This window comes from Blennius ocellaris (genome assembly GCF_963422515.1).
Source record: "Blennius ocellaris genome assembly, chromosome: 4".
NCBI lineage: Eukaryota > Metazoa > Chordata > Actinopteri > Blenniiformes > Blenniidae > Blennius > Blennius ocellaris.
In genome coordinates, this window is record NC_137653.1 from 20,618,648 (window position 1) to 20,860,232 (window position 241,585).

The following is a 241,585-nucleotide window of genomic DNA, read 5'->3' on the forward strand; positions in this document are numbered from 1 at the left end:
TGATTATATTTTACATAGACATTATTATAAAATGTGAGGCATGATCATGGACATGCATCATTAAGACGATGCTTCTGATCTAAACAAAAAATGCATTTCAAACGTTTCAGTTTGTGGTGTCTATCAAATTCCATGTTCAATCACCATCACTTTTTTTGGCTGGTACCTGAATCCCATCCAGTCTTTCTTGAAAAATGGGTGTCCACTCTAATTTTCAGAATCTAACTGAATCCATAACATTTCCAAATTGTATTCTGATTGGTGTTTAGGGCTCTTCTTTGGATGTGCTGTTGCAGGGGGGGTGACGACGGCCAAACTTTGTTTTTCAACTTCAGTTCACTGTATTGAGACTTGCTGTGATAGGGAGATTTATTGTGAGGAAATATACAAAACCCAGCCAGAAGTTTAAATCAACAGACTGTTTGAGTCGACTCCTTCGCTCGAATCTGTAAACCCTCATTGTGGCAACGCAACACATGAGGCTCAGCTGAGCAGCAGCTCTTGCCTCACTGCCTCCCTGGCCAGAAGTGTTGCTGTCCTTTAGTGGTTGATATGAAGAGTTGAAGCCGTCGCTGCCGCCACGTGTCTCAGTACGTCACACGAGGGATTTATCTGAAACAGTGTCGTCACAACGTTCAAGGAACCATTGACAATCCTAAAATATTCAGAAATGCCTGGGCAGCAACCTGGTCTCTGTGACTCTGTTTATCACAGCACCAGTGACCAAAGACAGAAGAATTTCTTTCTCAATGTACATTAGCACGACTGCTTCAGGTCTCTTCTGGGCTGAATTGCTTCTGAATCTATTTTTGAAAAATGTCACTGTTGAGAAAATCCTCAGAGGCTATTTGTGTGATGGGCATTTTTATTAGCAGCTTGGAGGCCAATCCAATCACACGGGAGGCATCCGTTAGTCATTATATTAACTTAATGAAGATCAAGTATTTATTTATTTATTTTTTTAAATGCAAACAAACCCGGCTTATTTCCCATTACTTGCATGCTTTTCCGGTTTAGTTGTGGGCTGTCTTGTTGTAACGGCAAAAAGAATGATGGGCTGCTAACTACTGAACGTGGTTGATTTGGAAGTGAAGCTTGTTGGTTCACACTGTTAAAAAGATAATCATTCTCCACATAGATTTCCTCTTTTAGCAAAGATCTCCAATCAGTTAAATTCTGCTTCAAAGCACAATTTTTTTTTAGGGCCTTTTTTCCCTTAAAAGCGGGTTTATATTCTATATATTGTGCATTATATTCATTCTAATAATTAGCAATGCCACCTGCTCACTCAGTGTTCTGATATAGAGCCACTAACATGTGAGAATATTGCTAATATGATTTTTGACTGCACTTTTATGAGAAAATGATTGTCTGATTGCATGTTTTTTTAGTAATGGTCAAAAGTTAACATGTTGGTATAATCTATCTGATCGATGTATACTATAGAATGATTAAAGAGCTATGGTAACAACCATTTCCTCATTTATAATGGAAACAGTTTCAAAACTGTTTCCATTATAGAACAACTGTTTGGTACGTTTAATGAAGATGGCTGAACATGCTTCAGGTGAGCTGCCAATGCGAGAAGGAGAGCAGCATTAAATGATGGGTTATGACGGGACACCTGGTTGGCCCACTGGCACCAACCACCCCTCTGGAAAAGTCTCCTGGTTATTTGCTCAATCAGAGCATGTTAGGTCAGGTGAACACACACACGAAGGCCAAATCTGTAGAGGTTCAGACACTTGCAAATGGAAATAAATATCATGTGTACATAAACAAACTTCACAAAAAGATCAGAAAGACAAAATATAGAGGGAACACAGAATAAAACCTAGAAATGCAGGTCTATAAATAGACTTTGGTAAGAGTTAAAAATGAACATGACAAATACACACATGCGTGCGTGTCAACATTGCCCCGGTTGATCAGTCTTTCATACCGGGGTGGGACTGTGGGAACTGTGCTGTCACTTCCTGTGCCCGCAGGCCTCAGCCAATCGCCATCAGATAAGAGCCACAACTCTGCCAATCAGAGCCGATCCTCAGCTTCACATGATGGGGCAGTGGACGCGATAAGGAAATAACTTGCCAGGGAAAATGTCTTGATCTCAATTGTACCCCCCCCCCCCCCCCCCCCCAGTCCACCCGACCCTCTCCTCCCTTCCCACCAAAATAGTTGTTTGGAGACAAGGTTTCTTTTTGTCTTTCGCCCATAATTACGCACCCTTTCATCTGCCCCCCTGTTCCCCTTGACCCCTACTCTGGGGTCAGTGGCCAGGATATCCCACTCTCCTCAAGCCAATAATGTGCCTTTTAGGGTGGATGAAGAGGGGCATTCATGCCAGGGCAGACAGGAGAGCAGCAAGGAGAGTAATCACTCCATCACACTCTGCCCCCGTCTGTCTCAGCTCCTGCCCAAACACCCAAACAACTTGCCGGGCTCCTCACATCAAAGACCTGGACCCGGACTGCAGCCTCGGCTTCAGCCCCGCACAGCACAGAGGGTGACTGTGTCACCAGCCAGAGAAAAGCACAGCGGTTCACAGATGCTGTTGTAATCACCGTGGAAAACCCCAGAGAGCTTTCGCAATCGCATCCTAAGATACAGTGAAGACGATCGCCGAGGTTCAAAGAAATGAACTCACTTTCACCTAAGTGGAGGCACACACTCTGAATTACCGACCTATATGATCACAGCCTCATTAAACAGTCCTTTAATAAACAGCCCGGGACCTTGGGGGATTTTCCTCCCGTTATACCTCGGCCGGACACACATTTGCACTGTTCCTGAGCAGCTATCACAGGTGGTGGTCCGCCTTATGAGCCAGTTCCTAGATGCTGTCTGAGCTACACTAACTGTTGTCAGGTTAAGTCAACATTATGAATATATTTTAAGGCAGAGTACGCCAAGGGAGTGTCACAGCATCTGTCTGGTTTTACTTTACAGTAAATTGTTGGAGGGCCTTTCTTGACCTGGCATGCAAAGAACAATAAGCAAAGTGTGGGGCAGTTTCTTAAAACATTCCTCAAAAAGGGTCGAAGAATGACTGGAATCCTGCCAAAAACTCTTCCACTCTGTTGAAGTCCCTGCAGGCTTACCGAGACACAGAACAACTGGACAGCAATAACACCAGAGCCAACGTGTCTACTGCAAAGCGATCTTTCTTACAACATTCAAGGGTAGAAATCAAGATTTAGTCTCAGTTGAAGTGAAGAACATGACAGAGAACATGGTTTTATCCTCTAGTCCCTCCTGGTCCACTTACTTTTAATTACTGCTCAGTGTTTATTTTAGTTTGGGTGCACATCCTGTTACATGCGGTCACAAATGTGGGTATGTGGTTCCCAGTTTTGGCATAAATTGCAAGATTACCCATCGAAAGTTGTGTTTATTCCATAAATGGAGGATATCGTAGATAGGGCTGCAGCACTGACTACAATCTACGATATGGGTTTCATCTATTTTCACATATTTGCACGAAGAAATGTGTAGAAAACAGCATGAAAAAAGGGTGGAAAACTAGGAGAATGCAAGCTTGACCACAAACCAACAGTCAACACAGCCTGTAGCCTGTAGGATAGTGGTGGGAGCTTCTGGGAGAGTCTAATTTGGAGCGTTGTCTTGCAGAGTTCGCCTGTTCTTTTGTAACCATACATTGGTTGGTTTTTTTCCCCTATTTCCTCCCACAGCATAGGGTTGAGGTTAAGTGGTCACTGTAGGTGTGACTGCAGCAGTGTTTTACTGGCTGTCTCTCTGTGTTTGGCCTGTGGTAGACAGGGGGTTCCCTGCTTTCACCCACAGTCAGATGGGATTGGCTCCAGTGCCCCACTAACCTAAATTGGATAAATCAGTGTTGAAGATGAATGGATGGATGGATGGAAATACAAAGTGGATTATTAAGGACTATAAAGTACGCATCAGCTTGTCATGAGGGACTGATATGTTTGCAGCTTTCCGCGGAGGTTCGAGAGCGGTTTCTCTGCTCAAACTGTCAGGACTATAGCTAATGTGGGGCCTTCATCAATGACAACGACACTTGAAGTTTAATTTGCATTGTGGGGGTATCTGCTGGAGGGCTCGCTGCTCCAGATATTTTAGAAATGCCACAACTCTGTTGTGTTATTTGTAATGCGCTTGGAGTTGTTTTCCAGAGGACTAAGGAAGTGACAAATATTTAGGCTTCTGATTCTTCAAAAATCTTCTCAGGATCTGCTCCAGTTTATGATTTCCTAAGGATTATTACACTGAACAACAGGTAGGCCCTGATTGTCTGCCTCCATCAGCGGTGTGGCCTCTTGCAGCCTTGATCCTGAATAGACCTCAAGCAGCCTGCCTGCAGCATCCCAGCCTTTAGAGTTTCCCCTGTGATCAATAGCTGGATTAATTGCTGAAAGGCTGAGGGGAGGAGGAGGTGAGTAAAAAGGAGGAGGAGGAGGAGGAGGTCTCAAGAGCCCCAGGCAAGGGAGTGTTTCTGGGGTGGGGGGTTAAGATTGTGCTGACAGGCAGGGAAAGCTGAGGGGATTTAAAAGGCGAGCGGAGGGGAGCCTGAGTCGGAGCTGTACAAGCTGAAGAGGGAGCTTCTCCCTCCCCTGCCTTCCACCCCCACCTCACCCCACCCCAGGTCACCTGGCAGCATGCAGGGCGGCGGGCCGTCAGATTAGGATCTGAGAGGGGGAGATAACGGGTTTATTGCCCCCTGGACGGGGTTGTTGGAGCCAAGGAAGGAGGAGGGCAGGCCAGGCAGGCTCAGGCTCAGGCTGGGAGGCAGAGTGGTTGGTGGTGGGCGTTTGTGTTTGTTTTAACCTGGGGAGATAGATGCAGCCAAGCAGGGTCTTTATGAAAGTGCACCCTGGCAGGGCAGTAAAACACGCAGGCAGCATGGTTAGAATACCAGCAACACCACTCAACCAGCCGGCGGAGGAGCTCATCCATCACAGCCTCGACGCGCACATAGTTATACTCTGAATAACCTCTGTGTCGATGTGTGTCCTTTACTGTTTGTCAAAATAAAGCGTCTTAAACTGATTTTCAAGTGGTCAGTAAATAACAGATATTGAAAATAATTAAAAGATTTTGTCATTTTCATCGCCGTTCTAATTTGTGTGCACTGAGTAATGTGTGAGGCCCTGAGAAGAATTCTGGTTGCTCATTGATCAACAGTGTGTAGCTTCATGTTATCTCCCGAGTTATTGGAAATGGGATGAACCCGATCCTATTACAAGCAAACACAGAATAACATATGAAATCTATATGTATTTTCACACCGCTGTAATCTTTGGTCACTGAATTCTGCACACGTATTGGGGAGCCTGTATTAGCTTTGCGTGTCTGGCCCAGACGCTGAGAGAGAGATAAGGGGAGCGGATATGAGAAATATGAAAAATAGCACTGTGATAGGATGATCAGTGAGAATGAGCAATACGGGCTGTAGTGACAAATGGGACAGGGAGCCAAAGAGGAGAGCAATGCAAAGCAGCATGAGAGCCAAGGACAGACTGATTCTCCAAGGAGTGGAGACGAAACATACTTTCTTGGAGCAAACAGGTCAATAACAACCTCCTGATATCTGTCATTGAGCAATTTACTCCAGTTCACAATTTTTCAGTTTCGAATCACCCATGCAAGCCTTATTAACAGGAACATACACTGTTAAACCGGGTGCCACATCTCTTGTGATATTTCTTCAGATACCTAGAGCACAATTTTAAATACTTGCAGCACCAGAGTCGACACACTTTCATTATTGAACAATTTACATGCATATTCTATCTCTAAAAGATAACGTTTGATTACACAGCGTGTTTTAGTTGTTTCGGCAAACAATCCAGCCAGACAATAAAGAATATGTAGCATCAAGAGAAATCGAATGAATGGCACAGATTCCCCCCCCCCCCCCAATTTCTCTGCAACACTCGCACACTTGTACACACACTCAAAGGGATTTTGGGGCCCTGCAGAGCGGCACGTGAGCAGCCCTCTGTCAGCTGTGTTTGCAGTGAGGCAGGCGAGGGGCGCCCTGCACCTTCGAAAGAGAGTAGCGACCCAGGGAAATGGGAGAAAGGAGGGGTGCCCCGTGGAAAGGCCAAGGTCCAGAGAGGAGAGAAAAGAGCAGCCCACAAAACAGCTTTCCTCTGGAGGGAGAGAGATAGAGAGAGAGAGACAGAGACAGAGAGAGAGAAAGAGAGAGAGAGGAGGAGGGGGTTGTTGGAACAATGCCCCTTCAGCTGCAGGTGCAATGGCTGAGGCTGTGTGCATGGAGAGAGCACGACTTTCTTTTTTGTGTTAATTGAGCTGATCTGTTGTCTTTTCTCTCCTGCAAGTTTAACTCACAGCTGATTAACATGTGGCCTTTTGGCACCGCAGTGTGTGCACAGTGCGTGTGCAGAATTACAGACCGAGCTGCGTTGCCAGTAGGAACCGAGCAGTGACACCGGCGCAGGCGTGTGTAAACACGGCCAAACAGAGAGCGTTAACTCGATTTGCACTTGTATGGAGCGCGGCGCAATGGTTAACACATCTGAATAAAGGCTTTATATGCTACATGTCATACAATTGAAAGTGTATAGAGGCGTCGCCCAGCCACTAGATTAAATGGCATACTCACAGGATTAAAGGATTTACACCTAAGAATAGTAACTAAGTAAAACAAGCACGTTATTCAGCTCACCTACTGTAATTACTACCATTGTGCTGAAGTATTTTATCACTGTCACATTCGGTGAAATCATAGTTTAAAGAAGCAGACACTCGCCACCTTTGAGAGGATTGTGACAATGTCAGACATTCATATTGTGATAAAACACTGACGGATACTTAATAGATCCTTCAATACAATGGCGAAATGGGAATAAAATCTCGCATCTGTGTAATCGGATTCTTAAAAACAAGCCCCTCAAATACTTCCAAGTATCCCCCCCCCCCTCAAAAAAAGTCTCTTAATTTTGACACACAGCTGAGCAGCAGTGTTTGTTGCTTTGTCTTACTGCTCAATAAAACACTGCACAACTCCTGCATTGTCATTGGTCCAGTTCACTCCATATGGCCAAATTATTTTTCAGACTGCTAGATTCTCAGACCCGGTCCTCCCAATTGGCTCTCAGCAGTTGGTTTTATTCCACATTGTTGCATCTGCCCATCCTCAGTGTAAAAATATTTAGACTCAGCCTATTTAGCACTAATAAATATATAAATATCGTAAATTGGTTCAGTTTGCACACATGGCATAAAATAAATATCCATCCTTTTGACACTCTTTATTTTTCCTTATGCTGTTTAACACATCAAAAGCCACATTAGGTTGTATTTATTATGATCTGCACAGGTTAAACAAAGGACAGTTTAATATTATTCCGTTTAACATCAAAAAAGTTTGGCGACTAAACATAACGAAGGCTGGGGTCCTGACGCCAAGGGTCTGTCCTTATTAGCTGCCCCATGGTGAGAGTTGCTGATATTCAGACCCCACCGGACTGGATGACCCTGTTTAGACAACTGGTTCCTATCCGACACTCGCATGAAGTGCTGCAGCCCGAGGGCACGCCGCAGCCCGGCCTCGACTGCCGACACTCTGGTATATAGAGGTGCCCGTGTGCTACGACCACCCGCCAGCTTTAAAGATTCTCCAGCGCACGCGTACACGTCTGCTCGTGCACACAGGCATTTAGCACACCTCGGCGTTGTGAGCCCTCGGGCAATCAGCGGGGCACTCGGAGGGCCGGGATGTGGCGGGAACACAGAAACACGTGTTGGGGCATTACAGGAGACGCTCACTTCACAGAGGAGCGAGTCCCCCGTTCTTCCCCCGTCCCACACCTTGCCCCGTCCCTTTCATAGGAGATTACTGGAAAAGAGAGAGGAGCAGAGGGGAGAGATGGGGAGCCGTGATATGGAAGCGAGCGAGTGAGTATGTTGAAGACAGAAACGGGGAGAGATTTCGCTCTCCACCCCTCTCTGCAGATATTACTGCTTAATTAAAAGGGCAGCATGTGCTAAGTATTATTCCAGCTGAGATCGCTATCTCCAGCCTATGTAATAAGATCTTCAGCAGGCTTACAGCTAAATTTTCGAGCAAATTTCCTTCCTATTCTTTGCCCTTATTTCCTCTCGGCCTACGTCTGTTTTGTGCTGTCACTGCAATCTTTTTGCGTGCTTGCATGTGTGTGTATATGTGTGTATGTGTGTGTGTGTGTGTGCACCGAGCAGGACTGTTTTGCATGTTAATTAATGTAATATTTTGTACACCACTCGGGAGCATGTAAGTGTTCTCTTGAATGTGTTCCAATTAAGAAACATCCCTCAGGCACAAATTGGTTTGGACACACTGAAAATGTTCTCATATTTTTACATATTTGGGAGACCATGAAGAACGTGAACAAAATGCAGAGTTTACCCACTGTTCAAGTGTGGAAAAAGACGTTTGGTCTCTGCGGAGTCGCACGGAGAAGCCTCTTTTCTCGTGAACCGTCAGCCCCAAGAAGCGACGGCTGCCTGTCTCCATCTGCTCTCTATCCTGATGATGATTCATGTCTGCTGCTAATGCTGCAAATCCAGAGATGGTGGCTGGCTTGGGTGTCAGGCTGCCTGCCTTTAAATGAACATCTCCAAAACCTTTACGGCGGAACGGCATTTGGAAATACGATTTAAAAGCATGTACCTCACACTGCTGCGCGCTGGAATACACTGAGAATTTTTTTTTCTGCACAGAAACCATCCGAAAATCTTTCCATCTTGTGAAGGATGACATGTTACGGACTTATATATAACCCTCTCGCGCATGTACACACATAAGCACGATTGCCAAGTCATTCATGTATCATGGCTACTGGAGGGGTGGCTGTGAGCCCCTTTTGCATTTTTTTTCCAACAGAGTGGCTTTGGACTCACATTCAATCATCTGGTAAATTAGTTTAATCCTGCAGCAAATCTGTCCCTCTCCTGGGACATTTCCAGAGGTGTCAATCGGAGATAAGGCCTGTGTGACAATAAAGCCACTAAACCAAGCATTTTAAGTCGTCTATATGTTTGATGCTATTTGATTTATTGCAGCAAAAAGAAAGATGGCGTATTTTTCCTAAACCGATACTAAAAACTAAAGAAATGGTTTGGGGAGTCATTGTTTGAGACCTTTGACAGATTACAGTTGCAGCTCTACAGCTTTCGAATGCAATATGTCAGAGGAAAGAGAAAACATTTGTATTTGTCTTACACAAAAATGCTCAATCACTGCATTTGTTTCACTAAAACAAAAATTAGAATACATCTGTAAAATCATTAAAACACAACGTAATTAATTTATAGGGTAGTTGTGGTGCTTAGCAACGTTATTTATACAGTAACAAAAATAATTCCAATTTCAGTCTTAAAACTGCTGTTTCATTTGAATAGTACTCTCACACACTAACGCACGCACGCAGTTTAACAGTAGTGTCTGCAGATCACTTCTGCCCTCTATTGATTGATAACGGGACTGCAGCCACACAGATTTGGGTTTATAATGAAAAAAGATGTAAAGGTCAAGTTCCTGAGGCCACAGGACCAAACGTAAGTCAAGAGTGAAGCGAAAAGCTTCTAAGTGAGTCAAGGTTTTTGACTGAGTGCACAACTCATGGTTAGAAATGCATGTTCTTAAATTGTGGAACAAATCTAGAAGTATGGGAGTCGATAAATAGCAATTATAAATGATCATACAAGCAGTAATATCATACAAATGTTTCAGAGCATGATTACAATAAAATCTGATATTTTCTGTTACAATTCAAACCATGGCAGTTCAATTTGTGATCATTACAACAAATGCCAGAAATCAGTCACCAAACGTTTTTGAAACTTATCAGCAACTTTAATAACTAAATTGATTAGATCTTCAATTGTACAGTTTTCTGGACGCCACTTCTGCAGAGTAACTATAAGGTGGACAGTGTCAACTTAAGTTCTCTGCTTTACATGTTAAGATGTGAATTTAGTCTTCGAACCTACAATTGCTTCCACAAGCGGCGAGCAGGAGGTTGATGAGATGCAGGACGTCACGGCTGGAACGGTTGTGCAACTTAATGTGAGTAATTTTAACATAAAAAGTAGCGCGAGACAGAGGAAATAGAAAGAGCAAAAGAGGAAAGGAAACTTCAAAATGCTCTTTGAGGGAAATGAGATCACAGACTGCAATTATATAATTCTTGTCAAGTGATGGTAGCGATAGCCTAGGAGGAATGCACGTATGAGCACGCACACACACACACACACACACACACACACACCCATAGACAAACTCCAGTGGGAGGATTGCCTTCTTGACTGCTTTCTTAAATGTTGGAAAGTTATAGGGGTCACATGTGGGTCAGGTACAGGAAGACTTAGTGTGTGCGCGTCTGGTTGTGCATGTGCGTCAGGCCCTGAGCACTGGGCCCCCGATAAAAGCCCTTATTCTGATTTCCTCTTTGGTTTTTGCTTTGTCCATTTGGTCCTTCTCTTTCTAGTTTTGATGAAAGCCAAAAAAGCCAAGCGTTCCCAAGTTCGCTGATGCCAAGTCCAGATTTGAAGCGAGAGCACAACTCCTGAACTGTGTGTTATGTACTTTTTTGTTTTTTGCATGACTGTACAAGGGTGCTTCACTGTCTCGGGGCTTTAAGAAACAGTCAATCTTGATATGGCTCCTTCACATGGGCTACAACGCAAACCGCATGAATACAAACATATATAATGAATAGTCAGTAACATTATGGCGTGTGGCTTCCAGATGAACACTCAGAATAAACCAGGCATTCATGCTGTGGCCTACATATCGTGGATGCAAACACATCTCCACATCTCGCAGTTTGCAAAACCCATTTACAATACTGGGACTGGAACACAAAGGTTCCAGTCTGAGCCCTTGTTATCCACACACACACACACACACACACACACACACACACACACACACACACACACACACACACACACACACACACACACACACACACACACACACACACACACACACACACACACACACACACACACACACACACACACACACACACACACACTCTGGTAGTGGGGCCAGGGGGTCTGCTGCTGGGTTCCCAGGGAGCCTCACTGGTCTGATGGAGGCACTTTGTCTGAAGCCGGGGCAGACTACAGCAGACTCCAGAGGAGATGCCTATCAGCTACCAGCTATGCTACGGCCTGGAGGAAAGAGAGGGAGGGAGAGAACAAGGGAGGCAGAGAGAAAGAAAAAGGAGAGGGAAAGAGAGAGGCAAAAAGAGGACTGCAGCAGAAGGTGCTGCAATACAAAGACAGCGTCAACTTTGTAAATTAGGTTAACAAAAAGGCTCATTTAAAGGCAAAACCACTGACAGACAGAGATGCAAGTCTGAAATTGAGAAGGTTATCTGGGTAAATTGTATCATTTGGATACAGACAGTATTTTATTGCAACGTAAAAAACTTCAGAATAAATCCTTCAACGAGCAAATCAAACTCAACCACCCGACTGCTCTCTATCCACAAAACTATGTCTTCGGCATGTAAAATGCTGGCGATAACAGTGACAGGGGAGGTCACGGGCAAGTGTTGGCAGGTGGAGTGATGTATTGTCAAACTGCACGAGAGGCCCCCCCCCCAGTTTGTCACATTAAAGGTCAAGACCTCTCCAGGTGTGGCCTAATGTCTCAGCTGCAATACAACAGGCTCCTTCCCATATTTTCTATTATCTCTCTTTTTTTTGTTCTCCCAAAAAAAAAAAAAAAAAAAGATATCCGACAGGTTTAAAATTATGCACAATATACAGTTCATCGTTCACAATGACAGGTATTGTAAGGTGCTGGGCAATGATAGGAACAACAAAAAGCGGATACGAGGATAAATGTAATTCCGTTCTGACGTCTTTTTTTGCCCCTTCTAATCTCACTTTGATTACTGAGGCAGAGTGCGGTTGGGATGGGGCGAGTTAGTTGACGTAGCGCGAGACAGATCTAATGTGTGCTGTCTCCTGCATGGCGACTTCTTAGTTAGAGCGTGAGGACGCTGGGCAGGGCGAGGAGGGGTGGGCTGGAGGGAATCGCACCGTGACCCAAGGATCTCCACGGCCTCTGTCAGCGTAAAATTAGATTACAACAGTGGGACCAGAGGGTGACTGAGGTGGGGGCGTCAAGAAGTCTAAATATGGAGGGCTCAGTATGTCCATAATCACTTTATACAAGTTAGATGAACAAAAAGACTTATCTCCTCCTCGCTGTCCAGATTGCCTACACTGTGTGTGTGTGTGTGTGTGTGTGTGTGTGTGTGTGTGTGTGTGTGTGTGTGTGTGTGTGTGTGTGTGTGTGTGTGTGTGTGTGTGTGTGTGTCTTGTTGTCGTAAGCCAGATGAAAAAAATAAAAAACAAAAAAACAGTACAGTGGAGCATCAATGTTAGTGATATGTTTGAATGGATGGTTTCGACACAGTAGCAGCAGCCAAAACAGGCCAATTCAAATGGTGCCATTCAGAAAGTGGCCATTGTGAGAAACAGGCACAGACACGTGAAGCTGCACGTCTGTTTGAATTTTCATTCAGCATAATGAAATTATCAACCATAGGTGGAAAATTTATTTTAGGTGTACGCTGAGATTTTCAAAGCCTTTTCTCACCGCCTCTGTCAGAGCACACATGGAGCATGCAGTTCCGTGGCCGCTTACGTTATGAATGAATGACGCTCACGAGTACGGCGGGGAGTTGGTAAGAGAAAGAGGGATAGCGAAGACAAAAACAGGAAGAGGAGAAGCCTGGGTGAAGTGAGGGTAAACAGTGGCTGCAGATGATGGTGGTGACAAGAAAGAGAAAAAAAGAGAGAGAGCGAGAGAGAGAGAGGGGGGGGTGATGTACAGAGACAGAGCAGAAAATTGAAGTACATGTAACATGACACAAATGGACAAAAGTATTTAGCTAATGATTTATTATTAAACAGGGCAGGCAGCCTTCTCCAGCTCAATCCTCCAGCCTCGGCCAGGCCCTATTGTAGGGAGATGGAGAGACAGATAAGCGGGGCTGTAATGGTAGTCAGATGGCAGGTGGGCTGGCTGAATCCGGGGTTAATCACTGCTAAGTGCTGTGGAGAGGGGAGGACACAAGGCAGGCCTGGTTGAAACACTGTATCCTGGGGGGGCACTGCGAGGCCAGGTAAGTCAGCCCAGGTAACTCACCTCGACGGCTCCAGCGGCCAGCTGCACTCTCGTGCCTGAGCTCGTGGCGTCAACTCAGTTGACACGGTGACATGCAACGTTGACGCGCTCCCGTCGCCGCCTCGCTCTCTGTCCCGACTCCTTCAAACCACGTCAGGGCTCTTTTGAGCGCGCTCCATCCTGCCTTACTGCTTGGAGCATTTCCGAGTAACACAAGTGATTCAATCTGTGGGGGCGGAAGGGGAGAACGCCTCGTAACAAAGCAGCGACGCAAACAGGCAAGTGACAATTTAAATGGAACTCTTTGAGTAAAATCTGAAAAAAAACCATGAGGTTGTTTTTAATTCACAGATAAAATGACAATAAAAAGGATCAAGTAATGTAAATCTAACTTTGATTTAAAATATTATGCCTGGAAGGGCTGAAGTGAAATCAACATCTCTATCAAAACCATGTTACTTTTATTCATGTTTTCACTTAAAGTGCCCCCTGTTGGTCACTGCCTCCACACCGGGCCGCTCTGGCCTCAGGCACACATGAGGCTAAATGGAGAAAAACAACAAGCAGACTCTCCTGACACACCATGAAATGCGGCCCGCCGTGCTCCTAAACAGCAGATGACAAACTCATAACGAAGGCGGTAATTGGAACAACGTTTCAGATCCACCATGCACGTTTCATTCCGATATCCATGCCGCCATCGGGCCCCGTCTCCTAAATCATTCCCAAACGTCCAGTAAATCAAAACAAAACGCGGGGGAAAAGAAATACAACTTTACAGAGCAGTGACTTCTGATGGGCCATTTCTGCTGGAGACTTCAGTCTGATCAGAGGTGCGCCGTTCTGAGCACTTTAACGTGAAACAGGCTGCGACTCTGGGCGATACTGAGCTGGAACCATTGAAGGTATCAGTTACTCCAAAATGCTCGCTGTTGTGTTTGCAAATAAAACCTGCACAAAAGGCAAAAAGGAAGGCTTTCGTGCACGGAATCGTTCCATGCGACAACAGTGTGGGCAAAAAAAAAAGAAAAAAAAGGAAAAATGCACACATACAGTACATGTGTGCAGACAAACACACACACACCTCATCTTAAAACACAACTAGCAGCCTTATAGCTCATTCCTCCACCTCCTCCTATAAAATGGAGTCGTTGTAAACAACAGATGAAGTCATCTTGTTTTAGAAGAAGAGAAGAGGAGAGGTCAAGTTGAACGGGGAGCCTTAGTTAAATCATCTGCTTGTAGTAAACAGTTGAGAGGAACATCTATCAGCCGGGCACGTGCCGCTGACAGTATAATAATAAGGTAGCGAGAGCTGGAGCGTGCACTGAAAACAGATAAAGAGAGACACTTCCCTCCGGAGACGCAAGGAGAGGGGGAGAGAGTTAGAAGAAGAAGAAAAAAAAACGGGGGGGAAGTGGGGGGGGAAGAAACAGAGGACAAACAACAGAAAGGGAAAAGTAGCTCATCACCCTTTCCATCAGCGTGGCGGGTGGTGCTGGTGTGACAGTGCACAGTTTCACTGCACACTCTGTTCATAATCACAAGGTTACTGTTCATTGTTCAACACGACCCCGTGGACGTGAGTGACAAGGTGGGCAGCCGGGCCCTGTGCTGCTGCGCAGATAATTACCTCATGACGACAAAGTGAACTTTGATGTGCAATCCTCCGCTGTAATGCTTTAATGACCTTAGAGCCGGTATTTCTGCACGTCTCTGTGTACGTTTGTGCACAAAATGCCTGTACATGCTGGACATGTGCATCGATGCTAAGAACACACGGTAGTGTGCGCGCACACACACACACACACACACGCACACACACATACACACAGGACTTTAAGTCGCCGGTAGGCTTGATGTCAATCAAGTGGGTGTCTAATTAAAAGTAACAGAAGGAAGCTGCTGGGGACAGCAATCGCTATCGGACTCTCATTTTCATATGAATGGCCTTTTTTAATTAAACTCAACAGCTAATAAGCCTCAGTATCCAGACCATGTAGCAGTTTAACAGACAAAGAGTCACAAAGAAACACACACACACACACACACACACACACACACACACACACACACACACACACACACACACACACACACACACACACACACACACACACACACACACACACACACACACACACACACACACACACACACACACACACACACGGGAATGAAAGGTAAAGACAGTAGGATGAATAATGAAGAGTCAGAAACAGAGTGATGCATTGCCTTTGAACCTGTTGGCTCTGCTTTGTTTGTGAAGGCACGTTGCCAGCAGCTATTGTTGTCAACAAAGTTTATTTGGCGCCGATGGTATTAAAGAATACTGTCCAACAGAATTTGCCTTTGCTATTAGACGGGGAGAAATGAAAGAGGGGTAAAAAAAAGAAAAAAAGGAAGAAAAGGGAGAGCTATCTTCTCCTCAGATGAAAAGGACGGTCTACAAACAATTGGCCATGTGTGTGTTAGTTCTTCTGTCCCGAAGCTGAAGGCTAATTATGAACGTATTTGCGTTGCGACGACAGGATCAAACATAAAACAGCATTCAAGCTGAACCAGCTGTCTTAATTTAAGCCACGAAAGGCAAAACAATAAAGTGTTTTACCAAATGATTTGGGTTATCATGAAATGAAAGACGTGAATTGTCGCTGTAAAATCCAATCTTATTTCCATCAATGGATTTAGCAGTTATTGAAATCAAACGAGAAAAGCATGGCGGCATTATACAGCGACATGGATTTAATGCTTCGCAGCATGCTTATGTGATGCTCAGACTTGTTCTGCCAAGCTCTAACAATGACATTTACCAGCTCCAGCGTGTGCTTTGTTCATGGGCCAGAAGCAATTAATGTGCTGATCCTCTTCTAAATAAAATTAGTAAACCACTCAAATCTGTATTTCTGAAAAAAAAAAAAAAAAGGACCCATTTTTTTGTATCCCTCTACTCCTTCCTTTTTTTTCAATCAAGTGTGTGTCAACAAACATAAATAATCACGCCCGTGTGCCAACATGTGCGTGAAGAGAAGCAAGGGGACAAAAGGCAAAATAAACGGCACATATGATTCCCATACTGCTACGATTTCTTTGTGGGGGAGATTATGGTTTCGTTCTAACAAACACGGCAAATCTCCATTTTCCCAACCTTTTACAGCAGATAAAGGGCCTTGGATCCCTTTTCCACACTAAATCCCAGATCAACTTCTCCTCAGCTATTCAAACCACCCAGCAGGTTGTTTCTAAAAGGCTTGAAAGTGAGCGGAGAGATAGCCAGCGCCGGCATCTCAAATAAGCTCTCTCTGCTGCAGCCGCGTTAATTCTCCTCCCGCTCCTCACTTCTTCAGAAACTTTTAACATCATGACCCCGAGAAACATTTGCAAACTATAACAATAAAATTAACATGTAATGAGCAAAATAATTGCACATCAAACGCTGCTCGATGGAGGAGCGCAAGCTCGGAAGAAAGGGCCCAATTTGCAGATTACATGGCTCATGACTACCGAAGTTCAAAACACAGAGAAATTGGTTGTGAAGTGAGAAAAAAGGGTCCTTCCAAAACGACTCCGAAGCATTCTTTAAACTTGTGTAATGGATACGCTGCGGGCAACTGGGCGAATTTACCATGCAAAGAATCTCCATTCTGCACGCAGCACTTCAAAGGAGAAAGGAACTGAGTTTCAGGGAGCCAGTGGGCACAGGGAGAGGGGGGAATGAACTCGGCGATGCACATTTGTCTCCTGGAGTGACAGAAATTGGCGGGGGGGCGCGCAAAATGAGAGATTTAGCTGATCTGGGGCAGAGTGGTGGCTCAGTCAACACCACAGTGCTTCCGCAATCTTCAAAAACAGAGGAGAATCAGAACGCGTCGAGAAGAAACGCTGAGGAAGTTGAAATGGACGGAAAGACGCACATCAAAACTCAGAGGAGGACAGGAGGCATTATTTTGTCTGCTGCTAGTCAGTAAAAAAAAGAGAGCAGGAGAGAGAGAGAGAGAGAGAGAGAGAGAGAGAGAGAGAGAGAGAGAGAGAGAGAGCATATGAAAGATAGAGCGATAGAAGATAGGGAGAAAGATGGCTTGGGTGACCGGGCCAAGTTGTTGTGTTGTATTTTTCTCTATCAGGCAGCAGCTCTTTTATGTTGTGTTGGGAGAGGAAGTGGAGGGGAGCAGGAGATTACATTAGCAATGATAAAGGGACCTATGCCACGCCGTGTCTTACCATCAGATACACACAACACCACAGATTACAACGAAAAACAGCTAAAACCCAAGATACACTCTGGACTGCGGCGGACAGCCGATATCACCCCGACCAGGGCACATACAGGGAGAAATGTATGATTCCCCCAAAGTGAAAGCCTGGCGAGGAAAGGGGGCCGCAGTTTAATAGTGCTGGCATGACTTTATACAAGCTTCAATTTGGTCGTTAAGTTTTTATCAGCTGAAACGAGGCCACAGAAATGTATGCTGAAATGCTGATAGGTGAAATAAAAAGTTCCTCAATGTTTGATTGGAAGTCTCCAAACATTCAAAGGGAACTTTCTCGTCCGTCGTGTGTTTTTGTGCTCATTTTGCCTTCGCTTTCACCCCTCACCCCCCCCCCCCCCCCCCGCCTCACACTGAAGTCTCCCTCTCTTGTCCTGGACTCTTATCTGATGGGAGCGCCGCCACTGTTTGCATAAAACACTGTTTATAAGGGGTTGCATATGTTAAAAAAATTAAAACACACATCAGACTGCCCGCACGCGCACGCTAATGCCGCATGCGTGCATGCTGATGAGTCGAGCTGCTCCCAGCTTACTAAAAAGCCGAGCAACCAGCATGCAGCGGGAGCGCTTTTAATAAGGCTTGTGCTCAACACCAAAAACACAAGTAAACATCCACGACACACATTGTATTCTATATTAGTTAAAAGATGAGTTTTAACTCTAATTGAAATTCCCAAGTTATAAAACTCAAACAATGATGGCATCACAATGCCTTAATTTACAATAAACTGTAAACTCCTGGAATGCCACTTGAATACAACTTCTTCTATATATTGTTTTATCTATATCATACCAATTAGCGTTTATATACGTCAAACTAAACTGTAGTGCTTAAAAATAAAGACGAAAAAAATGTCACAAGAGCTAAAACATTTACTCTGCAGATTGAAAGAAATCGCATGAACAATTTATGATTTTTTTAACATGTATTTACATATTAGTTCTTTTAGTTTTTGTTTGTAAGTTTGACATATTTTATAGGTTGAAGATACGTGTATGTAAATAGATACAGGAAGAGCAGAGTCACAATCATAAGGTAGTCATAAATCAGCTGGATATTAAAATCATGACCCTTTTTTTTTTTCAATCAACCTGAATCTTAGGTGCTGAATAAAAAATTGTGATAACATATATTATGTAACTCACGAGGTTTCACATTGAACTTTAATACATGATCAAGAACAGAGACGCCCGCTATTCCCAATATCTCCCTTTGACTTAGTTTTCCTCATGATCCAGTTTCTTTTTCCACCCAAAGATGATCATAGCAACGTGTGCCACTAATCTATTGTATGCATAATATTTAGCATATTTAAATATACTATTCATGTAATCCTTTCGGTGAGCTTGCTCTGGCATCTGTAACAAAGTAAAGGCTGGCGATAATTACTGTGGAAGGAGCCTACACAAACCATTAGTCTTTCCATCAGTCTCGCTTCATTTTCCCCGTTCTGCCTGCCGACTTGACCACTATTGCGCTCAATTAAAATTCCCCCATTTGTTTTCTCTGAAAATTAGGTTACTTCTGCAAATTTACACTAATTTACTTAACTTGCGCGAACCTCTGGCTCGAGCCGTTCAAAAAGCCTCACTGTTTGTTTAACATGCAACTTGAACTCTGTGACTTATACGTCAGCCCCTTCCTCCACCCCCCCCCCCTGCTCTCTCCCAGACCCACAGACCTGGATCGCGGCTCTCCTCATTTGTTGCAAGGAACACCTTTTCTCCGTCTTGGGTTTAAACTTTAAATCGAAGTAAATCTGATTGGAGAGATACACCCTGATGTGGTTGAGATTGGTCCGCCACAGCGCTTCCTGGGGGAAGTTTTCCCCTCAGCTCGCACTCTTGGAGAGAGACTCCCTGATGTCCAACGCTGACAACAATGGCTCTCTATATTCGGTTCAGTTCCTGTGCAGACTGAGCTCTGTGCTGAGCTACCGGGGGGAGTGAGGTTCCCAGGAAGTGAAGGAGTGAGAGTTTGTATATAGATTGGTAAAGGGTGCTGTCAACAGAGTGGAGCCTTTTGGCCCCGACATATGACCCGACTACTTCCGGGTCGCGTCGTGACAGACCTTCCTGAAGGTTATTCGGCGTGTCAGTGGTGTTTCACATGACCTCAAACGCAGAGCATTCCTTTGCGCGAATATCATCAAAAGTTTCTCGTTTCACGCGAACACGGTTGTCCAATCCCACCGTGCTTGTGTCACACCCGATGGTGTCAGTGCAGCCACAGAGGCGGCGATGTCCCTCGCCGCTGTGTGAACGTTCAGCGAGAGAGTGGGATCAGTGTCGGCGGCTGAGTCACGGGGGTTAATGGAGACGACGGCCGGCGCGGGGGTCTTCGCTGCGGCGGGTTCTTTCTTCGGACACGCGTGACTGAGGATCATCATCATTAGAGCCGAGGGTATGTGGCTATGAGCTCATCATGAAGCGATGATGATGCTCATTTGTCATGTCTACGAGGGGGAATAACTCATTCCCCACAGAAAAGTGTCAGGTTGTGGAATTAAATTCTCACGTTGTTGTCTGTTTTCTGTGTTCATAGATTACAATGTATGCTTTGACAGATTAAAGTTGAGAACTCAAAAATGTAATAAATGCCAGTGTTTTGTTTGTACAGAAAGCAGGTCGTCAAACATCATGATGATCAAAGCGCGAGATTAAGGCCACATCCACATGACAAAACCAAAAAAAAAAAAATTTTTCTCCCCAGCCTTCTCCAAAACATATTCTGTCCACACTTCCCTAGAAGACAAAGCACATAGAACTTTAGTAGTTCATGTACATAAACATGTATATAACTTTAGTTCTATAGGTCAATTTTAGAATTTCCCCACTCGGGGACCCGTGTTAAAAAAAACCAACCTGTTTTCACGCTTCTAAAACACGCCTCATGTGGATGACAGGCCAAAAACAAGACGTTTAGGTTTCCTGGTGTGGACGGCCCCTCAATGTTAGATGGGACCTTATGCCCAGATATGCAAAACGCATATGATCCATCCCATTCATTTCACCTCCCAATCCCACAAACTATTATAAATAACTGCCAGGCAAGGTGCACACCATCAGCAGCAATTTGAAATTCAATGTATTGTCCAAGGACAAACAATAAATGAAGCCATGATCCTTAAAAGCAGGAGGCAACACATTCTACCATCTGAGCAGTAAACACTTTGCATACAGGTGATAAGGTTTTCTGCCTTTAGTTTATTACCTGCAAACCAAAATACTGTATTACACCAATGCAGATGTATTCACTAATTGTCAACATACATGGCTTATCTCAACAAACTATGCAAGAAACTAAAAATATTACAATTAGAAATTGTAATGTTGCTCAACTGAAGACTCAGAAAAAATAACCTCATGTTTAAATAGATTTTCCCAGATCCAACCAACTTCTGTTCAGTTTCTCAAACTGAGGGCATCTAATCTGATTTGAATGAAATCAAAGTCAATCTCAAATTTTGGACCCTTGTTAGACTTGCCACTTTGTGCTGTAGAAGATCTACAAATCATAATAAACAATTCTCAAACAGAGAAAATGTTTTAAATAAAGTCCAAACTGTATTTTTAAAGCATATCTCATACAGACAAAATGTGTTTACCGAGTCCTCTTAACACTATATGATGGTAACATCGTTTAAAATTTTTGCAAGTTACAAGGGTAAATGGTATATTCAAGTTAAACATCTTCAAACTGGAACCTTTTATTTGTTCTTATACTAAAAATACATTTTATCACAGTATATTTATATAAGATGGCACATTTCTTATATATTCACCGTATCATAAAGTCAAATCTAAAAGTTACAGCTTCAAGAAAACTTTTAATTACAAGCCATTTTTAAATGTTTTTAATCTTCATTTTTGTTTTTGTTTTTTTACTTTTGCAAGTCTGCAAACAATATACACAATCATATAAAATTCACTCAGAAAACAAGCATTTGAACAATCCAGAAATCCTTCATATTTCATGATTTTGACCAGAATGTGTTCTCTAAATTGAAACCATTAAATTATAGCCACTGCTTGTTTTGCCTGTACTATGAAAGTGATTGGTATTTTTTGCTTTTGGTTTCTATAGTTAAATGTATTACAAATCCTTACACAAGCAATAGACCTGTGTCAGCATTAAACACACACATGTTCAGTGGTACGTTTTATGCTTGCCAGTTGCTTTTCATTGTTATTTATGTGAACTAGTACAAAATGCTAAAGCTACCAAATGCCGTCAAGTGCTTGAAAGAATCTTAAGAATAAAACCACCTCGTGAACTCCAACTCTGCGTCCCAAATACGCGGGCAGCAGTCTGAGCCCTCGGGGCTCTCTGGGTGTATTCAAAGGGTGGACTGAGGTCACATGATGGGTTCCCACAGCTCAAAAACTCTGCTTCCTTAAAGCAACGGCAGGAAGTTGAGTTTAGGGACAAACTAATGGACAATCATTATGCTTTCTGCCTCTGATCACTCCCATTTATTCTTCCAGTGTGAGAACATGTAGCTTTGTCCCCCCTCGGCACATAGAGACAGTGATATCTGCTCTTAGTTCATTATGCTGCACAATTGATAGCCAGCTTTCCCATTTCTTGGCTTTTATTCATTTTAATACATCCACTGTTTGAGCCATTTCCGAGGCCTATAAGGCTCCGCTCGATCTCCAGGTCTCTACTCTATCTCCCAATTCCCCTCTGATGGGTGAAACGGAATGAAAGACCAAAGAAATGTTCAAAAAGCATCCAGAAACTTTTCCGCGCTCTCAACCGTCACTAAACTGCCCATGTCTCAAAAGCGAAGAAAAATGTCATTCATCACAAACTGCTGCCCTGTTTCGAATTTGAACACGAGGAGAGGTTGGCTTGATAAGGCTGCTCATCAAAGCGTGCCATTCTCCAAACACAAGACCACTTAAACTCATTCTCTTCTCTTTCTTCCAAAGTTAGATGACCCAGTATTGTTTGTTACAATTGCTGACAGCGTTCTGTCTTCATGTTGCACCACCTGTCCAGCCTGACTCAAAACCGCTATGGATGGATAGGAGAAAAGACGAGGCACCGGCAGTATGGCTGCAATTGTTAAAGTACGCTTGAGAGACAGCCAAAAGAGACAGACCCACCAAACTGGGCCAAGGGAACGCTCTCTGAATGGTGTGTGCAGGATGTGTGTGTATTTAGGGGGCAGCGTGGATGGGAGATGTCAACATTTTTCCTTCAGGGTGCCCATCGCCATTTGCATAATTTCCATTCCCCATGGGCAACAAAGAAAAGAAGGAGATGTTCATACAAAACCCAAATTGATGAGGGAACAATGGTGGTCCTGAAGGGTCATTTTGTGGGGGCTAAAATTTCCTAAATTGTGGTTTAATATTTTGTCAGGCCAGTTTGGGAAAACACCGGTTTTGCCAAAGCTCAGTCAACCCTCCGCTTTGTCTGATTTGACGGGGAAAATACATTAAGCGTTCGTCTTCAAATGTTCAATAAAGAAAACAATGCCCTTCATTCCACTTGTCAGTGTCCTCTGAATTTGCACGAAGACAAAAAATGAACAGCATAAGATAAAGGAGCGTAGGATGGTGGACATGTCAATGATTTATGCTCCTCCTTCCAATGCTGAGTTTGAAGATGCATAATTCACAAGAGGCCACTTCACCCCACCAATCCACCACCACCTCCCGAATGATGTCAGAAAAGTGGAGAAATGGCTCACCGTGCAACCGCTTGGACTGAAAGCTGCATTTAAACCACCAAATGTTCAGCAGAGTTTAAAAAATAACCGGAGAAGTTCAATAGAAAGCAACAAAAAGTTTCATTATAGTCCAGTGGGGTGAGTGGGTGGGTAGGGGGTGGTGTGGGGCTGGGGCGGTGTACAGCTGGCAGAGGGGCAGGTGTAGGGAGTGAAAGTGGTTGGTGCGAGGGCGAATGAGAGGGCGGGCGGGCGGGCAAAGATGGATGATGGATGATGTTGATACAGGAGGCAGCAGCCCTGCTTTATCTAGGCAGCACAAGCCAGACCTGCCGGGGTGATGGGTGGGCTGTCAGTCCTTTGTTTATGGACCACCACCCATCTCCCATTTCTTATGTGCCCCCAAAATCCAAAATCACTCAAAAATAGAAACTACCTTACTGCTTCTTGTCTCTCTATCGCTGACTTTCTTCCCTTTTCACTTCATTCTATAACAAATGACACCCTTTCCTTTGGTTCAGATGGACAGGAGCAGAAGGTGTACTCAGTTTATTTCATGATTTATCGTCGGTTCGCCAACGTGAATGTAAATCAATACCACATTTCATTTATTGTGATCATTTTAAATGCGGATAATGTAATGTGTCTCCCATATTTAACTCAACAGGGATGAGAACAGAAGAAAGAGAGCAGGCAAAAGTAAAACAGAGCAAAAGGAAGAAGTGAATCTAATCCAACCGTATCCCCATGAGTTGCACGCTTCCAATTAACGACTGGTTGGTTTATCAGTCTCCAACGGGTGATTGCTGTTTTTAATCATTTTCCTTCTCTACACATTTTTTTTTGCACTCTATCAGTTCTTCCCCCTCTTATCATCTAACCTCCTCCTTGCGCTGTCTCGCTTCCCACCCCATTTCTGTTCTGCGTTGCCTCTGTTTCATCGTGGTTCTCATGGAGCCGCTCTCTCATGCTGCGTTCGGCATTAAAGCCTGGCTGTCTATTGAATAAAAACTTTGATGTGGAGGTTTAAAATCTGCCCGTGGTTGTTCCTCGACCACTGATACTGCACCTTCCCATAGGGAATTATCGAGCTCGGCAAACGGATTGAACTTTAAAACAACTGTGCAGACAAAAAAAACAACACCTCAATAATGGCCTGAATAATTGACATGCTAATGATCTAACTTGCGAGAGAGGGAGCTTCATGGACTGAGCCCCATTACTGGAAGTTAGATAAAGTTTAATCGAGTCTTTGGTTCAGGACAGCGAAGGATTTGTTTGGACCTTTTCTCCTGACTCATCCAGAAACACAGCTGTGGTCCTCTGCGAACACCCCTTCTTTCACCTGCCTTTGTTAGCGTGATTGATTTGAGGACCTGAAATGTGCCTGTCACATTGATCGATCTGTCCTCCTGGTGGGGGAGGGGGTTTATCCCCTCGTCCTGCTGGCATGGTAATAAATGGAGGGTGACGAGCAGGTGACGGAGCAGCAGTTATGGCTTCTTTAATTTACCCGACGCCTCACACTGACAGAGACTCATAACAAGGTGACACAGCGCTGTAATGGTTACGCTCAGTCACCTCATGTTAGGCGGGGAGTGTGTGTGTGTGTGTGTGTGTGTGTGGGTGTGTGTGTGTGTGTGTGTGTGTGTGTGTATGTGTGTGTGTGTGTGTGCCTCCCCTCCCTCTGGTCAAGGTGTTATTGAGAGTGGGGCTGTTATCTCTGTCGATGAGGTCGCCCGCTGCCTCACTAACGGGGGAGTGCACCAGCCCCACCAATCCCAGCGAGCTGAGCAGCGTGTCCGGGTGGGTCGTTGTTAGCCACATCCTCCTGGGTGGGCTATAACTCATCCCCAGATGGGGATAGGGCCTTATCTCAGTCTTCCTCCTCAGGCCTTCCCCTCTCTTGCTCTGTCTTAGGAAAAAGATTTTCTGGTGCCCTGGTGTGTGAGTTATAGTTGGGGTTAGGGTGACTGAATGGGCCTGTCCGTTTGGGTTGTCTTAGTGAATTTATGTCTTTGTGGGCTGAGGAATGTGGCATTCGGTCGATGCATTCATATATATCTATATATATAGATATATATACTGTATATCCTGTGAAACTGAGATTTATTCATCATGTAAACATTCCTAAGTTGCATGTGCTCAGTTTAATGTACCCCATCGCATAGGTTAAAACATTATTGCCATGAGTTATTTAATCATGTGAAAGGCATCGTTACAGTTGCATCTCAGTTGCTCCTCCTCTTTCTGCATGCACATTCACACACTCCCCGAGACCCACCAACCCCTTCCATGCACACCGCCTCTCCCTGTCATCTTGGCCTATCAATCAAAAATGTATTAAGTCCGGAGTCGGGGCCGATCAAAGGCAGAATTCCTGGGAGGAGAGCAGATAAGGCCTATCTCATTAATAAGTGCTTTACCATCGTAGAGGCCCGCGCGCCTCGCCACACCCAGCCTGCCTTCCTTTGATATCTAATTATCCATCCGTTTCATTCTGTCAGAGAGGAGGGAGAGGGACGACTCACAGTGTCATCGCAACGAAATACTGTTGCATGCGTGCTTGTGTGTGTGCCTGTGTATATTAGGATATAGGCGAGGGGCTGCACCAAAACACAGTGACATGCCGCAAATCCAAATGTGCGAAGAGTGGCACGTGTAAACAAATGCTAATAGGATGCTCCAGCAAATGTAACTGGGCCTGTGTAAGTATGACACTCCTCACAAAAAGCTGCCGTGCGTGTAGTTCGAGCCAGAGATGGAGATGTGGTGTAATGTTAGCAGACAAATGCACAAGGGCTTAAGATGGTTTAAAGAAAGGATGTACCTTTTAACAATCAGCAGGAGCAATGAGCTCTAAGAGCACCCCAATGAGCCAAGGAGGGATAAGATAGTTGTGGATGAGGAGAGAAACAAGATATTAAAACATCAAGGTAAGATATGGAGGAGTCGGGACAATAGAAGGAGTTCAAGGGTTAAGAGGATTTTTAAGAAACGCCTGGAAAAGACTGATGGACAAAAGAGGAAGAAGAAATGAAGAAGGAAGGGAGAAGCAGACAGGAGAAATGAGAGAATGGGGATTGGGAGGGAGAGAAAGAGCAGGGCATTCTTTTCCCTTTTCTCCTTGGTTTTCTGTAAGAGTAGCTCAGGAAGATAAGGCTAAAAGGTCCGTCAGTCTGTTGCGGAACAATCCGTTCTGTGTCTCCCCGTTTTCTCTCTCTCTCTCTCTCAAGATACTGCCTTTCTCTCTGTCTAATGGCACAACTCAGATTTCGAGCGATGCCTCTTGTGATATGGCTCATCTCTGGTGGCATGGTGTACTGACATCACTTGTCCAATACAATATAGTGCCATGCCACGTCGAGCCAACCTGCCTCGCGTCCAATGTGACAGAAAAGCTCTGACAACACTCGGAGCTGTGATCTCTTTAAAGAACAAACCTTCAATGTGGCTAATATTCAAACCAGTGTCATTTATTGACATGAAGGAAGAATATTCAAAGGGGCAATAAAGGCCTGAAATTATGTCTTCATTTAACCAAGCTGTTTAAACCCTGGTCCCTAATCGCTTAAAGCAGAGCTTGCAGACAAACACAAACCAAGAAGGATTTAGAAGAACAAAACCAAAACAAAACACAGGCCCACATGCCTAACAAAGACCTCAAAGTCTGCCTCCCCATCCCCAAAAAAAAGGGCCTTCATCTCTTGGTGTTGGTGCTATGAAGAGACTTTCTTCAAGAGCGGAAAGGAGGCGTGTCAAAGACATGGGTCACAATGTTTACAAAGACGACTTTTAATCCAATCACAGCATCCCCACAAGCTTTTATTTCGCGTTTCATGGGATTAAATTAAATGAAATATATTAAAAACAAAAATTAATTTATGGCTGAAAAACATATTTTCTGTTTTAAAGGGATGGGTTTGAAGAATGGGAGCCAATCTACAAAGGTAATAATTAGTCAGAGAAGCAAATTAGTTTCTTAAGACTTTCATTTTCATTTGGTGTTTATATAATTCTAAAGACATTGGGCTGTCAAAGCCCCAAACAATTCGAATCATGGAATACTGTTCAAAATGACTTCACAACCGTGAAAAAAAGTCCTTTCTGTCCATCTGATTCTATAAGACATCGCTTAATCGGTAAGAAATCAGCTGCTTTCTCTGTCTGTTTCTGTCTCTGACCTGTAGTGAAGCAGCCTGGGGGCTTGAATAGCTGTCTGGTGCCAGGCTGCCGAACCCCAAGGCCTTGTGGGAGATGAAGAAGAGGTCAGTAGAGGTGTGCACTTGTATGTGTGTGTGTGTGTGTGTGTGTGTGTGTGTGTGCGGGGGGGGGGTTGTTCATGTGTGCGTTGGTGTGGTCACGGGAAGGTGTTTGCCCTTGGCTGTTGCTTATTATCGGGCTAGGACAGAGAGGCAGAAGGAAGGGAAAGTAGTTCAGTGGAGGGATGCGAGTGAAGGTGGATGAGAAAAGAGTCCAGACATCAGTCATGGGACCCAAACAGGGTAAAAAGAAATCATGTGGCAAACACACCAAATACTGAAGAAACTCTTTTCCAGCTAAGATAAAGAAAATCATACCGCAAAGTCAGATGCCATATTTTAACCTATAAAAAAGTCTGTGAATTGTGTTGGTTACAAAGCAGCATGATCAAGGATGGGGCTGCCATCTTGGTCTCCCCCAATCATTTTTCCACCGAACTGGAAGGTCCACCGAGTGTGAGCAAACACCTCAGATCCTGGAGCAGATGAAAGAGAGGTCATCTCGCTGGGATGAACCTCTTACTGGTCTGCTCATGGGCTAGAGGCTGTGCCTGCCTGGGTGGCAATATCTCCACCGTGAGATGAACAGGTCTGTTTGTGATTTGGTCCGTTAGAGGCTAAGACACAGCAGAGTCTTCCTTTGCTTTCCTTTTTGTTCCCAGGATGCCTTGGCTAATGTGGGTTAGGAAAGGGGTGACAGAGAGGGCATGGGGGCTCCGGATGACTGTGTCCTGAGGGGGAATCCTGGGGAAGCATAGCAGAGTGGTAGTTGAGGGAGGGGAGGGGAGGGAGGCATCCCTTAGGACCCTGACCCCTCCCAAATCAAAACAAACAAACAGAGTGGTCCTCTGATCTAATCTGGCCCTAAAACCCTCCAAACAGACCGCCTGGAGCAGCTACTGCCGGACAGCCGCTCTGCGTGTCTCCGACAGCAATGGCCACAACGGGCGTTTCATTTTACAGGATTTCTCCATTGTGAGATAACTTGAAAACAGAATGAAACTTTTTGACAGTTACAAGATGATACACTGGAAGAAAACAATTTTTTTCTTTCTTTCTAGTAAAAACACGTGATTAAAATGAATATGTTCACAGAACTGTATAGTAAATTAATTTACCATACAGAACTGTATAGTAAATTAATTTACCATGCAGTGAGGTTTGTGCACAAGGGGAACAAAAGCCTGCGTGGAGATTCTTGGACTATTGCCTGAGAAAGCCAACATGTGTGACTCTTGAATTCTCATCGTAAACATTCCTCCAGTTTCTCCGTTGTGAAGCTTTGCTATGCTTTAGACAGTAGACTAAACTTCTCACTGTCGAACGGTTGCCCCAACACAATGCTAAACAAATTCCACCTCCTCGACGGATCGTCCACCAGTCACACAACGGCGCCGGGTCAGCTGACCAGTGAGGACAGATAAGGGAGAGATTAGACCAATCAGGGGTCAGGCTGAGGTTATCACAACCACTTCAAAACTAAAACAGATGGAGAACGGAGTGCAGCACAACTCAACATCTACTGTCAGACTCCTATCTTTAGGCCATGTATTCTCCTGCTCCACTGGACTGGAAGAATGTCAGACTTAGTTTTGGTTTTGAATTCTGGGTCATGTTGCTTTAGCGAAATGAAGTGTGGATCAGCGGGTCCGGGGCATATGATATGATACGCGATAAGTTTTGTGGATCTCTCACTCAGGTTAAAACTTGCCCGCTGAGCGAATAAATGCAACGCAGAAAAAGGAAAACCGCTAAATAACCATCTCTCTACCCAGTGTGCCGCTTTAGTCCAGTCCGGTTCAGGATCACTCTAATCACAAGCAGACGAACTGTAAGATAAGTTTGAACCGATGTACGAGTGTTTGGTTGTGTTAACACACCTTTTCACAGTGAATCGAATGTTATTCATCGGAAGTTTTGGTTTATTTCAATTCTACAATAATAAATATTTTTAATTCACAAGTCCGATTTGTTCCCTCTTTGCATCAATGTCAACTTTTGATTGACTTCAACTAGTTTGCAATTTCAAAAGCTCCTAAGTGGAATCAAGAATGATAATAGGGATACGGGAGGGATTGAGATCGGGATTTCAGCATCAAAACTTGGAAATGGCATAACTGAGAATTTTCCCCAGGGATTAATAAATTATTTCCATTATATTCTATAAGAGATACCAACAGTGACTGACGAGGGAATAAATGTGAATCTTATTTTTTTTACAAACTTGAAAAGATTAGGTCTGTTTCCTTCCCGTTTTCTTTTTAATTCCCAGTCAATAATGTTAAAATATTACATCGCTCTTGGGTGACAGCGAGGCCCGTCTTATACCAGCCTCATGAGAGCACAGATCAAAACTTATCCTGTTTCAAACATCATTCCTGTCGTCTGTCGGTCTACTTGTGCTTTTTCTCCACTGACTTTGTCTATTTTTGTATAATTGTTTGCTTATTTTGTTCATTATCTCAACATCTGGAATTCAACTCCCTACAGTGATAAACATTAGGCCCCTCTCAGTCTCTCTCTCTCTCTCTCTCTCTCTCTCTCTCCCTCTCCCTTCTTGCCTCTCTAATTCTTTGCACCTCGATGAGATGAAATTGTGATTTACAACGCTGTGACAAGGGGACACAAGACTTTCGTCATGACGGAAAAACAAACAAACAAAACCGGGCAAGATAAAACGGTGGAAATATGCAGAGCATCTTATCAAAGATGCTAATTGTTTCCGTGTGCGAGGGGAGGGTGGCCGCGGAGAGGAGCACTTCAAGAGAGGGAGGGAAAGAGGAACTTGAGAATATCCTCCCTGTGCTTTTGGCCTGCGTCTGACTTCAGAGCTAAGCCCTCACTCAAGGGAAGGTCAACACCAGGTTCAACTTTTCACCTCGGCAGCCACAGAGAACATACTAAATACCGAGGATTACACCGAGGTGCTCTGCAATATCGCCTGGCCTACCTCTGCATTTCAGAGCAGACCCGCACAACACATTTTCAAACCACAAGCCTCCACAATGCACTCGCGGTGTAAAACAATGACCACAAATGCATATCTTAGACACACTTGATCCAATATTCAACAACTAGAACAACATAGCTATGAAAGTGTGTGGAATACCCATGAGCCATTTGTTTTTTGCATAGATTGAATTGCCACGCATTAACGTACAAATGCTAATAATCAAAACAAAAGGTTGCATCATGTGCACGATGAACGGACAAACAGTGAATCAATGAACCCGAATTCACCTTTTTCAAATTATAACTGCCTCTGCTTTATAGTTTAATGTCTTTGTTTGCGTGTGGGTACATGGATGTCATCGCTGGTCAGGTGTGACTGAACCGACAGACAGACAGGCGGCCGGCTGGCGTCAGCAGCCACACGCCCTGTCACGACACACCGCACGCCAAGAAGCAGCATACCACAGCACCCACACCGCATGCACACAATGAGCGCTTAGTCCCCCGCATCATGCACCAGCGGCAGCAGCAATGTGAAATATTCACCCAGGGACAAAAGGTAGAGAGAGAGAGAGAGAGAGAGAGAGAGAGAGGGAGAGGGAGAGAGAGAGAGAGATGGGTGGGCAACCGGGGGGCAAAGATCTAAGAAGGGAGAACTAGTTTTGAGACAAATAAAAAATTAAGCAAATGACATAGAATTATGAAGTGACAAACATTAAAAAATTAAAAAAATAAAACACTTATTCAGAACTTTTGTCAGGGAAAAAAAGTATCTTTGGATTTTTGTGGCCCTGATGCTAAGGTTATAAAAAAGTCTTAATCAAGAGAACGCATTTTGAAATCCTGCATCAACTTTAAAAGGGGATTTGAAAGAAATGCATAAATGTGCAATACAGGAGTCTGCAACCTTTACAGTCAAAATACAAATAGTTGGTCTGGTGTGGCATTTTTTAAAATTAAATAAATAGCAATTGTTCTCTTGTTTGTTTTTAAACTTTTTTTTAACTGAAATTGTTCAAGTAAAGCGTCATAATCAGCAGTGAAAACAAATAAGCCTGATCATATCAAACTCTCTGATAATGAGGCCTGAGGTCAGAAATCACATTAATGATGACTGGGGGGGGGGGGGGGGGGGGGGGGGGGGGGGGGCTACAGGACAAGTGAGGTGCAATGTATATGTTAGTTTTACAAAATATTAAACCATTTTTTAATTACATGTCACATCTGTCAAATAAACTGGGAGAGTCTAAACAGATGTCTGGCTTTGTAGGAAAATGTAATACAACTATTAAGATCTTTGTGTAATTCCGTGAAAGCACAGGGAGTCAAGATAGAGAGGCTGAGGTTAGTCATAGAAATAAACATTACAGCTTCTTGAATGGAAAGTTTTTCTACAATTTACTCTCATACATCGCTGGTCATTGAACATTTTCAGATGCTTTTACAAACAAACTGGACTTCTACTGCACACAGCAGTGAGCTGGGATCGGCTCCAGCATCTCAAACAGGCTGGATGGGTGGATGAGCTTTGATATTTCTATTCAGTTAAAGAATAGAGCAAAAATACTGTCAAACAATATTTATTTTAAATACTTGTTTTAATCCAAACTTGAATTGGCCTGTAAATATATCCAAATAAATATAAGGTGAATGGTTTCGTGAATGAGTAATATTTTCCCCAACACGTACAACTGTAAAACACAAACTTTGTGTGCATATTGCTTTTTTTTTAATCAACTGCTCTCAGCTCCTGGGATCTGTCCAGACCGCAGGGCGACAGTGCAGATGTTTTACAGCACTCTTTCGCCCTCTAGTGGAGTTGTAGAAAACTTACATCAACACGTTGCGCTGAGGCGCATGTCCTCCTCCGGTGCACACTGACCTGATGTTTCCAACCTCACACGGGTCTGGGGGATGAACAGCGAAGATATTAATATCAGCCATGTGTGAAGAAGTCGTCAAGCGTTTTTGTGCAACAAGGGGCCGAAGGGGAGCAAGAAGTGGGGCCCTCCGAAGCGGTCACCGACACCCTGAGCCGTGCACATCTGGTGCCAATCAGCAAAGCTTACACAAACGCACACATACAAAGAGAGTGAGACACACAGGCAAACACTTCGGCAAAGATCCCCTTCACAAAATCCCTCTCAACTTCTGAACTTCCGACATGACTGGGGTCAAACCCGCCTGCCCCGGTGCACACACCACGGCTGTGTAATAGGAGCCGGTGAGCTGTTACAGTGCAAGGAGTTCTCTCATTCACCTATGGCTACATGTACACACAATCAATTTTCAGCTGACTCTCAGAACCCAGTGAGCAGGGACAAGGGAAAGACATAAAAACAAACAAACAGGGGAGTACAAACAAAGATCACATCAATCACAGCTACTGTGTACAAGGAGCCAGTTATTCCGTTGAAATTAGTTTAAGGGCCCAATGAAAGGAACGCTCCATATAAATATCAAAATAAAATCTGACTTAAGAGGCGAGAAGTTAATATAATACACCAGTATTTCCTGGCTAAACTCCATTTGAACGAGGCCTCCACCCTGACGCAACAATAGATTAACATGGGGATCAGGGAGAAGATTATTTTTTTGTGAGCGTTCAAGGTCCTTAACAGTCAAAAGTACAACTCTGCTCTATTTCTGTGTGGAATATGCATTATTCTGTATGTGCAGGTTTTTTTCTTCTTGTACCGTGGTTTCCACCCACAGTCGATAAACGTGCCTGAGTTAACTATTCATTCCGAAGACCCATCGGTGTGAATGTGAGCGTCTCTCAAGCCTTTTCCCTTTGAGGGATTGCTGACCTGTCCAGGGCGTACGCTGCTGTCGTCCATGGTCAGCAGGGATCAGCTCCAGCCTCACGTGACCCTGAATTAGACAAAGTGGCATCATAAACAGGTGGATGAAACTGAGCTCCGCTTTTTCACTGTGGATCATCATCGACTGCTGTCTTAATAGGACTCAGAGTCAGTGAGGATCATCGTCATCAAAAATACACTATTCCACTTACATGCTTACCCAGTTGCAGTGGGCTACAAAACATGCATCGAAAGATTTGAGGAATCTGTAAAGACTATTGAATGAATGTCTTCATATTGCTTGCAAGGTTTCTCCCTTTGAGAGCTGACCTTCTCCGAGCTGTGTTTCTGCAAATCACTACACAGACAAAAGACACAGATCTTAAACAGATGAAGCACCCCCATCCAGATATGAATAGTAGCAGAATAATGTCAACAAGAGAGCTGAACATACAAGCAAAATCCTTCCTTCTGGAGATGATAATGTATTTCAAAGTCAACAAACTTAACGCTTTCCTAATGAAATATGTCAGAGCAAGTAAATTACACAACTGACACAAATCTTCAGTAGAGTACATGTGCATTTCAGACAGTTATCATCACTCTTACTTGTAATAGCATCCATCTCCTATACTGGTTATGCTCTGTTCAGGGCTGCAGGGTGCTGGAGCCAATAGCTGACTATGGGCCAGGTCAGGATACACCCTGGACAGGTCACCAGTCCATCACAGGGGAAACAGAGAGACAAGCAACCACACACACATACATTTACAATTTGGAGTAATTCAGGGTGTCAGATTAAACTCACGTGTAGGCTTTTGGACAGTGGGACTTCACATGGACATGGGAAACCAAAGAACACGTGAGAATGCAAACTCCACTTGACCCATTAACGTTTTCACTGTGAGGACAGAGTCCGTTTCACAACACTTACTTTAAAATATATGTTGTCCGGTCAAGAATTCAAGTGGAAAACATGTGTTACTACATAATTGCAGTCTGAAGTCAGGTTATCAGTTGCATCTCAAAGGTGAAAGTTAACCATGTGTGGCATTGTCAACCCTACAAGTGTGTGCATTACAGTAAAAGTTCAGTTGCTATGGAGTTAATTTCATTTCTACATCATGCTGTTGAATTTTCATAGCATAGAAACTGCCTGAACAAAATGGCTTTCATGGCAATATAGCCCGGTTAACATGGCATGTTTTCTCTTCTTGAATGAAGGTAAATTTACATAGTGTTTTTCCACTGATTTAACAGCAGCCAAAGCACATTACAATGTTAGTCACATTCACACACCAGTAGAGGTGGCTGCAATGCAAGATAACATTTTGGGGCTCAGTATCTTGCTCAAGGACACAGACAGATTGGGGATCAAACCTGCAACTTTATGACTGAGAGGCAACCCACTCTAATAACTGAGCAGTGTTGTACTTATAATCAATAAATAATAACAGTAAATACATGAAGAACCTACGTAGCCCCTCTGGTGACATTGGTGAAAAAAATATTATTGCTTAATAACGCGTGGGCTCCATAAGAACCTACTTTGTTAGCTAAAAAAAATCAACAAAAATAATATCTAAAATTTATATTATAGAAAATGTCCATTATTTCTCATATGAAAAAAATATTGATTGATTTATCTCTTTGTGAAAAGATATGCATTTGATTAGTTATTAATATAACAGTTTGTTTTATGTTTTGGGGAATTTATTATAGCATAACTTAATAATTAAGTAGAGGCTTATAAATTAGACATTTGCAATCTATGGGTTTAATAGGTTTTACTTCTTCACAGTTGTTTTTTGGGACATCCAATCTGTATACATTGCATTGTTTGGATTTGTTTGAAAATATCTCCTCTTTGATGACTAATGTAAAATCCTCTACTTGTCTTTTACATGCTTGAATTTCAATTAAAAAAAAAAAAGTTATTCCTGTATTGCTGCAGTTTTTGAAAACAGATGAAATAAGCTGAATATGTAGAAAGCAGAAAGCCTGTGGGTTTTATTCTGTGGACACATGGTAATGCAAACAGCATGCTAACCCTCAGTCATCCTGCACTTTCTCAAGCAATTAGCTCATAATTAATACAGTTATAGACGAGAAAAGACTCCACAAGATCATATTGGAAATCATGTGGCTCCACACGCAAGATTAACAAAGCATCTAAACAGGCTTTTACCTTTCAGATGGTTGTTGCCATAGACATACTGGTTGTTGCTAACTAGTACAAGTCACCCCCCCCCAAAAAAAATTTAAAAAAAAATCCAGCCAAACCACCAATCAAATTGTAAAACTTTCAAAGAAAACAGATAAAAAAACAAACAAACAAACAAACAAATGTCTTAAGAGGAGCAGAGCAACATAATACAACATAATATTGAGACCTGAGATGAGACATCAGCTATGATAAATTAAAAACTAACTACCTTGTTGCTATTAAACTCGCCTCAAAGCCATGCTGTCAGGGTGAGTTTGTAAAAAAAACAACAACATTTAGATTGCAACAGCTATAGGAGAAGATTTACTGCATTTTACACCAGAAGGATTCATAACATTGGATTTATGTTGAGATTGTAGTAATTTTTTTTGGACAATAATTGTTTGGTAAATATTTTCATCACATAGACTGCGCCCACAAAGGAAATCTTAAATATTGTTTCATTTTAAACTTAAAGGTACTTTACTGATCCGACCAATTCAAGATGAAGTTGTGATGTAGAATGTGACCCCTGAATTCAAATGTGTTTGTCTATAGCTTGGTGACAACAGCTGTGGATAACAACAACAACAACAACAACAATAATAATAAACACAGGTTTCAATAGGATCCTTCAACACCAGGGGTGTCCAACGTCTGTCCTGGAGGGCCGGTGTTCTGCAGGCTTTAGCTCTCTCCCAGTTGCAGCACACCTTATTGCAATGAATGGCTCATTATTGGGCTTTTTCACAACCATGGTCATTTCATTCAGGTACGCTGAAGCAGGGAAAGAACTAAAGCATGCAGGACCTCGGCCCTCCAGGACTGAGTTTGGACACCCCGGTTCAGCACTTTCAGGACCCCGACATAGCGAGGCAAATCTGGTTGGTATTTTTGCAGCTTTTAGTTGAGCCAATCCTGAGCTCTGCTATTGGGTATGCTGCTGCACTGACAAGACCTCAAAGACATACTTTATGCTTCAGAGCTGTAATTACTGTCACTGCTTACATCAGTGCTGTTGTGTGACAAGCTGAGGAAGGCACAGAAATCTCACCAACATCAAAGAGAGTCTCCATAAAGTTGCATTAGACTATGTTTTGACGAGGACGTGTTTGTTTAGAGCAGGGGTGTCCAACCTTGGTCCTCAAGAGCCCCTGTCCTGCATGTCTCAGTCTCTCCCTGCTTCACCACACCTGATCTAATGATGACATTAGATCATCAACCAAGGTTGTGAAAAAGCCCAGTAACGAGCCCCTCATTACAATCAGGTGTGTTGCAACTGGGAGGAGCTAAACCCTGCAGGACAGGAGCCGTCGAGGACCAGGGTTGGACACCCCGGGTTTATAGGAAGCCAATTGTACAAACTCGTGTGGTGTTGTTTTTAAAGCACATTAATAAAATCAGGAACAAGATACCAATATGTGAATAACTGTTTTATTGGATCTGACATTTATTGACAGTGACTGTAGCAAACGTATCTTCCAATCCAAAGGTCAGCTGTTCAATCCCCAACTCAACCTGGGAATGTAGGACATTGGATGGCCTGTTGTTATAATATAGAATTAGCCATGCAATTCAGAAGCGGAAAAAAATGAAGATGAATGGTTTCATCTTTACTGTGAGCAAAACCCCTAAATCCACTAATATATTGTCTCATTGTGGCCATTTACATGACATTAAAATATGCCACTGTGACGGATTCACCTCCAGTGTTATTCGTCCTTCAAAATGTTTCCTGTAACCAAAATAATTATTTGATTATGAAAAAAATGAATGTCAGTTAATATCGTGACATATTTAGAATTATATCACTCTGTGGCATTCACTCAGTGCGATACATTTCTCACCATATATTTCCTGTGATCATGTAATTACAAACAGCCCTTGCTTTCCCTCTGGGCCTCACATACACTGCGACCCACTCAATAGCACACGGCCACTGTTCCCTCTGTTAGAGCAACATCACTGACAGGTTGCTCTCTTGAGAGATTCATTCATCCTTTAAAAGGCCCAATACAATGTAGTCTGAGGCGGTTCCATCGATGAGGCCTGCGCCATCGTTGCTGATGAACCAGCAGGGGGTACTCTCTCCATTTTTCACATCTCTGCTGAAATCTTTCTGCCAGTGTCTGAAGAACATATTCAGACAAAAAAAAAGACATGTGTATAGGCAGAATAAATACACTCCTGCATTGAATTTGGTTGAAGAAGAAGAAGAAGAAGAAACACACCTGGTTACATTCAGTGTTTGTCCCTTCACATACATGACGGCATAGTTCTTCTGCACTTCCACTTCAAACTCAACCCCGTTGTAGAACTGACCTGAGGTTAATAGGATTCACACATGAGGAATCGTGGGTCGTAAAATAGTGACACGGTCGTATTATGCAGGGCTGTACTCAACCTAGCAGGCCGTGAACTGAAGCAGACAGGTGGTGGCTGTCCAGGGTGTAGAAACCCAGGTAGTCTTGCTGGTCATGTTGCCTCCTCCATACCTTTGTGTGCTTGATGACCATAAATCTAACTGAGTGCCTCAGTGTCACTGTCAGGCTGCAGTTATTAGTTATTCTGAGGTCAATGCTGGAAGAGACACCAAAAAAAAGAAGAAGAAAGATTGATGATTGACAGGAATACACCAATGTGATTATTCCCTGTCTTTATAATACACAGAATCCGTGTGTGCTGATGTGATTTAGCTATATTTGGGTTGAATTCATTCTGAAAAGCATTTTCAGTAAGAGAATTACTGAGAAACAGCTGGTTTCATAACAGGATTTGTTGTCCAGTAAGTGTAGATAATATTCACAAGAAGCTGCCACTCACTTGGTTTTTTTGATGCATCCCGTATCGGACCACAGCAGCTTGATCTGCTCACCATTGTAGAAGACAGAGATGCCCTGTGTGCTCACCTCCAGCCTCACCCCGAGCTTCTGATGGGCGATCACAAAACGGCCAAAGTAGGTGTTGATGTTTCCCCCTGGAAGGACTTTCTTTTTGCCAATAATTTGTCCGTTAACCAAGAAGCCTATATTAAGCAACGGAAATAAATTATTCGGATTATTATTGCAGGAAACAAACTTGTGCTTTCACTATAGTGTGATTGAACCTTGGACTGACCTGACTTTGCGTCTCTGACCAGGTTGAAAATGGTTCCTGGTTTATCGTTGATGTTGAAGCACAGAGCGTCGTCTCTGTCGGGGAGCTCGATGAGGAAATGAGGATCTCCATCAACTGCAGGTGAGCCGGAGGATAATCAAAACAATATACAAAATCGAAGAGACCCTTCATGACGTTCATGAAATCACTTAAATTTATCCTAAGGAATTCATCTAACTGGGCAAGGTTCAATCTCCTACTGTCCAAAGTCTGAATAATGCAAGTATAGAAGATGGATGAATAGATGTTGTCATAAATGCTCTCTCACAACCAAAAATATGTAATGGTCATATCAGAGTAAAACGTTAAGAATATCTAAAATCTGTCCATGAGAGGAAGCAATCTTTATTTCTTGACCTGTTCCTGGCGCTTAATGAAGAGACAGATTAAATATTACTGCATAAACATGGTCAAATGTTGCTTTAACTAACAAATCCAGTTAAATAGAATGAAATAGAGTTTTAATAGTGTGCACGATTTACCATCTGATGCCCCTCGTGAACGGGAACTGGAGCTGGGCCGACTCAAGACACGAGTAGGAGATCTGAAAGTAGAACGTGACGGTTGGGATTTCTGGGAACGCTGTGCCTGGCCTGTAAAATACAAACAATTATATCATTACAAATATCATCAAATTACATGCCCCTTGCAAAGTTTGAACAAATTAATTTCAGTCATTACAAATGGAACATTTGTACTTTATATTTATAAAAATTGATAGTAGAGCTTTTGCCTGGAGCTTGCGAGCTTTGCCAGTTTGGGGATACAATCAGGGTCAGATTTGAATTTAAATCAGAAGGAATCTCGTTTTTTTTACATCCTCCAAGCATTAAACATTGCTCAGCACAAGGACATATACTTCTACCAAAGGAGGGCAAAGACAAAATTATTAAGGAATAATAATAATATTAAAAGTAAGGAGAAAAAAAGGTAATCAATTAAATGTGACTCCCGCTCTCAATCACACTAGCTGAAGAAAGGGCTGGAAAGCATAAACTACATTTTATCGAGGTGTTTAATCTAAAGAATATTTATCTTCTATGATAAACATAAAATATTGATTGAATATTTACAAACCTCGCTGTCTTTCGGCTTCCTGTCGCTGGGCTGTAAAACAGGGAAACAAGAAGAAAACAGGCGTGGATAAATGTCAATTCTGATTTAACCTGTTAACTAAACCAGTAGATAAAATTGCAAGATACATTTTGAATACAAAGCCAAGTGTGGATGCTCAGTTCTGCGGTTCAGCAGTTAAGATAAACACGAGATAACTTTCCCATTAAATTATTATGAGAAGAAAATTAACCGTCAAGGTTTCTCTACCCTCAGTCAATTTATCTGCAATCAGAGAACCGTCTGATCCGTCCTCGGTGTCCGGCTTAGTGACAACCATGGAGGTGAGAGGGGTGACGAAGCCATACTGCAGAGACATCGCCAGGGCCCGGGCAGTCGCATTGTCTTTCTTTTGCTGCGAGCCCAAGTCACTGGAAAAAAAGAAAAATACGTTTATTTTTATACATATATATATATATATGTATATCAACTTTTAGAGATAAACCTACCTGTTTTCCAGAAGCTGCTGGATGGTGAGGTAAGCCCACAAGCGCTCAGTGAAATCCCCAAATACATACTCTAAATGTGGGTACGTCGTGTGCCAATCTGACACGCTGGCCTTTCCCTGCACCTGGAAGTCTTCTTGAGGCTGCAGGAAGATGAGAGAATAAGAGACACTCTATACTTGTTGGCAAAATGTCTCATTTTCATAAAAGGAATTTTACCGAGAGACTTTGAACCTCTGAGGAACTTAGTTGACGAGTGTTTTATCTGTACAAAGCGGCACAAAATGAAGTGATTGCAGAGGTTTTTTGGAGTACTGAAGATTTCTGATTACCTGTAGAATGGTGGAATTCTTCTGCTCCTACAGCATTTTGTCAATCAATAAAATTTAAGGAAAGGTTGTGCTCTCTCTGGATAGGTTGCCTTCTACTACCTGGATCGTATGGACGACTTCAATCAGATTCTCAAACATAACAAATGCTCCACTTTTTGTATGAAGACATTTATAAAGAAAAGTTGATAAAAAAAAAATATATACAGTATATATTTAGTTTTGTAGAAAAACACAAACAACTGGTGATCACTTCGTTCACAATATATCAGTTTTCAGTCTAACTGACTAACTGGAACTGAGACAGCCAGCGTTACTCGATCGGACTCAACTTCAAGTTTCTAACTTTCTAACCTTTAACTTCAAGTTAAAGGTTAGAAAGTGATTTCTTCCTTACCCCTTGAGCAAACACTTCAACCAAAAAGTTGTCCATGTCGTTTTCATCCAGCTGACCAGCCACCACAATCTCTGAGCCATTGAACAACTGGCTGTAGTGATTTTTTGTCAAGTGACCCACTTTGTTGTCAGAATAACGCAGGTCCACCTCCAACAGCAGAGGGCTGGACACTTCCTCATAAAAGCCCTGGGAAAGGGAAGGAAATGGAAATGTGTGACAAACGTTTCCAAACACATCCTTGAAGGTACCAGCAGACAACCTCTCCCTACCTGGAGCTGAACTACTGCATCTGAGGCCTCAAAGATCCGACGTGCCAGGCCCTTGTTCTGTCTGCTCATCACATCCAGAAAGGAGTACGCCACCTCATTTCCAAAGCCCAGACAAAACAGAGACATATTCCCCCCGATAGCAGAACGCACGTTCATCTGGATAGTTGAGGAGTCGGACACGCCTGCAGGAGCAAGCGTACAAGTATTAAAAAATACTGAATCCCAATCAATCCAATCCTAGGCAACTTGGTGTAAAATGATCTTCCATCAATATGCAGCGTTTATGCACAGTTGAGAATTTCAGTGGCAGTTCACCGGAGTTTGGCATCCCGTCGGTCAGTAAGATGATCATATCAGCACTCCGGTCTGGAACCTTTTCACCTCGTCTTTCACTCTGCAGCATTGTCACTGCCCTTAGCACGGCAGCATTGATATTGGTGGCTGAAAAGCAATAAAACTATTTAAAAAATATATATATTGGCATATGATGTGTTGGCAAAAAAATTAGAGAGATTTATTCTTGCACTGATAGCTTTTTTTTTACTTTCTCTGTGATCACTGTAAACAAAACACACACTATCTGAGGCTTATTCAACCAACAAACAACAAACAAACCAGCTCTTCCATGTAACTTTTTCTTGAAGCTCATTTTTGTCCATTTATCTTTACCATGATCATTTTTAATTTTTTTTTATGTTTGTAATATTAAAAGTAGGTTTAAATATTCACATATCTTCTGGTTAAGCTACTGTTCTCTTTTCTTCTCTTCATTGCCATTGTAATGTAGCAAATGAATAAAATATGTCAAACGACGCAGTTTAATGTCATTCTAAAGATTATGTTTTACGATCTATTGTAACCAGCTGGAATTGAAGCAAGCCAGCAACAAAAACATTTTTTAATTTAGACCTGCTGATGCTCACCAGAAGTTTTTTTCAAATGGATTTGTACATACTGAACATAAAGTTAGAAAAAAAAAACCCTCCACTATATTATAAAATGATATACAGTAGTATAATGATCTCTACCAAGCCAAACAGGAAGGAGAATGGATCCAAATGACGCCGCCATACCTCCACTGTCTTGTATTTTCTTGATGTAACGTATTGCTTCGTTGACATTATCCTTTGTTGCTTTGGTAAGGAACTTCTTCCAGGGCGTTATTTTACTATCAAACAGGATGATAGCAAAGTGGTCTTCTTCATGGAGGTCATTCAGGATGGCAACCATTGCTTCCCGGGTCTGGGAAGATTCACAATTTCACAGATGGAAGGTGGTACAGTGACACCCTGTGGTGTACTGTCTCACATACGAGTCGTTTACCTGTTTAATCTTCGTTCCTCTCATCGATCCGCTGATGTCAATCACAAACACAACATTCTTTGGGACTCTGGAAAGGTCAGGGGGGGAGAAGAAGTGCACAAAGTATCCATTCACAGCCTGAAGGGAACAAGAGAAACCAAGGATGAACGTGAATTCTGTCTTATTCAGTGTTTGGAAAGCTAGTGATAATTATCAGGATTACTATTTTCTGAGAATGAAGACTAGCTTGTCTTGTATCGCTGACACTTAATCTAAGCTGTCAGCACTGCTTGTGTTAATCTAATGACTGATTCACTTAATTAATTCAGCTGAATTTACACTTGTACTTATTTTGGTCTGTTTGAGTTAATCAGACACTGTTGAATTTGGGTATTTTCAACAACAAGCATTCAATGGTGAGGATGCTTCTTCTTTTTTTTGGGCAGTATCATACCTTGACGAGGAATTAATGATAACACACAGCAACCAAAAAAGCGGACATGCAAACAACAGAAACAGTTATAATCAGTGAGAAAAATGTCAAATTAAAGCTGCTGATTTATGCTGCTGAATATATAATGTTGCTGTTGCAATAGTGATTTAGTTCCCAAGTAATGAAGGATTCCTCATCCTGTGATCAAAGACTGAGGCTCCTACCCTGAGCAGAGGAAGCAGCTTCACAGCTGCAAGCAATGAATAAAGGCACTGCGGAAACATCAGTAACTGTATGATTGTACAAAAGCTACGTGTCTCTATATAGTTCAGTTTAAGTATGCAGCAAATTATTATTGTTAACTGTGACTGTAATACTGCAACTGTGCGTCTCATAAAACTAATGTTCATGTACTGCTGTTAATGTTGTTAACTGACCTGAATCTCCCCAAGGTCCTTCTCTCGTTTCACATCATACGTGATGATGAAGTCTCCGTTGATCACTGAGCCTTCACATCCTGGACATTTTTGCTGCTCTGCTGTCGGTGAGAAGAAAATGCGTGCCTGAGAGGAAAAAGAATAATAATTTAATTATTTGACATTGATGTACACATTCTTCATACGTAAAAGCTAAATAGTGAAAGCATTAAAAAGAAGTAAAAAAAAACATTACCGTTGTGTCTGTTACAGTTTTCTCTACCAAGGGGAGCAGCTCATTGGTCAGAAAAGTTGCTGTGGCTTCGACAAAGGAAATACCTTGTGGCTCATAGATGTCTGCCTGAATCTGTCTCCACACACACACACACACACACACCCACACACACACACACACACACACACACACACACACACACACACACACACACACACATCGAGACATTAAAACAAAAGTCATTAAAGTATCCACACAGTTGTTCAGCTCATCCTGGTGGTGTCATTACTTAGAAGAAACAAACAAACAAACAAAAAAAAAAACTAAGAAAGGTGTGTAATCAACCTGAAACTCCTGCACCGGCTGTTCAGTTTTAAGTCGAGACAGAATTTCATATTTTCCCAGTTTCCGCTGTAGAAGTTCCTCGTAGGTCAGAATGAAGGTCACACTGCTCTGGGCAGCAACGTTGACGGAAACTGAAAACTTCTCCATGTTTCTTCCAGAAGCCCTGGAATCAGTGGTAAATAGATTTCACTTCTATACCTTGAAGAGTCTCCAAAGTGCTTCATACTGCTCATAGATTAGTTTATAGGTGTATTTTCATGCGACCGCGTCGAGAACATCTTTCGTCAAACATACTTGACAAGTCCAGCAGTCTGGCCTGAGGAAACCGCCTTGTCGTACTGTTTCTTAGCTTTTTCCTTCTCCTTCACCTGTCCCACATAGCTCCGACCATCCATCTCCCTGTGAAACACATGAGCATTAGTCAAAAACCCGCACACGTTACACACCGGGGGGGGGGGGGGGGGGGCATCGCTTTCCAGTTTTGACTGACATGGTAAAGTTGGTGATGAAGGCAGTCTTGGGTAGGTCCATTTCGAAGAAGACTTCCTGGGAGGTGTTTGCTTTGTTCATAGCCTTGGAGGTCATGATGGTGTGGGCGAAGCGAGATGTGACGATGCAGCCGAGTTTAACGCTGTACACCTCCACCTATATGACGACATCACGGGAAGTGAGGAACGCTTGTGCAAGTGTTGATTTATAGAACTTTACAATAAGTGTATCGTTTACAAGACAATTGCTGGATCATTTCGGAAAAAAAAAAAGACTCAGTATTTCATCTGTTATTATACTTATTTATTTCTATTCAGTGTTTTTACGATTGACCTGACTGTTGGTCACTCTCAGTCATGCATTATTTTTATTGTCTGCCAAGATTTCTCTAAATCTTCAATACGTTTTGTGTATTGCTTTGATATAAATTTCACAATGATCTCTGCATGATAGGTTCAAAGTTTTTTGGGCAGTATTCACATATTTCATGCACAAATCTGAATCCCTGATTGCAAGTGTGATATTGTGGAAAATAAATAAATTCATGATGACAATGAAATGAAATGTAATGTAAATGCATTAAAATGATTAATGTAAACATCATATCATCAAATACAATTTCACCTGATCAGAGGGTTCCTTATTGTGTTTACAGTGTCACTTGTCAGAGGTTGTTTATTTCTAAGCAGAATGGGTATTTAAGATGAGACTCACTTGTCTGAACCAAAACTGGAGTGTGTGGGATCAAATCGTAGCTCAAGTCAAATTGATTTGGAAAATAAAAATGGATACCCTGCACTATATGATGGCGTGCCAGAGCCCATGTAGTGGTTTCCAGTACAGGATCATGTCTGTTCGAAACGCGGTGCTGCCTTCAGGACTGTAGATTGTTGTATACAATATTGACTTTTAGCTTTGTGCAGGGAGATTTCTAATTGGTTGGTTAGTTGCTTTTTATGAAACTTTTGAGCATTTTTTTTTTTTTTTGACACATTGCTGAAACCGATGCACATCTTAACTAAAAGCCAGGCATGTTACGAATTGGTACATTATCAACTTCTTTGAGGTGGCTTCTTAAAATCAAATTCAAAACAAGTTGCTATTATTCACAAACAAATACAATTGTTTCACTTTCCACATTCATACAATGTTTTCTAATTCTACAATGAATAAAATGTGTGGATTTTTTTTTTCTCCAGAAATGTGTTAATTATTGCCTTAGAGGGATAGAGGTTTGCAGATTAAGATGCTTCATGTCATCAGGGTTATTTCACAGCAAACGAGAGGACAAAGCATCCTGTTGTTGTTTCTCCCCCGAACTCTGGATCAGACGTCATGAGAAATGCCCCTCATGATGTCTGTCACACTGCAGGGTCACTATGACTTTGAGCTGAAGTTTTTACAGTTTCTCATACTGGCAAATGCTTTGAGAATCAAACACAGATGAATGAATCGCTCCCAGCATGTTTGTTTTCTCCGAAGAACGAAGAATAAAAGAAAACATGTGCCAATGGTCACCAGAGAGAAGCGGAATAAGTACCATCTGGAAGCAATGATGATGAGCGAACAATACCAGCACAGAGAAAAAAAGACTAATCGGCTGTTGTTTGCATTTTGTTGTTGTTGTTGTTGTTTTTTATTTTAAGTTGAGACGTTTATAGAATTCATTTGATAGCGTTCTACTTAAATGAAAAGTTTCTCACGTCTGCAACCTTTGTACTTCTTTTCTGCAAAAGAAAAAAAACAGAGTGAGAGCCTTATAAACACAGCAAATTAAAATTAATTTGTTGTTGTCACCTCTTTAAGTGAAGGCTTTTTTTTGTTTACCTTCATCGATCGAGTGTGTCGTCCCCCTCCAGTCTTCTGGACCTCAGTGTAGAATGACTGCAAGGTTAAGACAAAAAAAAAGAAAAAAACCCAACCATTTATCAAGATTTCATCAGTAATAAATGGTTCATGGATTATTCATCACTAGTAAAGCTGCCATTTATCTCTTTTGCTGAATATGTTTTGAAGCCGGTTTTACAAGAATATCAAGCAAGCAGCCCAAAGCTTCATCTGGGAAGACAGGTGTGTATCACGCAAAGGTCTCAATGTAGGCGTGGGAAAGGATTTATAACTGTAAAGGACAAACCAGAAAGAAATCATGAAACTTGGCAACAACGGGGGGGTTAAAAACAATTTTGTAATGTCGTAATGTGGATTGATTATCTGGTGCTATATTGCACTATGGGAAGAATCAAGGCAGCACATGTATTATGATGCTTTGAGCAGCACAATGTGGATGTTACCCTGACTGGTACAACAGGCATTAAGCACTGTTGCAAACAATTTATACTCATTAGGAGAAACAGTATTCTCCGTTGAGAGATGTGTGTTTCAGCAGGACGATGCACCCGGATAAAAGGCAACATGGTTGAGGAGGGATTTGAGGAGCACAACAACCAGTCTGAGGCCGTAATTTCCCAAATCTCAATCCAAACAAACAAGTAACAGTGGCTTGCAAGAGTATTCATGTCCCTAGAACTTTTCCACATTTTGTCACATTACAACCACTAATGTACGTAAGTGCATTTTATTGGGATTTTATATGACTTAACACAACCTGCTGAATGATTGTGACGGAAGGGAAGGGCTGCCCTGAGTCAATAGTTTGTAGAACCACCTATAGCTGCAATCACAGCTGCACAGCTTTTGTGGGGTTCATCTCAACCAGATTTTCTCATCTAGAAATTGAAATGTCTCCCCATTCTTCTTTACAAAATAGTGTAGTGCCGGCGGGGCGCATACAGAATTGAGGAGATGGACTGTATTGCTCAGGATTGCATTTACTTGGAACCACTGGTAAATGTCAAGCTCAGAGGGGTGCGCTCACCCGCAACATCACCTCAGCTCAGGGTGTCCCACACAATGCACACAAATCTATCTTAACAAGACAACAAAAATGCACAAACGATAACTGAACAATTACCCGGCAATAACAGAACAACACAAATAACAGAACAACTCAAACATGGAACTCAAACATGTTTCTCACACTCCCTTGCACAAATTTCTGCCACACATAGCATTTGGCCTGTTGCCCAAAAAGTTTCAATTTTGGTCTCATCTGACCAGAAAACCTTCCTCCACATGTTTACTCCCACATGACTTGTGGCAAACTGCAAGCAGGACTTTATTCTGGCTCGGTCTCAACAATGGCCTTCTTCAAAGGATGGATTACATGGTAGTCAATAAAATGCTCGAAGCTTGAGATATTTTCCATAACTTAACCCTGTTTTAAACTTCATCACAGCTTTCTTCTTGACCTGCCAGGTGTCTTTCTCTGTCTTCATGATGCAGTTTGTTCATAAATGTTCATTAATGAACTTCTGAGGCCTTCACAGAGCAGTAGGATTAATACTGAGATTAGATTGCACAGAGGCTCTATGTTTTGCTAGAAAATATTTAGGGGTATCAGAGTAATGGTGGATGAATACATAATGTTTCCCTTCCACTTCATGTGGTGTTTATATAACACACAAAATTCCAATTATATACATTTGCATTCATGATTGTATTGTTAAAACCAAATGTGAAAACACCCTCATATCATATATCATATCCCCGAAGATTCAGTTTACTGAATTTGTGAGTATAACCTGCACAACTCCTAATAGAATGTTTGTGTTAAACCCCTTAAATCACATCTTGATAATTTCATTTCAGAGACATTATGGCTTGAGATAGAGGAAATTACAAAATAGTCATCATTACCATCTAAACATTCACGAGCCTGTCTATATTGCATTTCGGCTATTTATCATTGGACAAAGTGCAAAATGTACCTTAATGGATGTGTTTGATGTCTGGAAAGCATTTAATTGTGCACTGTGGGGTTTTTTTTTTCCTGGAAATGACTGGCTTACCACTCTCACTGCATGATTTCTATTTCAGGATTTTCTCTTGCTCCTTCAAACAGTAATCTAAACAGAACAAAAACACTGTTGTAGTTTCCAGAGCATATTGCTTCCTGCACACCCAAGGGTTGCTGCTGGGAAAGATTCAGGCTTTAACAACTGCATATACAATCGTTCACATAGACAACAAAACACATACAAATCCGACACATCTAGTTTGTTTTGGATACCTGCGTCCAATCTTCTTTACTGGAGACCTCCACGGCATTCTGGGCCTGAGCTGGTAGCCAGATACAAACCCACAGCAGCAGCAGCAGCAGGACTCTCCACACTGCAGGCATGGCTTGGAACTTGGACACTGATTCCCCTGGCATGGTTGAAAACAAGTGTGGAGGGAATTTGAGGCATGTGGGATCCAGTCTTCCCATAAATGATGCTCCGCCCACACATCACAATCCAGGAGGAGGGACCATCTGCCTCTACAACTGCTTTTTAACAGTATGTTTATGTGAGTCATTGTATATGCCTGTTTTCCTGGAAACTGCCGTGATCCGGGGTACTTAAGAAGGCATGAAAGAACTTGTCTATTGAGTGTTTGTTTTGTGTGTTTACTTATGCATGTTTATCACTGCATTGGTGCATCTATTTTCTCTCCACGGGCTGGGACAGGAATGATGTTGTGTAAACTGATGCCTGTATCAATTTCAGTTTAGACCTGCTGGTAAAATAAAGATCTCAGTCATTGTAAACACAGAAGACTGCATCTCAATATGTAGTTAGACCCAGTGTAACTTTTATTTTTGTATGGTGTGGTACAAGAGTCTTAAAGGAGACCTCAACTATAAGACCAGCCTGATTTTCCTTGGGAATGTGCTGCTTTCAAACAGATTGACACATTAACCAGGATATAATTTAATCATAAAACGATTAGGACATTATCAATTAGACATTCTCAAAGTCTGTGTCTTTGACGTATGAATTACTTTGTACACGCAGTAAAGATGGGAACAATATCTTCAGACTACGGAATTCGATGCCAAAATAGACTATGTTATACAATTAGGAGCCTATTCATCCAAATCGGGACCTCAAGTTTAGAGAAGCAAGGTTTTGTTTAAAGGTTCGGATCCCACTGCTGACATGTTACTAATGTAGACCTCTGAGCAAGGCCATTGACCTTCATCTCTGTCGGCACTGCCCTGCAGCAACCCACCGTTCCTCACCTGAGCAGTTATGACTAGTTATGAACAAGATGGGTGAAATGAAGAGAATTATCAAGGATACTGAGACAGATTCTTTATGCTGTTGCTCATGAAGTTATTTCACATCTTGACATGACATCGCATGAACCTGAAATTGCAAAAGTCAACCTTGGTGGGTTTTTTTTTTCAGGTACACAATATCTTGAGAGTATTGTGAGTATCTGAGGTGTGACTATACATTTATTGACTTCATTGTATTGTGAACATGTGTGAAAACACTGGACACTATGTAGTCTGTCACGAGTCCATCGACGAGGCCTGTCCCGTTACTGTGGACGAACCAACAGGGAACACGTTCTCCATTCCTCACATCTCTGCTAAAGTCCCTCTGCCAGCCTCTGTGGACAGAGAAATCCATCTCAAATAGTCTAAAAGACACTGCCGACACAAGCAGACACAACCGTCTGAACATTTTAGGACACGCTTTGCACATTTTCACTGGGGATCTTGGCATACCTGGTCACGTTGAGCTCATGTCCTTTCACATACATGGTGGCGTCTGGTTTCTCAGGGACTTCTCCTGGACGCAACCCTGTCACCTCATATTCAATTCCATGATAGAACTGACCTGAATGATAAACCACCATGAGGGGAAAAGAAAAAAAAAATCAGCTTTACTACATTCGATCTCTGTGATCTTAATAATCCAAAAACAAAACGTCAAAGCAATGCTTGCATTTATGGCGTATTTCGTAACAGCTGCAAACCATGACTGAATGAAGACCAAATCACAGCTAAATCAATGCACTGTTGGATCAGTATGTCACACACCCAGCAGCCCATGGACAGAAGGTGAAAGAAGGTGGCTGTCCAGAGTGTAGAACCCCAGGTAGTCTCTGTGGTAGGGGTGCTTCGCCCACACTTTGTGCAGCAGGATGACAAACTTCACCGAATCCTTTAGTGTGACTGTTAGACTGCGACCTTTGGTCACAACTAGATCCATACTGCAGCAGACAGAACATACAGAACCGAATGAACATTTAACATCATACTCACACTGGGAAGAAGTTTTAATTTCTTTTTTTTCCCGAGATGAATGTATGCCATCACTCACTTGATTCCTTTGAGAGCAGCTGTATCAGACCACAGGACCTTGACTTGCTTGTTGTCCTGAAACACTGAGATTTCTTGAGTGTTCACCTCCAGCTTGACCCCCAGAGTCTGGTGGATAATGCCAAAACGCCCAAAATAGGTATTGATGTTCCCGTTGGGGAGAATCTTCTTGTCTCCAATAGTCTGGCCGTTAACCTGAATACCTGAGGAAACAGCAAGATACAACATGTTTGGTTTACACGGTGTTAAACAAGTCCAACAGTGAAAAATAATTAGCAAATCAGTAACAGACGAAGGATATCAAACACTGCTGTTTAATAATGTCAAAGATTAATACAGTCTTTATTATGAACTCATCTGACGGCTGACCTGATTCTGGGTCACTGACGAGATTGAAAATGGTTCCTGGTTTGTCATTGATGTTGAAGCACAAAGCATCATCTCTGTCAGGAAGCTCTATCAGGAAGTGAGGATCTCCATCCACTGTGGATGACAGCAGAAAACAGTGACAACAAGATGTAAAATCATTCAGAGGCCATTCATCCATCAGCTCAACCATCTTTGTCACTGGGTTGTGGTGGTAATATTGGGAACAAAGATTCCCAGGCATTCCTGTCCTCTGGGATCTCCTACAACTCATTTGAGATGGGCACCAAAAGCCTCTCAGATCATCCAAGATATAAATTCTCAAGTGGCCAATTGATCTCCCTCGACATGCAGAAGCGACTAACATTTCCATTAAAATCATTTATGTATTTGGTTGGTGATGAAAAGCCACCAGAGGGTTGAGTGGACTCTGCTCGATTTTAAAGAGCGCCTCATTTGGGACACCTGTATCTGTCATGTCATTCTTTCAGTCACAATATGTGGGAATATGGATCCATGGCTCCAGAGCAAACTCTACATTGCTGCTCTTCACCACAACAATCGGACTCACTGACACTACTGCTGCTACTTTTCCAGCCTGCTGTAGCCAATCTCAACATCCATGCTCATAAAATAGAAAAGATGAACAGATAGATGGATGAGAAGTTCATGCACATGTTCGCTAATTACTAAACATCTGTGCTGATACCAAAGGTCCCATCAGAGGAACCACCAAGAATACCTGGGAACTATCTTTGTTAGTAAGGGTTATGATCATTCACTTCACTTCAGTTGTCCTGCTGTAAATTAAATTTTAAAAAATGACATCGTAATGATTAAATAGCTTTTAGGACCATCAACATGTGCCAGAGCAAACACTCGGGCAAAGCTATGACATACTCACCAAAAACTGGGGATGAATATCTGTAACTTGGAGACGATTGAGGACGGTAGCGATATGCTATTCACAGGGAAAAAAAGGCAGGTCAATTTCTTTTTCATGTTGTTATGATGTGGTTTGAAACAGTCTTACCCATAGTCTCTGCCTTTTGTCTTTCAGCTGTTAAAAAAACAGAAAATGAAAAACGGTTGGAGAAAACTTGTTACATTTCTGAAGACCCTGATGTTTGCATCTGTTTAGCCAATAATGTGTTGCTTGTCAGAGAAATATTTGACAGTAGTAATGTGAAGAACAGACAGCCTTGTACGCATTTTAAAACCTTCCGTATTCTCCATTACCTTCGGTCAGCTTGTCAGCGATGAGCTGGTCAGCTAATCCGTCATCATTCTCGGGCTTGGTGACCACCATGGAGGTGAGAGGGGTTACGAAGTTGTACTGCATGGACATTTCCAGGGCTTTGGCCGTGGCATTGGCTTTCTCGTCCGCTTTACCACTTTTGCTGCAAGAGAGAGCCAGAGTGCTAATTTGTCACCACAACCACATGGAATATTTTAAAAAAACTACTACAAGATTTACACAGGCTGCTGCAAATGGCCCCCGAAGGATGAGAAGCAGTGTAAGCAAAGATCAATGAATAGACAATAAAGAAAGAAAGAAAGCAAGACAGTTCTATTGTTGTGTAAAGCTTTTCTGTTGTTTTGTATACATTTAAAATCCTATACAATCCTGTGTATTTCTGGCCACAGAACTCCAAATATGGCCGCTCAGCCACAAGCACAACCATTCAAAACAAAGTGCCAATAATAATTACAATTGATTTATTCTTCTGTCTGTCTACTTATTTTGTCTACCTTCATAATGACGAGAAGACAAAAAAAAGATAATTGAGGATTTATCAAAAAGATGCTGGATTTTCATGAATGTAACAAACCTCTTCTCGAGTAATTGTTGGATAGTGAGGTATGCCCACAGACGCTCCGTAAAATCTCCAAAGATGTACTCGTCATCGGGGTAAACAGCTGTCCAGTCCAGAGCACTGGCCGGGGCTTCGACCTTGTACTCTCCTTCAGACTAACAGCCAGAAAACAGAATAAAAAGTAGAGCAGCTAAACCATTCTCTTGTCTCTACATTTCTGCCATTTCCATAGCCTCACCCCACGGCCAACAACTTCCACTAAGAAGTTGTCCAGGTCATTGTCCATCAGTCGACCGGCCACCACGATCTCTGAGCCGTTGAACAACTGGGCAAAGTTGTTGGTGGTCAGGAAGTTGACTGCATTGTCAGGATAGCGGAGGTCCACATCTAAAAGTAAAGGACTGGCCACTTCCTCGTAGAAACCCTGGAAGAAACAAGAGTACACTCTTTAACCACGTGCGACAGAACAAATCGAATCGGGGAAAGACAAACTAATTGACGCTCTCAAGTCTTCACCTGGAGCTGCAGTGTTGCGTCTGAAGCTTCAAAGATTCTGCGGGCCACTCCTTTGTTTTGTTGGCTCATCACATCCAAGAAGTTGTAATCCACATTATTTCCAAATCCCAGACTGAACAGTGACATATTTCCTCCCATTGCCGAGCGCACGTTCTCCTGGATGCTTCTGGTGTCACTTACTCCTTCACGGGCATAGTTCAGAACAACGACGAACATCATGTCAAATGTAACATTGATTATAGGCAGAATCCAATGCTGGGTGTATCAAATAGTGCATTCAAACTCTGTCTACTTGCCTGAATTTGGCATCCCGTCAGTCAGCAAAATAATCATATCAGTGCTCCTCTCAGGGAGTTTGTTCTCCCGTCGATCTTTGATCAGCATGTCTGCACCTCTTAAAACTGCACCATTGATGTCTGTCGCTGAAAAGAAAACACAGGAAATTATCTTCAAATTATTGAACTTTATAAAACAATACGTTTGTCCATTTTTTCCCCCCTTCTAAATCACTAACATCCTCTGGCGTGTATTGCTCTGGTATACGTCATGGCTTCATCCACATTCTCCTTGGTTGCTTTGGAGAGTGAGTCCTTCCACAAAACAAGCATGTCATCAAACAGGATGATTGCAAAGTGATCCTCTTCGTCCAGATCTTTGAGGATGACCAGCATTGCCTCTCTTGTCTACAAAAAAAAAGAAAGAAAATGTTGAAACCTGTGCATTTGAGCGCCTCTCACTGAGAATCTCATCATTAATCTGAAGATCTCCCACCTGGTCCATCTTTGTTCCAGACATAGAACCGCTCACGTCAATTACAAACACCACATTCTTGGGCATTCTGGTGAGCGCCGGCGGAGCAAAGAAGTGCACAAAGTGTCCGTTCACTATCTGAGAAAAGTAAGAAGAAGAAAGAATGGGAGAATGCAAAAGAAAAACTTGAACGTTTTTTGCGGTTTTTTGTAGGGTTCAATCTTTCTTTGAATTTAATTGTACAACCATCATTTCAAAAACGTTGGTATAAAGTGTGAACAAATACATCCAAAATGCAATTCATCCATTTTCTATAGCATTTCATCCTTTTTTTTGGGGGGGGGGTTGACTGGGGGGGTGAAGATGGTCCCAACAGACGACCTCTATCCATCTTTTGAACTGCTTTCACTAACTTCGGGTCGTAGTGAGCAGGAGCTGATCCTTGCCTGATTAAAGTCGAAGGCAGTGTACTCTCTGGACTTTGCTATTCCCACACTTTCAAAATACAGAAAAGGCACAGTCAAATATCTTGTTTTGAGGAAGTTTTACTGTCTGAATTGAATAATAAGTGGACGTGTTGCATTTTATGCATTCTTTCAGGTTCACTTGTACGTTCTACTGTGCATTGTTGTATCTAGCTGCAACAAAGTTCTCTCTTAAGCTTTTATTAGCAAAGTGACTGTTTAGTTGTTTTCACAATTGTTTTTGGTATCTTTAGAAATAGCAATGGTAAGTAATGTGGTGTACGTTGTTACAGATTTCTCAGGTTTAAGTTGATTAAAATTAAATTTGGCACTTTACACTGCTCACACAACATTAACACAATTGTATTTTGCTCCCTTGAGACTATTTTCAATTATATGTGAAATGACATGATCTGGGTCTTCATTTCCCATCAAATGCAAATTGTTTATAATTAAGTATGAGGTTAGAACAAGATTACATATTTCAACCTCTCAGCATTTTAATGAGTGCATTACAAAGAGTTAAACAATATGGGGGCAGCAGCCTATATTGTTTCAGTATCTGTATTTTCTGCAAGCATTCTTTGCAATACCACAAACTTTAAATTTCCATCATCACATATACAATGGAGGTATTTTTTTTGACCATACCCCTTTTCTGGAATTCGGGTTGTTGCATTTTATTACGAGATTTGGACGTTTACAGTTTAGAACACAGACCACTAAACATATTTTGTGGCAGATAACTGTGAACTGATGTCCTTGAACTGCTTATTGGCAGCTGACCTGGATATCCCCGATGTTCTTCTCTCGGTTCACGTCATACTTAATGATAAAATCTCCATCAATCAGCGTCGCGCCACAATCTGGACACTTTCTTTGCTGGTCCATTGTTGGTGAGAAAGAGATGCGTGCCTGAAAAGGATTTAAAAGAATTGTACGTATTGCATGGGATGAGACCGAAGAGAGACAGATGTGTAAAAACAGATCATGAATTTGCAGGACGATGTACCTTTCTGTCTGTGACGGTTTTCTCCACCAGGGGGAGCAGGTCATTTGACAGGAAGGTTGCGTGGGCATCCACAGAGGAGAGGCCCTGAGGCTCATATATGTTTGTCACAATCTGTTTCCACACAAGCAAACACAAAAGGTTTTGGACTATCAGCAAGGCAATCTGAGAATAATTGCGTTTAGAGAAATGCTGTAGTTGAAAACACGTTAGATCCAAGTACACAAGGCCCTAATACACAATAATAGGTATACCAATAAGTTTTAAGGTGATTCTCTCACGCTAAAAAGCAACACAATATGACACGGTCCAGATTTATGCCACATGCATTGACAAGACATATGCAGTCAAAGTTTTCGTACTTAATTCAGTTTCATACTCTATGTTATGGTGAGTTCCACAAATAATAGGTGACAATATGATAAAGTGCATCAAATCATATGATATTACATCAGCGAGGTCGGGTTTGTGATGTCTATGAGTTGTTTGATTGTGAATCTTTACATCTAATATTCCTTTTGTGTATTTCAGTGATCCATGGCTTTTCGTGCAGCATTTTCAAATGTGATGGAGTTTAAATTGTTGCGTTCACATGGCTGAACTCAGTGAGATGACCTTGAACTCCTGGACGAGCGTCTTGGGTTTAACTCGAGTCATAATCTCATAGAGGCCCAGTTTCCTCTGAAGGAGCTCCTCGTACGTCAAAATGAAAGTCACATTACTTTCTGCTGCAATGTTGACAGACACTGAAAACTTCTCCATTTTCCTTCCAGAGGCTCTATTACAAAATAAAAGAACAGAACATTTTGAATCTAGTGACGCTGGATTCATATGATTGTATATCTTTTAATTCTGATAGACTCACTTGACCAGCCCGGCTGTCTGTCCAGTGGAAACTGCCTTCTCGTACTGTTTCTTTGCTTTTTCTTTCTCCTTAATCTCCCCCACATAGAACTGATTATTAATTTCCCTGTGAGACACAATGAGATAGACCAAAATCATTGATGTTCTTAAAGGATCTGTTCGTAATGTCTTCAAATTTGACATTTTCCAATAAGCAACAACAGGCATCGTGTCATTCAATTGATGTCCACGAGTTTCATCCTGCCCTCAGGTACACTAAATAGTAAACACAGCTGGAGGTTTTGATAAATACTATCTATCAAAGGAACAAACAAAAGCCTCCAGTGACAGTAATGAATGTAAATTGGCTGCATCATGACATCATGACAAGATCTGGAGATGGACTTCGTCACGTAGGCGAGGGCGTGGACAGAGGCAGGAGAGAAGAGACTGACTGACATGGTGAAGTTTGTGATGAATGCAGTCTTGGGCAGTTCCACTTCAAAAAATATTTCCTGGGACACGTTTGCTTTGTTTAAGGCCACGGAGGTCATGACGGTGTGGGCAAAACGAGACATCACAGTGCAGTCCACGATCACACTGTGCACCTCCACCTGCGGAGGAGACAAAAGCACCACCGGAAAGTGAAACCATGAAGACACTGACACTGAGACAGGGTCACACTTTCTCCAGTGAACTGCCAAGAGATGATGGAAAATGGTTCTGTCCGTAATCTTGCATACCTGCATCTGTTCATTATTATACACTGTCGCTGTTCAAAAAAAAGACATTTGGTTCTGTAGCTCCTCTGTAGTGGCTCCATGAAGCTTTCAGAAAATTATATGTGAACTCTTTTTTATTATATATACACACCAGCGTAATTTTCAAGAGTTTTAAAAATAGGCGCACGTAAAAATAGGGGGAAAAAATAGCAAAAATGCAAGAAATGTACAAACAAAATGTAAAATGGTATAATGGCTTAAAAACCTGAAATTATAAGAATTTGCTGTCAAATGTCAAAATGGTCATGAAACAAGAGGAGTGAACCTGCAATATTCAAGTACAAAAACAAGTAAAATCTAATGAGCTGTTCACCGTCCTGAAATGAAATTGTAATGTAATGTAATGTAAAGCTTTACGGGCTGTGTTGGCCTCGTTTTAAAGGTTCAACGTTTTTGAGGGTCCACTTAAACTTGATTTGGTGGAAAGTCCCAAACAAAAGGCTCTTTGGGTCATAAAGGTTACAGACCCCTGAACCAGACTGCTGAATTCTGAAAAAATAAACAACTGTGCATGTTTGAGGTGGAAATGGGTTTAGTATCCACCACCAATAATAAAAAATAATTCAGCATTACTGAAAAAGAAGGTGAGGAACACAAAAACAACACACGTTTTGAAAAATAACAAATGTTTTCAGAATATTCAAGTAGTTACTGGTTTCTGATTTCTTTCATGCTGTTCAAAAGCGTTTAAACTTGCACAGTCTCACACAGTCACTGCACTGTTTTTCTTTTGGCTGCATCGAAGCTTTGCAGCAACAACTTGAACGACAGCATCCAATATTACTGTAACAACATTTGATTTTCAGGAGGTTACACAAACTCTATGGTTTGTACTGCATGAGGCTTTCATCAGTGGCAGGGCAAAAACAAATATAATCAGAACTTACTTCTCATAAGCTCTACATTTTTAGGCGCACACGCTGGAAAGTCATATCATGTATCCTATGGCCAGATTATTACTGTAGTAGCTTTCACTTAAAAAAAAAAAGTCATTAATGTATAAATGCTATGAAAAACATCTAAATGAGTTGTGTGTTCATGTAACAAACGCATGTTGCTAGTTTTTAAATTAAAAGTTTCAAACAAAACTCCATTAACAATGACCCATGAAGAAATAAATATCTTCACTTACCGTCATCTGATTTGCGCTTCTTTTCTGAAACAATAAAGAGAAAAACTATATTCTGAACCTGCTTCACAGCACAGCTGTAGACATTTCAATTATTACTTCATTCTATATAGTAAGCCCATAAATGCACTTCTTTAAAATTAATATTGTCATCAATATCAATATATGTTAGGGTTGGTGTGTGGGTGTGTGTGTGTATGTATGTGTGGATAGGTGTGTGTGTGTGTGTGTGTGTGTGTTTCTATTTTTTATATTTTTATTTTGTGAAGCACTTTGAGTTGTATGTATATTTGTATGAACAGTGCTCTATAAATAAAGTTTGATTTGATTTGATTTGATCAGCATTTAGGTTCTACCAATGAGTCTAATCAACAACATGCTTTCACAATCATTGAAAAAAAGACGTTTTTACCAATACCTGCACTGATCTGGCGACTCTTGTGTCCTGAAATATAAATACGGGATAATGACTAATGTCAATCCAAATGATCACAGAGGGGGAAAAAAAACGTAGGCTATCTAAATAAACAAAAAATCTTTTGCAAATACTGAAGTTAGACAAGTCGATGAGAAAGGTTTGGGGGAGTTAACTCTTTAAGTATTGAATTGCAGGACATCTGGAGGAAACAACAGGCTTTTGGAAGATTTTTTACTGAAGTCATCCAATGGGATTGATAGATTATTCAGAGACTTTTTTCCAACTCTATCTTATGATATACAATATTAATTTTCCACTTTGCAACACATTTGTACATCTGATCAACATTTGATTGTGTTTTTACAGACTGTCTCTAAAAACTCCCAAATGTGAAACAAAAGAAATAGACCTTAAAATATTCTTTATCGACACATGATGGTTAAATTCTCCATTTATTTTCAATGTCGTCCCGGAAAGCTGCAAAGGAAAACAGTACCTACACACCACTATAGATACATTAAATTTAAATGATAAAGACACATAATTTCCAGAATACAAGAAGGTGACTGTGTGAAGTTACCTGTGGCGCCTCATGGTTCCTGGAGATGACCAGAGCCCCCGAGGCCGGGCCGGCCCAGAGGCAGCAGCTCCACAGCAGCAGGACGCCAAGGCTAAACAGTCCAGACATGACCAAACCTCCAGTCAACACTGACTGACTTCAGTCCAGAGCAAACGAGGCCCCTGCCTCGAGGGAGGGACAAAGTACGCGTGTGTTTTTCCTTGACTGTTGACCAACAGAGCAAAGCTCCAGTGTGTAGGAGGCTGTAAGGTTCAAACCTGCTGCTTTTAGAACTTTGTGAGAAGAAGTGGGAGTTAAATCAAAGCTCCCGCAGAGACATTCTGAGACCATTTGAATGATTTTAAGATTTAAGATTCTATCAGTCTGTGTGTGTGGCAGCATTCATGTTACAGAGACGGTGCATCATGTCATGACAGTAATCTCGTGTTGTTTCTAAAACCATTTTTGAAAAGCACGTTCAGTGCAGGGTGTTGATGTTTGAGTGCATATGAGGCCATTCTGAGTTTTTGGAGGCAGTCATGTGGACTTTCTGCATGTGATTCACTTGCGATCAAACAGTATCTTCTGGAGGTAAATAAAAAAGCCACCCACATCCCGCCACAAAGGGCACTAATCTCTGATTGCTCGATGCTGCAACTCTGAACTTTTGACAGCAAATAATTACTTTTTTCTAAAAGGACCTGTACTTTGCTCTCTATTTTGTTTTTGAAGTGAATTAAAGTAGGTGCTTTCCAAGAATGTGTTGGTTATTGTGATAATGTTAATAAAATGTTTTTTGAATGTTTTGGTTCAGACCCTTAATTCGACTGTTTTCCTCTATTTGGTGAATGTTAAAGTGATCATCCTGTTTGCTTCGGGCAAAGAAGAAAACGTAATATTAATAAAGTGGTGTTTTTATTTAGGAAAAAAGTGGTGAGGTAAAAAAAATTAAATAAAGCATACATATAGCAGCAATATCAAATTGTACTACCGGCACAAACTTTGCACATTTATCCTCACAAATGTTTTACATTGATATGAAAAGTCACACATACAGTATATATCATGGGATTCTCCCGCAGCAACATGAAAACAGTGAACTTTGGTTCAGAGGTCTATTTGCTGAACACGCTGGCTCCTGGAGATTTGTCTGGTTTGCTCAGACACGTCTCTCCTCCAGTCCTCACACCGCTGAACACAGATGGAGCCACTTTGCCCGCCCGTTCTAAAACACAATGAAACAGAGAAAAACCCAGTCAGAGATCCAGATGATTTTACCCAAATGGCTTTTCGTCCTCAACAGCACAAATTAGTAACCGAAATGATTCATGTGTATTTGAGCGAGCTGAGTGAGAACAAACTTTTTGTGAAAAATGGGATTAGTCTGTTTATTGAGCAAATATTCATCATGGAAAAAAAGATCCCCATATTTTTAAAGCATTTAAACCAGTAATAGTATGTGAAATGTTCGTACTGTAATTTTGAGAATGCAATGTGCTCTATATGGTCAAAAAGCATTAAAACCAAAACTGAAGAGGCAAAACAAAATGCAGAAAAATTAAGGACATGGTTATACTTTCTCTATTTATAGAATTACATTATACTGTACATAATAAAATGCGTTAACAAAACAAAATGCAAAACTATATTAGACTGACCAGAATGATTGAGCTAACAAGCTGTGTTTGTTTTGTGTGTTTGTCTTTGTGTGTTTGTTTTCTTCATGAATCAGCACCAACCATTTTTGTACTTCTCCCGCACACACTACCGCTCCCTGGTGGTCTAGTGGTTAGGATTCGGCGCTCTCACCGCCGCGGCCCGGGTTCGATTCCCGGTCAGGGAACTTCACTTTTGTATAAGTTTTTTTGTTTTACATTTATGTGAAATACTGTCTTTGAGACGAACATGATTTCATAAAATAGTTTGAATAAATAGCAAACACAAAACAAATGATGCATCTCGTGTCGTGATATCGTACATCCATCCTTACAATTTGAATCAGTGATAAAACAAATGGACACATTTATTTGTTCTATGGTTTGAAGTTACATGCAGTGATTCCTGTATTTTTTATATTTAGTAGTGTGGTTATTGGTAAATATGTTGAACTAGTTTCTGCTTATCAAGCCGCTTTTTTAACACCTGCACATCAAGCATGTGGATGTAACTAGTTGGATAAAAATATATTGGAGACATTTTAAATAACACTTTTGCATGCTGTCTTGTTTAATTTCTCAGTGAAAGAAGGGACGACTGTGATAAACAGCTTTACTCACCACACTCCATCATGACCTCATAGGTCTTACTCTTGACCTCGCCCTTCAGTCCCAGTTTACTCCGAGCTCCTTTCAGGTCCTCCTCCTTCATCGGTGGGCGCTTCTTCTTCTTCACCTCACCCGGCTACAGCGAGCAACGCCCAGATGTTAATGTATATTAATGTTATCAAACCTCTAAAAATGATCCCCATAAACAAAGCTGCATTAGATGTAACATACCTGTGACATGGCGATTAAAGTTGGTGTACAAACTTCGACACTCTTCCCAATGTAGATGATTTGCTCGTCGCGGATCGGGGTGTGTTTGTGTCTTTGTCCCCCAGCAAGCCTGTCATATATATATAGTCCTGCTCCCGACACTGTGAGTCAGACCCTCAGACCCCCCCCACCCGCCCACCATTGGAACCACTCTGCCTGTTGTCAGTGTGTATTATTAGGTGTGACGTGACGACTGGAATGGGTTCCCCATCTCTTCCAGACCAACAGCTGATAATGCAGGGACACAACACAAGCAGCAATACGCCGCCTCCTCCTTCCCTCCTGCTGACCCTGGCAAACATATCCGAAATGTAAGTGTGGGATTCAGCAGAGGAAAATCTTGAGCGAACGACGCCCAGCAGCACCTCCCTGCGTCTCCAGTGGCTGCGACACCACCTTCCCAAAGCGACAGTGGGCTTCTCCTTTTTGTGCTTCTTGTAAAATAAACGTTTTCAGACAGTTAACACATGAACCAACAAACTGAGGGCTGAACCAAGAAGACAGAATGTCTCACTGGCAGGTTGGAGTTAAAGGAGGGCTGAGTCATGCCAAGCAAGCCGTAGTAAATATCAATGGTTCCTTATTGAAACAGTTGATTTTACTCATAATTTAGTTGAATGAAGTGAAACTTTAACTTTTCAGAATTATTCAACATAACAGTATTGCAAGTATATTTCAGTTTCATTCTTGACCATGTCAGCATATGAAAATCAAAAATACAGAATCTATGTCTTTGATGTTCATATCAGAATTAAAAAATACTTAAAGCCTTATAATTGACATAATAAGAAATCATCGAATGACTTTTTAGTAGTTAATGGATTATCATTAAAAAGCTGTCAGAAGCTGGTAAGGACAAGATTAGTCATAAGACTTGGCATCATGATCTAGAATCAAAGTCTTAACTGTGCATGATGATGAGACTCAATGAGACCATGACATCTGAAAGTTCATGTCCACCTAAAGTAACAAATGACAAACGGGCTGAAACTGATGATCGCCATGCAATGTGCTTTTCAGAGCAGGGTGACTCTGGATGACAAAATACTGCTTGTGTGTTCCCTCCGTGAATTACAAGAAGCTATAAGCAGCAGATCTATTTCTGGATACATAATTATGAGTGGATGCCAGGTGGTTGTAACAGTGAGGGTACTATATCGCTCGGTAAACACGTGCAGGTATTTATATTCATTTACTTCTCACTCTTTTATGTTGACTATGGGGGAAGGAGCTTATTCGAGATGAGTTGGAGGGAAGTTTTACAAATTCTAGAAGCAATCACACCTCACATGTTGATTTTAAATCACTGATTGACTAAACAGACATGTGTATAGATTGTGAACATTTTTGTTCAACTTTGATTTTTTTTAAAGTGAAATCATGATCAATTTGACTGGTAAATTATAGCATATTAATCTATAGATAACAAGAACTCAAAACCCATGTCTTTGTTTCAGTGCAAGAAAATATTATTATATTAGTAGAATACACTAATTTTTTACAACATCTGACAAACCTTAAATGTGAATTAAAGAACTGCAGTTTCCACAATATTCTGCCTAAATACAACATGTGCTTTACAATTTAAGAGATTACGGTGGATTAGATTCCTATTACACTACTTACATCTTCAAAGTCATAAATTTGGTCACATGTAGCTGGAACTCAAAAATATTATTCATATTATGATCAGACTCACTTGTCAAAATGTATAAATTGTCACGAATGTGGACACATTCCTCCCTCTGTGTGGTCGTCCTGATCATTTCAACAGACTCACCATATAACACACACTGAAGCGCTTCCCTGGTGGCCAAACTCTGTTCCCGTTCAGATCCAGTTTTTGAATGTTGGTGAGAGAAACCGAACGTATTAACTCATGGTTTTGATTTTTTTATTTTCCAATTTCTAAAACAAAGCCTGTAAAGAAGACATGCATCCGCTTTTGAAATTGTGCATTACACCTTTTATTTGAAAAGCATTTATATTGATAATTTACCTCCATCCCTTGCTAAAATGCTAAAAGCCCTCTTTTTTTTTGTCCTGGTTAAGTTGAGAGTTCCCATAGTGGCTGCAAGGTGCTGTACTTTCCCCCCCCCGTTTTCTTATGCACAGTCATTTATTCCTTGCTCACAAGCCAAAAACATCATAATGAAATCATCCCAAGCACCGTAGTCATCACAGTTTATGTCACTCCTTTTACTTTAAACAGGACCAGCAGTCACACCCCCTCAGTACACAAGCTGGTATACTGTATGTATACACCGACACACACACACTCTCTCTCACACACACAAGCACTCACTCACTTTCTCTCGGCTGTCTGGTCCACACGCACCGTTACAGTTTATAGGTCTATGCATGTCACAATCTTAACATCAGAGCCTGCTGAATGCTGCTTCATGCCTGCAGATCTGGAGCTCTGGTGAAAACAAAACCAAAAGAAACAAACCAAACACCTGCTGGTAAGTTCACTCAGGCACATTACCGGGACAAAAGAAAACATTAGAACAAACTTAACCGTCACACAAGATACAAAAGGAAAGATGAAAGCTCTGATAAATGGGAAATTGTGCAAGAAATAGTTCCCATGTCCACTCGCTCATTTGGAGTGAAAGAATAAAAAAAGAAAGAAAAAAAAATAATATATATATATATAAAAAAACATGTTGGGCAAACGTAAGTCTCCATTTTGGAGAAGTAACACTTCTCAACAACAACTCAACTTAAGACACTCAGAGACAAAAAACAGACAAGAGCACAGACAGACAGACAGACGGACAGACAGACGGACAGACAGACGGTCGTACAGTTTCACCAGCACGCAGGAGTCAGAAGTCTCTGTGAGAAGATGAAAAAAATGGAAGATATCTGCAAGAATTAGTGTGCTCCCACTGATCTAAAGTAACACCACATCCAGAATATACAAGTGTGCTGCAGAGTGTCAGGAGCTGCATCAAGACAGTGATTCAAACACTGAAGTAATGCTGCTCTGAGTCGTGTGCAACTCCACACACACACACACACACACACACACACACACACACACACACACACACACACACACACACACACACACACACACACACACACACACACACACACACACACACACACACACACACACACACACACACACACACACACACACACACACACCCACTGAAAAGCAGGCTCTTTCACCAGTGTTACTTGTTTTCTATTATACTTTCAAATTAAGAGTGGTAGGGATGGTGGGATGATCCCCCCCCCCCCACCCCCCCAGTGTCCTTAAACACAACACTCACCCGAGGAGTGCAATGCTGATACAGTGATCCCAGGAACCTTTCTAAGCACAAAAGTTAGCCTGCAGGGCCATAGTAAAGTTCATACGGCCATCAGGAAAAGTACATTCTTTTCCTTAAGTCTTAAGCGGCTGATTTTGTAAAGTGGAGAATGTATTTGGGGATATGAGGTGAAGAGCTCCCGAGGGAAATTGGATGGTCGCTCTAAGGTCAGGCACACAGGTCAAACGGGGATCCCCATGCGAAGCTTCTTCTTCTTAACCGTCTTCAGGCCGGTGAGTCGACGGACATCGTCTTCATCTGACTCATCCATCTCATCGTCGGCTGAGAAAAGGATCTGAGGAAGAGGAACCAGTGAAAAGTTGTTTTTAATTTGAGACTCGTTTTTTTTTTTTTTTTTTTTTTTAATGCGGAAAACATTTGATCTATACGGCCATAGATTAATCACAAACCCACACTAGGCAGCAGAAGTGGGCATATTTTCGGGATCGTTAAGTTACCAGAGTATGGATACAATCATGTGCCCGCCTTGCGGAGAGCATGGGGAGGCCTCACACTGCCACATCACACTGAACGTCATGTGATCTGGACTGCCTGACCAATGGCGCCACATGTGGGACAAACCTGCCCATTGCCAATGAACAGTTCACGCGGCTGGCTTGTAAACGTCATGAGAAACTTCCTCAACAACACAAATCCTGAAGCGTCTCCCCTAGATGTCCCCTCCGATCAACTGAGGAGGCCACTGACACTACCGCTCCCTGGTGGTCTAGTGGTTAGGATTCGGCGCTCTCACCGCCGCGGCCCGGGTTCGATTCCCGGTCAGGGAACTTCACTTTTACAAGTGCAAAACACAATGAATTCTTACCAAGGTATGTAATTGATTACTGTTGACTAATTTGAAAAATGAAATCACAAATCAATAGTGAAAACATTATTACTATCTCTACATAAAAATAATCAGACTTTGCTGTCAGTGAAAATTGGAATAATTAAAAACAACCGAGCCAGCCAGGAGTCGAACCTAGAATCTTCTGATCCGTAGTCAGACGCGTTATCCATTGCGCCACTGGCCCACATGAGCACATCACCCCTGCTGTCTAGTAAAAGTCAAATTGATCTCAACAAAAAAACAATTCTTCACAAAGATTTGCAACTTTCTCGCAAGAGTAGTGTTTCAAAATGTTTCTAAAAGTGGAAACAATACAAAAACTGCGTGGCTGTTCATTCTTCATGTACCTCTTGGAATGAGCAGCGACTATAATTACATACTGCAATGTTTGAAGTAAAACTTTAACCAAAATGGAAATATACAATAAGCCAATATTTGCTAAACAAAAAAAGACAATTAGGTTTGAAGCACTGTGATGTTTTTGCTGGAGCTTCACTTTATTTCACAGTACCGGCTCATAATAAAACCTTTTGCTGCACAGGCCTGAAGAGTTTGTACTGTACTCTCCACAGTATCTGTTATATCACAACATCAGACATTAAAGACTTCCAACGGATCCCTGCCAGTGTCTCTGTTCACTGTCACAGCTCCAGGCAGTACATGGGAATTCAATCACTGTCCCGTTTTATCTGCAATTTATTTCCAGTTTGAGCCATAACCTTGCTGACACGTGCCCCCGGTGGTGTCGTGTTTAGGATTAGTCTCAATTCCCAGTCAGGGAACTATTACTGTGGCATGGAATAATAAATGAGTGCTCTCAACTCGTTTCCCTCCTTTCCTCTGAAGACGCACTGTCCTCCAGGTTTTAGCCGTCTCCCTGGTCCAATAAACCCTACAGATCGCTGAAGAATGAGGGCAATGTGCAATGTAGTAAATCCCTAAGGTGTTTGGAAGACAATGCTCTAATTAGAAAGAGATGGTGAAAGGATCAATGTACAACTAAAAAAACTGAGTTCCAATAGTCGACTGTTGAAGGCACAGGAGGTGAATAAAAACCCTGTTGACATAACGTTTCAAGTGAAAACGGATCATTTTTGCATTTTTACTTCAAAAGATTCCCATTTAGATGAGAAACACTGAAAAGTATGTCGTTTTTCCTGTCGGTCCACTAGCAGGTGGTGCTTATATGTAGTAAAACCACCTACCTTTGCACACAGAGAACAGAAAGCGACAAGCATTGAAGCTCCTTTAAATTGTATTTCCTCATTGTTTTGGTCCAATTATTTGTGAGAAATATGCATCTTCACCTGTGATTCAGACGACGGTCTAGTATATATTCACTTTATTGGAGACACCAAGGAGATCCGGGGTTTCAGGAAAAAACAAGAAGGCCGTTGCTCGGCTAATCCCCCGCCGGAGGGCTTTATATTTTCTCACAAAGCCAGCTCTAAGGCAGCACACTTGGTACACTAGAGGGTGTTCCATGGGTCCTAGTAGATAATTATGTAGAATCTGAAAGGTCTTCTTCATAAGCTATGTCAAAATACGTCTCCAGAGCCCAAAAGGTGTTTTTATGCACTTAGTGACCCTGTGACCTGATATGCAAATTAGGTCATGGTCACCATGGTGCCCCTTCTCCCCAGGTGAAGATATATTTTATATGAAAATACATGTATTGTGCAACCATGACGAGCAAACTTCAGACCCTACCAATCTTCAAGGTCAAGGTCAGGTCACTTGGTGTACTGGAGGTTATCCCTGGAGTGTGTCTCATGTGTGTATAAAATTTCAGAGCCCTAGCTCAAAAACCTAGGCCTCCAGAGCCCAAAATGTGTTTTTAAGCACTTCGTGACCCTGTGACCTACTTAATATGCAAATTAGGTCAAGGTCACCATAGTATCCCTTCCCCCTCTGAGATGTATCCACATGTGAAGTTTGGTCACTGTGGGCCCAGGGGTTGCCGAGATATAGGTAGAAACGGACGTACGGAGACTGTTTCAAGATACCCCTTCGGGGCCTATCGGCTACGGCGGGGGATAAAAAGGCTGAGTGTGGCTTTACTGCCACTACGTGCACACTGAGACTTACCTCGGACTCCGAGTCGTCGTGGGAAAGAGCTCGTCTGTAGCGCACTTTGCTGTTCCCCCTCGAATCCTCTTCTCTCTCCTCCAGCTTCGCTTTTGTCCTGTGCTTTTTCATGAGGAAATTATCTACCACCCAGAACATGAGGGCCTAATCAAACACAATAAAAAAAAAAAAAAAAAGAAACAGTGATTTTCTTGCCATTGAAGTTAATTTCTCACAACAGTAAATGTCGACATATCAGACGGGGGGGAAAGGATGACAGCAACGGCAGACTTACGTTGACGAAGAACGGGACGATGAGCATGACGATGGCGAGCTCCAGGTCAGGGTTCTGTATGGGGTTGAGGAGAGCCAACTGCAACACACACACACAAATAAAAGGAAGCATTAGGAAGGGATGAAGAACTCCTGTTTAGGCTGCTTGAGCCTCATTTTTCAGCCGTGTGATGGACCTCTCATATATTCTACCTGAGACAGTGTGTGATGTGAAGGATTATACTTTTATCATTGTGATGAGGTTTTTACACCAAAGAAAGCTGTGAGAACAGCATCTGGTCTACAAATGCCCCAGTGATTAGACTGATTAGATTTAATCACAGTTAAGGAACCATTTTTTTGTACGAATTAATCAACTACCAAAAATGTACAAGAGAAGCAGAAGAAATTGTTTTTTTCCCTCCCAGAGATTTGGTCAAAAGCAGGGTGATAATCGCTCTGCAAACCATCCTAAAATAAGTAGTGATCTCTTCCGAATAGGAAGAATGAAAACAATAATAGACACTCAGTTTAAATGCATCCTTTTCAAGCTATTACAACTTCCTCCTGACCTTCTTCCACTGAGGGATGAGGAGTACCAACATGATGAGAACCTTCTCAAACATCATGATGAGGATGTAGAGGATACATTGACCCAACCAGGCTGTGCACTGCACCGGCTCTCCTGCACACACAGGGCGAGAAAAACACATCATGGTAAAACTGACGGCAAAGCACAGACGCAGCCGGGGGGAGAAATCACGACGAAATATCAAAACAATAAAGGAATGTTGAAATAAAAACATTTTATTTATTATTTTACTGCTTTCGGGGACAAAAAAAAACAAGATTTATGGCACAAAAACAACCATTGGCTGTGGAATGACACTGCATTGAAGCACCGAGGTGAACTACTGCCCCCCGCTGGACACTGAGAGCAGTTGAAGAATGGACCTCACCGTATTCCCCGAACCGCAGAGACTCCCACTGTCTCCACTCTACAATAGCGCTGACGGCTCGTACGCCTGCATAGATCAGCAGCATGCCCAAAGAAGCATCGAGCAAGAAGTTAATGAGGTATCTGAAAGAGACGGGCGAGGAGAAATACTCTTTTCACCACAGTTTCTTGTTGATGCACGAGGAGCTTGAGAAGCGTCAAACACTCACAGTGAACAGGGATCTTCCTCTGTGAGGTCTGACAGGTACACATTGGCAAAATGGATGAACAGCATCCCGATTGCCTGTTTTGAGGTGTCCAGGAACCTGAAAAGACACAATTAAGACGTTCCCAAGGCACCCCAGAAGGATCCATGCGACGCCTTTGCAGTAAAATGAATTGAAGCAGGCGGCTCAGCTGCCTTACCAGATCCTCCAGGGTCTTCTCTCGTGTTTGGGCTCCCTGAAGCGTTTCACTGAGGAAAGAGGAGGGGGGGGGAAGCAGCACACAGATGGTGCGGTTTTATTACAGATCCCTCATAAAAACATGGAAGTGCACAGAATAAATCAAACTCATGTTTTTCCCTCTCAGTGAGTTGACAACCTTCCTGTAAGCCGCCAAAGGCCAAGTAAACATTTTATTACTTTTCTAGATTAGCTGTTAAGCCCAACTGAAAATAGATCAGTAGCTTGAGAGCAATCTTTTTTTTGATTCAACGAGGCTTAATAGTGGAACTGACCAAGCTGCAAGGGAGACTACAGGCTGCCAATGTTAAATTGAATGCAACGGGCTCGATTTATGTGTGAATAATTATTACAGCAGAGCAGTCACAGGGATGAAATGACCATAACCTGAAAAGCTGTCACATTGACTATTGTTCAATCCTAATGTTTGGGTTGAAGAAAGAAAAAAACATGGGATCAATCTTAGAAAAGAACAGAATAAAATCAATGAGAAAAGTCTTTAACTGATCCCTAAACGACTTCAGACTGTGAATCATGTCCAAGTTGAATGTAGAGTAATCACAGTATTTACAAACCAGCGCTCCTGACAAACAAGTGTTGTTGTTCCAAGGTGTAAATCTGTTTAATGTGGTGATTCTAATCTGTCTGTGTGAGAGTCTGAACGGGTTTCATGTCACAAGGCTCATTATTTAATGCAGCAAAATAGCGACACAAGTGTTCTTGTTCCCCACAATAGTTACTTGTTTTCCTTGCCCCCCCCCCACAACCCCTGAACTCTGCTGACAGAGACGTCCCAGTTACATAAACTCAGAAATGCTGAGATATCTCAACATTACAGTCTCACCTTTGTAGACTTTTTGACAGCTTTTTTTGTGTTTTCCTTTGGGCGAGTCGCACTGCGAGCAATGAGCTCAGTCTCTGCACAGTACACAAGTGTGACTTCAGACTCAACACACCCTGCCTGCAGCTGGATGGGACGTGAATGCAGGCCCCGCGCTCTCCCTCCAACACGACGGCCTGCCGAGAGGTTGCAGGACTAGGGTTTCAGTTATTAGGTCACAGAGCTGTCGGTGCTGCGCCCAAAGTAAACTAAACTTTGTCCAAAACTGGCAGGTGACTTATCCATGTGCAGAACACAACTCGTTCTCACAAGAGCTACACTAAACATGAGGTGCCGTGAATAAGCGGCTTCAGCTGCACAGATGTGTGAATTTGCCGTCGGCAACATCTATCTCGGCGTTCTGCTGAACTCCAGTCCGAGAACGTCCACCTGCACAAAGGATTCCCAGCACAGCTGCACATTTGTGCTTCAAACAACTCGAAAAGCGCACATCAAACCGCTGCTGGTATCACATCAGTGACTCCCAGCCATTAAACGCAAAGACTGACACTCACTTTCAAAATATCTCACACCGACACTTCACTCGGGTCGCTATAACTATATTTTCTCTCTGCAGAGCACGGGGACACAAGTTTAAGTCGCTCCCCTGCAATCATATTAAACTCTATTCAGTCTTCGGCAGCTCCTAATGAAACTTTTCCTCTTTTATGACAGTTTAAAGTAATAAATGCCGTTTCAAAAATGCATGTATCAAAGCTTTTGCTTGTTGTACAAGCCACAGGATTTAAAACACTTTAAACAGAAAAGAAACCATTACTTGTGGGTACCATGTACGGGGATGACTCAATGTGAAGAATGCTTTCAGTTCCTGCTACTGCTGCCTCAACGTTTTTTTGGTAAACAACTCAATGTCTGAATAGCATCTTGGCCTGAGAGCTGACTGCCAGTGCAGCAGGGAAGGTCAAATGCATCGGGAAACACAAAGAGGAAGGAGGCAGGTCAGTCGGTGTAGAGTTACAGTAAAGTGAACAGCAGGCTGCAGAGCAGGAGTGGTTCGCACTGTCCATAGTGAGCATGCCTGTGCCTGTTCTCCCTGCGCATGTTTGACTTTTCAGCTGAGGTTAATGGTGACTGTGAATTGCACATAGGTGTGAACGAGAGTGTGTGACCCTGTGACGGAGGGTGACCCTGTCCTCTCATAGTGACCTGGGATTTGGTCCAACCTCTCCTCGACCCCCAGTAGAGAAGATACATGGATGAACTCCATGCATGTGGCTTATATTATAAACACACTGTCCCTAGCTGAGATCAATGGTGATATTAGATAACTGGAGAGCTGCTGTTTGGACACTGTCCAGCAGCTGGAGGGGTCAGGTTTCCAGCCATACTCACACATGAGCGTGCTGAAAGCCATCACGGCCAGGAGACCTTGCAGGAAAATCCCGAACGAGTCCATCAGGGCGCCGTTCTCGCAGCCCCGGGTGTCAGTACCGAGAGTCGGGCTGGAGGGCGACGACGTATTGGTGAAAGAGACCGCCGACAGCCCCGCTCCTCCTCCGGGACCAGCCAGAGCCACCTCTCCGAGCCGGGTCAGCACGCCGACACCGCTTTCAGCAGCAGCCATGGCGGGAGAAGACGAGCTGGACGAGGCGAAGCGACGGAGACCCCCCCCCCCCCCCCCGGCGGTTCTCTGCGGCAGTGGTCGGTCAGCTAATCGACGGTGGGACACGGCGACATCTCCTCGGTGTCATTCTCCTGCTCCACACACCCACGCGGCCATGGCTGCAGTGTCCAGGGAGGAGAGGAGTCGAGGAGGGCGATCCAGGGGAAGTTTCCCCCAACAGGAGCGGAGCGGCTCACTTTCTGAACAGTGGGGAAAAAACCAAGCCGACTCGACCTGGACGCTTCTTGTCGACGAGCTCACGTTTAACTTGCCCAACCGAAACTGACGCCTCGTCGTCTGGCCACCGACTCAAATGAGCAGAAACACGTTTTATGGGGCAGAAGTCACATCTTCCTCAAAGTGCAAACGTCCATTATTTAAAAGGAACGTCCAGATGCTACCTACCTAGCTAGCCTGCAAGCGACTCCCAACTCCCATTAAAGCGAAGCTTGCAAAGTTACACGCGCTGCCACGCGTTGGAAACGACTCCTGTGGTGGTTGCACCTGACGGCCACGCAAAAACACATCGTTCTGGTTTGACAAGGGAGAAAAACGAGCAGGAATAAGTGCAGGTCACGGCTCGCCCCCCTGGCTAGCGTAGCCCGTGTTTCGGATTAACTGGTGTCCCCGTCATCTGGTGACCGACTTCCTCTAGACTTCGCTGCTGCTGCTGCTTGTAACAGCAGATGTTTAAAAAAAAAACCGGCATTAATACGTAGCCGTCCCGCTGAACACCGTTTAGCCGCAATAACAATACATTGTCTTATTGTTGTGCCCTTCACGAGTCTTATTTCAACAGCTGCCGTTACTCGCAGGATGTCGGTCACCAGTCAACAGGGAAACCAGTTAATCCGAAACACCTCCGAATGTTGACAGGCGCTTCCGCCACGTGACTACGCCGGATCCACACACTGCATGCTGGGAAACGCGGCACCAAAACAAGACTACTCATTTTTGTATTTTCTGTTTTTTTTATTTATTGCATTGTTCTCCTTAAGGAGCAGAAATCATGTCCAAACAACAAATGAAGAGGAAGCTCAGACGCTTTGAGAACAGAGGGAATTATTAGTAAATTAGAAAAGAGTTTGTAGTCACATAAAATGAAGCACGTTACAACAAATCACACTACATTAACTTGTAAACTGATTTACAAAAAAAAAGCTTTAAGAACATCTTTTTCATTTTGAATTTGCCAATTCATCATAAATTTGTAAAATTGCTTTTCAAGTTATACAGTTTAAGCCCATTCTGTGCAAATATACAATGTAGTTTGGACATTCAGACATTGCTTATGCAGAAATTTATTTACTCAATATATTGTTTCTTTCAAATCACCCTGTTGCACTAAAAGAGATTTGATTATATACACTATATACAAACATGCACTTTCAAAATTGTATACCACAATACAGTACATGTATTTTTATTTTTTTCAACTTGTGCTTGCTTAGCAGAACCACTTTCAAGATTCCTTCCCCCAAAGCAATTTGGTCTTTTGAGGTGTAGGCCCCCCCAATGTTAATTATACTAAAATGTGAATGGAAAATTTTAATGTAGTATTAGCAAATTATCTGAAATCGCATTTTCACGACAAATTCTAATAACATTACATGCGATGACAATTTATGCCAAGACCAAGGTTCACTTTTTGTAATTAATATTACATCCAGCATCAGTATTGATTGTGTGCAATGTAAAATATGACCTTAAAAAACAACAACAACAACAACAAAAAAACCTGTTACTCTGGCCTGACTGACTATAGGGACCAATAGATTTCTTCGAGAACAAGACTCTTAAAACTAATGACTCCAAATCATAGGCCTCCTCGGTGTTGTTATGTTGGATGGAGCTTCTGAAAAACACCTCCCCCCACCAAGTGCTTATTTTTAAGTATGCCATCATATAACAGGTGTGCTGAACTGTCACCTCTATATAAACATGTTGGAACACATTTTTGGTACAGTTGTTTTTCCAATGACTCAAAACTAAAACTAGATTTGTGACTTCAGCAGGTATCAAACTCTATTGAGCATGATAATGACACATAGATCGCATGGACTTTTTAGTATTCAGTTTAAGATGACAAGGAAAAGGGTTGGAAATTCACAATAGACAGTTGTGGCAGTGATGCTCAGTCACTCTTACGAAGGGGAAACAAATGGGCAGACTGAAATAATAATTAAAACTTGGCAAAAACCCAACTTGTTCATGAAAGAAAAGTGTTTTGGATTTTCCACAAAGATGTGCTGATTAATAAGTGTCTCTAATGTAATTAACACAAGTGCCTTGGTCTGCTCCCCTTCAGCTCGTCTAAAAAGAGCCTCTGACATGTTCAGTCTTCTTCTTCATTTTTTTATGGGTCAGGACGTGTTGTTTCGTCTCTCCTGTCCACGCTTATCCATCAGGATGTGGTAAATGTGGAGTTCTAAAAGATATCCAGTGTTTTTAAAAAGTCAAAAATTGGAAATTGCAAAGTTCTTCACAGATTTGATAGACGGTCGCGTCCCATTTTCTCTCCCCATCAGCTACGTAGCAAACTGCTGATAAAATGCCAGCTTCACTCTCTCAATGTGGTGGCACAGCTTGATGGCCGGTCCCAGCTTCAGGTCCATGCACTCCTGCACCGTCGGGAGGTTCAGCAGCAGCAGTGCCTGTCCATCGATCTCCTGAAGAAGCCCACATAGAAAATCTCTTTTAGATTTGTTTGAAGCATAACGGCAACAAAGAAATGGAAATAACATGACAGTCCTGATAAGAGTTGCTACAATAAAGTGCAGCGAACTCTCACTTTAAAATGGTCAGATCGTGTAAACCTACAAGAACTGCTCACCTGATCCAAGAATATCCTTGCAAGAGGGGCGCAGTCTGTCGTTCTGATGAAGCGAACCACATCGGTGACGCTCCATTCCAGAGGGCTGGTGTCCAAACACAGCTTCTGGGGAGGCTCAGTCTTTGACGTCTGTACACGTACACACACACACACACACACACACACACACACACACACACACACACACACACACACACACACACACACACACACACACACACACACACACACACACACACACACACACACACACACACACACACACACACACACACACACACACACACACACACACACACACACACACACACAATATGGTAGTGTAACTAGTAGTGTCGTGTAACTCCAGGGTAAACTTAGAAGACACGCACATATTGTGTGACCAATTGGTTTGTGCGAAAATTACATTCACGACCTCCATACCGTTAAGACAGATCTGAAAAACCGACGCCCCGGCTGGCATTAATCTCAGTCGAGGCCCATATTACACACAGTAAAGACTGAATTTTATCAGACCTTTAAAAAGGTGCAAAGATGTGACAATACAAGGAATACGTAGTGAGCTGAACTTTAGACTCCATCAATTACCAGGATGTACACTGGAGGCTGTCTTTAAGTATTGAAATCGCACATCGAGTGCACAAGCAACACAAATCTGACCTCTGAAATTGAGCGTCATCCATCAGTTCCTAATCTATCTGTCTCTGATTGAAAATGAACACTAAACTAGGAGAAAATCCAAACTGTTTCCCAGAGATTTTCCCAATGAAGACAGTACGATTAAACAACCATCTGTCCACAAGCCTTCGAGGTTTGTCATCAAAATCCATATTTGTTTATCTGATTGTTGACTACTACAGGTTGGGGTTTTTTTTTTTTTTGGGGGGGGGGGGGGGGGTATGACTCCCCCCAAATTTGAAAGTGGAGGTGCATAATAGACTCAATAATGAAACACCTGGCCAGTGTCCTTGAAGTGCAGCTGTCACATAGTGACTCTGTTTTAATAGAGTCAACTTCAGCGCTTCCCTCTTTTCCCTTCACAACGACACATGATCCACAGCACAGCTGGCCACATCTCAGGGGTACCAGCTCCTGGCACAGAGCAGACTGATTGACAGGCTGAATGCTGCAATTGTAGCATTGCCACACTGCTGTTTATTTAAGGCAGCATTAGCATGTTTGAGACAGAAGCAGCATGCTCCGAGTAATTAAGTGAATCAAACTTTAAATACGGGCATGTGGGTCATTATTTTGTTAACTGGCAGAGCCGGTAAAAGACACTGAGGTCACTGTGGAAATATTTGGGGACGTTAGTTTTTTCAGATTCACAGATGCTTCTGCCGACGGCTTTTGGACAGTAAAGACCTTTTACAAAGAAAATAGCTGAATCCCTATACAGCTTGCAATCATCTTATCTATTTTGCACTGTAACTTAATTTATAGGTCAAAATGTCTTTATTCTCACATTACATTTAATTTAAATAACAGCCATTTTAATAATAATAATAAAAAAAAAAAAAACAACTTCCAAATCGTCCTTTTTTTTCAAAAGAAAGAAAAGAACGACAATCAAAAAGTGCTAAACTCTGATCCAGATTGTTATTTAAAGTAGCTCTGAGCAGTGTCCGTTACCTTTGGAGAGGGAGGATGGTTCTCGTCGTCCGAGAAGGAGGGCGAGCGGGGTTTCTTGCGTCTGCGTGTGGGCCGCGGGGTCGCCGGCGGTGAAGGCGATGGCGTGGTGGGCTGAGACTTCTCCACCGACTGTTCGGAGTCGTCCTGCAGATCGTCCTGGAGCTCTGAGCCGGAGTCTTCGCTCAGAGAGTCGTCTTCGTCTAAATCCTCCTCCTCTCCACTGCCCTGCGAAGGAAACGCGCAGGAGCGAAGACGGATGAAGACGGACTCGGGAAGGACGTGCCTGACATAGGAAACACGTGCAAGTCTGGTACCTGTGGAGATCCTGCCGGCGTGTTGTCCACAGACGCTGAAGAGCGTCTCTTCTTATGGACAAAGAGCTGCTTCCTCCTCTTCCTCCTTCGCCCTTTTCTCTTCACCCCACTGTCCAAATTGGAGTGACCCCCCGGCGGGCGGCCCACACGTTTACTCTTCTTTTTCCCATAGTAATATGCTGATGAAAAGACAATCATCATTTTGGGAATTGCTGTGAGTAACGATATCTCTGTCACGATAAGAAATGATTCAAAAAAATAATTGTATTTAAGCTTACCTTTGAATTTTATTATATTCTCTGTAGGAAAAACATTGAGAAATACATTGTTCAAGAGAGTCGGCGAATTGTACGCATGGTCTGAAGCAGGGGTGACAAACTAGTAAAAAATATGGCACGACTACTTACACACACTGTCAGCTTTTCTTAACTCTTTGAGTGAAAGCGGAAAATGTGTACAAGTGTGACCTTGTTGGGGTTCATTACAGATGTTTTGCAAATGAACGCAATTTTAACAATGTACATTTTCACCGATTCCTACAATACGTCGTCAAGAAACGTGGCTGCACAAATCCGCGGAAAGATCAAAAAAACAATCTCTGATGCAGTGTTTGTGTTAAAGGCTAATGCGCTCACATTTACACGCAGCCTTCAGCATCCACGTTATCCAAACACTCACTGGAGCAATAAGGGCCATGGCGAGCAAATAAAGCTTTATCTGCTGCGATGTCTGCACCCACTTCTCAGGTTTCAGTATTGCACATGCTATTCTTGCTCAAACTGTGCAATCCGAGTGGATACATTTGAAACAGCAGCTCCTCTTTTTCAATAAAAGGGAATGCCTTCCTTTGAGCACAACCAAAGCTCAGACTGTGGGCCCTCTGGTGGGCCAATTGTCGCCCGTGAACCACGTTTGACACCCCTGTTCAAAACTGATATTAAAACATGAGAATGAAAAGAGACTAATTACGTGGCTGCTGCTAATGACCATGATGGCGCTGTGCTAAAAATGAGCTGACAATAAAGCTCTGCTCAACAAACTGAAACAAAGGTTATTTCTATTAGTCAAATTCGAGACCTCCATTACTGAGCTTCACAGGGAATTTGTATTCAAGGGCACATTTAGGTACCCGATCACTTACAATCACCAGCATAATAAATTGAAAGAACAAAGTGTCTGAAGAAAAAGGACACCGGAATTGGCTTGTTAGAAAAATGTTTACATTTAAGGTCACAGCTGACTTTCAAACGGGAGGTTTTATCTCTTAGGAGTGAGCGAGCAGCCACCGGTCCTGTCTACAGCTGTGTGAAGGACTTACTGTATTTGGTCTTTGTGAGGACGGAGCAGTTCTCCGAGCAGCGCTCCAGGACCATGCGAGGTCCAAACAGGTTCGGGCAGCACTCGAGCTTGATGCAGGTTTTTCTGCAGAAGTCTGCCACGCGGTCCGCGGTGCGAACTATCTCCACCGTGGCCCGATAACTCTTTCCCTTGTACCTGTTTGAAAGGAAGCCGTTTGGAGCTCCGTCATGTGCTTGTTATATTTCATCAGAATGTCTGTTTACCAAAAAATGTCTCTTACTCATTTAAACCTCTATTATGTGTAATGCGCTCTCACAAGGTTACTGCAAACAAAGCCTCTCTTTTTTTTTTGTCAGAAAGCAAAATGCTTTTGGCTAAATCGCTGCTTCAGTGAAGTGTCAAAAGCTTGTAGTGGTGTATTTTTAATCCAACAACGTGTTGCGAAATGGGCCAGCTGTGAGCACTTGTGTTATTCCTGCAGGTTTTTTTCCTTTCTAAAGAGCTAAGTATTTTGAGCTGCAGATTAAATGGCGTTTCTCCTCACTTGGCTTTGAGTGTCTCTCCATGGCCTTGCCAGCGGCTCTCCTGATCCAGCTGCAGCTCTCGCAGCACTCGGCTGGGTTTGTACGCCGAGTTTATCAGCAGAGTCAGTACCTGGATACGAGAAGAGAACGAAAACAAGGAGAAGTTATCCGAGGGCTGGATAATGACTTTCTTTTCACATTCTCCAACAGTGCTATCTGTTGCGTCTCAACTTCAAAGATCACTTTGAGGTGACAGTCTTTGCGATGTGGATTCAAGTATATTCGCAGGATTTACTGCCACTCGTGCCTTTCCGAGTTGTGTGATATTGGTTTAATGATAACCTTGACTATTTTCAAAAGGGGCCACTATTACAGGAGTTGCATAAAAATGGACTGCTGCTTCCTCTCAAATTTAAAATAACCTGAATGTTCAGCTGCTGAGCCACTCTCCTGGGTCACTTCCAGTCTGCACACTCTATATTTCATACACTGTCAATAAACACCTGAAAGTCAGATTTGTTACTTTTATTATTGCCTTGAATAAACCACGTGTTTACAGTAACTATGAATGGACAAAGCAAAATTAGTCTCAACACGGAGACTTGCATTACATTTTCCAGTTGTATGCCTTGTCCAGAGTCTAACAGGAAGTGGATCCAACTGGTTGCAGCATTTCAAGTTTCTTACAGAGGCCTTTTACTGTTTTAAAAAAAAAAAGATTTCCAGGCTAGTATTCAATTTTAAATTGCATACAGAAAACACCAAGACGAGTCCTCTCACCTCTTTGAGTACCAGCACACAGTTTCCAGGGCCGATGAATTGGGGCAGCTCAGCAATGCGCCCCTTGTTGAGGTAAGGCCCTGAGAAACAGCGGTGGTTGAAGTAGATCTTGGGACAGCAGTATTTCCCGTTCCCCTGCCCTGCACGTGTCCACAAAATGAGATTAAAATGCGAAAATAGCCAGAGGGCTGCAGAGCGGACAAGCAGGTGAAGCACACTGTAGTTTGGGAAGCCCAGACCACCTACACCAAACTCACCTGTCTCAGAGTGGTTTGCCACCTGCTGCTTGACAGTGTCTGGTGACAAAGATTTGGGTGGATTCCTGCTGGGAGGTGATGAAAATGCCGTTGAAATAAATTCATGTAAAATGGGTGAACCAAGCAACACGGTACTCACTGTTTCTCTGGCTGCACCACAGCGATCTTCCTCTCCTTCTCAACTGCCGGGTCAAAGAAGAGACGTCTCATGAGTGCCAATTCATGCTATTTACAATGTGACTGTCCAATCACACGCCAGAGCTAAAGGTCGCGTAGCCTCGTCGTCAACGCGATGGTGGAAAGACCATATGAGAGTGCCGTGGGGACTTGTGCTGCTCACCTGAGGGCTTGATGGGGTAGACGAGTGGATAGCCGTTTGTCTCACACCAGCTGACAGGGAAGATGTCGAGCGAGTCCACGTGAACTATTAACTCTGGCATGGGCTGCTTCAGACCTGTGAACACATACAGAGCTATGTAAAAAAAAGCATTTTTAATGTGGCTGACATCATGGCAGGAGGCAACAGTGAGTCCCAACAGCAGCTGAATTGCAACAAATAAACATAAGATCCCGAAGTGACTCGCCATCTTCACTACAAATGAGATTGTAGTTGGCTGAGTTCTAAACTTTGTTGTAAAATATTCTTATTCAATTTTTTCTAGTGTGCTGTGGGCCATTGGAGGGCGCTGCTGAGCTATAGGGGGCATGAGCAGCATGAGAAATCTGGGGTCGCAGAAATGGATTTTCACACATTGACTTTTCCCACTTTTTAGATATTTTTCTTTCACAATGAAATTATTCTTCAACAAATGAATGAAAAAGAACGTTATTTGTATCACACTTTTTTTTAATGTAATGAAATAATTTGGGAACAAATATATTTAATTTGGAGCTTTGTAGTACACTAATTATAATGAAACACATCTACATTTGAGGCAAAAAGCTTTTTTGCTGATTTAGGTAGATGGATGAATCAATAAATATACACACATATGTTTGCATGTCACAATCGCATATATTTCTCAAGTTAAAAAATAATTATTTCTTTGATATATTTCAGTGCTTTTATCTACAAATCCACGCCAGCATTTTAACGCGACACTTTCCAAGCGGCAAACTCTAAACCGTTTCATGCATCAGATCAGTTTGCTTTTTATTGCCCATAGATCCCAGCAGACATTAAGAATAACACATTATAATGTGAAAAAAAAACATGTGTGGAGTGAGAGTTGCGGTGCGCTCCAAAGACAGCTAAATAATTAACATCTTTCTCTTCACCACATATACACTCTGCAGACATGGCACGTGTTCATGTTTATTTGATTCTCTTTTCTTTGTTCAGTCTCACCTTCCAGACTGAGCCAGATGTATTGACCTTTGACCTTGGTGACTGCGGCCACGTGAATGTGCTCGGGTGACAGTGGGTTGACAGCCTCCAGTTTCATGGCTTCTTTGAAGCTGTGGTCGCTCTCCTCCTGGCAGGCAAACAGAGAGCGGTCGTTCACAGTGGAAGACGGTCATTTGTCACGTGTGAAAATTGCCCATGATGAAAAACCCTTTGCTTTGATAAAAAAAAAAAGGAGGGGAGTAACAGCGGGTCACCTCGCTTGCGACCCCATCACGCCGCATGTAGGGACATGCTTTCATCACTGTTTGCCTGATTGTCCCGTCAGCCACACGGGGTAAAATCTCATTTCCCACATGTTCCCATCTATGACAGGCATGTCACTGTGAAAATATTCCCTGGCTGTATTGAACTGCAAACTGTCTCAGATAAAAATCACTCGGTAACAAAATGACTAAACGATTCTCTCAGCGGGGCTGCAGGAGAGAAAGTTTCTAACAGCGAGCAGCGCTGTATTCAACTCGTGATTTGCAAAATACCAGATTTTTTTTTACTTTCCTTGGTTCTGCATGTGGCACTAAAACATGCAAAAATGAACTCTTATTCATGATTTGTTTCGCTGAATTTCATTCGTCGCCTGGCTTCAAATGTCATAAATGTTCTATAAATCAAATTCATCGTAAAACAAATAAAAGCACACCAAGTAAAGCGTTAGCTACAGAACATGAACAGCATGACTAGTTGGAATGAGCCTTATGTCAGTATTTACAAAAGATTTTTTCATGCTACTTCAATAATGTATTATTACACCGTTGAGTTTATTACCTTCAGAATGGCCAGAAATACTACATTATGGGTTGCTGCATACTAAAAGCAGATATTCAAGCTACATCACTGTGCAGCCCATCATGCAAGTGATGTTGATGTTGATACCAGTAATTATTTTAATTAAGATTTAATTTTTTTTTAAGTTCCTTGTCTTTGGTAACAAAAACCTTCAAGAAAAAAGTACAAGTCCCTCAAACACAGCAACATTTGTAATGTTTTTGTGTTTTGGATGATGGATGGAGTCTGACTTACAGTTGGGAAACAATGCTGGGGCGCCGCTTCCGACTCGCACTGTTTCAGGTAATCTGCCCAGTCAAAGTCTGGACCCTGGTATCCTGTACGAGTAAACATGAGACCTTAGAAGGGGCGGCAGCTCGAGAGAGAGAAAGAGAGAGAGAGAGAGCAGGAGAAGGCAGCATGAAGGCTGCAATCATTGTGGCAGGAGAGACAGGAAACCTGGTGGCGGGCTGAGAGGGAGCCCGTTTTTGAGGCTCCACTGGGCAGGGAAGACCCCCGGACTGTCTCTGTGACACAGGAAGGACCGCCCGGCTCCCTCCGACTCCTCGATGCCGCAGAGGTCGTCCATTGTCACCAGGAAGAACTGCTCGCTGTACACCTGCAGTCCACGGCCAGGGGTCATTCGGGGACACCGACACATGACATCTGCACTGCTGCTCTGAGTCACACTAAAGACCACGATAGGCTTGATCATAAAAATAAACCCAATCTGCTGGGGTGCCGCTTAAGCCTTGTTCAAGCATGCAGGGCCACAACTCGACTCCGTAAAGACGGTCTGGCAGAAAATACTACTCAGAGAAACAAAAAGAGTAAACAGACTTGACGGGGGGGAAAAAAACTGTTACCTTGGTGACAGTGGCAGGTCTGATGGAAATGGGAGCAGCAGGGTCAACAGCCTCCAGTTTCATCCCTTCCTTAAAACTATGAGCAGCTATGGTGGGCTGGTCCTGAGACAAATGTCACAAACGCAACAGTCACTTTCGAAAATGCAGCACGGCTCCTAGAAATATTGAAATTTTTTCATCTGGAGGGAGACGTATCAAAAAAAAAACACGCCACTTGGCATGCATCTACCGAGGCAAAAAAAGAAAACACGGCGGGTGTGGAGAACAAACGGCAGCACTGCTGACAGCACCTTGGTGAACTCTGCGGTGAGAGCTTCATCCTGAGGCAGGTCGCTGATCCTGCGTCTCACCTCCTCCCACTCCTCCTCAGAGCGCAGCGCCAACAGGTCTGACACAAACAAATTCACTCAAATCAGCGGTGGAACAAAAAGGCAAGGGACTGAAGGGATTGTTTGGTTATCTGAATCACTCGAATTTTGAATGTCCTACAAAACAGAGCCCCGTGTGTCGGTTTTTATTTAGGTGGCCCTACTGAAAAGTGCTGCTAATTAAAAAAAAAAAAAAATCTAAATCAATGTGACACTGCACAGGATTACAAACACTGAACAAACTTCAGGACACAAATTCCAAACCACCTCATTAACAGTAGCATGTGCATAATCAATAACGATGAACTTAAATAAACTTTAAGAGACCCATCTAATTTATTTTGCCAACATATATACTGCACAGTAAGGCTTGCTGAACAATTTTAATACAATAACTTTTTTAGATTATTTATGCCGTCCACTGCACTATGGTACTAACTTCCAGACGCACAACATCCAGGAAACATTTGCGAAATGAACGCATGGTATTTAATATCAATAAAGCTGTCGTGGCACCAGAAGGCAGATCGGCTGTGTCAGGAGACCAACAGCCTCCGGTACTCCTCGCATCTTAACAAACTTTACTCATTTGACGAGTGCCAGCAGATTGTGGCTCTGAAAACAATGAGCTATCTAATCCTGCATGGGAAAGTAATTTCAAGGTCTGTTGGGAGGCCTTGACATTTTGAATACGAGTCTCTCTGCATTCTGTCTGTATGCATTTTTTTCAGTTGGGAAAACCCACATAAGGCGAGAAAAAGACATTGTTCCGATGATGATGTGTAATAAAGAGTAGGTGTTGATGCAGTGTCTCGATACAATAGACGCACTTTAATAGCTTGTATAGACGGCAATGATTTATGTGTCCAACTATATCAACTACTATTCAGGTCCGCGTGAGCAGTAAAAGCCAGACATCGAGAAATCAATGTTTCTCTCTCCCTTTCTACTAAATATAATTCCCGACCCGTGTCAGTGCCGCTGACCTGAAGGAGGCCTGAGGGTGCAGCCGTGCTCCTTGGCCCAGCCGGGTGGGTGGATTCGTGGGTGGAGATAAAAGAGCCAGAGGGTTGCGGGTGTGTCTGGGAGGCCCTCGGTGCCTACCAGGCGCAGCTTCAGCCTCCCTCCAACATTCTCCTCCACCTCGGCGGCCCAGGCCAGCCCCGGGTCAACGTTGTCCTGCAGCTCCACGTAGCAGCCGGCGCACAGGAGCTCCACCGGGTCTCTACCGCGCTGCGGCTGGGGGGAGGGGGGGGGGGGGGGGGGGGGGGTGGTGCAGGGTGGTAAATGAGAGGCTCGCGGCCAACACACACACACACACACACAAATTCATACTGGAGACAATGTGCTGCATGACTAAGTGGCAGAACTGAAGCGCTGTGACTGAAAGCTAACCGATGCCGCCGAAGAATTTCACAGGCAGTTCCGAGAGTGAATTTGTTTTCCGCCACACGGCCTTGGTGGCGTAAACAAAAGCAATGAGCTCGCTATTTGTAGACTTGAGGCTTCTTGGAGGACACACATGCCAGACATTATGACAGATATAAAAAAAAAAAAGTATTCAGCACTAGTTGAGTCCAAGAAAAATTTAATTTGTGGGGATTTTAGCTTCCTTTTTCACATACGCCATTATAAACACACCAAATGTGCCTCGATTCAAATCTACACTATAAACCGGTATCACTCCACTTTGATACCTTTACCTCAAACTTAATTAAATCAGCAGGTATAGATTAGAAGATGCTTGTGGCTGGCACATGCAGGGATGTGTTTAGTCACCTCGAAGGTGGACAGCTGCTCCATTCTTACCAATTCTAGCAAGTTGGCAGGCGCGCTGCACTCCTCAGCCAAAGCCTTTTCCAGCAGAGCTTCCCAGTCCTGATGCTTCTCACGCACACCTGAGGTGGATGATTCACACGAAGTGATCAAAGTTTAGACATCAAACAGACAAAATCGCAAACTCTGCATTGATTCAAAGCCTCGGCTTCAAACGAGGAGTCGGTAGAAACACAATATGTGGCAGTGATGTTCAATAAGTCTGTCGATCGTGAGTACGTCTTCACCCGAAATCAAAGAATTACAGAAATTCATTAGACAAAGCAGACAATCTTACCAGATAATACTTCCATACACATATCGCCCACGAACATAAAGGTGATCAAAATTTATTTCAGTCTCATTCTTCTTAATCTTTCACAAAGTTAACACAGCCGAGGCAATATGAGAGGTCTCTGCTGGAGAAAAAAACCTTATCAAACATTCTGTTCTCTTACTTGATACAAAAGGCTTTCTGGATTAAATCGTCGACTTGCTGGAGACAGAGTTGGTCATCGGAGCCAAATTAGCACCATAGATTCTGCTCTTCTTACCAATTCCATTGCAGAAAGAGACTCGTAAAATTATACAACGGATATTATATGGCTGTCCCATCTGTTGAAACAGGAGCTTCCTTCATAAGATATATCTCTAAAATTGTGCAAATACTTCCAAGACTTGATGGATTTTTGCTATTTCTAATATTTTTAAGAGAAAAGTTGAACTTCTCTGAATTCAATTTCAAAAATGAAAAAACAAAAAAGTACAGTAAAAAAAAAAAAAAAAAAAAAAAAAGAGTCTTTACTACAAAAATACAAACAGTTGTGAGGGTGTAGGGATGCCATCGGGAGGTGAAGTCTACAAGAGGATCAACTCCAACACACCTGCACACTTTGTTTTAAAGCCTAATCAACATGGCGAGAGTGGAATGATGAGAGTGACTGAAAACAATGTCTCACAATGAGTTGAAGACGAGAATGAAATCTGAGTAGTTAATGCAGCCGTTCTCAAACTCCAGACCGCCATGGACCAACCGAAAAAGCATGAAATCTGCTGGAGTCCAGCCAAGCCTAATAGCCGCAATCTGATCAAAATAGACGACGAAGACGAATTTACCCATTTTATAAACGCAATATTTCAATATGGAAATGATTTAATGACATTAATAGATGCAAAGAAATTGTATTTCTTTCAACAAAATCAATATGTTGATTTAAATACTTTAAAGTTTTGTTTATAACCTACGTTCCAGTGTTTTCTTTTTTCTTTTAAGAATCTACTTCGTTTAATGTCACTGGGTAGCACATCAATTTTAAAAACCCAAAAATATATATGTGTAAATCTTAAGCGATTCCAAACTCAATTTCAATATCAAAAACGTTTTCATCAGAACGTATTGTAATTCACTCACAGCCCACCTTCAGTGAGTCCAGAGACCACCGGTCACACTTTGGGAATCACCGGCTTAATGTATTCTTGATTCGTGTGATCTGCGTTTGATGCAGACATGCTGTAACTTCTCCTGCGATCTGTGTAGGTGTTAGAGATGAGTACACCGGGTCTAAGGGAGAGCCGAGGTGCACCGTTTATAAATAATACATTCTCGATGTATTATTTGTGCATTAGATGCAACTCCCCTAAATCTCATCATAAGAGAAGAAAATCCAAGCGATTCACCTGCCGGGCAGCGCCGCCGTGTCGGGAGGACAGAGGAATTAATTACTGCGGCTGCTGAATTAAGTGCAACTCCTGAGCTCGGTTCCACCATCGCATTACATTTTAATAACACGGGAATGATATAAGATGCCAGGACAACAGTTTCGTGGATCTGCTCCTGTAAATGTGACGAAAACGTCAACCAAAGCCACCTTAAAGATCAGTGATTCATTTGAACTAAATTACTATTTTGAAGTGTTCTTGGTTGATTGATTGCACCTCATTTACTACTTCTAGGACTTGTGATTCTCCACTGAGCCTCCCACAGTTTAAAGCACACATGGCTCTCCTCCCACCAGGCGGTGCCTCACCCTCAGGGGGCCTCATGCTCTTGCCGTGCTGCCTGCTCCAGCCCAGAGGGTGGAGGTCCGCCGTCATAGTGTCGCACCAGAAGTCAGCGCGGCGGTCGTCCTGGTATCCCTCGTAACGGAGCAGCAGCAGCTGGCCACATGTGGTGATGATGTTGGCCACCCAGTAAGGGTTGTCGGCCTCCGAGCGCACGCATACCTCCAGCTTCATGCCCGGAGTGAGTCCCGTCTGCAGGCCCTGGTCCACCTGAGGCAGGAGGCAGAAATAAAACGAGGGATCGTCAGAACGTACTGGAAACTTTCCGTTTGACTTTGACTTGTGACGTCCACAAAGAAAAACAACCAAAAAATAAATAAATATTATGCTCTGTTATATCTCATGAAAGGTTACAGTGTTAATGGCTTCATGTGGCTCAAGCTTTTAACAGATTAGTAAAGATTTAAAAGTGCAGTATGTATGTTAAGCATTTCGTTTTAGTCTCGCTACTGTGATTTCTCTCAGAGTTTTGGCGATTCGTCTTTGTTAATGATCCCCATCTCTGTTGTGTTTACTATTCAACGTGCTATTCTCCTTATTGGACTGAGGAGAGACTCGCGGCCCCTTTAAACAACAATGTTTCAAGTAAAAACGCAACGTTGTTTCACATTTGCAGGCCAACGGCAGAATTGCTGAAATCGATGGAGTTTTCATGTTGAGCCACTTGTGGGTGCTGTAGGGTTTGTTTTTTGTTTTTTTTTTTTAAAATGAAACCACAATTGCACATGCAAAGACGAGAAAACGTTACAGACATTTAACAATTGCGAGTGCAGGGACATTTGTATGGACAGACAATGAAGATGGATTCCTATAATGAGTGACTCAACTACAAAACTACGAAGTTCCATGACAATATGGACTGAGAGTCCTGCCACTCTGGACGCCGTTGTTGTTATTGTTTGAGGTGTTGTGGCGTAAATGGACACCAAAAATGCCAGGAAAATTTTGTGTTTCCACTTCAAAACGTTTCAGTGTAAACAGGACCTAAATGTTGGATTTACCAGAATCGACAGGCGAAACACTGCCTACAGCACAAGACATAGATATCAATTATATAAAACGTATAAAATGCACTATGAAAAAGAATAAACAGTTAATATATGCAATGAGTGTTTCCCAAAGTCTAAACAAACTTTGTAGCTCGAAGTCACAAGACACAGACATTTAATACTTGACTGCAGGTCTGTAATGACAGCTCGCGCTCACATGTTTGAAGCTGTGGTGAGGCACAGACACGGCTCCGCTCTCCTCCAGGTAATCATCCCAGTTGAAGTCTGGAACATCCTGGGCCAAGTCTGCATCTGCAATGAGCACTCAAACTGTTTTTGTGTGTCCCCAAACTCCCTGCCAACATTTCACCTCGGACAGTTCGCACACGGCCGTCCTTACCAGACTCCAGTGTCTCCTGACTCATGCTGGCGCCCCCTCAAGGCCAAGACGAGGAGCTCCGAGAGGGAACGGGAGAGAGGAGGAGGTTTATTGCCAGGCCACGTCCAAAACTGTAACAACAGAGGAGAACAAAACACATAAATGTGAAAATCAACCACACGGCTTTCCGCTTGAACACCGTAGATATCCGGAGATTCAAGTATTTAGAAGGTGACAGAAGTGACACTGCTGCCTTATTCAGAAGTGTACAAGCTGAATTTTATCAGCACAAGTTGCACAGGGAACTGCAAAGAGTGATTCAAGGCTTACTCTGTGTTAGTCTAGCCTTCATTTGTAAACTATGTTTCAAGGTCCCTAAACAAATACATCGCTCTTTGTTTAAAACCTTCATTCATTCAAAAATGCTTCCAGAGCCACATTACAGAGCAAAACATTACATTTAAGTGATATTCAGAGTGAATCTACACAGTGCTGGACAACCTACCTCGGTAATTCAATGAAACTGCACTGATCTCACCCAGCACTATGTCTCCCTGTGAAACTTGTTTAAAGTCATCTTTTCAAAATCATAGCGGCACGTCTTTTCCAGCCTGAAAGTGGCTGATCCAAACAGCTCCTCGATGTGAATGCAGACTCGCCCGTCAATCTTTTGACACTTGAAACTGACCCGCAGCATTGTGGAACGCAGATGAGAGAAGTTAACGCAGCAAGTGAGGTGGCGTGAATGAGCACAAGGGAGCGCAGGGCGTGACCAGAGCGGACGGGGCCTGCTGTATGGGATGCCCAGGAACAGGCGCTCAGTCACACCGCCGCTCCATTCAGCCGCCCTGTCAGGTCCGTCTTTGTCACATCTGACATCTCTATTAAAACCGGGGCCACCGTCAGAAGCCACCCCCCCCCCCCCGACCGCCGGACTGCCACTGCGACCCCCGTGCTCCGAAGGGGATCAGCGCTGCCTTTCACCCGCGACCCCGCTCCCAGACTCCCTCTGTCTTCCCCCTCCTTCTGACAGACCTACACACACACCAGAGGGCCTCATTGTCCCGGGGGGTCACCCTCCTGACACCAGTTGGGGGGGGGGGGGTTTCCAGCGCAGATAGTGAGAGACAAACAGAGGACGCACCGTTCTTCATGTGTGCCGACATAGAGCCGAAGTTTCCACAATTTACGTTTCCATGGTATGATTTTAACAAATAAAACTACAACGAGCGTATGCCTTCGCCACCGCCACGTTTGTCACCACGGAAACCGATGGACGCCCAAGGTTATTTGACCCACCACACCACAACTTCCATCATTTGTCATGGTCGTTTGAATTGCTTCACGTTATCACTTTTTGACACACATGTACACGCATTTTACAATTTCCATGTGACACCACCCCCCCCCCTCCAACCTTTGACCCCCAACTACATGTGCCATATCAACCGAGTTCGCATCACTTGCATGATAGCCATTCACTCACATCGATGCCACACGGTGATGTCGCGACCTGATCTCCGTGGATCTCCTCTTCATCTGCTTTGTATGGAGATTTTTTTTCATAGATTTTTGCGGGGGATTTATTTGGGCTGGGATTGAAAATGGCTTCAGATAAAATCCTCGTCGTATCCGAGACAATAATGTTTGTGTGCGTTATAGATAGGGCTAAGCTACCAGGTTACGGAGAGGCTGCAAGGCTTTCTGGGAGACGCATCAGCGCTGTTATTAGTCGAAAATTTGAAAGGAAATTTAGTGTGATGTGTTTGGGATTTATTTGGTTCGCTGTTAACGTTCAAAAAAATCGAATAGACTGGTCCTTGGATGGGGGCAAATCCTCCCAGAAAATTCCACGCAATACAGGCGAGTAGTTTTCGGTGGAGTCATCAAACAGTGGCACCATAACCTATCAAGTCCAGCTTCAAATGTTTTATTGTTTCATAGCATAAAAACATGTCAATGCATGAATGCAAATATTCCGTACACAAGATACAAAAGTGCAGGCTGAAATCCTGACATGTCACTACAGTGAGTCTCCAGATTAAAGGTGGTAAAAACATCTCACTTGCCAGTAAACATTTTAACATAGTCAACAGCATGATATGGTAGAAACGAGGGCGCTGGATTTCACCGCCACCTCACAGTTGTAGGTCAAAAAAGTGACGTTATGACCTTTAAATCTTATCGAAACATTAAGTCCCTAGTGGAGAAATTAGGGACAGCAGTTATTTGTTCGTCTGGCACTTTTTTTTTTAACCCTTGTATTTTTTCTTGCTCGGGCAGTTTTCACTCATGGGGGGGGGGAATTTTATTATGTGGTGACATTTCTTTTTATGTCATCCACCATCCACTTTACGTACAATACAAGTCAGTTACCCATTTATGTGTCACAATACGCTCATGAATTCAGTGGGGATGGTAAACATTGTACGGGAGCATGTCAAGCCTACATTTACCTACATACATAAAAACATCAGGCACTTAATCATGTGTGCGGCAGTATATGCCCATATGCCTCACACTGAGAAAGCTTGATCCAGTGATTCATCGTTCCAGATGCTGCTGAGAACTTGTGTGCGACAGTAATGACCTGCCAATCGATCAGTGCAATAAAGGAATGAGTCTTACTGGAACAAATTAGTCTTTTTACATACATGCAATGCTGTTGCTTTAGCAAAGTCTAGTAAAAATGTTTGATGCTTTTGGAGTTAACTAAATTCATGTGTATGCTCTCTGACAGTCAATTCAGTGCAAGGGATTGGAAAAAAAAAAGAAAAAAAGAAAAAAGTGAGTCACTTGTCTGAATCCCCCTGCCGGCTGATTTTCGCCCACCTGCTGCACGTTTGACACCCTACTTCCACAGAGATTTCATTAAAAAAAATCGTTTTCAATTTCAACCAAATAACACGCGATCGACGCTGGAATAGACTTCCTCGATTGGCTGCATGGAGGCGAGCGCTCTGCAGCACCTCGCTGTGTCGGAACGGCGGCGAGCGCACAGGCAGACGGGAAGAAAAGCAACCCCCCCCCCCCCCGTTTCACATCCAGCCGGTGGTCTGTGCGCACGGCAAGCAAGAGAAGATCCACCCCACATCCTCATTACAAGCGCTTGCAAAGTCATATTCTCAACTGCTCTTAGTATTTCTCCAACCCAGCCTTCCCCGAGGCCGTGAGGGGAAAAGGAACACGCAACGGCACCGGGTTTTGTTGGGGAAAACAAAGTCAGCGTCTCAATAAAAGGAAACCAGACGCTGAACATTTCCCCCAAACACTGTTTAATGGCCTCTGCTGATCACCAGAGGACGACTTCACATTATGAGCAGTAATGTAGCAGAAAATAAGCTGGGAAATGAGTTATTAGCGATCCTGTTTTCTGTCCACACAAAAACATAAAAATAACAAGAAACTTAATTGCTTTCCCTTAATATTTGCAGGCTTCTGACATGAAGGCGTGTTATGAATAAAATCACGCAGGTAAGATTTTTCTTCCCGGAGTCAGACAAAAGAAATCACTGCAGTCGTGTTTGGAGAATTAACATATTGTGTGTTGTTGTTTTTTTCAACACTGATCTTTACAGATAAACTAAAGTGTCAACTACAGACCACTCATTATGAGAGAAATTGTTGATTATTTTCTCAATTATTAATCTATTCATCCTTCAAACATCATCCATGCAGTTCTACCCACGTCAGGGTCAAATGGGGCAACAGCCAATCCCAGCTGTCTTTGGATGGAGGCAGGGCAGACCTCATACAGACCACCTGTCCATCACACACACGCACACGCGCGCACACACACACACACACACACACACACACACACACACACACACACACACACACACACACACACACACACACACACACACACACACACACACACACACACACACACACACACACACACACACACACACACACACACACACACACACACACACAGAATTTCAGACTCTCTCGCTTTAATGACTGCTCAAGAAAATAACCTAAACGGTCTTTTGTTGTCCTGATTAGAAGTATTTAAGCAGGCTGTGCTCCAGTTCAACGTCACAGAGGATTAGAGGAAATGCATAAAGTCACATTATGTGATTTTAATTTAAATTCCAAAACTCAAAATCAATTCATTCATAGTTTCCAGCTGTGGTTGTTTTGTCTTTGTCAATTTATTGTTAAATATTTCTATAAATAATTATCGCCGCCTTTTTCCAACGTGACATCTTCCTAAACTAAAGTGAGTTTTAATCACTTCTTTGCGACAAAAAGCTCTGGTTAAGAAAAAAAGTTTACACTTTGAACAGATCATATGGTTTTAATACCATAGTATAGAATAGAAAATACTTATCCAGAAAAATGGATGTTAAAATATAAGATAAGAATAAATAATAATAATAATAATAATGTAATAAGTAAAATATTAATATGCTTAATGGTGACTAATATTAACATGGATTAGTCAAATTGCCAGAAGAACCACAGAACAATATTTACAGGATTACACAGTCATAATAGCTTCATTTAGGATGTTTAATGTAATGTACATTACAATATGTTATTTTGAATGATCAATTAATCTCTACGTGATTCCAAGTTGTTGTTTTAAACTTGAAATAATTGCTTAGGTGATAAATAAAACACCTCTCCTTAACTCGTATGTTGTATTCATTTGTCTTGTGGGTCAACAGCAACATTTTTTGTGTTTTCAGGTTAAAACTTTATAAAAACAAAAACTTTCTGGATTAAATCGGCGACCTGCTGTAGATAAAGCAGGTCATCTGAAGCAAATCAGCACCATATATTCCACTATTACACTTTTTCTTTTTAAAGACAAGAACTATCAAGAGTTGATGAATGGATTGATGTTATTTATGATATTTCCATGATAATAATTTAACTTCTCTGAATGGCACTGCAAAAATTTAACTTTAAAACTATCAAAAGAAAGAAAGAATAGAGTAAAAAAAAAAGGTTGTAGTGTTTAGCTTCCATCTGAAACTATACTTTTGAGGGTGTAGGGATGTGAAGAAGGAGGTGGAGTCTACAAGCCCCCCCCCCACCCAGCAACCTCATCACAGCCATACATAATGTTTTAAAGCAGGGGTGTCAAACATGTGGCACGTGGACCAAAACGGGCCTGCAAGAGGCTCCAATCCGGTCAAGCCCTAAGAAAACAATGTTGTTGTTTTTTTTTTAAACAAATTTCTCAAGAGTAGCCGACACAATACAACACTGAGACCCGAGCTGAAATATCGGCGACGCTGCTATGAAAGAGAGCAAACTCATGTCAAAGCGAGTTTGTTAAAATATGCATAATGCAACAGCTCCAGGTGACGCTTTCGGGACATTTCACTGTATCTTGCAACAAAATGTTTCCATAAAAATTGGATTTACGCTGAGATTGTCATTTGTAGTAGTAATTGTTTGGTTTTTAGCAAAAAATAAAATTTTATATATATATATAGACATTTTCATCATGTATAGTCTGAGCAGCTGCAAAGAAAATCTTTAACATTGAAATTACAGATTATTACGGCACTATTTGACTGGTGTGGCTGACACGGGATGAAAGCTTATTCAACATTGTGGTATTAAAATAAAAGTTTGAGGACTGCTTTGACAAATCAGCGAGTATTTAATTACTGAGCAGCCAAGAACATATGGAGCTCAGACCTTCCAAAAAAACACGATAAGTGACCTCAGACACCCTCTCTTCACCAATGTGGACACCGTGGCTGAATAAAGCACAGTTGCGTTCAACCTGCTTACAAGTTCACATCACACAGGACACGGGGATGAAACACGCGCGCGCGCGCGCGCACGCACACAGCGGAGGTTCTTTCCTCCCATTCAGTTGCATGGCGCATAGCGGCACGTCAGCCGGGCTCGCGCTGCCAGCGGATCACTCAAGTTGCACAATAGGGAAGTTAAGCGCCTCGAGAATAATATGTTGCGTTCAGCGAACGTGCAAGAAAAATTATCACCTCAAGTTTATTTTAAAAAAATTTTTTTGTTTTTTTGGAAATTTCACATCGGATGCAATTAGTTTGAATAAAATAAGACTGTTTTGTTTAATAGCTGCCTAGAATTTAAAGAGGGGGTAAAAAAAAAATGGATGAGGTCGGGCAACCTTCATTATATAAGACCCTGACATTATAAATACAGAGTTCTACCACGAAGCGCGTTTCTTTTAGGTGTAACGAGTTTTTTTGTTGTTGTTTTTTTTAGGACGTGCGGATCAACCGCAGCGTTCCGGGCCGTGAACGGCTCTCTGCAGGCAGACTCGCAGCGCCCACGGTCCAACTTTCACACTGACGAGCGAAGCACACACACACGCACACCGAGGAAAATCACACAATTCATGTATGGAAATTGAACAATCAAAAACAATGTGAGCCCCACGCGTGGACTCCGTGGACCCATTGAGAGAAACCCGTCCGAGTCAAGTTACTGGACGTCAGTGGCTTTGAGCAATAAGAAGCAGGCTGCCGAGCAATAAGGGCGCTGAGACACTCGACCGAAGCGGACTCGTCTTTTTGAGAGACGGGAAAAAAGACGGCCGCGCCGCCACCGCGCGAAACACCGCCGGCGATCGGTGACAAACAACACGGAGCACGTGAATATTTAGTCGCAAAATTCGCCCCTTACCGCTAAGTAGTTTTTCCAAGTGGGTTTTTTTTAGATGCCGTTCCTCTCCGCCTGTTCGCTCCACAAGCGACGTTAAAGGCAGCGCGGATGAAAAGACCGAGCCCCGGCGAAGACCCGTCAAAATAAGACTGGACGTAAACGGCTGCGGCCGGAGACGGAACACACAGCGGCGCGGACTGACGTACGAGCGAGGCCGCCATCTTGGAAGAGGACTCGCTTCGCCTCCGACGTGCTCGCTGTTGATGGAGGAGGTTTACGCTCAACGTTACGAGCCCCGGACAGGATAAAGTGGCGGGAAGGATTTTTTGTATATTTTCATTTCGGGGAACTTATTTCTCTGCATTCAGGCACCGTTTACACGACAACATTTTAAGAGAAAACTCATCCTTTTTGCATTTTCAGCAATGTTTTAAAAACAGTCTAATTACACACAAATGTCAGAAACACCGAAAACGATACAGTTTTCATGTCAAACTACTTGTGGCTGCTGTTGTTAGTTTTTTTGAGGTTTTTTTTGTATTGAAACCACACAGAGAGAAGAATAGGTTATAAACAATAACCATAGAGAGAACACGGACATTTGTATGGACAGATGACAAAGTTGGAGGCCTATGTTGTTGTCATTGTCCCGGCATTCAAGGGTGTAAAGAAGAACTATTGACAAACCGGTGGGGCACATGTGCAGCAGCAGCATTTCAGAAAAGCCATGTTTTCTCCGGTTACACAGAAATGGTCAGTAGCAGACCTGGCTGGTTTTCCACCCTGGGTTTTCCACACAAAACACAGTTCCTTTGAAAAAGTAACTTGTCATTATTTTAAAACTTTCCCAGAAAAGACACTCAAAGTGAAAAAGAACAAAACAAAACATACACATCTGTGAACGTGACAGGAGGAAACAGGGACGGGGACATCAGCACAGATTAATTTGTAGACACTGTCCAGCACCGCCTGGTTACACACTACTAAATAAAATAAGATATAGTCTTTATTCCTTCAGGGGGGAAAGATGTCAGAGAAAATACAGCTGGGGAAAGAAAATAAAGATGAAAACTCCTGGTTCCATTCACAGAGAAGACTGAAAACATGAGCCATAAAAACAAATTGTGAAAAAGAAAAAACAGTGTGTTTGTATGAGTGAAATTAATTTAATTTAATACAATCAAAAATCTAGCTGATTCTTTCTTAAAATCAGGGATTCGATTATCAAACTATGTGGAAATTCGTTCCACATTCAGTGACATATGATCATTTTAACTGTAAACAGACTTTCTTCTTCACCAGACAAAGTGCGTCCTCATCCAATATGGCGGCGGCAGCAGTCACGGAGGCTTTTCCTGTGGAGGGTTTCACTCTCGAGACTTCCGCCGTGGATCTCGCAGAATCTCGCCAGCTTGACGCACTTCTCGTTCACGACCTCATTCCAATATGGCACAAATGGCCACTGCGCATGTTCTGCCGCCTATATGCCTCTGAGCCTGGCTACATCACGCCGACTTCCATCTTCACACACTCACAATAAAATATCACAGAAAACCGGAGTCAAGACAAAAATCTGTAAGAGGCACAAAAGCGCAAGGAAACCCAGCGGAGTGTTTTCATTCATGTAAACAAGCAGGGCGGGACTGATCACTCGTTCAGTGGCGCTTTCTTTTTTTTTCTTCTTTTTTTTAATATCCCCAGCGGAATCAACACTTAGTTCATGCTTGAGCTGGAATTAATTGCACATTTATTCGACCTACTTTCGATAAGTGGACTGTGTTTGTCTGCGTGAAAAAAGCTGCTGATTCTGCAATAGCCTTTATATATTGTTATTGAAGATGACCTCGAGTTGCTTTATCCCCCCCCCCACCCCCCCCCAGTGTCATATTTGTTAAGTAAATAAAATGCCCCCACAATGCGCCACGAGGGGCTGATTGCTCCGGCACTTTTCAATAAATGACAACAACGCCCCGTCACGAGGGCTGGATGGATGATCCTGTGTGTCATTGCTGCTACTGCACTTCTGCTGCACAAGGGTGTGAAGTCGGGTTTTTTGGTTTTTTTTTATTTTTTATTTTTGGAGGGGGGGTGGGTGCTGGAAATATGCGTTGACACAGAGTGCAATGCTCAAAGTCCATCTGATTTGCTTTGCAAACGAGGTATAAAGTGCATGTGTGGTTTGGTAAAGCCTCTGTGGGAACCTGCACAGACAATCCGTTGTCTCAAACACATTTTGTTGCTCACTTGGACCACAGAAAAAAGGCTGCTGCCTCAGATAATCCCCCACAATAGACCAAGCCTTTTTTTTTCTCTCCCACCCCCCCACCCCTCTTCTTCTCCTTCGGATTCATATTATAACAAAAGAAAAAAGGAGAGCAATACACGTTTTTTTGCACGCGCTCATGCGGAAACAATGCAATAAATGTAGGATCCACAGAAAGCGATCGGATCTTGGATGAATATTGGAAACAATTGTAGAGCCTGGAATAATGAAATAAAAATAAAATTAAAATACAAATTATGCGCTTATTTCAAAACGTCTTCAGTCGTCAATTCTCTGAACAGATTTTCGTTTTAAAAAAAAAGGGTTAAGTAATGATGAGATTTTTTAATTTTTTTTTTAAGTACGCATAAGCTGTGTTTTATTTCAATTTTTTCTGTCCGTGTAATGAAATTTGCCAACTGCGCTGAGTCTCTCACCGAGGGGGAAAAAAAAAAAAAGGGCTGTAACTTTAATGGAGCTCCAGGCTGTGTGCATAAAGGATCGTCGTTCAACAACTTGATCAGGTTCGTCCAACAACTTACGTTTTGGTTGATTATCTTTCCCGCCCCTTCCTTTTTTTTATTTTTTATTTGGAGGTTACACCCTGCATCAGGACTAGAGGACAGTCCGGGGACAGAGGACAGCCGGGAGAGAGGCGTGCGGCGCACCGCAGAGACGCTTCGTCCACTTTCTCCCGTCGATTCAGTTCAAGCACCTGACCACTAGGGGGCAGTGAAGTCACTGAAACCACGCCGAACAGACTGCCAGACCGTTAGAGTAACAATCACTCTCCCGCCTCCATCCAGGCCCCCCTGAGGTTCCTCGGGAAGAGGTGCGCTAAATGTTCCCAGTCAGAAGAAACAACGTGAAACAGCTTTTAGTTCCTACGTTCCTGACCTCCTGCTGACACACGTCTTTTAAAAACAGGCCTTTAAAACACTCATATTCACACAGACTTTCCATCAAACAACAGAGTTCTAGTTATTCTAACAGCTTTATCTTTATCAAGTTTTTATTCATTCACGTTTTCTATTTCATAATCATAATTGTGCAAGATTAAGACGCTTAATTGCCTTGCTTAATAAATTTCTTGTGTCCCCTTGTAAAGCACTGTCAATTGGTTTGTGTCAGAAAGGAGCTGTATAAATAAATGTGCTTTGCCTTGCTCAGAATGGCCTGGCTCGAACTTGAACCCACAACATTCTCACTATAAACAAGTGGGCCTTTTCTTGGTTGTCTTACCTTTTAATTTTCGTGAATATAAAACAAACAATCCAACTGAGACCAAAACAAAAACCAAAAAAAGTTTACAATTAGAAAGTGGAAAATGGGAAAAGGGCTATAGAAATAGTTTTATTTAATGTGATTTGAATAGTTGACAATAAAGCTAAATGAGTCCGTTTTGCTTATGGCCTTTCCCGATGATGAATTTATCCACATTGTGCTTGTCAAGAGTCGTACCTGAAAATACTACATTAATACTTAAATACTGAAATAATAGTTTTCTTCATGTGTTACATTTCTCACCTTGAACTGCTCGATAAGATTGCCACGGTTTTCTTTGCGAGGTTCATGTCAAACTTTGAGACATGACAAATGTGGCTGGAATGCTAAATAATAAAGTGAATGACAGCTGGCACACGTTTTGTTTTTTTTGTTTTTAAACCATATATTTATTTAGAATCAAATGTAAAAGATGAAAGTAAAAAAAGTACACCCATAACTCACAGTTCATGATAACATACATAATTCTATGTATACAGCATTATTATTTTCATGATAAATTTCCTACCTTCAAGTAATATAAGACATATTAAAGATCTGTTATTACAGCAAAATGCCCCGCCTATCAAAACAAAAACAAAAAAAGGAAAAAAAAAGAAGCATCCTTCAAAATGTATACACAGACGAGTTAAATACTACACCGCTGCCACACTCCTTCCAGAAAATTCATATTACAAGTGGAATGATTTGTTTTGTACTACATCTTACTTTCATGTACAGAATGACATTTGACACCGGCAGCGTCCAAAAAAGACGAGTCGATATATAAACCGGTGCCAAATTTAAAAACCAGATTATCTCGGAGGAGCGCAGCCGGGGTTTGTCAAGACGGCGAGGAGGAGGTCAGATATGATAATCCATAACATGAATACTTAAAATCTGAAGCATTTATATTCACTCAGTTATTTCCAGCGCTTTTTCCGCGATGCCTTGGGGGGGGGGGGGGGGGGGGGGGGGTGGCGGCTCACCAGCACAAAGAGATACTGGCTACAGCGGCAGCAGCATCTGACAAGACGTTTATAAGCACGTAGTACCGCGCGGTGGGCGAGCACTTCCAGGGGACGAGCAGTCGGTCAAAGCGCATCTCAAACGATTAGTGTGCAATACCTCGTGTTTGTGTGAGTAGATCAGCTTCTCATGCGCAACGATTTAAAGTTTTATCCTACAGTACAGTAAGTGATTTACAGTTTGGATCACAGGGGGGGGTGAATCAGAGAAATTAACCAAAAGACTAAATATATATCGTGAATTATCCCTCCAGCATTGATTATGTTGACACTGGTCACCGAAGCGTCTCCCTTACCTTCCGGGAGATTTATACGCTTTTAAATACCTGTTCAGAACACCTTACGTTTGACTACATTTTACCCTCTGGAGTAGAAAGTGGCAAAGTCACAGTCAAGGTCGTACCGCTTTGACCACGGGGGTTAAAGGGGAGTGTGTGTGTGGGAGGAGCCTGTGTCCATGTGTAATCATAAAACCCCTTGTCTCAGGCGTTTGGTCAGGAGCTTTTCATTTTCTTATCAGGTTCGCCAGTTTGGGGTTGACGAAGGAAAAGCCAGAGAAGGCGTTCTGGTCCATGGAGTCAATGAGGTTCTTGTCGGCGTGGGAGAGACGCGGCTTCTCGCTCAGGAACTCCCTGTCGAAGTTGCTGTAGTCGCTCGGAGATTTCTGTGGACGGCAGGTCAGGGTGTTAGAGACGGGCCGAAGTCACGACGAGGAGCTGAGCTCATCAGTCTGATTGAGGCTCCATTTACACCGTTCGGCAAGTAAAGAATACACCCGTACCACTTTGGGCTTGAAAGGAGGCTCCACCTCCCTCTTCTCCAGGGCCGTCCAGTTGATGGCTTTGAAGAACTGCTGTGCGCGGATGTCTCCGGTCACACCCAGTCGGGAAGTGGGATCTCGTTCGAACAACTGAAATGACGGCGGGAGACAACTCGTTTAATATCGCTCAAACGGCTGTGTGACATTGTGACACTACTGGATTGGTATCAATACAAGACGGGTCTGAAAAGGGTGAGTGTTTCATCTTGATTTCAGAGAGAAGAATCCTTTCTTTTGTCGACATGTGAAACTTACGATTGAATTATTTCGCAATGTATGTATCAGGAGTAAATTCGAATGTCGACCTGTTCGATCAGGGTCTTGGACTCCTTCGTGATCCACCGAGGGTAGTGAGGGACGTCCGTCTGGATGGACTGAAACAGCTCGTCCTCGTCGTCACCTTGGAAGGGCGACTGGCCAATCAGCATCTCGTACACAAGCACCCCGAAAGACCACCAGTCCACGGAGAATGTATACTTCTGTCCCTGCAGGATCTAAGACCAAAAGACCAGATCAAAGGGCGTGTGTCATCACAGGGAAGAATCCTATTGAACAAGCACGCCACAATACCTCTTAACGGCCAGTAGGGTGCAGAGGAACCTTAAAGTTTGGCAGTTTTATGAAGAACTTGATCATGAAAGCACAAAATGTGACGCAAAGTGCCCGGAGACAAACCTCTGGTGCGATGTAGTCCGGTGTGCCACAGAAGGTAGTCGCTCTGGTCTCTCCAAACACATTCTCCTTGCACATGCCAAAGTCTGCGATCTTGATGTGCCCGTCTCTGTCCAGCATCACATTGTCCAGCTTCAGATCTCTGCGGAACACAATGGAAGTGACAGAGAGTTAAAAAAAAGCTATTCTTCTCCCGGTCTCCTTCATGGCAGGAGTGAGCTAAAAAAGGCCGCAGACGGGAGTGAAGAGTCGGATCGTTGGGTTGCACCTGTAGATGATTCCTTTTGAATGGAGGAACTGCAGTCCCACGACGATCTCCGCGGAATAAAATCTGAGTGGAGAAAACAACTGGTGAACATGGTGTCCCCATGCTGAAAAGCAAATATTACAGATGGTGATGTATCCGAGAGCGCTCACGTGGTTCTGTTGGTATCGAAGCGGCCTTTGTCTTGGATGTGAAACATCAAGTCGCCTCCATTCAGGTACTCCATCACAAAGAAGAGGTGCTCCTGAGCAAATGACAGAGGAGACATGAAGACTGTGTGTGTGTGTCTGTGTGTGTTTGATCACAGCAGCTGTTCAGAGTGCGTCTTCTCACTTTAGACTGTAGCGTGGCGTAGAGGTGAGTGAGGAAAGGGTTCTCCCAGGCGAGCGCCAGCACCCTCTTCTCCACCATGGTGCACTCCACGTCGTCGTCCATGAGAACGACGTCCTTCTTCAGGACCTTCACGGCGAAGTATTGATTCTTTCCCTTGAGCTCGGCCAGCAGCACCTGTCGGAGTCACAGTGGCATTATCAGTGTGCTCACGGCGGCTTCTCGCTGAGTCCGTGCACCGCTGAGCGCCGCGTGCCTGAGCTCAGTAATCACCCCACGTTACACCTGCGCCGAGATGAATTGATCTCAGACACTCGACATCTCGGGGTTTTTTTTCCTCAAGCAACCTTCAGTAAATGCTGCTTTTTCCTCTCTGGTGAACGATGAACTAAACTCGTTTGTCATCTGAAAACTATGACTGGGTCGTATGGCGGCGTGAGGGAAGTCATCTGAAAGGCAGAGGTGTGGGTGTATCGATCAGGCAAGGTGTCGAGGCGACATCCAGCTCCTGAGTGACAAACTGAAGATTACACACAGACCCTCACATGCGCCTTTAGCAGCTGAACCGAGTTCAGATTTGATTGTTTCAAACACGTCTTTTCTTTGAGTAACGATTCATTTGAATAAAACTATAGCAACATGCTGATTTTAGTCTCTCCCTCCCTCCTTGTTGTTCTCACGAAATTACATGTCAACAAACCGTCAGTGTTCATTTTTACATCTAATTTAGTTGCATAGCTGATTCTTCAGAGGATTCTTGTCTTGTAATTGGAGGTGACTAATGTACTCCAATAAAATAACATTTTAATATATTGTTGGCTGAAATCCAAAAACACAAATAAAATTTATTAGGAAGATAGACTTTATTTAAATGAGGCAAGATAGCATTTGTTTGAGCAAGTTCAATAAAAATTATTATTATTATTATTATTATGTTTTACACCATGTCTGGAGGACTCAAAAAGGCTTGTAAAGTTCTGTGTTGAAGTGAAATCTCAGTAGAACTACAAATGTCAGGGCATTTCCTTTGGTGTTTAATTCACAGTGACAGATACACATAGTCATAGATCACTGCTGGTTTTGGATTTGTGGTCTATTAATTCCATAAATACAACTTTATCTAACAGACTCATCTTTTGTTTTAAGGTCAGCGATGTGTTGCGGCTCAATACAAATTTCATTAGGCGGATGAGCTTTTGATCATGAAGGCTGCACACCCGCGATAAAAGATGAGGGGATATGGACTTATGATAACAGATTCTTTAATATTTCGCGACTATTTTCATGCACACATTTAGCCGGAGAAGTTCATCCACAAATCCTTCATGTTTATACGATAGCAAGCTAAATTAGATTTTATATTTACACGTGTAACGCCACTGGCTTCGTCGAGTGTGGATGTGGGTATATAGACTTCCATTTCAACAATGGCAGTGAGAGAAAGCTTCAAACACATGGATTAAAGGACACACCTTGCCAAAGCTGCCTTTTCCCAGCACCTTGTGCCACACCAGTTGTTCCAGGGTGAGGCGCACCCGGGGAGGCATCGCTGGGGTCGGGGTTTCGCTCACAGCCTTGCTATTGTCCTGTGCTGTAAAGTACACGTTTGCATATTTTGAGCTACTTGATATGCAAATCTGCATGCAACCATTCGTGCAAAATAATGCGACGAGCAATCGGATACAGTAAAATCCACTCGATTAGAAATCGAATGACGTGGTAGTACAACTCAGCGCTGCAATATCTCACCATTCGGGTCTGTTATAGCATTCCGGGCATCTTGGTAGATTCCAACATCTGGTCCCGTGGAGTCGTCATTCTTCTTCATGGATTTCTAGTCAAGAAAAAAAAAAAGAAATTACAGAAGTTTACTGGATATTCACAATGAAAAGGTTTTATTTTTTCCGTTAAATGCAAAAGAAAAAAAAAAGGTTGTGACTGTGTAAACCTGGGAGACTTGAGACAGAGCCTCTGCCAGCAGTTTCTGGTTGATCCCACACAGATTGGCCACTTTAGTTTGACAGGAACTGTGTACGTTCATGCCACAGTCTGGTTAGCCATGTGAAAAATGCGGAAAAATGCATTGAAAGAGAGGGAGAGAGGGAGAGAGAGAGAGAGAGGTGTCAGTGGCACGAGTGGCAGATGCAGGCAAACGTGAAAAGCAAAGTCTCATCAGATTCACCTTCACATTTGAGGCCCTGCTTGTAGAGGCCCCACAGCAGACTGCCGCAGTGGTCGCAGAACGTGGGGCTCCTGTAGTTGTAGAACTTGAAGCGATGCGGCATGTCAATCTTGAAACGCTCTTTCTGGAACTAAAAAGGAGAAGAATCGAAATAAATAACTCACACACATCCGATATGTAGAATTTGCTACTGGTGCCGCTTCAGAACTTTAGCCGAGGCCTGTTTTCACATCAGTATTTACTTGAACAGGAGAATAAAGAGCCCTGACCTGAAAACATTGGATAATTGAATGATTAAAGAACACCTTGGTGTATAATTCATAAAATACAGCAGGGAGTAACCAGATAATATAAAGTAATCATTGAGCCCCCGATGGGGAAACAAAAAAACATGCGTTACGCACAGCGAACAGTGAAGTCAAATTGCTTTTATGTGTGAAGTCGGATGTGAGGTGAACTCTTACATTAATACTGGAGAAGGTTTCACTCACCATGGTGTCACGGCTGTTGGCCGCCGTTCCAGTGCATTTGCCGATGATTTTGTCGATGCATTTTTTGTGGATGGCAGCATTGCATTCTGGTAGGGAAAATCATCATCAAATGATCATGCTGGCAGGGACAACGAGGGATTAAGTCAGGTGAAAACTATCAACAGAAGCTGATGAAACACTCACGTCTGCACTTGTAGCCTTGCTTGTTCAGGCCCCTACGGGAGAGAAAAAGTCCAGCAGAATATTTCACAATGGTACAGTATTAATTGTAGAGCATGTCCAATTTTTCTTAGTCAATTTATACAGGCTGAAAGATAAACCGACTGTTATTATGTTACTTATTGATGTCTATGTGTTGGGTGGTCTGGCTAACTCCAGCCTGCCGGATCTTGTTTATCCAGCACGTAAGAGAAAATGAAGCTATTATAAACTGTATGACAATAACTCCCCACTGATTTACTTATTCAATTCTAATTAACGCGCCTTTAAAACTGCCGTGTGAAACCATCGGCTTTAAATCTCTGAGGAACGGCGTTCGGCAGCTATCCTTCAAATCTTACATTGTAACGTCTAAAAACCACTTGGATGACAAGCGGCTACAGGGTGTAAAACACAGTCGCGTGGGCTAAAGCAAACCTTGGATTTCCTCTGGCCAGCAGCACTGATAGCACAAACAGGTTGGGGGACACGGCAGAGCAGCTTAGATTAGCGCTGCTGATACAGCTGGAACGCGACACAGCGGCCTTGTGGGATTTCCCTCAACAGTGACTCACTCTCACAATAGCACTTCTGCAGTTGTTCTTTATTCGTCAAACCTCGCCCACCTACTCTGCCCCCTCCGAACTCATCCATTTTAGTAGAACCACTAATTGATTGTTTGGTGGACACAGTTGGTGGGATGGACCTTCTCCTTTGTCTCGCTTGCCACAACAAAGCACTTACAAGTGGCTGATGATGTGGATTATAGTGTGCAATTGTCAAAGTTTTGCCAGCTGCAGCATATTCATAAAAATCACAATGCTGTAATGATAATGTGGGGGGAAAAACAAGCAGACAGGCAAATGAGCCGTTTCAGTCGTCTCACCAGACGAACTCCCTGCAGACGGAGCAGAAGGTGGGCTGGTGGAAGAAGGTGGCGGTGAACTCGTGGTTCTTGATGCAGTGAACCTTGGGCTGCTTGAAAGCTCCCCTCCTCCTGTTGATGGTCAGGACTCCTTCTGCGGGAGGGGCCTTCACTGGGGGGGGGGGGGGGTTTCAAAGAAATCGATGCGCAAAATCAAATGACTGTATTTCCACTCAAATATACAGACGACACGAGAAACCCAGATTCACTTTAAATCGATCTGACGAAATAAACCAAAGTGACATCGGGCAGGCGGTGAAGTGCCAGCCAAGTGGAGTCTTTTTAAACCCAATGAGCCCATTTTTAATCACGTAATCCCTCATATAAATATTGCAAAGACCCTCAGATAATGTCAGAGTGATATTAGATTCAGTATTTCTGTGTACAGCATATTGAAACACTTCAGCATGGAGGAGGTGAGTTTCAGAGCTGAGTGACAGAGGAACGGTGTGAAAGTGGGGCTTCTGTTGGAGCAGCGGAGACACTGAGCTCCAAAAACCTTTTTTGTTGTAAAACTTGCAAATGTCCTCAAGTGATTGACAAAACTATTACGCAGGAAGAGGAAATGATGTCGACTATGTCACAATTCCGTACGAGCTGAAATCTATTGGGTACAGATGAAAAGATAAATGAGTAATAAATGGCGTTGAATAATGCTCCTCTTCCACTGTGAATTGATGCAGTTGAAAAGGGTTTGGGTCAGGTCGGAGAAAAAGAGGCGTGAGAAAGGTAAACAAAGAGGAGAAACATTACATGGGATGTGAGTGGGGGGGAGGGGTGGGGGTGAGGGGGGAGGAGGGGGGGTTGATTAAAGACAATTAGACAAGGTTGAAGCTTTACAACTAATAGACATGAGAAACTGACAAGAGTGATGAGGTGAGGGAGATAAACTAATTTCCTCTCTGCCATTCCAGTGGCAGATGTTCATGTTTGGACAGTGCTTCAGTGAGCCCAGCCAAGAAAGTGGGGGGGGGGGGGGGGGGGGGGGAGAGAGAGAAAGAGAGAGAGAGAGAGAGAGAGAGAGAGAGAGAGAGAAAGAGAGACGAACAGACTGATAGCATTAAGCACTAAAAATATACCCTGGGCTGCTTTTCAGGAAACCTGTGGAGCGTGTAGGAGGGAGCTGGTGGAATATGGAGCTCTTTTGTGATTATTGCCCCTTCCCACCACCACCCCCCCCTCCACCGTATGCCACCTCACCAACACTGAACAGTAAACCCCGGACGTGTTACTCCCACACAGAAACTCCCATCACAGAGAGACGAGTATGGAAATCTCACCCTGGACCCCTTTGTGTCGAGACAGTGGGCTGCCTTCCCTCCCTGAGCTACCGATCCCTACTTCAAACAGCTCGACTCAGCCTGGAACCATTTATGAAGCCCAATAAAAAAATATTAATCTGACTGAACCCAAGCTGTTAACGTCAGCTCATCTGTGCTGCCATTTTAGCACAATGAGGCGGCATCTTAACACAAAACAACGATTTAGTGGCGAACAAATAAAGAATAAATTAATTATGCAGCGCACGTTTGAATTACTCAAATCCTACTGAGCTGCATGTACAAATACATCCTCTCACATCTCTTCATGAGAAGTCCCGGAGGAGCTGGTAAACATCATATAAGCTACAGGGTCTCGCCGACAGAGAGCGGCAGAGCTCAACGTGACATGAAGCCAGCGTGCAGTTTCACCTTTGACAGTCTAGTATGAACAGATAATCATGGAGAAATTGATCCAAAGAACATTGGACTGCACAAACGTGTTAATACAGTCGAACCAAGCGTTGAAGTGGAATCACTACCAGCAGAGGGCAGTATAAACCCACCCAGAGTCATCGGTGAGGCACATGTTGCAGTGAAAGGGGTGTGGGGGGGGCAATTCTCAACCTCTGAGGTCAGCAGTGTATTGGCTATCATGGATGTCACAGCTCCCTGGTGGTCTAGTGGTTAGGATTCGGCGCTCTCACCGCCGCGGCCCGGGTTCGATTCCCGGTCAGGGAACTACTGTTTTTAAAAGCCCTATGAACATGTTTTCCTAATTACTGACTCAAAGCAACAGGGTCCTGTGACATAACACAACTTACTGGGAAAGTTGCAGCATTTTTTTTTGTTATTTCAGCTGCTTGTCTTAGACGTGCGAAACTAAGCTTCAAATAAAACGAGGCTTCAATATGACCAAACCAGTCCCACTCCATCAAGACCATAAAAATAAAAAAAATTTTTTTTAAATCGTACATGGAGGCTCTCTCTGGGAAAGTCGTGAAATACTAAAGCTATTGAGAAGAGTCTTAACAGGCCTTTATTAAGGATGCACTGATACCTCAAGAACAAATACTAACCTTTAGCTACTCGCCGATACCGACGACTGATACGAGAACTTATTAAATGCATTAGAGCCTAATTCAGACGCCAATACACAAACAATGTGCGAAGGCTCCACTGAGCAGTTAAACTAATGCTTTCCCTGTAAACTGTTGATCGACCTCTTTTAAGCCTCCATTAGTAACAGCAGATTTAAAACAAGAATCATGAATGGCACGACAGTTTGCCAAGGCAGCTACGGGTTTTTAACATCTGCTTTTATTAACAGAAACGACGGACGCTTAAAGAAGTTGGTCACCAGTGAACAGGGAAACACTGGCTCACTCCACTGGGCTAAATGTTGCTGGTGACGAAGTTGCTGGTGTTGTATGAAATATCTGTCGCCTCTTGATAATTTGGCAGGCCATAATTTACAGTCAACCTTAACATTTATTATTTTTATTGATGATAAAGCATCTCCAAACTTCTGACATCACATCGTACCCCGATACTTAAAAACTAGTATTTGGCGCATCACGGCTTTCTATTGATAAGAGAATTACCTGAATCTTCATTCTCCAGGAAAAACTGCACAGCCATCTGCACCCTCCCCGACGGAATCAGGTCGAGCCAGAACTCGGCCCGTCCGGCGGTTTTCGACTTCTTGCAGCGTTCCGCCAGCACGGACACTCCCACTGTGGCCTTGGCCAATGACTCCTTGGCGCCCTCTTGCTGCATCAGGACCACTTCTATGACTCGGCCCTCGTAGATGTGGGCGTCAAAAGTGGACCTCCAAGCAGGATATATGGTGGGCTTCTTCTGGAGCAGGGTCTTCCCTCGCTCTGTCAGAGAACATTCAGGTCGTGATTGAAAACAACGTCACGTGTCAATAAAATCCCCGACGGTGCTGCAATGGCCTACGGCACAACTTTCCTGCAGCTGCTGGAGAGCCTTGACTGCTTGTGGACTTTCCAGTCCAGCACATGGTGCATGTTAAAGTCATCAGAGCCGTGATGTCTGCTGCCGGTAATTATTGCACCGCTTCTCTGTGCACGTGGAAGCACGTTCGCACGTGTGCGTCCGAACATACCTGTGCTGACAGACTCTTTCATCTTCACGGCGCAGATGGGCGGGTCGGCCAGCGGGGGCAGCACACCCATCTCATGAGCGTTGATGGTGATACGTAGGAAAGGCGCCATGGCGACACCGGCCGAGGCCTCCTTGAAAAAGGGGACACAAAAAGAGACCACGGAGACATTTTCATTTCGAGGCTTTGTCATTATGTGCTTACTTTGCTCAAAAGGCTGAACCCAAAACAAGAAGGAAGAGGTTTAGGCACAAATAGCAACTTCAGATGAGATCTAACAGGAAGCAGAAGTTTCAATTCAACTCCACAGTTTGTAGAGAGCAAGCCGGCAGTGACAGAAGGGGGAACAGAGAGGCGATGCATAAATACAAGCTATTCTCCACTAAAGAGATTTAATAACTGTGGTGGTGACAAATAAAAAAGCTTAAGAGTGTGTGTGTGTGTGTGTGTTTTTCTGGTTCACTTTTCTCTGCGTCAGCCCATCATTACAAATACCGTGATTGTGTGACGCGATTTTTGACGGGCACCTTCTGTTTTTTTTCTTGTTCATGTTTCATTTTGTTCTGAAAATAAATTTAAAAAAGAAAAAAAAAAGAAAAAGGAAGGTAAACTCCACACTTTGGAAAGCGCGAAACTGAAACAGAAAACACAGTCTTGCAAAAAAAAAAAAAAAGATTTCCACATGTTCTGCAGACTTCCTCTCAGAGTGCTTCTGGTGGACTTTGAACAGTCTGTCCTGAGTCACATTTAACACAACCGATACAAACCTGGTATCAGGTCTGTCTTTTGTATCCTGATTGATTGAAATACTAAGGTTTGTTCTTACACTATAATTAGCAATTCATCTAGGTGTGGGGTTTCTGTGGGATCCAGATGATGCCCCCCCCACAGACACTTTCTTACTTTTAAACAGAATTACTTTTAGAGGCAAACTAAAGAAAAGCTTTAGTGCAAAACAGTTATGACATTTAAGAGAATACATTTGAAAATTTGCAAGATACAGAAAGTTGTATGTAAGAACGTAAAGAAACTTGAAGAAACTTGCAAATATATTGGTAGTCGGCAGCAACACAGCTCAGAGGACCGACACTGGAGCTGCTATCAGACCTTGGGACACAGTGTGTGATCATTTATTAACTATTTTATTGTATTAACAATCACCGCAAGACAGAAAGGGGGACGTTTAATTCTACGGATTAATCTTCCATCTCAAGAAACTGCTCTAATACCTGATAAACCTCATGTGTGAGGCTGTTTAACTCCAGAGGGTCTCACACACACACACACACACACACACACACACACACACACACACACACACACACACACACACACACACACACACACACACACACACACACACACACACACACACACACACACACACACACACACACACACACACACACACAGGGCTACATACTAATTCCCAAAGCGGCAACAAAATCCTCCAAGAATTTCTACATCCAACTTTTTGTTCCACTTTAAGTTCATTAGTCAGAGCTCCCGTCGCTTTAGTCTCTTATTGCATTAACATAATCTCAGCTTAATAGTAATACTAGAGAGACGGTGTGTCAATGGCTTGAAAACAAAAACACAACAGTGCCTCATTAGCTCCAGCTACATGACGCAACATTTCTGGTCGGTAACTGCAAAATATTCAAACTCTTCGGTTCTAAATAATTCACTGACTCAAGCAGTGTTTTGCTCACAGACGTGTTGCTCTGCAGCTTGTTGGATGTCACGCAGCATCGCGTTTATAAGTCACTGAGCAGGTATGAGATATATGTACCTGCATGCTGCCCGGCCCATAAAAGAAACACAAGGCGCTATTTTAAACTCCAGACGGATGTAGATCACCCCGTTAGTGTGCTGGCAGTGGCGGCAGTCATTGCCTGAATTTTTATGAGAGGACACATTACTGCTTTAAGCATTTGCTCACGGCACCTGCAATCGAGAAGGCAACAGTCTCCGGGTAAAAAAAAAAAAAAGAGAAGATTTCCACATTACGCGCAGGTTATAAGCAAGTATTATGCCTCATGTGTAAATCTTTGTCTCCGTAAAAATATACGGGGCTTGAAATTTTGAAAGACCTAAAAATCACACACACACACACATACAATCTGTAGAGTGTGATATCCTGCAGTGGCAGACCTCTGATCTGTAGCTGGATTTAAATCTTAAACAAACATTCTGAGTGAGAAGGTGAATCGCTAACTGAGCCCCGACAGATCTAAAAGTCAGAAGTTACTCAGTAACATACTTAGCAGTGCCGCTCAAACGCTGCAGGTCGCTGAAATCTTTATATTCTTGGCCATCGTATAGGGACAACAGTGACGAAAAGACTCGTACACATGAGACTGTGTCAAATGATCGGGAGTTCTCATCATGCTTCCAGTAACGTTATATACATGGAAACATACAAACATGCTCAGGAACGACTGGACGACTTCATGGAGGCCGATACATGCACATTATTAAAGTCTGCTCCCACTTCTTTCCTGTACTGTACCGATTCATTTTCTTCTGTTCACACACATCACACAGAAAAGAGAGCCTTGTTTCCCTGGAGAGAGTGGAAAAAATTAGCACATGCAACCAGGGAAGGGGCGGGTAGAGAAAAAGAGCTTGTAGAGGGAAAGTTAAAAAAAAAAAAAAAGAAAAAAAAAGCAGAGGCCAGTTTTTTGCGTTCACTGCATTTCGCTGCAATATTCTTGACATCCAGTGACACAGATAGTATTTATCTAAGTGTACCTATTTTTGTCTTTCAAGATTAGTCTCAAGTTAAGTGTTTGCACAGGAATTCTACAGCCAAGACACAAACCTGCTGTGTTTCTGTTACCTTCTGAAAAGGCCACAATGGAGGAAGTGTGGTGTGTAAAAAGCACGAGAACAAGATGCATGACAAAAAATGGCATTAAATGTCATTTGGCGTGACAAGAAGTAGATGCCATATGGTCAATGAAGAAATTGAGCAAACCATATTCTCACGAACCGGTTGTGTTGAACATGGAACGAGGTTTGCATCGTGGAGAACAAGGGGGGGTTATGAAAACATAATGCCGATAGCTGCAGAGCTCATTTACCTTGAGAAACCACAGCAAAGATTACTCCAAACAGAACAGTACTTCAGACCACCCCCCACGTTTGTTAAAGAAAACTTGAAATCAAGTCATTTCTTGCATTTCTGGATGCAATAATAAATTCCCGGAGGCAGTGCCAGCCACAAACCTGGTTCAGACTGCACGGAGACCGTCTTAAATGAAAGCTTCTCTCCTTCTCTCGCCTCCACACATCACCACCATGTCCCCTCTCTCCTGGAGTTCGTGCTCTTTCCTCTTCGCCTCCTCTTTCTACGGAATCTCCGACTGTGGACACTGAAGTTTGTGACCTGTGCATCCTGCCTCCATTAAACCTGCAGTGTGCCTGGACAAGCTGTCGTCAACTTGTTTGTTGTTCTCTCTCCTCGCCTTTTCTCTCTTTCTATTCCCACAACCCCAATCAGTGCAGCAGAATGAGGGTGAATGAGTAAAATGAGGGGAAACGGTTTGGAAGTGTCATCACACCATCATTTCACTGATCACCTACAGATCAAGTAAAAGAAACCTTTCCCTTCAAAATGAAATTCAGAAATGCCCAATAATGAGTGTAAATATGACCACCGTTTCCTAAAACAGCATATCCTGTGATGAGGAGGGGGACGAAAGAACACGCTTCCAACACGGCGTGATAACGGAGACAAACATGGACGTCTGAGGACAAACAACAAGACCAGATCATTAGAGCCACGCTCAGCAGCAAGGCGGTGGTTTGGCGTGCACTGAAGATGCACTCGGCGGAGATGGCTCTTATTGGAAGCAGTCACCCAGCAGGTAGAGCCGGTCGGGGAGCTTCTCTGTCGGTCACAAGCAGGTTTCAACAAAGACAATTGCCGAGAATAGCAGAAGTTAAATGCTAACCAGGAGTCACAATCTTCTGAGTCACGGATAACACCGCTGTGAACGTCGCTGGGCTGCAAGCAGCTCAGGTGGGGAATAACCGAGGCTCGCCCGGCAGAACAAAGCAAAGGGAACCAGATGCCGGGTGAACGCCAAGTTCTGGCCAACAATTCGTTGCGTAATTACAAGGAAGGCTTGTTGACACCTAAACGAGGATATCTTGTCTATGTGAACATTGTAGAATTCAAGCAATACAAAAGCCACCGGCCTTTAGGACAGTGCAGCCAGACAGTGTTCCTGCACATACAGCAACTCATTTTTATTTATTATGATTTTTTTTTTTTACAGACAGACAGAGAAACAATTATGTCACGTACCTGATCTGAACCTAATAATTTTCCTACATTCTCATCCCCTGAAAGAAACAAGCAATAATTGAGTGGTGCAGTAGCACCAACCTTTAGGAATGTCAGCTCCACGCATCAGCTGATGTCTATTCAGGTGAAGTTAATGATGAGTTGTCTATTAACACACTGCCCCCCTTAAAAGGGAGCATACATGAGCCACTCTACTGTGGTGCCTATGTGATTGTAATAATGACCACAAGTTTTGGCTCATTGACAAAAACAAGTTGTGGTCAACTTGAAGAATTCTGGTTTACTTAACAAAGTCAAAACCTGCCTCTGATCAAAAGTGATATTAAAAACTGAACTACCCTAATTCAGGTATAGTAAGAACGGGACGCATACGGGTGAGCAACTGTTAAGATATTACTTTTTGAGATAATTTTTTTTTAAGTAAACACTATTGTGTCATGACCATGTAAGCCTGTAAAACAGTGGAAGCACCAGCACTTTGATGCATATGGAGAGAATTGTGCTTTTCACTTTAGGAACTAGGTTTACCATGAAAGCTCAAGCTGTTTCAGCAGAACAACCCAAAGCAAACACCCAGCAGCAACAAACACTGGTTAAACATGGAAAAAACAACATGAGTTTTGACCTACATCTGAAATCTGCCAACGCATAAAGTTGTCCCCCTACAAATTAAAAAAAGATATTGTATTCCTTTCAACATGGCCCTCTGTACACAATGGTACTCATGGTAACTGTGGATAACCAGTGTTGACAGTGTTTCAAAAGCAATAAACCTTTTTCTTGTCAAGCTGACGTCCGATGAATGCATAGTTAATAATTATATATGACAGCTACGTCATCATTAAGTCATCAAATATAACAGACTAGCATTTCGACATAGTTACCTGTTATGAGGAACAATATGACTCGGCTAAATGGAATGGGAGCTTCATGAATACTTTCGGTTTTACCGACACACGTCACCGAGTGTGCAGACAACAGTCAAATTCAGCCTTTGGTTTTGTCGAGTCACAATTTTGACATTGTTGATGAAATTTGCCACTCATGGAAATATGATTTATACTTTTCTTATCTGCTTTGTTTTCATGTACTTTTGCATGTTAGCTCACCATCATGGTTCCCCTAAAGAGAACAGACATTTGTTATTATAACACCACAAGCCAAGTAAGGAGGGAATAATCACTTTATGTAATATGGATTAGTTTAAAAAAAAAAAAAAAAAAAACAACTCCAAGATTGGCAGTAAACTCCTCTGATCTCCTCCCTCAACACCATTTGATCACCACTAAAGCCTGCCGCTAAGGACAGAAAACATCCCGAAGCTAAGAAAACTGGTCTGACATAAACTTACATAAAGACTCAAGATAGTTCCAGGAACAGGTCAGTTGTTTTGAAAACTATTCTAAAAGCCAGTCAACCAAACATATTTGAAACACAGTCACTGTCACCTGGAGGCACAGGTGTCACGTAATGCCGTGCAAGCCGCGGTGCGACCGTGTAAACTTAATATCTTGATGCTGCTCTGTAGGACATACTGGCATATTTCTAGATTAATTTCCATCAGAAATATAACTTAAAGGAATGATAATCTGCCCAGCGACTGCACTGCACTTGACAAACGCTTCCTGTCCTTCCAGTCTGACTGTCTTCTACGGTTACTGAAAGACGCCATGCTATAAAATCACTGACGGAAAAAGAGAAGAGGTGAAAAACTGAACAACAACAACAACAAAAAAAGAAAAGTAGCAGACATATGACAGCGTTGTTACACTGAGCTGGATCATTCAGTGGTCTCATATAATGAAGCTGAGCAAACACGCTCAAAACATTTATTATAACCTCGCACGAGCACGGGTGGAGTCAAACCTAAAGCTAATAACCTGCTGTGTGTGTGTGTGTGTGTGTGGGTGTGTGTGTGTGTGTGTTCTTCCGTGTGTAAACATCTACTGTTTCTTGAGACTGCACTGTCTGTTTGCTGAAAGAACAAAAGTTGTTGCATTGAAAATTAAACAGTCCAAACGGAAAACATCCCTTGATAACTGTGATACTGAGTCCTTATGCAATACTCCACCGGTAGGGTGCAGCAAGGTGTTGAACCCCTTGTGTTAAATAGAAAATCTAAAACACAGTAATGCAGTGGATTAAATCATCGACCTTGAGATTGGAAATAATCCCACTGCTCTGTCTGAGCGACTGCTTAACAACATGTCAACTATACTTCCTGAAATCTGAACAGTGTTATCAATGTCCGTGGACGTTTTCTGCCTATGTTGCTTGGTACTGAACCAGAGGTGACTATAAAGAAAAAAAAACTTGGGAATAGAAAATTGTTATTGGTGTGAAGGGCAGCTTGTTGCAAAGATTTATTGACATAAGAATGTTGAAAGCAATGCTATGCGTTGTGTGGGAATGTAAAAAAAAAAAGACTGATCTGAGACGTCGTTTGAGTGCAGCCAGAAGAAATACTCAAACTCAAACAAAAGGACAGCAGCTGTGCGCAATCTATTCAATCCAATCAAGCTTTATTGTCATTCGGCTGCATGTACAACAGTATTTTAATGTCCCACAAGGCTAAAGGCGACAATATAATGGAGAGGACAACCTGGACAGTCCCTTAGAGAAGAAGAAATCATCTCCCTCAGCTATTTACAAGCAAAGAAAACAACATGCAAATCCTCACTGAAAGAGGCCTAAAATGAAGTGAGCGTATTCTTCCCCTAAGCCACTCTATTGTGATGTTTCAGTCTCGCCTCACAATTACGTCAAGGCAGAGCTCAGTTAAACAACAATTTACAGGGCATTCCCAATCATTCACTGGTTTCCTAGCAACCCAGAGCAATAGAATATTGGAGAAAACTGAAAACGTAAGTAAAGACCACAATACAAACAGTCCCAAACGCTAAAGCTGAGACAGACACTTTTTCTTTTTTTTCTTTTTTTTTTTTTTAAATAAAGACACAGATCCATATTGATCTGCGTTGAGCTAAATTTATGGCTCGGCCATTTTATTTTATTTTTTTTATTAGCATTCCTTGTTTTTAATGTGGCCCGGGAGGAAACTATAATTGCCCACCCCGAGAGGAACTTGGCGACTCAGCTTGTCGCACTGATTAGAAATAACAAAAAAATAATTATGTAATTCTTACAAAACTTTACTTAATCCATTAGTCTTTTACTGAGACATAGTGGCTTGTAATATTGCCACATTAACACGGTCTGGAAGGCACTTGAGCCAACACACACACACACACACACACACACACACACACACACACACACACACACACACACACACACACACACACACACACACACACACACAACTTTGAACAAAGCAGCCTTTAATGAATTTCACTTGAGACGGCTTGGCTTGAAAGAATGAAAGCGTTCCTTTCTTCCACTGGCCCTTTCCAATTCATACACACTTGCACAGGTAAGGTCAACAGATGCAGCTCTGAAACACTGAAAAATATTTGGACTTCTGCAATGTTCAACAATCTGGCACACACACACACACACACACACACAAGGTTAAATTAGGACAGTAAAGAAAAGTGAGGGAGAGAGGTTGATGAGATGAAGGGAGCTGATGTTTCTGCTTCAAGGTCAGAGTTTGACAACTCGGTGTTGGGATATGTCTGATCCAGTGATGCGAGGTGTTACCAATTTATTGTGGACCTCTCAAACACAATCTAACGTCAATGCAACAACATTGTGAAGGTTGCCAGTGCGCAAACTTTGCTGCAACCGTTTCTTCTTTCCAGGTTCTTTCTTTCCCCCTGGTTTCTGACTACCACTAAGCCGTTTGGCAGGACGTCAAACCTGTTATACCAGCATGGAATGAGTCCCGTCTGTTGTGTGTGTGTGTGTGTGTGAGTGTGTGTGTGTGTGTGTGTGTGTGTGTGTCTGTGAACCCAAATCCTTTTATTTCAAAGTATATGGGGACTTGTCTTCCACAAACAGCTTGTGTCATTAAAAGTAATCCGTCACATCTTTACGTGTTGACATAAGGAAGTTTGGAAGGTCAAAGTAAGTTTGGTTAAAAAGGGAAACTTATTAAGCAGTAACAGTAGTGGTTAAATTTGTTGTACATAATCCTATGTAATGTCCCTGGAAGGTAATGAATAAACAAGCAGGTATTTAATACCGTTGTGAGGATCTAAAAAGTTCTTTTTTTTTTTTATATCACATCCCTACAATAATAAATGGAGTTTCTAGGAAGACGTGTTTTAAGGATAAATTAAGGTTTGGCCTGGCAGGAAGTAGTTCTTATTGAGATGACTCCAAGTCTGCAGGAAACAAAATGAAACAAGTGAGTGCAATGTCCCCAGAAGATGATATATACACTGTGTGTGTGTGTGTGTGTGTTCTCTCCAGTGTGCATTAACAGTGGTGTCCATTTCTGCCCCTCTCACAGTTTACAAAGGCTTACTTAAGTCAGACAAAAAAGTATCTGAGCAAGTGGAGCCAAGGAGGAAAACCATGATGAGAGAGAGAGAGAGAGAGAGAGAGAGAGAGAGAGAGAGAGAGAGAGAGAGAGAGAGAGAGAGAGAGAGAGAGAGAGAGAGAGAGAGAGAGAGAGAGAGAGAGAGAGAGAGAGAGAGAGAGAGAGAGAGAGAGAGAGAGAGAGAGAGAGAGAGAGAGAGAGAGAGAGAGAGAGAGAGAGAGAGAGAGAGAGAGAGAGAGAGAGAGAGAGAGAGAGAGAGAGAGAGAGAGAGAGAGAGAGAGAGGGAAAGGAGAAAAGACAGCAAAAGACCAAGGACAAGTGATGAGACGAACTATTATCATCATCTGGAGCTGCTGTCTATTTGTGCCAAATGATTGTTAATGTGTGGACTTTAGTGTTGAGGTTTCGCCCCCCCCCCCCAAAAAAAAGATGAAATAAGCAAATTAAAAGTCGTGTTTGAAGCATCTGAACTCAGAAGATAAACAGTAAATAGACTTTTAAACAAAATCGTATTACTTTATTATGCTGTACATTTGAATCACACTTTAATGACTTCACAATTGAGGCATGTCCAGTTTTTCTGCATTTCACGGTATAAATAAGCGACATCAATCTCTACGCTTGTCAAAACGACATGGGCTGGTGACGTGTATGCGTGTTGTACGAGAGCGCGAGCCAGCGCCGCAGAGGCAGCCGCTCGCTCAGCAGATGTCCCCGCCGCGTCCTCCGAGCATCTCACGATGCCGCAAGCCAATATTGACACACCAGTGACTGCAGGCCGGATAATATTACACGCGCTCTCAAATCTGCGCCGCACCTCAGAACATAACAACGGGATGCATCGTCTCGCCGCAGAATTGTGCAGTAGAGGAGTGAACGCAAGGCTTTTTGCAAGCAGCGCGAGGAGATTTCAAAACGGCGTGATGTGGTTGTTCTTGTTTTTCTTTTCCGAGCACCTGGAGAGCCGACGGGTCACGGGTGGCGACCGAAGTATGGCCGACCTGTTTACAGTCACAACAATGCGGGCTAATCTTCACCACCAACGCTCGTCTCAAATCAAGCACGGCCATCAAATAACTCCCACGCCACCCCCTTTCACCTTTTCAGACCTAAGTTAAGAGTGAGCAAACAATTTGTTATCAATGTGACAAGAGGATGACGACAACACGTTTCCATTGAGTGCAATAAAGGGGGAAGAACCTTTGAGACGTCACGTTGGTGGACTTTAGTCTCAGCTGGGCGGTACACGGTCTGCCGGTATCTGTTCGTCAAGCGTACTGACTTGGTAACAACCGACCACGACATCGTCCATCAGCCCACACCATAACCCCTGACCAGCACCCAACACCCACCGCAACTCAGCGAAGACTATAGACAGTGGGATGTTTTGACTGATGAGTCGTCACAGTGACCACAGCTTGTTTTATCAACAGCGTTACCGTCCTACCCACTGGGATAAGTCACACCGATGACGATACAGCCGAGTTTTAGTAAGACGAGACGAACATTTGTGAGTGTTACACCGACAGGTGGACATAACACCTTACAAACAAGCACATTACAGTAGTTGGGTCGTCAGTTGTTGTGATGCTTGTACTATGACGGCAGATTTTAAACTCATAAGTACAGTTTACGTCACGTAAACTAGCTCATGACTTTAAAAATCATAATTGTAGCAAACAGATTTGCAGACAACTTTAAGCAGTACTACAAAATGCTGATCCACTTTCTGTTGTGAATGAAGTTTAACAACAATAAAGTCCTGCTGTATATAAACATTTCTTTCAATTTTCCTACACTTGAATGTTCATGGAGTGTAGCTATTGTCGACAAGTATCAATGATGATGCACTACAGTGCAAGCCACAGTTCCAGTGCACTCTACACCTCTGTTTATTTGGCATCAATACAACTCATATTCCCTACAGGAGAGATTGAGGAGATTATGTTCGACTTAATTTAAACCCTTTCAATTTAGCTTTTGGAGTAAGGGAAATCCCAAGACTGAAAATATGTGATTCGAGAAGATATTCGGATACCTGGAGGGATTATATGACATCCTGTGTAGTTAGCTGTGTGAAGGTGGAATGAACTGAAACAGGCTGTTGCCATGGGACAGGAGTCCTTTCCTGGAGGAATTGAAGGGGAGGGGGCACAAAGTGTTTAGTCAGTGTAGAAATTGGACAAAGTGAAGTTTTGTTCGCGGATCTGAAACACTAATACAAGTTCTTTTTTTGTTTGTTTGTTTGTTACGTTTGTTACGAACAGGCACAAAGAAGAGCTGAGATTTTCCGCCATCGCAGCGACACTAAACTCTTAAGATGACTGCGGGAAGTCAGAGACGAAACACGAGTCAGAGCAAACGGGCAAAGTGTAAACAGCCCTCAGGCAAGCGGCTCCCTTCAAAACCCCCGAGAGCCCAACTTTAGTCCCAGTTAAGTTCAAGTCGAGGCTGTGACTTACCGCCTTTCACCGAGATGCGAGGTGTCGCGTGAGCCGCGAGTTCGGACGAGGCAGTAGCAGGAGGAGGAGAGGAGAGGGGGTGGGTGTCACTGGAAGTCGTGGACTTTCCCCGACGTTTGACTTCTGAAGCTCGGGTGGCTTTTGAGGAAGTGCAGCGGTGAACTGCCGCTCATTCAGACTGCCTCTGCTCTGCTCTACGTGCTGCAGCGCGACTGCAGGCAACCACTGAAGCCAGCGCGTGACGTCACGCAGGTGGATTCCCGCAGAAGCGCGCGCACACAGTGTTTTCAGTAAACATATTATTCGTGAAGTAAATGGGGTTTGTGTGAGGAGGAAGGGGAGGAACAACACAAGAAAACCTATCAATTGCGATTCATTACCAACAAGTTAAGTAATACAATGTTTGATTTAATAGAAAAAGACCGAGATGTTTTTTTCTGTTGCAGGCCTAGACCATTGTCTTATTACCATATGAAATGCAAAACAAAACTGAGAAATGGACGAGAAGTTCTACAGTTACAACCTGAGTGTTTTGATATCTCTAAATAAAATGTGACTTCCCCACACTGAGCAAGACAACTACTTACTACGGAAACACTTGTACTCAAGTGCAACACAGCATCTTACCAACGAGTAAATCAATTAATCAACATTTATTTATACAGCCTTTTATAACACTCAAGGTGACCAAAGTGTTTCACAGTAAAAACAGGAAGTACAAATTTGAAAGAAAAGAATTAAAAGAGAACAAGAGTAAAAACATACACTATGTCAACAAGAGTAAAATCAGGTCAATTTCAAAATAAAATACGAATCAAATGTCACCATATTACTGTGTATTAAAAGCCGGTCTGAATAAATACGTTTTGAGCCTGTATTTGAAGAGGCCAAAGTCAGTTAATGTGTGCATTTCAGGGGGCAGTTTATTCCAGAGCCTGGGGGCAGCAACTGAGAAAGTCCGATGTTCCCAGTGTTAATACCAAAGTAAAAGTTTAAAACATACAAGTGCAAAGTCCTTATAAATTTTGAAATTGTCTTTAGTTGCATTGTATATATTTTATACAAATAAACGTAATTGAATAGCTGCTATTGGTTTTCAATTCCATTTGTTTGTATAACATAGACATCCAAAGGCCAGTTTTGAGACAAACAAAGCATGTAAATGTTACATTATGGAAGTGCCATCCATCCATCTATCCATCTTCTTTATTGCTTTATCTTGTTCAGGGTTGTGGGGCACTGGAGTCAATCGGCTAACTTTGGGCAAAGTGCCATTATGCTGAATAGAAGATGGATGGAAATGAATAAACTCATTGGCTATTGAATGTTTGACTGGATTAAAATCTTGGGAGTACTCAGTTAAAATCATATTACACTGCATTGGTTGTGCTCAAGTGTGTAGAATGATACACATGTGAAACATGGATCGTCAAATACCCAGATGATCTTCATCTGTTTCCATGCCTGTCTGGTTGAAGAGAGCAGGGTTCATGGGGCTGTACCAAACAGCAGTGCATTTCCATACTGGCTCAGCCCACTGCACCTCCACACTCCCATTCCTCTGAGCCTACACAAAGCACATTGATCCACGTGGTGCTGAGTCATCAGCCCCCACCCACCAAAACTGTATAAGAGAGAATGGGCTGATAAATTTAGGCAGACTGCCCCTGCTCCTAAAGGGCTATTTATAGTGCTGGAAAAAGAGTATGACGGTGAAGTTAGGCTTTGTTGATCAATGATGAATGCTGACAGAGATTAGAAAGCAAAGCCAAGGAGTTACTCACCACTACAGACCTTTGTGGTGAAACTAACAGATAAGCATGTCGGGGACTTTTTAGAGTTCCCCTGTGAAAGACTTATTAGTCTAATTTAGATTTAACATGCTGGTAATGCGTTTTAGATACTCAATCAAATCTTTCTTATTTATAATGAAAGGGTAGTCATGTGTTTGGAAAATCTGAGTTATCGTTTTCACTTCCTAGAAATCGATTCGCAGATTACATTATGTTGCGCACGCTTTGGAAATTTCTACCCCGGAAAACAACCACAGACTTTGGATCAGCCGTTCCCTCCCAATAAATTAACCTGCTGCAGACTTTCCCCGCTGATACCCACTGGATTTGCACTGCAGCGACTGTTATTGTGTTCCGTCACACCCAGCAGACTGGTTTAACAGGAAGAGCCTCAAATTGGAGAAGCAAGAGACGTTTCTTACCATCGCACCACTCTGTAGGAAGAGAACATTTAGGTCAGGGTGGTAGACGGTTTCCTCATATAAGCAAGTAAAAGGAGTAACAGGAAAGCTTACTGCTTGCAGTTTCAAAGTTTTATGTTCACTGTCTGTTGTAGGAATTTTACTGAGGTTTGTGTAGATTTCTGGGAATTAATTGGACAACTGTTCAACCATGTCTGTGATTTCTCATGTCACGCCTTTGTAGAAATATTTTTGTCTCTATTGCTGGAGGCACAGACAGTTCCTCTTGTAAGGGCTATTTCAACATCACAGCAACTAATGACAGAAACAGACAGTGGAAAGCGGGTGCGGGACATAGGGATGAAAAAAAAAAAAAGAAATCTTTAAAACAGGAGAGAAAAAGCTTCTATCAAGAGAGTGACTTCATACTAAAGCTTTGTCGTCTGACTGGACTGAGAGTCAGACAGAGATCAGAGCTTACAGAAAAGAGAAGTTGGAATTTTGCGTCCTTCAGATGGCTTTACGATAAACTAACAGTTGGTAGACACATCCAGAACGTGAATTTCATCACCAACATGACGACACATTGAATTATGACAGGGATATTAAACTCATTTTAGCTCAGAAGACACATATAGCTCATTTTTTTGAGATTTATATTTTCTATTGACCTTTTCAAAATTAGAATACAACACTGGATGGGGGAAAAAAAATGGAATATCAATAGGATATTGAGCCGAGTTAGAACAAACAAGGCTAACAAAACATACACACCAAAAACAACAAAAAAACAAGCCGGCTCCACTCCTCCTCCTTAAAGGCTGTGGAAAGGTCAGACGCCCACACAAGTTTTAAGGGCAGAAGAAGAGTTATCAGAGCAGAGAGCAGCAGTGAGATGCTTCATGTACCAGCCTGAATACCTTGAGTGTCTGTCAGGATGTCTGCAGTGGGAGGTGTTGTGGAGGGGGATCCAAATGTTTGAACGGGGAGATGTCTAATTTGCAGATAACGCCAGTACTGATGTTGAGGTAATCTAAACTGCTCCTTTAAATTACTGAAAGACACGATAGTTCTACCCTTCGTAGAAATTACCCAATACCCCGATTCCATGGTCATAACCACAATCTCCATAAAACAGGTGAGTGCTCGATACATGACTTGTGGTTTTGCCAAATGGAGGCCGAGAGATGGCAGTGGAAGTCCAATTTACACATTTTGTTGAATCTCTTCCACACCGTCAGACAATATTGGGTAGGTTCGCTCGTCGTCTGTTAATCTGATTGTGACAGATAGAGAAGTTCACATGAGGAGTACATGTACAGTATGGTTTGATCTTGAGTGGGCCAGATAACTCAAATTGTAGCCCAAAGATAACACTGAACCTCTATGGACAGGCTACATTATAGTATATCTACACTTTATTAAATATATTTCTACTAAGTCTAAAAAAAATAAATCTTTTTTGGAAGGAAAATCTGTTCAATTTCCAATTAAAAAAAATATTTCCGTGCTCTTTAAATCTGACATCTTGACTCACTCGACATCTGGGCTGAGGTTTCAGTTCTGTGTCATTTCTCCTGCCACTGAAACTGTGTGATCCAAAGCAAGCAAGTGTTAGAATTGGCAATTATTTTCATTGAGAAATTGCAATTAATGTCTTCTTTGTAATCTGGTCCACAGGCACACCCTGGCATTAGGGTTTGGGATATGGCAAACAAGGGACATCTCTCATTTGTGTCGTCTTCTGGTTTAGGATTCTGCAGTTATCAAATCAGAGAACACAAAACTTGAATATCAGCAGGGCTTTTTTTCTCCATTAGTGCACCCAGCTGCTGTCATTCATACACACCTTCTGTTGTGTAATAGATTCTGTGGAAGTGTTTTTTGAAATATGATGCAGGTAAACATCAGGCAAATGTTACTTCCTTCTGAGAAAACCCTTGTGCACCTACATTAATCAATCAAGAGGACATTTTGAGAATGTTGATCTCCGCTATTAAAACAAAAGGACAAACATTCAAGAATACAGTAATTTTAGCAGCTGAGCAGCTTTTTCTTTCGTTACAATCCCATAACATGCTTTAAACTACAGTATACCTTTGCTCAGTTATCCTGGTTTGATTCATTTCTGCCTGTGTAAGTCAGGAGTTTGGGCAACTCAATCCAGGAGCTCATATTGAATTTCCCGGCTTATTATTGGCCTGACAAATGAGAACTGAAAACTTTTAACTGTGCCCAAGGAGAAACTGTCCTTTTACTATTTTTAGAAGGCTGCTTTCCGACAATTTGCTGACACGACAGAAGTGGAGGGCTATCGATTCGAACACACAGTTACCCAATGACTTTCTGCATCTTTGGGTCCGCATGAACTCAGGAAGTGGTTTATGTGAACGTATTAAAAGTTAACGCCTCTCAGGTGCTCAAAGAAAAAGAGTGACTTTCAAAGCGGTTTTTACTTCATTCCATCTTCTGTCACTTCAAGTAATATTAGGTCATGGACACTCCTGGGATCATCTATCTGGAGCAACCCCAATCTTTCTATTTCATATTGTGCCTATTTTTTGAGTAACATGTAATCTTCTCACCGTAGTCAACTAATTGTAAAATAACCATCTTGTGGTCTTCATCTCTGGATTCAGTAACAATGACCATGGATCAACTCTCTTATCTGTTCCCTGACTGTTATTGAAACAGATTGATTTTTACAATAATTAGCGGGTAAAAAAAGCCCTTTAAATCATCAAAGGGCATGAAGTTTATCTATTAAAACCGTATCGCTTTTCTGTTCTTTACTGTGCCGTCACACTGGATCTGATCCGGTTAACTCTGGGTCATTAATATTGTAGAAGCTTAAAAAGAAATAGAATAAATTATTAATAAATTATTATTATTTTATTTTGTTTTGTGCTCCTTCTCCGTCTTTAAATATTCATGTCAGCTACTGCTTTCTTGGTTCACGGCCACTATCTGATGTGCCTGTTTTGATCACGTGGAAGTCTTTAGTATAACTAATTAACTTATGTGAGATGGCTTGTGTTTCACTTGAAGTGTGCCTGTGGCTTGAAAGTTGAAAGCCTGGAAACATAAGAGAGTCAGATTTTATGCTGCACAGGCAGCAGTATATAATATGTTTGGCCAAACATCATCTGCAGCAAGGAAACAGTTAATGGTAATAATGTGTTGTACCAGTGGGCTATTAAAATATGCCACCTGAATTTTGCTTAAAATGTACGTTTTGTCCTCATACAGTGTAGTAAAAGTTCCCCCAAACAGGCACAAACATTGAGCAACTTAATCATCGGTATCTCTGGTTTTTTTATCAAAAATAATGAATGTCCTCATGCAGCCAAGAAAGCTGGAACTTGAGTACACCACATTAGGACTCAATGGTTTCATGAGCAAATAATGAACCCCCCCTTAATTACTAGAGAACTCACAGAAACCTGCCAAACGTTGCACTTAAGGTATTAAAAATGTTGTGAAGGAGATTAAATAATTGCACAGATTTGCTCAGAGTATTTGATTGTCTTATTTCTAATCCTGCATCAATTTGGTTGTTGCTTCTCTAATCTGGATCTCTCCAAGAGACAGACAGAAGGAATTTGGAAAACTGGATTAAGCTAGAAACAAAGCATTTATACAGTGTGGAATCTCTCTTAAGGTGCAATTAGTGATTCAGATGCTGAGAGTCATTTAAATGTTTTGGGAGGTACCAACTAGCTGGATAACGGGAGAAAAGAATATAGGTAAACAGTGAGCAAAAGGTGATTGTGCTTATAGGTGTATACGGTTGATCTGCACCTCATCCCTGCCTCACACTTCTTGGTTTATTCTCGTTGTTATGAACCATCATATTAAAGCGCATTCTGACATCAACATTGCTTGTTTTCTTTACGGAGTCGGTTTGTTTTATTAGATGTTACTCCTTTTCAAACAAAGCAGCACAAGTTTAAAAAAAACAGAGCACTCTTTCATTGATTTATGGATTTGTCTAATATGCATTCCATTAAAATAAGTTTTACTGAATGCAATGCAAATGTAGTGAACTTATATTTGAATTATAGAGCTGCATGATAAGCTACAGTGAGAAATAAGTGTGACGAATATAGTTGCATCACCTTTTTTGGGGGGGGGGGGGATTTCCCCACATGATTTCCCAACAGCTATCAACAAGAAAATATTCAAATTTCAAAGTCCTTCAAGATGTCTGACATAATCAAAATCTGTTGCATGTTAACTGGCAAGCGATCACAGCAGGGGTGTCCAACATGGAGCCGGAAGACAGCTTTTCACCATGTGAAATCTACAACAGAAACATGAACTTTAATTTCAAATAAACCTGGCATATCATATACTGGTTATTTCAAGTTTTAGTATGATATGACACTAAGATCTGAGCTGGGATATCATTATTGCTCACAGTATAAAAGCCATACAAATGAAACTAAAAGTCTCAACAACATTCAAGGAGAAAATATACAAGCCACAGATGGCAGACACATGTTAAAATTTGAACTTATTTAGAAACACGAGACAATCAAAAATGGGTTATTTTTCAAAATTGCTCCATTTCTTGTTCAAAATTCTATATGTGTATAGTACCTATATCTGCACTGAAACTCACTTGGGCTCCAAATGGCTCCTGAGCAAAACTAAATTGAAATATTTTCTTTACATTATGAGTCACTCCCAATACTCGGAAGCTGGCAGCCTTGAGATAATAACTGATTCTCAAAAATATTGGAAATTACAGTATTGGCAGTAATTCTGCTACTGTGTGAATTTCTGCAAAGAATTATCACTACAAGTTTTGGTACTTTTTTCTTGTTATTTGTCCTTCCGCGTATTTTTCTCGACATTTGCTCGTAACCAATCAAGTTCAAACATAAAAGGAGCCTTCGGGTTTCAATCACTATTCAAATACGTTTTCCATTAGATACAATATGTTTGGTATGATGTGCTGCTGCCCCCTGCTGGATCAGGGAAATTAAGTAAGGCTGTTTTTTTTACCGACAGCACAAAGATCAGGTTCAGTATGTACTTACCTCAGTCTGAAAAGGTATTTACCAGAGGCCCGGGATGTGTAAGACATCAACACCTGTACAAACAAATGACATCCATAGCAACAACCACTGAGTACATACTGCTATTGATATTGTTTTACTGTTGTACTAGGACTATATGGTCATTTTGGTGGATGAAATGCTTCTTTAAGAAACTACCTTGTACTTTGAATAAAGCTTTTTTGTACATTCACAATAAAATGAATTTTTTTTTACAAAAACCACAAGTAAATCTAAACATAGTCCTAAACCAAATGTGCTCAGCAAAACAAAAAAGGTGTCAGGGATAAGAGATGGTGTGCGGACAGACCCAAGCACAGAGACATGTTGACAAGACAAAACTGACAAAGACAACTGAGGGCGAGGGGGTTTAAATACACAAGTCAGGGAAGCACACAGGTGGGGAGACGGGCGCCACGACAACGATAGGAGCACACAGAGGGAGAAGGCCATTGATTAATTGGAAACACGAGGCGAGACGCACAGAGGCAGAGACCTGACAAAAAGAGTAGGGAGCAGATTGAGGAGAACCTGTGGAAGAGGAGGACGCTTTCAAAAGAAGGTGAAAAAGAGGAAAGCATAGGGTATGTGTGTCTGAATCTGAAGGAGGACATAAAATAGCGGCAATGCAGGGATCGTAACTGGGGTCAGGTCTGCAAATGAGTGAAAAATGTGAAAGAAAAGAGTAAAAACAGACAGACAGGTGGACTGGATGGAGATGAGTGTCAGAAGGGACCTGTGACAAATGGGCATCTGGGGAAAAGATTGAAAACAAAAGACAGATGGCTGAAGTGAAGGTCAGAGAGCTGAGGATGCTGAGGTTGATGGACAGGGTTAACAATGAGTACTTTAGAGGGACAGATCTTGCTGTGCAGTTCGGTGGGAAAGCAAGAAGCGAACGTGCAAGAGAAATGAGGGAAATGTATGCTGAGGATGGAGATGCCAGGCGAGATGGGAAGAAGAAATCCAGTGAGAGAGGGCAGTACAGGGCATTAGTGTGAGGCGTGAGCGTACAGGAAAATAAAGATGTTACAAGAAGACGATCCACTGTGGCAACCCCCAACTGGAATATGCCGACAGAAGAAGTTACAGTCTGCATTTCAACGCAAATATTCATGGAAATAAATATGTGTGAAAGAGCAAATCAACAGGACACTACATCATTATGAAAGCCTATGAGTACATTTTTCAAAGCAGTTTAATATTTTTTAATATGCTTCTATATACATGAAAATTTACAATGTACTATATGCTAGAGGTACACATCATAATAACACTTGACATGAGAGCCATGTCAAGGTATGCATGTAGAAAAGCCGATCAGTACTTAATGGACAAATTAGAAATATTGCAGTTTGACAGGCAGAGCATCAAAAGTTTGTTCTCTAAATGAAACCATTTGACAGTGGGTATTTCTCTATGCTGGGATAGAGGGAAAGAATAATTTCCCTTTATTATACAGACATGAGTGTCTCAGATCACTCAGGAAAAAGGTAGCTCGACTGACTTTGTCAAAGATTTTGAGGAAAATCTAAGCGGACAAAAGAATGCTTTTATATCGCAGCATATATACAGCATGAAAAGGCATCACTTAAAATGGCACAATAGTATATTCTAATGGTACTTGACTGTGACGGTGAGAATAGAAGAGTATAGTATGAAAGTGTGGGTAGAAAGCAAAGCCTCTCCATACAGTACTGTGATAACATAAGAAATGAGATCATTTAAAATTCAGGCACATTCATCATTAATCGCAAATTGCACTGCATTCAATGGTAGAAAGCCATTGAAATTTCAGAATAGTGTGACAGAGAGATTTAAAAACCGACAGATTAAAATACAAAGTATGTCGGAAAGTGTTTGTGTCCAAAGAAACATTCAGGACATGCTTGTAGCTTCAATACGAATAAGAATAACACTGTGTAAAACTTCACAGGAAATATGATATACACATACCATGATGAATAACATGAACCTTTACTCAGACCATCATGTGTCACAATGTTTATACAAATAAAATCATTTCAATCACTTCTACATTTGCGACATATACTTCACAATATATATTCAGAATACCAAACATGTCTCTAAAACATTGTTGAATATTTTCCCCTTTATAAGACATGAATCCTCTTGTGGAGCAAAGTCTCTTTTTAATATCGAAACTGTCTCATGCGTAAGCACCACAGGTTTCATGTGATGGTATCAAAGACAGTGGTTTCATAATCCAGTGAAAAATCTGTAAAAGACAGAAAAATGTAGTGACATTGGATAAGAAGTAGGTTTTTTGTGGACTGTTAAAAAAAGAAAAAAAAAACAATGAAAAAAAGCTGAAACACGAATAAAGTCCTTTAGACTGAGATGTGTCCAAGCTGCTCCTGGAAAACAAAAGGCTCCTGTGATTAGCTTTGCGGAAAACAAAAAGTTTTTTTAATATCCTCCAAACAGATTGATCCCCCCCCCCCCCCCCCCCCCGCTCTCGCTTCTTCACATTCAGCCGTCTTCTAATATTCCTCACTTTCACAGCGGAGCAGCCTCGTCCAAACTCCATACTGTAGTTAAACAGTTGGTTCGTGTCCTGGGAGGGAGGACTCCTTAGTGGTGTCGTGACGTCAGTTGCGGCAGGTAGCTATGTTGTGCTCCATAGAGGAGTTGCAGCACTCACAGACAGCAGGACTTACTCCAACAACTGAGCAGGTGCTATAAAACAGTTGCCTCCTCCATGGCGTTGACCCATCTGAAACACAAAGCCAAGGAACGTGAGATACACTCTTATTCTTGGATATGTAGTTGAAATAAATCAAATAGAATGAAATAAAACAAAAAAACAATTAGAGAAATAGCTATTCTAACTTGCTCCCATCATCATGTGAATATGCATCTGTTCAGTAATGCCAATATATAAAATGCATTTGAAGATAAAACCAAGGTTCATAAGCAGACCGACTCAGAAAGGCAGGTGTAAATAGATGATATATTATGTATTTTGTTCTTTTCAAAGAAAAAATAGTAATAACAATAAAGTAAAAGTATTTCAAGAGTGGAAGTCAAGAGTTCTGTGAAGGTTTGTGCTGTAATCATGAACGTTGATTTTCGGCGCACAGATCAAAAGGTTTTGCTTCATTTTGCTACATTTATGCAATAATAAAACATCTGATCCTATAAAATGTTGTCATAATTTGAAAAACTAATTATGTATTCATCATCAAGAATAAATCAAAAAGGAATTGAAACAGTTGGTTAGTTTATGTTTAATAAAACAAATATGTATGCAAGTTCCACAGTTTCAATTCATGATGGGACAATTACATTTTCTGTGGACCATTATAATTGATTCAAACTCCAGTGCTGGAATGTCATGTTACAATTGAGACTAAAAACACTAACTCACCTAATATTTAACGGTTTTACACAGTGAGACATTCAGACATTAGATAGCTATTCGTTGAAAAAGTCTATTAGCAAGCACATCTACACATTTCCCCAAATATATTCCTTTGTAATTTTGTTTTACACCCCCAATCATTGCTTGGTCTCGTCTCTACATACATGTGTCCTACTACTGTCAACTACGAAATTATATTTCAACTTCAATACCAACTATAAATCAATCGTATACAATTGTATCAAAAGTTGTCACACGCTAATTGTTTTTATAGAGTTTAAACTAAGTAGGCCCTTTAGGATTATAGTCATTATCAGATTTGAATAGATTTGCCATCCTTTCTCTTCCATAGATTTGTTATGATTCACCCTCAAATCAATACAACATAATCATGATTAAAATGGCAGATAAACAGTCCAAACAAAAAAAAAAGAAAAGGCTCATTAATTGAGTCAACATAACTAACTGTGGATTACATTCACTTGTAGGCGCATCTTCATATAAATAAGAACACAAATTGTTTCAAATAGGAAAACAAGCTGATCCTTCCAAACTGTCATGAGCCATTATGATTACTGCAGTTGGAACGTTGCTGGTAGAAAAAAAACAACCCTTGTGTGACTTAAAAACACAGACTGACATCCTGACTGGCCACAGCTGAAAAAGAACGCTACAAATAATCGCATATTAAACAATATATTCCAATGCCTGTGCCAGGGATTTAGTGCTTGTTTTCCCACAAATTATCTAAAACTGAAAAGGCACACACAGACACAAAGAGAGATTTTAATAGAGGCAAATAGATTGACTCTTTTAGGGTGATAGCGGCAGTGTCCTGTGGAGAGATAGGAGTGCCTTCAGGGCGAATGATGGCCTGACATGTGCATGAAACTCGAGCGTCTTCGCCTCCTGGCACACATTCCAGACAGGCAAAACCTGCAAACACAGCCACAGCTCCCTGGTGGTCTAGTGGTTAGGATTCGGCGCTCTCACCGCCGCGGCCCGGGTTCGATTCCCGGTCAGGGAACTCACATTTTAAACGACATTTCCTTCAGGATCGTAAAATCGACATCCCTCACCTGCGTGCAGTGTGCGGATCGTCGGCTCTGAAGCTGTAGTAGAGCGTCTTCTTGTGATACAAATGGAATACGTTGCTACTTTCCTCTCCCTCTGGCCTCTCGGTCAGCTTGACAGTGAAGCTCTGCAGGGGAAGACTCTCTGAGGCCACTTTGTCCTGAAGAAACCAGAGTGAGACATAGCACAACTTACAAACAATTCTTTGAAGAGAACCTCAATATCGGTAGAACCAGCTAGAGAGAGAGCACAGAGAATCCCTCCATTAGTCATGAAGTGTCCTTCTAAGAAACTGAGTAAGTGGGGAAACAGGTGAGTTCAATATAAAGATGTGAAGACAGAAACCCAGCATGACGGATATTTTCAGTGTGTGCGTGTTCTGGGGCTGGTGTGGGAGACTCTGTGCCCCCTCACCTCACGTGCTGTGAAGGTGTAGAGCACCTTGTCTTTGAGGAGGAACCACAGGCGCTTCCACTTCCTTTTGCTCTTCTTCCTGCGCTGCAGGCTCCCGCTCATGGTGGAGCCCTCCACACCGAGCGACACCTGAGTGAATTTGTCATAAAGTCAACAAATAGACAGTTACAGAGTTAAAAGCCTGCTGGCAGCTCCTGAGTACTTCACCCAGTGCATCAGCTGGCACGAATTCCCGCCATTCCAATGCAAAGGCCTGCAGACAACAGCTCCCTGGTGGTCTAGTGGTTAGGATTCGGCGCTCTCACCGCCGCGGCCCGGGTTCGATTCCCGGTCAGGGAACAATGCTTTTATTGTGACAATCAAACAAATATTCTCCAGCTTTGTTTTATAACATACAGGAGAACTGCTATTATTTAAGAACCGCTTCACAGTTTGCTTCAAATCAAACTGATTGAATCTGTCTAAACCCACCAAACAGGATTCAACCACACCTTATTCCACAAACCTTTCATATTAACTATATTGTTTAAAATCTGATACCACTGTTGCATTGTCACATACACTGCATTGAATTCAAGTAAACATATGCAGAAGTTCAGCTGTCCAGTATATATACATACATATATATATATATATATATATATATATATATATATATATATATATATATATATATATATATATATATATATATATATATATATATATGTGGCAAACTAGAGGAACTTGTGTCTGAACTGCAAACTTTGCTTCAAATTCAGTATATAAATTGAAAACATAGGACATATTCCAAATAAGAATTCCAGGTCCACCTGGCTGAGAGCTGAGGTGCTCTTCCTGGTCTTCCACAGACTCGGGGGCTGCAGGCTCTGGAAGACAGCAGAGAGAGGACGACTGGCCCGATGGGTTCGAGGGCTGGCGTTACCACAGGCTCCTGACACACTCCCACCTGCAGACACACACAAAATGACAACATTTGCACAACACCTCACACTAATATATCTGAATGGCAGAGATACTTCTGAACTTCTCTGCACAAAGAGCTGCTGCTGCCCCACCCCCTTCACCTCTCTTCCTGAGCTCAGCGTAGCAGTGGTCACACACTTTGGCCATTCTGTCTTTGAGGTACTTAAGCGGGTATCGGTTTCTGGAACAAGCTCGGCACACTACCTGCTCAGAGAAACACAATGCATGAATGGACTTCCAGGAACAGTGACACTAAAATACAGTTACTGTAACTTCGGGATTGACTGATCACATTCAGTCTTCACAGTGGCGTGTGTCTGACCTTTCCACAAGCGTTGCAGTGGTGTCGTCTGAGTGTGAGGCTGAAGTCAGATGTGCAATTCATGCACATCATCACGTGAGAAACTGGCACCAGGACGGGCGCAGCCTCACCCAGGGCCATCCACAGTTTCTCCCGGGCCTGTTTGGATATTTAAGAAGGAAGGGTGACATTTCTCATTTACAATATTTCAATACAAAATAAATTAAAATCAATCAATTAATTAATTAATTAAAAATATATAAAAATCGAAAAACAAAGTACGAGGCTCAAAGTGAAATATATCTCCACATTGAATGCATCACTAAAGCACTATTTGAATGAGCTCCTGCCACTGTTGGGAATAGTTTTTATTTAATTTGTTAACCTTTACAAAACATCTCCATAATCCAGCACAGACATGAATGTTGCAGAAACCAGCCTCTTTGTGTATTCAAAAGAAAGGAGAGATTTCATCTGGAAGAAAAAGCTGAGTTTCAGGTATTATTGATGTTACTGATGTGAAGTATGAACAAGAGTGAACCCAGGACTGACCCTTGTGGCACACCTTTACTTATACTGACCAACTACTTGCACACATGGAGTTCTGTCCCTCAAGTAATTTCTAAACCATCCAAATGCATGACCCAATAGCTCAGGATTATATAATCTGTGTGCAAAGACAGAGTGGTCAACAGTGTCAAATGCTTTTAATAGATCAATAAAAAGGGCTGCACAATGCATTTTACTGTCATTAGCATCAAATAACAACGCAATAGAAATGTGACAACTGCTGCTTTAAACCGTTACTTTTATTAAAGTTTCTGGGAGCTTGTTATCAGTTACTCTTTAGTCTGTAAAATCGGTTTGTAAGCTGCTGTCTCTCTCAGTCCTGCTCACTGAGCCAAATGTTGAACATTGCATCGGTGGAACTGTGTTCCCTGTTTACTGGGGAAGACGTGCCTCATTAATTGTAAAATAAATTAATCCTCCTGAGAGCCACATCAATGATGAGTAACAATAACATTTGAATGTATGTGATATATTTGAGGCCATCAATTTATTCGACATTAGCTTACCAATAGCTGTCAACATGCGAGTAGTATGTTTCAGCTATTTCCGCTTCTTCTCAAGATTACTTCACCGATTAGTTCCTTTGAAGAACCGCTGACAACCAGATTATAAAGCATCTTGCATCAACTAACTGATGCAACTTCAGCTGAACTTAATGACGGAATCTTAATGACCCAGCGAAGCGACTGTGTCACAACGACACCACAAAAAAAAAACCTAACAGGACGAAAGTATTGCATGTTACTGTCTTAAGTAATTAGTTACTTTCTATTTCCTGAATCGAGTAAAGTAACTGCAGTGATGTTTAATGAAGTAGAACTAGTCAGTGAAATCAAGCACTAACTTTCATAAACTTTCTCCTCCTGCATAACCTCTTGCCACAAAGTTATGCAGAAGACGGATCATGCACACCAGAGCAGTTAAGGGCCTGAATCTGAAAAGATTTGCAGGCAGTTGAGTTTTGTTTCCATGACATCTTTCTTTGCTGTCCTTGGGGTTGTTTTTTTCCCACGAGTTTGCTGTCAGAGTTGCATTATGATTTTAATAAAAAGTATAAAAGAAACAACATGTGTACGTCCTCCAAAGCGAGAAATTCCAGCAGGTATGTGGTGTTATTTGCTGTCAATTATGCAACAATGCACAAACAGTGCTTCTCTGGGGTGCATTGTAATGTACTTTGATATATTATGTGGTCAGAATACATTAAAGCGTTTTATTTACCTCACTGCAGGGTCCACCAAATGTGCAGAGTCCAGCTGCATGGTCCGCTATCGCTCGGCTTAATGTGTGGAACCAGTCCTCCCTTTCACCAACCGAACTGAAGAGCAGAAGAGAAACACAATCACGCTCATTAGAAACAGGATATATGAGAGGAAAAAAACTGAATCACAGTGATCATGTCCGGGTATTCACTGTTGGCAAATGGCACATTTGTGATACATATATACAGGTACATAGCAGCAAAGACAGTAGAGATGGAAATTAATTCAAGTTTTCTTATGTTCACATTTGCTGAAACAACTGCAAAGAGAAGTTGAAGTCAAGGGTGAAGCCTGCTGTTAGCTGCTCAACACTACATACAAGCACAGGTCTGACCAACTGTCACGCATTCCAGACATTCAAGTGTAAATGCTTTTACAAAATAAGAACAGCTCCCTGGTGGTCTAGTGGTTAGGATTCGGCGCTCTCACCGCCGCGGCCCGGGTTCGATTCCCGGTCAGGGAACATACTTTTCTTCTAGCAGAAGACCTTTGGTGTCATAGCATATATGGCATTATAACTGATTAAAAATGATCTGTTACTGGTGACATTCAGGTTTCTTTGCAAAACAAATGAGAAGATTATAGATCATCGGTCTCTACACATGTTCTGACATGCAACACATCTCGGAACGATGCAGTCACATCCAATACTTCCGAAACAGTTTACGCTTCAATATGCAGAGCAAAAACAGGCCTTGAAAGAGTCCTGGCAGTAAACAGATTCCCAGGGATTTTGTCAGGGTTTTGGCTGCCGGCTGCTTACCTGGCAGAGAGTGTAATAGTGATGTCAGAAACCTCAATCTTCAGGCAGTTCAGCACATTGTCAAGTACGGGCTTGCTAACCTGTGTGTAAGCAGCAAAAAAACATTACAGCAAAGATGTCATCAAAACGCTACATACAACTGCAGAGGGAAATGAGAACATACCTTCATCCCTGACAGAGACAGTGTGTTTTTAAGCCTGTATTTTCCATCCTGCTGAGGGTAGGTGTACAGCATTATATCGTTCATCTGTTGAAAAGCACAGGAGAAAAAACATGAAGTATAATATGTAAGATTTTATTAATTAAAGAATAACACTGTTAACGTACGAAAATGAATATGACAGCTCCGTTGGCTGCACAATGGGGTCATGGTAAGTATAGTGAGAAGAGTCACTGTTTGAGTGTGGGTTGGGCTTAGCGTTTTCCCTGAGCATACATGGGTTTCCTCTGGGTACATCCATTTCCCAGTCTAATAACATGCCTTTGAGATTAATTGGTGACTCTAAATGTCCTTTAGTTGTGAATGTGAGCGTGCGTGTGTGTCTGTGTGTGTCCCGGGATGGACTGGCAACCTGTCCAGATGTACCCTGACTTTGCCCATTTTTCACTGGAATCAACTCCAGCACAAGGGGACTCTGGGTTAAATAAATCCTTCAAACACTATAGTGATGAAACCTCTATTTTGAACTCCTATGTTCCACGAAAACAAATCTATTTTCAGCATCTGAAGATGTAGTACCTCATTATTACACATGGTGGCAATGTTCTCTTGACTGTGCATTGCAACGTTCAAGGCACAACTCAACGATAATGTTTCTTTTCACAGACTCACACATGTCTGCATCCTGTCAGTGCAACATTCCCATGTATGCTCCCAATGAAACCAGGTCTTTACAGTAAAGAAGGTGTTTATTTGCTCGTCAGACGAGAAGTATTCTGAACCCCTGAACGCACTGAGAGTCCATTGTGTTACGGGAGGTATTTCATAACGCAGACAAAAGAAATGACATCATTGGTCACACCTAATGTGTGCTCTAAACATCCGCTGGGGCCGTATAGGCAGCATCCAGGAATTCTCCACCCTGCTCCGGACTCCAGGCCTCCCCTCACCCCTCAGTAGCACTTCTCAGGCTGTGATGAGAACCAGGGCAGGGTGGAACCCACCACCTTCACCAGCACAACAACAACAAGGCAAACAGTCGCAATAACGAGTTCATTTGCTTGACCGGCTGGAGACAAAACAGTCCATGATAGCCAAGCCTGAGCCCTGCCTGTGACCTCTGAGCTGCAGCCACCGCAGTTCTTGCGCTCCACCCAGCGCTGCTCATTTACTCAAAGATTCCTTCCACAGAAACCCGGCCAAGAGCCAAGTTTAACAGACTCCACAGACTTAACCCAAGTCAGACACAACATGCATCCACTTGACCCCTTTGTACATAAGACATTTGTTCTTTCTACTATGACATTCCAGCTCCTCCTCTAAATCTCACCCGCTTCTTCTCACTCACTCGTCTCACCTTCCCCTGGCAGCTTTCTACTTCTTCATCCTCCTTCTAATCCTTTGTGTTGCCACTTTTCTGTCTTCTCCAAGTCCAAGCATGGTTATCGCTTCTCTCTGTCACTGAAATGACTGATGGCTTTCATCTTCACTGTTCCCTTGTCTTCAAAGACCATAAATAACAAATGACCCACTGGAGCTGTCGACTTGAAGGGAGCAAATAGCCTGATAACCCTAACAGCCTTTGGGTATTAACCACCAAACAATCCCACCTATACTTTAACAGGAAACTTCTTAAGAAAGAGTGATGGAACCGATCGAAATATGAGAGATAAACAGCTTTATTTTGTTCGGATCAACCAGGATCAGCCAAAATCATAAATGCCACTACTGTAGATATGTAGCTCAAGTATAATTCATAGCATGAGACATCACTGATTGCGCATGGAACAATAGAGTGGGCTTCTCTATTTCACGTTATGTGTTTGTGTAGCACCGCCACCCCTCCTCGGCCACCTCCTCCCTGCATTCTACAGGGTGTCTGGCCTTCACTTCGCTGTCAGTCCCCTCCCAATACACAGGAAGCCGGCATCCAGTGACCCACACCAAACATCCTGTGAGGAAGTGGGGCCCTGGAAAACAAGTCCTGAGAGGAGAAGAGTGGAGAGGGAGGCCCTCGCCTGATGGGTGTGGTGCTTGGTGGAGGTCTTGCAGCCTTGGCCCCGTGCCCCCCTCCAGCCCCTTCTCCCACCCTCATCTACCTTGCTGATTGACCTCCGCCCAACATTCCTCCATACTCTTGCAGATCCCGCCAGCTTTGTTTTCAGTAGTGCCTGAATGATAAGGCAGGTGTTTTCTCATGTGGTGCTGCAATCTTACAAGCTCTATGTCCCCTTACCTTTGATTGTATCAGGTGTGCCTTATTATATTCCCCACTCCCTATGTGTATATATGTGCCACTGTCAGACCTGTCAGTTGCCATTTTGTCTGACGATGATGTATGCCCTGTGCTGTCTGGCCCAGCTGTACCTTGTATGTTTAAACTCTGTTCAGTGCTCAGTTCTGGTTTATACTGTTTATCCCTGTCTAGGATTATCCATTTGTACTTGTCTCCAGGGTACTGAACTTTGACTGTATGTGGACTCAGTGTAAAGCCTGTCTTTTATAACGTTAATCATGCATGTGTGTGCTTCTCCAGAGCTACGTCAGTTTTGAAATGACCACATTTATGAAAATATATTGAATGAAAGCTACAGAGAAGACTTTGGCTTGAGTAGTGTTAACGTTAAGCATTTCTTGTACCAGTATGATCAGCTGCTAGTTTGGCATCTGAGATATCAGAAACTTAATCATGATCAAACTGAAACATCATCAAGTGCCAGCTTGATGTTTGCTTCTGATGTATGCAAAATGAGTTGGAGGCCAGTTCGGATAAGAGCGCCTGCTAACAAAATTGTTGAATTATAGCTGTAGTGTGAAAAACATCCTCCTCCCCCGAAAAAACCCATTTATGCAAATGAAGATGCAGAGGAGAGACCAGCATTTTGTAGCAATGGACACATTTTACAACAATCATCTACATCTTGGGTTTTGATGCCTGAAAGACATCATAGCATCCAGTAGTATCTGCCAATGGGGGTATCTTTTAAATATATAGAAGAAATAATCATAAAATGAAATAAGTACAGATCAAGACTATTAAAAAAAAAACCCCAAACTAAATAATTTATACTTACATTTGTTATAAGTATATTTGAAACAAATCAAAATTATTAAATAAGCTACAGTGTGAAACCACAAATTGTGGTTTAAGCTCTTTGAGGAGGGTGCTCTTCTGCCTTCTAATTGCCTTCTAATTTTCACTTTTGTGACATTATCATGACACCACTCAACATTGTATAAGATAACAAGGTTGTATCTCCATTATTTTTCAACCTTTCGACAAACCCAGGCAAAATCTTCCCTCTGATTTGAAGGTTTATGCCAAACTATTCTAACCTTTCAATAAATCCATTCTATTAACTTTCTCCTCTACAACTTGACAGGAGCACTAAAATGTATGTGGAGGGTATTCTGAAGTGAGGGAGGATGTCTTGTAACATGTCTCATTTCACAACATTATGACAGGAAGAAAAAAAACCCAACATATATTACCAGAAAGAGGTGTCGTGGCTGTCTGCTTTTCCTTGAGACCTTCATGAGCGTTCCCTCTTTGACAAACATCTGACAAAAGAAGAAGCAATGAAGCTTTAGAAACCTAGGATTGTCAAACAAACTATATCATAAGTCCATCAAAAGCTCATATTAACAAGATTTTAGGATTTTAGACATTTTTCTTTTTAAATAGGTTGTGGGCTGCTCACCCGCCCGGGCTTCAGAAGGTCCCTCTTCCCCTTCATGCTGTACTCTATGTGGACCAGACGCAACAGGTTCTCCTGCAGGAGAAAAGAGGCGGAGAGATGGAGAAAGATTATCACTTGATGGATGTTAGAGGAGGCAGAGAATTAAACCATCCCTGTTTGTTCATGACTGAAAAGCAGAGAGGCGGAAAGGGATGTGATACTGAGTGAATAGTGGGGGAACAGAGATAGAGGAACCCTGTGTTTTCACTGTCTGTCATCCTGTGTGTGTGTGTGTGTGTGTGTGTGTGTGTGTGTGTGTGTGTGTGTGTGTGTGTGTGTGTGTGTGTGTTTCAGTGCATGCCGCCCCCCCCACCCCCCCAGCGTGATAAAAAACAGGAGGCAGGCCAAAGAGGCTCGGGGGAGGTTGACAATGAGAGGCGGGAGAGACAGCAATAGGAGGGTTTGTGAATTTATCTCCATGAGCGGCGCATGTTTGAGGGGGAGCGTAAGTCATGTCCAACCTTACACTGCTCCCTTTGTAATGATACACCTGGGACTTTCTGATGACATCATCTTTGCTCGCCCCGAAGCGTTAATCAACAGGCTGCTGAAGCCGGCGCCAAAGAAGGATAGACCTCTCCTTCAATTCAGCAAGTCATTTGGAAGAAAGATTCAAACCTCAGCTGTCTAACTTCTTCACGCTTGGAAATCAGCCCTTTCATTGCCAAAGCGACCGTAAAGAAGTGTCGCAATAACAGCGAGGCTGGCCCGTGAATACGTCAGTCTCAGTGGGCTGTAAAGGGCCTGAATGAAAAGCACATGGGGGTGAGTGTGGACTCAGAAACTCACCCCCTGTTTCAGATTGTCGTTGGCCTGGTCTGCCACCTCGGACACAATCACCAAGGCAGCTGCAACACAATCACACAGAGAAAGAGAGCTTGAATCAAAGACAACATGCTCATTGGTAGTTACACACCAAGGAGGGCTTGTTATATCACGAGCAGCTGCATGAAAGACATATAAATGTGTGTCGTATAAAAAAAAAAAAAAAAAAACATCTGCTATTGTGACGTTGTCACCACAGAATTATGTATTGCAGATTTACCCTGCGTGTCCTCATATTCTTGAGAATCAGGAGAGAGGTTGTTCAGGTAGTCTGAGGAAAATAGAAGATAAAGATATGACATTGAAGTGTTTTTTACACCAATGTTTGCAGTCTTTTTGCAGTTGTTGTTATCAACAGTGAGCAGAGGTTAAAGTATAGAAGATGATTAATGCATGCCTTTATTTGCGCATTACCTGTAAGTAGCATTCGATATTGGAGTACTCTCACAATAACCTGCAGCAGCTGGTGTTTCAATGGGACTTCAGCCTCTTCTGGAGATTTCGTCTGCACAAAGATATGCACACACAAACACACACACACACACATCAGGTTTTTATAATAATCTACGTTTCAGAAACAACAGTCTGTGCTAATGAGAGACACCGCAAATGAATTATTAGTCAATAAACTGCAAACACAACAGGAGAAAATGAGCTGCATAAAATCAAACATTGACTGTCTCTGAACTGTGCCAAGATATATAAAACTTCTAAAACTGGGATTAACCATAATGATTCGATGTCACGGAGTCAAGGTCAAAAGAGACTGAGGAATTTGTCAGACAAGATGACCTTCACGTGTCTTTCCAGTTCACAAAAACCTGTGCAGCCCCCATTCTTCTTCACAGTGGAGTCATTTGCAGGTGAAAGGGGAAAGAAACTGGCACAATCAAAGATAGCTTTATAGAATCAATCAAGATCTAATTGTCTGTGACAGGTATTTATGCCCTGAGCGGTGGAAGAGCAATGGGGGTCTGAGTGCATGTGCGCGCGCACGCACGCACACACACACACACACACACACACACACACACACACACACACACACACACACACACACACACACACACACACACACACACACACACACACACACACACACACACACACTTGCTTGAAATCTAAAAAAAACCAAAACATGTCTTTGGCTAAAAAAAATTTGGATATTCTGGATAACAACCTCAATTTAAGTGACAATCTTAGTATCTCTGTGTACTCAATAATATACAGCAACCACACACATTCACATATGTATACGGGGTGTTGATTATACATCCATTCTCACCTACCCCCATGCAGACAGACACACAGATTCCAGGCTTTCAGGGAGACAACACTGATTAGGTCTGCACAGGGAGGGGATGTGATAGGACTTAAACATTTCCTTCTTTGTCTCGGTTATCACAATCTGGACAAGAGGAGTTAAACATGAAACAGATCTGAGGCCTTATTTTAACGAGTGGGTTTTCTCTTTTTGTTTCATTTATTCTTCTTAACTCAGACCTTCCTAACTCAACAACCTCTGTTTGAACTTTGCTGCTTGCCTTCATTTCTTTGCCTCTCCTTATGGCTTCAACGCACACTGAGGGCAACAATAACCGACTCTCATTGTCAAACCGTTGTTTTCAGACCAGCCGCTTTCCTCGAGTGTCGCGTGTAAATTGTCATTCAATTGACACTTGTTCTGAGGAAGTGGCTTTCCAGAGATGATAATTAGCATGTGGTTTGTTTGGGTGAGTGAACCAAAAGGAGGGGGAGAGAAGGGGAAGTGTATGTGATGCCTTGTGCTGGGAGATAAACACATGCGCCCACATGCACGGACAAACAAACACACCTCTCAGCCTCTGCCACGGCCAGCTGATTTGACGCCTGAGCAGATACTCAGGCCCACACACACACACACACACACACACACACACACACACACACACACACACACACACACACACACACACACACACACACACACACACACACACACACACACACACACACACACACCCACACACACACACGCACGTGCAAGTGATCTAATTGGGGACTTGTAAAGGAGGCTGCTTCTCTAATTAGCTTCTGTCTGCCTCATTGCCCAGCTGCCTTTACAAGGAATACACTCCATCGCTCTCTCCTTCTATCACTCTCTGTCCACCTGCTGCACAGCCCTCTGCTTTCCACCGGGGCTTCTTCCACAGGAGAAAACACGGGACGCTTCACACAAAATTGGACTTTGGCATGAATATAAATCTGAGCTGAGGAGCTTTGGAAGGAGATCCTACAAAACCCTGCTTGAAGGTTGCGTCTAAACGTGTCATAGCAAAAACAATCAGACGCAGATGTACAGCCCGCTCACAAACAGGACACACATACACGGCACACTGTGCTGGCCAGCATTTATAGATGGTGTTGTAAACAAGCAACTGGCTGTTCAGAGGAGGCTATAATCCTGTAAGGGTCACACACTGATCTGATCAGGGTCTGGGGCTACTTCATCACTGTCATCACCACATCCACAATGAAATTACTTCCACTTAAACTGGGGGACTTTGGCTTGTGGCAACAACACACGTGCTCAGAAATGGGGAGTGGAAGGAAGAGAGGAAAAACAGAGGAAAGCAATGGCATATCAACATGTTTAAATAGACAGAAAATGCACAGTAAGCAGTGAAGTGAAGTACTGAAGACAATGCTGGTGCTCCTCTGAAGTATAATGACTCCTGAAATGTCACATAAGGAACAAATAAATTACCGCCATCTCTCTCTCAGTAGTGGAGTGTATCCCGTGACCTATACGATTCTCTTTGCTCTCCCTCAGCCCTCCTTCCTTCTCATTACAGTGGGGTCACACTCACCATGCAACTCCCAAAGCAGTGCTTTAATGCAGCACTGCATCCATCACAGGGCCCCATAATGTTCTGTTGTAAGAGGATGGGCAGGACAAACCACAGGCTACATGCTTATATGCAATATAGGAGATAAAAATAACATTTGCAGGGTCTCGAAGCAGTGAGAGGTGAAGCAGATCTGTCAACAGAATGATGAAACACTATTGACTATGACTGCGGGTGTTAATTTTAAAGCTGTAAGAAAAAACCTTTAAGCCCAATCAAAACTGTGAAGTACATTCTTTCATGCTTTTGTCAGTTGCAAATGAAGCCATTCACAGGTACTGCAGAGGGCTATTACTGGTCTATGAGGTGAATAATTGGACTCACGTCTACTTCATGAGGCTACAACATTATCGACTGAGATCAAGGTTATAAACAGTTAAGTGTTTCCTACTGTGGAAACAAGCTGTAAGATCCGAAAGGTTAGAGCATTTACTGTCTGTGGCGGAGAGTCTTCATTTCTCACCTCTGCTCCCTTCTATTTACATTTGCTCAAACTCTGGCAGAGACAAAGTTTTTTTTTTTCCTGGGATGAGGCAGCTGCTGCTGAATATTCATGACTGGAGACAGTTGGTGCCTTGTCCATTCGCTTTTCTTATCAAACGAGAAGTGCCTGGAAGCATCGTGTCAGCCACTCACGGCGAATCAGCCGACGGCAGAGAGCCAACAATACATGAGTTTCAGGGGCAAAGTGCTGAGTTGAATAGGTAGCGTATAGAAACAGCACAGGAGCGTGGGCATTACTATATACAATTAATACTTCTTCTTAAAAGTTATGCCTTATCAAGGTATAACTCAGTGTTTTTCAATTCAGCATGATCTTTGTGATGATGTGAGTGGTTTCCAGGATATTGGGCTCAGGGGCTGTTCTGTGAAAAGTTTGCATGTTTTCACTCTGCATGAATCAGCTTTTTCCATGACTTTGATTTTCCTCTATGCATGTTAGGTTAGGTTTATTCATCCCTCTGGTCATTTATCCACTGCCAACTGGGATTGGCTCCGGCGTCCATTGACCCTCATTTGAATAAAGTGTGTAAAGAAGATGGGTGGTTGACTTGTGAGCTGGTTGTAAACAGTGAGTGTGCTTTATCTCTTTGGACTTATCTTTAGGCTTTCTTAATATCCTGTGTTTTAGTTATTTAGAGAGTTTTGTCTGTTACATCAGACCTTATACATTTCAAATAAAGATAAGGATAACATGTAGACTACATGAAATGGGAACATCATTTGGTGACGACTGTGATGGCATTAAACTGAGCCTCTGCTGATCCCTTCACCTAAATCCCACCTCCCCTCATGTCCAGTGTCGACCGAGGATGACGGGATCCGAGTGCAGAATCAGTATTTGGTGTCGATTGGGTGTAAAACATGCAAGCATCATAGCATAAAGGTCAGATCCATATAGAGGGGCGGTATAGAGAGGGTTTAGAAATGCCATTATCTCCCTGTGGAAGCTGGGTGACATAAAAATATAAGTTGAAAGCTGCTGTGTGAATGCCAGGGGAAATACTGGGTTTGATCCTTGCTCGGAAAATACCACCACAAGACGTTGCCTTTTCATCCACAAGCATGTGAAGTGGACCTGAGATTTGTATATGTGACAATAAAAATCTAAATTTTCCCTCTGAGGAGGATCATTGCATTCAAGCTGTGACTGATACTCCAAATAAACACACACCAACATGACAGTGAAATGGAACTTGAGGAAAAAGAATAGGCTGAACGTTTTTACCTCAAATTTCTTGACGATGGCGGCAAAAGCTGGATTGTTCCTGCAGCTTTCCTCCAGTAATGACATGCTGCGATCATACTCCGAGATGTAGGTGTCAAATACCCTAAAGTCGTCTTGACGGGACAAGATCACGCTGACCACCTTTTGGCTCTCCTCCCTTCAGAGTGGAGAAAAGAAGTGGTGAAGAGTTTAAAACATTACTGCAGGTACCGTGACAATATCACCAGTTATTTATATCATGTCATACATCTGAAAACATTTACTTGATGTGACCTGTTCACTGACAATATGCCACTGTGTAATGTCCACACTCCATTGATGTCTAATGGCTTTAAGGGATTATCATTTGGTTGTGATCCTGTTGGCAGTAGATTTAAATTTAGACAGTAGAAATAGGACAAATGTCTGTATTTAGTTTAGGCAGTAATAGTTTGTGTATTTTTCAGAGGAATCATTTTAGAAGTTGTTACCAAAACATGTAATTATGTGTTTTAATCCTGGGCCGCACTGTGACGTAATGGATAGTATTAATCTGGTTGCGCTTTGTGGGGCTTTGTGTGGGTTTGCATTTTCTGTCTGTGCATTTGTGGATTTTCTCTGGTTATATTGAGTCTAAATGACACACGGGAGTGTGTGATTATCTGTGTTAACAGTGTATCAGAAGGGACCAACTACAGCCTGTGATCCTGAGATGAATAAAGCGTGATAGATGGATAAATGACAAAACTTGTGCTTATCAAGAGCAGCAAAGTTCTGTGTAGGTCTTGCGAGACCTTCGGTGGAAGAAGAATTCCCCCTATTACTCCTGCACTATGCTGCAGTGCATTTTAAAGCAGGATTGGACTAATATAGACTAATTATACGGGCCTCAGTGGAGAGGAAATTACTGAGAAGGTGTCTTTGTTCTACAACTACACCACACTCCCTTCTATTAAATAAAAGGATCATCTGCACTTTGCAGTTATTGGCCACAGCCCAGCACTCAAAACCAACTGTAACGATCGTGGAGTTTCTTACCACTGGCTAATACGCTCCTCCAGCTCGGCGAGGATGCTGCTGTGGAGGGTGTAGACCTGAGGGAGTACACCCAGAATTTCCCCCAACCTTTGCTCCGCCAGCACTGGCTCCCCTTCGTCATCCAGCGCCTCGCTCACCGCTGACCTGAAGTCCTATTCAAGTGGCAAAGGAAGACATTTTTTTTTCTTTTTTCTTTTTTAAAGAAGACAAAGGTGTGGGGGCAGAAAGGGGGTAAAAAGGAATGGAGGAAATTATTGTGAGGATGGAAGAAGGAAGGGAGTGGAGCAGCAGGAGAAATGAAAGGCACGGAGGAATGAAGAGAAAAATGGAAGGAAGGTCAGATCCTCCTAAACATCCTTCCTGCCTCCCTCCCTTCATATCATCTCAGTACCTTGGGCTCTGTCCAGGCATTCAGGAAAGGTGGCTCTGTTTGCACAACCACTAACGCACCAGGTGTTGTTGCATAATGACCTTACTCAATGACACAGTGCTGTTTGGTGCATGGCCCCTGCGCTCCATTTCTCTTTAGACACTCATCATATACAGTAAATCTCCGTCCATTAAAGTTGTTCCAGGACACATATAAAACATGCTCAAAAGACATTAATAGTTGCAGAGCCGGTGACTAAGCGGGATATTATGAGGAGTAATGGCAAGGGGAAGAAATAAGGGCAGAACACTATTGAAGGTGGGTGAATTGTTACAGGGTGTCAACGTGATTTCAGAATTATATTTTCTTTTTGAATTGAGTTGTGTGGCAATGTCGTGCTTTCTTTAAGTGATGGTGTTTCTGTATGCCATGAGCGTCAAGGGTCCATTAATTTCAGTTCTGAAAAACACACAGCTTAAACAAATAGAGGTGTCCTGGTCAGCTGTGACATAATGTGGGGACAGTGGCTGCTCCAGAAAGGGCTGTTCATCATGTACAATCGATCACGTATAAGTTATCATTCATCATATCAGTCTGGGAAAAGAACTACTGCCTCTATATCTATGATAGACTGTCTCTGTGATAATAAAGTGAGTTTTATCCTCCTTTGAGGTGAAAAGCAACAACAAACCCCTTGTTTTAAAGTCATAACTCAGTATGTTGGATCTGCTTAGTGGTCATGGGTCAGAAACGGAAAAAAAAACCCAAAAGAAAGTCTAAGCTTCATATGTTGAAGCCGTTATAGGGAAAGTCGTTTAGAAGAGGAGCACGGCCTCCCTTCCTATGTGGAGACAGGGTCTGGAAATTCTTTGTATTCTTGTTATTCCTTATCAAACAATAGAACAATAGCTTATGTGTGCCTCTCACTTAACGCTGCTCCTGTGTTTTTTCTATTTCTATTTTTTTCCCACACCGAGTGTTGTATGCATGTTGTGCTGCTGGAGCTAATTATCAGATCAGTTTGCATCAGATAGTGAACACGACCACAGTTTGAAGTTTGAAGAATAATAAGACACCTATGCATTATGCAACAGCGTGATGAAAAGGCCTTCAATGTCACCTCTGAAAGGTGCCAAAAACATTGAATTCGGTGGTACAGAACCACTGAAGGAGAATGCAATCCAAGGTTAGTCTGGCTTATTTAAAATTAAAATAAAAACAAAAACAAATTAATCTAAATAAAAGTGTAATGCAGGCATATTGACATATTGTCTATTGGCAGAGCTCTTGGAATATTCAGAGAGCAAATACTTATTAGTATAATTAAACACGATGATGACATTGCAGAATTATGATCATTAAAGGGGGTCTACTGAATAACATTTACATGAGTCGTGGCTTAATGGCATCAAATTGCACATTACCCAAAGCAGATGCTTTGTACTCACAGCAGGCTTCCATAAATCACGGTGAAGAGGCATGTGTAAGAAATTCAGGTTTTGACCTTATTCAAGGTTATAAGGTACAGGCTGACTGATGGGCTGCGTTGGCGTCAATGACTCTAGCTGTCAGATTTGTACTGCCAACCATCACCTTAATGGCCACTTGTTCGCAGCATTCTGGAAAACGCCGATCTCAATCCTTCTTTTGGTCGAAATAAAATAATTACAGAAACTTTTTTTGTAGTCTGATGGTCATTTTTAAGTTCTATTGGGGTATAGACTTTCCTGTGACAGTCTGTAAGTGAGAAATTAGATAAAACAACGACAGTGATTGGTTATAGTCCACAGACCTTTTAGAACTTTAGAATTTATTTAACATCTACATAAATATGAATGATACGTTTTCATCCTTCCTTTTTGACATTTCAAACCAAAACAAATGATTGCGTGCCACACAACAAATCTTATCGTTTGTGTAAAGAAGCGTTTTTGGAGGAAATACATATTCAAATGCTGTACATTGTACAAAATAATTGCTAAAGTTATATGAAAAATATCAATGACATTTTCAAAAAATTTCTAAATTCCTCCACAACTTCTGAAATATCCATTCTATAAAAGTTAGTGAACGTTTGTGTCATTAGATCTTTGATCCATTACCAGATGCAACACCTGCTACACCAACACCACAAGTGCCCAGGCATTTGAAAGCATCCGGTAGCAGTCCTCAGTCAATGTTCAAGTACAAAAAACACGATTTGTAAGTGTAATTATTCAATATATTGTACATGTTTGCATGACTTGGTACTCTACTTGTCCGTAATGAGGAAAAGAATCCACAAATAATCTGCAGTTATTGATAAAGAAGTGTCTCCTATCACACTGTGGGCAGTATTGTTAGTGAGCACACATCGACTGTTGAAAAACAGAGAATACTTCTCATTGTCACCTACTTTCATGTGTTTGATGATTTTTAATCATCCGAAAAGTGCTTCACTCCCTCCGATTGGCTAAGATTGGCATTACCTTAATTGACAAGGCAGATGTATTAAGAACGCTTCATAATGCTGATTAAATAAACCCATTCAAATAGTAATTATGATATAGCGAATTGAAGATTCATCATCATTTGTAATGATTGATTATTTGCAACAAAATAACTGTCACAGATGAACCGGTGGTTATTTGGGGTTAATATGAGGTGCTACTCGCTGTCCTGCCCTTACTGTACTTAACACACCTTTAAAACAGAGTCTACATTTGATGGTGACAAGCAGTTCATTCCCAGCACTTAGTAGAAGAACCATAAAAAGCTCCAACGGCCTTTTAGTGACCTGAGTGTGGCAGTTTTCCAGTTGAGGGAGTATGCACATATTCAGTGAGTCAGGGTACAAGGACAGCGTCAGTGTGAGCGCCGGGCGAACGCACACTGCGTCATCTTACAACAGACCACACCAGAGTACATCATGTCAATTTTGTCAAGACCAGGAAGTAGATCGCACTGCAACAACACTGATAAACCTGCACGGTGCCTTACAGAGCGAGAAGGGAGGGAGAGGAGGAGAAGGGGACAGAGACCAGGGAGCAGACGCACAGGATGTGAGGTTATCAGAAGATTTTCAAGAAACTTTAATATGCCTTCAAGATGGAGACGCTTTAAGCTGCCATGGGGGAGAAGAATGGGGGAGGGGGCCGTGATGGCTCTCTTACCTCCTCAAGGTACTTCAGGGCACTGACGTGTCTGCAAAGCAAGAAGAGGGAATCGTTAGATTTCATTAAACTGTGGAAAGGATTTTACAACTTCAACTCCAACTATGTAAATTTTTTTCCACAAAGCTAATTAAGTGATTTAAATTATGCATGATGAGAAAACTACATCAGAAGAATGGCTAAGTGTGCAGCAGGGCAGGAGCAGGAGTGGTGGAGGACACTGGTGTAATTGGCTGTCAGTTACTCTGTGTGCAGCCTGATGAATTTGCATCAGCGCAGAAAAGATGCAGTCGGAAAGACAAAGGCGCCAAAAAGACCCTTAACACATGACATTTTCATACAGTGTGATGTTTGTGACGACACACAGGAAGAAGGCACTCCTGAAGGGAGACAGACAAATGCAGATACTCACAGCCTCTCGGAGTCGACCAACTCTTTAGCAATGTAGAAAGCTCGTGATCGCCCGTCAATCTGTGTGAAAGGGCGCGGAAACAGTGGGAGATGAATGTACACGGTTAATGTTTAAGGGCTCTCCGTGGGCACTTACGCTTCTCAAACATTAATAGCAACAGCTACGCAAAGCAGCGTGGAAAACCTGACAAAATACTGAATTCATCTCCTTTTTTTTTTTTCTAGATTCCTGCTGTCAACATAAGACTGATTATTTCATTATAGTGCTGCGTAGACATCAGGGCTTTCTCAAGTACGGGACTTTTAAATTGTGATGCATTATGTATGAGAGGCTGCGTGTGCGGTGACAACAATACTGGCCATTGATTTACAGGCTAATCACCGGCTCCCAAAACATCCCGGCCAAAACAGAAAATTGAAGGCATTTGGTGAGGGGGTTGGGGATTTACCGGTAAAACTCCTATGCTTTGCTATTTTTTTTTTTTTTTTTCCTGAGTGCAGAATTCCACAAGTCCTGCATTAAAGGCACACTTATCCTCATTTCCCAGAACTAAAACCAAAACACAATTCCATGAACTGCAACTATTCCTGGGGCCAGTTCAACCTTTTCTTTTGCCTTTCCTATTTACTTTTTGTCTTCCCCCCTCTAACATACTGTGGCTATTCTTTGAAGTTTGAGAAAACAAGGAAATGCATATCACAGTGTGTGTGTGTGTGTGTGTGTGTGTGTGTGTGTGTGTGTGTGTGTGTGTGTGTGTGTGTGTGTGTGTGTGGGGGGGTAATATTAGGGTGGGGTCCATGTCAGAGCTACTGTAAAATGGCCACTTCGTACTTTACAGAAAGACGTGTGTGGTTGTAGGTGTGTGTGTGTGTGTGTGTGTGTGTGTGTGTGTGTGTGTGTGTGTGTGTGTGTGTGTGTGTGTGTGTGTGTGTGTGCGTGTGCGTGTGCGTGTGAGTGTGAGTGTGAGTGTGTGTGTGTGTGTGTGTGTATGTGTGGGGTGGGACGGTGGTAGTAATAGTTCCAGCTATGTAATGGATCCCTGTGGGCTTGTACACATCCCTTGCTTAACTGAAGCAATTTTGGCAATATTAACTTGTGTTTATGACGTAGGTCACCATAGAAAGGCAGAGAGTGGGTGATGCGAGGATATTCTGTTTACTCCACACGTGGCCAAAATTAATTAAATACGTCAATGAATTAAGCACAAAAAGTAAAGAACTTGCGTTTGGTAAATCCATTGTATCAATACGTCATTGCAATGAACCCGGCTTACTCCAACCAAAAGTTGCATTCATAAGGATGGCGCATTAGTGGAATGAGTTGAGTATGTCGGTTGCACGACTTGCACCCATGAAATAACTTTACAAATCTTATCCACCATTGGCAAACAGTATATTCTGCTCCTTGCCTTTGTTTTGAGCATCTGGCACCCCCAGTAACCACCTGTGGGATGGGTTTTGGCGTGCTGTCTATGCCAGCATGTCGAACAAAACCATGTTGACTGAGCTGTGACAACTGCAACAGATGCTGGTGACCAGCATGAGGAAGAAGTGCCAGGCTGATGTGGCTCTTTAATGGGTCTTAAATTTCTTAATTCAATACATCATTGAATCAGAAAATTCTTGTTGTTACATATTTCATTCATCCAATCCACCGAGCCAAAGAAAACCCAGTTTGACTGGCAGGAAACATTTGTAAAATATAAGCTGTGCTACTGATCCCACGAATTCCTCTTGCTTTTGGCAAAGCCTGCACACGCTTGCTGGTATTACCAAAAATGTGGCACCGAAAAAGGAAATAAACTGAATTTCCAACATGCCTGCTGGATCAGTTGACAGATGCGGACTAAATTATCCATCAGCTCACCTGTCGATCATAGCTCGGCTCGACAATGCCCTCCTCCTCTTCGGAGGTACGCCCATGATCCTCGTCCGCCGACAGTCTCGCAGAGACGGTGTTCATAGGGAAAGGCTCTGTGTAGGCACTGTAAAAAAGAAAGCATATACATACAGTACACTATAAAAACCACAAAAAAAAGCACTGTGCTGGAAATGAATATTTAATAACAGCATCTATACTAAAGCTTGCTTTAAATAGCAACGATCTGACCATAAAGAAAGGCTCTCAATATTTTCATTTGGGAATGTGAGGGAGCACGGAGGACACAAATTCTAAATGTCACATTCACAGTAAAAAGCCACTGTTTTGGGGGGTTGGGGAAGTCTCAAAGCACTGAGCAATACTCCAAATCCCCTGTTTTCTTTCTGTTTCCCTTTTTTCCTGTGTGTGTCTCTCAGCATTTCAGTCCTCATATGGAGCCCTCCAGTGGCACACGCTAATCCCTTTCCTGATTTGTTCTTCTCACAGATGGCTCGAGTGTGCGGACACTGTACGTCGGTAATCCTTCTGTGAATTGTTATACTTGGGGGAGACGGTCATTCCACATGTAATCTCTTTAAGTACAACCTGCGTTAATTGTTAATGTCCACAGGCCCATTAAAAGACACTTATAGTGGCGACAAGTGTGCACAGCCGCAAAGGTGACCGGACAGAAACGTCTGGAAAGGCAACACCGTGACAGCTGCAGGACAGCGCAGAGACTGTTGGCAGGTTTCACCCCAGATGGGAACGTTTCATAGCACAAGTGTTACAGGATGCAACAGAGCCACCAAATGTGGATAATGCACAGATACAGTGACACTTAATAAGACGTTTTGGCACAAGGTCTGTTGGCACAGCACAACAATACATCAGATGATGATATTAAACTAACAAATCTAATCTATTTTTTCATTTTTAAATGTATAACAATTTGGATTCCTAATTCAAAGAGAAGCATCTGCAGGAGATGATTTACAATGGGCTATAAAGCTATATCGAGGAAATTACATCGGTAATGTAAACATCGATCTGAACTGTTTAACAAGCTATTTAAAATGTTGCTACACAATGTCAGAAATAAAAAAAAAAAAAGATTACTCAAAAAATAGGTTTAGATTATTTTTGCACAGTTTTTCTTCGAGAACATTTTTTCTAATAATCAAGTTATTCATTTCACTGGGAGCCCAGGCATTATTGTATTGTGAAACAACCTTGGTTTATCCAACTTGAATCATCAACGTGTCTTTTGAGAAGGAAGAATTAACAAAGTATGTGTACTTAGATGTGAGTCAGATTAAAAAGGACAAATGTTTGAGTATCTGTGCTACTGTAATCTGAAACACAAAGATTGTTATGACCATGGAAAAACAAATGAATGAACGCCCAAGGATATATGTGATGTGTGTTCTTATCGAGAAGGGCTGTAGCTGTAGTTAACTGCACGCAGGAGTGACAGAGATTTACAAAGTATTGAGTGTGTCAATAAATATTTCTGCAATAAAACTTTAAATGCGCTCCTGGGACTTCTTCCTGTACAACAACCACAATTCGTGAAAAACAACACAGAAAGAAAAGTCATCAAGATTCATTTTCTGGAAAGGAAAACTGTCTGTGCTAAGTTTTATGGCAGATATTCAAAAGCAATAGAGATTTTACAATCTGGATGACAGTGACAGGACTGACAATCCACTGCAATGTACAAAGTAATAGTATGTACTGTATATTAAATCTAACACAAAAAGTAGGGAAATATGTATATTATTTATTTATTTTAACATTGCTCTGCTCTACCAGCTAAGCCATGGCTGCTTCTATAATATAACAAATCCTACACGAGTGGGAAGTCTGTTGATTTGAGTCGTAAGATGAGCATCTGAGTTGAGAATGTCTCAATATTTTTGGCACCCATGACAAATTTGGCACATCTTCTCCTCCAGTGACACTTTTGGTGCTGCTGCTGGCTTCAAATAATTCCAGGCGCATCATTTCTCTTACAAGAGGCGTTCTCAAGGGAATCTCCATGTAGACAGATGTCAGGATGAGTTTCTGCACACAGTGGCTAATTCATACTTACATTATCCACCAAGAGGACAAGCTCCCACGGAGCAGGTCTATTAGTTACGACATCCCGAATTTGGAATTAAAAAAAGATGGGAATGACCTGCTCGAAGTCCTGACCTCAACTTCATTGAACATTTGTGGGATCAGCTTGTTCCTGCCTGAGAGGACAATTACAACATGACGAATGGTTGAAGAATGGGAAAGTATTCCACAGCAGCGTGAGACCAGGCTGGTAACCACCATGAAGAGGTGCCAGCCTGTTGTGGCTGTGTGTGGTTTCTTCAATACGCTGCTGAGGCGCATATGTGTTAGATGAGGAAATTCATAAATATGTCTTGTTGCTTCAGACATCAATCACACTAAATAAGAGTCAACAGCAAAGGAAACAAAAACATTGAGCATTGGCAGAGAGCATCTGGCAAATATCTCATGGACACAACCAACCTACTGAGCTCTGCTCTTCATCCCACAAATGGATGTTTTTCAAGAATGTGACGCCTTTTTTTTAAAAGGAAATGATCAGGCTTTTCACGAAATATTGTTACAATGGATTAAATAAATCGCACAAATATAGATTTCCTTACATTCTGTGCTACGTTAAGTTGCATTATATACAGCACATACGCATGAAAGAATCAGCCAGCATTTATTACATACATGATCATAATCCGCATTGTAATCTTCTTAAACTCATTGTGCAATAACAGCTTTTGTTGTTACCTCTTCCTGCAGCGTGGAATGAAAGACATCTCTTTAATTTAGCTGACATTCCAATTTAAAGCCAATTTTACTAATTTGATTTCAGTCAGTTCACAGCCTGAACTCATTATAATGCAAGCTATGCTTCTTTGGAAGGGGGAAGTCGTTTAAATAAAAATGAATGTGTTTCAAGCCCCGTAAAAATTAAATTCAACTTGTTTGCTACTGTCACTATGAACGCTTTCCGTAAGATTGTGAGGAAAAAAGACGAGAGTCTCAGAAAGTGTCTTCAGAGCAAAATGTTGATCAGCAGCAGCGATTCAAAAATTGCTTTCACTGTTAAAAGTATTCAAAAAAAAAAGATACAAGTCATACAAATTGAATATAAGCTTTTTGTTGAGGGGGATTTTATTCACCCTCGGCAGCATTCACTGCAGAGATGTCACTTCCAATGCAATGAGAGTGAAACTCACACGTTAACTCTAGACTCACACCACACAACGTTTTTTCTTCATGCAAAATTGGACATTTGGGTTCAATGCCAAACTTCCAGTATTTTCACAAACGTGGTTGATTAATGGGCACAGGCACGCCAAACGCCATTTCTTTAAATTCAAAGTTAAATCGTGGTTGTTAGCACTTTTTCCTCATGTTGGGCTTCGGGAGCTTCTCTGTCACATGTTTTGCTGTAGGTGCTCTGGCTTCCTGTCACAATGTAACCATATGCATGATGGGTGAGGTTGACCAGTGGCTGTAAAATTGCCCGTGGGTGTGAATGTGTGTGTGAGTGTGTGAAGTCTCTGTGTCTGCCCCTGTGTGTCTCGCCTTGTGTTTCCAGTCAACCAATGGTCTTCTCCCTCTGTGTTCTCCCATCGTTGGTGTTCCACCTGTGTCCACCCCTTCCCTGTGCATTTAAATCCCTCTCCCTCTGTCGTCCCTGTCGGATCGCCTTGTCAACACGTCTCGCCTCTTGTCATCATGTGCTCCTTGTCTATGTGTCGCTCCCGTGTCCCTGCGTTTTCCTCGTGCTCCCTGGACTTTGTTTCAATCAACCTGGTTTTTATGGAACTTCCCGAGTCTGCATTTGGGTCCCCCCTGCATAACCCTGACAGAGTGACTGTGTCTTTGTCTTTGCTTTGTGATGGACTGGCGGCCCGTGAAGCGGTATAGAAGATGGAGGATGGATGGATATGAGAAAGAAATATTGAATGCAATTATAAAAATCTTTACTTTCCATGCCTGATTTGTTGGCTGTGTTGTTATGAATAAAGTGCAAGTTATTGTGGGTTTTTTGTGTGGGTTTTCCCCCAAAATTTCATATACCTTCACTTTTTTTTATTGGTCTTGTATATGAACGAAATGTACAGACACTAATACCGAGTGTAAATTCAAACTGGAATTATACTAAACTGTCTAATAAATATCTAACCGTTGTTCCTACTGAAGTCTTAACTTGACCCATGTGTGAAAAGAGTAGGTTAAAAGAACAAAGGTTAACAGAGTTTACTCACTGGACTCCGTCTCCATTCAGACATCCTCATACTTCATTACTGTCCTGCTGCAGCTCAAGCGCACATTCGCACAGACTCGGAGTGGCCCTATTGGGTGGGCCGGTGAAAGCACCTACAGCCCATTACTCATGGTTGACCCCTGAGAAGACAGGTCAACCTCGTCTGAGCTCCGTGGGGTGATGCTGTGAACGAAGGAGAACCGAAGTGACGGTTCTTCTTTGGACTCACTTGAAGCTGTGATTAATTGCATGAATGAGGGGACTTTCCTACATGCAATCCAAGAGAAACTCTCTGCTGTGCATTCTCACCTTCACCTTTTCACCTTCAAACACCAACAGCACACAGTGTCTGAGCTCTCCTTTTTTAAGCTTCACATCTGTAATTTAAATGCCAGTTTCAGACAATCAAAGAGCATATTGTAGAGAAAAAAACAAAACAAAGGTAAATTACATTTGTCAAAATACATAACCATTTTATGAATCCTCTATTTTGCCCAACAGTCAAATTTAAATATTCTCCTTTCCTCAGCTTACTCTGAAACGATGAGTTTTCTGGTAATACATGAAGTCCTTTCACAACACCATTAGGCCATTCGACTGCAAACTGCTCAATGAAACTACAGAATTCAATCTACTGTATCAAATTCAGCAGAGAAAACAGTCATTTTCACTTATTCAGATAATCAGCCAGACAATTCCACCAATCATCTGATGATTTGATGATGCTTGTAATATACAATTCAATTGAGTCAAACTGGAATAAATATATTAGGACCACTCACACAAGTCTTCTCTCACTTGTGATGGCGCTATTCTAAGAAAGAGGAGCAAGTGAATAGGCTCATTAGCTTGCTAAGTATAGAAGACTGGTATACTAATGGAGGGGATTAAGATTATGAGAGCAGCCTTAAAGTGTTTGCTGCTTTTAGTGAGGATGATGACATGCAGCCTGTGGCTATTGTGTGAGGCGATCTGAAATGACGCTGGATTTGTCCTGCTATCTGCCCTGCAACGGTATCAATAGGCATATGATCAAAGTAATTAAACATAATGAATAAGTCAGGGATACATATGTGAAAGTATGGAAATCTGAACATTGCATGTTGTTATATCTGAATTCTGAACAATTGTTTTATTATTAAGACAACTTGTTTCCTTGGACGAGCATGACTGCTTCAAACAGGTAAGTTGTCGACAGTCTAAGTCTAATTGTTTTGTGCCTAATTTGAAAACAGTCACCTATTTGGTATAATTTGCTTTTTTACCCCCTGGTGCAGTGATCAGATGCTGTTTCTGTGTGAGATGGTCCTTTTCCTTTTATTTTACAGAGAATAAGTTATGATAAAAAGAAACAAAAGGGGACTAAATCAATGAAAAATTCACACATTTATAAGGCTATATAAAATGGAACACTATCGGAAATTAATTAAAATTACAAAATAAACTTTAGCGCAAAACCATGAGTGTTGTTCTGAAAACTACATTCGATTTAATAGAAATACTCTTTAGATAGACTGATTACTAATGGAGCACAATCAGTATGAGGGAGGGAAACTTTTCTATTGCTTCCAGAGCGAAGCTGTGAATAAGAATAACTTATAGTTTGAAAAACATGACCAAATGTGCAATTTAACCAAAAGTCACTACTGGTTGTGGAAAGTGGAGGACTGTAATGGGGGTGGTCATCCACATACAATCTGAAACCCCCGGGACTGGGCCACTTAACTTTGAGCATCGCTGACTTCTGAGTTTTGATGCTTTATTGTCTGTCTTTCTGTCTTCACTCCTCCATGAATGGCTCACCTGTCCAGCATGGATACCCTGCTATGCTGTCACTGAAAGCTGGTTTTCACAGGGATAGGTGGCTTTGAAATGTATATTAAACAGTCGACCTGGTACGGCTGATTGAACCAACACCTCTTTTTGTTGTTTAAGGGAAAATCTGCGAACCTTCACTTCACCACGGTGATCCCCTTCTTTTCACTATGTAACCTCCTCCTTTCTCCAGCTCCTCGCCTCCTGCCACAGCTCTGACCATGGTCCTGCATTTCCTGTAAACAGGCTGGTGGGAAGCTTCTAGGCTGGACACTTCCTCCCCGGGGATGACCTGGCAATGACCTCAGAGTGGCTGGCAGTAGGCCTGGCGAGCCAGCGACACGCCCTGTCCACCACCTCACAGCTCAGCACACAGCCACCACCCAGTTCAACAATGCACTTAAGATGGCTCCCTCATCACTACTAACAGAAACATAACAGTGTGTGGAGAGGCAGTTTGAGGGGCCATGCCAGGGCTCTGGCATCGCTTTGAGGAGGTTCATGTTCAACAGTTTGAAGTGAAAATGATGCCTCAGAGTAGGCGAGAGAACCAGTCCTGCATACATTAGTAGTACCTTACTGAACGTAGCACAATCAAACTCTTTTACTGTGCACACAGGAACGACAATATATTTGCATCACGGCTGGAGCTGCTTAAAGTTGACATGAAAGACACTTAATGGTCTTTAAGTTGAACAAAATTGCAAATTCTGGACTTTTTGTGCAGATTTCTTCGCAGTCCACATTTGCTGCTGCGTGGCTTCTTGGAAGAGATGATTCTGCAGAGACTGCAACCTCATCAGGAGCCTCATTTTTGATAAAGGAGCACAGAATTTTAACTTTGTGTGCTTGCACATCTATGCATATACACACAGCTGCAAACGAGCGCCATAGTTAGGCTAGGAATGAATCATTAGCATGCCTTTTCTTAAGCCATTGTACGCTATGTTAGTTCGCTAATGAACTTGTCTATTTGCTTAGCTTGAATGTCTGCAGTAATATAGGTGAATGCCGCTATACATTAATCACACAAGTGGAAATGAGCCAAGGCTGTAGGACAGCAGCTTTGTAAGTTCTCCTTAACATGCATGTCTGCTTCTTCAGGAAAGATCCCTTTGTGTGCACTGTTGAGAGGCCATTTGGTCATTTTCCTCACCACAAAAATCCACTTTTTCTCCCTCTGTGGGGCTACATCCACGCTGACTATTGAATGTGTTCTCAATAAATCACTGCTGTCATTGGCAAGAGGCCCGGGACGATAGTGGTGTCAAGATTTTAACACAGTTTGTTGTGATATGTATACAGAAAGGTGGACATATACTGGAACTATGCAGTACTTTGTAATATAGAGTAATAGAGCTCAACATAAGCCAGGCCTGTATAGACACACCGAAGATCCAACCCATAGTAACAGAACCGTCTCCAGAGGGTATACGGTGAAGCCAAGGTAACAGGACAGATAGTTTCTTTGCCTCACTGAGAGCAGTGTGAGACCTCTAGCGCACAATGAGACACATTGATAACATCACGAGCAGAAAAAAAGCTCTCAGCAGCCGGCCATTGTCTGAGAAATGGAAAGGTTTCTAATGCATAGATATAATCAAAGTTTGCTCTTACACTAGAAATAAACAATCACAATAGACTGCATATTGCTGCACAATATGCCTGAAGGAGAGATAAGTAAGCTTTGTGTGTGTAAAACATTCTAGGAATTATATAAACTGCAAGTTAGCAAGTTTTCAACACAGGCAAATAGTTACGTGAGGCAAAAACATATCAACGAAAATGGTGAAATAAGCACCACTTTTCTGCACATTAATTACAAACAAAGGGGGCTGTGAGGAATAAAAGCAAATTGAGGCAGAAGCACTCTGCCCTGAGATAATCTTAAGCCTTTCAGGGAGCTCTTGGTAATAACCCATCTCTTTGACTACACTGAGGTCATCAAACACAACTATTTTATTAAGACTTGGGGGAGACTCTGGCCTGTAGTGGCTGATGCTGTGGCGCAAGCTGGGGTAATTTGGTACAGTCTGATCCCAGTGATTCCTCACTCTATCACACACTGCAGTAAATCCTGTAGCCCCTCAAGGGTCCAATGAAAGAGAAGCACCCGGGAGAGAGCTTCTTTAATAAAAACCCTCCTAAACTTAACCATCAGTGTCAGGTATAGGAGAGCAATTACACCAAAACTGCTCTTGCTCTTTTTCTCCTCTTCTTACTTCCTCCTTTCCCTCCCCTCACTTAATCGCTAAACTCTTTGTTTTCTTACTGATCTGCCCCTCCTATTCACACCTCACACTGTCATCATTTCTTCATGCTTCTCCAATACTACATGTGAAAGAATCCTCCCCACTATTTTTTTTCCACTTTTAATTGTCTCCATAATGACTTTCTCTAATGTGAATAACCTGCACTCAATTGCCTTTATCTGCTTTATCTCCTCCGAAGCAGCAGCAGCAGCAGCAGCAGATGTGACCTCTAAATCCACCAAATGAAAAACAGGAGTAAGCTCTCCCACAAGCATTGTCCGTCTTCTTGAAGTCAGTGATGCTTGACGTAACAGGCTGCTCATCTCTCACACAGAACACTTTCCTACAAGAGGGGGACCCAATTTTACTCAACCAGGTGCCCTCGGTTCATTCGGGATGCAGTGTAATGATATCTGTCAGCTGTTCTGAGGTCAAGATTGCACTTCTGAGTCAATCGTTTTGGCCCCAATAACTATAGTACTTTAAAACTGATACAAACAAACAATACCCACTTAATCAGTAGGTTAAAAGGTGGATATGGAGAGAGCATGTATAGATGATTCATTGTGTTTGATTGGATAATGTAAAAGGGTTATTAGAAACACAAATTATAGGAAGGTTGTATTAGTATTACAGCATTTTGTGTTGACTATTGTGAGCAGAAAGATTAACTATCTGAAGATGATGTCTGGTTAATAAAAAGCGCAGGTTTGACCAGACACCAAAACAAATATGGCAGTAAAGCAACATGTGTCCTTTCAGACGTGGACGAGTCAACTCTTTCAAGCGTCTACATGATTTAAAACAATCATTTCAAAGTCAATGAACATATTACTTTACCTTTCAGTGTCAGCCATTGATGTTTGGGGCTTGTTGTCGATCCCTGGGAAACTGTTCATATCCACATAGCCATCATTCTCATTACATGGAACTGTCGTGCGTTTTGGATCCTCGAAAAACTCTGTAACCGTGTGGGATCTGGTGGGTCTTCCTGGGATCTGGATGTTCTCATAATCTGAACTCATGGCTGGAATGTTTTCATAGTCTGAGGTATCTGCGCTGGGGAAGGAGATCGAGCGAGGTTTCGTCAACGGCAGTGGCATGATGGAGCGCCGAGAGCGGTCTTCAAAGGATTCCACTCTGGAGACGCTCCTGCAATATGCTTTGGGGTCTCCTTTCTTCCTCTGGTGGTCCTTGTAAAGTACGAAGGTGGATGGTAGGTCTGAATGGCGCTGCTGGGGGTTTACCATCCGGGACTGAAGCTGAGGAGAGCTGCCAGTGCTTCGACGATCGAGCTCTATCACTCTCGCCGGACCGTGGTGGCTGGACTCAGAGGACGAACGTGAAGAGCGAACACTTCCATCACTGAAACCTTTTGACTCTGTCTTCTTCTTGAACTTTAGTGCCAAGAAGCGTTTGAAGGAGGTTTTCTTTTTTTTGTGTACATCACTGGGTTCATGCTGGATGAGGAGAGATGGTGAACTCTTGGTAACTGGTCTTTTGGTGATATATGCCAGCTCGAAAGGTGGAGGGATATCCACAAGCGAGGTTGGTGTGGAAACGCCACTGGAAGATTGGTGGCTACGTTGAGAGAAGCTTCCTGATGATGTTATGACACATGGCAGTGAGAGGGTGTCATCCTTTCTCTTAAACCTGATCTCATTTTTCAGAGATCGCTCAGTCTCTGTCGGGGTAGTCAAGGACAATTCAGGACCCTCTGCAGAGCGGGAGTATAACAAGAAACGACGAGACTTCACAGAAGGAATCGCGCAGTTGACTCCTGGTTGTGGCGAATGGCTGAGTGGTTCACCATTCTTATCCAAGGCCACAGTGCAGTAATCATGTGTCTGGTATTCTGTCCCTGTCTCCTCTGGTACAGTTTCTGGGACATAACCAGGAATTTTTCCAGAATAGGATCGTGATCGGGTGACAATTGTCTTCCGATCAAAGGGAATAAAGTTCTCTCCATCTGAGTCGAACCCAGCCTCTTCGTATATATGCTCTTCACTGTCTGAGTCTGTGTCTTCATAGTAAGGCACAATATGACAATCCAATTCCTCAATGTCTTCTTCAAAGGCCTCGGTGGTGTGGGCAAACACAACTCTGTTGGTAAGCTCTGGAGTGCGGCCCAGGTCTAGGTCTGTTGGCACTGTGATATTGCACAGCCTGAGGCGTGGCTGGCAGCTTTTCCTTTGGCTGTGGTAAGCCTGGTCCCGTTTAGCGGTTCTCTCTTTAGCAGTTTTTATTCTAATATGTTTTTTTTCTGTTTCTTCCTCTTCCTCATCGTCATCATCACCTATCTCAACGTAATCCTCTGATGAGACACATTCTGATTGCTCTAAATCATCTGCTTTGGGGTCATAGGAATCATCAATGTCTGCATACTCATCTGCTGATTCACTGTCCTTTGCTTTATCTTTGTGCTGACTTGACTGCTCAGTGCTCTGATCGGTATGATCCTCTCCTGAGAGGGCTTGTTTCTCCTCCAACTTGTCCACGTCGTCTGATGATACATAATAAGGTTCCTGGTGTGAAGCACATGGGGTTTGTGATTCATTTGCACTTGATGGCTTGTCGTCAGCATCATCTAAACTCCACTCGGGATCAGCAGTGCTGCTCACTTCTCCAGGAACAGCTTCTATGACTGAGTAAGGGCCAAAAACGTCCTCAGTGCTCGATGTGAATCGAAAACAGCCAGACGGGTCCTTGGTAGCTCGTTCTGGTTGCCACACCTCTGTATCCCCTGTTTCAGCTGGATCACAGGACTCGCATGTGTCACTGGTGTCATCCGTGGGGCCGATCAGATCGTAGGGATACTCCTCAGTCACAGTTGGAAGGACACTAAATCCAAATGTAAATTCACCCTCTAGCTCAGTCTCATTTGTCAGTAGGTCTCCGTGCAGACAGTCTCTGCTTTGTTCACCGTCAGCTTCATTAAGTCCACTATCACTGTCCTTAGCGGTGTGACTGAGTGACTGTGTTTGATTCAGGTTTTGGCCCCCTAAAGGTCTGTCTGAGGAGCAACAATGTATTTCACTCTTTTTATTAAAACTCTGTTCCTTCTCCTGCTCTCCTACTCCTTCCTTGGTTTCCTTTAGAGGCAGGAGACGTGTCGATCTACCCTCATCATCAGTGTGATTGCTGCCTTCAGGCTGATCCAAGTCATTGTCGGTGTTTTCATCCTCAGTAGTATCAATGGTGTAGCCATCATCAGCCTTGACTGTCTCCTCTGAGCAAATGCTATCTATATCACCATCATTATCTGATGTTTCTCTTTCTTTATCTATTATCTGATCAGTTTCTCCCTCTGCTTGGTCCTCGTTTTTACTGTTTCCTGTGTCATTTTCATTCACAATATCAGCCTTACTGTTCTCTTCTTTGTCCTGCTCCTCCTCGGTCCTTTCATAGGGATCTCCAGGGTTACTATAGGAGTAAGCCAGGTCTCCGTTACTGAATCTCTTTGGAGGACATGGCTCCCCCTGTAGGTGAGCCTTGTACAGGGGTTGAGGGGGCTTGGGGGCAACAGGAGGTCTTGGACCATTGACAGTGGGACAAGACCTTGACATCAGCTTGGACTGCGCTTTGATGGTGAGATGACTGCGGACCTTCGGTCGGGGAACTTCTAATGGACTTTGCAAATCTGTACAAAGAGAATGGGAGCAAGTTAATATAAGGAAAAACAACAGAAATACAAATGTTTGATGTTATTCACGTATTGGTTTTGACTGTGCTACATACATGCTGCTTATTGTTATATAAAAATAAAAAGGTGGCGCCCGGATAGTGTACTAAGAGGAAGTCATGTCCAGTACTGTAGTAGTGACAGGCAGAAATCTGCAGGGGACATTATCAGCAGGAAAAACAACAGAGCCACAGGGTACTTAGAGAAGGAAAAATAACATCTTTAGTCTGGGAAATGCTGATACAGTATGGTCATTAGTAAGAGGAGTGCATGAATAATCAATTTTGGAGTATTATTTTAATCAAAAGTAAATAATAAGTACTGATGATTAATGCATTGACATAAACTGAAATGGAGACATTGATAGTTAGGAAGCTAAAGATCAGGATCATCATAATGCTGACCTCCACAATAAGATGTAAAAAAAAAAAAGTTAAGTGAGTAGAAGGCGCTGCTTATGAAATTTAGAGCTGTCATGAAACACACCCATACTTAACAAAGTGTGTATACACCCCTGGTCTCTTCCTGTTATTTAGTACCTGCCCTGACGCACATCCTATTAAACCCTGTGTGCACTTTGGTTATCTCTTCGTGTCTCTGGCTTGCTTTCTCTCAGCGCCTCTGTCTGTCCGTCTCTCTCCTAAGGTGTATTTCTACAGGCAAACTGTAATCCACTGCTGTATATCAATTCAACCAAAGATTCGTCATTTCATTTGAAGAATGCCACGTTCATCAAGCAGCCCAACAGAGACCCCCGGAATGACTCCACACAGGATGTCCATAGGGGAAGGACATTAACAGCATGGCCCCCCCATCACTCCTCCATAAACCTCTAGGAGCACACAATTTCACAACACAAATTGACTTCCTTCTCGTCATTCTTCCCCGATTCTCAATAAACACACACACACACACACACACACACACACACACACACACACACACACACACACGCACACACACACACACACACACACACACACACACACACTTTTTTTTTTGCTGAAAGAGTTCCTTTGAGTTTGTCAAAGAACAATAAAGGAAGGAGCAAAAACAAGGACCCCAGTCTGACAAAGCACCCAACTGCAAACAACAGGATATGAATTATGCAACAAGAATTCAATTAAAACAAATGTTTGAAAAACAAAGGAAGAGATAGACGCTGGGACCTTGATTTATCCAAACTCACAGGATATGATTTCAGACTCTGTCCTCATAATGCCCTCAACCAATAACAACCTGCCTAAATAAAAGTGACACAGTTGTTGAACAAAACGAACCCAAACACAGATTAATCTCTTCTCAATCAGCTGGGAGTTGACCCACACACAGAATAGATAACCTTGCACACACAAGGCCATAGCTTTGTCTACTTCCACAGATGTGGATTTTAATCCTAATTCTAACCCTTCACAAATCCTCAAACAGGTCATTTTTATCCTCTGGTGGACTTTCTGTGAGTGCAGCGCATCTGATTAAACCTCCCAAAAGTGTGAAAATAATTCACCAGAACTGTTATAGGGAAAATGTAGTTTAATTCCCATAACACTATAGAAGTGTGTAATTAAACAAAGCAAAAGTTAATTTTACGCCATAATGAATATGTTGTCGACTGTAAATATACTGCAATACGCAGATCTGATATGTAAAAGTCAATTAAAGCCTGAATAACCTTATAGAGTTAATTGGCACCGTCCAATTACACATTAACATGACTTCACGCAATACACATAAAGTTTATTTATTTTTGAAACCTGTTACCGCGATTTTAAACTATTACAACCCACCTGCGTTCATTGTGAGGCACCATCATCCACGGAAACCCACAGTCAACCTCATCATTCTGGCGCCGTCCAGAAACACCGACACCGTGTCTTTTCCAAACTTAATCCAACATCGCGCACAGACCGGCCGGCGTGAAAAGAGTTGCAGAGGGTGTCATGTCGGTCTTCTTCGGGTTGTGTCGTGGAGCTGCCTGAGCTGCTTTGCTTTTCAGCAGGCGTGCATCTCCAGAGCCGACGCTTCAGTAAACTGGTGCGCTCCTGCGTAACCGGGAGGCGCTGCTGCAGCGCGCTTCCTGAGGCTGGACCACAGCGAGGCGCCGACCAATCCCACACAGCATATTCGTCCTGTTTATTTCATTGCATTTTTAGCTGCTGATGAAGTTTCTTTTTTTTTTTTTTTGCAGTAAATGACTTTCAGTTGCAATTTTTTATTATTTTGTTTTTTAAAAACATGCTCATGCATTGTGCGAAAGCACTGCCCCTCACGATGCACGCGCAAACTGTGCCATTTCCCGGGTGGTGGATGGTTAAAACCCACCCAAATATAAGACATCTGGAAACAAAGCAATAAACCATAAGCCACAAATCATCGCAAGTGCTTCAAATCTGCAAAATGTACAGCTGTTGCCAACATGTAAGCATAATTCTCTTACAAAAAAACAAAAAAAATCTGTTCGAGCAGAATTTGTTCAGGAATATACTTATTCAGTGAAATACAACCGATGATTGCTAAAGACACATGCTGTTAGTCTGTCAGCTGTTCAGCTGTGCCATAATGTAGCCTACTTGTCATGTCTTTAAAACACTGGAACATCATGGTGGCTGTATGGTGGATTGTGCGCCACGCACTGCATTCTCGGTGATTCTTCTCACAGTTTTCTGCAGCATGTTTTGGTCATGGAGAGTTTCCTGCAGCTGAGCAGTGCATAGAAAGGTTCCTAAAAAACAGTTTCCAAAAACAGTTTCTCTAGGACACCAAAGCTTTTTTTTTTTTTTTTTTTCACTATTGGCTTGGCTTCCTGGCCCAGCATCTGTTGCGCTATTGAATGAATGCAACCCCTTTAAAAACCTCTCTTCATAACAGGAAACTGCTCTCCCTGTTTCCTGCACAACAGGCAACACTTCCTTAGCAACAGATGGGAAAGGTTGGCTATGTTAACCCCTTAAGTAACCTGCAATGTAACCGATTGACTGGTGCTGTGTGGCGCATGTTGGTTCGAGGTACAGAAACTTTGATGAGGCTAGGACTGGGATTCACGGTGAGATTTCAAGGGCGGAGACACCTTGTGTAACACAGATAGGTTGGAACCAATCCCGCTTGGGGTCTTTGATTTGACAGCCCCCAATGCTGTTTTTAACGCCCACACATTGAGATGGGACTATCATACCCCCCACCCCCCCCTCCACCCCCCCACCCCCCCTTTCTTTTCTTCTGGACACTTGAAGGTCAAACAATGCAGCGGACCTCAGGGATTTTTGCAGCAGCGTTGGATAGTGATGGAACAGAGGAGCACAATAAAAGAATCTGGATCACCACAGGGCTCTGGTCCCGGCTGCTGAAGCCATGATCAGACCCATACATTACAAGCACAGGAAAGCTCCCTGTCCAGATGGTTTGGTGCAGGAAAGATTAGGTCTGGCTGCAGGTGCAAAGTACTATCAGACTCCTTCAGCACAAGGTGATGAGATTATTCATGTCAGAATCACCTTATGTTGTTTTCGCACTGGAATGAGGGTCTTTCGACCTCATTAATGACTAAAGGTTCTGGTATAATAGCATTGTAAGTATGACACTAATCTCATTTGCCTTTTTTAGATACAAAGATGTGAATATTGTGTTAGCTGAAGTAATTAAACAATATTTAGCAATAATGCTTTGCAATGCATTCTGCAATATCCATTCATTGGAAGTTTCATAGCCACTGAATCAAATTTATTTTGAGTAGGGGGAAGCTGTTGCCGATGCCAGTTGTTATTGCGCAACATGCCTGGATATGTTGTCTGCCCATTGCTGGGCTAACTTAAAGACAATCAATCACACACTAGTCAGGCATGACTCAGAGTGTGGGTGAAACTGAGAGCACCTGGAGAAAACCCATTCATCATAGATTATAGTTACTTGGTTAAATTGAAACGTTACTTGTTAGTATTAATTGTCTTTGTCAGTTCTAATGTTATCATAATGTGCACATACTGTAACTCTAATATTGGATTTGCTGTAAGAAGTCAGTACTGATGACTAGTTTAAGTTCAGTTACATTTATAACAGTTGGCGGGAGCATGATGCTGTATAATGTGGATATTAGAGCTTCTTCAAACTACCGGTAGTTCATGAACGCGAGCATCAACAAAATACCCGAGATCGCTACCAACATCGACAGACATCTCTTCTATGGACTCCAATAATATGTCACATTTTCTATTGCTTCAGCAATCAGGGCAAAATCTGGGATCAACCTTGCGATTGGAAGATGACCTGCTCCGGGTTAATGTTGGTTTAGAGGTTACAAGTTAATGCAACTTCCGTTTGGTTTCCATGGGTTAGTTGAGGGTGGATGAGGCAGACCTTTATTGAACAGGAGTTTTGTGAGCTGTTTCATGGTCGGCTCAGTGAGCAGCGCAGCCCCTCTGGAGTTCTCGAAATGCTTTCACAAGCTCACTGAGTCACTCTAACTTAAACCAATCAATTGAAACATGTAACTTAACTCAACTTGAATAACACATATTAAATAACTAAATTGTTTAAGTAAATGTAAGCCAATAACTTTTTTTTCCAGGTAATTTCTTTCAACAAATTTTAAAAAAATAGTTTCGTTAATGGAGACTAAAACAATTAAGTGATTTAACTCATGTGTTCTTTCCCTCCCGAGACATATCTTAAATGTATTAATTTCATTAAGTTACTGGGCTCAGTTTGATACTGAAGTTTACTGATTAAATAGAATTAATCTGTTCACTTTACTGGCAATGTAGTGGCCTCACTGTTCACGTCTTTCCCACATCTGCTAACGACAACATCACCATGCAGCCTTGATCAAAACAATTCAATGACTCAGATGTTTTGCTTGCATGTATTGCAGGTGATACCGTAACGATCATTGTACTGTGTCAAAGCCTGGACAGCTTTTATATGTCAGTAGTAGCACATTTATTGCTGCCATAAAGTATCCTTTTGTTTTCAAATCGGCCGGCTAAAGATAGCCTCTCTATGGTCTTTGGGCAAAGCCAAATACAGCAAGTTGCTCTCAAGAGTATTTTACTAACAATTGGCAATGATGACCTTTTTTTTTCTTGCTCTCTTTTGAGCATAATATGTTTTGCTTTCGCAGGGAGTGCAAATAGAACCTGTCAAGATTATTGTGTCATGTTGCTACTGAAAAGAATGGCTTTGGGAGTAAATATCCCTGCAGATGTGGCACAGACGGTCAAAACATGTTTTTGGACGGACGACGCAAATTTCCTGGACAGCCTGTAGCTGTGTGCTGGGCTCTGTCACCCCACCTGGAACACAACTTGACCTGGAAAAGGGGGAATGGAGATATTAGGAAAAACATACTGTAGTCGCCGATTCTATCTCCCCCTCCACTCGCCTGCACACACAACGCCAAACAGGAAAGAGATCAGAGGAAGGGGTCAGCAACTTGTTGCCAGAGCTGAGACAACCCATAACACCTGCTAGACCAGCCACTACTGGAGTCTGGGCTCAATGTATATGCTGACCATATTCTTCACCCCCCCCGAGAATAAAGCTATGTGATTTCGCAGTTAAATGCAGCAACTAACTGGAACCCACATGTTTTGATTCAGGCCTCATTTGGCACAGTACGGCGCAAAAATATACACCACTGGAAAGTTTCCTACCTAATTCTTCTCTCTGAAAAGGTGCACTGAATCATGTGCTTGTGAAAAGCAGCCGCACTGTATTAAGTTCACACATCGATTTATGTGATACTCAAGAACAATCAGGCAGAGGTGCTTCGCTCCCCGAGGTGACCTCGCACACCTTTGTAATTGGGTGGCAAAGTGTTTGACCGCTGTAATGGATCGAACTGGTATTGACACGCTTTATTGATCTCCAGCTGTGCACAAACAGTAAAGACGGCAGCCCTCCTCCAAGACTGTTTGCCCCGAGCTTTAGATTTCTAATTAAGAAACTTCACAGCAAATGACACTGGTCTAACAGAACAATGGCCTTTATTAAGATGTCAGAAAACTGAAGCGAGCGAGCGCACATTATTTTGGGATTATTAGAGTTTGCATCTTTTTTTTTGACAGATAACTCTGACAAGAAAGACAATGTGTTATTAAAAACCCACCACACCCACCACTCATGCTGAAGAATGACTTTTAGAAATAAATAGTATTTTTGTAAAGTGAGCAAAAAAGAAAATGCCGCTGTCAGCAATGTATACTGTGTTCTCCCAGAAAAGCAGAGTGAGTCACTCCATCCCAAAACTGCTCCCTTGTCTTCTACCACACACACTATAAAACCAAACCACATAGGCTGTTCAACTTTTAAAGTTGAAACTATGGATAGAATGTATGTATACAATGGATAAAATTCAGAAATATTTCTTGGTTTGTAGAAAAATAAATGTGTCTGATTAGGAAACATTTCTCACTAGATCTTTATTAAAGGTTATACAATTGTGTTCTATGCCCAATAAATCACTTCTACATGTGCTTATGTAAACAAAAAAGGTATGTGTGCAAATTGCACAAGATCACATTTGGTATCACAATTTTGTGCTAAAAGAATTATTCTTATAAATAAACATTATATCGGTGCACTCATTGACTTATTTGGAGAAGAACCTCTCAAAACAGGAAAATGTGTTGAAAAAAAACTTCGAGATGGACAAATGCACATGATTTAAAACAATTTCAAATGTTAACTTAATATATTCATACAGTGTCTTTAGTGTTGTGTGTCACGCACTGGAGTAAAAGAAAATAGGTATTACTGCAGCCGGATAGTACCCTGGCTTTTGCGCAATGGCTGCCATATTGTTGTTTATTAAACTGAAGTATACAGAGCAAAGCTGGAGTCTGACAACAGATGAAATAATTATTATTTTTCCTTTTTGCAACTGAGACAAACATCCAAGCCGCAATGTAAAAACAGCCATTCACTGGATAAAAATACAATCCTCAAGAAGCAATTCTCTGTTAAAAGTAAAAGTTTATGTCTTTATGTCCTTTCACTGTGAGAGATTGATGAGCTGGGAGGGTCTGTATCTCAGTGGGTTTTAATTTGCTTCATGGACATCCTTAATCAGCGCAGTATGCATGTATTTATCACTTTAATAGCTTCCAGTGCTCGGAGGTCCCATGTGGCAGTATGGCACGAGTTGCCCGAATGGGATCTGATCTGAAGTGTGCTGGATGTTTATGCTAAAACATTCTGTGCAGGTCTTTATATGAGGGAAAACAGTGAAACTATGTGCTCTTCACAACAACCACCATTCAGAATGTGTGGAACGGTGAAAACAATAGGATCATGAAGGAACCCCCCCTCCCCCAACAAGAATTTACTCTTCCTGTGAATGTTTTCACATTTCTCAGCTAAAGGAGACTGGAAGGATGCAGATACTCCTGCGAGTGAGACGCATGTCTTTGGCAAAGCTTTTTAAAGTCTCACGCAAGTCTGTCTGGAGGTAAAAGCACACTCTATGACTTATGTAACCACCTGCTCCAGGAAAAGGAGAGAAATTAGTAGAAAGTGTACTGGTGTACTGAAATTAAAACTGCTGTTTAACTATATTACTTGCACAAATGAGAGTTCTTCTGGGAAGCATTAAATCAAAAAGTAAAGTTTCTTTTTTTCCTGCATTAAGAATTTATTTCAATTTACCTGCATTAAATATCTAAATTCATCTGATAAACAATGCTGTAGATAAAAACAACACAATAGCAATTTCACTTTAATTACATAAAGACATAAAGCATTAATTTTATATGGTCAGAAAAATTGAGAAAGGTTATAATAGTAATTCAAATGATAGAAATATACTAACTTTCTAACATAGAAATGTACAAACTTTTGATTAAATGTCGTGACGTGTATTTCATGGTGTATATTAAATATTTAAGTATGAGGAAATTTAAATACTTGGAATTAAGTATCCCAGAATATTATCTTATTACAGGAATGTGAGCATGTGTACTTTGTTACTATTGTGACTGCATGAACAGTAGAGATCCATTTTACAATGTAAATTCTTACTCTCTTTCAATTCTCTGACTTTGAAGACATACAGTGGGATACTCTTCCTGCAGGTTTGTCACAACAGTAATGGAAAACAGTCATTGTGAACAATGCCTGCATGCATCAACCATAAGTGACATCTTTGATAAATTAATGTTGTTAATTCCTAGGCGCACAGTTTATGTACACTGGAAACATCACGTGCACAAGATAACAAATCCAGGGGGTTTCCAGCTCCTTCTGACAATGCATGTTTCATATTCCCCGTCATGATACGAGTGGACAATGTGACCTGGGTGTGTGTGTGTGTGTGTGTGTGTGTGTGTGTGTGTGTGTGTGCGTGTGTGTGTGTGTGTGTGTGTGTGTGTGTGTGTGTGTGTGTGTGTGTGTCATTCACTCAGCCTGGCCTTTTGTGGTGGAGATAGCTGCACCAGAGTGTGTGGAAAACACGAATGGCTGTTGCTTTTGCTTCTTCCGCCAGACCTGTGTGACCTTTTACACAAAGATAACAGGGCGGTCTCTTATCCCCAGAACTCACCCGCCCTCACAAGTCCACAGCTCCCCCATCCCAACAAACAGAGCAGGCCTGGCAGCTCAGACAGAGGACTTCCTCCCTTCAAGCTGTCTCATAGAACAATATCAACAGCCAGCGCCACAAGCTTCCTCTTTGTGTCTCCAGTAGCCTTTTGTTTTGGAGTAATTAGGTTCTTTCTAATCAAAGACAGGTCATTGAAATAAGAAATGGATATTCCAATAGGATTTTTTTTTTTGGGGGGGGGTTGCATGGTCAATAAAGACAATCAGGTCATGTATACATCGTTTGCACCAGGATGAGAGTCAACATTATTTTTAATGTATGAGGCCGACATGGCATTTCAGTAAGTTCTCAAAATCCTATTGCTGGTTAACCAAGCCTGTTCTCAGTAGAACACAAACACACCCACAACCAGAAAATTCTTTTCTACCTCTTGTGCAATAATTAGTGTGATTTTATTGATCTGATTTTATTCATTTGTGGGGGTTTTTAAATTCTGATTGCATTACAATAATAATGTGTACAATCCCTATATGCACTATGTCCATGATAGCATCCATACAGTCCATGCAGTCTATACAGACTGCATTTTTAAGCTCCTGGCTCTATCTATTTTTTTAAATTTAATTTTTAGTTTTTCTATTGTGTGATTTATAGCTTTTCACTATGTGTAACACTGTGAATTTCTCCATTGGTGAGATGAATAAAGGATTATCTTATCTTATCTTATCGTAAAAGCGCCATCATCCCGTTTTTGTGTAATTCTAGAATTTTTGCTCACACAGTGCAACTGTGTTTTTCATAAATGGATGTTTTTTTCTGTGGCATGTGTGGCATTATTTACACATATAATTAAAATCAAGTCAATCTGCATCAAAAGCTCATCTCATACAAAAGGATGCATAATGTGCATATTGTTAAAAACACATTACGACCCCAATAGGTGTTAACAATACAGGTGCAAAGCTCCATTAAATGTCATGCCAAATAAGAAGGTGGTGAATAAATAATAGATAACATTTAAGAGAAAAGTGGTGTTGTTCATCGTCTTCTCAGCACAGAGCATCGAGTTACTCTCATGTCTTCCAGACCAACTCGAACGCTCACTAATCATAACCATTGTCCTCAAAATCATACCTCAATACAACAAGTCATCATCAGTGATCTATTATTCATCTAAAAGTGACAAATATCGGTGAAAATATGGACAAGGGCAAAGCAGTGTGTTGTGCATAAACGTGATGAAACACGTTTAGCAGTGACAGTGGAAACCAGTGAAAAGACAGACGCACTGCAGAGGGCACCAAATAATATAAAGATTGGACATCAACAGTGTGTCAGGTCCTTCTGCTGCGATCCATCAGTTATTTCTAATAAGTCCCGTTAGACGGTGTTCAGTCAGATGAATTGTGGAAGTGACATATCTTTTCCTTTACTGTTACTTTAAAATTGAAAGGTTGTTCCTTATTTTCTGCTACAATGATAACAAGTAATTATGTATTGTGCATGTTTCTCTTTCATCATCGTCTTCAAGTGATTTGCAAAAGGTCAGACAAAAGATTGTGAGTGGCTTCGAACAGAAAGTGACTTTCCTCACAAGCCACGCGATATCCTGACAAGTATAGCGGTTGGGAAAGTTGTCATTTTTAACCAGGATAACAGGCATGGTAAAGATGCAGTAGCAATTAAAAGAATGACTTGGGAACAATACCCTCCAGTTAATAATCCAATCAAAGATAGATTTAAAGATTTAAAAGATTTGCAAAAGAATTATGTTTTGTTCAACAAGTATTCTATAGATAGATAGTATCTATCTATCCATCCATCTATCCATTGGTCCCTATACATTCTGCTAATTTCCATCATTCTGATTCCTCATTTGGAGACACTTTTTTCTGCCCATTCATCAAAGAAACAAGGTCATTATGGTTGATTTGTTATTTCAACGTATTTGAATTAGTTATTTCTCCATGTTTTTCTCCCTATTTCATGCCATCCTCTCCTGGGCCATTTTATCCTCTTTGTTCCCTACCTTACAGTAGAAAAAACCCAACACTCTCTCTCTGAACATATACCCAAGGGACATGAGTGGTCTCAATGTCCTGTTTCTGGTCAGAATCTTTTTTTGCTGAGGTGGTGTTGGGCTCTTGTGCATTCACTTGCACAGCGAGCCTCAGGGGATGAGGGGTGTGTCAGGTGCATTGGGGGAGGATGTCACATACAAATAAGTATGTTGTTTTTTTTGGGGGGGGGGTTTGCAACATAAGCACAAAAGAACAGTCAATTTTCATTTATGGAAACTGCAAAACCAACCAGGTGTGGAACATGCTAGATCATGCAAATTTAATCATGTGGAAAAAAAATCCCAGCAGTAATGTGTTGATCTGCAGGATGCTGCAGGATGGTGGGTACTTGTGGAGACGATGCCTTCTAATCATATTGAGACCAAATATTATTGTTTGATTATCTCAATGAGAAAATGTCTTTCGAGATGGCAGTCGAGGAGCTTGAACTATAGTACACCTAAATCCCCTCCACAGTTGACCTCCAGAGGTATTGTAAAGAAAAAATGGTTCTTATGCTAACTGAGACATTAAAGTCTTTACATTTACTCTATATTTTTGCCTGAAACTATCATAACTGTTAGACTGATGCTTTGGAAATTTAGAACTGTCTCTGGATTCCTCTTGATAATATTGTTGACGAAGTCAATTCTATAAATATGTTTCAACAAAATATTTGTTAGTTTTATGCATCCCTTGTAGGAGACCTGCTCCATACTTTGAAAAGCACTGATTTAAGGCATTAAGTTGTATTCATGTTATTATGACTAAAGTGAACATTGCTAATCTGATTTATTGATAAGACACCATTATTCAAGAAACAAGTCCAATTAACTCAAGAGGGGCTTAGTAATGCAAGAACCTAATTTAAAGCAGAGACCATTGCTTTTAATGACAAAGGGAAGGGTGAGAGCCCACTTAAAATAATATTATCTATAAGTAATATCTGCCTGGGGTGTCATTCTCAACACCGTGTCAGCTGGTGTCAATCAGCCTCTATTACTCCTGCAGGGATGATGTGCTTCTCTGGCAACGCAGAGGTCAAAGAGGTCAACTTTGATACAATGAACAGCAATCAATCGTTACTGCCGTCACAACACATTGACAGGTTGATATTGTGTTGTCATTATTCGGCGCAATAAAAATCCCTCTTTCTCTCTCTCGCGGGACTCACTTCTTCCCTCACCCCTCATTGACCCACTGGCCATTGTCTGTATTGCCCACACTCACCCTCTTCAGCCCGGCCCCGACTCTGCTGCATCGCATTGCTTTATGAATCCAGCGCCGTGGCGCCAGTGCAATAACCAGGATTTAAATGTCAGGTGATGGAGCCACTTTAAACTTAAGTAGGTAATAAAGATATATTGCTGCAGAGAAAGTGTCTTTTTAACTATCGCCAGTATAAAGACTGAAATATTTGTTTATGGTTTATGTTTTGTGTGTGTGTGTGTGTGTGTGTGAGTAGATTTTCCCTGTGCTTTTTCATTCTCCTCTAATCAGGTTAAGTGGCACCCAGAGGTGCAACACAGCGAAGGTCATATCCAGACTATCAGGCAAAATAATTTGGGGCATTCGTTTTTGTCATGTTTTATTGAATTTAGCTCCTTCCTTTGTAAAAGAGCTGAATTTGACTGTAATTGTGAAATACTTGTTGCAATAGTAGCAACAACTCAGAGTAAACTAATGAAGTATGACTAATCACATTAATGATATTTTTGGTTTTGGTTGTGAATCCAGGCTGCCATGAACTCTCACTGTCATGGTTAGAGATTCTCCACCTGTTTAGGTGAAGGTCAGTGTCACCCAAGTATGGACAGATTCGTTAATAATATCTCTTTATCGTCCCTTTCATCATAGCATCTGCTCATGCTGCTTGTCTGTCATTTCAATTTTGTGTAGCTGTATATAAAATGGTTTGTGACAAGTTCTTTTTTACAAACTTCTTAACATAGATGAGATAAAGTTACAAACACCTTTCAATATATTACTATGAAACGCATCAAAAGCACAAGATGCAACCTCAGCATTAATGTTTTTGCAGCTGAGAAAATGCGCTGGACCCCATTGTATAATGGTGTCAAAGTGAAGGTCAGGTTCACAAACACATGCTTACCAAGAGCTGTTTGTCATGTGTTTGTGATGGCGGCACTTTTTCACATTCAGTGATTCAGTCTGGTTTTGCACAAAACTCCAAAATAAAAAAAAAAGAAACAAAAAGAAACATGGAGCTTCATGGTTGTAAAGTCGTTAGCACTCTTACCTCACAGTGAAAATATGAGGTGAGCTCTATCCCAACAGAAGCTAGATGACAGGCTCCCACAACGTGGAATATGAAAACCCTGAGATTTTTAATGTGGCCGCATGTTTTTAAAACACGTTTGGAAAGGATTTTGCACACCAGTTACCCCTAATTTGTGTAGCAGCTTTATAGTGATTTAACATTGATTTAAATTGTGTGGCTTTTCTGACAGAATGTTAATCTTTCTTATTGGACAACCTCATCCCCAAATGTACCGTTGAGAATATCGGAACCGAACGCTTAACCTTGTTGCACAGTATATTAAGATGGGAGCGATAAAAACAACATCCAGAAAGTACATGCATTAGTGCTTTTTCCATTGCTACAGCTGCAGGGTCCCAACTGTGAGAAAATCTCTTGCTTCAAGCTATATGCACATTTTATGAGCGCCATTACAAAGTTTGTACCAGCACACACATAAAGAAGGCATAAAATGTGCAGGATCATCCTTGGGGGCAAATTTTCCTATCCGATTCCTGTTGTCCTCAGGATGGACACATGCTTATTGTGCTAAATAAAGCCTTGCTTCTTCTAACACTTTTTTGAGGGCTTCCACCCTCCTCTCTCACCTCAAGGATGTGTGAGTGTGAACATGCAAGGAAACTGGCCAACATTTACACACGCAGAAGCACTTTTCATTACTCTCCGGAGGGGAGGTCAAGAGGTGAGGTCCGCTCAGCGAAGCTGCACAACTATTGTCAGTGAAATGAGATGTAATATGTGGCAGAGCAGGATTTTATAAAACAACACGTCCTTGGCGGCAGACAGCGAGCTGAGCGAGTGGTGACAGTCGGGGAAATGAAGCTTCAGGCAGCTGAGATGGAACAAGAGATGTCTCAGTCAGATAGATAACAGCAAGCTATCAAACAGCAGAGGCGCCGAGCTCCTGGAGAGATCGTTAGCGGAGCGCGACGTAAATCACAAGACGGACACATTTGCACTTGTTGGCGACGTGGATCAGCAACTTTGTGCTCAAGGGGATCCTGTAAACAGAAATGTCCCCTTCGCTAAGGTGTTTTCACGTTCGCTTTATCAGATTTGATGAGATGAATGCACATTTATGAAAAGAGATTGGCGTTGCCTGGCTGTGAGTCCCAACCTGCAGAGGACAAGCCTGTCACTATTTCATCTTTGATGTGCATCCATTACTGAGCAGAATTATAATGGGGCAGAGACACCACCAAGGACAGAGCCAAACACTAACATGATTATGGTAATGACTGCCAGCAGCTACTCCGCTGAGTGTGAGGAAGAATGCACTGAATTCCCAACAATTAATCAAAACACATAAATAGACATGCTGTTATTGGCTTTCACTACTGGCAGACAAATGATTGGTGAATTTTGTTGATACTACTAAAGCTATTCAATCACCCTGATGCATGGGACGAGAGGTGGGGAAATTAGTCAGGTCACAATACATCACGCCAACACTGAGTTTACACTTTGTCAGCAAATGTAATTAGCCAGAATCACACATTTTCAGGTCACCTACATATAAAGTGGCCCGCTGTATTTGAGATCAAACTGACCTATGGGGCGTCTTCTGTGATAACAAATTAGACAGCAGTGAAACCACAATTTTCTTCCAGCATGATGTTGAAAATTATTAAGAATCCAGTGTTTAATAATGCAAGGTTAGAGGGCAAATGGGTCTGACATGAAACTATAATTAAACTGGAGTCGCAACACAAACACAAAGAACACTTGCTGCAATGGCTTATAGATGGGAAAATCCCTTTCATATATTATTGGAGAATAAATGCTCAGAACAAAATGTATCTTTAGAAAGATTTCAGTTTTTTTATGGATTCCTAACATTGATATGGAGTTATTACTTTTGACCTTGCCATAAACGTTCTGTGAAACTTACTGTAAAATGTGTTACAGTCTAATCTGAGGTGTATGTAGTTATATGTATAATGGCCACTTATGTAATCTGACTGGGGTGTTTTCTTGAAAACAAATCAACTGACAGACTGCTTCCTTTTGCCTTCGAAGCTTCAGGAAAACTACTCTTGTCATACATTTTATTCCACATTTCAATCTCAGCTAGAGCCTAACTTCACATGGACAGACAACATTGAATGTGCTGTTAAAAAACAACAACACAAAAAACCCAATAAAACAAGGTTTATGGCAACATGTCCCACTGTGTGTAGTCATCTTGAATAAAATGTGTGGTCCTTGAAACTGCACCAAGCTATGTCAAAATACTGACTTAATTTTTTTTTGTGTGAATATCTGAAAAAGGCTGAAAATTACGAGCACTCAAGCAACTTCAAAGCAGCATGACAGCAGACAGCCATCAACACGTCATTCTCACAATGTATTGGGCCATAAATCTGATTCAAAATTCGGATTTCCTCATTTTGCGGTTTTACCAGAGCCAGAGAGAGGATTTCAAAGCCTTTTTTTCCCCCCTCCTAACTGTTCTACCCAGTTAACGATCTCTCAATAGGATCTTCCACAGCCCAACATAGCAGCACTATCAGAGGATGTGAATTCCTGACACCTCCTGTGAGCCACCAGCCTCTCACATCCCACCTCCGTCAGCACATATGCACGGTGATCTCGTACACGTGTGATCACTCCAACATGCACATTCACAACTGTGCAACTGTTCACTACCACATGAATCACTCATACGCACGCACGCACGCACGCACGCACGCACGCACGCACGCACGCACGCACGCACACACACACACACACACACACACACCTTCTCTTCCACTCTTTTCAAAAATGCATGGGTCTAATTTACTTTCTCATCTCATTAGCACCTTTCTTATTTTCCTCCTCTTCTTTTAATTGCAGTAGTGCCCCCCCCCTGTCTGTCACCTTCTTCTTTTCACACTCAAAGGCTTTTGGGGGAGGAATGATTAAAAGACATACTCGTTATTTACACCACTGTAGTAAAGCTGTGGAAATATTTGCCTATATAGGCTTTGAACCAAAGGAACAAAACTGATCCTGTGCTAATGCTCCTGATGTTGGACCCCACAGGCGGGACTGGAAGCCCATCGATGAGGACTTATACACAGCAAAAGCATCTTATATGCTCCCTCGGAAATCTCAGGGGTATCTTTGTTTATGTTGCTGATTTCTTGTGATAGTGAAAATTCCAAACAACAATCCCTCTCTTTCCACCTCCATTTATGTTTTTATCACTTTTATTCTGGAAGATGGTATAATTTTTCATCCTTAATGCTACCAAGGGAAGTATATAGCCAAGACAAATTAATGGCTCTACCCCACATCTCAAGGGTCACTATATTTCAGGTTGGGATTCCATGTTCAGACATGCACATTCTGTTATCACAAGGAAAAATATTGAAACAATTGGTCTTGTTTGTTTCTTGTCATTCATGTGATGCTGTTTTGTTTATGCTTGTTGTTTTCCTCATACAATAGCAGAGGCTGCTCTGTTTCAACACATCAAGCCGGTGATACGGCATTGTTATCAGCTGAAAGCAAGACTTACAATAATGGAGATTCGTCTGGGACAGAGTGGAAAACATAGGGGGCGGATCACCGCGATATGTGAGGGCAGATTCATCTGGGTTGTTGCCGCGTGCTGGTTTGGTTTATTTGCGAACATCATATAGTGGTGAATGGTTTTGTGTTTATTAGAGGGGAGAGGATGACTGAGCCCTGATGGAGCAGTATTGATCCTCCATCAACCACCCACACATGCTAAATCCTCTTCTTGACAACTGTGATGGAGCACTATACAGACACTTGCCTGTGGGCTGTGTGTGACAATTCATGAGGAAATCCATGTTCAGAACTAAATTGTCGGCCATGTTTCAGTACCGGCACTCTGTTTTCTGTCAAGGTAATAATAGTGGAAGGGAGGTATTGTGGTTTGAGTTTGGAATTATCGTATTGGCTCAGGCGTCTGGGTACATACAACTTGAATTGCATCGGTCATACACAATGGATCCTTTCTTTGAGGTCTGATGTGTCTAAAATTCATGTCACTATTGTATCTCAAATCACTCTGTCTCATTTGATTTCAAACTGATTAACAGGCGTTTGTTTTGTAGGGTAAAAAATCTGGATTCAGCTGTGATTATCAATTTTCCTGTTTTGTATGATGGTGCCTTGCGCACTCACCTCTCTCTTCTGAGCTGAACAAAAAATGTGCGGCCATGAGTGGTGTCACGTCTCAATCAGAAACAGTGAAAAATAACACTAAAATCATCTACACGATTCAGTCTGTTAAGTTTGGGAGCATCTCAAAAGGAAACCTTTACTATGTGACTCAATGAGGTCAGACATCATAAAGTGGCCATGGTGGACAGGGCCCAATAAGAAAAATCAATAAAAGAAATGAATAAATAAATAAATAAATAAATAAATAAAGTAACTGGGAGGGGATAATACAATTTTAAACTCAATATGTCTTTTACTTTTCTCATCTTAAGGGGAGCATAAATTATCATTTTCTGCCTTTAGGTCTTTCTATCCTTTATGAATTGAACTTTTTAATAGACAAACAACTGTTGGTAACTCATAAAAAGACATTTTCAATTAAATAAATAAATAAATAAATAAAAAAGTTATCCAGCTTCCAGCCATGGAAGATTTGACTGACTTCATTCATAATCAACCATTCTCGTGACTGCGTGCCAACATTTATGATCACTTCCAGAACGATTATGCACTTCTACAGAGAGATATAAACTTAATGACTCAGCATATTCTAATTTTCTCCTTCATTATTAATCTGTTCCTTGGCAGCTGTTATCAGGAGGGAAAATCTGTTCGGTATGGACAGTTTTTATTGTGTTTGTTGCGGTCCCTGTGCAAGCTGCTCATATGGTTCACTCACTAATACTCAACCCACAGCGGTGTGACAAAGCTCTATTAAAATTACATGCCAATTAAAAAAAAAACTAAATATGATTACTTTTGGATCATAAGGTTGAAGATATGAACTCCAAAAGTGAAGTAGTATTTGTTTTTTTTTACCATGTTTCTGTCCTATAGCCACTAAGCTGTTCATCAAATCCAACAAGTTCAAATGAAATGAGAGCAAACCTTTTACAAAATGACTATGCGAGAGGTCCAGTATGATCTGCCCCAGCACATGCCGTGAACATAGAGGCCATGACTCCAGCTGCAGAGAAGCAGCTTTTTTGGGAAAAGAAATAAATCCCCTCTACATGAGGTGTAATGAGGGAGTGCTGAGCTGTGATCCTCCCTTCTGTCTGGGCTTAATATGGTAATACCTAACCCCCACAACACTGGCTGCCGGCAGAGAACACAACCAGGATTTACTCTCTTTATTACCTCGGCAGAGCATTTAATTTCCTGAGCATTTGGGTGGGTTAGTGGTACAAGCAGGCGGGTGTCAGGACTGGCAATCAGTCAGGGTGATGCTGGGAGACAGTGACACATATTCAGAGATAGAGAGAGATTGACAGATAGAGAGAAGGAGTACTCTTTTGTTTGAAATGAAGAAGCTAATCTTAGTGGGAAAAGTGTTTAATGTGTATTAACACATGGGTGTCCCAGTGTTTCTATGTGCATTGTAAAGTGCTACAAGTGGCTCCGAGGAACTGATGAACAGCACTCGCACACCATCCGAATAAATAAGAGTTAGTATTCAACCAGTTTGTTTTTCTTCATTATAGTTTTTTTTTTTATTACCTTCATTATGGTGACACTGGGAAAACACTGATCAGATAGCTTGTATTTATGTTCAGAGACTCCCTATCATGCACTTTACTGTGACTTAATCATTGATACAAGAGCAATTTTTGCAGTGTTGTTTTCCTGTCCATGTTGATACATTCAGTGTTAGTAACACTAGTTATATACTAGTAATATGACTACTCTTAAGCGCATACTCATCACTGATAACATTTATAGAAATAGTAACGAAGTTACAATCACTGATGTTTGAGTGAAGTAGCTACTTTTGCCATATATACGGTAGTTACTTTGTCAGGGACCAAGGAGTTAAGCAACAAGGAAAACTAGTTTTTGAAGAAGGGGTTTTTATTAACTCAAACAACACAAGATACAAAATTATGTTTCTGTGATGATAAAAGAGGTAGAACAAAACAAACTCAAAATAACTAACAACCGGAGGTGTTAACACCACAAACTGATCTCACAGAATGAGCCATGAGGGAGTATATATAGTGGCTGGGTAAAACCAACTACGACACAAGGTAGAAACACAAATGACATTACACAAAACTAATAATGAAGAAAACTACCTGAAGTCAAAAAAACCCTCTGCCAGGGCAAAAGATGGTCTGGCTGGTTGCTTGGGAATGGGCATAGAAGAATGTCTGATCTGTTGCCACTGCAAGATGACACCTCCCACCAGCAGGGTAACTCGAATTGAAAAACATAATTAGCACAACTGAAATGTGGTAATGATATTCTTTCAATGTGAAAAGTGTGCACTCCATTTAAACAGTGTAAGACTAGGAACATTTTTTTTTAAATGAAATGAATAAATCAATAAATGTGTGGCGTGGACATGAAATGTTTGGGGTGTGGCTAACTGCAAAACAAACAAGGTAGTGAGTGTGAATGGTGTCAGCTTCAGACTTTACTGTGTGGACTTGTCCCTCACATACCTATATAAAACAAATGCACAGATGCATGATCTGTAATTGTTTGCATTAGCAGTTCCCAGGCTGTTTTTCCCAGGATTTACAATTTCACTAAAATCCTGTTTACTGGAGAAACGCCTCAAGCAGCGGCAGATCACACCTTCACAGTTTCCTGGTGCTTATGCTCACAAAAGGTGCCTGTTTCAGACTGACAATAAACAGCAGTGTTGCATGTCTATTTATGAAAAATGCTGTGTCGAACTGAACAGAGGAGGTGGAGACAGACGTCAAGTTCCCACGAAGCTGAGGTAAATTTGGTCACTCTCAAAAAAAACAAACACAAAAAACCCCAACATTTTCCTGATGATTCATTATAATTCACTTCGACTATTCAGAATCACATCATATTTGGTGGTAAGCAGCAAGGAAACAAAGACACAAAACAAAAACAAAAAAACTACGGCAAGATGAGTAAAAAAAACCGAAAAATGTCAACAGCTGGTCATCTCCTGAATGTGGGGGTTATGATTATATAATTATTGTGCCACCACAGCTAGTCAGACTCATGAGTAAGCCCTCCTGAAACAACATGAAAGATGTCCAGCAGTAATTAAAATTAACATTAGGCTGTACCCACAGTAGCTGAGATACATGACAACAGGGCTAGCTCAAGCTCACAGCTGAACTCATTGCAGGTAGAATGGAGGTTAATGAAATGCTTGTACTGTTCTTTACGTAGTGTGGCAGTCAATTCAGGCGAAAGCAATGAAAGATTAATAAGTCTGACCTGATTCAGGGACACATAAATGACGTAACTTCACCTTAACTTAGTGAGTGAATTAGTCATCAGACTGACCCACACAGTGCTGACACGGCTCAGCTCATGTGCAAAATAAAAACACTATATATAATGAAAAGCAATGTCATAGTTGTTGTTTTTAAGTCCACAACTTTTTTTAAAGTATAAACAAAGGCAGTAATCAACAACTTTGTCAGTAAGTTTTAGTACTTGGTTATAATCTCTGCATAAAGTCCTCGTGGTGTAGACTTTGAATAAAAGTCTCTGTTTCATCCCAACAGAGAAATGTTAAATATCCACAGTCTTTTTAATATGACAAAGCTGTTTATTGAAGTATGCGTTCAAATGATCCAGCGAGTTGTAAGTTTACCAACTAACTAAACCGCTTTCATCGGGCATAAATAAACTGTAATCCTGTAATTATCATTAACGGAGAGGAAAATACCGCATTACCCTTGGCAGGGTAATCATGTTTAACAAGCTTACACCCGCATCATATTGTCATCGCGCTAATTAAATGTGGTGATAAATTTGTGAGCGTGTTCATGGGCTAAATTATGAGTCGTTACAATGCAGGTTGCGTTTAAATGTGTCGTCCTCATATGCATAGACGTAATATTAATGAGAGATATGTCAAGATGAATAATGTCACACGCGCTGCTCAGCTCGCAGTCTTTGCAGTTTTGATTATAGGCAGTTTCTGACAGTTAATCTCTGCGGAGAAAAAGGACTAAAGTACATTCTTATAATACAATTATGAGAGCATTCAAAATTGAATTATTGTTTCACAGAAGTACGCATCTAAATCGCTTTTCTCCAGCCTTATGAAAAATATTTTAAAAAGCCAAAACACATTTTAAAACATATTGCTGCAATGAAGTTGTCACAATGGAGAGAGAGTGTTTTCCTTAGGTGTTACTTTCACGATGCAAATTATGCGGTCAGTTTCACCGCATGCTGCAAAGTGAAGCTGCTGTGAAATACGTTACAAGGCATTATAAAAGAGTTCAGGATCTCCTGTGACTGCTTCATATGAATAAAATTGGAGAACATCTCCGTGCCGTGACGGAGGAGATAGCATGCAAGTTGCTTGAGGTGTCTTGTGGTCTTATCAGCTCTGCAGAGCAGCACCAGCTATTCCAACCTCCCTCCTCAGTCTTGTTCTTATTGCAGAGGAAGGATATACCCCACTTCCTATTGCTCCACCCACCTGCCCCAAGCTCTGTAGAGGAAAAAAGTAGCACATAAAATTGCAGGGGTTAAACCTTGGGTTGGGAACAGCTCAGACAAAACATGGCAGCGTCTTCATCATAAATCATAGCTGTTTATTTGTTTGGCACCGAAATGTGTCGCGCTTTCACTCACGTGGCTTTCAGCTGGATTTTATCCAATAATCAGATGTGTTTGTGTGTTTTTCTTTATGTGATTAAGTTTGAGCCACTGCTGCTACAATTGTAGGGAAAAAAAACAAAGGATTGGTGGAAAAATCTAAAGCGGTGTTTATTTGCTGACCAAATGAGATCAGCAATGACTAAGTGCTCCATCTTGTCACAAGGAAATTTACTGGATCAATGGGAGGGTGGAGATTTTGATGGAGAGGGAAAATTACTTTCCACGTGCCACTGACTGTATTGTGGGCAGAGGGACAAATGAGGACAGAAGACTTATTCTGGGTAGGGAAAATCCTGTTTTTGCTCTGAGGTGACATTTTAAAATCACCTAATAAATGGATTAATAAATAGCTGCAGGCCAAATTGACATGCACTGGACCTTCACCTGTACAGTAGTGTTTTTTTTGTGTGTGTTTTTTTTTTTTTTTTTACTATTCTGACACGCACCTTCTTAGCCAATCACTTATTTTCCCTTGCAAGATTAATTAAAATCTTGAAATACCCGAGAGAACAATAGGAGAAAAATGTTGCCTTCTTGCACAGGGTCTCATTCCACCAGGAGGAGACAATAGCACTGAAGGTGGCTGAGCAGGAAGCATGGTGAGGAGGACAGGAAAAAGGAAGTGCAAGCAGGAATAAACGCTGTTGAAATAGTTAGGGCACAATTTCCGCTCTCCGCTGTCTTAAAGTTTAACTTGAAGTAATTCTTCTGTTGTCCTTGAAGGACACACGAAGTGAGCCTCTCCACAAAATCTGATGGAGCAATGATGCTGTTGATTGTGACGTTACACTGATATACTGCACAGCGGCGATGGGTGGTCACCGGGACAGGCGGTTCTTTTTCCTGTGGCATTTGACCTTTCTGGAGAATATATATAAACAAATGTTAGAGCCACAACTAATGGAAGCTCGTGCTTGTTTTACCATTAGGTCAGGCTTCAATTTACTTGTCATTGTCGCTCTTCAGGAGGTCAACAAAGCAATACTTGAGACAAGGAGATGGATACGATGTTTCCCTTTTAAAGGCCCGTTTACACAACAATGTTCTTACATTCATTTACATGACAAAGGTGGCCAGGGACAATGAAAACACAGCTTTTTGAGAACAGATCCCAAAGTGGAACTGTCAAAAATGCTCCAACTCTGTTTCCATGAAGACGCCAGAGACGCAGCTACTATGCAATGCCAACACAGCGGGAGTAAATAGTTATTCACATGCACAGTATAGAAGTTTGCCTCCAGAGTGACTCCCAGTCCATATTCTCCTGGGACTGGGTAGTTTTAGATGAGAGTCACCCACAATACCAATTCAACTTCATCGTTGCCGTATAAATACAAACACTTGTTGCTAATTTGAGCAAAAAAACTTTGAACAGGAACTTGTCATATTAAAGAGTCAAAAGATAGGAATGTGATTCTTTCACAGCCTTAAAAGCAGAGGCATCTAATCTGTGGCTCATCGGCCAATTACGGCCTGTGGCTCAGATTTAAATAGGCTCAAAGTTAATTTTACAAATATAACAGAATACAGCTCACTCATGAAATTTGTACTTTACTGTATTGTACTGAGGACTCGTCCAAAGACTGAGCTAACCAAAATTAGGCTAAACAAAAAAAATCAGGTTAGCAACTCATCAAAACTATCGGTGAATATTTGTTCATTAAAATGTCTGTTTCCGAATTGTACTCAGACATAGTTAGTTGAATGGTACACACTCCATTAATACTCACCAATTGTTAAAGAATGCTCCAAACAAAGCTCTTAATGATCTGACCAATCGGGCTCAGCACATTATACTGTATTGCTTTCTCTGTATTCCATGAAGACAAGTGCTAAACTGATTAGAAACGGGTCGCTCATGTTACCCAGTGCTTACGTTTCAATTCTTACAATTTTAATGGGAAAACAGTCAGTGAAAGATGTAGTAATGAGAACTGCCACTCTGACACAAGGACACTGCAGCACAGAGTGGAGTAGTTGTTTTAATGAGCTGTGTTATCTACATTCATCTTCAGTATTGTTTGGCCAAACTGTGGTTTGCTCAATTATTTTAGTCACCAAATAAACTTAAAAGCATGTTTTCATAGTGTGGTAGATCGCCAGCCCATGCAGGGGAGAAAGATGAGAATCTTTGCACGAGAGCTCACTGTAAGGACACCCTGATAATCTCTACACCACTGTGTGCCTCCTGACTTATATCATTCAGCAGAATGATCCCAATCACTTTGAAGACACTGTCAAGGTGATGTGTTGAATCCATGGCCCTTGCTTCGTCACGGATGTAACTTTTCAAGACAAACAGATATAAAAGAAGAATAAACAAAATACATGGCGAGTTTAGCCATCTGTGGGCTCTGGCTTTCAGCATTAAGAAGACTGACGAGCCAACGTACAGTGATAAACAGCATTTACACCAGGAAGATGGATTCTGGGAGGTTTCTTAACCTCACTTATCTGCCTGCTTCCCTTTTGGCCAATGGTGACCTCAATACTGAGAGCATGGGATTAACTACACTTGCCAAAATATAATATATATTGATATGAAGTAGCTATAGTAAGCTGAATGTACACGGAGAATATATTAAAAATGGGGTTTTAATGGTCCTGGATTTGGAAAGACGATCGAAATAAATCAGACTTTTAATCGGTTGAATTAATTTAGATTCTTTCTAAAGTTTTTGCTGAATTGTTTATGTCTTCTCTTCTTCTGTCTCACAAAAAAACCGCACAGACACACTTTCAAAGCCACTAATAATTGCTTATAGAGGTTCTTGGCATAGTACAGTGAAAACACTCTAGGCAATTTCCGTCAAAGGTAAACACATCCATCACGTACAGCTAAATTTAATAACTGCATTTTCTGCAACGCATTTCCTGGTTGTCTCTCCTTCTTCAGCAAACGTAAAGGAAACAGAGGAGGGTATCTTTTCCCTGGGAAACAGCTCAGACCTGGGACGCACAAGAGGCACATCAGTACAGTATAATGCATTGAATATATGAAGATAACTTGCGTGTGCAATCACCAACACACACTGCAATCACACAGAAACACAACGCCGTTGTTGTTGAGCGTATATATGGCGTCTAATTACGTTGTGAGCAGTGGTGATAAATCACTGGCGTCTTAATCAAAGCACTACAACAGAGAGAGTCATCAATCACTTACAACAGCACCACACAACATCAGCCTGTAGCTTCCCCTTGGCTCCTGTCTGGCAGCCCTGCTCTGCGTAAAACACGGGCCACATCGCTGCGACACATTATCATTAGCACAATCAACACCACTTTGGATGGCCTGACAGAAAGCCATCAAATCCTAAATGGATATTGAGATATATTGGACCATAAAACTGACAAAGTGATGCTTGGCGCATTTCAAAAAGAAACCAAACAGGAAGCAGATCCTCCGTGGTTCTTCTGAGCTTGTTGCGCTCCAGGCTGCTCAGTCGTCGCCTTGCACCTGAGCTTCACTTGTCCTGTGATGGATCGTAGAGGCCCGGGTCACCTCAAAGGCACAGTGGTGACATTCAGAACGTGGAGCTTAACGTGGGAGAATGACAGATGGCATTTCACCGGAATCTATAAAAATGTGTCAGAGAACGAAGACTTTGACTTTGAGTCCTGCACTGCCCTACTTTACAACCCATGTACATTTTACACACATGCTTCGAGGACTCAAAAAGTCAACAGGGGAGACATGGCTGCGAGGTACAGATTTGGGTGCAGTCACACCTGAAGTGTCCCTGACAAAAACTCCAACAGGAACAGGTCTAATTTGGAGTGTCCGGTCTTTTGAGATTTCTTTTTCCATTTTTTTGGATGAAATGTCATCACATCATTTTGCTGTTTAATATGAGAACATGGCTGCGATTAAATGAGACAGGACGAGGCAGACAGCCTGAATGGAGAGAGTGCAGGATGGAGACGGTGGGCAGTCAGCTATGAAGGACATGGACACAGCAGTTATTTTTAGTTATCAGTTTTCAGAGGCTGTCATTCGGAACATCTCATTAAAATCGGAAGGCAGAAAAAAAGCAAAGGAATCACAGGAAGGCAAGATCAAAAAAGCTCACGTTCCTGTAACATATAAGCACATACACACACGCACACGCACGCACACACGCACGCACGCGCGCGCGCACGCACGCACACACACACACACACACACACACACATACACACACACACACACACACACACACACACACATCAACATTGGATACAATAAAATATGATATATCAACAGAGGTACAAAGATATACAATAGAATTAAATCAAATCAAATGTTTGATGGCCATTTTTACCTGTTTTCATTTACAAGCATCATGTGGACTAAGATAGTCATAAATATACAACCTAAGGGATTATATGTGTAAAATAGCAGTTGTAAACAGTGCAATCAAACCAAAGGGGGGATTTCTTTGGGAGGGGGTCTGTGAAGTAGCAGGATCAGAGTAAAAAACATAAAACGAACAAAAAATTATTATTTCAGGACAACATGAGAGAGTGAAGAATGGTTAAATTGTCCTTTGTCAAGATGTGCACACCTCAATCCAACATCTAAACCAATTGTCATTAAAAATCTAGAAAAAGAATTGTACAAGTTGGATCAATACCAAAGTATATGAGTATCTGTGTGAGGACATGAACTGTTAATTTTAACTATCACAGTTACATCAATCATTTTGACTGTAATCTGGACAGCGCTGCATGCTATCCCACTCATTAAAACAAACAAAAAAAATGGTTTGAAATTGATGATTGAAACCCCCAATTTGAGACTGAATTACTTTATCAAATATTGCAAGCAATCAGCTATCAGTGCATACATGAGCAGATTTTTTTGGTGACCTCTGCAAAAGATAACCGGTCTATATATGCTGTAATATCAGAGGGGGTGTGCACACATGGATTCATTATGTTCCTCGGCAGACAGGAAAGTCTTTTAAAATGCACAAAGCCTGTCCAAGGTTTATTAATCATCCTATAATGAGAGATTAAATGCAGAGATTCATTAACACAATGTGGACAGAGTAAATCAGATACTTGAGGGAAATGTCCTTACTGGTGAAGTCGTTAAACATATTAACAGGACCACTATGCCATATCTTTTCCATGCTAAATGCCCCTCGGAGTCATTCTCATGTAAAAGCAATAAATACATTTTATGCTGTTTTATAGAAAACAGCCCTGATTTTCAAATTGCTCTTAATGATAGCATGAGAACAAATCCCTATATACATTCTCTGGCGTTTTTTTTTTTATTATTATTATTTTCAATGCAATTACGTTTTAGTAACCACAATCAGATGAGGTCCTAAAAAGGTTCATTCTACTCAGATGGGTCATTTCTCTGCACTTGACTCTCATTGATTTGACACTAGATTTTATAGGAAATTGTTTAAGTTATGAGGCTGAGGCAGACAGAGTAGAGCAATTATGGAGAGATTGCTTCAGTAGCTAATTAACAAACTTCCGCTGTGACTTCGGTGATGAACAACAATACAATACTGTACAGTTTTATGAAGCACAGGGAAAAAAATTGAGCCACCAACAAGTCCTTTATGATGCATGTCTGGTTTGTGGAAGTTGAAGTGGCCCACACATAGAGAACGTGCAAAGTTGACACACTCAAGCTGGCTAGTGAATCAAGGTCATCTCTTTGTAAGTGCTAACCATCACACCACATGTGACAATGTGGGGGAAAGGGAGCGTTGTCTGCGCTGGGGTTGTCAAAATTAGATTTGCACATGCCCATGAATACCAGAATTGGAGACTTTCTGGGATGTAGAGCAGACCTGAGAACATGGTTACACTTTTAAGCAGTTCTGGAGTCTGCAGTCCCATTTGAGGCAATCCAGAAGGCTTTCAGGGGAAAATGTTGTGAACCACTGCTGTAGCATATAATATGTGTTTTTTTGGGGGTTTTGTTTCAGTGTTTAGAAGACATTTTCTCATATTCTTTTATTTTAAGAAGAATTAAAACACTGACGTGATGCTTTTTCGTGGTTCATTATAACTGTGAGGGGTAACCTACTATTTTGACTCATGGACTTGTGAACTTTACTGTCCGGGTATGGTACAATCAAACTTCTTTTTCCACATTCTTTTTTGGAAGATTTCTTTTTTTTTTAGTTCATATTTGCTCAGACTAAAAAAAAATTCTCTTCCTGTGGCTGCGACCTCCTGAAGTTTGAAATGTATTTTCATGGGAACACCAAGGGCCTCATTTATAAAGGTAGCTTATGCACAAAACGGGTCCTGAAAGATGCGTACACCACCTCTCACACAAAGTTTGTGATTGAAAAAAATAAACTTTGCGGGAGAATGTGTGTACCGGTACGTCAACTTTGAACCTTGCACATGCACATTTTGAGACGGGAAACCTGGTGGCGCTGATGAAGCCTGATCCGTCTCATACATTTAATATCTTCAAAAATCAGACTTTCAAATCCATTTATATCAGACACTGTGGTCTTTACATGTTTCCCCAACTTGAAATTATCCAAGTTAACAAAACACTGTAATGCTCTCACTTTGCACCAACCGAATCAAACCAGTTTTAACCTAGAAAAGCATTTAAACTCTTGGCATTTTCCACCTAGCAAACAAAGCCTTCTGAGAAGAGTTGAAGTTGTTATAGCTGCAAAGGGTGGACAGAGATCATATGAAATCCTACGGTTTAAGAATGGGATGTCACTCAAGTTCATAGGTGTGTGACGGGAGACAAGCATATTACTTTTAGTAATACAGTGTACTTTAAAGGTCAAATAAGAAAGTTTTTTTTGTGGTTTTTTGTTGTTGTATTTTTAACCTATTTGTTTTGGATTGTTAATATTTGGTTTCTCCTTGGCAACTGTTAAATATTTCACTTCATGGATTTCAAATATTGGTTGTTTTATGATTTATTTATCACATTATTGTGAGGCGAGAGGGGTGTCTTGTGTTTTACTTGGCTGCAGGTTGCACGTGTGCTGACTAGTGTCCACGGGCTGCCATCTGTTGGATTTTTGACGTAACTGCAGTTTCGGAAACAATGTTGCCTTCAAATAAAATGGGAATAATGATATACAATGTAAAGACCACAACTGCATCGTTGAGTTATTTGTTATTCTTGTTTTTATTCCCCACAAATTTCAATGGTAAATCTATATTATCGACAATTTAAAACAAAAGGAACCGTTGAAATTCAAACTATTGCAAAATACTGACGTTGCTTTAAGTGCAAATATCATTTTCCTACTGCGAACGTTGACATTGAACTAAACCAAACATGGCGGATACGGACGAGCCGTAAGTAGAAACCGAGGAATCGAGCAACAAACTCCCGGAAGATGATTTCTCATGTCTTAAATCCACGAAGGCACAGCATGGACTAACTCTTTTTTTATCCTATCATTTTAGGGAAAAGAAAATAAAGAGAGTAGAGGCGCTGAATGAGAAGTTAGAGATCAATTGGTAAAGCTGAAGGAAGGTTTGATATTACTAGTGTTTCGGATCAACTAGTGTCCTTGTTAACTGGTGACCGACTTCTTTTAGCGTTAGTCGTTGCTGCTTGTAGTCACTCGTTGCAACTGCAGTTTTTTAAAATAAGAGTCACAAAATGTGTGCTGACTCACTCATTGTTCACTGGGACATCGATGAATTTCTGTCGGATTTTTAATATCTGCTCTTACGGGTGCTAAAGTAACTCGGCCATCAGGTAACAGGGAAACCAGTTGATCCGTAACGCCAGACAGGACGGCGACTCACGCCAGAAAAGAAAAGCACACAATTGTCGTCGTAAACACGACATGAGTAGATGAGTTAAGGAAAGTCCACTGGTTAGTTGATTAAATAACTAATGTATCTGTGAAATAAACCCATTTTGTGACGTTCGCCTATGTACAGGCAGAAGAACTCTCTTCTCTCTCTTGACATGTTAGCTGTTTCCTTAGCCTGTCCTCTTTAATGTAGTTTTACTAAATGTTTATTTAGACATTATGTCAGAGAATAGAAGTCAGAACAGTAGGGGTTGTTTATAAAGCAAGCTTGCTTTATTTCTAGTAACGACAGTCATATTAAAAGGCTCCGACTGACGATTGTAAACAAGTACAGAGATGAAGTGCTAAATTTGTAAACATCCAGTCATGCATATCGGTGTATGCTTTGATGTTTTGGTGTAGATGTGTGCACGGAATGACTGTGTATGTGTATGACCGTAAAACTATAAAATGTATTACTATCTACATATATTTTTTAATATGTAGGATTCTGGTTTGATGATCTGGTCTCAGCAGACAGTGCATGCAGTCTGTCTTCATCCAGCTTTCAGAGTGTGGAAACTCGACAATGTGAATGTCTCCTGTCCTCAGCATGGTGGTGGACGGAGGCAGTGGACATGCATGTGAGTGGGATGGCCGGTGGAACCATATCAAGAAGTTCCTCGAGAGGCCGGGTCCGTTCACGCATCCTGACTTTGAGCCGAACCCAGAGGTAATGATTCAAGAGAAGGATTGAGTGATTATTTCACGCCGTGACTTTTCTGGTGTAAAATATTGTGTTTATCTCTCCTGCAGTCTATCAAATTCCTGTTACGAACCTGCAAAATTCTGGTCATTGGTGCTGGTGGACTGGGGTGCGAGCTGCTGAAAGACCTAGTAATGTCTTTGTTATTATCGAACACCTAAAAGTTACAATTCATCCAGTAATGAAGCATCCATATTTACATTTTTTAATTTTTGGCTTAGGCTTTATCAGGCTTTCATAACATTCATGTTGTTGACATGGACACCATCGATGTTTCCAACTTGAACCGACAGTTCCTCTTCAGGTCAGCAGGTGCATGTGATATACTCCTTGTGAATTTCTGACACGTATCATTAGATTTCAAAGTGTTTGTGATCTTTAACAGGCCTAAAGATGTTGGCCGGCCCAAGGCAGACGTCGCGGCTGATTTCATCAACACTCGTATACCAGGATGCTGTGTTGTACCGTATCCTTTCCTTGTGATAAAGTCCCAGGATTTTGTTTATGTTGAACAGGACATGGAAATATCCCAATCACAGTCAACAAGCTACGATGTAAAGTGTTACAACAGATGAATGTATGCTTTACACTGATACGTATTAGGCTTGGTGTACATGGTAAGGATATAGTTGTGGAGCCACTGTAGCTGAGGTTTGTTTATCAGCCAAGTGAAAGTAAGGATAATCAACTTCTCTAATCTTATCTGATTGCATGTTGGGTATACTCGTGGTTATTGGCAAGTACAGAGGCTGACGCCTTGTTTTATGTTTCATGGTAAACTGTTTTTCCTGAACATTTAGGCAGACATTTCAAGAAAATCCAAGATTTAGATGAAACATTTTACAGACGTAAGTATCTGCAAGACCGTGTGATCCCAACTCTCCTTATGTCTGATTGGATTCAGTTTGATGCAGAGGAATTGATTTGTTGGGGGGTGGGGGTGTTTTTTTTTTTCCCCCCACTAATAACAGTTGGAAACCCTGTTATCAAGTTCAAATTTTAGAGTCAATTAGACAGAAGACATTTGCTTATTTCTTCTCTTTTTCAAGGTCCTAGAATACTGTACCCCCTCATAGAGGTCCAATTTTACTATAAATTTATACTTGTAAAGTATACTCTTTAATCATAAAATCACATTCTGGAATTGTATGTTTTCATAATTGAAACTGAATTTAATTTGAAAGTTTAATCTGAACTTAATACACCTTTATGTCTTCATCTAGAATTCCATTTAATTGTGTGCGGCCTCGACTCTATAGTTGCTCGGAGGTGGCTGAATGGTATGCTGGTGAGTTTTATTTTAAACTCAAATCCTTCAGGAAACCAGGATTATTTTCAGCAGTTGATGTTCTGTAAGGCCACTAATTAAATTTGTAACACTGTCAGGTCATAATAAGAATTACTTATCACTGTTTGAATAATGAGCGACTGTTTGGCAGCTTGCTGCTGGCACGGCAGACGAACACAATCAATTATGTACAAGGGATTTGGGATTATTGCATCTCGGCATGTAATAATTTGGCTGCTTGGGCAATGATAATTTTTTTTCCCCCCTTATTTGTTGAGGTTTTAAAGAGTTAAGATGTTGTCTATTGGAGATGTAGTCTATGCGTTCATGTGTCTCCTCCCTGTGTCTCTGTGCAGCTCTCTCTGCTGGTGTATGAGGACGGTGTCTTGGATCAACAGTCCATTATTCCTCTAATAGATGGCGGCACTGAAGGCTTCAAAGGCAATGCCAGAGTCATTTATCCTGGCATGTCGGCCTGTATCGACTGTACCTTGGAGTTTTACCCTCCCCAGGTAAGGAGGAAGATTAGTTTGAAACGCTGCCTCACTCTCGGTCCTTTTGTTTTTGCTGATAACCATTTGTGTTTTCACACAGATAAACTTCCCCATGTGTACCATCGCGTCAATGCCTCGTTTGCCAGAACACTGTGTTGAATATGTGAGGATACTGCAGTGGCCCAAAGAGATGCCCTTTGGAGGTAACAAATCAACATGTACTGTTATTTCGGCTGTGTCGTTTGTAACGTTAAGAATCGCCAGGATCAGATTTCCACCCCGCGGTTCTGTAGACAAAGAATATCGGATGTGTTTGTGAATGTGGTCCAGACGGCGTGGGCCTGGATGGAGACGACCCACAGCACATCCAGTGGGTGCACCAGAGATCTCTGGAGAGGGCAGCAGAATACAATATTACAGGAGTCACATACAGACTAACTCAGGGTGAGTGCACAAAGCATGCAGTGGTTTGTTTGTTTGTTTTTTAATCGCTGTCATAAAACTGTCTGTAAATAAGTATTTATAAATCAGGGATTGGTGACATTGACTATCATCTCATGTTTTATGTTTAAAATAAAAATTAGTTTGGTTATGCAGACACTACAGCAGGGATGTCAGACACATTTTTAGTTCAAGGGCCACATACTGTACATCCCACATTCCTCTTGAGTGAGCCGGACCGTTAAACTAAGGCCATAATAACCTTTAAATTCAAACGTGAACGCTTTTCTCTGTTGTAGAAGAAATTAAAATGTCTACAGTGTTTCATTTACTATGGAATATTGCTTCAATCTCAACCTAAAGCCAATTTTAATGAAACCTTCTGGTGCAAAATCCAGCGAAATGTTCTAATAACTTCTCCTTTAGCTGTTGCATTAAGCATGTTTTTATGAACTCACTCTGACAGCTTGACTCTGAGACGAATGCAAGTTGTCTATCTTTCATGGCAACGTCACCAATATCTCTGCTCGGGTCTCAGTGTTGTGTGTCTCAGTGTCCAAAACTACCTCTACAAATAAAAAAAAAAAAATCAATGTTTTCTTTGAAATGTTTACAATTTGCTTGGTGGGATTGGAATCTCTTGCAGAACAATTTTGTCCCACGTGCCTTATGTTTAACAAACATGCATTACAACATGATTAAAAGTCAGATTTAAAAAAATTCAGCCTCCCACCATCTGTGAAAGCAATCATTTATTGATCATTTATTGATCATTGGAAATGAGCTGATCTGTAATAATGGTCACATCATTGATTCCAAAAGTATTGGTCCCCAATGTTACTTGGAAGAAAGTCATAAATATTCTTTTTAATTCAGTTACTTTGAATATATATGATATGTTCAAAATACTATCCAATACAGAATATAGTTCGATAAAATATTTAATATCTAAAGTCACTCGCTCTATTTTTCCACACTTGGCGCATAAAGAGGTGCAACATTTAATTAGGATGAGTTTAAATGACTGCTATAATGCTAATGCCTTATTATTATTTTTTTTTTCCATAAGTAAACTTCATAAAGCGTGTCCTTTATCCATAGCTAGTGGTGAACTATTGGTTCAGGTTAGTCATAGTACTGGTATTTGTTGAGTCCAACATTTTCTCAGGTGGTACACGATGTTAGAATTTAGAGAACGATGACTCGACATGGCGGTAATGGTTTTGTTTCTCTGTGTTGCAGGTGTGATTAAGAGGATCATCCCAGCTGTGGCATCTACAAATGCTGTCATTGCTGGTAAGTAGCCAGGATTTGCTAAATATTGTCCATTTCTGGGAAAGACGTGTGGTAATTATGACTTTATCACAATGAGAGTTAATCATTTCCAAGCGCGACTCTGTAAACAGGAACATGATCCCGGATATAATCGTGTTATTTTTCTCTGCTTTGTTGGACTCAGCTGCTTGTGCAACTGAGGTTTTCAAGCTCGCGTCAAAGTGAGTTTGCAGGATCATTTTAGCAGCAACACCCACAATGCAACACTTATGAACCACTTTGACGAGTTAAGCTCTTTTCTTACATGCAGTGCCTGTTTACCGCTGAGTAACTACATGGTGTTTAATGATGTCGACGGCCTGTACACGTACTCCTTTGAAGCAGAGCGCAAGGTTTGTCCCGATGTCGTCTATATATTTTTATGTCCGTTGTTGTTTTGTTTTTTTAAATGCCTGTTAAAATTGTGATTTCTGTATTTTCCGTTACAGGAAAACTGCTCAGCCTGCAGCCAAATTCCAGTGGAACTCCACTTTTCCCCCTCCTCCCAGCTCCAGGAGGTGCTGGACTACCTGACTGAGAATGCCTCCCTGTGAGTTGTTTGTTATTCATTTGTGGGCCATCCTGCAGAAGTCAAACCCCATTACAATATCTGTCATTGCACTGTTTTTTTTTTTTCTTTCCCCCAGACAAATGAAATCACCTGCCATAACTGCAACGGTGGAAGGGAAGAACAAAACGTTATACCTACAGGTGATTAAACTCACAATTTTCAATGATTTGTTATGAGATCAATTGTGTGTAAAGTGTCACCAATCAGACTATTTTTTTTTTTTTTTGCTGTTGTTTTTACAGTCGGTTGCCTCAATTGAGAAAAGGACACGGCCAAATCTGTCCAAAAGTCTGAAGGGTGCGGTGTTTCCCATACCAAATGCTTCCCGACCAGACATTGCATAGCACTTTTGCAATTTGAATTCGCAGACATGTTCACACTGTGTTTTTTGTTTGGGTTTTTTTTTCCTCTAGAGCTGGGCCTGACTGACGGACAAGAGCTGGCTGTGGCTGATGCCACCACACCCCAGACCATGCTGTTCAGACTCTGCTTCTCCTCATAGGACGGACCCGAGCACCCATCAGGGCGCTATGAGAGTTCACAGTGTTTTCAGTCACAGTGATAGAACCGTCTCAATGGACACAAGGACTGCAGGTCATATTTTGCACTGAAAAGCCAAATCAGAATTCCCACCTTGTCGTGTTTTGGTGGTACTTTGCAAGTTTTCAGAAGTTGTGCATTCTTGTTTTATGTTTACTACAACCTGCTGTGGGTTAGGAGCAAAAAAAAAAAAAAAAAAATTACAAGCAAATATTACTTTCAGAGGATTGTCTGAATATGAGCTTTTAAATATTTATTTATTTTAACAGGGTTTTTTTTTTGATGATTTAAACACTATTTAGTGGGAATCAATCAATCCAAAAAGTGAACTGGAATAAAAATGTCTTCTCTAAAATGACTGTTTGCTTTTATATGACCTCCTTTTGTGCAAGAGATGTAAAATTTGCTCACCGGTTTAAAATTGAAAGTTAATATACCCGTACTCTATTTTTGTTCAAGTACACAACGGACGATTGGAATGTGAAACAACAGGTACCTGAGTGAAGGTATTTGCTCTGTTCTCCAGCTGAATGAGAAACAGCCTCACCGGTACCACACGTGCAAGTTGGCTTTTCGAAAATGCTTAAAATGTTTTTTTGTTGCGATATCTTATTCCTTTTGGTTAAATGAAATCATTTAATGTTTGGTGCGATCCAGATCATACTCTGGATCCAGGGTCCAGAAGAAAGGTTTTTATACAATAGAATATTAAAAAAGAATAGAATTCTTTTTGTCATGTGACATGGTTTTTCCCTCCAATTTTGGTCATTTAATTTGATGATTTTCTTTTTCTCAGATAAAACAATCTCACTCGATCTTTTCTGGCCAAATTTGCTTTTTGATTTCAAGTGCTTTTGTTTCTTTTATTTTCTGTGCTTTGTATCTTTGTCGTCGTCATATATTTTTGAAATACTTTTGTTGCTCAGTTTGTTTGCTTTACCTTTTATAATTGTTGGTATACAGCTCTTTAATTTATTCTCTATGGATTAGGTAGTTGTGTTTAATTTGGGTTATTTTGTGTATCTGTGGAATGTCACATTTCAGTTTAACTCCATGAACTGAGCCTTTTGTCCCTGCCTGCTCGATACTTTCAGTATTCTAACTACACCCAACATGTTTTCATTTTTTTTAATATTTGGTTAGATTACGCTGGACTAGATTAGATAAAACTTTATTGAGTCTTTGAAGCAGATACCATCCAGGAAATTAAAACTTCCAACAGCATTTGAGTGAAATTGCATCTTGTCTGAGTTTAGGTAAAAATTATAAAGAAATACAAAATAAACAGCTAAAATTAAATTTCATACTATAGCCAGTGCAAAGTGATTTTGCATTGCAATGACTTAAGATTTAGCTCTTCGCAGTCACTCAAGTCGGTGTGAATTGAAAGGGAGCATGGAATAAATGTAAGATAAGTATAATGTGACACCATTACAAATATCTAACAAATTACCTATACAATACTGAAATTTGCTGTCCTAAAATGCAAAGTTTAGGTTTTTTTTCCAGAGTAAAATGCAATATAGATGGATTTTTTACACTCATTGGGTGTTTGTTTAGAAACGGGTCAGTGCAGTGGTTTTATGTGTACACTGTCTATGATTTAGCAGTGTCTCACATTGGAATGACTAACACCATTCGGACACAAGGCAATTCGCAGTGCTTTGAAAAGAAATGCATCGAAACAAGGTGATTAGGAAAGGTATGTAATTTTCTCTGAATCATGTTTAGTCAGAAATCTTTTAATTCTTGTCATGTTTTTCAAATGGTTGTGAACTTATTTTGTTCCTACCTTAATGTGGTTATTGAATTTCAGAGCTGATTCTGTGATTACGCCCAGAGTCCTGACTTGTCGTCTGGAGTGACATGGAGTTAAGTTGACCGCTGATCTTTAACCTTTCCTCTTTAGAGCCAAAAACAATGGACACCTTTGTAAGTTGTAAGGTTCTGACACATCCACTCATTTATTTAAGCTATGCACTTACTTAGCAGGTATAAGGGCGTGGGGTCATTCGCTGCCACTGATCTACAGAGCTGTGTGTCATCTGCATAATTATGATAGAAGATGTGATATTCCATGATCTGAGCTAGAGGGAGCATGTTGACCTCGTTTTCTCAAAGGACGACATGAAACATTACCACTGCTATTGAGAGCTGAGACTTCAACTAGTTTGAGTTTTACTCAATAAGAATTATCTCTTGATTAAATGCAGTTTTTTTTCACATGATTGCTATGACCTACTGTTATTCTGCGTCACTGTTTCTTTCAGAGCCTTTATTTGGAAAATGTCTTTCTAAAATTTTAGTTAAGTAAATAAGTAATAACTATATATTGTTTCATTAACAGTCTATTTTTTCCACTGTGAAACAGATTTGTGTGGTAACAATTGCAAGCTCTCCCTGATAAGGTAGTAGACACAGCCAATGATGTAATCATGGCCAATAATTCAAAAGTGTGACCAATTTGACATGCAATTCAAGGCGACATACAGCCACTGAGCCTTTTGATCTAAGCCTTGGATCAAAAGGCGCAGTGGCTGTATGTCGCCTTGAATTGATACATTTTACATCAACATTAGACCTTAGATTCTAAGGTCTAATGTTGATGTCAAATGTAGCAATTTGGTGCAGTAAATATGAATAGCAGATTACAATGAAGGTCCTTATTCTACTGTAATGAGTATGACAAAAATAATGCTTGTTGCAATAAGCAGCAGAGACAGAGCCATTTTTTCCTACATTGTGGTATTTACTTGAGTTTATCAATGCACAGAAAGCATAAAGCATTTTTCATTTTAAAAAATAGGTGAGTCTGTATTCCATTGGTTTATATCACAAAACGTCTAAGTTTAATCATTTACAATAAGTTAAATGTGGGTCCCTCAAGAAAAAGGATTGTGGACCACTGGCTTATATGATAAAGGGTTAAAATACAAATAACTTCTCCCATGAACACGTTGTTATTTCTATTCTGTACCTGACAGATGATTTTAGGGGGATTTAAAAGGTGGACGTGTTGATTTTAAAGCGTCCGGCTCCGCAAACCACATGGTGACGTCATAGTGCTACGTGGACAGGAAGTCGCGCGCATGCTAACGCTAGCCGTGCTACAAGTTGGGAGCGACCAAAACAAACGATGACGGCGGAGCGGAGAAGCCGAAAAAAACCTCAGATAAACATGGAATAACCTCCAATATGACATATCTGGTGGAGTTCTGGCTGCCGCACAAGCGTTAAATGTTTTTCTACACGACTGACGTGTAGAAATTTCGCAATTATTGGCGTCACTTTGCTACTTTCAGAGCTTAAACTTCCAGCTTTGCTAATTGGCTATGTGGTAGCTTTTTGCTGTGAGTAAATATTTGAGGACACAACTTGTAATGGCATTGGCAGCTGGTTAGTTGGAACATGAAGAGGTTGGCGAAGTGACAAGTGTTGGCGACGTGACGCTAAATTCAGTGTAATAACCGCGCAACAGACTCCGAAGTTGGTGTTCGCTAGCTCGCTCGATCAAGAGGATGAGTTGGTTCAACGCGTCTCACCTGTCCACATTCGCTAAACAGGCTTTAACACAAGCTCAGAAGTCCATCGACCGTGTTCTGGACATCAAAGAAGAGGACCAATGGGGTGACTCAACTGTAATGCCTTACAATGGTAAGTATGTGTGGGAGCACTATAAACAAACGCTAGGATGAACAGCTGCAGCCCGATAAAAGATTAAAACTCATATCTTCTCCAACCAGATGGCACATTACCGGGAAAGCTTTCCGTGAGCGGAGGATGGGGAATGACACAGTGGGAAGCGCCCACAGAAGAAAAGACCACCACTCCTCCTCCTTCCTCGGAGGCTATTACTACTCCGGTCACTCGTACTGTTGTGGATGAATCCGAAAACTTTTTCAGTGCCTTTCTTTCTTCTGGAGATGTACCTGCTGTCCCCAAAGCCCAGGTGGTGTCCATCCCCCCTACGAAATCGCAACGGCGGCCTCAAGAGAAGGAGAAGAAAAGCAAAGAGGCTGTGGTCCAAAAGGATGTAGAGATTCAAAGGTGTGCCGACCAGGGTCACGACCATGAGACAGCTGCTGACGACCAGCCAGTGGAGCCCCAATCCTCACCAGCAGCCCCATATCCAGACACCATCCTCCTTCAGCCAGTATCTCCTATTTCCTCTCCTGATGATCTTCCAAGTCGATTGGATGGTTCAACGAAGAGTGAGACGGCAGACATTGATGCCAACATTTCCGCAGAGCGAGAAACAGAGGAGCTACAGACGCCCCCAGAACCACAGACGGGTCAGGATTCACCAGATTCTCCTGAGAATCAACCTCCTGCTCCAAAGGCCTCTGCTCCCCCCGAGTCTCCACCCACCACATCCTCTAAGGTCGTAGTCCTTGAGCATAAAGACTCAAAGGTGGAGGATCGCCAGAATGATACCCCTTCACCTCCAGTCAGCGCTTTCTCCTCAGGAACCTCCACCACCAGTGACATTGAAGTGCTCGACCATGAAAGTGTATTGAGTGAGAGTTCAGCCAGCTCGAGGCAAGAAACTGGTGAGAGCAAGGCTGGCCTTCACCTCATGCAGGGCTCCTTCCAGCTTCTCACTGCCTCCACCTGTGCAGATTTTGCCCGACTCGAGGACTATCCCAAACTGACCGAGAGTTGCGGCTCATCCTCAGATGCCTTTGAGCGCATCGATTCGTTTAGTGTCCAGTCACTGGACAGCCGGAGTGTCAGCGAGGTGAACTCGGATGATGAGATTCCTGCAAGCAGGACTCTGGCATCCGTCACCGCTGGTCCTGCCCCTTTAACGGCACCATGCCAAAAACAGGAAGGTGAAGCTGTGCGGAAGGCATGCGAGGAGAGAGAAGTTGAGGAGGAAGAGGTTGAGGAAGAGGTTGAGGAAGAGGTTGAGGAAGAGGTTGAAGAAGAGGTTGAGGAAGAGGTTGAGGAAGAGAAGTGCTCAGAAATGACCAGGGAGCAGTCGCTGGATGAAATGGAGGAGAGTGGACGGAGTGCGACTCCTGTGAATAGCGAGCAGCCTGAAGATTTAACGGAACAGGATTCGGAGGTGAACGTCACAATATTTGATCCTGTCTCCCAAGTTGGGGAACTGATGACACTGCCAATCACCGAGGAGATGAAAAGCGTATCGACTGTGCAAATATTGAAGCTTCAGAAGGTAAAAGCCTGCATTGGATTACTCTTCCACTTGAATGTAAATATTTGTTTGCTGTATGTGTTTCCCTTATATTTACTTTTGACTTTATAAAGACACGACGTTTGACATTCAAACAAGTTCAAGCAAATTTCAATGTAAATAGTCAACACACTGAAGTTCATGTTTAATTCAATCTCCAAAACAGTTTACCTCCACAATTAAGGAAATAGATGAAAAATTAGGTATAACTGTAACAATCAGATTTTAAAGAACAATAATGAAGCAAATAAATTCTCTTTATTTGCATCCATAAGAAAGCTTCTTCTTAAAGTGTCAGAGCGTCCTATAAATTATTTGAAACTGTTGGCCCAGATTGTTTAGTGCGATTGTAGATGCTTTATTGTAGTTCTTCTTACGCTGTAGTTACAAGTGATATCGCCACACAAACACATGGTCAAGTTTTAGTTCACGCAGGGTTTAGAATGAGACCAATTTAAATGAGACATCTCTCATGACTTCCACAGCACTGCTTTGTACTGGATTAAATCATTTCTGAACACTGTTAAGCAGCAGGATTAAAATTGACTATAAAGTGTATAGTCATGGTCAAAACTGTTTGTTTAGAAGCATGTCGGGCCTCGCTTTTTCAGGCGTGTTGATCTGCTTATTGGTGGGAATTGGAGTTAGACGATGTTGATGATCACATTTAATCATCTGAGGTCAATGTTACTCTTTGTTGTTCATAGACACAGTCCTCCATAAGTCAGCAGCTATGTTTTGCTACAATTGCCTGTAAATAGATACTTCAGCTTGTTCAATGGAAATTATCGTTATTAATGGATCCACTGAATGAATGTATTTATGTTAAAACTAGTTTCCAGTTGCGTGGCCATTTGAAAGGCACGTTGCTGACAGATTTAATCCTTCTCTCGTTGGTATTGACCTTGTTTGCTTCACTTCCTGCAAATACGAGAGCGTGTCACACAGTACATGTAATTACTTCGATACAGAATTTCTGATGAGTGTCATATTCGTAGACATTTCTTTGAGTACAAATGATGTTGTATGTGTGTGTTTAGGCTATTGATGAGCTGTCAGGCCGCCTGGAGAAGAGAGAGTCACAGCTGCTCACTGTGAGCAAAGACAAGGCCAAGCTGGAGGAGGAGTGCGACAACCTGAAAGAGTGAGTATGTAGCTCACGGCTGCTTCACATAGCCTCTGTAAATAAACAATACAGTTGCTGTTGGTGCCGCTTAGATTGGACAAGGCATGCTAACATGTTAGCACTGAAGATGCAAGAACATGATTAGTAAACTAAATTGTTGCCAGAATACACTCAGAAGAATCCCAATATATACAGTTATCAATGTGTGTGGGTTTAAAATGCTGTTCTGAGTTGCTGAGGTTATTTTGATATTTTACATTTAATAATTTTGTCGCCCTCCAGTGAAGTGATAAGCTTAAAGGAGGAGAGCTCCACTGTTCAGTCCCTGAAGGATGAGTTCACCCAGCGCATCGCCGATACAGAGAGGAAGGCTCAGCTGGCCTGCAAAGAGAGAGACATAGCCAAGAAGGTAACTCGCATATTAGTCATAATTATCTGTGATTTGTCTTATCTCCCATCAGTTCTGCTTTTGGATGTCTGAAAACTGTTCAGCCATCATATTCATTTAATGGGTATTGAAAACCATGTACAAAGTTTCAGTGTTGAAACTGATGTTTTTTTTTTCTCTGCGTTGCAGGAGATAAAAGGCTTACGTGAGGAGCTTGCCACAAGACTGAACCCCAGTGATACAATGGAGATCATCAGAGAGAAGGAGGAGCAGATCAGAGGTCTGCTGGAAGAGGGTAAGATTCACTCACAGGCTTGCCAAAGCCGGGTTTTACACTTGGTCTTATGGAGTGAAGCTGCTTTAAAATGCTTTAAAGTTCATGCAGTTGGTGAGGCATTGACATTTGGCTATTGTCACTTTAACACTTTTCAAATCAGCGTCATTCCTTAATATCAACAAGTTGACGGTTAAGCATGAAAACTGCTTCACTGTGTTCTTTTCCAAAATAGTTTTCAAGACATGTCTTATTAATCTGCTTATAATACAATTGAGTGGAGTGTGACAAACGTACCGGTGCACGTCTGGCGACTTCATTTAGTTAATATGAACTTCTACTTGACTGAAGTGTAAGTGTCTCCAGCTTTATTAAGATGTCTGAGTTTGTCTTCGTGTCTCTTCACTTTTAGGTGAAAAGTTATCCAAGCAGCAACTGCAGCAGAGCAACATCATTAAGAAGCTTCGTGTGAAGGAGAAGGAGACCGACACCAGAGCCACCAAGCAGCTGAAGAAAATCAAGGAGCAGGAGGAGGAGCTCGTGCACCTGCAGCAGGTTCACATACACTCTGCTTTAGAAACAACCTTCTAAACATTCAGTTTTTACAGTTAGCAGTTCTATTAAGTTTGCCCGATGATAATGCATGGAAACCACATGCACTGCAAATCAAACATTATGCAGTAGGTTGTTTTTTTTTAAGTAGTACACAATGATGATGACAGGGAAACGCTTTCAAAGATAGAAGAGTTAATTTATTTTCTATCTTTAAACTTATCCCACAAGTACTTTGATTATATTATATTTATTATATGTTATTGACTCGTCAGAGTTTAATATCGGAAGGTATCATGAAGTGAATTGGGAAGAGTTTGCTTTACTTTGTCTTTAGATGTTTCTTCAAAGTAAAAAGCACTACATTGATCAAGATTTCGGGGAGGATTGTGGTACAGTGTTTAACACTTCTGATCTTCTTCCTGAAATCCAAAGATATATCTATTTAATTCACTGATCGCTTTACTTGTAGGTTTATGTGTGTATGTGTGGGTGATTGCGTGTCTCTTTGTCTTACCATAACAATAACCACTTTTAAAAAGCTGTGTAATATTATGAAGCAACTAAAAGTAATTAATGCATTTTTGGGTTTATCTTTTTGATAATTACTGTTCACACTTTGTTTTCAAGTTCAAATGTGACATTTCTCTTTTCAAATATATGGATATCTTTGTTTTTCTACATATAAATGAGTTGTGACTCGTTATTAGCTTAAACTATGTTCATCATGATCCTGGTTGACGTGTCTAGGTTCTGGATGGGAAGGAGGAGGTGGAGAAACAGCACCGGGAGAACATAAAGAGACTGAACACGATGGTGGAGCGACAGGAGAAGGAGCTCAGCGGGCTGCAGTCGGACTCTGAGGAGCTGCAGGAGAAAGGCCGGAGCCTGCAGGCTGCTCTGGACAACTCTTATAAGTAAAAACTTTGTGTTTTACTGTGCAAAACTATACAGTACGGATTGACATTGAGAACAACACTTCTTTGTCTTCAGTTTAGATCTTATAGGGCAACTAAGATACCCTTAATTGGCAAAAAGGTCACCAAAACACCTTTGACAATGGATTTCTAAATCTATGGCACACATTTCTAAAACATGTATGTTTTGTGACATACACTGTGGCTTCAGCCTTCCTCTACATCTGTGTCGTCAGGGAGCTGGCAGAACTTCATAAAGTCAACGCCAGCAGGGTCAGTGAGGCTGAAGAAGCAGCTCTGAGCAGGGAAATACAGGCCAAAGAGCAGCTGGGTGTGGCTCTGGAGAAGGCCCAGGAGGAGGCCAGGATTCAGCAGGAAGCACTGGCCGACCAGGTAACGCAGACCCTGGAAGTCTACTGTTTTTTTTTTTTTTTTTTCCCTCTACCATGCATGTCTCAATTCAACTTGAATTCCGCCATTGTTCCTGGACCCGTGTTCAGGTGGCTGATCTCAGGTTGGCTCTGCAGAGGGCTGAACAACAGCAGGCAAGGAAAGAAGACTATTTAAGAGATGAGATCAGTGAGCTTCAACAGGTAACATCACGATGATGAAATGTGGCCAAACAAGCTCACGAGTAAACAAAATGAAGTCGGCGACTCGTCTTATGATTCTGTAACGCAAACTGTAATTTCTTCGAATTTATTCAGAGGCTTCAAGATGCAGAGACGAGAAACCAGGAGCTCAGCCAGAACGTGACCTCGGCCACGCGGCCTTTACTGCGGCAAATTGAAAACCTCCAGGCCTCGCTGGGTGGACAAACGGCATCCTGGGAAAAACTGGAGAAAAGCATCTCTGACAGGCTCAGTGAGGAGCAGAAATTTATCTCTCAGTTTATACGAAAGGGTAATCTGAGTGAGTATAAGCTAAAAATCTGAGATGATTTCACCCCGTTTGTTCCACCAGCCGATGCCCAGGCGCAGCTGGCTGTGGCGGTGGAGAAGGAGCGATCGGCAGCAGAAGAACTTCTGTCCATCAAGTCACAGCTGGCCTCTCTGGAATCCCAGAATTCTACGCTGCGCCAAGAAAAAGCCCGACTCCTGGCTCAGCTGGAAGCTGAGAGGAACAAAAGAGAGAAACTGGAGGACGACAGCAGCAGGTAAGGAATTTTCACTACAGGGGGCTACTGAACTCTAGTTTTGTTTTTTTTTACCTTTGATTGAAATGATCTCCTGACTGTGAATTTTATAGAAAATTGACCATAATTACCTTTGCCAACGAAAGTTGGGCCGAGACTGTTTGTTTTTATGTTTTGCGTGTATTTATTTGTTTTTTTATTGGTTTGTAATATATATATATATAACTTTTACCAACAACTACTTACCCAAATTGCATGACATTTTCTGGGATGATTTGTCATCATCAATTAGATTTGGGGACGTTACCAGCCAACTGTTTCTAAATACATGCTAGCGATGCTAACTTGGTTCTGTAAACAAATTTGGCGTCGGTGAAGGTCTGCGCTCTACTGAGTGCCTGTTCTAGTTTATATTTGGTTTGGCCTTTGTAGCAGAGTTGGTAGAGCAATCACTAAGTGGTTTCCACCCCTGTTGTCTCGTCCTTTCCATATGTTGAAGTGTCCTTGAGCAAGGCATGAGACACTGAGGCCTGAAACGCTCCCACTGGAGGATTAGCACCTTGCATTGCAGCTGTGTGAATACAACTGACAGTGTAATGATTTGGGTCGGTTGAAGCCGCCGATGTGTCGTCTCAACATTTCCAATGAGATGCAGCCACTGGCCGACAGTGATCAAATGAAAATCATATTTTTTAGTTTGATTCCACAAACGCTTTATATTCTGCTCGAAACAAAAGCCCCCATTTCAAATAAAATATTAGCAAGAATTTCCAACATTCAGTCGTTTTGATACTCGGAGTCAGAATCAACAGTCGGCACAGGACATACATATGGAGGTTAGAAATTGTACTACACTTAGACACACGGTGCAAAAATAAAGACAAATGTTAAATTGGAAAAGTACAAATGTTCCTAAATTAATCATTGACAAAAAAGAGGAAGTCATCAGAAGGCACTTTAACTCTCATTGCCTCACAATGTGAGAGCTATCTGATTGTTAATTTACAGTCTGTAGTTTTTAACTCCTGGAATTCCTAATGTGAAATATAAACACAGAGTGTGTACATGAGCTGGAAACACTACACATAATATTATTTTACTTTTTCACTCCGATTCAGGTGTTTGCGTGCGGTAGCATAGCAACAAAACACTAAGTCACGTTACTGTTTTGTTTTCAAAAAATTGAGTGCTCAACTATTCTGGGTGTTGGTAAAGTTTACAGGCTGCGTCAGAGTAATGTGGCCTTCGCAGCGCTCTCTGTCATGCTAATGTGTCCTGCAGTTGGTTTGTTGTGGGATCCGCCCCTTCCTGAGTGGCAGTGTGAAGCCCAGGGGAACACCCACTGTGAGAAGCAGTCATGTGTGAACACATGGCCTCTGTTGCTCAGAGGCATGAGTGGTGAGAGGCCCAGTGAGCTTTACAGGGCCAGTGGCGCAATGGATAACGCGTCTGACTACGGATCAGAAGATTCTAGGTTCGACTCCTGGCTGGCTCGAATGTTTTTGTTCAACTTTTCTTTTTTTCCTTATTTATATATTAGATAGATAGATTTTTAGCTGATAATTACTGATCACCAAAGACAAACAAATTTATTCTAAATTAGTCCAAGGAACTTTTTGTGCTGGCTGATCATTAAAGTGTAGACCGAAGCCTGTCCATATGACGTGTGGAGATCAGTTATTTTTTTGTTTTTGTATGACTTTGTTTAGTTGTAATTGTGTTTCATAATGACACGTTTTATAAGAAAACCAAAAACAAATGTCCACATTGCGAATGATGAGCCTTTTTTGCTTGTCAATGCCGTGCAGGGAACACGTGGAGTTGGAAAATCTGCGAGGAGAACACAGTCGAATGTTTGAGGAGGCCAAGAAAGAAAAGGTACAGTTACAGCCATTCCCAATGTTCCCATTTTGGTGTGAAACCTCTTCCTGATGGACATTCCTGTTTCTTCTGTCAGCTGTTGCTAAACAATCAGCTGGAGATGGAGAAGATGAAGGTGGAGCAGGAGAAGAAGAAATGCTACCTGGTGCAAGAAGCGCTCAGAGAAAAGGTTTGGTTTTTTTACAATTCCTTACCTCAAATAATTATGTTTGCCTGCTTGATTCAGTCTAAACTCATTCACTTTCATTCTGCCGTGTCAGGAGCGGAAGACCATAACTCATTCTGTGGGAGAGCCTCCGGCCTCCTCCACACCCTCTCTGTCCCGTTCCAGCTCCATCAGTGGGACAGATAACGCCGGGCTGCACACCTCCCTGCTTTCCCAGGTGCACCCTGCTCTCCACCTATACCTCATTTTAAACTCTGTTCGCATGGAGGCTGGAGGCTTGACTGTACGTTTCACTTTTCCCCAGGACGACTCCATCGACCACTCTCTGGGCAACATGACCATGTCCATGTCGATGAGCGGCACCAACCTGTACGAGGCCGCCAGGCTGTCTGGAGGCTCCAGCGTCATCGAAAACCTCCAGTCTCAACTCAAGCTGAGAGAAGGAGAGATAGTGCAGTTGCAGGTAATACGTTTAAACACAATTGGCAAGATTAGATTGGTCAGCAGCTTGTTGTGACCGTTTTCAATTGTACGCTTGTGTTGCGTTGTCAGCTTGAGATCGCCACGCTGGAACGGAGCCGCTCCGTGTTGGAAGAGGAGCTGGTCCGCCTCACGACTCTCAATGACGAGATGGAGGAGCAGGTGGTGGAAATCCCCAAACTCAAAGTTCAGCTCAAGGTACAGAGCCACCCAGTGCGAGGATCTCTTTCAGCAGGACGTCGCGAGATGTGATTTTAACCTGTGTGGCTCTGCATGACAGGAGCTGGAGCAGAGGCACAACACCATCCTGCAGATGTATGGAGAAAAGGCAGAGGAAGCAGAGGAACTGAGGCTGGACCTGGAGGATGTGAAGAACATGTACAAGACTCAGATCGATGAATTGCTGAAGAACCAGAAATAAACCGGTTTTGCTCCTCTGGGGCACAAATCAGTTTTACACCTTAGTCACATATACATTCTTAAAAGGAGATAGGAGCAGAACACTTAAGTTGAATCACTGTGTCAACAGAAACTTCCTGTTATGTCACCTGATCAAATAGTTTTATTTGAAATAATGATTATTTTATTTATATGGGGACGTTGGGAGTATGCGACTCGGTGCATTTACCAGATTTGCGATGAAGGATATCCGCTGTGTGTGATTCACTCATTGATATGAAATCTTTGGGGCTCCTTTAGAACGAAAACGATTCTCCTGATCCCGTCTGTTGTTGTACACACAGTTTTTAACTATATGAGATGGTGAATGCTTTTTGCACTAGAAGATTTTGAGCTCATCCACAGTTTCTGTATGCATAATCAGAACGGTTTAGCAAATATATTGAAACTTTGTACAGAAAAACATTTATGTATTGTTCCTAACTCCTCAGATTGCTGATCACTATGTACGGTGTAGAGGGGCGAGTCGCCCATGATTGAAATCCTACAGACTGGACTTTCAGATGTATACATATGTAAATGAATAAACATTTATTTGGGTGGTGGAAAAATGATTTGATTCTATGGTGTGCAATCATTTTAGTCCTGTTCTGCAGCTTGGGTGAATGAGAGCCTTCTGGTGTCGGAACAGTTTTTACTCTCGGAACAGGAGGAGATTTAGTGTCTCCTCCTCCACAATACCCTTGTTAATGCCTTACTTACCATTAACGTACAGATCCAAACACTTTCCAGCTGCTGTTAGATTTAAACGAAGTTGAGCAGCACTGTTTAGGTATCAACATGAATATCAAGCAGGTACACAAATCAGCAAAGTAGCAACAACAAATACAGAAGTACATGATTTTGATGGTTAAATAAATGATGGTAGACAACAAGCAACATCAGCACATCTCATTGATTTTGTGTGTGTGTGTGAGAGAGAGAGAACCTTCAAGCTTACAACGTCATGATGTGAGTATTTCTATTATTTCTATTTCAAACATCTTAATGGTCCTAGGCTAATACCACCGCTCCTGTTCACGGCCACTCGTATTACACACACTCACAAATAAACTCATACACACAGAAGAAATAATGTCAGGTGTCTAGGTTCTGTGAGTGAAATGAAACATTCTACATCTTCATCCCTCCTACCAGGATCACAGCTCTGCCTTGCTGCTTCTCTAACCGCTATTGAGGCCAGAATCCATGAAGCTTTATCAAGAGTGGAACGTCTGGAGAAGAGAAGACGACTCCACCTACATGGTCCAAAGGCATACAAATACCACAAAGACTCCCAGATTTTCCGCTCCCTCGTCTACATACATTACAAAGGTAGTCTTAAAGTTGAATTTTTGAATTTGACTCTTGTTTCTATTCAGCATTGTGTTGTATATGATGGTGCTGAGGACTGGATGTCTTGTAGTCTGGACCTTTTATTAAAAAAAAAATTCTGATGGTCATGTGTGTTGGTGTCAATTATTGGATTGTTGATGCGTGTTAATATATTTCATAGGTTATTTTGGGCATGTCAATGTGGATGTGAGTCGCACCTTTTATTATTTTTTTCAATGACAGTTGACAACTGTCCAATATGACTTCCAGTAGGCTTGTATAATGACGCTACACAAAATTAAATTGAATTGAATCTGCATACGCATATCGAGGTAAAGCAACTCTCCAAGCACGCCATAGAATCGACGATAAGTCAGACGTTCTCTGATCAAAAGGTGGCGTGCAGCTTCACCTGGTGGTCGCTGCTGGCTACTGCAGGCCGGTGTGAGGTTTCCGGTGTTATGGCGACCGCCGGCATCATCATCAGTGTGGAGAGAGCAGGCTGAGCACCAGGTAAACTGTGTCCCTCCTCTGGTCCTGGCAGCCTGCAGCTTCCTCCACACGCCCCCACCCCCCAGGCTAAATCTCTCCCTTGTAGGGATGTTCTGGGTCGAGATGGAAGTGATATAAACACGTTTCCTGTGCAGGTCTGGCTTCTCGGAGAAACTAAAGCGGGACTTTTAGCCGCAACATGGACACATTTCACACTCCGGTTAGCCTCCGGTGCGGGACCGTTTCCTCTCTTACCCGCTGACGGAGAAAAGGGTAAGTAAGGCGTTACTATCTCCGTGTTTTTCTCACACGTCCGTCGCAGATTAAACGTGTAAGTATGACAGAAATTAACGAGCTAATTGAGGCGTAGCTAGCTAAGAAGAGTTGGGGAAAACACTTCGGAGTTAATCACGAAGTTATCATTTTTTTCAGAAAGGTCCACAAATTCGGCGTTTATACACAGAAATAAGCGTTCGACGTGGATTACAGAAACATTACAGCTTGTTGTGATGATTATTATTATATTGTTATTAATGATTATTCATGAAAAGGCATCATTGAACTATCCAGACATCCAACATTAAGCTTGTACTCAACAAGTGTCTCAGCAGGTTCAATCCAGCTTATTTACAACTAATTCACATCATTTGTTTTAGCCACATTAAACATTATTTCACTCATAATTCATAGTTATTCAACGCCCATAAAGTTTACCCAGGGCTTACTTTCTATTGATCTTCATTTTGATTATGGTTAAACCAGGAAAACTTTGACTTTCATGACAGTGAAATTGTTGCTTCATCCAAGAATATGCAGTCATCAGACACATGCATGTCATTTCAAACAGAATTGCTTGAATCATGGAAAAACAAATGTCTTTTTGCCGTACATACTAGCTCTGCGTAGTGCACCATATTGCCAGCCAGCACTTCCCCTGTGGCCCTGCATTCTCAGCCATGACTGTTCAGACAACAGGCGGAAAAAAGGTCGGCGGCGATATTTCCTGCAACAGGACCTGCGCTTTAATGTGGAGCTCAGATCCGCCAGGAGCTTCATTTCCCACACCCCCGCACTTTGTGCCCTCATGCTTGTAAACTGTGGCCGTCAGGCATTCAGCCCAAATGACAGAGTCCTCTCTTGTGTTCTTCTCACAGGGTGCTGCGAAGAGAAACCACTGTTCCACATGCCGGTGTAATACTGACTATGCTGCTCTTGGTAGCGCTTGGCGTAGTTTTATCTTCCGTCGCGGTCGCTGCGGCTGAGAGGAGCCACAAACCACCAACGCCGCCGCTTGACTACACCAAGTTCTCCCTGCCGCCGGAGCACATACCCTACTTCCTCTACAACAACAAGAAGGTCGCTAAGCAATGCCGCCTGGACCCCCAATGCCCTTTTAAAGTAAGATGCTGACTTTTGCCAGTATGAGCAACAGCGTTTAAGTAATCTGTCATAGGAGCATGTTGAACCCTTACATTCTTTTGATAATTGACTCTTAGATATTTGACTGTAAACTGCTTGGAACTTGTTCAATCTATTGCGTGTTGCACAGGGGGAACAATAACCACACGCGTATCGATCCTTTATGCTGCTTCATCCAATTAAGGGCTGATTCAAGTTCACCGCAGAAAAGAAATGAAATACTGTATTAATCCCAGAGGGGAATTCTCTGTAGCACTGCTCCACACAGAACAAAACACAGAATAAATTGAAGTTAAAATATCAATAAGGCGGGGTAAAAATTAAGTAAGTAAGATGAAACATTGATGTATACACATGGCTAAACTGGTATAAGCACACATGCAAATAAACATAAACAAATTGGTGTCGGCATAAATGAATTATGATGAACATGCACACATTTGTTTATCCACACAATCACCTATGGGCGTAAAAATCTAAACGGAGACACACAAATACAAATATGCATAGAATTATCCACATGCTTGTTCCTTTAAAATGAATATGAATTTCTTTACATAAAACATGGAGAGTGGTGCAAATTGTTCCAAGTAATTTCTTCTAGAACGTTGTTTGCAGTATTGCTCCGCTCTCAATAGAACACACAGAAGTAATAGAATAAGCCTATGTAATAAATACAATAGCACTACGTGTGTGTGAATTCAGAGTACACCCTGAACAACCCTCTCACATTCACACCGATGTGATAAATGAGTGACCAGGTAACTTTGCATGCATAGAGAAAAAAAAACATGCGAAATTCACACAGAACGACCCCCTGATGAACTCAAACCGGGCACCATGACACCACCATGCGGCCCACATTAATGATGGAGAATTCTCTCGGGAGCCGTTTTGAATGACTGTTGCATAGAGAAGTGCTTTAATGGTTCCGGCTGCCCTGTAGCGACAGGTAATGTACACATTGACCAATTTGACATTGTTAATAAAGCGGTTCCTATTCCACAGTTCAAAAGCATTCTGATCCAGTGTGTGTGAATTTGCTTCACGGTTGCTACGGCAATTAAAAGTCAGAACAATATTGCTAAAAACTGTGTTTTTAAATTGGAGGATTGGCTTTTTCTTCCGTACCTCTCAAGTGTGTCTATTAACACTCTAATATTGTTACAACAGGGGGCGCTGAAGGATTTATCAGCCTGCTGGGGTTATGAGAAAAACTGCGATCCAGAGAAACGCTTCAGTTACCCTGTCTGCACGAGGGCCGACTCTTCATGGTGCGACTTGTGTTTTGATGCCGAGTTCATTGAAATGTGGATCACGTCAAAAGTTCATCGCGTTGCTAAGCCGACTCTCTGTCGTTGTCAGGGCCCGTTCATTGACCGCCGCGCAGGAGCTCTTCTGGAAGCAGGCTGATTTCGGCTACGTCCAGCAGCGGCTCTCCGAGCTGAAAACGCTCTGCAAGGCCAGCAAGTTGGTACGGCCGCTCATTTCCTCAGTTCCCACGGGCCGGCTGAGTCAACAGGAAAATACAGCCGGTGGAAATAGACCCGTCGGAGTTTGGAGACAATGGACGGGAAATAATTTGATGTTCAAAAGAAGTTTGGAGGAACGAGCAACTCTCACACTCTTTAAGGTCCTTAAACGTTTACCGTGTCTGTTCCTCCAGGGGCACTCTTCGTTAAGGTGCAGCAGCCACACGAGATTCTGTAAGGCAACAAATCTTTACCTGGACTTGCGGAAACCACGCAGGAGCCATGAGAGGTCTGAGCAATTGACGGTGTCGCGTACTTAAAAAAAAAAAGAAAAGAAAAGAAAGATGAGAAGGCCTTGTGTTCACGTCACAGGTACAAAGAGGACTTCATTCAGACGGGTGAGATCGGTGGACACTGCAGGCTGAACAGGCGAGCGCTCGCCGCTGAGGGAGACCACAAGAGCCCCTTGCAGTCGTGGTGAGACCGGAGACACGTTCCAGCTCTGAACTTTAGATGCGGCTCCGTCGCGTGTGTTGTCTGGTAAATTTATTCACGAGCATGAAACCGAATGGCTGGGAGCGACAAAATCCAAACCACCAGACGGGTTCTACACAGTGTTTAGACTGTGGGACATTAACATTGAAGAGTTTGGACATTTTTATTGAGGCGACATGAGATTCTGTTTTACCTGACATGAGGTGAATATTATTGGGTGCTTATTGTCCTGGAATAAAACAAAACAAAACAAAAAAAAACCCATGAGCTGGAAGGAACAACAAATGCATACAAGCAGAAGCCTCATAACACCCAGAATATGAAAACGACACTTTCTTTGTTGTATTTAGTAACGATGAGTTCTTTTTCTCTGAGGATAAACTCTTTGGGTTCACACTCTGTCTCGGGGTGTTTGGTGGTCTGGTGCGCCTTCGGCTTGCAGATTCAATCTTTCATTGACCAGTTTTCCACCAAAGAATGCAGCTCTAACTGTGTCCATCGCTTCAATGATGCCGTGATCGAGTTAACTCTCTTGGTATATTCTTTTTCTCTTTTTCGCCGATTCATATTTCTCTTTAGACGGACCCTCTGCCATTATTTCTCCTGCTGCTTAACTTCGTGAGCTTACCTTTGTGTTTACTGCAGATGCTTTTCAATAGTATGAAAGATTTCAATAAATGATATTCTTTTAATAGGTGCTTAAAATTTGTAGTTAAAATGCTTACTCACTTATTTTTAAAACTTACACTCCTTAAAATCAAGAGGGCTTCGAATCTATAGGAATCACTTCAATAGTACTTATTGAGCGATGTAAAATTTAAGTTCCTCAAACTGAGAAACCTTGTGTCGCAGTTAAAGTGGAAACCATTGCTCCTGGGCCATGGCAGCGAGCGTGCCAACTCGGGACCACCGGGATCATCGAGGAGCTCCTGATGCGTTCAAAAACTGAAAATAAGCACAAAGGACCCACATGTGTATGGCCGAATATATCGTCTTAATTCCTTGTTTTTGTCCCTGGAAGTAGAAGTGGAGCGCAAAAAGCCTTGGGTTACTTCTGCTTTAAAAATGGAACACTTTCAGTGACGGAGAATTCTTGAGTTCGCTCAGAGGTGGAGGAATCTATGGTCGTCCTACATTGTGTTTGTTGGACATTTTTAATTCAATTCCTCCGAAAACAAAGCCCTCAAGGCTGATTGCAAGTTGATTTCAACATGGTTTAAAATCGACATCGATGTGAGCTCTTCCCTAAATCAATGCATTCCCTGAACCGGGAATCGAATCCGGGCTGGAGCTACAAATATGTCTGGCTGCCTGCTGTTCCGAATCAAAAATGTAGGAACCACAAGGTGTGGATGAGCGGATTGATTTCTTTCCAGGGAACTAACCATGTGGTCAGTGTAGCGGTTACAAATCCTGTCTCATAGTGAGAATTTCTTCTTTTTTTTTTTGCACGAAATATGATACAGAAACTGCACAAAATAAGAGAACCAATGTTACTTCTTCCTGTCGATGTCTCAGTGTCTTCATCTGTCCTCTCAATCTGGGTTTTCTGCAGCATTAGTGAAAAGTCTGCCTTTTATGTTTGACTCGAAAAGATTATTTAGCCTGTTTTCTGCCTGGTTTGACAAACCTTATGGGTTTCTATAGTCATGTTTGCAGTTCTGTGTTGTGGTTACAGGTATGCTGAGCTGCAGACATTCACGGAGCTGGACTTTGATCCCATCGAGGGTGGACATTGTGATATCGTAATCGAAAAGCCAACAGTCTTTATGAAACTTGATGCTGGTAAGGAACAGTTTATTTGACATTATTTGAAGCCCTTGTTTGTTGTGGTTTTTTTGACTTAAAAATTTAATTATTTGAATTATATATTACTACACTGTCATGATGGCTGTTGCATTATGGGTGTTTTTACAAACTCTGTGAGGCGAATGCTGCCACCCATATCGCAGCTCAGAGCTCAGTCTTGTGTTCGCTACTTTGCTATTTTTCCAGTTTGCTCGGTGGCTTGTTGGGCCGGATTGGAACCTCTTGTGGGCTGGTTTTGGCTTAGGGTTAGGGTTAGTATGCGTAAAGCACTCTACGCTACAATGCATCAGGAAGACGGAAGAAAGTAGATGTGCGATAGGTAGAACCCTCACAAGCAAACATCCTCTCTGTTTTCTTACCGCGCTTCTAATTTGAGGTAATGAGCTGCATCAGGTTGACACATGAGTCAAAACAACTTGTTGAAAAGTGTCAAACTCAGTTTTTGCACCAGCAGCTGTGTCATGTGACAGAAAGCACGCCGATAACTGTTGTCTGTTTAGCGCTTAGCCAGAACCAGTTATTCCATCCTTATATCCATCTTTTGTAATACTGGGTTTCTTCCTCACAGGGGTGAATATGTACCATCATTTCTGTGACTTCGTCAACCTCTACATCTCCCAGCACATCAACAACTCTTTCAGCTCGGATATAAACATCGTCATGTGGGACACGGTAGGTGTACCTGATCCCTGCAGTTTAATTTCTATTTAAATAACTCAATGTTTGGCAGTCGATCAGCACACTTTTGAAACGTGACTTTTCAATTTGTGGTAAAGATGGTGGCAGTAGAAGTAAGGACGGCGAACAAACACAGCAGTAATGTCGCTTTTAAAATGGCACAACGTTGCGATTGTGATTCTAGATTTGGCTCTGATTTCCATACTGCTCTTCTTTCATTTGTGAATCAACATTCATTTGTTTTCTTTGTGTCTTTTTCTAGAGTTTTTATAGTTATGGGGATCTGTTCACTGAGACATGGAGGGCCTTCACAGAGCACGATATCGTCCACCTAAAAACATATGACACCAACAGAGTAGGTTTTTATCGCGTGTTTGGTTGGTTCTTGTACACTTCTTCTCTGTTTTCAAACCCGAGCCACACCTTGATCAAAACCTCCACCATGTCTTGCTGTAGAGCAGGGGTGTCAAACAGTTTTAGTTCAGGGACCACATACCACATAGTAAAATAGTGGCCTAGTGGCAAAATGCCCTTTCAATTGAAACTTCAAACTTTTTCTTTGTTGTGTTTTTCTCAGAAAACGTTCCCGCTGAAGAAACTAGTCTGCCCTGGGGTGTCGAGCACCAGACCCCTCACAGCTCCCTGGTGGTCTAGTGGTTAGGATTCGGCGCTCTCACCGCCGCGGCCCGGGTTCGATTCCCGGTCAGGGAACTTAATATTTTTCTGTTCTAAATTCTCTGGGAATTATTTCCTCTCAAAAAGTTTTCATTTCTTTTCTGGTATTATTTGTTTGTGTATGATTTATTCTCCATACTTGATACGCTGGTCTTCATTTCCTCACAGTCAGCTCTCAACTTTGAGTAATGAAAGAACTCTGGAACACACTGGTATTGAAAGTAGAAAAAAAACCCAAAAAACCCTAACCCTATTCAGTGTATCAAGCATGGCAATGGAATCATACAAAAAACAATAAGTACCAGAAAATGAATGGAAAATGTTTTTAAGAGGAAGCTACAAAAATGTCACTAATTATTTCCAGAGAATTTAGCACAAAAGTTTTAGTTCCCTGACCGGGAATCGAACCCGGGCCGCGGCGGTGAGAGCGCCGAATCCTAACCACTAGACCACCAGGGAGCTGTGAGGGGCCCTATGCTCCACCACCAAGGGTTCAGTCCTTACACTGATATCTGCTATCAACTTTAAATGTGCATTGAAATAGATTCCTGCCCACTCGTTTCTGCAGCAGTGGCAACGTGATCTGAGAAAAACACAAGAAAGAAAAAGTTTGAAGTTTAAGTTGAAAGGGTTTTATGCCACTATTTTACTGGTATATGGTCCCTGAACTTAAAATAAAACACCCCTGCACGACAGCAAGACATGGTGGAGGTTTGATCAAGGTGTGGCTGCTGCTTTACTGCCTCTGAAACTGTGACAAAGTCATTTTAGAGCAAAATGTGTCACATGGGATTAATAAAATAAGCTCCAATGATTATTTTCTAGCTTTCATCACAGCATCACTGCTCAGGTCTCGTTGTTGTGTTACACAAATTTGTTAAAAAAACATTTTTTAAATATATTTTCTTTGAAATATTATGTTATGTTTGACACCCCTGATGTATAGGATCATTCTTTTTTGAAAAGCTATAATGTGGTTACACACGTTAATGGAACATCATACAGAAAAAACCTCGCTAAACCAGTTCCAGCTTTTGTCTCAGTAGTGGTGCCATTTTCCTTTGGTTTGTGCCTAATCTTCTCCAGGATAAAACTTCCTTTTTGCTTGTTCCAGATCAGCCTGAAGCAGCTCTGTGGGATTTTTTGTTTCCTCATTGCACACACACCCCTTTGCATATCTGTCATTATTATAATGATATTTTTGACAACAGTATTAGATTTTATAACAGGCCTCGGTTCTTTCAAGAGCCTTTTGAATTCAGTTTTGTTTGTAACAGCATTTCTGAAGCTTTTACCATTGTGTTAAAGAAAACCAGTAGCTGTTTTTTTCAATACAACTGGAAAACTAACTATAACAATATACCCACATATCCTAAATGGAAGAAGAACTTCGAAACCTTCTGCAGACATTACTTGAAAGTACGTCTCCTTAAAGTGATATATGCTCACGTTGACATATTCATCTCATCTATAGGTGTGTTTCAAAGACGCCTTCTTCTCTCTTCTCCCGAGAATGAGATATGGCCTCTTTTACAACACGCCGCTCGTAAGTTATCTCTCGTCTGTGTGTGTGTGTGTGTGTGTGTGTGTGTGGTCATTGTAATAGCGTTCCTGATGTATATGTTTGCTCTTGGCACTCCACACCATATTCATTTAAGTTTTTTGTTTTTTTTATATTCCATTTTGTGTTTTTGTTTTTATTATTATTCAATGTTCTTTCCTCACCACAAGTACAATGAAATCCGGTCCAGTCGTGAACATGCAGTTTGAGCCCAATATTTATGTGATGTATTCAAAAGCTCAGCAAGTGCTTCCATTATTTAAATGATAATTCCAAGGAGATTACAGTAAAGACGATCCCATGTAAACACGTGTTGTCCCGTGCTCCTAGCCTTGAGATGTGAAATATTGATAGGTCAGCCCGAAGCCGGTGCTTTTGATTGCCCCTGCTGCACACATCATGTTTATATTCATGCGCTCACATTTCCAGCTGCAGCGCAGGAGTGTATGTGTGAGATTGTCTGACTTGAGAAATGCATAGACTCATATAGTATTCATACCAGGGAGATTAGAAAATGTGTTTACAGTTGTCAGAATCCCACCGGGTAACATATTTTTATGTTTTTCATCACAGCTCAACGCAGTCGCACAGAAGTGCGGCCAGATTCAATTAGCCTTCAATTTATTTGAAATCACTGTGCGAGTGTACGTGTGTGTGTGCGTGCGTGGGTGCCTGATGTTTTGTATTGTTTTAATGACACTAAATCTACGTGTGATTGAAATAATGAAATGGGCCCTTTACGTCTCCATGTGTTGTGTCGATGGCAGATCTCAGACTGCTCCAGTGAAGGGATGTTTCGGGTGTTTTCTCAGCACGTCCTGCATCGGCTCAACATCCTGCAAGAGGGGCCGAAGGTAGGGAGGATGTCTTTCCTGAACAAAACAGTTACTTATGATAATATTGTTTATTTTTCATTGATCACCTTTGGTAGTGACGCACAATTATTCTTTTCTCTGGATACTGTTCGTGTCACACTCTTTTCTCTTTGTCAAACTGTTTTCCTGCTGTTCGTTAACACATTCAAGGTCAAAATATTATCGCTCTTGCTTTACCGCCACCACCAACGTAAACAGTGAGACTATGCCATTTTCTTAATAGCTCTGCTCTTGTATGCATGAAGTCATCATTTGCTTTAGAAATAAGAAGTAAACTAACAAGAGTCTGCGTTGAGAGTACATATTTGAGCTGTATTTTTGGATACAAAAAGCATTGGGCATACAAGCCAACACCTACTCTAACCTTTAATGTTTAATATTGTGCAGCCTGTTTACTCTTCGTAAGAAGAATTTTGTGAACAACTCTTAACAGCACAAGAGGAAAACAGCTGTATTGCTCCCAAGTGCGGCCACAATAGGTCGGCTGTTGTAAAAAAACAAACAAAAAATGCCAGCCATGTTGTACAGCCTGCACATCGCCAGTCCAAAAACACAATTACACTTCTGAGAGCCACAAGTTTGCCTCAAGCCTATGAACTTACAAGGTAAGGCACATTTATTTATGGCGCATCATTTAAACACAGGGTAATTCACAGTGCTTTACAAAGTAATAAAATAAAAAAAAAAAAAAAAAAAAAAAAACTACAAGGTTGGGATGCACCGATCCACGTTTTTTCATTTTTTAATCCGATCCCGATACACGAATTTGTAAATCTGCCAATAGCGATATTATTCTGACACCAGAGCTCTGTTTGCTTTAATAGTATTATTATCATTACTGTTGATTTTATATGAGGCTAAAATAAACTTCTCTCTACAGGCAAGTATAAAATGTAAGAATGTTTGCATGTATTGTATCAAAATGCAACTTGAGTTTAGTTAGTAGAAGGTCAGAAAAGAAAACAGTGCGAACTATGTTTGTTCACTTTGGACAATGTGGCAGTCTACGTGACGTCGTCATCTCATGATAAACTTGTTATTAAAACCTCAGAATCACTTAATTAATTCCTGGGGAAATTATTCAGCAATGCAGCACTTTTTCTGGCTCTAGTGCAGCACAAACAATTGGGACTATTTTCAGGGAGTTTAGCGTGGAGTAGGATGTAGCTTCGCGGAGATGTGAATCGTCCGCTACAGCGTAGGACCAATTGTTTCATTGTTTTGATGTCATAAATGTTCTCCTTGACGAGCCGGCGTTTTAAAACAGTAACGGCTTCACAAACATCCACGTCGATGCTTTGTGGTGTTTTGAGTGTAAAATACGTCCAAACAGTGACATGTTGTCATGAAGAGTTGGATAACACAGTGCTATCACACTAGCCTGGTGGCTGGCTGCAAACTGTGGAATGGATTTCCTGACTCATTACTACACGTCTCATTGAGACCCGCCTCCGTTCAGAAAATCCATGCCACATTTTGCAGCCAGCGAGCAGCGCAGCGGCAGGGAAACTCTTGTGGAGTCATTTCAGCAACAGTAAAGCCGAGGCTTCATGGATCAGAAATCTTTGCACGTTAGATCGGAACTTTCCGATCCGTGCATTATGTTTATATCGGACCCCCATACACAAGGCCAGACATCATCATTCGTCTCATTTTACAAACGTTCAGTGTCGTCCCAGATGGTAATAGTTTCCTGCAGTGGAGGATTTGAACACAGTGCTTTAAGCTCAGAATGCTAAACAACAAATTGGCTGAAACTGTGCGTGCAAGTTGTCCTTTAATGCATGCAGCCAAATATCGGGGGTGAAAGGAGCAACTGGCACAGACTGATAACAGGACTTTGACAAACAAATCAAGGTTGAGAAGTGTTTGCTCTGGTGTATAACTCATCTCAGGAGTGAAGTGTCTGCAAGCTGATTGCCACTGTGTTGTTATGAATGGAAAACACTTGCTCTGAGAAGGGGGGAAATTACAGAGGTGAAAAAAACGTTCTGGAGTGAGTGTTTATTCATAGAACATGTACAGAAATTCAATTTTTTTTCACACTGAAGTGGCTTATGTGTCTTGTGAAAAGATGGTCCTGGTATCTTCAACCATTTTGTGAACATCAGCTGCATTTTCATGTATTGAGCTGTGCTTTCGTCTGAGTTTGAAACCTGCTGCCCATAAGTCCTGACGATTGCGTCAGGAAAGGCATCAAGTTTCAACTGAGCAGGGAGGGTTCATCAGTACAAAAGTTTTGAACAAGTTTCTTCAAGTTGAATTGAACCCCCCCCATCAACTGCTGTGATGAAAGTGGATCTCATGAGGAGAAGCGCAGAACGAGTTAATCACGTCGGGGATTAGAGCGCACATCAATACCTCGCTCAGTTTCAGTGGCAGACAAATACTTACTTTTCACAACACTCTTGATTTCCAATCGTTTGGCTTTTGGCAATCATTACTTTACCGGCGCTTTTTGAAAATGCAATCGTGATGTGAACGTTTCACGAATTACCAAGATGTAATTTTGATGATGAAAAAAAACAAACAGTGTTTCATTAAGATGACTGAAACACATTGAATTGAACAGGTGATCCCTCACTCTCTCACTCACTCACAGTCAACCAGACACTTATGATAAGTAACAAACAAAAAGAGCAAGTGTTCAGGGAGCAACTGACAGGGTGAGAACTACAAACAACTGAAGGCTGCGAGCTCTTTCTGTGACGGGGCGTCTGGATCTCTTCACGTGTTTTTCTCAGATCATGTTGCTGCAGCAGAAACCAGTTCGCAGAAATCTACTTCGATGCACATTTCAACTTGATATCATATGTCAGTCCCACCATGTGGCAGCTGAGGTCACATGACGGGACCAGCCAGCTGCTCTCAGCTCCCTGGTGGTCTAGTGGTTAGGATTCGGCGCTCTCACCGCCGCGGCCCGGGTTCGATTCCCGGTCAGGGAACTCAATCTTTTCTCCCCTAAATTCTCTGGAATTTATAACTGCCGCTTTGTAACTTCCTCTCAAATATTGCATTTTCTTTTTTTTTTTTTTTTCTTGTATTTTTTTTTGTGTATGATTCATTTTCTATTCTTGATACACTGGCTTTAATTTCTTTTGAGTAAGCTCTACCTTTACGTAAAGAAAGTGTGTATTTAGGATTTCTGGCCACTATTTTTTGCCGATTTGATTTGAGACATTCTTGAATGCTACATAGAAACATCTCCAGATTAAATTTCCAGATTAAATGCTACATGTATTAATAGCATTAATGTCAAAACATGTGTGCCAATAATTTATTTTAGAGCTGATGATTGCCACTTGAGTATTTCTCTCAGCAGTTCTCAACGAGCTTCTTGAAGAAAAACAGTTAATTAATTCATCCAAACTTCTTCTTCAAAGTTTTCTGGTTGTCATGTCCTGTTTGTGAATGAATAAGGTCTTGCTCATCTTTATTCTAGTGTCTGAAAGGTGACATACTTGAGTACTGCATGCACATGTACACTATATGTATAGATATGCTCACTCCCTCATTGCTTTTTATCTCCACAACTCCTCTTAGGTACTTTGTGGTGCCTGACAGTGACTGACTGTATCTGTGTGACCAGCGTAACCCGAGAACTTCTTCCTTCACATAGAGGAACTCATTCTGTATTCATACACCTCGTGAAAAATATGCTAAGAAGCTTCTCAACGAGACACAGACGAAGCTGTTGGCAATAGCCGATTGAAAGAGGGGTCTTCTCGGCCCTGACCCAGCTCCTCCTTTCATCCCCAGATTAATGGCATGAGCCACAAACTCACTCTTGCTCCTCTTCCTCCATTGTGCGTTACTCCAGCATCTCTCTTCTCTAAGCTCTCATCATCATAATTTGCTTAAATCTGGCCCTGCTCACCATTGTATTGCTTAGAATACTCGATTTTTTTTAATGTAGTGGAGAAGACGTTATGTGTTGAATTAACTCACACTCACTGTTTGTTCTACTATGTTTTGCTTTTTGTGCATAAACAAAAACCCATTTTGTTTTCAGCCTTATTTTAAAAAAATGTTGACGTTCCCCAAAGGTTTGCTCACTCTTCCTGACCACAAGGTGGCAGCAGAAGACTACAAAAAAGAAAACCTCTCTGCACTGACTGTATAAGCTGAGAGTGCATCAGAAAAAAAAAACCCAAAAACTCCTTGTTTCCACCTGAGCAAAAGGCTTGTATTGTGACTTTATTGGTTTTCTCCCGTCCACTGCTGTATAAAAGAGACACCTGATGCAGAAAGCGTTAAGTTATTTTAGATGAGGGCTGTGTTTTCCAGGCCGCCTATCTTTCCCGTCCTTGGCTGATTGATTATTGGGCGCATTGCTGTTTTCAGGAGGGGCGTGTTCGTGTCACCCTGCTGGCACGCAGCACAGAATACAGAAGGATTCTCAACCAAGTGGAGGTGAGCCGGAGCACAACAGCACCCCCCCCCCCCTCCTTTCTGGCGCCTTTCAGCCAGCCGTCACTCTCCACCTCCACACCTTCTCTCCCTTTTGTGTGTCCTTTTGATTTCTTTCCTTTGTTACTTTATCCATCTCTCACACTCCCCCTGCTCCGCCCTCCTCCTTCCCCTATTGATTTACTGCCCGCCTCTGTTAAGTGCTTATTCAAAATCTTATTTTGTTGCAAAAGAGGCTTGTGGGTAATATTGTCGCTGCCCATATGTTCTTGCTCACACATTGATTACAGTGTGTTGTTGTTACAGCTGGTAAATGCCCTCAAGACTGTACCTTTACTGGAGGTCACTGTGGTGGACTACAAATTCAAGTGAGTTCTAGAGCGCTCGCCACGTGGCTGCCAGAGCTGCTTGGGAATGTACCCGTGTGAACTTTTTTGCATTGTTTTCCCATTTACATAATAAAGTTGACTAATGTGTGATTCCCTTCCCCGCCTGTGTCGGTCAGGGACGTTCCCTTCCTGGAGCAGCTGAGGATCACCCACAACTCTGACATCTTTATAGGAATGCACGGGGCCGGCCTCACGCACCTCCTCTTCCTCCCAGACTGGGCTGTCATCTTTGAGCTGTGAGTGACATTTTATTTATTTATTTTTTTTTGGGGGGGGGGGTCCAAGTTTGTGCATGTGTGAGTGTGAGTGAATGTCAGGCGAGGCAGAGGAGCGTGGAGAGCTCTGGGGGTTTGGCTGCTGTGCACTCAAAAGTACCCCCCCCCCAGCCAACTTCGGTGTAAGATGATGAAATACCGCCTAATTGAGCCGGCATTCATCACACCTGGCCGTCCCGGGGATTAATCGGGACGCGATTGCACGTGTGCCTGTGCGTTTGCAGCGGCGTGAGGGTTTTGTGTGGCGCTCAGCAAGAATCGCAGTACAGAGAACGAGTGAAAGGGAGGCAGACAGAGACGTGCATGAGATAAAGTGTCTGCATCTGTCCTTCCCAGATATAACTGTCAGGATGAGAGCTGCTACCGCGATTTGGCTCGACTGCGGGGCATTCGATACGTGACTTGGCAGAAAATGGACAAAGTGCTCCCACAGGACAAGGTAGGGGAAACTCCCATACAAGCCATTCGCTCACCAGGACTTCAGTGGGAACGTTTCGCTCTTCATCTCAGCGCACGCGCACGCACGCACACACACACACACACACACACACACACACACACACACACACACACACACACACACACACACACACACACACACACACACACACACACACACACACGCACACACGTTTAATCACGTGCCTATACAGGATCAGTAGAGTACACATACACATTTCAGTTCTTATTTATGTGATCTCCGTGTCATCGACCTGCAACAGCAAGGACGACCTGACAACACAAACACACATTTGTATGCTTTTATATGTCTTTTAATGTATGCATTTTCTCTTGTGCTTTCCTCAGGGTCACCATCCCACCCTCGGGGACCATCCCAAGTTTACCAACTACTCCTTTGATGTGGGGGAGTTCATGCGCGTCGTGCTGGAGGCCTCCACTTACGTCACACAGCATCCGAAGTGGCAGCATCACATGCTTCATGTTGAACTCTAGAGGAGCATTTGTCACATTTGAAGAACTCTTAATCTCAATCCGCTGTTTGATGTGAGTGTGAAAGGCCTTTTCACATCAGCAGAGGGATATTTAGGATGTTTTTAAAAGTGGCGACACTCGGTGTGGCGAGGGGTTTTTTTTGTCGCCTCCCAATCCGCTCCCCTGAATGGTCCAGATAAATGGAAGCAGCACATTCAGACAGCTGAAGTTTGAGTAGCTTTCACCAGCTCTATTAATGTCAAATCAGTTAAAAGACTTGGCGTGTGCACTCGAAGCATCTGGAGTGCAATAAGATGTGTCCTATGTTTCTTCATTACCTCCAGTGCGTCTACTTCATTCCGTGCCGACAAAGTTAACAAATGAGCAGCTGTTGCGGCGTTCCTTCACATGCGACGTCTTGTCCCATTTGATCAGTGTCACGGCGACGCGAGTCTCTTTAGAGTTGTTGACAATCACACCAGACTTTGTGAGCACGCTGGAGCTCCTGTGACGTGCAGTATTAACATGCTGGATTCACACATGTCAACCAGAAAATGTGTATTTGGTCGATTATTTATTTGTTGTCTTTAATCAGCCTTGCTTGATTAATAGGAAGATTTGCCAAAATTACGACATACTCATACTTACAAATATAATACTATTCAAGAGGAAATCAGACTGCTTTCAACGCTGCAGATTTATATTAAAGACACGTTGTTACAATGAAGTATTAATACAAAAAATGAAAAAACACCACTTTTTGTGCTTGGATTAGTGCTTGTTTATAATTTATTACAGTAAGTCTGAGTGATGCTCGCAACAAAAAACCTACAATTCTCCAAATTTTAAAAAGACTACATTAGTCAATCCCACCAGATCAGTGTTTTATGTTTTTGATTGGAGCCTCACACCAGAAATAATATTTATATATATATATATATATATATATATATATATATATATATATATATATATATATATATATATATATATATATATATATATATATATATATATATATATATATATATAAATAACTGGAATTAACACTCCAAACATTGCGACAACAGCTTTTTCAGATTTAACCTCTAGTGTTTAACTGGATTTTTGAGGTTTTTAGGATTTTTTTTATTTGTCAACTTTTTATTTAAACCAGTGTTTTTGTGATATACTGTGCCTGTGTGTGTGTGTGTGTGTGTGTGTGTGTGTGTGTGTGTGTGTGTGTGTGTGTGTGTGTGTGTGTGTGTGTGTGTGTGTGTGTGTGTGTGTGTGTGTGTGTTTTAGAGTATGATAAAGTCATTTGCATTTTAACAAAGGAAGTGTCAGTATTGTGAAATTATGAAGTTGGTGCTATTACCCGTTACCTTTGCTTCAGCCTCGTAGATGATTTTACATTAACATCTTACAGTTAAGTTGTCAGAAACTACATGGGCAGTTTCTCTGCCTGTCTGTAAGCTTATATGTTTTATTTATCCAGTAACCATGTTGGACTGATCCTGACCTTTTTTTTTTTTTTTGAAGTCAGGGCTTTACATAAGGTTGTAGGTCACTTCACATTCAAGATCTGTGTAATATTTTTTGAAATAAATGAATCTTTAAAAAGAAAATGCTGAAGTATGTAATTCTGTGTGTGATATTAGGCATCACGGACTTCAGTCATTAATTTAATCAATCATCCTTTGATGGCTGACCTTGGAGGGGAGGGGGCTGAAACCTCTGTCCTGCCAGTTCTTGCTGATGCCAGACAGCTCTTTCCCGTGGCTTTCATTATTTTAGTGAGTTCAGGTCTGAGGAGGGAAAGGGCTCTCCGCAAAAGGGCACTTGTTCAGTTTTTACTGTCACCATCATAAATCTGGATGACCTCAAAAACACCACCTGAGTTAACAGTGACGCACAGTGACCACGTGGGGGCAGTGCAACACCACACATGAGGCGCAAACCTTCAACCTTGCGCTGCGTGATCGTCCCTGACAGCCCCATTCAGGAGGTGTGCGCGCTCAGACGCATTTATTCACAAACATATACCCAGTGGGTCACAAGACGGCGGCGTTTGTTCTGAAGTGTTTGCTTCAAATATCACAAGTCTGGTGTCAGCAGTCGCGCTCCTGTGTGCTCTTTTGGCGGATGTTGTGACTGAACTTTCTGAGTATTGACAGACACCGGGCCTGTCTGGAATGAACACTATTTATGGCCCAGCTCGGGTTACTGCCAGTGACCTCGTAAAGAAATGAAGAATCTATGCGAGGGTGGTGGGGAGGAGAATCAAAAACAGAGGAACCAAGATGTCTGTTCTCATTAACCTTCATGCCCGCTGCAAATCGATGTCCAAGCCGGTTTTTTTGTTGTTGTTTTTTTTGCACAAAACTGAGCTGCTGACTCTATCCAAAATGCAACCTCTCAGTGGAAGAGAAGACGAGAAACACACACGATCTCCAAAACCAGCACTTCCACTGAAAGCACAAAGCTTGAGGGAAAAACGTTGTGGAGTTACAAACACGCCACACACCCTCCCTTGTCACAGTGGAGATGATTGCCTCGCCGGTCACCGGGACTCAGCGTGCGTCCTCGTGCGTAATTAGCAAGTTTCTCTCACCTCTCATTAACAAACAGGCCTTTTTGCTTTTTGTTGCCTGGGGCATCAGATCGGGGTCCCGTGGACGTGTGTCATCCAGATTTCTTTAACAAGGTGTCTTGGTCTATGTGAGTTAATGTGGAATTGTCGTCCTTGATAGTGAAGACTGGCTTCAGAGCGCCTGATTCTCGAGTTTAATCACTTCTGATAGAAGCTGCGAGCAAAGTCACGAGGTCACGTTTGATCCCTAATTCACACTGCACATTTACAATGGAGTCTGAAAACTCTCAATCAAAAAATGTCTTCGCTGTGTTGATGGCGAACGTTTTCTGACTGTCACCATTATTTCCTTAGTCTCCCAGATATATACTGGCTTGATTTCCATCTTTCGTGCCCAAGGGTGACTTTACACCCGTTTCCCCTGTGTTTTACCACCGGATCATTATCATAAACTAATTTATCTCGGAAGACAAATATTTCTCACCGCTGAACTCAGACAAATCAATTACAATCTGCTCATCTTACATTGGGAACTTTTTCAGGCGTCCCCACACAGGAGAAACAGCGCCTTTCTGGAGGATTAATGTAGAAATATCGATCTGAGAGGAAGAAATATTACTCAAATCACCAACAGATATTTCCCTAACGTTTTCTCCCATGGGTGATGATTATTGGGTGAATAATTTCAGATGGGATCCTGTAACCGTGATGAGTGTTGCGCGACTTAAATAGAGGCCTGCACCTTTTGGACAAGGATTTCTGCGATCGTCGACCATCTCTTCTGAGGAGCGAAATATTGGGACACCTAGAAAAAAGAAATCTCAGCAAAACTCCTCGAATTGCAACGGGAAGTGAATTAGATTTCACACCATTCAACGGGGTCCACGGACGTGGTTATGTCGCATGATGCGGTTTCCTCTGATACTATCTGGCTCTTCTGACGAAGGATAGTTGCGATAAGTGCCACGGGCCGTTGCATCCATTAGCCGCCCCGCTTTGAGATAAAAGGCCTCCGATCCCCGCAGGGACGCGCAGGTTCACTGCTGTGGATGCAACCACTTCCCGTTGCAAACAGGATATATTATGTTTTATCAACTTTGTGGTGTTTTTTTTCTCTCCCTTCACTTAGTGTTTACATAATAAAACTACTTTTGTTTATATATATATATATTTCTAACTTAGTTGCCTGACAGCAGAGTACAAACAGAGTCAGCCCAGTGACATGACAGACTGCAGCTGTCCAACCGACTGGCGCGTGTCTGGCGCTGTCCGCGGTGCTGAAACTTGGATATTTTACTTCTCTTTAATGTTTTTTTTATCTGGAGCTCTCAACCAGAGCGCCGCGTGTGCCTCTCTCCTGGCAAACCTGCATCAATGTCTAATCTGTTCTCAGTTCAAAGCCAGACAGATCGATTTGTAATAGATTCAAGCAAAGATTAATCGGTTGAAAACAACATGCTGCACTTTCTTACTTTTCGCACAGGTGGTAGAAATGATCCACGGGTGTTGAGGGCAGTGCCAGACAGGGATGTTCGAAATTGCTCCTCGCTAACCCCGAATTCCATTACATTGCACGGGTCCTGCTATTTTTGCTTAGGCAAGTTCGAATTATTTTTCCTGAAAATATAGATAGATAGATAGATAGATAGATAGATAGATAGATAGATAGATAGATAGATAGATAGATAGATAGATAGATAGATAGATAGATAGATAGATAGATAGATAGATAGATAGATAGATAGATAGATAGATAAATAAATAAATAAAACCTGTCACTGACACAGGGCCCATCGTGAAGAAAAGAAGGGAGACGTATGAATGTATCTGATAGCCCTCACCTTGGGTCGTTAGCAGACATCGACTTCCCCTAAGTCGTAACGACTGCAAATACAGCGCAAAGCAATCAATCGCCATCAACACACTAGAATATTCTAGGGATGGAATAATTGATAGGCTGTCTCCTGGTGCGTAACGGAGAGGCTGCGGTGATTAAATTCTGTTTAACATCTCGGTGGGGTGAAGGTAGAGGTGGTTTGGGGAGTAGATTTACATCGTTTACGCGTAAAGCCGATCACACAAGCTGAGTATTGATGTCCGCACAGCACCGGTAACATGAATGTGGAAGAGAGAGTGGCTATTATTTGAAGAGGAGGGGTCATGGTGGGCTTGTGCGCAGTGGTGCGCCTGTCAGTCACTGAAAGAGGAGCAATAACAGTGGTCATACCCTCTTCCCCCTCACCCACGAGGAAAGAGACATAATGAAGTTTTGATAATAGAGATGTCAGATGTGGCCCCATGCTTGAGATTACGATTAAGCAAATTCAAATCAATACAGAGCCACATTTTCAAGCGTCTACTTCTCAGCTTGGAAAACATTAATTATCATGAGGTGTATTGCTACAGTGCTTCGCTAAATACGCATACGTGCCGCTTTCCAGTTTGCAACAGTGTGGATTCGATTAATTGTCATCCCGAGAATGCATTTGTCACGTTTTGAGACTCTGAATAGCACAACTTGCATGATAAACTGTGACCAGTCCAGAAAAAAAACGGTCACGCATCCCATCTCTCATTGACCCTATGTCGGCAAAGTCCAGGCTACTTGTAAACTACATGACATCAGTGAGAGAGAAGTGGGTGTAAGAGGGAGCTGGTGAACTGGGCGGGCGTTGGTGCACGTGTTCTGAATGGGGAAGACGGGCTCGCATCGCATTTCTCATGTCCAATCGATCCTTGCTCGGGAGGAGCGACTGGAGAGCAACTATCACTCCTGCATCACTATACCTTCACTCTTATCAGCATCTCTCCGGCGACTATAACGCCTTTGTGTGACAGACTCGCGCAAAGGGGGATGAACTTGTGTGGAGTGTTCGCCGTACGCACCAGCCCGGTGTCGCTTTGAGGGAATTACGCACTTCTGATGAGTTTCTTCTTAGTCCGGTTTTAAGATGGGACTCGGTGAGATTTTGGCACACCGGACCTCGCCGCCGTTGCGCGAACACATTATTCCCAGTTGGTTTTGGAGAGCGGGCTCCTCAGCTTGGCTGTAGCCCTCCTCAGTCCTGCTTTTAGTGTTTCTTCTTCTTCTTCTTCTTTTTTTCGCGGGCTTCGGAACCTGGGACAGGAGGTTCACAGCGGATTGCCCCGATTAATGAGGAAAACAAAATTTGCGGAGTTGGAGCAAAAAGTGGCAAAGCGCGCTACCATGTCACCTGGATCCTTTACAGTTCCCCTGTGACCATGTCATCGAGGTTATAGATTTGGGTAAGGTGATACTTTTTCCCCTACAGATCTGATTATTGTTCATTTACTCAATTTCCACTATATTTCCATGGCGCACGGTCAATAGACTCAATGACATGAAGCAGGGGTCAGAGAGGGACTTTGTAGGAATGTAGAACATTTCTCCATGGGCAGCTGGGAGGGAAGGGGTGGTGACTGGCTGACTGACTCACTAAATGACGGGCGAACTGAAAGCAACTTTGATGTTCTTGGCTCAGAGCGCAGTGAACACATTTGCCGAGGAACCCTTACGGGATGTCAGGAGAAAACCTTGCCCATCTCCAAGTAACTCGTCTCCCTTTTCTGTGCGTAAAAATGCACTGCACGAGGATCCACTTTAAAACGCCTGGGCTCGGAGCGCGTGCAGTATAGGAGAGACCGTGGAAGACCGAGGTGAGATTGATGCAGTGTTTCATCACTGTGAGGTTAAATAAGCGCGATGGGAGCTCGACGCCGCTTAGCACCTATTGAGTGATTCGCAAGGCTGATCCGCTGACCAGGCTCGTTTTTACGCGCAGTGCTTGGATCGGGATCGGCTGGGAATACAGTCAGAGCGCGCAGAGCGCAGACGTATGGGGGAGAGATGAAGTGCTGCTGGGTTCTCCGGGCAGATTGCAGGGAGGTGTGTTGCGGAACCTAATGGTCACACTCCATTGGGCGCGCACAGTCGGCATGCTCTCTCTCTCTCTCTCTCCCTCTCTCTCTCTCTCTGTGTCTCTCTCTCTCACTCTCTCTCTCTCTCTCTCTCTCTCTCTCTCTCTCTCTCTCTCTCTCTCTCTCTCTCTCTCTCTCTCTCTCTCTCTCTCCTCCCCACGCACACACACACAAACTGAGAGGGAAAATTACTTGGTGCATGTTAATGGGCGCAGTAATGAGACCCAACCCCTATCGTGTTGTAATTGTTAGTCATCCTTGTCTCCACCCCTCCCTCCCTCCCTCTGCCTCTCCCCCTCCCCCCGTTCTCGTTTATATATCTCGCTGTCCCGCAGCTCGACTCCGCAATTTGTAGTGTATTGAGAGACTGTAATTATTTCCCCATTGTTTTTAGCACGCGGCACTGGCACTCCACAGAAAGTGGTGTCATTAGTGTGACAGCAGAGAGAGAGAGAGAGAGAGGGGGGGAGAGAGAGAGAGAGAGAGAGAGAGAGAGAGAGAGGCAGAGCAAGACGGAGAGAAGGAATCGGTCTGGGGACTTAATTCTCATTGACAGTCACATTAACACAGGAGCGGCACTCTTAATCCTGGGGAGATTACTCTCTCCAGTTTGACCCTCCTGTCACCCAGCCATCCTCCACACATTCGTTCACACCCTATGACAAACACCTGTGAGAGGATGGAGCTCTGATGTCTGTCCTTTTCCCTCTCTGCAGTGGATGGCTTCCCCCCCCCCACCCCCCCCCCCCCCCCCCACCACCAACCAACCACACACCCGCTTGGCAATTACTTCTCAATCCAGACACTGTCATCTGGACCCTTCCCTGTTCGACCCCCTCTCCCCTCCTCCTCCGTTTTGTGGCAGCTCCCAGCAGTGGGACAGCCGCTATTCTCAGAAGGCCATTCAGCTAGACATGTCTCAACAGCCTCCTATCTACTTACCCTACAGAGGGCTGTTCGAGCTGACTGGTGGTGGTGGTGGTGGTGGTGGTGGTGGTGAATGGATTGTATGTACTTGTGATTGGGTATGAGGACACAGTCAAGCACAGTGGAGATGGGCGGCAGCGGGAGGACAGGGAGCACAACGGAGGCGAGAGAAATGAGCTGGAGAGACAGATATATTTGTCAGAGATGAGGTGAGGGAAGGAGCTATTGTGTGTGTTTGTGTGTGTTTGGGCATAGGGTCACATTATGAATGAATACTGAAAAGAGAAAAAAAACACATTTCCATAACACCAATAATTATCAAATTATTAAATGAAGTGTCCACATATTGACATTTGTTTACGTAATGCAGATGCAGCTTTGGGTGTGTTTGATAGGTGAAATCTTTATTAGTCATAGCCGCATCCCTGCACAATGGATTGTTGTGAATCTGTGCGTGAGATGATGGTGATCATGATGATGCATGTGTGTGCTGTGCGTGAAAGACGTCAGGGTGATGTACTGGATGAATAAGCAGAATTAGGCATGTAGAACTGAGGGGGTGACAGCAGGGTGACAGATTGGACACACACACACACACACACACACACACACACACACACACACACACACACACACACACACACACACACACACACACACACACACACACACACACACACACACACACACACACACACACACACACACACACACACGCACACACGTTTTGACATTAACAGATTGATTGTGATGAGTGAATAGCCACCAGAAAAGGCCCGTAATGTCGGGAGGGAGGGGAGGTCATTCTTTCATGTCATGGGCAACGCGATGGAGAAAGGCCTCTCATTTGTAAATGACAGTGTCCCGGACAGTTTTTCATTTTGTGCCGTTTTCTTGGTGTATTGAGTCAGAGAGCAGGAGCGTCACAGACTATAGCCGTTGGAAATATTGCCTTCACTCAGCCCGGTGAAACCGTGGCTCAGACAGAGAGCGAGCACTCACACGGGGACTGACTTGTCTTCTCAAGCCAGGGATTCATGACTCGAAGGAGGAAAGAGAGATATTAGATCAATGAGGGTGAGGGCGGTGTGTATCTCTTTTCTTAGCTCAGCCACAAAACCACAAGTGCATAGAGGTCATGGCCTGCGGTGAAGAAAGGGTATAGTTCAGGTGTTGGTGGCGTGCCACTGTGATAATGTGCGAGTTTGTTATCTGTGAGTGGTGGCTTAGATTAGGCTTCTGTACGAATCCAGTGCAGTGATAGTTAAAAAAAAAAGGTTCCTGTCTCCAATCCAAACATCTCATTAAAATCATGATCTCTTTTTCTGATTACCATCACAATGTGGTTTTCTTGCAGGGATGTACCCTTTTCTCTGGCATACACGTTATTATTTTTACCACAGGGAAGCAGGAAGGGAGGATATTTGTTTTCAATGCGTAGACATCAAAGCAACTTCACCAGGTTGTACAGAGATCTGCATTAAATTTATGAATATATATTCAAAGAGTTTCATTGTTTACAAATGGATCATTTTGTGTACATTGTTGGCGTAGTTAAAATTTTCTGAACAGCACAAAGTTGTATTGCTTAGTTTTTTTTCTTCCAATTGTACCCAGTGTTTTCTACTACTGCGCTTTTAAGTACTGGTGATTGAGACTGTTTTTTTTTTTTTTTTTTAGCAGATTCTGTGAGTAAAAAAGTGGAGATATGATCGAACTTTTACTTTCAGGCTGCAGCCTTGTTGTCAGAGATGGTTCACAGGGTTGAGGCCTCATGCTGTCCTCGTCCTCCATTCTCTCTCATGTCAGCCGGTGACAGTGAGGCCCTGTGTTTCCTGTGAGGTGGTACTGCACCGGCCACGCTGCCTCTATTTCCATCTGCAAGGGTCTGCTTTGACTGACGGCTCCCCTGTGCTGCCCAGATAACAGACAGCACGAGACACATTCAAACTTACAGCAGTTTGAGTGTTATTGGATTACTGTTTATTCAGTGCCAAGCAGTTATTTTTAAACATCTGCGTGGAAGTTTGTAGTAATTGATTTAAGCTCAATTTGAGTCATTATCCATCAATGGAGAGTTTTGAAGACGTCCTATTCCTTTTGCAAAGTCTGAAAATAACTCCACTTTACAGGTCTCAAGGTGATTTTCTCTGCAGCTCCGACTCACTTTGACCATGACAAATCTCCCTAAGTGATAGTAATGATTGTAATTGAACAGGCACAGTTCCTTCCCACGGTGTGCTATCTATCACCTTGGATGCAATCTGCTGCTGCCGTTCACGTGTGCGCGTGCAACCTCGTCCATCTGTGTGTGTTTCTCTTCAAGAGATCCCTGTTCACGCCCCTCTGGCAGCTGGCAGATGTGCTGGTAACTGGGAATGACAGTGGGAGTGTGTCTGTGGGATTATGAAAATAAGTATACTCCCAGGGTGCTCTTCTGTGTGGGTCCGCCGTACAGCCACGAGGAGAAAGCGATGCAGTGGTTTGCAGCAACAGCCTGAGGCGGTCATCACAGCTACCCCCAAACAGCTCAGCCACCCATGAGGGGGAAGGAGTGGATGGGTAGAGGAAGAGAAGGAGGGATGAAAAGAGAGCAGGGAGGAAGAAGGACAGTGTCCAAACCTGGATGTGAGCAGGGCCGAGAGGGTTCAGTGTGGAGGTGGACGGGTAGCAGGGGCTGAGGTTGAAATCTGTCAGGGGAGTGAGCGAGCGTGCGTAAGTGCACACACACACTTTATGTGGGTGTGTACGTGCTGGAGGTGATGGCTTTGTAATGAAAACAGCAGGCAGGCAGCGGCCGAGGCTCCCTCTTGGTGGCTGACTGATGTCAGTCACCGGCGGACTATAGCCCCTCTCAGGTACCGCTGCCCTGATGAGGATGAATGATTGTTCCTGTGTGTGCACAAGTGTGTGTGTGTGTGCGTGAGTTTACACCCAGAAATCAATCCACCTCAACTGTAATTTATTAGAGTTTGGACATGAAGTGGATCACACCTTTTCTTGATAGCATATTGCATATATTTCATGTTTATCACTCATATTGTGATAGAAGTGTCCCGGCTGGGTTGAGGAGTCGGAGAGAAGTAGTGATGTCGTCTGGTTTAGAGACGGTGACACTGGAGGAGGCAGAGCTGAGGACCAACAGAACGGAATGAGAGGCAGCTGATGTTGGACAGATTGGTGGGAAAGTGAGAGAGACTACAGAAACCACATTTTAGATTTTCTTTCTTGCTTTCTGGGTTTACAAAAGACATTTTGGAGGGAGCAGTTATGACAAGTCTCCGGGAAGTGATGTGCAGAATCGTGACATAAATCAAAGGTTTGGGTGTGTGGTGCTTATTCAAGTAATGGTGCAGTTGTATGACAACATTTCTGTGTCAGCAGATCCGTTCTTGATATCTGTGTACGATCCATGTATGGAATTACTCTTGTAAGCGCATGCGAGAAGGTTAGAGGCCCTGCTTGTCTCAGGGGGAGCCGAGTGATATGGTGTCATGCTCCGGAGAGTCACAGACAAATTAATTCACTTATTGACACTGCTGACACGTCTCAGTGACTTTGTAAAATGAACAATTGATCAGGCTTCCTCTCTCTCTCTCTTTTCCCTGTGCACCATCTTTGCCTCTCTCTTACTACTCTATTTTCCTGACTTCTATCCTTCATTCTGTTTGCCCACTCTCTCCCAGCCCTTTCCCCCCACTTTTTCCCTTCCCTCTATTGTCTCTTTCATTTGTATCAAGCGCCCCTTTTCATCTGACACACCCATTGACAGGCATGGCACGTACTGTAATTAATATAATTACGTGCAAGCTGGTCATTAGAAGCAGAGGGGACTGATATAATCAAGATGTTAGTTTGTCTGCATATAGTGTCTGGGTATACACGGTTCTGCATGGACAGTACAAGAGGGAGACAGTGCATGTGCGTGTGTAAAAGAAGCAGAAAGTGTGCTTTTTTTTTTTTTTTTTTGGTCCCGCGCTTGGAATAAATTAAAACAGTTGTGTGATTGTTTCTGGAGGCCCACAGCTGTGCTTCACTGGAGGGTTTCACCCAAAAGGGTCAAAGTAGCAGCTCAGACTACAGAGAGGCCGAAGCCCATAAAAAAAATCAAAGTAGGAGCCACATCAAGGTTGTTTATTTTCCATTAATCATAGTTTGAGCACAGAACAAAATGAATGGCTCCTGCTCTCTGGAGACGCATCGTCAGGGCCATGTGTCTACTCTTATTTAGCTCCGGGCCGCCATCGGATATCATGAAGGGAAGGATCCAGTCAGAACTGGCAATACACACACAGGCACACACACTTTCCAAACTCTTTTATTATCTTCTGAAAGAGTAGTTTGCACCATTAGCGGAACGACTCAAGGCCGGCCCTGCAGCCAGGTGGACAATGGGTGTGCATCATCCCAAATGGAAAAATATCTTCACCCAGGATGTATTTCAAGACGAGCGTGGTGATTTATTTTTAACTCTGCATGTTGTAAGTTGAAAAGGAACATGAAAAAGTCAACATACTCAAGATCACTCTTATTATAAATGCAAGCCTTACCCCCAGACCCCTCGCTACCCTGGGTCAGGGGACAGTTACAACCACAACCCCCAAAAGCCCCCCCATTGTTTAATGGATCTCCTTCTGCTGAAATTCACAATGTCTTTCCAACACGCATGTCCAGTCGTTGTCTAAAGGTTGGAAAGGCCAGGAAGCCTTCTAGATGTTAGAAGAGAGAAGTGAGAAGAACAGATGCTCACGGTTGGAATGGAAGATAAACTACAGAAAGAAAGTAAACTCATTCAACACAAAATGTTGGAAATCATCCTCCTTTCAACATCAATACATACAGTAAATCTCAAAAGTGTTAAATACTCTGGTGTTTTCCCTTCCTGATCCTGACGTTAACAACCAGAGTCTCACAGCTCGTGACAGATGCTGCCAAAACTCTAAACCTAACTTCATGTGTGTTAAGGCTTGAAAGGGTGAGTATGTGTGCACAAAAGTTGTTTAAAGGCTAAAAGGGAGGGACTTACAGCTGACTGTTTGAGCTGAACATCTGAATGATTGAGACGTTCACTACTCAAAAATAATATAAAATCACAGTTTACTTGTTTAAATTTTTTTTTTGGTTTCATGACAAAAGAAAGTCTCAGCTGGAGAAAAAAAGGCAACAGGCGAGAGGGATCAGCGTTGCAGATACTTCCTTTGTGTCGGGTGAAAGGATGGCGGGAGAGGAAAACTGCCAAAAATGTGTTTGTGGGTGTGTACAGTCATCTAAAAGTGTCTCTTTTTCTTTCCACCTTTCCATCCATCTTGCAGTGCTGAGGGACACTAACTTTTAATGGCCTTTTATTGCTTTATTAGAGTGCGGCAGATTTACGGGCTGGGCAGTGCCTCTGTCTGTCAGCGGCTCGGAGGAGGCTCTCTCTCTGAGCTATGTCAGTCGGACTGGCTGTCTGGGTTTTAAACGACAAACTTGTAAAAGAGGAAACCAGGGACCCAGGCCTTGGCCACATACGACTTGTGGTAGATAGCTAATATTTATGAGCCTGTTACTGTGTGCAACCCCCCCTCCCACCCCCCCAAGCATAAAGCAAGTACAGGTCTCCATCTGACACTCGCCCTGCACTGTTGTAGTGGAAGACGCTGTTAAAACACTTTAATGAGACTTGCTAGCAACGTGGGCACATGACAAGTGCATTCAGCAAAACTACTGTTGGGCCTGCAATAACTGCATGACTAGAGCCAAGTATGTGGGC

The 241,585-nt window shown here is 42.2% G+C and overlaps 9 protein-coding genes across 15 annotated transcripts; 3 read left to right on the plus strand and 6 right to left on the minus strand.

Moving 5' to 3' along the window:
• Window positions 1–36,733: 36,733 nt before the first annotated feature.
• LOC308129853 (inter-alpha-trypsin inhibitor heavy chain H3-like) lies at window positions 36,734–48,504 on the minus strand. Its single transcript, XM_080495960.1, has 22 exons — window positions 48,373–48,504; window positions 46,071–46,127; window positions 45,947–45,970; window positions 44,245–44,399; window positions 44,049–44,153; window positions 43,755–43,917; window positions 43,431–43,541; window positions 43,196–43,321; window positions 42,347–42,463; window positions 42,097–42,265; window positions 41,339–41,464; window positions 41,024–41,205; window positions 40,755–40,940; window positions 40,032–40,171; window positions 39,793–39,953; window positions 39,547–39,576; window positions 38,952–39,062; window positions 38,431–38,544; window positions 38,137–38,338; window positions 37,718–37,893; window positions 37,545–37,635; window positions 36,734–37,442 (listed from the first exon to the last, which is right to left on the minus strand). The coding sequence occupies exons 1-22, from the start codon at window positions 48,481–48,483 to the stop codon at window positions 37,304–37,306; spliced, it is 2,796 nt and encodes a 931-aa protein (XP_080352086.1). The 5' UTR covers window positions 48,484–48,504; the 3' UTR covers window positions 36,734–37,303.
• Window positions 48,505–49,239: 735 nt separating this feature from the next.
• LOC308128713 (inter-alpha-trypsin inhibitor heavy chain H3-like) lies at window positions 49,240–59,258 on the minus strand. The gene is made up of 22 exons (XM_080494376.1): window positions 59,132–59,258; window positions 58,552–58,578; window positions 58,137–58,160; window positions 56,682–56,836; window positions 56,245–56,349; window positions 55,995–56,157; window positions 55,383–55,493; window positions 55,157–55,285; window positions 53,928–54,044; window positions 53,671–53,839; window positions 53,453–53,578; window positions 53,157–53,338; window positions 52,879–53,064; window positions 52,656–52,795; window positions 52,063–52,223; window positions 51,857–51,883; window positions 51,728–51,784; window positions 50,827–50,940; window positions 50,459–50,660; window positions 50,176–50,348; window positions 49,861–49,972; window positions 49,240–49,742 (listed from the first exon to the last, which is right to left on the minus strand). Exons 1-22 carry the CDS (start codon window positions 59,237–59,239, stop codon window positions 49,577–49,579), a joined length of 2,754 nt encoding a protein of 917 aa, XP_080350502.1. The 5' UTR covers window positions 59,240–59,258; the 3' UTR covers window positions 49,240–49,576.
• Window positions 59,259–60,008: 750 nt separating this feature from the next.
• Window positions 60,009–72,026, minus strand: stimate (STIM activating enhance; the record flags this gene model as incomplete). Its single annotated transcript, XM_080494409.1, has 10 exons — window positions 60,009–60,335; window positions 61,387–61,510; window positions 65,158–65,265; window positions 67,909–68,052; window positions 68,183–68,260; window positions 68,733–68,845; window positions 69,120–69,241; window positions 69,328–69,423; window positions 69,524–69,572; window positions 71,795–72,026. The coding sequence occupies 10 exons, from the start codon at window positions 72,024–72,026 to the stop codon at window positions 60,226–60,228; spliced, it is 1,176 nt and encodes a 391-aa protein (XP_080350535.1). The 3' UTR covers window positions 60,009–60,225.
• A 1,026-nt stretch (window positions 72,027–73,052) lies between these two features.
• sfmbt1 (Scm like with four mbt domains 1) lies at window positions 73,053–95,052 on the minus strand. 3 transcript variants are annotated; one of them, XM_080494639.1, is made up of 22 exons: window positions 94,995–95,052; window positions 88,374–88,483; window positions 88,191–88,285; window positions 86,951–87,194; window positions 84,918–85,006; window positions 84,095–84,347; window positions 83,031–83,128; window positions 82,741–82,842; window positions 82,334–82,493; window positions 82,130–82,212; window positions 81,053–81,179; window positions 80,045–80,158; window positions 79,844–79,886; window positions 79,705–79,769; window positions 79,448–79,587; window positions 78,688–78,797; window positions 78,163–78,338; window positions 77,123–77,143; window positions 76,845–77,023; window positions 76,531–76,755; window positions 74,899–75,027; window positions 73,053–74,734 (listed from the first exon to the last, which is right to left on the minus strand). In XM_080494639.1, the coding sequence occupies exons 2-22, from the start codon at window positions 88,396–88,398 to the stop codon at window positions 74,594–74,596; spliced, it is 2,619 nt and encodes an 872-aa protein (XP_080350765.1). In that variant the 5' UTR covers window positions 88,399–88,483; window positions 94,995–95,052; the 3' UTR covers window positions 73,053–74,593. The 3 variants fall into 3 exon arrangements, with proteins under 3 accessions (XP_080350765.1, XP_080350764.1, XP_080350766.1); XM_080494638.1 differs by having other exon boundaries at window positions 79,705–79,772; XM_080494640.1 differs by lacking the exon at window positions 77,123–77,143 and having other exon boundaries at window positions 79,705–79,772.
• Window positions 95,053–98,899: 3,847 nt separating this feature from the next.
• LOC308129578 (protein kinase C delta type-like) lies at window positions 98,900–120,188 on the minus strand. 2 transcript variants are annotated; one of them, XM_080495552.1, is made up of 17 exons: window positions 120,022–120,188; window positions 108,801–108,930; window positions 108,274–108,552; window positions 105,372–105,522; window positions 104,471–104,502; window positions 104,288–104,373; window positions 103,797–103,926; window positions 103,563–103,663; window positions 103,364–103,448; window positions 103,087–103,205; window positions 101,618–101,791; window positions 101,437–101,528; window positions 101,288–101,350; window positions 101,023–101,161; window positions 100,653–100,841; window positions 100,309–100,437; window positions 98,900–100,191 (listed from the first exon to the last, which is right to left on the minus strand). In XM_080495552.1, exons 2-17 carry the CDS (start codon window positions 108,907–108,909, stop codon window positions 100,033–100,035), a joined length of 2,037 nt encoding a protein of 678 aa, XP_080351678.1. In that variant the 5' UTR covers window positions 108,910–108,930; window positions 120,022–120,188; the 3' UTR covers window positions 98,900–100,032. The 2 variants fall into 2 exon arrangements, with proteins under 2 accessions (XP_080351678.1, XP_080351679.1); XM_080495553.1 differs by lacking the exons at window positions 108,801–108,930; window positions 120,022–120,188 and having other exon boundaries at window positions 105,372–105,517; window positions 108,274–108,421.
• Window positions 120,189–129,763: 9,575 nt separating this feature from the next.
• On the minus strand, window positions 129,764–166,157 carry fgd5a (FYVE, RhoGEF and PH domain containing 5a). 2 transcript variants are annotated; one of them, XM_080495694.1, is made up of 21 exons: window positions 165,994–166,157; window positions 161,365–164,164; window positions 152,173–152,290; window positions 150,307–150,365; window positions 149,895–149,925; window positions 146,373–146,524; window positions 145,356–145,512; window positions 141,153–141,243; window positions 140,959–141,009; window positions 140,703–140,761; window positions 139,875–139,946; window positions 139,666–139,734; window positions 136,177–136,260; window positions 136,014–136,093; window positions 135,210–135,306; window positions 133,440–133,577; window positions 133,219–133,321; window positions 132,964–133,100; window positions 132,179–132,280; window positions 131,743–131,897; window positions 129,764–130,015 (listed from the first exon to the last, which is right to left on the minus strand). In XM_080495694.1, the coding sequence occupies exons 1-21, from the start codon at window positions 166,001–166,003 to the stop codon at window positions 129,979–129,981; spliced, it is 4,602 nt and encodes a 1,533-aa protein (XP_080351820.1). In that variant the 5' UTR covers window positions 166,004–166,157; the 3' UTR covers window positions 129,764–129,978. The 2 variants fall into 2 exon arrangements, with proteins under 2 accessions (XP_080351820.1, XP_080351819.1); XM_080495693.1 differs by having other exon boundaries at window positions 132,152–132,280.
• Window positions 166,158–193,148: 26,991 nt separating this feature from the next.
• uba3 (ubiquitin-like modifier activating enzyme 3) lies at window positions 193,149–199,372 on the plus strand. 2 transcript variants are annotated; one of them, XM_080495952.1, is made up of 17 exons: window positions 193,149–193,160; window positions 194,222–194,342; window positions 194,426–194,506; window positions 194,597–194,679; window positions 194,761–194,841; window positions 195,180–195,223; window positions 195,599–195,663; window positions 196,020–196,175; window positions 196,258–196,360; window positions 196,488–196,601; window positions 197,841–197,894; window positions 198,058–198,094; window positions 198,184–198,265; window positions 198,362–198,462; window positions 198,560–198,623; window positions 198,726–198,780; window positions 198,897–199,372. In XM_080495952.1, the coding sequence occupies exons 2-17, from the start codon at window positions 194,223–194,225 to the stop codon at window positions 198,983–198,985; spliced, it is 1,329 nt and encodes a 442-aa protein (XP_080352078.1). In that variant the 5' UTR covers window positions 193,149–193,160; window position 194,222; the 3' UTR covers window positions 198,986–199,372. The 2 variants fall into 2 exon arrangements, with proteins under 2 accessions (XP_080352078.1, XP_080352079.1); XM_080495953.1 differs by lacking the exon at window positions 193,149–193,160 and adding an exon at window positions 193,278–193,325.
• A 2,776-nt stretch (window positions 199,373–202,148) lies between these two features.
• Window positions 202,149–212,152, plus strand: tmf1 (TATA element modulatory factor 1). Its single transcript, XM_080495915.1, has 17 exons — window positions 202,149–202,677; window positions 202,767–204,202; window positions 205,261–205,364; window positions 205,629–205,755; window positions 205,924–206,029; window positions 206,421–206,563; window positions 207,311–207,477; window positions 207,714–207,870; window positions 207,978–208,070; window positions 208,185–208,341; window positions 208,441–208,633; window positions 210,421–210,490; window positions 210,570–210,662; window positions 210,754–210,876; window positions 210,964–211,122; window positions 211,212–211,337; window positions 211,420–212,152. The coding sequence occupies exons 1-17, from the start codon at window positions 202,542–202,544 to the stop codon at window positions 211,558–211,560; spliced, it is 3,531 nt and encodes a 1,176-aa protein (XP_080352041.1). The 5' UTR covers window positions 202,149–202,541; the 3' UTR covers window positions 211,561–212,152.
• A 1,274-nt stretch (window positions 212,153–213,426) lies between these two features.
• eogt (EGF domain-specific O-linked N-acetylglucosamine (GlcNAc) transferase) lies at window positions 213,427–229,272 on the plus strand. 2 transcript variants are annotated; one of them, XM_080494590.1, is made up of 16 exons: window positions 213,427–213,677; window positions 214,559–214,802; window positions 215,997–216,097; window positions 216,189–216,297; window positions 216,490–216,584; window positions 216,668–216,772; window positions 218,469–218,575; window positions 219,168–219,271; window positions 219,540–219,632; window positions 221,427–221,498; window positions 222,281–222,367; window positions 226,733–226,801; window positions 227,105–227,166; window positions 227,304–227,423; window positions 227,799–227,901; window positions 228,270–229,272. In XM_080494590.1, exons 2-16 carry the CDS (start codon window positions 214,608–214,610, stop codon window positions 228,414–228,416), a joined length of 1,569 nt encoding a protein of 522 aa, XP_080350716.1. In that variant the 5' UTR covers window positions 213,427–213,677; window positions 214,559–214,607; the 3' UTR covers window positions 228,417–229,272. The 2 variants fall into 2 exon arrangements, with proteins under 2 accessions (XP_080350716.1, XP_080350717.1); XM_080494591.1 differs by lacking the exon at window positions 219,540–219,632.
• Window positions 229,273–241,585: the final 12,313 nt, after the last annotated feature.

Excerpts from the sequence above, each read along its gene's own strand:
- LOC308128713 (XM_080494376.1), bottom strand. The coding sequence starts at position 59,239 with ATGTCTGGACTGTTTAGCCTTGGCGTCCTGCTGCTGTGGAGCTGCTGC. Across the intron at positions 53,840-53,927 it reads CTGGAACAAAGATGGACCAG|ACAAGAGAGGCAATGCTGGT; the intron begins GTGGGAGATCTT and ends TTTTTTTTGTAG. Across the intron at positions 53,579-53,670 it reads AGCAATACACGCCAGAGGAT|CGACAGACATCAATGGTGCA; the intron begins GTTAGTGATTTA and ends TTTTCTTTTCAG.
- uba3 (XM_080495952.1), top strand. The coding sequence starts at position 194,223 with ATGGTGGTGGACGGAGGCAGTGGACATGCATGTGAGTGGGATGGCCGG. Across the intron at positions 196,361-196,487 it reads CAAAGAGATGCCCTTTGGAG|ACGGCGTGGGCCTGGATGGA; the intron begins GTAACAAATCAA and ends AATGTGGTCCAG. Across the intron at positions 198,781-198,896 it reads TCTGTCCAAAAGTCTGAAGG|AGCTGGGCCTGACTGACGGA; the intron begins GTGCGGTGTTTC and ends TTTTTCCTCTAG.
- LOC308129853 (XM_080495960.1), bottom strand. The coding sequence starts at position 48,483 with ATGCCTGCAGTGTGGAGAGTCCTGCTGCTGCTGCTGCTGTGGGTTTGT. Across the intron at positions 44,400-45,946 it reads GAAGTACAAAGGTTGCAGAC|GTGGAGGTGTACAGCGTTAA; the intron begins GTGAGAAACTTT and ends GTCGTCATATAG. Across the intron at positions 42,464-43,195 it reads AGGACCTTGGGGAGATTCAG|GCTGTGAATGGATACTTTGT; the intron begins GTCAGTTAACAA and ends TGTTCCCTTCAG.
- fgd5a (XM_080495693.1), bottom strand. Across the intron at positions 149,926-150,306 it reads TTGGTCGACTCCGAGAGGCT|ACACGTCAGTGCCCTGAAGT; the intron begins GTGAGTATCTGC and ends CTTGCTTTGCAG. Across the intron at positions 135,307-136,013 it reads ACTATTACACTCTCTGCCAG|TTCGGTTGGTGAAAGGGAGG; the intron begins GTAAGCAGCCGG and ends TCTGCTCTTCAG.
- tmf1 (XM_080495915.1), top strand. The coding sequence starts at position 202,542 with ATGAGTTGGTTCAACGCGTCTCACCTGTCCACATTCGCTAAACAGGCT. Across the intron at positions 202,678-202,766 it reads AACTGTAATGCCTTACAATG|ATGGCACATTACCGGGAAAG; the intron begins GTAAGTATGTGT and ends TTCTCCAACCAG. Across the intron at positions 208,634-210,420 it reads CTGGAGGACGACAGCAGCAG|GGAACACGTGGAGTTGGAAA; the intron begins GTAAGGAATTTT and ends AATGCCGTGCAG.
- eogt (XM_080494590.1), top strand. The coding sequence starts at position 214,608 with ATGCTGCTCTTGGTAGCGCTTGGCGTAGTTTTATCTTCCGTCGCGGTC. Across the intron at positions 219,272-219,539 it reads ACATCGTCATGTGGGACACG|AGTTTTTATAGTTATGGGGA; the intron begins GTAGGTGTACCT and ends GTCTTTTTCTAG. Across the intron at positions 222,368-226,732 it reads TCCTGCAAGAGGGGCCGAAG|GAGGGGCGTGTTCGTGTCAC; the intron begins GTAGGGAGGATG and ends TGCTGTTTTCAG.
- LOC308129578 (XM_080495552.1), bottom strand. The coding sequence starts at position 108,909 with ATGGCGCCTTTCCTACGTATCACCATCAACGCTCATGAGATGGGTGTG. Across the intron at positions 103,664-103,796 it reads GCAGGGCCTCAAATGTGAAG|ACTGTGGCATGAACGTACAC; the intron begins GTGAATCTGATG and ends ATGGCTAACCAG. Across the intron at positions 101,162-101,287 it reads TCAAAAGGAATCATCTACAG|AGATCTGAAGCTGGACAATG; the intron begins GTGCAACCCAAC and ends TGTGTTCCGCAG.
- sfmbt1 (XM_080494638.1), bottom strand. The coding sequence starts at position 88,398 with ATGAGTCAGGAGACACTGGAGTCTG. Across the intron at positions 85,007-86,950 it reads GAGCATGAGGCCCCCTGAGG|GTGTGCGTGAGAAGCATCAG; the intron begins GTGAGGCACCGC and ends CATCCACCTCAG. Across the intron at positions 78,339-78,687 it reads GGAGAGACACTCAAAGCCAA|GTACAAGGGAAAGAGTTATC; the intron begins GTGAGGAGAAAC and ends CCTTTCAAACAG.